This window comes from Schistocerca americana, chromosome 5 (assembly GCF_021461395.2).
Source record: "Schistocerca americana isolate TAMUIC-IGC-003095 chromosome 5, iqSchAmer2.1, whole genome shotgun sequence".
NCBI classification, from domain to species: Eukaryota; Metazoa; Arthropoda; class Insecta; order Orthoptera; family Acrididae; genus Schistocerca; species Schistocerca americana.
In genome coordinates this window covers 558,930,714-559,180,699 of record NC_060123.1, presented here as the reverse complement: position 1 = coordinate 559,180,699, position 249,986 = coordinate 558,930,714, and the positions used below count along the sequence as shown (strand labels likewise).

The window sequence follows — 249,986 nt, the reverse complement described above, 5'->3', positions numbered from 1 at the left end:
TGAATGTAACGTAATATGACGGACTAGTAGCAAGCTTAATTACAGATCTGCCCATATTTACAAGGACGGGTGCTAGCCTCCTGCGTGACTGTGTCAAACCTTTACGACAAGAATCTATTTGAATTGTTGTCGAATTTGTTACGCACTCTGTATATGTTTCCACACAGATCACCCAGGAGCTTGTATAGATTTTACGCCTTTGAGTGTATGTATGAGCTTTTAGCTGGCAAGAGAAACCCCCCTCCATCCTGTTTTTTTTTTTTTCCCGCCTGCCCTCTCTCTGCCTCCCCCGAGTCCTTTTGCGTTTCCTTCCTCTGCCTTTCCCCATTCCCTCTCGCGTCTGCCCTGCTCCCTCGTTCTGAGTCCTCTCCCTTCGTCGTCGTCCCCCCTCCCCCTCCCCCGCCGCCTTTCGTTTTCCTCTCCTCCCCCCCTTTTTCTTCGCCCTCATCTGTCCAGGTCCCCCCTCCCATCTGCCCTTGCCTGTGGTGTGTCATCTTCGTGCTGACTTTTTAGTGCAGTGTTCCCAGTGATTGTTAATTGCTGTGCGTCTTTTCCGAAGTGTTGCAAACCGACATCATGCTGTCGCAGGGTGTGATTTTTTTTTAATCTCTTACGAAAAGAATCCAGACTGTCGCCGTGTTTTTTTAATTGTCTGTCTTCTTTCTCCCTGTCTGCTTCCTGTGTATTTTATTATCATTGCCCACCATTTGTTTTATGTTTTAACTTTCCACAATTTTCCGCCCTTTTACATTTTACGTCACCATTTTATCGCTTGTTTTTATTGTTTCTTATCTTCTTATATGTTTTAAAAATTATGTAGGCTGAAGAGCGGCGTACTAAGCTGCTGCCAGTCCGCCCCCTTCGGGAGGTGGGGGAAATCGAAATCCAATAAACGAAAAAAAAAACCAAGGGAAATTTATGGTCTGGCCTTTTCGATTTTCCTTATGTATATTAACAGAACGGAATTTGAAAATCTCTGCCTAGATATCAGTTTTCTAAAAGAGGGCGTCACAATTTCAAAAAAGAAAAAGTAAAAAAAAAATTGCCTCTAAAAATGATAGTTGTGTTAAGTACAAAACAGTTTGTTGATGTTAGACAGATTAATATAGTTGAATGAGTAGCGTCGAAGTCTGGTAATCGAGGAGTCTGTGGTACTAGTCTCCTGTACAGCAATTTTGTCTTACTTTTATTTAAATTCTATATTTTATGTCAAGCTGAAATTATACTAAACGTGCTGGTGAAAGCTGTCGCCAGCACTCCGAGAAGAAAAGATTTTGCAAGAATATCGATAGTAGGCACCGGAGCAAGCAAGACTATCAGGAGAGAGGCCAAAGACAAACTTGCAAGAAATACGCCTCCAACACCCCCTCGACCGCGAGTATTTAGATTGCAGCCACAGACCAGAGGAGCCAGTCAGTCATCCAGCGAGTCAATGAGTCGAGTCATCAGTTGTAGCCAAGTGGGAGTCACAGTTGCAGCTAGCTCAGCCTCTAGCTCAGAGTCACTCAGTACCTGGAGACCAGAGTAGTGTACATAGTGGGACTTTTACTTCACCAGCAGTGAGGCTAACGTGGACTATTACGAAGGAGCTTGTACCACAACACCTGGACTATCTTCAGTAACGTCTTGTTCTTATGAACAGATAACCCTGTTAATATGTAGGTACTGTTTGTGTTATAGAAGAGGATATCAGCCACCAAACAACATCCTCTCCTTGCTTCCCATGGTATACTCCTACAGTGATAACGAGACGACATAATAAAATAAATATAGAGTCATAATTTTCTAATGATAATCATTTTATTTTCAGTTATGGGTTACATGTAACAAATACTACTTACATACAGACATCTGAAATGACTTATATACAGCATTAATAATCCACAATGAATTTTCACTCTGCAGTGGAGTATACGCTGAAATGAAACTCCCTCGCAGCTTAAAACCAGATCAATCTGCCAGGAACTTTAATCGATAATACTGGTACCTTTTGTAAGGTCGTTTCTATATAGAATGAAGAAAGACGAAATTATTGGGCATTAGAAGTAAACAGAGATAGAGAATATCCAGGAAAAAATGGATTTGCAGTTGACCAGCAGATCTTTCTGTAGATGCAGTCTAAATTTTTGAATTTTTATGCACTAGAATCTACTAGAATGTCTTATTTTCGCATTCGTAACTGGCTCCTTTAGCACTGTTTACTGCAAATAAGCGTCCGCTTGAAGATATTTTGCTGAACAAATCGGACTGACATTACTTGACACCGTAAGCAGGAGATCCCAGGTTCGAGTCCCGGTCGGGGCACACATTTTCAACATGTCCCCAATGAAATATATCAACGCCTCTTTGCAGCTAGGGTGTCCATTTAATTATCATTTCATTCTAGCAATAGCTGCATGGTCATCAATGGTAACTTTTCTTTCGGGAACAGATACTACCGTCATATATAGTTACAATCTTAAAACGCCTAAATTTTTAGTCCAAATTCTGGTTATGTCAAGGGATTCGCCTTCTGAACAAGCTTCAAAGCAGTATTGGGTACCTACATAAATATCTTACATACACTGTATTGAACTCCATGCATTGTCAGCATAGTTAGCGCTAGGGAGCAAGGGTGCCCATGCCTGGGGGAAGAGGGGAGGGTCCTCCTCTCTCCTCCCCCCCCCCCCTCGCTCTCAAGGTAAGGAAGAAATTTAGTGTTGTCAGGACCTTTTCTTTCAAGAAAATTACACTCCTGGAAATGGAAAAAAGAACACATTGACACCGGTGTGTCAGACCCACCATACTTGCTCCGGACACTGCGAGAGGGCTGTACAAGCAATGATCACACGCACGGCACAGCGGACACACCAGGAACCGCGGTGTTGGCCGTCGAATGGCGCTAGCTGCGCAGCATTTGTGCACCGCCGCCGTCAGTGTCAGCCAGTTTGCCGTGGCATACGGAGCTCCATCGCAGTCTTTAACACTGGTAGCATGCCGCGACAGCGTGGACGTGAACCGTATGTGCAGTTGACGGACTTTGAGCGAGGGCGTATAGTGGGCATGCGGGAGGCCGGGTGGACGTACCGCCGAATTGCTCAACACGTGGGGCGTGAGGTCTCCACAGTACATCGATGTTGTCGCCAGTGGTCGGCGGAAGGTGCACGTGCCCGTTGACCAGGGACCGGACCGCAGCGACGCACGGATGCACGCCAAGACCGTAGGATCCTACGCAGTGCCGTAGGGGACCGCACCGCCACTTCCCAGCAAATTAGGGACACTGTTGCTCCTGGGGTATCGGCGAGGACCATTCGCAACCGTCTCCATGAAGCCGGGCTACGGTCCCGCACACCGTTAGGCCGTCTTCCGCTCACGCCCCAACATCGTGCAGCCCGCCTCCAGTGGTGTCGCGACAGGCGTGAATGGAGGGACGAATGGAGACGTGTCGTCTTCAGCGATGAGAGTCGCTTCTGCCTTGGTGCCAATGATGGTCGTATGCGTGTTTGGCGCCGTGCAGGTGAGCGCCACAATCAGGACTGCATACGACCGAGGCACACAGGGCCAACACCCGGCATCATGGTGTGGGGAGCGATCTCCTACACTGGCCGTACACCACCGGTGATCGTCGAGGGGACACTGAATAGTGCACGGTACATCCAAACCGTCATCGAACCCATCGTTCTACCATTCCTAGACCGGCAAGGGAACTTGCTGTTCCAACAGGACAATGCGCGTCCGCATGTATCCCGTGCCACCCAACGTGCTCTAGAAGGTGTAAATCAACTACCCTGGCCAGCAAGATCTCCGGATCTGTCCCCCATTGAGCATGTTTGGGACTGGATGAAGCGTCGTCTCACGCGGTCTGCACGTCCAGCACGAACGCTGGTCCAACTGAGGCGCCAGGTGGAAATGGTATGGCAAGCCGTTCCACAGGACTACATCCAGCATCTCTACGATCGTCTCCATGGGAGAATAGCAGCCTGCATTGCTGCGAAAGGTGGATATACACTGTACTAGTGCCGACATTGTGCATGCTCTGTTGCCTGTGTCTATGTGCCTGTGGTTCTGTCAGTGTGATCATGTGATGTATCTGACCCCAGGGATGTGTCAATAAAGTTTCCCCTTCCTGGGACAATGAATTCACGGTGTTCTTATTTCAATTTCCAGGAGTGTATTTAAAAACGGATTACGTAGATTTTTCACAGTTTCGGAATTGCAACTTTTTATGGCTACTTAAAAGTCGCCATTCGTCTTCTAAAGTATTGAAAATACTCCATACGCCAGGTCTAAGGCCCTCACCCACCGATAACTATCGTATTGGTGCTCTTGTTAGGGAGCTGTATTATTGGCCCAGTAAGCACCAACAGTTCAAAACACGTTTAGTAGCGTATTTTCCGTAATTTCTTCTTACGTTTCTGCCCCATTGCCAGTGGTTCAGCAGCAGAGTTTGCGCAAAGCTATAGTCCGTTCGTACCTGCCACCAGAGTTAGGCAGAAAACTGGCTGCCTTACACTGGGGGCGCTGGCCCTTCTCTCTCAAAACAACTTGCTGAGTGTGAAACACAGTAGCAGCTTTAGGTAAAGGGCGCGCAAAATGCCATGGCCGCCAAAAGTACCAGTCGACTGCGGAAGCATGAGGGAAATGGCAGTGGTGGGGGTCGCTCAGAGTGCTGTAGGGCAAATGCCAAGCGCTGGAGGGGAAGTTCGTTTGGTGAATATTAAGCAGGTCCCCTCCACGCCCACATTTGCAAGGTCACCTCTTCTTTGGTTGGTATCTAAAAAGAATTCCACTGAAAATATAGCGATTTATTTTCGCCTGTTTTGTTAACCATTTGCAACTTTCAGACAAGAATGACGAGTGGAGAATTTTGAGTACAACCTACACATTTCTCTGGCTGTCATGTTAAAATCTGCTCCGTTTGCCAAAATTCAGCGGAGTTCACAGAGTCTCAACTCACTGACATGTTGTGCAGACGCAATTGCGGGAGAATTCTGAAACAGTGGTTCATTAAATTTATTAAGCGATGTACAGAGGAAAAGCAGGGCCAGGATCTTCTGAAAAAGCATACCCTCGGTCCAAAATAAACATCTAATCACTTCACTTATGTTGTTCCACACCCCTCAGCATTTCTCATTTCATCAGCTATGGATGGCCCTTAAAATTATATTCGTTCGTCTGAAAAGTATGTACTTAGAAGAATAACACGGTAGATAATGTGCAATCATTTGCCAAAATCTCATTTCGATATCTCTAACCATTTAAGGAATGTTAGGAACACTGCATATTTCACACTGGCTTTATCGCTGGCGTGATACGATCGCAAATGAGTGCTCTACGACAGATAGTTTTCTCGAGATTGGTGACAGATAGAGACCACCAACTAAGTCTAAATAAAAATTCAATGTGTTAGCTAAATTTCATACGCAGTAAAATATATTGTAATGTGCATCAAATGCAAAACCATAGCGACTCCTATTTTTCATTGCAAACTTTTTCTAATTTCTAGCAGTGTCTAACTTCCACATAAATATCAAAATAAATATGTACATTAACGAAATGATGGGTTCATCATAATGAACCTGACATATAAAGCCACAAATAAAGAAAAAATGAAATTCTTTTACCAAGTAGTTTCTGCAAAATTGTTCAAGAAATATTCAGGGCTTGCACGTCGATTCTGTCATCACAGACCGGCCGAAAGATGGCAAACTGCGAATTATGCTCACAAGGGAACCTCCCCATCGCACCCCCCTCAGATTTAGTTATAAGTCGGCACAGTGGATAGGCCTTGAAAAACTGAACACAGATCAACCGAGAAAACGGGAAGAAGTTGTGTGCAACTATGAAGAAAAATAAGCAAGATATATAAACTGAGTAGTCCATGCGCAAGATAGGCAACATCAAGCAGGATATGATCTCAGGAGTCCCGTGGTCCCGTGGTTAGCGAGTGCAGCTGCGGAGCGAGAGGTCGTTGGTTCAAGTCTTCTCTCGAGTGTAAAGTTAACATTCTTTATTTTCGCAAAGTTATGATCTGCCCGTTCGTTCATTGACGTCTCTGTTCACTGTAATAAGTTTAGTGTCTGTGTTTTGCGACCGCACCGCAAAACCGTGCGATTAGTAGACGAAAGGACGTGCCTCTCCAATGGGAACCGAAAACATTTGATCGCAAGATCATAGGTCAACCGGTTCCTCCACAGGAAAACACGTCTGATATATTCTATACGACACTGGTGACGGCATGTGCGTCACATGACAGGAATATGTTGTCGACCCACCTAACTAGTACACTTGGCCAATGGGTAAAAAGATTCTTCTACCTTGCCCGATTTAGGTTTTCTTGTGGATGTGATAATCACTGCAAAAAGTGATGAAAGCATAAGAGTTTGTCATATAAACTGCAACAAATGAATGCAACAGTTTCACAGCCGCACAGTTTTCCCTGTGCTCTGTCAAAACATATGTTTTTAACATTTTCAAATTTTTCCGTGTGTAGACCGTCAAATCCCACATATGTCCAAGCAAATCTGAACATGTCCTGGAATTTTGGAGAGCGAAGTTGATTATGTGTGAGTGCCTGAACTTTGATAATTGTCTGAAAATAAAAAATTAAACATTTCACTCGAGGGAAGACTTGAACCAAGGACCTCTCGTTCCGCAGCTGCTCACGCTAACCACGGGACCACGGCGCTCGTGAACTCACACTATCCTTGATGTGGCCTATATTGCGCATGGACTACTCAGTTTGTATATTTTGCTTGTTTTTTTCATAGTTCCACACAGCTTCTTCCTGTTTTCTCGATTGATCTGTGCAGTTTCTAAAGGCCTATCCACTGTGCCAACTTATAACTAAATCTGAAGGGGGTGCGATGGGGAGGTTCCCTTGTCAATATACTGAGCCATAGTTCGCAGTTTGGCCACGGTAGCGACACAGTCGGGTGAGAAATGCAGTTGTGAAGAGCTCCGTGACGAGATGTTAATACCATTCCGCCTCCCTCCATCAAAAACTGTGGCGGGTAGGATACATTGCGTATAAAAAAAAGGCTTAATTTGGCGTCATGAGGTGCACATTTAGACTGCGGCAGCACTGAGATTTGGATAGAGGAGGGAGGCATGTCAGGATAATCCGTGCAGTTCTGTAAACCGTTGTGCCGAGAAAGCTTAGTGGCTAACACACCTGCCTACTAGGCAAGAGACATGGGTTCGATTCCTGGCCTTGGTACAAATATTTTGGACAAGTTTAATACTTCGTAACTGCATGGTTAATTACACTCACGCTCTCGATAACATATGATAAAGGTATGGGCTTTATTGTATGTATCATTTCGTCGACAAACTGCTATCCCACCTGGCTTCAGACAGAGCCCTGCATTTGCAAATTATGTCGGGCAAAGCAACTAGTGTGACGTCGCAAGTTCGTTGTGGGGCCAGTACTTCCTGCGGTGTCCCACCACGTCTCCAGGAAGCTCAGGATTTAACGTCGCTTGTAACATGGTTCTGCAGCAAGTATAACTTGTTTAAAGGACGTCGTATTCCACTTACGGCTGTAGAACTTTTTATTTTGCTGTCGTAGTTTCGGCGTTACACCGTCGTTACGCATTTCCAAAATAATTTTTAATAGCAAAATAAAAATTTCTGCAGTCATAGGAGGAATATGACGTCCTTTACACAAGTAATACAGTATGTTCCAGACGCTATCTCACTATCCGTGTCGAGAGGCCTCCTACGCAAATGAACCCAGTTCCTGATTGAAGATAAGCGTCTTGTCTACACCATACCACACGGCCAAGCAAACGATACGCCTGTCCTCTCGTGTGGGAGATGTCATCGAAATCCTCCCTGACCTTCAGTATATCCCTATTAAACATAGCGATTTAATTTTCTCGTGCCATTCACAAAATATAGACCAAAGTGAGCAGCAATATCGAGGAAAAATAAACCGCATTCTCGATAGTCCACGGTCCCACCGCTGTGGAATTCCAACACGTGCGGGAAAACCTTTCTCCTCCTTACGAGAGACCTAACACGTTCTTCTCGCAAACAACACGCAAACGCAGTTTCTGAATGAGAAATCAGTTGCGTAATTTGTCCTTAGGTACCCCTAACTGCATTGTGCAGCTTCATTGACGTCTTCCTCATTTGCATGTCCGAGTATGTGGTGCACTTGATGATAGCTGCATTCTGCCTTTATGGTGTTTCAGTTTTAATAGTCGGCTTTTATTTTATTATCGCCTATAATCGTCTGCTTTGCCTGTATCCCTCTTGACACAGAAAGAATATTAAAATGTTTTATTATTTCTTGTAATGTTTCGGGGAAAGTTCCCTAGTAAAATCTTTCCCAGCAATTTTTCATCATGACACAGAATGCCTGTAGAATAGCACTTCTCCAAAGGAAAAAAAAAAAAAAAAACTTGCAGGTGTACAATCCATGTAATCTATTTTTATTTTCCTAAGTGCTCTTACATCTGTCTTAGAAGCAAAATGATATTAAGGCGGGTAGGATCTCAAACGGGCGACTTGCGGCAGGACAGGCACCACAGGACATTTTAATTTCCACTGTCTATACTTTTACAAATATATTCATAAAACCGTCAGCGTGACCAGGAAGGATTCAGGATTCACTCTCATAGCAGTGAAAGCTTAAAAACATAACAAAATACTTTTTTTACGTTTGAAGTTTCATCATTTTTTACTTACTATTGGCTGCATTTGTTGCTATAGGTACACTTTTCTTTATAAGTAAGAGATTCTTCGATGAATTTTGCACTGCTTATTAAACACCAACTCCTTTATGCAAAACTCTAGAATTTTCCAAATCTATTAAAAACTATGGTAAAAATTGAGATAATTAACTACAAAATTTGAATTTTTTCTAAACATGAAGTCTAAAACGTAACAGCACATTCATTTTTTTATAAATTAAATAAATTCTAGAATTCTATACACCTGTAAGTATGGTTTGTATGCTGTGCAAAATTCATCGAAGAGTATCTCTTACTTATGAAAAAAAGTGTACCTGTAGCAACAAATGCAGCCAATAGTAAGTGAAAATTATGAAATTTTACGTGTAAAAAAAATTATTTTGTTATGTTTTTGAACTTCCACTGCTATGAGCGTAAATCCTGAATCCTTCCTGACCATGCTAACAAAGTTTTATGAATTTATTTGTAAAGATATAGGCAGCGGAAATTGAATTTTTCCTGTGGTGCCTAGCCTGCCCGAAGTCGGCCCGTTTTACGTCCTACCCCCACACCCCCACCCCCTTTTAAGGAAATCCATTGTGAATGAAGAGAATCAGAAATCCAAAAGTTCAATCGATATTTAACAGTGTATTACATTTTACTGCATTCACTTGTTGCTCTTAATCCCATTTACACTGACAAGGAAGTGAAGCATCTAGAGGGGTAGGAGGAAACGAAACGACATTTCACGTTTTCAGAGGGTCTATGATTTTATGTCAGTGATTACAAAATCGAGTCAAATTTACAACTAAGCACTCCCTCGGGCATGGATGCATGCACTAAGGGTGTCATAAGGCTGTTCTATCCGCTCCTGGAGCAAGCTCGTCCATAAATGTTGTAACTTGTTCTTTATAACCCAGATACTGGCACTGGGGCAGGGTTGTCGTCCGAGTTCGTCCCACACTCGTTACATTATGGAGAGCTCTGAGGACGCTTCTGGCCACAAGAGTTCCTCAATATTACGCAGACACTTCAGAGACACGTGCCGTGTGTGGACCAGCGTTCTCCACCACACACCACATGAAAAGCAACACACGAAGCTACAGGATGTCCATGATACATATTTGTGCCATCAGGGTTACCTCAGTCACTAGCAGCCATGACCTGTGGTCACACCTGATGAATCCCCAGATCATATGCCAGGAGAAACATCACTGTGCCTCTCTTAAACACTGGAAGAACGGCACCTCTCAGCAGGTCACCACAGTCCTTGCAGACTAAGTAAGGTCACTGGGGGTAGTGCAGAACCGCCACCCATTGCTCAACACAATACAGCGCCATTTATCAGCAGTCCATGCTTCCTCACCGCAGCACCATTCCAAATGAAGCTGCGTGTGGTGTTGTGTTAATGGCAGCCTACAAATGGGATGGTAATTCTGTAGCCCAACTGCTGCTAGTTTCTGACCAATGGTTCAGGATGACACGATGTTGAAGGGAATCCGTAACTTGTTCTTGGACGACAGGCTCAGATGCAGTGCGGTTACTATGTTCAAGCTGCATCATACAACGATTCTTCCTTGTGGTGGTCAGACATAATTAACCAGAACCTAGACCACGATTGTGACAGCCTTCATCTTCCCATGCGGTCAAACGACCAACCACTGCCACTGTTGAATGGCCCAAAAATATGGAAGTTGCACAATTCAACCAGCCAGCCAAATGGAGACCCACAAGAGACCCCTTTCAAACTGCCAGATGCTGATAACGCTGTTTCGCACAGTTACACAAAATCTCCATATCCTTCAGCGAGATCACTAAACATTTGATGTTGTTCATGCTCCTTACACATGGGGTAAAAAAAAAAATTGATATCGACGACGCTTAGTATGTTGTATGGGAATGTACACTGATCGCTTTCCAAGAAGGGACCCATATCCAGAAAAGCTGAGCACTGGAGAGCATCAAAGTCTGAGATGGGTGTGCATTCCACACTACGTCAATAAACCCAACATGAGTGACATCACATTGTCTACATTACAGATGCGCTTCGAACTACGTATGTCTCACATTAATGCAGAACCTACATCAGTAGTGCTGAGCTTCACGCACATCAACCAATAGAGGCAGTCGCCTTTGAAGTATTTCAAACACTGCCTGAACTCGAGTAGTAAGGTCATTTACTGATGCTGCAGGTATACCGTATACCATACTCTTCATAATACCCCACAGAAAATAGTCAAGAAGTATGAGATACAGTGACTGTGCTGGCCATGAAACTGGTCCACCTCTACCACTCCATCGACTGAGATATATGACACTGAGGTGATTCCACACGTCGCCATCAAAGAATGCTGGAGCTGCATAATGATGCAGCCATGTCCATCCAAACATTTAGCTGCACTACATCCAATAGGATTCGCACCCGTGGTCTTAGGGTGGCGACTTTGATTCATAATCAAAACATCTTCGGTCCCGGGTGCGAATCCCGCCACTGCTTAAATTTTGATTAATAAGTAGCGTTGGTGGCCGAAGACTTCCGGCATTAGAAGTCACCCTCATTCTGCCAACGGCCTTGTCATAATGGGCGGAGAAGCGGACATAGGTTCAGGGCACTCTCTTCTCATAGGGGTGCGAAACTGCCCCTGAAGGCGGAAGAATCAACAAAGAACAATGGTATGAGGATGCAGAAGGCACTGGAAACCACGGCATTAAAGACACGTAACGTGTATCCACAGTACTTGTGGCCTGTAACTGAAGAAGTGTCATGATGATCTCTTCTTTAACAAAAGATTATGGAATAGTCCCCCATTCGGATCTCCGGGAGGGACCTGCCAAGGGGGAGATTACCATGAGAAAAAGATTGAATAATCAACGAAATAATAACAGTTGGGGCGTGGAATATCAGAAGCTTGAACGTGGTAGGGAAACTAGAAAATCTGAAAAGGGAAATGCAAAGGCTCAATCTAGATATAGTCAGGGTCAGTGAAGTGAAGTGGAAAGAAGACAAGGATTTCTGGTCAGATGAGTATAGGATAATATCAACAGTGGCAGCAAATGATATAACGGGAGTAGGATTCGTTACGAATAGGAAGATAGGTCGGAGTGTGTGTTATTGCGAACATTTCAGTGATTGGGTTGTTCTTATCAGAATCGACAGCAAACCAACAACGACAACGATAGCACAAGTGTACATGCTGACGTCACAAGCTGAAGATGAGAGAGAGAAAATGTATGAGGATATCGAAAGGGTAATACAGTATGTAAAGGGAGATGAAAGTCATGGGGGACTGGAATACAGTTGTAGGGGAAGAAGTAGAAGAAAAGATCACAGGAGAATATGGGCCTGGGACAAGAAATGAGAGAGGAGAAAGACTAATTGAGCTCTGTTCAAGAATCACAAGAGGAGGAGGTATACTTGGAAAAGGCCAGGTGATACGGGAAGATTTCAGTTAGATTACATCATGGTCAGACAGAGATTCCGAAATCAGATACTGGATTTTAAGGCATACCCAGGAGCAAATATAGACTCACATCACAATGTAGTAGTGATGAAGAGTAGGCTGAAGTTAAAGAGATTAGTCAGGGAGAATCAGTACGCAAAGAAATGGGATACGGAAGTACTGAGGAATGACGAGATAGACTTGAAGTTGTCTAAGGCTACAGATAAGAGCAATAAAGAATAGCTCAGTAGGCAGTACAGTTGAAGAGGAACGAACATCCCTAAAAAGGGCCATCACAGAAGTTGAAAAGAAAAACATAGGTACAAAGAAGGTCACTGTGAAGAAACCATGGGTAACAGAAGAAATATTTCAGTTGATCGATGAAAGGAGGGAGTACAAATATGTTTCGAGACACTCAGAAATACAGAAATAAAAGTCGCTGATGAATGAAATCAATAGGAAGTGCAGGAAAGCTAAGACGAAATGGCTGCATAAAAAATGTGAAGAAATCGAAAAATAAATTATTGTCGGATGGACAGACTCAGCATACAGGAAAGTCAAAACAACCTTCTGTGACATTAGAAGCAAGGATGGTAATATTAAGAGTGCAATGGGAATTCCACTGTTAAATGTAGAGGAGAGAGCGGATGGGTGGAGAGAATACATTGAAAGCCTTTATGAAGGGGAAGATTTGATGTGATAGAAAAAGAAACAGCAGTCGATTCACTAGAGATGGGGTATCCAGTATTAGAATCAGAATTTAAAAGAGCTCTGGAGAACTTAAGATCAAATAAGGCAGAACGGATAGATAACATTACATCAGAATTTATAAAATCATTGGGGGAAGTGACAAGGAAACGACTATTCACGTTGGTGTGTAGAATGTATGTGTCTGGCGACATGCAGTCTGAATTTATTGTCGACCAGGAAAAAGCATTCGACAGTGTAAAATGGTGCAAGATGTTCGGAATTCTGAGGAAAATAGGGATAAGCTATAGGAAGAGACGGGTAATATACAATATGTCCAAGAGTCATGAGGGAATGATAAGAGTGGACGAACAAGAATGAAGCGCTCTGATTAAAAAGGGTGTAAGACAGGGATGTCGTCTTTCACCCCTACTGTTCAATCTGTATATCGAAGAAGCAAAGATGGAAATAAAAGAAAGGTTCAGGAGTGGAATTAAAGCTCAAGGTGAAACAATATCAATGACACGATTTGCTGATGACGTTGCTATCCTAAGTGAAATTGAAGAAGAATTTCATGATGTGCTGAATGGAATGAACAGCCTAATGAGTACAGATTATGGATTGACAGTAAAGCGAAGGAAGACTAAAGTAATGAGAAGTAGCAGAAATGAGAACAGCGAGAAACTTAACATCAGGATTGATGGTCGCGAAGTAGATGAAGTTAAGGAATTCCGGTGCATAGGCAGTAAAATAATCAATGACAGACAGAGCAAGGAGGACATCAAAAGCAAACTAGCAATGGCAAAAAGGGCATCATTCCTGACCAAGAGAGGTCTACTAATATCATAGTCCTTAATTTGAGGAAGAAATTTCTGAGAATGTACGTCTGGAGCACAGCATTGTATGATAGGAAAACATGGGCTGTGGGAAGACCAGAACAGAAGAGAATTGGAGCATTTGAGATATGGTGCTGCAGACGAATGTTGAAAATTAGGTGGATCGATAAAGTAAGGAACGAGGAGGTTCTGCACAGAATCGAAGAGGAAAGGAATATGTGGAAAACAATGCTAAGGAGAAGAGACAGGATGATGGGACATCTGTTAAGGGGACCTGGACGTGAAATGACAAATTTTCGAAATCATTTTTTGTCGCCATCTGAAAGAATTTTATCACGTTTCAAAAATGTAGTTTTTATCTAGTTTTCAGTTGTTGATTTGCTCTTAAACGCTCTTTGGACAAATGTCTGCAAACCAGCCACACTCATGCGACAGGCAAGGAATATCACCATGAACATTTCTTGCCTGCCACATTCATGGAAAAAAGCCAATATACAGGGACCTTGCAGATACAAAATTACTTGGCAAATGTCTACATAGCCGTACACAAAACCCTAATGAGAGTTTCAACAGCTGCGTACGGCAACGAGTACCAAAAACAATGTGTTGGATGGACAGTACTCGAAATGGGTGTGATGGATGTTGTCATCTGTTTCAATGATGGTGTAATCAGCAGGACAAAAGTAATGGACAAATTACGCATGCATCCAGGCAGGAAATAATATGAGAGCTGCTCTGAGTGCCATAGATCGTCAGCGACTATCTGAAGCTGAAAGGGCTGTGGAAGCCACCACTAAAGAGTCCAGAGCAAGGAAAAGGATCCTGAAGAAGTCTACAGAGGATAAAGAAGCAGCTGACCAGCAAGATTCTGTTGCTGGAATGTTCTGAAAGAGACATACGGTGAGTCAAAAACACTGAACATTCTTTTGTCATTCTCTCGAAACTACATTTTCAGAACATTACGTACATGTAACTTCACAATGGTTTTATCCATGTTCACCAAATTTCTCTCAAGTGAAGAATGGAATAGTATCTTTGTATTATGCCTAATGCATCGCAGAGATGATCTATGTTTGTCATTTTGTATATAATTTTAGCGGTAATAAGGGTTTTTCTGTTTCCTCAGATATACTCCAAACTACAAAACGAGGGGCATAATGTGTTCCTATGAATGTTGACAGCAGCCTGCCACAGTTTGAATGCTGTTACACTGATGATGGAGCAGAAAATGATACCAGAATGCGAACGTGTGTCATAAAAACATGTATTAGGCAAAATACTGTAATTATTAAACTATAACAGATATTTCAATATATTTCATTTTGCAGCTTGAGTTAATGTCATTCATTTTTGGTAAAAAACACAGCTTCCTCCGCATTGAAGATCAAGAGTAATGTGCACTGAGAGCGATGTATAAAAATGCAGCCCCTTCACGTCTAGGTCTCCTTAAGACGTGAGGGAATGACTTCCATGATACTAGAGGGAGCTGTAGAGGGTAAAAACTATAGTGGAAGCCAGAGAATGGAATACAACCAGCAAATAATTGAGGACGCAGGTTGCAAGTGCTACTCTGAGATGAAGAGGTTGGCATAGGTGAGGAATTCCAGGCAGGCCGCATCAAACTACTCAGAAGACTGATGGGAGGGGGGAGGGGAAGAGCTGGACCGTCTGGCGAGCGAGAAGAGTGGCGGTCATAATAACTGACACACACAGATGGCGGAACACAGGGGCTTCCCTCATGGAATGCGTGTCCCCAGTCACCACACAGAGGGTCCACCACACAGCGAGAAGACATATGCCAAAAATGCAAGCACTGAAACGACATCATGGGTAGGGAGACATACGGCTTCATGTCACATCTGTAGCACAGAACCCTAACTTCCTCTGGGAGGGTATCTCCCTCGAAAGCCAAAATGAAGTTACGGTTGCCTTTACTACCCTTCTGCACATGTCAGACAAAATGAATATCACGTCGCTCCAGATTAGCCCAGAGTTCCTCAACAGTTTTTAGGATGAGGTCCCATTGAAAATTCACTCGATGGGCGATATTTGGAGAATGGTGGGGGGTAACAGACACTGGGATGGTCACAAGCACGAAGAGCTGCAGATTAGGCAGCAGAAGCAGCTTTGATTAACAGATAGCCCAACCATGTCTTATTGAGAGACTCCACCAAACTTGTCTCAATATTCTAGACAAAAACAATGGCTTTGTGGTGATGAGTGTGTCAGTGTCTGTCCCAGAACAGATGAGGTAGCGAGGAAAGTATTTCGTCCCAAGACGGCAAGCCTGGCTCTCCTCCCAGGGCCCAGGGAATAGCCAGAGAAGGGAGGCTGCTGGGTCATATGAAGAAGTTTTCAATGAACCTTTGCTATTCCAAGAGACAGCCATTTGAGGACGGCTATATTTTTGCAGCTTGATACGCTTCATGTGCCAAGCATCCACCCTCATGCCATTCACTCCAACCAGGGCTGTCTCCACGGGTGCCACCCAGCCATACCAAGGACTACCTGGCATGGTGGCTGTTGCCGGGAATTCTGATGCTCCAGGAAGACAAGCAATCACTCCTTGGCATGCATGGAGAGGGAACAGCTCAGGTATCAGTAATGTGATCCCTGTATTGTCAGGGGGCTCAGCCAGAGGGATGAAGGGGGGCTATGGTGGGGAAGAAAGAGGGGAAGGTGGGAGAGGAATTCACATTGTAGACGCTAGGGAGGGAGTTCTTCCCCAAATGGCCCACACTAAAACAAGAAAATTTACAAGTAGAGATCAAACCCCAAGTGGGGACCTAAACGCCAAAAAGGATGAAAGAGAACAGGCAGGAAAAACAAAATTGCAAGCCATACAGGGAACCATGTGGATAGCCAGGTCGACATAAATCAGAACACCAAGAGAGGGGAAGGAGGGGGCAGCAAGGAAGGAATGAGGAAAGGGAGAGAGGGAGGGACACAATGAAGGAAATGCAGCTACGGAAGGAAAAATAGGCTGCAATAGCTAGGGGCCCTGTGTGCGCCATGCACAAACTCGCAAAAGAACCGTGAGCCTTTGGGGGGTGGGGGGGGGGGGGAGGGGGGAGGGGTCTATAATTTGAGTTAAATTATTAACTCCACTTTTAAATGATAGAGAACAACAATCAGTCATCCTTTTCTTGCAGGTTTTATTAGGCAAATCGAGATTTCGGCTAGTGCCTAGCCATTATCAATGCTCCATTTCATAGTATCAGTACATGTTCTAGTATGATGTCAGTGCCCTGTTGATCGTGCATCTGTCTCAGCTCTTTCACGACTACTATATAAGTACACAGTGGTCTTGAAAGAACTGTGACGGACGCCTAAACAACAGGGGACTGACGTATTACAACATGTATTGACACTATGAAATGGTGCACTGATAATGGCTAAGCACTAGCCAGAATCTAGATTTGCCGAATAAAACCTGCAAGAAAAGGATGACTGATTGTTGTGCTCTATCGTTTGAAAGTCACATTACGGTTGTTGAATGCACTGACATTCCTAATGGAAGGTAATCAGATGAACTCCACTCTTGTAAATGTACGTTAGTACAGAAATTACACCTTCACTCATCAACTCATTGCAAAAGTAACCCAAGAAGGAGGCTACACAAGATTTTAATACTTTAACTGAAATACCAACACAGCCAGAAGAGACCAACACAGCCAGAAGAGTTACTGATTTTAGTCCCCTAATAGTGTTTGTGATCTGTCTAACAGATGAAATGGCAAAACTATGTCAGGTGGCAGTATGCAATACATTCTAAATAAATGTAATGGCTCTGCCTTTAAGAACCTTTTCTTGTCTGTCTTCCTCTATTGTTGGGAAGAATTCACTGTATTTCATGGTCAATAATTGTAATTTAACAGCATCTTCCCAATACTGCTGTCATCAAGGGAATGAATATAGTCTGCTTTGCTGAGTTTATTCATTTAATGCCAAATAACACTCCACATTGTCCTTGTCTCATTCTTGGTATTGTGTATTTTTTGTTCATAGTACATCTCATTCTGGTTTCAGAGTGTTGTAAACATACTTTTTGAAAATAATTTAATCTCTGAGAGAGTTGGTTTTTTAAATAAATTAGCAGTTCTGTTGCACTATATTCCTCTGTCTTTCTTTGGAATGTTACTGTGTGAATCCAACAAAAACTGGAAATGACCATCACTAACTCAAGGCATTTTTCCAGAGAAACTGAAATATTATGATGTTAAATCCCTCTGTAATAAAGGTGATAGGAGGGACGTCAGTAACTACCAATACGTTTCACTACTGATGTTATTTTCCAATTTTTTTGAGAAGGTGATGCATTCAAGACTAAATATTTCTTCTGTGCAACAATAACATCCTCAGTAAATCACAGTTTGGATTTCAGAAGAGTTGCTCTGTTTAGAATGCCATTTACACAGTCACTCACCAAATTTTACAAGCATTAACTAACAAAATAGCACCAGTTGGTGTTCTCTGTGACCTGCGTAAGGCATTTTATTGTGTAGCAAACAATGTTCTCCTAGTTAAACTGAGATTTTATGGGATTGATGGTACAGCCAAGCAATGGATAATGTCATCTGACCAAAGGAATGCAGAAACTTGTACTTAATAATTCAACCTATGTCGTCTGGGAACATTATTCTGGCTGGGGAGAAATCTCACATGGGGTCCCCTGAGGCTCAATTTTAGGTCCGCCATTGTTCCTCATATACTTAAATGATTTTCCATCCATTATACAACAAGCAGAATTAGTTCTTTCTGTGTGTGATTAGTATTGTAATCAATCCAAGCATACAAACAGCAACAGACAAAGTGATAAAACTAAATTCTTAAAAGTATCATTTGACTGGTTTTCTGTGAATGGTCTCACACTCAGTTTTTAGGAAATCCAACATATTCAGTTCTACACATCTAGAGGCACTGCACCAATGATAAGTGTAACACATGGTGGGTGAATAGTAAATAAGGCAGAAACTTCAAAATTCTTACATCCACACTGATGAGCATTCAAATTGGAAAAAGCACATTTTGGAACTCTTACAACAACTTAGTTCAGCCAAATTTGCAGTTACAATCACTGCAGACCTTTGAGACACACAAATCAGTAACCTGACATATTGTGCACATTTTCATTCAATAGACATTGAAGAAATGTATGATGAAGTAAAAGAAATTATTCAGATTGTGAAGGGAACCGAAAATTTAATAGTCATGGGTGACTGGAATTCGGCAGTAGGAAAAGGGAGAGAAGGAAACGTAGTAGGTGAATATGGATTGAGGGTAAGAAATGAAAGAGGAAGCCACCTGATAGAATTTTGCGCAGAACATAACTTAATCATAGCTAACACTTGGTTCAAGAATCATGAAAGAAGGTTGTATACATGGAAGAAGCCTGGAGATACTGACAGGTTTCAGATAGATTATATAATGGTAAGACAGAGATTTAGGAACCAGGTTTTAAATTGTAAGACATTTTGTAATGTCCCCACAGAAAATAACCTCTACCACGCACCAATTAATCATTGTCAATCAAACCATCCACATTCATTCACTTTGGAAAAGTATCCGATCTGATTTTTCTCGTAACATATGAGGCGACAGCTCGACAACGCCAAAGTATTTTCTAGTGCGTTTATTCTTTGAAATAACAGAGATGCATATATGCATTCTCCATGGTTGTTGGAGTGGTAACTAGGACAGCTTCTGGAGTATCGATGGAGGGATTGACGTGTTTCTGAGAGATACATATTCTGCTTTTCTTCTCGTAAAAGCGAGCCAATTAACATTTGTGCCGCAAGCGGTTTGTTTGAAGAGAAAGAGACTGTAAAAGGAAAATAATTAAGACGTGGAATCACCAGAGATCTGGACATGTAATGGAGATGGATTTAATACACAATTTCCTTCATAAATAAGGTTTGTGATTTTTTGTTCTGGAGTGAATGAACGAATGAGTTTTCTGAATCATTTGATGATCACGTTGGCCCTGTAATTAGTGGGGAAGTTTCAGCTGTGTCGAAGAGAGCCTGCAATCACTGAGTCTGTGTTAAATCGTCCAAAAAGGCTTCGTACACATCTGGAATTCGCAATCTTTTGTAAAAGGAACAAATTGTCCACACAATTGATTCTCCTGACTGAATGCAGTGTTTAACAGTGTTAAAATTTCCAGGGGCAGATGTGGATTCTGACCACAATCTATTGGTTATGACCTGTAGATCAAAACTGAAGAAACTGCAAAAAGGTGGGAATTTAAGGAGATGGGACCTGGATAAACTAAAAGAACCAGAGGTTGTACAGAGTTTCAGGGAGAGCATAAGGGAACAATTGACAGGAATGGGGGAAAGAAATACAGTAGAAGAAGAATGGGTACCTTTGAGGGATGAAGTAGTCAAGCCAGCAGAGGATCAAGTAGGTAAAAAGACGAGGGCTACTAGAAATCCTTGGGTGACAGAAGAAATACTGAATTTAATTGATGAAAGGAGAAAATATAAAAATGCAGTACATGAAGCAGGCAAAAAGGAATACAAACGTCTCAAAGATGAGATCGACAGGAAGTGCAAAATGGCTAAGCAGGGATGGCTAGAGGACAAATGTAAGGATGTAGAGGCGCATATCACTAGGGGTAAGATAGATACAGCCTACAGGAAAATTAAAGAGACCTTTGGAGAAAAGAGAGCCACTTGTATGAATATCAAGAGCTCAGATGGAAACCCAGTACTAAGCAAAGAGCGAAAAGCAGAAAGGTGGAAGGAGTATATAGAGGGTCTATACAAGGGTGATGTACTTGAGGACAATATTATGGAAATGGAAGAGGATGTAGATGAAGATGAAATGGGAGATATAATACTGCGTGAAGAGTTCGACAGAGCACTGAAAGACCTGAGTCGAAACAAGGCCCTGGGAGTAGACAACATTCCATTAGAACTACTGAAAGCCTTGGGAGAGCCAGTCCTGACAAAGCTGTACCATCCAGTGAGCAAGATGTATGAAACAGGCGAAATACCCTCAGACTCAAGAAGAATATAATAATTCCAATCCCAAAGAAATCAGGTGTTGACAAATGTGAAAATTACCGAACTATCAGTTTAATAAGTCACGGCTGCAAAATACTAACACAGATTCTTTACAGACAAATGGAAAAACTAGTAGAAGCTGACCTTGGGGAAGATCAGTTTGGATTCCGTAGAAATGTTGGGACACCTGAGGCAATACTGACCCTACGACTTATCTTAGAAGAAAGAGTAAGGGAAGGCAAACCTACATTTCTAGCATTTGTAGACTTAGAGAAAGCTTTTGACAATGTTGACTGGAATATGCTCTTTCAAATTCTGAAGGTGGCAGGGGTAAAATACAGGGAGCAAAAGGCTATTTACAATTTGTACAGAAAACAGATGGCAGTTATAAGAGTCGAAGGACATGAAAGGGAAGCAGTGGTTGGGAAGGGAGTGAGACAGGGTTGTAGTCTCTCTCCGATGTTATTCAATCTGTATATTGAGCAAGCAGTGAAGGAAACAAAAGAAAAATTCGGAGTAGGTATTAAAATCCATGGAGAAGAAATAATAACTTTGAGGTTCACCGATGACATTGTAATTCTGTCAGAGACAGCAAAGGACTTGGAAGAGCAGTTGAATGGAATGGATACTGTCTTGAAAGGATGGTATAAGATGAACATCAACAAAAGCAAAACGAGGATAATGTAATGTAGCCGAATTACGTCGGGTGATACTGAGGGTATTAGATTAGGAAATGAGACACTTAAAGTAGTAAAGGAATTTTGCTATTTGGGGAGCAAAATAACTGATGATGTTCGAAGTAGAGAGGCTATAAAATGTAGACTGGCAATGGCAAGGAAAGCGTTTCTGAAGAAGAGAAATTTGTTAACATCGAGTATAGATTTAAGTGACAGGAAGTCATTTCTGAAAGTATTTGTAGGGAGTGTAGCCATGTATGGAAGTGAAACATGGACGATAAATAGTTTGGACGAGAAGAGAATAGAAGCTTTCGAAATGTGGTGCTACAGAAGAATGCTGAAGATTAGATGGGTAGATCACATAACTAATGAGGAGGTACTGAATAGGATTGGGGAGAAGAGGAGTTTGTGGCACAACTTGACCAGAAGAAGGGATCGGTTGGTAGGACATGTTCTGAGGCATCAAGGGATCACCAATTTAGTATTGGAGGGCAGCGTGGAGGGTAAAAATCGTAGGGGGGAGACCAAGAGATGAATACACTAAGCAGATTCAGAAGGATGTAGGTTGCAGTAGGTACTGGGAGATGAAGAAGCTTGCACAGGATAGAATAGCATGGAGAGCTGCATCAAACCAGTCTCAGGACTGAAGACCACAACAACAACAACAACAACATCCCACTCCATTGAACAACTCCTGAAGTTATGCATTTACGTGTTGAGCAGAATGCTTTATCCACAGCTTGTCTTATAGCTCGAAAACTGACGACCATAATATACACATCGTGGTAACAATGAACTATCACTATATTGCATAATACTATTTTTGCTTGCATCAAGTAAATGTAACCCAATGAATTAACAGGACAGCTGCTACCTTGAGTGAAAAGCTAAAGCTTCCTTAAATATTCTCTACTATTTAATGAAATGAAAAATTACTGTATTATGGGTAGTGCCTTACAGTTATCTAAGACATATTTGACAGAGAGGGAAAAATGTTGTCATAACATCAAGAAAAGGAAAGTACTACTCAAACTGGAGAACTATCTCACAGATGGTATCACACATTCAATATGAGACCCAATCCTTTTTCTTTTTCACATAAAAGTCTTAAATATAAATGAGCATTCAGTTTTATTAGCTGATGCTACATCAGTATTGATAGAAAATAAAGATCCAGGAGAAATTCCTGAAAATGTCATAAAATTTGTAGAAAAGCTATATCTCATGTTCTGTGTAAATAGCCTAAAATTAAATATTTCAAACACATAGCTGATACAGTTTACGACAAACCAATCTAAAATAAATGATATTCAAGTAACACAAAGAAGTCTGGAACTAAACAAGATAGATGTATTAAATTCTTATGAATGCAGTTGGACAGAAATCTATCATGGTTGTCACACATGGCCCATCTAAACTAAACAGCCTGTCCTTTGTCTATGTCACTGTAAGCCAATGTCACTGTTATATACATAAAAAGAGAAAGTACCATCACTAATTTGAGGCAATGGTGAGATCCAGTATTGTTTTCTGAGGAATTGTTAGCAACTTGACAAGAATATTAACTTTGTAGAGAAATTGAAGAGGCAATAGGAAAAGTAATGGTGTCACATTTTTGTCAAAAATGAGCTAGGAGCAACAATGCACAGCTGAAGATGAGTAAAATGCACATACAGCATTATACGGCAAGAACACTGATAGTTGTTTAGTAATGACCTGAAAATTACCTATGAATGGAAATGTTGCTAGATGTCAATTGCAATGTATGGGAAAATGACAACTGTCATTCCTGCATGTTTCCGACTCTTTCCTATAGTCTGTATTCTGTATTCCTTGAAAAAACTTTTGGCAACCCTACTTTTATTGTTCTCAGTCTTTTGTTTTCAGAATTATTATTCTGTGGGTGCTGTTTATTTGCAAGAATATAATATGTGAAGTGTGGAAGATGACGTAGATGATATTCAAAATGTATCTAACACAGAGGAGTCTTCTGAGAAGAGAAACAGCTATGGCAAAATGTACAAGGTAATGAAGACACTGTTTATCATCTCATGAGGGCAGACATGACTGTATGTGCAAGACATTAAAAGGTTTTGAAAATGTGTCTCCTGTACAGATATCACAATCAAATGAAACATTAGAATGAGCAGAATACCTACTTCTTTAGACTGATGTCCATAACCCCTGTAAAGCAACATAGGCCTAGACAAGATTTGGACCATGCAGAGTTCCATGGCAATGCATATTCTTATAAAGTGCATGTCTCAGATGGTCAAAACGTGACCAAGATATCTGTCTGTGTTAAAGCCTTCATTGCTATCCCAGGTATCACATCATGAAGAGTACAGACTTTGCAAACCTTAGGTAAGACTCTAGGTGCAGCATTAAAAGATATGCATGGAAGATACAATCATTTGCATATTAAAAAAGTTCCTGAGGTGTTTGAAGCAGTTAAATAGCACATTGCCTTTTTCAGATGTAGGCCAAGTCATTACTGCTGCAGTTTAAGTAAGAAACTTTATTTCTCTACAGGCTTGAATGTTAGGAAAATGCATCAAATGTGTGTGCATAAAAAAGGTTCTGTAACATACCTTATAATATTATAGAAGTAAATTCAATTCACAGTTCAATATAAAATTTGGTTTTCGCAGAAGCGATACCTGCAGCACTTATGACAAATTTCAAGCAGAAATGCAAGTCATTACCTAGAGACTGAAGAAAATTACAAATGAAGAAGCACAACTGGAACTTCAAATATAACTAATGCAGAGAATGATGTACACAGAACAAAAGCTGAAACTTTCTGCAGAATAAAAAAAAGCTACGAAACTTAGGAGTATGAAACAGACGAGTACGAATGAATATTCACAAAGTTGGCACCATAAGTTAAGCTGCTAGACATTTTCCATGATGTATGCAGCAGGCAGAATAAAATTTATACTATTATCAGCTTCTCCCATTGTGTTGTCATAATGGCCAAAAGGGGCTGGGGGGACGAAAAGGGTCAGCTTTCTTGGTAGGATATCCCACATTCCAGGGCATGACCATAGGTAATCAGAGCCCTGATAAAGGGTTGGTTCAGTTTTCCACTCTGGAGTAGTACTGAGAGACAAAGGGGGGCAGGGGGGGGGGGGGGCACTCCTCTGTAGCTGGTTCTTGGGGTTGGTGGGAGGATTGGCAGTGTGTGGGGAAAATGGCACAGGTGGTCTGGTTGTGGACCAGATCTGGGGGTTAGTGCCTGTCTGTGGAAGCATTGGTGAGACCCTTGGCAGACTGGGCTAGGATTCGAACCTGCAACCGTAGCGGTCGCGCAGTTCCGGACTGTAGCGCCTAGAACCACTTGGCCACCCCGGCCAGTGGCAGACTGGGCAAGGGAGTTCTTGACACTGTAGACATACTGTCCCCAGGTGACCAAGCTGTATGGGAGGGATTGGTGTTGAAGGAATGACAGCTGTCGAAATGCAGGTATTGTTGGTGGTTGGCAGGTTTAATGGGGACAGAGGTGTGGATGGAGCCATCAGATAGAATGTCAACATCCAGGAAAGGTGGCATGATATGTTTAGGAGGATCAGGTGAAGCAGATGGAAGAGACAGTGTTACAGTTGAGAAGGAATAATGATAGGATGTCTTGACCCCGAGTCCAGATAATGATGACATCATAGGACCTGAACCAGACTATAGATAGGTTTGGTGATTTGAGAGACTAGGGAAGTCTTGTCTGGACAGACATCTTTCCCCTTGGGGATTCTAAGATTAACTATTTGGAGGGTTTAGTTATCGTGATTGTGCCAGAATGCGTGTGGGACAGTGAAGGACACAGCTCATTTAAGGAGAGGAGAGTTATGTTATGAACTATAGAGCTGAGTGGTAGAACCAGGGATGTAGAGGAACTGATTGAGCAATTGTGGCACAATATGCAATGCCCCATAGTATGGTAGGTACTGGACAAATGAAGTATGTTTGACCACTTCTCCTGTTTATGCCACTCTGGAAGAGATATTGGAAATTGCTCAGGGAAGCTATAATACAGGGCAACCAAATTAGAATATTACAGGCTAGATATGCTGATTACATAGAATGGTTAGAGGAGTTGGAAGGTGTTGATCCTTCAGAGGAAGAGCACATAAAGGAATATGTAAAAAGCGTGGGTGACAGGCTCTGTGGCACAGGGCAGGTAACAGTGGTTGACTGGCACAGTAGTACAGGCACCCAACAGCAGAAATTGTAAATAATCAGTGAGCCTACAGATTTGCTGAGGCTGAGGTAACAGGAGAGAGGTTAGTTGGTGGAGCACACAATCCCAGATCAATTGTTCATGTACTTTCATAATTGTTTTAATTTATCATTAGATTACACTCAAAAATTATTCAGTTTTTGTATTTTATCATAGGTTTTCAACAGAAAGCCCATGTGGCAGATGAAGATCTAGAGATATTAAAGTTAGTAGCTGTTAAAGCTAAATGTGATTTGTTGAAGCATTTTTAGTGATAACATGAGAAGGGAGTACAATAAGTCAGTTTAGCTTGGAAATAAGCCAAATTATCAAACCTGTCATTGCAGGAAGACATTTACAGGGAATATGGGAGGGAAGACGTTTATCATGAATCTATCATTAGGCATGTGGAGAGAGTTAGAAAAAGTGTGTTGGCATTGTGTTTACCATATCCTGAAAAGCAAATCTTCAAACACATCCTCCATGGTTCAAAGCAATATTTTGTAACATCCCTCAGACCTGGGAACAGTTCGACAAGTTGGTGCAAAATGTTTAAGCAATGTGTTATACATATTTTAGAAGGGAGAAGTGGAAGCCTGTTTCAGGACAGGGGAACAGTCAACAAAATGAAGAATATGGGGCAATCAGAATGGACAGTTTCCAGTTTTGTTATGCTGACCGTCAGTTTACAAGATATTCCCATAGAAGACCAGGCATAGAACCAGAATCTCACAAAAAGGGGAGAAAGTGGTAATTTGTTGGATAGAACTTGGTTACGTAAGTACAAACTGTCTCATGAAGGGAGAGGCTCAGGAGATTGGGCAAATACGGTCACAATGGAAAGGTTAAGAAAAACAGTTGTTTATGGATTCTTTGTGGTAAAACAATTCCATACTTAAAGATGAATAACAAGTGCACTATTTTATTTCTACTGATTGTTTTATTTCTTTCTAACTATCAGGTCATTTTCATAAAACAGCTTACCTGAATCAAAGGGGCACTAGTTCTTAGGTAACCAAACATTGTAGGCAAAGATGCAATCGCTAGCACGGAGTGTTCTGCATCAAACTTGCTTCTTAACGTTGAAATTACACTGTATATAATGGGTAATGTTAAGCACAATAACTAATTAAACTATGCAAAATTACAGGTTAAATGGTTATAATGCTAAATTTTGTGAGGTCTTGACAATGGCTGAGAAACTGTTACACTAAGTATTTGTATAGAGTGTAGCCATGAATGGAAGTGAAACATGGACAATAAATAGTTTGGACAAGAAGAGAATAGAAGCTTTCGAAATGTGGTGCTACAGAAGAATGCTGAAGATTAAATGGGTAGATCGCATAACTAATGAGGAGAAGAGAAGTTTGTGGCACAACTTGACAAGAAGGGACCTGTTGGCAGGACATGTTCTGAGGCATCAAGGGATCACAAATTTAGCATTGGAGGGCAGCGTGGAGGGTAAAAATCATAGAGGGAGACTGCACTAAGCAGATTCAGAAGGATGTAGGTTGCAGTAAGTAATGGGAGATGATGAAGCGTGCACAGGATAGAGTAACATGGGAGCTGCATCAAACCAGTCTCAGGACTGAAGTCCTGAACAACAACAACAACAACAACAACAACAACAACAACAACTCTTCATTTATAATGTGCAACAAACATGTTTTTTTAACATTAAACTATACTTTAGGTAATAGTCTTCAGTCCAGAGACTGGTTTGATGCAGCTCTCCATGCTACTGTATCCTGTGCAAGCTGCTTCATCTCCCAGTACCTACTGCGACCTACATCCTTCTGAATCTGCTTAGTGTATTCATCTCTTGGTCTCCCTCTACGATTTTTACCCTCCACACTGCCCTCCAATACTAAATTGGTGATCCCTTGATGCCGCAGAATATGCCCTACCATCCGATCCCTTCTTCTAGTCAAGTTGTGCCACGAACTTCTCTTCTCCCCAATCCTATTCAATACCTCATTAGTTATGTGATCTACCCATCTAATCTTCAGCATACTTCTGTAGCACCGCATTTCAAAAGCTTCTATTCTCTTCTTGTCCAAAATATTTATCATCCACGTTTCACTTCCATACATGGCTACACTTCATACAAATACTTTCAGAAACGACTTCCTGACACGTAAATCTATACTCTATGTTAACAAATTTCTCTTCTTCAGAAACGCTTGCCTTGCCATTGCCAGTCTACATTTAATATCCTCCCTACTTCGACCATCATCAGTTACTTTGCTCCCCAAATAGCAAAACTCCTTTACCACTTTAAGCGTCTCATTTCCTAATCTAATTCCTTCAGCATCACCCAACTTAATTCGACTACATTCTATTAACCTTGTTTTGCTTTTGTTGATGTTCATCTTATATCCTCCTTTCAAGACACTGTTCATTCCATTCAGCTGCTCTTCCAGGTCCTTTGCTGTCTCTGACAGAATTACAATGTCATCGGCAAACCTCGAAGTTTGTATTTCTTCTCCATGGATTTTAATTCCTACTCCAAATTTTTCTTTTGTTTCCTTTACTGCTTGCTCAATATACAGTTTGAACAACATCGGGGAGAGGCTACAACCCTGTCTTACTCCCTTCCCAACCACTGCTTCCCTTTCATGTCCCTCAACTCATAACTGCCATCTGGTTTCTGTACAAATTGTAAATAGCCTTTCGCTCCCTGTATTTTACCCCTGCCACCTTTAGAATTTGAAAGAGTATTCCAGTCAACATTTTCAAAAGCTTTTGCCAAGTCTACAAATGCTAGAAACGTAGATTGGCCTTTCCTTAATCTATTCTCTGAGATAAGTCATAGGGTCAGTATTGCCTCACGTGTTCCAACATTTCTGTGGAATCCAAACTGATCTTCCCCGAGGTCAGCTCCTACCAGTTTTTCCATTCAGCTGTAAAGAATTCGTGTTAGTATTTTGCAGCCGTGGCTTATTAAACTGATAGTTCAGTAACTTTCACATCTGTCAACATCTGCTTTCTTTAGGATTGAAATTATTATGTTCTTCTTCAAGTCTGAGGGTATTTCACCTGTATCATACATCTTGCTCACCAGATAGAGTTTTGTTAGGCCTGGCTCTCCCAAGGCTGTCAGTAGTTCTAATGGAATGTTGTCTACTCTCAGGGCCTTGTTTTGTCTTAGGTCTTTCAAGGCTCTGACAAACTCTTCATGTAGTGTCATCTCTCCTATTTCATCTTCATCTACATTCTTTTCCATTTCTATAATATTGTCCTCAAGTACATCACACTTGTATAGACCCTCTATATACTCCTACCTTTCTGCTTTCCCTTCTTTGCTTAGAACTGGGTTTCCATCTGAGCTCTTGATATTCATACAAGTCGTTCTCTTATCTCCAAAGGTCTCTAATTTTCTGTAGGCTGTATATCTTACCGCTAGTGACATAAGCCTCTACATCCTTACATTTGTCCTCTATCCATCCCTGCTTAGCCATTTTGCACTTCATGTCAATCTCATTTCTGAGACGTTTGTATTCCTTTTTGCCTGCTTCACTTACTGCATTTTTGTATTTTCTCCTTTCATCAATTAAATTCAGTATTTCTACTGTTACCCAGGGATTTCTACTAGCCCTCGTCTTTTTACCTACTTGATCCTCTGCTACCTTCACTATTTCATCTCTCAAAGCTACTCATTCTTCTTCTACTGTATATCTTACCCCAATTCTTGTTAATTGATCCCTAATGCACCCCCTGAAGCTCTCTACAACCTCTGGTTCTTTCAATTTATCCAGGTCCCATCTCCTTAAATTCCCACCTTTTTGCAGTTTCTTCCGTTTTAATCTACAGTTCATAACCAATAGATTGTGGTCAGAGTCCACATCTGCCCCTGGAAATGTCAAAATTTAAAACCTGGTTCCTAAATCTGTCTTACCATTATATAATCTATCTGAAACCTGTCAGTATCTCCAGGCTTCTTCCACGTATACAACCTTCTTTTATGATCATATATCATCTTAGAAAATGTAATTCTTCAGTTAGAAATTAATAAATCAATTTTAAGCTCTTCAGTGCACTTGTGCACATGTCTTTAAACTGTACAGTATGCCTATATGGGTAGCACAGGTATCAAAAAACATTGCATGTAGAATAAATGTGCCAAGCTGACAACTGGTTATCATCCTACAGTTGTTAAGTTCCTTGCAACATTTCACAAAAATTATAAAAATTTTGAACACACTCATTCACAATTTCCATAGTCTGACAATAGGCAAATTTACTGAACATATTTCAGTGTTCGTGATTTGATTAAGAATGGTTTGGTTCGAAGGACCAGAGGCTCGGGGACTCTCCACCCCCCTCCCTCCTACCCACCCACCCACCAGCCCACCCCCACTTAGTCTACCATTGCTGCAGTGTAAAATCATCTCCGTAATAGGATACAGATTGCTAAATGGAGTGGCTGTTCTAAAACTTGAGAGCAACTCAACAGTTGTGAACAAATGTCTTGTGTTTGCCTGTATTGAAAGCTATCATCAGACAAAAGAACAAATAATCCCATAACCTTTGACTTCACTGTGAAAGGTGATCAAAACAGCTCTCAAATTTCTATTAAGATACTCCACATGAGAGGGATTTTCAACATTAAGGAGTACCTGCAGCCCTTTGTAAAACATGAAAGGCCTACAAAGGAACATCCTAAGCTCATGATTCTTGACAATCATGAAAGCCACACAAGCATAGCAGCAATATCATATGCAAAAGAAAATGGAATTATTTTCCTTACTTTGCCTCCTCACACAAGCCATAAGCGCCAACCTCTGGATGTGCAAGTTTTTGCATCTTTCAGGAAGTTCTATAATACAGCATGTTGTGATCTTATGGCAGATACAGGAAGATCTATCAATGTATGATGTTGCTGGACTGGTTGGCAGAGCTTTTCCCCTTGCATTCACTAGCCGAAATATATGCAGTGGTTTTAGGACATGTGGTACTGAACCACTAAACAGAGACTTTTCGGACCTGAAGACTATCTCCCAACTTATTTAACTTATCAGCCTTTGCCCACTGAATCTAACCAGAGAAATGATATGCCATCTACTTCCAATGTTGCTGTTTTTGACAAGACCATAACTACAGATTTAAATATTCCTCAGCCTTGTAAAGAAGTTAAGATGAATGGCAACAGAAAACTGAACCAATCTCTCCAGAAGACACTTGGCCTCATCCCAAAGCCCCTCTTCCAAGAAAAACCAAGAAATCAAAATCAATGATTCTGACAGACACACCCATAAAAAACATTCTTGAAGGAGAAGTTAGATTAAATGAAAAGAAAATGAGGAAATCTAATAGGATGATACGAAAGAAGTCTGATCAGAATAGGAGACCAAAGAGAAAGCTCTGAGTTGGAAGAACTGAAGAGTCTGAGGGATCTCTTCTCTATGAAGACAGTATGGTGTATTCTTCAGGAAACTCTGTGATTGTGAACGTTTATGGTAAAGACTCTACTACTTTCAGACATAACGTTGCTAAGGTTCTTAAAGTCCTAAAAGATGGAGCTGAAGTGTCATTTTACAAATGCTTGACGGGAAGAATGAAATTTATGACAACAGATGAAAGATGTTTTGTACCAGAGACTGATGATGTATTGAAATTACCTAATCCATTTCAATTAAAATCTGCTCGATATGCAAATGCGTGTTCTTTCAATTGTGATTTCCGTAACTTCACACTGTATTAGCTGATTATAGTCTTGTTGACTGTTTTGAGTATCTAATTAATTGTATTCATTTCTTCATCCTGTATTACTTAATATGAAGCACTGACTATTTAATGTGTGTATTCAGTGAATACCAATAAATGTCAGTAGTCCAGTTAACCACACTGAATAGATCAGTTACCCTCCTCCAGGGGGTTAAGTGGACCACTTGCAACTATATTACATTTTGACCTCTGCTTTTTAAAATATTTTGGTTGGGCTCTTCATATTTTTTTGGAAACATTCGGTAAATATCAACAAAAATAATGGTGTGCTAAATGTTTACTTATTCTGCAAAATATAGATACAAAAATGAAAATGTAAGAAGTGGTCCAGTTAACCTAACTTTACCCTGTACTATGTAGGCTAGACACTAAGCAATGTGTAGTAGCAACATCTCCTCCCCTCCCCCCAAAATTTTCCAAATTATTGAAACAAAATTTATGCATGAAGCATCTGGTGATGCTCTGACTTAGCACTACAGAATCCACTAGAAATTTATGATGAGTCTGATTAGAAGCAGGTGTTTCAAGAAATAGAGAGACATCATGAGCATCTATGTGCAGCCTACATGAGTGAGGACATTGCTGCTAGATGGGCAGCCCAAGAAATCCTTCAATAGGACTTCCGTGAGTGATTCCTCCGTATGTCACTTATAATCCAATGCTTTGTGAACATTTTCATCTCCGTTGCATCAGATGAGAGAAGTTTTTCTAAACTGAAACTAATGACAAATTATCTTCACTCTTCGATGAATCAAGAATTACTAGCCAATCTCTCCATCTTATCAACTGAAAGAAAAGTTTCCAATTAAATAGGTTTCAACAACATAATTGAGAATTTCAGTAAAATAAAGTTATGAAAATATGTATCAGTACATTGAGCAAGTTTTGGAGAAAACTAAGGATAAATATAGTGAAAAAGAAACAAAAAATCTGAGGTTTTCTGATGACATTTTATGCTGTCAAAAATGGCAAAGGACTTTTAAGAGCAGTTTAATTGAAAGAATGGTATCTTGAAAAGAGGTTTCAAGATACATGGTGATTGATGGTTATAAGACAAACAACGGAAGTGATGAAATGTAGTCAGCTTAGATCAGATGAGGTTGATGTAATTAGATCAGGAAATGAGATACTAAAAGTGGTAGGGGTGCGTTGCTATTTGGGCAGCAAAATAACTAACAATGGCAAAAGTAGAGATGATATAAAATGCAGACACACATATGCAAGAAGTCCTCAATTTAACTGCCATAAAGGAATTTATGGTGGACTGTTATATGACATCCTAATACATCAAGAAATTTGGAACCATATTTGGTAATGGAGGAAAGTGGAGAGAGGAAGGAGGATGGGGAGGTAAGGCAAAAATTATATTGGAATACAAAACAAGAATACAATAGGCAGATCCAAAAGTATGCAGGCTGCAGTAGTTACGCACAGAGGAAGAGGCTTGCACAAAATGGAATAACATTCAGGGCATCCAATGAATCTTAGGACTGAAGACTGCAACAGACAAAAATAGGAATGTAGGATTGTTAGATGGGAAGCAATGAACTTTTTTCAACAAAAAGGTTTTTTTTATAAAAATTAATCTAGAACCAATTCTTTAATTATCATTTTATTTAGATTAGCACTAGCCATAATTTCTTGTTAGTACTCTTTAGAAAAACAGACTGCAGTGAATGCTTTGACAGTTAATGTGGAAGTTTACTTGTTCCAGTAATAATGGGACTTACATGTGAATGAATGAATGAATGAATGAATGAATGAATGAATGAATGGTCCTGGTGTAGCATGGAACAGCTTTAAGTGAGGGACTGCCAGTATGGTCTCTGCTAAGCACCCTTAACAAGCCAATGTAACAATATTACTGTTGTATGGGTTATCAGCTACAAACTTCAATGCCTTAAGAAAAATTATATATGAAAATTAAATACACCTCTTCTCACCTACTGATGACTGGTGGATGGTGCACCAGCACAAATGTGATCTGTAAGTCTATGTCCGCAAGGGACTGACTATCTGACCATAATTGAATATGAAATGTAAGTTACGACAGATTATGTTGATAACTTTCAGTATGGCTGTATTTTCACCATGCTGACATTTGTTTCCCTACACCACTTTAGACAAATTGTAAGTGTGTTCATTTGGCAAATTAAATTTTTATTTTCTTCCCCATTCTTTTTCAGTTATTTTTCCACTCTGTGAAGTCATGACCACAGAATTTTAAACTGTATACCAGAAAGATAAGAAAATGGTAAAGTTTACCAATAGTTTGAGATATTAAATATTAGTATCTTTGGTTTTAGTTTTTGAATTTGCTCAGTAGGATGCAATTACTATATTTACAGACAACTTACTGGGAAATTGGTCAATGGCATTTTAAAATTGAATAAGACTTCTTCAAAAACCAAGAAATATTTAATACATTACAAGCATAATACAATAGTTTGTAGCTGTAATTAGGTACCAGTAAATGATACAAGGACAGACACACACATTACCCCTGAAAAGTATATTTGCTGACCAAAGCTTAAGTAATGGAATGTAATCTTGCGATTATTTTCAGTACTCTTCAGGAAATCTTAGATTAAAACTCAGATCTCAAATAATATAGAGAGAATTGACTCTTACTAGAGATTGGAGTAATGACAAATGATACATTTGAAGCTCAGCTATCACAACTCTTAATCTGAACCATTTTGTTTTTGTTGCCTCACAAAATATGCTGCTTCTCTTCATTACATGGAATGGAAACTTCTATTTAGCACACTGCTATGTCAAAAACATAATTCACAGCAGATGATGCAGCATGTCAATACTATACTGAAAGAGTGACAAATGTCACTTTTCACTTTTAAAACTTCAGATGTATTATTTTATTCAATTTTTTTCAGTTTCAGTACTAGATTATTTTTTGCAGATATGAATACAGAGAGGGAGAGAAGTTTAACAAAAAGAGAAAGCCTGTCTCATGGTGAACAGGCAACTGTTTTGCACTACACCCATTCCAAATGCATTCCATTTCATTTTAATGTTCATTCCCTTGCAATGCAATTTCCCCTGCAGAACTGTTTCCTCTTAGTTCCACTACTTGGGAATGGATGTGCGATTCAGAAGGCTTTAGATAAATATTAAATACCCAGCTTTAACTTACTCTCTTAATTATTGCTATAGTCAAAAATGGAACACTTCACAGAAAGCAGTTTGCACTGCCCTTACAAAAGTTTCAAAAATAAGCAGTTTTGTCATACAACTGATTTGTTTTGAACTATTTCCTTATACACCAAAATTTTAATTACATTTACATGTTTAGTCAAATGTCATCAATGTAAATGTTTTGAAGGAAATGTGCTGTTTAAGATAAATGTTTGTTGCTGGAAGTTTTTTGCCACAGCCTTACATGAGAAACAGATAAACACAAAGAAGCATTTCTTTGTATGCACTGCAGTCTCTTGTTTCACCTCTTTACAAACAGTGTTTTTGTAAGGAAATTTATGCTACCTTTTTTCTATTAAATGAAAGTACCATATATCTCACAAAAGCCCAAAAAATACCTACTCTAAGGCATAATGAACGTTGACCAAAATGCAACACAAGCATTGCTGATGTTAATAAAGAGTTAACCAGTCTTTTTTCACTGCAATAAAACTTACACGTAAGACTGGCTGCTTTGTCTTTTATGTCAGATTAGTGCTTTGTCATTTCATTAATACCAATTTTCATATAATTTCTTATATCTTAAGACAACCTCTTCGACATCAATTTTGTTTACAAAATGCTAAAAGCAGTTTATTAATAATATGACAGCACAGCACAACAATATGAATCACACACACTAAGATACTGATGCGTAAGTGCTAATGAATTATTGCTCGTGAACACCTCCACTCCACAGACATCCATGCTACCAAAAGAATTACAAATAAAATGTGTGACATGTTACAGTTTCTTTCCTAAAGTCACTTACAGTACTAGGCATGCTACACCAGAAATTGTAATACTTAATTCCAGATAGAAAATAATATTACAGAAAAGGTAGGCTGCAGAGAGGCAGAGAGAGAGAGAGAGAGAGAGAGAGAGAGAGAGAGAGAGAGAGAGAGAGAGAGAGAGATAACAGGAAGAAGAAGAAGAAGAAGAAGGGAGAAGAGACCTGATCAGCTGAAAACCAGTTCTATAAATGTCTGCAAAACCCTAAAAAATAAAAATAATTTGAGAAAAACAATACATTTGAACATGTCACTAAATAGTTATTCCATACAATTTTCTGTAAAAGTTTTAAGAAAAAACAAAAAACTGAGATTCCACTTAATTCACAGATTCTTGATGTCACTTTCACATAATGATGAGAAAATATGAATTATGTACTTTAAACTGGAATGATTGTTCATAAATCATCATACAGCCAACATCACAATCCTAACATGGAAACAATTTGTTTGCACATCCTACATTTTCACTTATCAATGCAGCACCACACTGTGCAGAACATACAGGCGAGTATTGGTGACTAATAGTTTCACTATAACAATTTCTGTTAATAATAAATGTAATACTCTAAGTTGTCAAATACTGTTAAACTTCATCTAAATGACACATGACATCCATTAGGATCTATGACATATTCAGTTTATCTACACCTATTTGTTCTTGTAAAGACATCTTTAAACTTAGACTTTCTGCTCTTCCTTTTGCATATTTTAATACATCTTCAGCAAGCTCCTCCACAGTTGTAAATCGAGATTTCTGGAAACTAAAGATGTCCACAAGGAATCCAACAACATGGTCCTGGGAACAGAAGAAGTAATGCTGAGTATACAGTATATGTAAAAATTGAGCAATCAGTAATTCCAGCTAGTAAAATGTTTAATAACAAGCACAAACAGAAGGGTAACAGCTGCATCCAGCTTTCAAAGTGGAACAACGGACACTGTGCAGACAGATCACCATAAAGTTCAATTTACAATATTTTGTAACATTTATATTTTCTTAGAATAAGCTATTCCAAAAGTGTTCCATCAATGAGAGTGCTCACTAGCGCAGCCCTGAGCAGCAATTAACTCACTGCCCTCTTGTTAAATGATGATGAAACTGATGTTCACTGTTGCCCTTGTGTTGACACAGGCAGCACCATAAGATTAGACATGGACCCAAGCTCTCACAACCAGTACCCATGCTCTCAAAGTGAGTTAATAACAAGGAAAAGATTAACCAAGACAGTTAGCAGCCTATCTTTGGGAGGACATACAGTGACACCAAGATTTATGAAACTTGTTGCTCTACAATGTTTTAAAACATGTTGATACAGACTGTTCACTGTGGGATCTGTACTAAGAGAATCAGATGTCTGAGTAACCTATAAAATTACTCTCACTATAGCAAACAGGGATAAACCTGAATTAGTGGCATGTCTTTGATAATATTTCCAGATGGAGGAGAGGTGGGGTGGGAGTCAGAGGAAGAGAGAGAATTTCATGCAAATTAATGCATTTGTCTACCGAAGCAAACACTATATCTGATGTATATGTATATAAAGCAAATGTATGCATTTTCTTTTAATTATGCTTGACAAAAGTACACATACCTGGCTTCACAGTTTTCACTGTATGTATAGTTCTCAATTATAAAACACAAAGCTGTTTACAATCTATAGAAAAATTTACTGTCATAGCAGCTCAGTATGCATTTATCCACATATGTAAGATCTTACATAAGGCATTTCTGTATAACTTTTTTAGCTTCAGAGGGATTTCGAGAAGGACACTGACTTTTCACAAATGCATTCTTTATCGTGCAAGACAACAAAATCTCAAACTTACAAGTGCTCCAGATGAATCAGGCAGCAGATTTAACAAGCTGCCAAAATCACTTAAACAAAAGGAATCGATTTCTTTTAAATTGTTTAAATGTGTATTTCACACAGATATGTATATACAATATGGGTGGTATTAAATATCACGATAAATATTATACGTTACATTGTAATGGAAAATACGTAACAACCTCTTGCGTGTATAAAATTGAATCCTATTTCCTTTACTGCACATTTATTTTACACACACTGTACAAGAGCTGTTCAAAAAATTCTGGAACTTTGTCCACAGATTTTTTCTACACTTACAGGGTGTTTCAAAAATGACTGGTATATTTGAAACGGCAATAAAAACTAAATGAGCAGCGATAGAAATACACCGTTTGTTGCAATATGCTTGGGACAACAGTACACTTTCAGGCAGACAAACTTTCGAAATTACAGTAGTTACAATTTTCAACAACACATGGCGCTGCGGTCTGGGAAACACTATAGTACGATATTTTCCACATATCCACCATGCGTAGCAATAATATGGCGTAGTCTCTGAATGAAATTACCCGAAACCTTTGACAACGTGTCTGGCGGAATGGCTTCACATGCAGATGAGATGTACTGCTTCAGCTGTTCAATTGTTTCTGGATTCTGGCGGTACACCTGGTCTTTCAAGTGTCCCCACAGAAAGAAGTCACAGGGGTTCATGTCTGGCGAATAGGGAGGCCAATCCACGCCGCCTCCTGTATGTTTCGGATAGCCCAAAACAATCACACGATCATCGAAACATTCATTCAGGAAATTAAAGACGTCGGCCGTGCGATGTGGCCGGGCACCATCTTGCATAAACCACGAGGTGTTCGCAGTGTCGTCTAAGGCAGTTTGTACCGCCACAAATTCACGAAGAATGTCCAGATAGCGTGATGCAGTAATGGTTTCGGATCTGAAAAATGGGCCAATGATTCCTTTGGAAGAAATGGCGGCCCAGACCAGTACTTTTTGAGGATGCAGGGACGATGGGACTGCAACACGGGGCTTTTCGGTTCCCCATATGCGCCAGTTCTGTTTATTGACGAAGCCGTCCAGGTAAAAATAAGCTTCGTCAGTAAACCAAATGCTGCCCACATGCATATCGCCATCATCAATCCTGTGCACTATATCGTTAGCGAATGTCTCTCGTGCAGCAATGATAGCGGCACTGAGGGGTTGCCGCGTTTGAATTTTGTATGGATAGATGTGTAAACTCTGGCGCATGAGATGATACGTGGACGTTGGCGTCATTTGGACCGCAGCTGCAACACGGCGAACGGAAACCCGAGGCCGTTGTTGGATCACCTGCTGCACTAGCTGCGCGTTGCCCTCTGTGGTTGCCGTACGCGGTCGCCCTACCTTTCCAGCACGTTCATCCGTCACGTTCCCAGTCCGTTGAAATTTTTCAAACAGATCCTTTATTGTATCGCTTTTCGTTCCTTTGGTTACATTAAACCTCCGTTGAAAACTTCGTCTTGTTGCAACAACACTGTGTTCTAGGCGGTGGAATTCCAACACCAGAAAAATCCTCTGTTCTAAGGAATAAACCACGTTGTCTACAGCACACTTGCACGTTGTGAACAGCACACGCTTACAGCAGAAAGACGACGTACAGAATGGCGCACCCACAGACTGCGTTGTCTTCTATATCTTTCACATCACTTGCAGCGCCATCTGTTGTTGAAAATTGTAACTACTGTAATTTCGAAAGTTTGTCCGCCTGGAAATGTACTGTTGTCCCAAGCATATTGCAACAAATGGTGTATTTCTATCGGTGCTCATTTAGTTTTTATTGCCGTTTCAAATATACCGGTCATTTTTTAAACACCCTGAATCTTTTACTTATTGTGCAAGGTCTCCTTTGAAATACTCTCCTCCATAATACACTACTCTCAACGCTGTTTCCACTTCCAGGAGCAATCTTGGTACACCTCTTGCTGAAGCATGCAAAGTGCCATTTGTGAATTATTGTTTACCTCATCTATAATTACAAATCCTTGTCCTTTCAATGGGGGTTTCCAACTTTGGAAACAAAGGAGAGTCCACTGAGGCCCGGTCCAGAGACTGGAGTATCAGGCAGCATAGTGATTTAGTTTTCTGTAAAATAGTGACGCACCAAGAGGAATGAACGTGCAGGTGCATTATCATGATGCAAAACCATGAATTGTTTCATCAAATCTCAAGCCGTTTCCTTCTCACATTTTTTTGTAAGCGTCGCAGCACATTCTGATAGTACCATCAATTAACAGTTTGTTCCTATGGCATGAATTCTTGAAGAAATAATCCTTTGAGGTTATAAAGAACTATCAGCATGGCTAACATTTGACCCGACCTGACGACCTTTTTTGGTCTTTAAGGACCTGTCCCAAACCACTGAAGACTGAACCTTGGTCTCAACATCATAACCATAGATCAACATCCCATCACCAGTTACAATTGTCTTAAGGTACATCTTGTTTTCATTTGCATGGTCCATAAGCTCTTCACAGATTGAAACTTTGTGGCAGATTAAAACTGTGTGCTGGACCTTTGCCTTTCACAGGCAAGTACTCTACCAACAGAGCTACCCTAGCACAACACACAACCTATCCTCACAGCTTCAGTTCTACTAGTACCTCGTCTCCTACCTTCCAAACTTCAAAGAAGCTCTTCTGTGAACCTAGCAGAAATAGCACTCCTGGAAGAAAGGATACTGCAGAGACATGGCTTAGCCACAACCTGGGTGATGTTTCCAGAATGTGATTTTCACTCTGCAGTGGAGTGTGTGCCAGTTCTGCTAGGTTTGCAGAAGATCTTCTGTGAAGTCTGAAAGGTAGGAGATGAAGTACTGGCAGAACTGAAGCTGTGAGGACAGGTCATGAGTCGTGCTTGGGTAGCTCATTGGTAGAGCACTTGTCCGCGAAAGGACAAGGTCCAGAGTTGAAGACACACACACACACACACACACACACACACACACACACACACACACACACACACACACACACACTGCTGCAGCAGCAGCAGCAGAGTGAAAATCTCATTCTTCACAGATTGAGAGGCACAAGTCTTTCTGGTCTTGACTCATGAGCTGTAGGATGAACTTGGCCACAGCATGATGCATTCCAAGATGCTGTGTCAGGATTTCATAACATGATCCAACTGAAATGTTACATTTTCCTGCAATCTCTCTGACAGTCTTTGATTAGCATGCACAATTTCGTTGATATTCCTGACATGAGCATAATCAGTAGACGTCGTAGAGTGTCCCAAACAAGGGTCATCTTTAAGTTCCATCCTGCCATTTTTAAACAATTTGAGCTGCCCGTAGCACCAAGTATGGCTTAATCACTTGTCACCATTGGGATCCAGCATCATTTTTTGTGTGTCTAAAGGTTTTCTTGCGTTTCATGCAAAATTTAATGAAGACGTGTTGCTCTGCCTTCTCGAATTCACAAAATATGTGACTTAACACTCTACTCAATGCAGCACTGACAACAGACATACAACAATGAAAAATCCGGCAGTTACACATGACACACAGGCAAGTGCAGGGATGCCAACTGCATTTCACTCCAACACACTATTGGCACAAAATTACAGATGTTCCAAAAGTTTTTGAAAAGGCCTTGTATCAACACATTTATGTAATGTAACATGGTAAATGCAGTTAGAACATATGTTCATCTGTCTTTGTCTTATATAAAATTGTATAATGCTCCCTATACTCTCAGCCGAAAATGATCAACTGGAGTCCTTGGACAAACAAACACAAATGAACGAACACACAGGCAGGCATGAAATGAGTTGCAGGGAAAAGGTACAAATTTTCTCGTGAAAGTGTACTGTAAATCATCAGATCAAAGTATTTTTGAACGATAGAGAAGTGGGATACATGAGCATACTTTACTATAGCACTGTGTCATAGCTTAGTTGACAAAAATCTCTCTTTCCTTTGACATTCACAAGTAAATTGATCATTCTCTCCAAATGGAAGCACAAGCAATGTAATATGTGTATGAGCAAAATTGTGCATCAGACTTAGCATTCTGAGAAGACAACTTCATTTTTGTCACTATAAATTTTTGAGCAGCTAATAATTTACATGCACAATGAATCTACAACTAAAAGGCAAATCAGCAATCAAAAATTAACATTATTTTATCATGTAACTTGCCTAAAATTACAGGAGGGTGTTGCTCTTTGTTACTACCAAAGCAACATATACCATTTAAAACATTTAAATAATGAACAGGAAAGAAAATATTCAGCATACTTTCACAACTTCAGAAAATGATTTAATGTCATCAAACTAGTTTTAAGTTTTAGAATTTTCTGAATCCACATTTGCTGAAAGGTACTATAAGACACAAAATTCATCATCTATTACTTTTTTTCGATGTCTTTTTCTGAGATATATGCTGCTCATGCAAATATTCAGGACAAAATTTTACTATGAGCAGCTTCTCATTTATTAAAAAATAAAAAGCAAAAACGATAATTTCTTCAGAACAAAGAAGAGTACCATATTTGTGTACAGACTATGGGAAGAATGATTACGTAAACTGTCTGTGCACACTAATTAGTCTTGTCTTGCAGTCACTGTGGGAGTGATACACCAATCAGTCAGAATATTATGACCACTAACCCATTATCAACATAACCCCATACAGGCGCTAGCAGCATCACCTGTGATGAATGACTGCTAGTCGGATGCATGCACTGTGCCTGAAGTTTCAGTGATCATGTTGTCCTGAGTAGAATGGGGAATGGGTGCGATCTGAGTTTGACCAAGGACAGATTGTGGTGGCCTGGAGGCTTTGCACAAGCATTTAAAAAACTGCATGACTTGTCTGGTGTTTGAGGAGCGCTGTGGCATCTTCATCACATGGCAAAACCAAGGTGAGACCACATCCAGATGTCTTGAGGTTGGGTGGCCACCCATCATTACACATGTAAGATGTTGTAGGCTTGGTAGACTGGTAAAACAGGATAGGCAGTGAACTGTGGTGGAATTAACATCATCAGACTAATGCTGGGCAGAGTACAAGTGTGTCTGAACACACAGTCCACCAAACACTCTTAACAATGGGCCTATGCAGCTGACAACACATTCATGTGCCAATGTTAACACCATGACAGTGACAACTACAACTGAAAAGGCATGTGACCATTGGCACTGGCTGTTGGCACAGTGGTGGAGGGTTGCATGGTCTGATTAATCCCAATACCTTCTTCATCATGCCAATGGAAGTGTGCGAATCCATCATTTTCCAGGGAACAGTTCCTTGACACCTATACTGCAGGACAGAAACAAGTTGGCAGCGGCTTCATTGATCCAGTGGAGCTTGTGCAATGCACCATGATGGCCACAGATGTGGTGCCAACTCCCTCCAGTGACCTACCAAGGCCTCATTGCTTCCACGCCATGACATATCGCCAGTGTTATCCATGCCAAAGGTGGGTACACCAGCTAAGAGGTAGGTGGTCATAATGTTCTGGCTGATCAGTGTACATGGGACAGTGGTATATTCCCAAATTTCTCACTACTGGTTCTTGGAACTTTTTAAGCAGGCTTTTGCAGCTGATAATTTGTATTTTCTATTACATCTCAAGTTTCAGAAAATATATTTAGTACCCTTAGTTTCCACACATCTGTATTTATTGAATTGCATACTGATTACACTATTTGGTGCATAATGAGGGCATAGTTGTTCAATCCTAGGACATTAGTGAGCCATGTTTTTAATATCTTCATCATACTTCTGGCCCACTTGCTGAGCAGCTTTAATGGTTGAGGTACAGAGACTGTCAGCAATCAGGTAAGCCTGGAATGTCACAGTACTTTCAGAATTTTGCCACAATTAGAGATTGGATTTATGCAGAGAGGTACTGAGGTTGCCCATATTGGTCACAGCATATTTCTCACCAATTAGATGCAAACACCTCACAATCATAGCTAAAAGTCAGTAGACCTTTTACAGATTATAGAAGTGCAGAGATTTCTGCAGTAATGAATCTCAATCCTTGTCTTCCAAACAAAATATAGAAGGGGATTTTGGGGCGAGTGCAAGTAAAATCATTAGAATTTTGTATGATGCTTCACATGAATATTCCTTTATATCTATCATGAATTGAGCAAATAATTTACAAACTACAATGGACTTCTGCAATTCATATCCGAATCAAAATCTGAACTTTTCAATTCTTCATTCTATGAGTACATGAGGACTAGTTTGAATCTTATACATTGTAAATATTCACAGTACTCAATACAGATCACAAAAGAACTTTCACTTGTTACATCAAAAAGACAACCAGAAAATCTTTAGCACAAATACTGTTGACATCATTCTTTATCAAATTATCAAATGATTTTTGTATAAACAATTAAATGGTGATCTGTACTCTAAACTCCTCCCAAATACACATACTTTCCAGAATAATTTACAAGCAACATGGTGTCTGATGTGGTTGCAGGTATGGCATATTTTTCCTTGTTTTTCCTTAACAAAATTATTTTTGGTTTATGAATTGATAGCAGAAGCCCAATTATGTGGCCACTGTGATCTTTTTCTTTTGTGAGCATGTAAAAGACCCTGTGTTCTCAAGAGCATTACACCGCCAAGAAGTGATACTAGAGACAATTTGCAAAGCATTCCAGTCATTCCCAGATGCAGACTTTTCAGAGTACTCAAAGGAGACTAAAGTGAACTTAACTGTGCTTTGAATAATGCAGGAAACCTTTAAAATAGTGGATGGTGATGTCTTGCAAGTTTCATAACAACTCTGTACTGTGTACACTAATTTTATCTTAAATCAGTAACCAGCATTTCCACCTTTCTATTTAACCTTAAAATAATTTCCTCTGCTTAAAGTTAAACAGGTCCTTTAATTTATCACAGATCACTGCATGGAAACTTATATAAAATATTGAAATTAAGTATGTGCTGTGCTGTGCTAAATGTAACAATATAGAACAGAAACCACATCATTAAGAAACTAGTATCATTACAAACCTTGAAAGCATGGCACATTTCTCTTAGATTTTCATCAGGACCAAGGTATCCCCAGGCCATGAGTGGTGAAACCTGTTCTGAAATTGCATAGAAATGAGCCATGAACCCATAGGGGAACTTCAGTATCCGGCGTTTTGCTTTCAATATTGACCACACTGCAGTAGCAAGAGCCTGTAATTTTGCAAATTCCATTTATTAGTGAAGAAATATTTACAAGAATAAATGAAAAAATGCATAACACATGTAGCCTATTCTTTGCAGCAATTCTTCAGGAAAGCAGGAAATATTTCTGTTTACATTAAAATTAGCAAATCTTTAAAATAATATTTAAATTAGGAATAATGATCACATAAGACATTATCAGGAATTACACTCCTGGAAATTGAAATAAGAACACCGTGAATTCATTGTCCCAGGAAGGGGAAACTTTATTGACACATTCCTGGGGTCAGATACATCACATGATCACACTGACAGAACCACAGGCACATAGACACAGGCAACAGAGCATGCACAATGTCGGTACTAGAACAGTGTATATCCACCTTTCGCAGCAATGCAGGCTGCTATTCTCCCATGGAGACGATCGTACAGATGCTGGATGTAGTCCTGTGGAACGGCTTGCCATGCCATTTCCACCTGGCGCCTCAGTTGGACCAGCGTTCGTGCTGGACGTGCAGACCGCGTGAGACGACGCTTCATCCAGTCCCAAACATGCTCAATGGGGGACAGATCCGGAGATCTTGCTGGCCAGGGTAGTTGACTTACACCTTCACCTTCTAGAGCACGTTGGGTGGCACGGGATACATGCGGACGTGCATTGTCCTGTTGGAACAGCAAGTTCCCTTGCCGGTCTAGGAATGGTAGAACGATGGGTTCGATGACGGTTTGGATGTACCGTGCACTATTCAGTGTCCCCTCGATGATCACCAGTGGTGTACGGCCAGTGTAGGAGATCGCTCCCCACACCATGATGCCGGGTGTTGGCCCTGTGTGCCTCGGTCGTATGCAGTCCTGATTGTGGCGCTCACCTGCACGGCACCAAACACGCATACGACCATCATTGGCACCAAGGCAGAAGCGACTCTCATCACTGAAGACGACATCTCCATTCGTCCCTCCATTCACGCCTGTCGCGACACCACTGGAGGCGGGCTGCACGATGTTGGGTCGTGAGCGGAAGACGGCCTAACGGATTGAGGGACCGTAGCCCAGCTTCATGGAGACGGTTGCGAATGGTCCTCGCCGATACCCCAGGAGCAACAGTGTCCCTAATTTGCTGGGAAGTGGCGGTGTGGTCCCCTACAGCACTGCGTAGGATCCTACGGTCTTGGCGTGCATCCGTGCGTCGCTGCGGTCCGGTCCCAGGTCGACGGGCACGTGCACCTTCCGCCGACCACTGGCGACAATATCTATGTACTGTGGAGACCTCACGCCCCACGTGTTGAGCAATACGGCGGTACGTCCACCCGGCCTCCCGCATGCCCACTATACGCCCTCGCTCAAAGTCCGTCAACTGCACATACGGTTCACATCCACGCTGTCGCGGCATGCTACCAATGTTAAAGACTGCGATGGAGCTCCGTATGCCACGGCAAACTGGCTGACACTGACGGCGGCGGTGCACAAATGCTGCACAGCTAGCGCCATTCGACAGCCAACACCGCGGTTCCTGGTGTGTCCGCTGTGCCGTGCGTGTGATCATTGCTTGTACAGCCCTCTCGCAGTGTCCGGAGCAAGTATGGTGGGTCTGACACACCGGTGTCAATGTGTTCTTTTTTCCATTTCCAGGAGTGTATTTTAGATTTAAGTTGGGAATGAAGTGTAGAATTCACATTTTCTCCTATTATCTGTTTCTGGGTAGGTAGCCATAGAATGCTATATAAAGTATCTATGTGATAATACTATTAAAAATGAAGAAAATTTATAGTTTTCAATGTTGTATCTTTTCCATTCATTTGACATTATTAGTTGTGACATGAATAATTTCCACAGTTTGTAAAAGTGTATTAACTGATGGGGAACGAATGGATATCTGCATTTTTGTCTTGTTTCCAGTCTTGTTTCTTTAACACTCATGTTTTGCATTCCATTACTCCTCTCACTTTTAGATTCAAAGTCCCCTTTACTAGGTGAATTTTCATTATTTTCAGCATTTACTCCCATTTTTCCATACTCCTGAACCACTTTTCTACACCCCACTACGTATCACCATACCACCTTTCCTCCCCCTTTCTTCCTGGCACTCTACTCTCCCCAGCATAGATGACTACCACCACTCCTGCCAGTCATATCTTAGCATCAGGTATGTATCAACCTGCATAAGTCACCATCTGGCATTAAGAAGAGTTAGAAATATACTAAAGTATGTTTCTATCAGTATACTTACCAGGAGGAATTTAATGTTAGAATGCACATCTTGAGAAATAACTTCACTGAATTTCCTGTAAAGCATGCCTCAAAAGTATTGGATTTAAACACTTCTGGTGTCACAATTCTGTGGCCCTCAAGTGTCTTAAGACACTGACAGCCTAGGACATTTTGGAGAACAGGCCAGTAGGCTGAGTATGTATGGTGGTTGGGCCTTCTGTTCACAGTGTATAGCATCTAGGCAATGTGGTAAGCCTGCAGCACCAAGCAACACATGAAGAGATGTTTCACATGATATCTTCCACTAAAATGGAAATAATGATACCTCTTAAGAAAATGGAATGGCTATTCCAGCAGCTAGTGATGGAACAAGGTGCAACCAACAACACACTGTGGAGCACATTGGAACAATAAGTGCATATAGTTTGGGGTCTGAGGACATATCTATGATTCCAACAATTGACATGGAAAATTAAGAGGAGCCACCTTATTCGTGGAATTGTTCCCAGAACTGGTTGGAGCCCTCTGGCTCTAAACTGTGTAGAAGACTTGGTTCTGTGACAAGGTAGACTGCAACTTTCTGGACTTTGGTCTCAGTGTTTAAATTGGGCAACTCGCCATCCAATCCAGATAATGATAGATCGCAAAGTATTAGTCTAAGACTCAAAGAAATGAGCCCTACAAATGGAAAGTTTAAAATCCTAGTGATCAACTCACTAAGCAATTACAATGAAGGTTTAAAGTTTTATGCTGTCCTAAAAAGCAGTAGAGCTTACATTATGCTGGGCACAAAGCTAGTTATAAATGTTAACTGGTACACACTTAAATTTTCCTCAAAAATCCCTGTATCAGAAGGACAGGCTAACCAGAAATGGAGGTGATGCATTTTTCATATTGGACTAGAATCTCAAATCCAGTAAGTTACGAACTGAAGCTGCATGCAAGATTGTTTGGCTAAGACTCAGTATAAAGGATCCTACTAAGCACCAGACTCAGCCCAGATGTGCTCCGAAACTTTACACAAATCCTCATTTTGCTAGTACAAGTGTTTCCAATGCTACTGTCTTAAGTGGAGGAGAATTTAATGATCTAACAATAAATTGGATTAATTACAGTTTCAGTACTGATGGATGCAAAAAGACATTCTGCAAAACATCACTAAATACCTTCTCTGGAAATTACTTACAACAGATAGTTGAGAAGTCCAATCATGACAAATATTTTAATTAGACCTAATGCCAACAAATAGACCTGACCTCTTTGAGGAATTCCGTATTGAAACTGGTATCAGTGATCATGAGGCAGGTGCAGCTACAACAATTACTGAAGTACAGAGGGCAGCTAAATCAAGTAGAAAGGTTAATAAGTTTGGTAAAAGGGGGGGCAAACATTCCATATCACAAAGAGGAACTCAAAATATTTACTTCTGAGCAGGAGCACGCAGAAGAACTACAGCCCAAGTGTAAAAACAATTATGACCATACACTGGCTAGATATGTACCTAAGTGGAACAGTTAGAAAATATTAATAGTTATTAATCTTTATATATATATATATGCCTCAGCATTGTATGCAAAAAACAATATAGCAGATTTTGAAATTAGGGAAAAAATACACCACCATAATGCCAGAGGCAAAACAAAATTAGACGTACCTAGGCACAGGCTGACGAGAACAGGGAATTCCCATCTAATCAATAGTCTAAAAATATTTAATAAACTTCCATTTTCTTCTCGGTCAGCTCACATAAGTAGCTTCAGGAGCAAGCTACTAAACTGGTTACTAATCAATCCTTTTTATAATATAACCATTTATGAACATAAAATCAAATGACATTAATTTTTAAGGATTTCATTATGTGATGTCACTGAATGTATTTATCTTATGTTATGGTGTTTGTTATCTATGGGCACTATTTGCAATGCTCATTTAGCTTTAAGGTGCTATTCAAGGAAAATGTTATATGATGTCCATGTAAATTGCCTATTCCACCTCAGGTGGTCAATGGTGAATAAAGAATCTGAATCAGTGATATAGAATCAGTGTGAACACACTTCTAAAGAAACAGAGACTATTGCACAAAAGTGTAAAACCAAGCATAGCGCCACGGCTAAACAAATGCTGGATGACATATGTATGTCAGTCAAGAGGGCAATTCATGAAGTCTTCAATGAGTACTGTAGCAGTCTCTTATTCAAAGAACTTTCATATAGCCAAAAGAAATTTTTCGAATTTGTTAAGTTTGTAAGTGGTACCAAAGTCCGTAACCAGATGACACAGGAATCAAAATAAGAGTTTAGCAAAGCAAATGTATGAATGCTGAAGTAAATTCTCTAATGTTCCTTAACTAAGGAAGCTACAGAAGTACTACTATATTTCTTCCATAATTGGAAAGATAGATAGATGATGATGATATTAATGTTAGCAACATTGGGTAACAGCTAAAATTATGCAAGCCTCCTGGTCCTAATGGAGTGTCAGATTCTACAAGAATTTGCAGCTGAGCTGGTTCCCATTTTAATTAAAGTATACTGTAGAGCACTTTAGCAAAACATTGTGCCTAGTGATTGAAAGAAAGCACACATCACACCTCTCTACAAGTAAGTTAAAAGAAATTATATACAAAAGTAACATCCACTCTCACTGGCATCCATCTGCTTTAGATATCCTATAACATATTCTGAGCATGAACGAGGTTATGTATGCCCAACAGCATAGGTTCCAAAAACATCACTCCTGTAGATCCCATCTCTCACTTTTCTCACATGACACCCTTTAGGTCATGTATAAAGGCCATCAAGTTTATACAGTATTTCCTTACCTCACTTTACTTAGTATCACATCAATGTTCATCAACAAAATTGAGATTTTATGGAGGGGGGGGGGGGGGTATTAAAAATTGTAATTCTTATTGGGCAGAACACAGCATGTTACCTTGGATGAAGAGACACTACTTAATATCCAGTTTACATTATGTAGCACACGTTTTATATGCAACTGCCTTATTTTTGTGCTATAAACTATTTTCATCTAGATCCACAGAGTGTACAGAAGGCATGTTTCTTGTTGTTTTGGTCCTCAATCTAGAGACTAGTTTGATGCAGTCCTCCATGCTGCTCTTTCCTGTGAAAGTATCTTTATCTCCAAGTAACTACTGCAATGTACATCCTTTTCAATCTGCTCAGTGTATTCATCTCTTGGTCTCCTCCTCCAATTTTTACCCTCCATGCTGCCCTACAATACTAAATTGGTGATCCCTTGATGCCTCAGAACATGTTCTACCAACCGATCCCTTCTTCCAGTCAAGTTGTGCCACAAATTCATCTTCTCTCCAATTCTATTCAATACCTCCTCATTAGTTTTGTGATCTACCCATCCAATCTGCAGCATTCTTCTGTAGCACCACATTTCTAAAGCTTCTATTCTCTTCTTGTCTAAACTATTCATTGTCCATGTTTCACTCCCATACATGGCTACACTCCATACACATACTTTCAGAAAAGACTTCCTGACACTTAAATTTATACTTGATGTTAACAAATTTCTCTTCTTCAGAAACACTTTCCTTGCCATTGCCAGTCTACATTTTATATCCTCTCTACTTCGACCATCAGTTATATTTCCTCATCAATTCCCTCATCATCATCTGATTTAATTCAAATACATTCCATTATCCTCATTTTGCTTTTGTTGATGTTCATCTTACATCCTCCTTTCATGACACTTGCCATTCTGTTCAGCTGCTCTTCCAGGTTCTTTGTTGTCTCTGGCAGAATTACGTCATCAGCAAACTGTAAAGTTTTTATTTCTTCTCCATGGATTCTAATTCCTACTCCAAATTTGTCTTTTGTTTCCTTTACTTCTTGCTCATTATACAGATTGAATAACATTGGGGTAGGCTACAATCCTGTTTCACTCCCTCCTCAACAACTGCTTCCCTTTCATGCCCTCAACTAAAGGCAAAGAGTTTGGGCAGAGATGTCAGTCGAGGTGGAAGTACAGAGGCAAAGATGATGTTGAATGACAGGTGAGGTATGAGCAGCACCAACTTGAAATTAGTGGAGGTTGAGGCCTGGTGGGTAACAGGAAGAGAGGATATATTGAAGGGCAAGTTCCCATCTCCGGAGTTCTGATAGGTTGGTGTTAGTGGGAAGTACCCAGATAACCCGGATGGTGTAACACTGTGCCAAGATGTGCTGGCCGTGCAGCAAGGCACGTTTAGCCACAGGGTGATCCTCATTACCAACAAACACTGTCTGCCTGTGTCCATTCATGCGAATGGACAGTTTGTTGCTGGTCATTCCCACATAGAAAGCTTCACAGTGTAGGCAGGTCAGTTGGTAAATCACATGGGGGTGCTGCCAGATCTCCAGTTGCTTTCTAGTTCACCCTTATCTCTGCCCATATATTTTTATTTTTATTTTGATTTTCATTTTCATTTCAGCCTCATATTACAATTTCCACCTTCTAATACCATGTCACCCTCAACATCCCCACAATGACCCCATTAAGTTTTGTTAACATTCCCTCCGCAAACATGCCTTCGCCCTAGCCAGATTACGTTCCCATATTTTATTTACTCAGGCTTGTCTGACATTTGGCGTTACCCCCAAAGGCCTCATACTTAAAGTTCCCATCTCTGGCTGTAGCCCTTCTTTCCATCAGCCCCTATACCAGTTCCAAACTGAACAACCCATAGCCCTCACACACCTAATCCTTCACCTACACATCAACTCAGCCAATGAACACACCCGTCAACTCCTATCCTCAATAAAAGTCCTCAATCTTTCCTCTCCCACATCCACACCGGCTGATCAGAGCATCCTCGTACAGGCCAACCGCAAATTAGAACAGCATGCCACCCTCCACCTCAAAAAGCTATCCAATCTCCAGGTTTCCCACCTCCGGAAAGGCAGCTCACTCACCCTCCAGAACCTTTCCAGCAAACCTCAACCTACTCTCACTGCACTCAGACCCAGTCTCTCCTATCTACTCAATCTCCCACTTCCAGCTCCACTCCCCCCAAAACCTCAAAATTCTAAACAACACAATCTGGAACCACAACACCCTAATTCAGTAGTTAACCTTTCCTCCAAACCTCTCTCCCACTCCGAAACTTCTGTCCTATCCAAAGGCCTCACCTTCAGCCCTACTCCCCAATTCAACCAAACAGCCCTCGTCAAAGATCTACCGTCCTACACTCTTACTCTCTGCTGGAAATATCACTTTGCCACGAAGAAAAATAATCCTAACCCTACTCCTAATGATCCAACTCCCCTAGACACTATCCAAATCGAACCCTGCCTGGAACAGCTCCGTCCTCCGTCACAGCGGGACCCACCTCCTCTTCCTCAAAATCACCCTCTCCAAACCTTCCAGGAATTTCTCACTTCCAGCCTTGCCTCTCAGTCCTCCTTGAAAAACCTTAATCCTACTCCCAGCATCACCACTGCTGAAGCCCAGGCTATCCGCGATCTGAAGGCTGACCGATCCATAGTCATTCTTCCGGCGGACAAGGGTTCCACGACCGTGGTACTTGATCGTCGGGAGTATGTGGCTGAGGCACTGCGTCAGTTTTCAGACAACACTACATACAAAGTTTGCCAAGGTAATCCCATTCCTGATGTCCAGGCAGAGCTTCAAGGAATCCTCAGAACCTTAGGCCCCCTACAAACCTTTCACCTGACTCCATCAACCTCCTGACCCCACCGACACCCCGCACCCCCACCTTCTACCTACTTCCTAAAATTCACAAACCCAATTATCCCGGCCACCCCATTGTAGCTGGTTACCAAGCCCCCCACAGAACGTATCTCTGCCTACATAGATCAACACCTTCAACCCATTACATGCAGTCTCCCATCCTTCATCAAAGACACCAACCACTTTCTCAAATGCCTGGAATCCTTACCCAATCTGTTACCCCCAGAAACCATCCTTGTAACCATTGATGCCACTTCCTTATACACAAATATTCCGCATGTCCAGGGCCTCGCTGCGATGGAGCACTTCCTTTCACGCCGATCACCTGCCACCCTACCTAAAACCTCTTTCCTCCTGACCCACAACTACTTCACTTTTCAAGGCCAGACATACCAACAATTAAAGGGAACAGCCATGGGTACCAGGATGGCCCCCTCATATGCCAACCTATTCATGGGTCGCTTAGAGGAAGCCTTCTTGGTTACCCAGGCCTGCCAACCCAAAGTTTGCTACAGATTTATTGATGACATCTTCATGATCTGGACTCACAGTGAAGAAGAACTCCAGAATTTCCTCTCCAACCTCAACTCCTTTGGTTCCATCAGATTCACCTGGTCCTACTCCAAATCCCATGCCACTTTCCTTGACATTGACCTCCATCTGTCCAATGGCCAGCTTCACACGTCCATCCACATCAAACCCACCAACAAGCAACAGTACCTCCATTATGACAGCTGCCACCCATTCCACATCAAACGGTCCCTTCCTTACAGCCTAGGTCTTCGTGGCAAACGAATCTGCTCCAGTCCAGAATCCCTGAACCATTACACCAACAACCTGAAAACAGCTTTCGCATCCCGCAACTACCCTCCCGACCTGGTACAGAAGCAAATAACCAGAGCCACTTCCTCATCCCCTCAAACCCAGAACCTCCCACAGAAGAACCACAAAGTGCCCCACTTGTGACAGGATACTTTCCGGGACTAGATCAGACTCTGAATGTGGTTCTCCAGCAGGGATACGACTGCCTCAAATCCTGCCCTGAAATGAGATCCATTCTTCATGAAATCCTCCCCACTCCACCAAGAGTGTCTTTCCGCCATCCACCTAGCCTTCGTAACCTCTTATTTCATCCCTATGAAATCCCCAAACCACCTTCCCTACTCTCTGGCTCCTACCCTCGTAACCGCCCCCAGTGTAAAACCTGTCCCATGCACCCTCCCACCACCACCTACTCCAGTCCTGTAACCCGGAAGGTGTACACAATCAAAGGCAGAGCCACATCTGAAAGCACCCACGTGATTTACCAACTGACCTGCCTACACTGTGATGCTTTCTATGTGGGAATGACCAGCAACAAACTGTCCATTCGCATGAATGGACACAGGCAGACAGTGTTCGTTGGTGATGAGGATCACCCTGTGGCTAAACATGCCTTGGTGAACGGCCAGCACATCTTGGCACAGTGTCACACCGTCTGGGTTATCTGGATACTTCCCACTAACACCAACCTGTCAGAACTCCGGAGATGGGAATTTGCCCTTCAGTATATCCTCTCTTCTCATTATCCATCAGGCCTCAACCTTCGCTAATTTCAAGTTGCTGCCACCCATATCTCATCTGTCTTTCAACAACATCTTTGCCTCTGCCCAAACTCTTTGTGTTTACAAATGTCTGCTTGTGACTGTATGTGCAGATGGATGTGTGTGTATGTGCGAGTGTATACCTGTCCTTTTTTCCCCCCTAAGGTAAGTCTTTCCGCTCCCGGGATTGGAATGACTCCTTACCCTCCCCCTTAAAACCCAGATCCTTTCGTCTTTCCCTCTCCTTCCTGATGAAGCAACCGTTGGTTGCGAAAGCTTGAATTTTGTGTGTATGTATCAACCTGCCAGCGCTTTCGTTTGGTAAGTCACATCATCTTTGTTTTTTTTTATATATATATATATATATATATATATATATATATATATATATATATATATATATATATATATATATATATATATATATATATATATATATATATATATATATATATATATATATATATATAAACTGTGGTATGATGAAATATTCACTGAAAGGAACATAAAAATTAACAGTACTCTCATATAAATACTCTATTCTTGTTCAACACTGTTACTACACTGTTTAATCAAAGAAATATATTGATCACTACAAAAACCATTCATGTTAAGGTCATACCATATTGCTTCCCTCCTCTAGCCATTTTGATCAGGGTTTTACATACTTTTACCAAATAATTGCATATTAACATTAGAAGAGTTTTGTCTCCCTTCCTTCTCACACCAGATGAAGCACCCCCATCCCAGTTACCAAATATGCCATTACAAGAGATATATGTGCAACAATTTGCAAATTTAATGAGAAAATGTTTGCTGTTACAATATTTGCACCAAGTACATAGCTGGTAGCCATATCATATGAAGTAAAAATCATAATGGGTTCCAGAGAAAACAATTTTATTTGTGCATCCCCGGAAACAGAGGAAAACAATGCCGTAAACAGATTTTAATTTCTAAACTACTAAAAGATGCATAACTCAATAAATGTGACAGTTAAGTCAGTGGCAGCTAGAAAGTAAACAAATGAGACTACTGTGTGTGAGAAAGAGAAAAAATTAAATCTTACTGTTTCTTTAAATCCATTTGAGAGCCATCTGTTCTGGACAACTGCTGTAACTGAGGAGGGTGGAGAATCCAGGTCTTCAAAAGCATCCATCAAAATATAATCAAGCACTATATCGTAAAATGTCATGGCTTTAACTCCTTTCAAACTCAGTTCCTGCTCAACTTCAACCCAGTTGCTTTCATTATGTAAAAATTCTAACATACTCTCATAGGCAACCAAGAATTCTTTTGGATCCTGTGAAAATACAGAAGTTTTTTCCAGTTATTTACAACAAGGTAATATTAGTTAAAGCCTTATTACAATTAGCTGATAACAATTCTTACCCTGTCTGCAAATAAAATAAGATCAGTAAGAACTTGCCGACCCGTATCAGCAAACCATCGAGAAACTCCTGGGTCTCTAAACAAATACTGGAAAGCTAATCGTATACAGTGAAGTTTGCACAGATACTCTACATCAGATGAACAATGTACCATTTCAGTTCGTAAAGACCTGCAAAGTAAGCAAAAGTGTAGCATTACACAAATGTTTTTAAGTGTCATTCCTGGGGTGAATTACCAGAAATCACAGTTAGTTATTCATATACCATACAGGGTGATTCAAAAAGAATACCACAACTTTAAAAATGTGTATTTAATGAAAGAAACATAATATAACCTTCTGTTATACATCATTACAAAGAGTATTTAAAAAGGTTTTTTTTCACTCAAAAACAGGTTCAGAGATGTTCAATATGGCCCCCCTCCAGACACTCGAGCAATATCAACCCGATACTCCAACTCGTTCCACACTCTCTGTAGCATATCAGGCGTAACAGTTTGGATAGCTGCTGTTATTTCTCGTTTCAAATCATCAATGGTGGCTGGGAGAGGTGGCCGAAACACCATATCCTTAACATACCCCCATAAGAAAAAAATCAAGGGGGTAAGATCAGGGCTTCTTGGAGGCCAGTGATGAAGTCCTCTGTCACAGGCTGCCTGGCGGCCGATCCATTCTCTGTCAACTGTTTATACCAACGTTTAATACACCACCTATCAGGAGGTTTAACACCATACTTCGCTCGAAATGGACGCTGAACAACTGTCGTCGATTCACTTCTGCCGTACTCAATAACACAAAAAGCTTTCTGTTGAGCGATCGCCATCTTAGCATCAACTGACGCTGATGCCTAGTCAACAGCGCCTCAAGCGAACAAATGTACAACTAAATTGCCGACAGATAGTGCTTAGCTCTGCCTTTTGTCGTTGCAGAGTTTTAAATTCCTAAAGTTGTGGTATTCTTTTTGAATCACCCTGTATAAGCTTTGAACTTTACGATTTGTAATAAACAAGATTTAATTTCTTGACAAAAATAAGAACTACAGATGTACCAACATACCTGTAAGGAATACCAGATTCTTCAAATTGTTTTGTTGCTGACTGATACAATGCAAGACTTCCTATGTCAGGAAATATGTCAACAAATTCTTCAAATTCTCTCAAGTCAGCTACCTGAAAAAAAAAAGTAGTATTAGTAGTAGTAGTAGTAGTAGTAGTAGTAGTAGTAGTAACAATAATAACATAATGTCGGAATGGGAAGGAATCCTAATGTGTGGTAAAATGCTAAGTACATTCTGCCGTGCATGACATATAGCTTGCAGACTATAAATACAGATGTAGAAACGAAAGTTCTGCTGTTTACCTTTCAAAAATTAAAAATTAAAGAAAAATCAGTTGTTTAACTGTAAACAACTTCTTGCAAGATATGAACTAGAATACACATCCACTTTCAGTAAACAGGAAATAATATAGGTCATTGATTCAGCATCAAATCCTATACTGAAAACAGAAAATGGGCAGTAAGGCATACATAATAGCAGTTTCTTTATTACTAACTCATATACTCAACAGCACCTTAGAGACAGATCTCTATATCTTTGGCACCTTTTTCTACCCAATTATTGTGATAATGCTTCATAGTATGACTTCAGGAAGCCTTTTGATGGTTTATAAAATTTATATCTATTGCTAGCTGTGGGTAGCAAAATAGGTCCCAAAAATGGGACACATTCCTTAAGAGCTAAAGGAAACAGAAAAATGAATTCCTAAACCAGAAAGCGATCTCCATAACCTCTCACTAGTTCTAGTTATAAACTGTGAAACACAATGATTCTAAATAAAATTAGTAAAAAAGATGTGGAGAGCATCCCATATCAACAAGTGGGTTGTTAAACAAGTCCGACACGTATAGATCAAGTGCAGTGTCTCCAAACTGTTACAGAATCAAGCTTTAAAGAATACTTTAACACAAGTATTGATAGTATTAGATATTACTCATGTTAACACCTAATCCACTGGTATCTACTGAAAGGACATTGACAGATGGTCTAAGTCTTATGACACTGGTATCTTAAGTGGTAATGGGTTGGTTGGTTGGTTTAAAATTGGCGAGGAGGGACCAAACTATGAGGTTATCGGTCCCTCGTTTCTAATAAAACAGTGCCACAAGTGTGTGAATAAAACAGACAAGACATATAACACAAAACGGAAAGAAAGTAAAAACCACAAGAACGAAGGAAAGGCAATGAACACTAAAAGGAACAAAAGAGGACAAGAAAACAACATAGGTGCTAGAAACAGAAGAGAGTTAAACAAGAAAGAAGATTACAGTGGCTGGCCGGCCACAGCACTAAAGGAAAAGCCAGCCACTCCGCAACACATTAAAACCTCCACTCTAAAAGCACTAGGGTGGAGGACACAGGGGGACAAAGGACATGTGCTGAAACTTAGATCAAACGTAAAACCCACCCTAACAAATAAAACGTAAAACTAAATGCAAAGCCAACATTACCATCAGCCATCGAGCTGTTGGTGTAAGCCACTTCAGAGTCCCGGAACACTTCAAGAATTGACAGGAAGTGGCAATGGAGAGCCGCAGGGTTAACAGAGTCCTTAGGACCACATGAAAGATCCAAACGAAGATTCGGCCTACAGCTACACCATGGAGGTGTACGTGAATGGACCTCGAGGAGAGGTGGTGAAGGGAAGGACTCCAGTTCAGAGAAAAGCAATCGCATACAAACCTCAATCGTTAGCCCTGACCTGGGCCGCCTATGTGGCGGGTGAACCGGTGTTGTTGGGAAACGAAGACAGTAATTAGGATGTTCAGGAGAGCTATGAATGTGTGCATCATAACTGACGAGCAGTTGTGCACGTCTGATCTTCAACAGAGGGACTCCAGCCTCCACCAGTACGCTTGTCACCAGACTTGTCCTGAAAGTTCCTGTCGCTAGTCTAACTCCACAATGGTGCAATGGGTCGAGCAAACGCAATGCTGATGGCATCGCCGACACATAAATCACACTCCCATAATCAAGGCGGGATTTAACAAGGGCTCTGTAGAGCTGCAGCAGTGTGGAGCTACCTGCACCCCAAATGGTGTTGCTCGGGCAGTGGGAGGCACTGAGGTGCTGCCAACACTTCCATTTAAGCTGACGAAAATGAGGAAGCCAAGTCAAACGAGCGTCGAAAACCACACCTAAGAATCGGTATGTTTCCACTTCAGCGAGTGGATCGTCATTAAGGTAAAGTGCTGGTTCCAGATGAACGGAACGACGCCGACAGAATTGTATTACACACGTCTTCACGCCGGAAAACTGGAAGCCATGGGCTAGAGCCCATGACTGCGCCTTGTGGATGGCTCCCTGTAGGCGACACTCAGCATCACCAGTACTGGAGCAGCAGTATGAAATGCATCGTCTGCATACAGAGAAGTTGAGATGGAGGGCCCGACAGCTAATGCTAGACCGTTAATGGCCACTAATAAAAATAGAGAGAGACTCAATACAGAGCCCTGCGGGACTCCCTTCTCCTGGATATGGATGGAACTGAGAGGCACCAACTTGGACACGAAAGTACAGAGCGACAGGAAGTTTTGGATAAAAATAGGGAGCAGGCCCTGGAGACCCCACTCATACAATGTGGAAAGGATATGTCGTGGCCAGGTCGTGTCGTATGCTTTACATAAATCAAAAAATCGGCAGTCAGGTGTCGGCGCCTGGAAAAGGCTGTTCGGATGGAAGACTCTAGAGACAAGATTATCAGCGACCCTGGCGGAAGCCACCCTGACATGGAGCCAGTAGGCCACGTGACTCCAGGACCCAACCCAAATGCTGACACACTATACGTTCCAGCAGTTCACAAAGAATGTTGGTAAGGCTGATGGGCCGATAGCTATCCACATCAAGCGGGTTTTTACACGGTTTGACCACCGGATTAACGGTGCGCTCCTGCCATTGCGATGGAAAGACTCCATGCACCAGATCCGGTTGAAGATAACGAGAAGATTGAAAGGTGGCTACACTGTGCCACTGCGCCAGAGAGTTCGCCAAAGAGTACTATTAAGCCGCCTCCACAGAGTGTGTTAAGAGCTCGTAGCAGAGTGTGTGTTTAGAGTTCATGGCAGTCAGTGGTTGTCGAGAGATCGTAGAAGTCAGTGCTTGTCGTGTCGTGAAGTCGGAGTAAGATGTTGTAGTAAAGAGTGTTGTTCCATGTCTTATGCAGTTATTTGATGGGAGAGATAGCAGATGTTATTGTAATGAGTGCATTTCGTCAATATATATGAAGGTAAACACTACAATGTTCTTTTATTAATTGTGTATCTGAAATAATGCGTCACTACAGGTTCAGTCAACAAAGCATCTGGCTTGTGTTCTTGTATTAGAGTGAATTCTGGTTTTCTTACGCAATTACAGTTTTTCTAAATTTCTTTTGTCACGTCAGCATAGTTGGTATTTAAAAAATTCTTGTCTTGTTGGAAAAGAACCGTGCCAGATGTGGACGTTGAGTCACACTCCCACATACAGAACAGTTACTCTTGTGCTTGTTGGCTTCGTAGATTTTTATAGTTGCTGGGGACTTAATTAATTAACTGTGTTTACGAAAATTTTCTTACATTGTTCTTTGCAGTCAGATAGCGTAACAATTCTAGTCAGGGCCAACCGTTTACGAGACTTACGTAATCGGACATACAGCAACTAAAAAATATTTTCAATCATATATTTAATTAAGCCCCCATGCACGTGGCGACCGCTGCTTCGGATCGTCCCTTGGAATTGTTCTGATTGTGAAAATAGTAGACCGTAGTATTGTTGTAGTAATTTGTAGTATAGTAATTGAAGTCTATTTTGCATGTGTAGATTTGGTAATTGGCATTCTTCTAATGGTATTTTTCAAAATTTAATTTTTATTGCCGTGTATACGCATTTGACAATTTTGTGCAATTATTTCAATTGTTCGATTGATCGTGTTTGAGGGAGACATTGCATGTGAATGGTATTGTTGGAGATAAGGAGGCATTGTGTGATTTTCGAACAGTGACGAATTTTTTTTTATGTTTTGTAAATGATTACGCGGTCGATGAAACAGGCAAAATTGATGAATAGTCAGAATAACGAAATTGTTGACATGGCGAACTCGCCAACAGAGGAAAACAGCATGATGGATAATGAAGTGGAAAACAATGTAATAAGTCGGGAAGACAGTCCGGAACCATTTCAAAATTTTTCTCAATCAGAAAATTCACAGAATCTGAGATTAACGACAGAAGATTCTGAAATAGTATCGGACACAGATAGCCTTACAGCTGTGACGAAGGAAGTTAGTTTTGCGGGAGATGTTAGGGGCGAAAAGAATTCTGAACAATTTAATATGGAGCAGTTGATGGGTGTAATATTAAATTTGGGATCAGAATTAAAAACACGGTTCGACTCACAAATGGGAACAATTAAAACAGAGATGGGAACTTTGAGATCTGAATTAAAAACAGATAGGGGAACAATGGAGCAGTTTCGATCTGAATTTAAAACAGAGATAGGAACTTTGGAAACACAGATGGGAACAATGGAAACTCGGATAGATTCACGAATAGGAACATGTTTCAAAAATATGAAAGATGAATTAAAGAAAGAAATCAGGGAAGAAGTACAACCGATTCTGAATTCTCACAATAATAGATTAATTGCAGTAGAAATCAGACAAAGGGAACAGGATAGAGAACAGGAAGAAAGAGATCGCGTGATAGTACAGAAATTTTCAGAGTTAAATTTACAACGTGCACAGGACAAGGAAGAAATATTTGAAAGAATCGAGGAATCCGTGCCAAATGACAGATTAAATAACCTAACACAACAATATGAACAGTTAACTACCAAATGTGTCAGTACTGAAACCCGAGTCGCGACACTTACGGAAGACGTAAATAAACAGAAAGAACAATTAGGTGACTTATCGGAAAGAGTTGAGGAAATTTCAGATAAACTGACAAATCTTAGTTTACAGGGGGACAGAGATTCGGATGATACAGCCCCATTACCATTTGCAGAAACCGAAGAGTATCAGAACATAAATAAGCATGTTGAGAATCAGGGAAAATTTAATGAACGCGTGAAAAGGGAATTTGAGGCATTACGGAAGCAAGTCAAGCAGATCGAAGGTGAAATTGTAGGAAAGGATAGCAGAAGAAATTTAGAATCACAGGTAGCAGAGGGGTTTGAAGAAAATAATTTGTTTCATTTACGGGATGCAACAAGAGAGCACCAGGCGCGCGAATTTTACAATAATCGACATTCGGACTGGGACAGACGCGGTAGGTCTTTGTCGCCACGAGGCGAAAACTTTGACTATAAACACTTTTTGACTGTCCGGAAGTTTAAGATCTTCCGCAATTCTAAGAATGACATACATCCATGTGCATGGCTAGATCAATTTATGTACGCACTTCCACCAAATTGGCCACCAAGTCACAAACTGGAATTTATGTGTGGATATTTAGAAAACGAACCGGCGACGCGGATGCGCGCACTCATTAGAGATTGTAATAATCTAAATGATTTTTATCATGCATTTCTATCAGCATATTGGTCCGAAAACACGCAAGACAGAGTCAAACACAGTCTTATTATGCAGCGTAATTTTAAACAGTCTGAGTTCCGCACGCCGGCAGAGTACTTTGAAGACATGATTCGAAAGAATCAGTTCTTGTCCAACCCCTATAGCCCGACTGAATTAATTCGCATTTGTTTAACTAAGCTGCCACAGTCCATAAGACAAATTGCTTTAGCCGGAAGATGTAAAGACGACATTGAGACTTTTAAGACTTTGCTACAAGAACTCGAGTACGACAATGACGACGGGACTACCTGTAATTTTTTCAGTAACAGTAATTATGATAGATTTTCAGATAAAAGGGACAGTGATCGGAACGGGCGTTATATGGGTAATTTTGAGAATGACAGACGTAACAGACACGACAATAGATACCAGCCCTATGACAATAACAGACGTTCTAACAGAAATTACACAGACAATAGCGGTAATTCGTACCGGAATGATCAATCATACGGAAACAGTAATCGGTATCATCAGGACAGAAATCATTCATACAGTAATAGAAATTCTTACTACAGAAATAATCAGGGTAGTAGATACAACAATAATTTCAGAAGTGACAGTCGAAATTACACAAGGAGTAGTTATGCAGACAGACAGGAAAACAGAAATTTTAATAACAGACACAGACAAGAATTTGCATCCAACAGACAGGAGGGACCTAATTGGCATCCTCCACGTGACAGAACTTCAGAGAGACAAGTGCAAATCGTAGAAATTGATCCGCGAAATGACGCGAATACTCAAAGACGTGACGCAAACAATCGACAATGACTTGTAGCTTCGGCTTCTGGCAGCAATATAGACGGCTCAGAAAGTAATGACACTACGACTTTACACTACGTACGCCTGGAAGACATGAGAGACATTTTGTTAGACGAAAAGGAAAATAATGTAGACGCATTTTTACATCCTGTTATTGAGGTATGTATGGGTAAGAATACGTTCACTGCAGTATTAGATTCTGGGAGCCCATTGAATGTCATTAGTGAATCAGTTTTTCGTATATGTGAAAGAACTATTGCCTGTCCTGTGTTACCTATTTTTAAAACTACAATTCGAGGAGCGATTTCTGGAAAAAGTGTGGAGGTCAAACAACAGACCAATTTAAATTTCATTTGTCAAGGATACGAATTTTCTGCTAATTTTATTATTGTTCCATTACTCAGTACCCAAATTATATTAGGTATGGAGTTTCTTAACGCACATAAGGCAATTTTGAACTTTAAAGAAGGAAGTGTGTATTTGACGGTTGCCGGAATGCCGAAATGTTTGAAATTTTTCGAGTGTTTAACAAGATCTGAACCAGATGCAAAATGTTTAAGGTTTCTTACTTCTGATGTTTTCGTTGAGCATTATGACGACAATGTGTTTATTCATGATAATGACAACAGATACAGAGACGCGATGGATGATATAATTAATAGCGAAGAATTAATTAACGAAAAGGTTAAGAAAGCTGAAGTGCCAGATGACGTTGCAAGAGAAGAGCTGCACCACATTTTAACTTCACATGCTACAGTGTTTAGTCATCACACAGGAACTATACAAGGCTTACAATATTTATTTAAAGTGAAAGAACACACCATTTCGCGGGAAAACGTACGCTATTCCTTTGGCTTACAGAGACAAGGTTAAGAATGAACTTCAGTACATGTTAGATCAGGGCATTATTGAGCCTGCAGTCAGTCCTTATACTAGCCCATTACACGTTGTTCTTAAAAAGGATGGGTCAATTCGTTTGGTTCTGGATTCCAGACAGATAAATAACATCATAATTCCTGAAACTGACCGCCCACAAAATTTAGATGAACTTCTTCAACATTTCCATGGAATTAAAGTTTTATCCACGATTGATATGCGCGCAAGTTTTTGGCAAATAGAACTCCACCCTGATTGTAGAAAATACACTGCTTTTTTAGCCTTTGGTAACTGTTACCAATTTCGGAAATTACCGTTTGGACTTACTGTATCTTCAGCAGCATTTATTCGTAGCTTAAATGAAATTTTACCTGTTTATCTTCGTGACAACATTACTTCTTATGTTGACGACATTCTTATTGCTAAACGTTCTTGGAGTGAGCACAACAAAATTTTGGACTCATTGTTACGTATTTTTGCACGAGTTGGCATGACAGTAAACTTGGAAAAATCTGAATTCGGTCGTTCTCAGGTGAAATTCCTCGGTCACATTATTGCTACAGAAGGTATTCTTCCTGATCCAGAGAAACTAGATGCTATTCAGTTCGCAATGACATTCTTTTTACACGAAAATCGGTCGACAACTCCGTTTGGTTAGTTTGTATTCCTGATGAGTGGGTCAATAAGCTGATTTGGTATACGCATTTCAGTTATGCACACTTTGGTCCCAGAAAATGCTTTCATAAATTACGAGAAAATTGTTACTTCAGTAATATGGAAAAACGTATTCGATCTGTTCTTGCCAAATGCAAATTATGTCAAATGGCTAAGCCTCCAACGATTTCTCACAGAGCACCGTTGTTTCCCATCATTCCAGCGAAATTAAAGGAGATGGCTGCAGTCGATTTGTTTGGCCCAGTGGTTCGATCTACTAATGGTTTTGCGTACATTTTCGTAGCAGTGGAATTGACGTCAAAATATGTGTGTTTTACACCTTTACGCAAAGCAACAGCTCGTTCAGTATCTAACGCTTTCATCAAACATTTTCTTAAAGAAGTTGGTCATGTTGACAAGGTTATATCAGATAATGGATCACAGTTTCGCTCTAAAATCTGGCTTCGTACTCTACGGCGTCGTAAAATCAAACCAATCTTCATTTCACTTTTTCACCCTCAATCTAATGCTTCAGAGAGATGGATGAAGGAAATCAATAAATTGTGCCGTCTTTATTGTCATCAGAATCACAGAACTTGGGATCAGTATCTTCATATTTTTCAAAACATTCTGAATGAACTTCCTAATGACTCAACTTCTTTACCGCCTCTATTGATATTAAAAAATAAAGTACCAACAAATCGCATTTCTGAAATCGTTCCTTTTCCGCCTTCGCGGAAACTACGGCATTCTGAAGTTGTGAACATGGCTCTACGAAATATTGCGTCTGCGGCTGCTAGAAGAGAGAAATCAGCTAAGCGTCCTGGTCGTTCAAAAATCTTGTCAGTTGGTCAAAAAGTGTTAATTAAGTCTCATCGTTTGTCCCACAAAGGAAAAGGCTTGTGTCGCAAATTTTTTCTGCTTTATAACGGTCCATATAGAATTCGCAAAATTATTCATGATAACACTGTTGAAGTAGAAACTCTTAAATCTCGACGCTCTAAGGGAATACATCACATATCTAACGTAAAAATTTTTGTGGAATAACATACTTTAGAGAAACTAACAGCTACATGTAAACATTCGGAGAGTACAAGGATACCGCGCTGTGTTTTGGCGGCGGCACATACTCAAAGCAACAGTCAAGTCTGCGCGCCGCACAAGGCAGTCGTTGACCGCGAACAATAGCTTCCGACGTCACGCGGCTACAGCTGATCGAGCGCTCAGTGCGAATGCACTGACAGCCGTAAACAAATACACAGTCTAATTTCTCCGACTAAATTCTGTATAAAGTTATAAGGACTTGTTGAATTGTGTTATTAACATTCAGTATTTTGCAGGATACGGTTGTATAAAGTATTTAAGAACTTCAGGTAAATTCTGTGCGTGTCCGACGTTAAGACGACCTGCTATCGAGAAATTTTCAGGAAGAATGTAATTTCGAAGAAGAAAGTGATTAACTAAAAAAAAAAAGGGTAACTATTAATTGAGTTCATTTTTCAGGTAACATATTTCCACTTAGGTACGTACTTTAGACGTAATTTGCTGCTCGCGATTACGTGATTCATACTTTGTGCTAAATTTCATGTTCTATGAATTTACGTGTGAAGCGACAATTTCATGTTCTATGAATTTACGTGTGAAGCGACGCGCTTGCGTACGTTAACTGAATTTGACAATGATTATTAATGAACTGGGTTGTAACTTGTGTATATTATGCATCGCTTGGCTGCACTGCTTTTTCACTGATGTCATATTTTTTAATTACGTGCCTGCTGTGCTTATTTATTTAAATTATAATTGTTATCTGATTAATTGTGCTGACTGTGATTATGTATGTATGTTGTACTTTGTCATTTATCTGCTTGCGCCTTCATGTTTACTTATTAAGATGACATATGAACATTTATTTGCTTATGCTGATGTATGTTGTACCTTGTGATTTATCTGCTTGCGCCTCCATGTTTACTTGCTAAGATGACATATGAACATTTATTTGCTTATGCTGATATGATGCTAATAACCTGTTTGCTGCTATGCGTATGTATTGTATATTTATACATTTCTGTTTTGTTGTCATAACTACTCTTCAATTTAGAATGTAGCAATGCTGATGTACAGTGTACGAACATAGAGTTTAGGTCACACTACTGTATTAATTATAGATTGTTCGCTTGGCAGAGCCTCGTTGTAGGAATTGTGCTGCATCCACTTGTTGACATTCTGTTTTCTACTGGTATATTTACTCGCTATTGCTTGTTTTGCTTACGCTCAGTGCCTTATATTTTTAAGATAGGAAAATGAACTGCTATAATTCGACGAACGACATTGGTACAAAAAACTTCGTTGAAGTCACATGAGCTGAGGTTTTATGGAAGCTGTATAAATTTATGCTAATAGGAAGGAAGCTAACGACATGACAGACCAAAACTAGGTTTAGACCATTGACAGTATCACACTGCATTTTCGTGAGGAATTGAAATAGGAAGTGACACTTGACACAAGAAATACTCCACATGTTTGCTTCTGTCTGCCATAATTTTTGAAGTGGTGTACACACTGTGAAACATTATGATTATTCACACTCCGTAATCGTACTTAATTACTGAGAGTTATTCGAACTAAGTCTGTTAGAGGTCAGGTATGCATTCCTTTTATTTAATGATGGACAAGGAACCAAAATGTATCTTATAATTTATAATGAGTAGAAAATTTGGGTCAGATGGATTACACAGAGGTTGTGTGTGGACACTGTGTCTTCGGATTGTATGGGATGCTGAATTGAAGTTGCATTAGGATTTTGTCTGTACTTTTTCGAGGAGACTGACTAGAGGAAAGAGTTGTTATGGAAGTGAAATGATATTGGTGCTGAGGTTTATATTTATCGACGTATTATTATAGGTATTGAGAGTATATGAAGTTGATGATTATTGGAGTTTTTGTGGACAAGAGGTAAGGTAAATGATATTGATGATAAGAGTTATATGTATCGACGTATTGAAGAAGTATTAGTGACGTATTGAGATTAAGTTGATGATTATTGGAGTTTTGGTGTATAAGAGGTAAAGTAAGTGAGGAGCATATTTTTTGTTGTTGGTCTTATGGAACAAGGAGGATGAAGATAGCAGACTAGAACATTAAAATAGAAGGAAGATAGTCTATACACACACTTTGTTAAATCACTAAGCAGTATATACTTTTTTTTGGAGAGAGGAAGTAATTGCATATCTTGGCTCACTGACAGTTGTTCGGCAACAGTACATTTTAATCTGGCTTGGCAAACATTGGTCTTGACATGATGACTATGACGTTGACTAACTATTATTGACTGTTATACATTGCTGCCAGTACTACTTGATACACATGATGAACATCAGATTTAGACAGAATTTCATTTACACAATTAACACTATTCAGTTACACAGTAGTACTTAATGTGGATGAAGGATGAGTGAGTGTGTTCTGTGTGTTTTCCTTTACTAATCCTAACCACCTATCTCCTAAATATTATTTTATTTGTTTGTAGTGGCTTGCACTGACACCCATAAATATTATAGGTTTACTGGTATTTGTGTATTGTAATAGTTAATAGGATAATTATCTGATATCATTTGTGTGTTTGTTATGATTTGTATCTTACTGTAAAAGCATTTGTATGTGCATTCAAACTATTGTTCATGCCTGAACTGTCTGATTAGTGAAGATAAATATTCTGAACTGTTACCTGCACTTTTCAACATGATGTGTGACATTAGGACATGTTTAATTTCTGCTCATAAACTCTGATGAACAGTGTGATCAGTGTTAGTGAATTTTGTGGAACTGCTTCTGCTGAGAAATGTGACTTTTTGGTGTCTGCACCTGCACTCAACATTCCTGGGTGCAACTGATGAACTGTTTTTGCTGAAATGGTGTCACTTGTTGGTGTTTGCACCTACTCAACATTGCTGGGTGCAACTGATGAACTGTTTTTACTGAAATGAAGTCACTGGTTGCTGTCGGCACCAACTCAACATTGCTGGGTGTCATTGATGGACTGCTTCTACTGAAATAATGTCACTTGTTGCTGTCTGCACCTGCTCAACGTTGCTGGGCGCAACTGATGGACTGTTTTTACTGAAATTGTGTCACTTGTTGGTGTCTGCACCTGCTCTCAACATTGCTGGGTGCCACTGATGGATTGCTTCTACTGAACTAATGTGACTTGTTGCTGTGTGTACCTCTGCAACTTTACTGGGTGCCACAGATGGAACTGTTTCTACTGAAATGATGTCACTTGTTGCTGTCTGCACCTACTCAACTTTACTGGGTGCCACTAATGGAACTACTTCTACTGAAATGATGTCACTTGTCGGTGTCTGCACCTGCTCTCATCATTGCTAGGTGCAACTGATGGACTGTTTCTACTGAAATGATGTCACTTGTTGGTGTCTGCACCTGCTCAACATTGCTGGGTGCAACTGATGAACTGTTTCTACTGAAATGAAGTCACTTGTTGCTGTCTGCACCTGCTCAACATTGCTGGGTGCAACTGATGAACTGTTTCTACTGAAATGATGTCACTTGTTGGTGTCTGCACCTGCTCAACATTGCTGGGTGCAACTGATGGACTGCTTCTACTGAAATGATGTCACTTGTTGGTGTCTGCACCTGCTCAACATTGCTGGGTGCAACTGATGGACTGCTTCTACTGAAATGATCACCTGCTCAACATTGCTGGGTGCAACTGATGGACTGCTTCTACTGAAATGATGTCACTTGTTGCTGGGTGTACCTGCTAAACTTTACTGGGTGCAACTGATGGACTGCTTTTACTGAAAAGATGTTACCTGTTGGTGTTCTTTTTTGTATAAACTAATCATTGAAAGCATTTTATGTGAACATTTGTATAAACTGATTTTTTGTATATTGTGTAAACTATTATGTAAAGTCACATGTATGAAAAGAAGTTGTATTGCTTACTGTATTTCATATATTAGGTTAGTAAAAGGTCAGTGCAAAGCCAAAATTTTTAACTAATTATGTGATATTTAGGTATTAATATTATCTTTTATTTTTGTCTGTATTTTTCTGGACGAATTTGGTGGTATTTTCACCACCAATGCTGGCAAAAATACCATCAAATTCTGGCCTGTGGAGGAGGGGCATATGAAAGGTGGCTACACTGTGCCACTGCGCCAGAGAGTTCGCCAAAGAGTACTATTAAGCCGCCTCCACAGAGTGTGTTAAGAGCTCGTAGCAGAGTGTGTGTTTAGAGTTCATGGCAGTCAGTGGTTGTCGAGAGATCGTAGAAGTCAGTGCTTGTCGTGTCGTGAAGTCGGAGTAAGATGTTGTAGTAAAGAGTGTTGTTCCATGTCTTATGCAGTTATTTGATGGGAGAGATAGCAGATGTTATTGTAATGAGTGCATTTCGTCAATATATATGAAGGTAAACACTACAATGTTCTTTTATTAATTGTGTATCTGAAATAATGCGTCACTACAGGTTCAGTCAACAAAGCATCTGGCTTGTGTTCTTGTATTAGAGTGAATTCTGGTTTTCTTACGCAATTACAGTTTTTCTAAATTTCTTTTGTCACGTCAGCATAGTTGGTATTTAAAAAATTCTTGTCTTGTTGGAAAAGAACCGTGCCAGATGTGGACGTTGAGTCACACTCCCACATACAGAACAGTTACTCTTGTGCTTGTTGGCTTCGTAGATTTTTATAGTTGCTGGGGACTTAATTAATTAACTGTGTTTACGAAAATTTTCTTACATTGTTTGTTGCAGTCAGATTGCGTAATAGTACTAGTCAGGGCCAACCGATTACGAAACACAGCGTAATCGGACATACAGCTACTAAAAATCAAAATCATTTTCAATCATATAAATTTAATTAAGCCCCCATGCAAGATGTCACTTGTAGTCAGATAAGAGAGATTTAATCGTCTGACTGGATCCGATCTGGCCCAGAAGCAGTGTCGGGGCCATGTGCAAGGGCACTGAGCAGCTTCCACACTGTAAATGGGGCGTTATAGGATTCACTGTGTCGTGTAGTGAAAGAGGACTTTCCCTTCCAGCCGCCGTTAGAGTGCGAAAGGCTGGGGGGTAATTCTCCGACGCAGAAGCTCGAGCAAAGTGCTCAGCAAAGTGCACGGCAATCGCGTTTGCATCGGTAGATAACACGCCATTTATGGTAACACAGGGAACACCTGTTGGGGTCTGGTACCCGAAAAGACGTTTGACTTCCCAGACTTGGGAAGGTGACGTATGGCACTCAACGGGCGGGACGTATCTTCCGTCGTTTGATAAGTTGGCAACCCTGGCATGGAGTCGTTTGAAAGCTATGAGGTGCTCCAGGGAAGGGTGCCACTTATGCCGCTGTAGAGCTCGCCGACGCTCCTTAATTGCTTCAGCGACTTTCCGCGACGACCTAAGGGACTGCCTTGCGCCAGGAGCCCCCTAAAGAGCGAGGGATCCGGTTTTCTGCCACAGAGACAATTGTTGTGGTCACCTGCTCAACCATCACATCGATGTTATCATGTAGGGGAGATTGAACAGTGGCAGCAGAGATCAAAGTTTCCCAGTCCGCCTTGTTTAAAGCCCATCTGGGCAGGCGTCCGTGGGCATGACGGTGGGGCAGCAACAGGAAGGTGGGGAAATGGTCACTACCACACAGGTTGTCATGTGCTCTCCTGTGCATAGATGGGAGAAGTCCTGGGCTGCAAACTGATAAATCAATGGCCGAGTAACTACCATGAGCCACAATGAAATGCGTGGTGGCAGCAGTATTTAAGAGGCAGAGGTCGAGCTCAGACAGTGAAGTTTCGACATATCTGCCTTGGCCAGTAAGCACAGTGTTACCCCACAAGAGGTTATGACGTTAAAATCTCACAAAAGTAGGAAAGGTTTAGGGAGTTGATCACTCAGTGCAGCTAATACGTTCAGGGGTACTGGACCATTTGGAGGAAGATATACGTTGCAGATAGTTATTTCCTGCGTCATCCGTATTCTGACAGCCACAGCTTCAAGAGGGGTTTGAAGTGTCGCTATAGACTCCGTTTAGTACATAAACGGACACTCCACCTGACACTATTATAGTCTCTATGGTTCCTGTAATATCCCTTATAGCTGCGGAGGGCAGGAGTCTGCATTGCCAGAAACCAGGTCTCCTGGAGAGCAATGCAGATAGCAGGTGTAAAGCTTAACAGTTGCTGTAGCTCAGGCAGGCAGTGGAAAAAAACCGCCGCAATTCCACTGGAGGATGACGTCACCGTGCGACTGGGAACATTCATTAAGGCAGTTTACGCCTCAGGGTCACGTGATGCATCCGACTTATTGCCTGAGCAGTCTATATTCATTGTGTCTGAGGGTCTGGCGAGATCTAGGTCCTCAGCAGACGCCAGAATCTCCACTCCATTCTCATATGCAGAGCTCGTAGGTAGCGGTGGTGTGGGTGACAGCAATTTCCTTGGTCTTAGGGGTCTTTTTAAATTTCTCTTGCTGCTCCTTGGGTTTTCCTGTTTGGGATGACTTCACTGGCTCTGTCTCTTGGACTGAGGATGAGCATGAAGCCCTATGACCAGCTGATTTTGAGCTCTTCAGTCACTGGTGGGTGTCATCTTTCCCACCTGGGAAGTGAGTGACCCAAGGGATCCCTTACTAGCGAGAGAAGCCGAAGAAGACTTACGCTTCTCCAGCTTAGAAGTGGGGACAGACGTCCCTGACGGTTGGGGGCGGGGGGGGGTAAGTGTTGCTCCTAAAGTAGATGGTGCGGGAGCAACAGGGAAATGCCGCCCCCCCCCCCATCAAAGGGGCAGGTGCAGTCTTCCGCCTAAGAGGTGGCTGGGGTTGGCAGAGCTGCTGGTGCCAGAACTGTTGTAATAGCGGTGTAAGACGATGTCATATGTAGAGGATGCAGATGTTCAAATTTTCTCTTAGCCTCAATGTAGGTCAGTCGGTCCTGGGTCTTTTACTCCATGATTTTCCTTTCTTTCTGGAGAATCCTGCAGTCTGGCGAGCAAGGTGAATGGTGCTCTCCTCAGCTGGGAGGCGTGGCACATGGAGTATTGGGATGTGATAGGCATCCGGAATCTCGACATGTGACGCTGGAAGTACAGCAGGAAGACATAGGGCTGAACTTCCAGCTTTTAAAGCACCGCGTTGGGGGAGGAGTATAGGGCTTTATATCACAGTGGAAGACAATCACCTTGACCTTCTCAGGCTCTGTATCACCCTCGAAGGCCAAGATGAAGGCACCGGTGGCAACTCTATTATCCCTCTAATCCCGGTGGACACTTCAGATGAAATGTACACCTCGCCACTCTAAATTGGCGTGCAGCTCATCGTCAGACTACAAAATAAGGTCTCTGTGAAATGTGATGCCCTGGACCATATTGAAGTTCTTATGGGGCGTGATGGTTACAGAAGCATCCCCCAGCTTGTCACAAGAGAGTAACGTCCGTGACTGGGCAGAGGATGCTGTTTTGATCAAGACTGATAGAGATCTCATTTTGGACAATCACTCCACCTCGTAAAACTTGTCCTCTAAATGCACAACAAAAACTGAGGCTTCATCGTTATGAAAGATTCCCCATCAGCTCTCGAACATACAAAGTACTGGGGTAGATAAGATCCGCTGCCATCCTTAGCCTGACGTTCCTCCCATGGTGTGGCCATGGAGGGGAATGATTTTGGGTCATACTTCTGTGCGTTGAATTGAGCTTGTGAATGCTTAGAGACTGCTGGTGTTTCACCACCAGCAAGAGGTGATGGACTACGCTTCATCACGTGTCATCCGCCCTGATGCCACCCACTCTGACCAGGGGCCATCCCCATTTGTGCCACCCAGCTGCAGCAAAGGCCACCTGGCAGGGTGGCCATTGCCGGGGGTCGAGGCATACATGAGGAGTTAACGGCACAGGCATCAGCAGAGCTATCCCGGTGTGGTCAGGGGGCTACAACCAACAGGGTACATGGCAGCTCTACCACGACGGACTAGCTACCGTGCTGGATATCAGGTGCAAAGAAGTCCAAGGTCATCGTCGACGCAGAAAGCGACACTGCACAGTGCATGGTGGAAAATGCATCCAGGAAAGAGTCCTCGCCTAAGAGATGGAGAATGAGCAGGACTGAAATGCGACGACGAGAAAGTGGACTAAAGATCTCAATGCACTTCCCCACTTGACTCGCTCTACATGAAAATTTGGAAGAATGATGTCAAACCCTACAGGGGACCATCACATAAAGGTCGAAACGTGTGAAACTCCTTTTAGTCGCCTCTTACGACAAAGAGGAATACCTCAGTCCTATTCTTACCCTGAGACCTGCATGGGGATCTTAAGTGGGGACTTAAATCCATCCCAAGTGAAACAGAAATAACGGATGGATGGAGTTAAAGGAACCAAACTGAGGTCACCAGTCATTTAATCCCTCTTGTGTCAAGCTGGGAATAGCCCCAGAGAGGAAGGAAACAGAACACAAACCCCAATGGATTTTATTGTATCTAAGTATCAAGCAAACCAAGAGACAGAAGTGTTAAACAGGGGTAAACGGGTGAAGATGGGAGAATTGCCACACCCAGAAAGCAGTTGTAGATCACTGGGACAAACTACCCAAGCAGAGACATACGATCTGCATCTGACCGCTCGTTTCACACTATTACCACAAAGCAACAAGCTACATGGACAAGATAAAATCTCAGAAAAGAGAAAACGAGTATGTCAACCATCAACAGATGTAGGGGAATAAGAAGAATTAAAAAGGTTGGGAATGGCAGGAGCAAGGCCAGAGCACCAATCTTGGGCAGACATGGGCCCGTAGAGTCAGTGACAGGCCATTACTTCAAACCCTCAAGCAGCTGATTACAGTGCCTTACATAATGAACAGGAGTAAAAACCACTTCCATGGGTAAAACGTAAAACCAAATGAGCCACATTGGCATCGTCCGTTAGCATCACAGACAATGTGCCAATAAGTTTAAGGCTTCACTGTAAGGTGAGCAAATTAGGGCAGTCCAGTAGGATGTGAGCCACCATAAGAGGGCACCACATCCACAGTGGAGTGTATCCTTGTGGATGAGGATGTGGCTGTGTGTCAGCCATGTGGGGGCCTTGTGAAGCCAATAGAAGACAGTTGATTGCCTGTGAAGCACAAAAGGAAAACTGTCACATGGTCGTGGTCTATTTTACAGTTTGCATTTTACTTGGAGTAACCAGGACACACCAATCTGTGTTCCAAGCCTCCAACAACTGCCAACAGAGCCTATCAAAAATTCAGTTCTGGTACCCCCTCCCCCCCATCGCTAAAGTCAGCATCCTGGTAGCCAACTTCGCCAATCGGTCAGCATCTTTGTTCCCTGGATTCCTAATGTCACTAGGGGTTCATACAAAGATTACAAATCTTCCAGTATGGTCGGGTTCATACAGGAGAGACTGGATAGTCACAACCAACTTGCATCTAGAGTAGCAGTGCTAGACAGCCTGAACACTACCAAGGAGTCACTGCATATTAAGAATGACTCACCACTGCAGGAACGAAGGTGGCTGAGGGATCAAGCAATGGCCACCAATTCTGCAGTGAATAGACTGCATCCATTCAGCAGGGAGTGTAGTTCACAGCACCTTGTATGTGTGCAGGCAAAACCGGTTAACCCATTCATTGTGAAGTCATTATGGTATACCATGCCTGAACCCAGAAATGTGTCAAGGGTATCCAGGAACAGATGATGAAAAACCATTGTCTCTCTTGAGTCGCTAGATAGAAAGGAGAGGTTGAGGTAGATCTGAGAATGGAGTACACACAACATGGGCACACCCTGGCAAGAGGTGACAGTGGGGATGCTGGAGTTCAGAGCAGAGATTGTACACAAGCTGCGATCATGACTCGTCACCTTATTCCTTGCTGTGGGAGCAAGATCTCCCTGTCAGCAGAAAGGACAAAGTAGTTTGGATCCTCGTGGGAGAAATGAATGTTTATTGCACAGTTGGGCAGCAGTTGACAGGGACACCAGTCTGTTAGCAGGCTTTTCCCCAGATCTGGTCCAAAAGGTGCCTATCCCAAGTCTGATTCCACAATGGTGGAACATGCCCAGCATCCACAATGCTGAAGGGGATGCCAAGCCATACAGCATGCTCCCATAATCAATACATGGTAGGATCAGAGCTTTGTAGAACTGCCAAAGTGCAGAGTGTCTGCACTGTAGCCAGTGTTACTGAGACAGGGTATTAAGGTGTGACCAGCACATCTGCTTAAGTTGCTGAAGCTGGGGAAGCCAGATCAACTGAGCATCGAAGATCAACCCCAAGAAACGATACGGCTCCACCATACTGAGAATTTGGACATTGAGGAATAGTTTTTGTTGTAGATGGGCAGTACAACAGCAACTATCCATGACACATTGTGATGGTTGAAAACTGGAAGCCTTGGGGGAGAGCCCATCCTTGCTTTTTTTAAGGCACCCTGTAGGCAGCTTTCAGTAAGACCTACAGTTGAGGAGCAATAGTAGATGAACTCATCAGCATACAGCTAGTGTAACACAGCAGACTGCACAGCTGCAGCTAAACCACTGATAGCCACTAGAAAAAGGGGCAGAACCATTATAGAGCCTTGTGGAACACCACTATCTTGTGTATTGGGAGTACTGTGGGAAGCACCAACTTGAACCTGGAAAGTAGGGCAAGATAAGAACTTCGACAAAAATTGAAAGTTGGCCCCAAAGATTCCACTCATGGAGGATAACAAAGCTGTTGTGATTCCATGTGGTTTCACAAACCCTTTGCAAGTCAAACAAACAGCAGCAAGATGTTTATGCCGGACAAAAGCTGACTGAATAGCAGACTCCAGGCAGTGCAAATTTTCAGCAGCAGAACAGCCTTAACTGAAACTGCCCTGTTACAGAGCCAAAAGACCCCATGACTCAAGGTACCAACACAGCTGTTGGCTCTTGGTACGTCCAACTGAACTTGCAGAGAACGTTAGTGAGGCCAATTGGGCGATAGTAGGTCATATCAAGGGGAGTTTATCTCCTTTCAGAACTGAGACAGTCATGCTTTCTTGCCATTGAGAGGCAGACTTGCCATCACTCCAGATGTGGTTGAAAATGGCAAGGCTGTGACGCTGGAAATCCACTGATAATTGTTTCAGCATTTGACTGGATGCGGTCTGGTCCTGGGGCTGTGTCAGGGCAAGGGGACTTAGGAATTCCCACTCACTGAATGGAGCATTATAAGGTTCCAGATGATGTCTCGGGATGCAGCAACAAATTGACAATGATTCTGTCTGTAATTCTGAGTCACTGTTCTCTTGCCCTCTACGTAAACGTGATTTACTTGCGCTCTTTCTGATCATGTAAGACTACTTGCTGCACGAGCAGTTCGAAAAATACGAGCTAGATTTTTACATTGACCCATCAAAATAATATAGCGATTAATTACTGGTTTAACGTAACAAAAAGTTGCAAGCCCAACTGTAACGTACGGAAATAACTACGGTGATTCTTTAAGAGCTTTTAATTAGGAACAAATAGACAAATAGGACGTAGATATGGGTTTGAGATTTCTCTAATTGGTAAATTCCATTGTTGTAAAAATATATAAATGCAATATGTCACAGTACAATGAAAGCATTACTAGGTCTGGTTTAAGGCTTTAGTGACCAGCAGCAGCTTCAAGCGCCAAGCTGAAAAAGACTCCAGAGGCAAGTGCAAAATTTGTACACAGGTTATCGTAATTAGCACCGAAAACTGATACGGGTGAAATTATATGATAATACTGTAAAGCAAAAATGTTCCAGTAAATGTGGATGAAGGCATACAGCAATAGAAGCAAAAAAATTTAATAAACGGGGGTCTGCAAACGAGCTGTTAGCAAGGTAATTACTGCTGTGTGGTTACGAACCGACAATGACTTCAGTACGAAAATTATCCAATTGTTGAGCCGGCCTAAGAAGTTCCCTGACAGCTCGCAGCTGTGTTGCCAGCTTCCAACTGCTAAGGGCTAACGGCTGGAGGCGAAATCTGAAGCTGTCCACACAGCTTCACAACACGGAGGCCTTGCGATAGAGGCGTTTACAAAGCTGCATTACCTTATTGGTTGAGGTAAGCCCACGAAGCTGTCGCGCCCTCCCCATTGCAGATGTCAGGGACTAACTTCCGCCGACTGAACTATAGTTGTCATAAATGAGTTTTTTTTTTGTTTTTTTTGTTTGTGGTTTTAGGGCGCAAAACTTCTATGGTCATTAGCGCCCAGCCCGTGACGTAGAAAACAGGAAAAAAACGAAATTTAAAATCAGCAGCAATGGAAACATAGTCAGAAAATTGGAGAAACTAAAGGCAGAAGGAATGCTTAAAAGTCCACTATAGAAAGGGGTTGGTTGTCCACAAAAAAAAAAGCTTCAAATGACTGACGTCATTTCACTGTCACTAATAAACTGTAGAACGCGGTCAGCTGAGCGCGTGTCATCTGCTAAAATCGACGATAGATCAGGCGATAGCTGTAGACGGGAGCGTAACGGATTAAAATAGGGGCATTCAATTAAAAGGTGTCTGACCGTCCACAGCTGAGAGCAGTGGGGACAGAGTGGGGGAGGATCACCGCTTAAAAGATGTCGATGACTAAAAAGACAGTGCCCTATCCGGAGTCGAGCTAAAATTACCTCCTCCCGACGACGCGTTCGGGAGGAAGAGGTCCAAGCGCAAGGAACGGCTTTCACTTCCCGCAATTTATTGTGGGGAAGTGTTGACCAATGCGCATGCCATAAATGAGTAACTTGGCGACATAAACCGCTCCGTAGATCGGTAAACGGAAGAGACTGAAGAGCTGGCTGAGGAAGAGAGACTGCAGCCTTGGCCGCTATATCGGCCGCCTCATTTCCACAGATACCAGCGTGTCCCGGGAGCCAGAGGAACGCCACTGAGACGCCCCCCAGGTGGAGCAAGCGCAGACAGTCCTGAATCCGGTGGACCAGAGGGTGCACAGGGTAAAGAGCTTGGAGACTTAGGAGAGAGCTGAGAGAATCTGAGCAGATTACGTACTGTATCCGCTGATGGCGGCGGATGTAGTGGACAGCCTGGAGAACAGCGTAAAGCTCTGCAGTATAAACCGAACACTGGTCGGGAAGCCGAAAGAGATTTGGGGTGTCGCCAACAATATAGGCACTCCCTACACCTAACGATGTTTTCGAGCCATCGGTGTAAATAAATGTGGCTTCCGTCATTTGTGCACATAGAGCAGCAAATGCCCGACGGTAAACAAGTGTAGGGGTACCATCTTTGGGAAATTGACATAGGTCTCTGAGCAAGTCGATCCGGGGACGGTGCCAAGGCGGTGCTGTACCCCAAGTTGTCAAGAAGGTTTTAGGAAAGCGGAAGGAAAGAGAATGGAGCAGTTGACGGAAGCGGACTCCCGGGGGTAGTAGGGAGGAGGAGCGGCCTGCATACCCGACATCAAAGGAGGCGTCGAAAAAAAGGTTATGGGCTGGATTAGCAGGCATGGAAGACAGATGGCTAGCATAACGACTCAGAAAGACTGCCCGCCGATTGGACAGCGGAGGTTCAGCAGTCTCAGCATAAAGGCTTTCCACAGGGCTGGTGTAAAAAGCTCCAGACACTAAACGTAATCCACGGTGGTGGATAGAGTCGAGACGCCGAAGAATAGACGGCCGAGCAGAGGAGTAGACTATGCTTCCATAATCCAATTTCGAGCGCACTAAGGCGCGATAGAGGCGGAGAAGGACCACCCGGTCCGCTCCCCAAGAGGTACCATTCAGGACAAGGAGGGTGTTAAGGGAACGCAGACAGCGAGCCGAAAGATAGGAAACGTGGGAGGACCAGCACAGTTTTCTGTCAAACATAAGACCCAAGAATTTAGCGACGTCGGAAAACGGAAGGTTGACAGGACCTAGATGTAAGGAGGGCGGAAGAAACTCCTTACGTCGCCAAAAATTAACACAAACGGTCTTACTGGGTGAGAAACGGAAGCCGGTTTCGATGCTCCACGAGTAGAGGCGATCGAGACATCCTTGAAGACGTCTTTCAAGAAGGCTGGTCCTTTGAGAACTGTAGTAGATCGCAAAATCGTCCACAAAGAGGGAGCCCGAGACATCAGGAAGGAGACAATCCATAATTGGATTAATGGCGATGGCAAACAGTACAACACTCAGCACGGAGCCCTGGGGTACCCCGTTTTCTTGGGAGAAAGTACGGGAGAGAGTAGTGTTCACCCGCACCCTAAATGTGCGCTCTGCCATAAATTCGCGAAGAAAAAGGGGCAGCCGGCCTCGAAAGCCCCAAGAGAACAGTGTGCGGAGGATGCCTGTCCTCCAACAGGTATCGTACGCTCTCTCCAGATCAAAAAATATTGCTACCGTTTGGCGTTTCCGGAGAAAATTGTTCATGATATAAGTGGAGAGAGGAACAAGATGGTCAACAGCAGAACGATGCTTTCGGAATCCGCATTGGGCTGGTGTTAAAAGACTGCGGGACTCCAGCCACCAAGCTAAACGGTAATTCACCATACGCTCCAAAACCTTACAGACACTACTCGTGAGAGAAATGGGGCGATAGCTAGAGGGGAGATGTTTGTCCTTTCCAGGTTTCGGAACGGGAACGACAATAGCTTCCCGCCATCGCCTGGGAAAGGTACTGTCGGTCCAAATTCGATTATAAAGGCGAAGGAGGTGACGCAGGCTATGGGTTGATAAATGCAGCAACATTTGGACATGGATACCATCCGGTCCTGGGGCGGAGGAGCGAGAAGTAGAGAGTGCATGTTGGAGTTCGCGCATGGAGAAAACAGTATTGTAGCTTTCGCGATTTTGAGAGGAGAAAGCAAGATGCCGCACTTCTGCTGCACGTTTCTTCGGGAGAAACGCTGGCGGGTAATTTGAAGAGCTCGAAATCTCAGCAAAGTGCTGACCCAATGAGTTAGAAATTGCGACGGGGTCCACTAAGGTATCATGCGCGACAGTGAGCCCAGAGACCGGGGAGAAACTAGGCGCGCCTGAGAACCGTCGAAGCCGACTCCAAACTTCCGAGGAGGGAGTGAAGTTGTTAAATGAGCTAGTAAAGAATTTCCAGCTTGCCTTCTTGCTATCGCGGATGACGCGACGGCATCGCGCACGGAGCTGCTTATATCGGATACAGTTGGCCAAAGTTGGATGGTGACGGAAAATGCGAAGAGCACGTCGCCGCTCACGTATTGCGTCACGGCAGGCCTCGTTCCACCAAGGAACTGGAGGGCGCCGGGGCAATTCGGAGGTGCGTGGTATTGAACGTTCCGCAGCTGTGAGAATAACGTCGGTAAAATGTGTGACCTCATCGTCGACGCTGGGAAAGCGACGGTCATCGAATGTCGCTAGAGACGAAAAAAGTGTCCAATCGGCTTGGGCAAACTTCCAGCGTCGCGAGCGCATATATGGCAGTTGAGGCTGCAGTCTAAGAACACATGGAAAGTGGTCACTCGAGTGTGTATCATCAAGGGCGAACCATTCGAAGCGCCGAGCTAGCGGAACAGTACCGACCGCAAGGTCCAAATGGGATAAATTTGCCGTGGAGGCAGACAAAAATGTAGGGACCCCAGTGTTGAGGCAGACTAGATCCGCTTGGTGGAAGACGTCTAGCAATAGTGAGCCACGTGGACAAGGATGTGGAGATCCCCAAAGCGGGTGGTGGGCATTGAAGTCCCCAACCAGCAAATAGGGGGGTGGAAGCTGATCAAGAAGATGAAGGAGATCAGCTCGTGCCATTGGTGTAGACGATGGAATGTATACCGTACAAAGAGAGAACGTGTATCCAGAAAGGGAAAGACGGACGGCGACAGCTTGGAAGGAAGTGTTTAAGGGGATTGGGTGATAATGGAGAGTATCATGGAGCAGAATCATGAGTCCTCCATGGGCTGGAGTGCCTTCAACTGAGGGGAGGTCATATCGGACGGACTGAAAATGAGGGAGAACAAAGCGGTCATGGGGACGCAGCTTTGTTTCCTGAAGACAGAAGATGACCGGCGAGTAGGATCGTAAGAGGATCGACAATTCCTCCCGATTGGCGCGAATGCCGCGGATATTCCAGTGGATAATGGACATAGGGTGAACAGAAAATGGAGGAACGGCACCAAGGGTGCTGTCAACTCAACGACTGCTCAGAGCTTGCGACCGACAGCATGGAATGGCATTCAGTCGAAGGCAGAAGATCCTGATCCATAGGTTGGTCAGGAGCAGCTCCTGCCACCAACGATCAGCCAGTTGACCGGCCACCAACAGTGCGCCTCGGCGACACAGAAGATGGCCGAGGGCGATTTCCGCCAGGTGGTGCTGTAGATGGGACACGCCTTGGCGGAGAAGGAGAGGAACTGTGTTTCTTCGTAGCCTTCTTGGAGGTATGTTTAGATGAAGGAGGAACCGATGGTTGTGAAGTTGCAGTACGTAAAAACTCTTCACGAGAATGCTCTTTTTTTGTAGACTTGGCGTCTGACTTTTGGGCTCGAGATTTAGCAGAACCCGACGAAGGGTGAGCCAAAGAGTGGGCAGGCGAAAGAGGTGAGGTTGAACGGGCGATCTTTGCGCTGGCCGATCTGACGACCGTGGTACTAAATGTGAGGTCGCAAGTCTGCGTGGCCGCCTCCTTTGTTGGCCGAGAAGAAGCAAGGACAGCGCTGTATTTTCCTTTCTGAGGCACGGTGGGCTGTCGACTGGCGAGTAACTTTCGAGCAGCAAAGGTCGACACCTTTTCCTTCACTCTTATTTCCTGGACCAGCTTTTCGTCCTTAAAAACAGGGCAATCTCGAGAGGAAGCAGCGTGGTCACCCATACAGTTGATGCAGCGAGGGGATGGAGGTGGACAAGCACCCTCATGGGCATCCCTGCCACACGTAACACATTTGGCCGGATTGGAACAGGACTGGCTGGTGTGATTAAACCGCTGACATCGATAGCAACGCGTAGGGTTTGGGACATAAGGGCGAACGGAAATTATCTCATAGCCTGCTTTGATTTTTGATGGGAGTTGAACTTTGTCAAAAGTCAAGAAGACAGTGCGGGTTGGAATGATGTTCGAGTCAACCCTTTTCATAACCCGATAAACAGCGGTGACGCCCTGGTCAGACAGGTAGTGCTGAATTTCTTCGTCAGACAATCCATCGAGGGAGCGTGTATAAACGACTCCACGCGAGGAATTTAAGGTATGGTGCGGTTCCACCCGGACAGGGAAGGTGTGGAGCAGAGAAGTACGCAGCAATTTTTGAGCCTGGAGGGCACTGTGTGTTTCTAACAACAGGGTACCATTCCGTAATCTGGAACAAGACTTTACAGGACCCGCAATTGCGTCGACACCTTTCTGAATAATGAAAGGGTTGACCGTGGAAAAGTCGTGACCTTCGTCAGACCGAGAAACAACAAGGAACTGTGGCAACGATGGAAGAACCGTCTGTGGCTGAGACTCAGTGAACTTACGTTTGTGAGCAGACATAGTGGAAGGTGAGGAAACCATTGCGGAAGAATCCCCCATGATTACCGGCGTCTCCGATGGCGCGCTCCTCCCTTGTGGGGGGCCCTCACCGAGGGCACACCCGCCTTAGGTGATTGTTCACACCTCAGGTCACACCTCCCGACATACGGACGGAGGGACCAATCGGCACTTTCGGAAGGTATCAGCTCGGGTAATCACCCCTCCCTGGGCCTGGCCTTTACCAGGGGGTACGTACGTGTCCTACCTGTCTACCCGGGGCGGGGAATTACGCGTTACCCCGTCACCGGCTACGCATGGAAGTGCGTGGGTCGGCCTTCAGACACGCACAGGGAGGAAGAAAGAGAAAGGGAAAGGAAAGAAGAGGGGGTCTCAAACGCCGCAGCGGAGAAAAGGGTAAAGAGAAGAGGTAAGGAAAGGAGATGGACAAAGGAAGGAAGAAGACATACAAGCAAGGAAGAAGAAGAATGCGGTACATTTACAAGCGTCCGTCTCCGGACGTAGGCGCAAACCATACTCCCAGAGGGGGAGAAAGTGAAGGAAAGAGCAAGAGGTGAGGGGGGGGGGTGAAGACAGGGGATGGGGAAGGATGCGGAAAGGGAAGGTATGCAGCCCGGAAAGGAAGGAAGGCCACATTAGCTCGGGGCCCCGTGCTCGCTACGCACGTATCCACAAAAGAGTTGTGGATCCCCTGGGGGGGATATATATATATATATAAATGAGTTTGAAATGTCACTTATTCTTGTCTGCAGTGAGTTAGGAGAACTGTGGAAAACTTTCCTCGAACAGACCTTGAGCATTACACAACCTGTAATCCTTGTCTGGGACAATGGGCAAAAATAAAATCTCTCCCACCCTCAGTCAGGAAAGTGTTTTCGAAATTTTTACTTTGGTCATCAGACAAATGGCAAAACGAAACCACCTCTCAAATATTTCCGGCTGGGATATTCTCCTCTGCCCCGGGCCCAGTCTGCTTGCAAACCTATTTGGATGAAAGAAACCAAACTGTATAGTGGAGATTGGCAAATTCGTTCGTCCTTAGGAACTAGTTCACTGGTGATCTCCCTTTTTTTGGGAACCGTTCATTTTTACTCGCTCGCCGTTCATTTGTGCTTGTTATATGGTTCTTATGAAAAATTAGTAGCATAGGTGACAGAAGATGGAAGGCGCCAAGGGATGGAACTTGCCTTCCCCTGGAGTACAGAGTTTTTATAACGGAATTCTCACACAATTTTCGTGATTCTGCAAAACTTCTCGTTTAGCCAACTGTAGCGTTATGTGGCTGATCGCAGTGAAACAATGTTATGTGACGCACGAAAAACCGGTCCCGAGTACAGACTGCTCCCCAGTTACGCACGATTTGTTGACCGCTAAGAGCTGAATAGATGAACACGTAATAATTAGGCAGTGAATAAATAGCAAAAAAGCTAATGCAAACAACAACAACAACAACAACAACAACATGATTGGTAGGAGACTGATCAGTCTAGTACTCGGGGCAGATTTTTCGTGCGCCATCTTGTACCATGGAAATAATATTGTAGAAGTTATCATATTGTGTTTAGAAAATGTGACACCCGACACTATTATGGAGCGCGGGCTTCATTCGGTTGTAAGTCGGTCTGCCTTCCATAACAATGGACATGCCCTTTTACCTTGGATAAAAAAAAAAAGACGGACAATGGCCACTCGTGTGTGCCGTGCCAACTTCCTTTGCATTTGTAATAAAAAAATCTTGCCTTTTTACAAGTATTTCTTCTGCTATTTATCGAAATAGGGAAGTAAGTTGATATCCCGCTTCGTTACGTGAAAAACTGTATGTATTAAATACCACGTTATTTTTATGTAATTTACGTAATTATAAAATACATTATACTTACCGGTCATTGACGCTGGATAGAATACGAAAAAAACCGGAAGTTCAGAGTTCAAAAAAGGTTTGAAACAACCAGAATGGGCGTGCGCAGCAGACGAAACGAACAACAACAACTACAACTACTACTACAACTCTATACTGAACTAACTATGAGCAGTTGGCAGTGGAACTGCGACAAGTGGCCACGCGAAGAAGGAAGAGTCTGGTCGTGCGAGACCGAGGCTGGAACGAGACCGGCCGACGTGCCGTTGCGGGAACGAGACAGACTGTTTCCCGCTCCCAGGAACTGTAAGTAGAAAGCTCCGACCGAAGTGAACTATGAAAGACCTTTCCTTAGAATTCGTTCCTCGCTCGTTCCGTTTATCTTGGCGAAACGTTCCTTTGGACCCATTAGTTCGCAAGCGACCCATCTCTACTGTACAGCAGCCTAGCCAGCTCTCCTGAATGGGGGGGAGGGGAGGGGGAGTGGGGGAAGGGGGCGTGCGGTCGAAAGCCTCATATTATTTGTATGTGAATGTCGTCGTTTTATTCGACCTAAAAACACTGAGCAGTACTCTTATTCCTTTCCAAAAAGGAGTTTCCCTACAGTTCTCTCCTATGGACTATTAAAATAAATGTCGTTTAATCCCACTCCCTGCTAGTATGTATATAAAGCCACGGCACTTCACCAACCTGTTCCTAGTAGGGAGTGGGATTAAACAAAAGTCAACAGATTAGTCAGTTCAGGAAAATTAATTACTGGCAGGCAGTTCTCTAAACGTCACTTGGTTCCGAATTTGGTCTTGGCCGAGTAGTCCTGGAAGAGGAAAACTGTATTTTCTATTAACCTCTGTTTACACAAAACTAAATGATGCCGAAATGTACATTCTTAACATGAAACCTGGCCCTCAGCCGACCGCCCTCGTGATTAAGTTCGTGTTATTAACATAGGTGGCCGCCCATCAGATTTCTAAGTCCAGTAATACGCACAGTTTGGCAACACGGTAGAATACGCAAGTGTCTGGAGGTAGTCTTGTCCTCCTCGAGTTGTTACCGTGTCAATCGCATTTCGACCCTTTGCTATGGTTATTAGTATCATGGACCCTCAAAGATAACTCACTTCACTGTCTAGCCCCTAGTAATAGCAAGAATTTTCGTGAACAGTTCCGCAAAACAGCTTGCGGCTGAGAAGATCAGAACAGTATACACTAGTGAGTTTTCACGCCTATCGCGGCCACCGGCTACAAGCAACCGGCCACACGCCATCCGGCGCCTTAAGTGCTGTCCGACAATGCGACCGAAAGGTGTCTCAGTAGTTGGTAGAGCACATCATCTTTTTTGAAACACCAGATGAAAAACTGTTGACACCGCCCTTTGCTCGAGTACATATGTTGTTGGGGCTCAACCGCTAATTTCTGCTTAAGAGGTTAACATAAATGCATCTTAACTTGTCATCAGTCACAATATTCCGCAGGGATGCTCCATGAGCAAATTGCGTCCACACAAATATGCCGTAATATTAACCATTTTAGTTTTTGTGTTTTGGATTAGAGCATGTAGTAGTCTTAAACCCCACTTGTGAAGCTCGCCTGTTGAATGCAAATGTCTGACGACGGTTAAATGGTCGCTGATAATCACCCGGAACAACTTTTCTTCAAACAATATCATTTTCTGACGTTTTGCCGAAAGCACTCACACCTCTCTCAGAATACAAAGGATTCGAACTGCCACCACTGCCTTTACCTCTATATTAACCCAAAGCGAACGATGTCACAAATGTGAGACTTCCCACTCGCAGCTCTGTTTCACAGCACTTAAACGACGTTCATGAGTTTCAAGTACGCAAAATCCAATACATAACTTCAGGATAAATACTAGAACTTCAAAGAAATGACCTGGTCGGGCGGGACTTTTTACGTGAGGCGGTGGGCGATGTGCGCCCTGTTGACGGTATCCGGTGACCGCAGCAGGGCGAGGAAAGTCTAGCGTATACTGCTCTGAACTTTCACTAATGAGCTGTTTTGCTGAACAGTTTCTGAAAGGTTTTGCTGGTACTGGTAGGTTACAAAGTGAAGTGAATTTTCTTTGAGGTTCCATTAGACATAACTTTAGCAGACAGCTCAAATACTGTTTAAAAAAGCAATGTATATGGACTAACTCGCGACTTCGTGACTTCCGCTTTCTACTGTGCTGTCAAATCGTGCGAATGGCCGAATTTACAATTCTGAGGGCGGCCATTTTATCAGCTGTCTTAAGTGAACGACTGACAGTCCTTTTGGCGGCCAAGTTTTATGTTTAAGACCGTACATTGGAACCAACAGACATGAATTACTGAACCTCATGTCAGTGAAAGTGTTCTGTGCGAACATGATTCTACTGGAATGAGATGTTCACTCTGCAGCGGAGTGTGCGTTGATATGGAACTTCCTGGCAGATTAAAACTGTGTGCCCGACCGAGAACTCGAACTCGGGACCTTTGCCTTTCGCGGGCAAGTGCTCTACCATCTGAGCTACCGAAGCACGACTCGCGCCCGGTACTCACAGCTTTACTTCTGCCAGTATCTCGTCTCCTACCTTCCAAACTTTACAGAAGCTCTAGTTTGGAAGGTAGGAGACGAGATACTGGCAGAAAAAAAGCTGTGAGTACCGGGCGTGAGTCGTGCTTCGGTAGCTCAGATGGTAGAGCACTTGCCCGCGAAAGGCAAAGGTCCCGAGTTCGAGTCTCGGTCGGGCACACAGTTTTAATCTGCCAGGAAGTTTCATGATTCTACTGCTTGCGAAATGACTTTGAAAAGTTTGTGAGGGTAATTTGCAAGACCTGAGAAATCACAGAAAATTTGAGACACACGAATCGCATGATACTGTGTTATATAGTTGTGCAGAGGAAAAAGGCTTTCTTGCGGAATTTTACCGGTTCCAAATGATTTGCGACCCTTTTACGCAAACTGGTGATTGTATTACGCATTTAGTACAGGCTTAGGTGAGGCAAGCAGTCATTTCTGGACTGGAGACTGGAAAGACTGAATCTAAATCGCACTCTTACTACCTTCACATCCAAAGTACAAGCAAAATGCCTGTTCAGGCTCCATCTGGAGAGCTCTCAACCGCGTCTTCCAACATTTCTTCATCCTTTAGGTCTATTCTCTCATAAAGGCCTAGGTAGCCTTCAGTCCTTTCTGCTGGTATCATCGCATTTCTTCCAACTTTGTGTTATGATTTTAAACACATCTAATTCTTTTCGTCTCTTAACTTATCCTAGCCAACCTAGAGCATCCCTCCCCAGTTCCTTAGAATCTCATTTTCCGCTGTTTGGATATCGTTCGAATCCCTCATTTCACATCCACATATCAGACTTGGCACAACCATTACCAATTTTTTCCCTAGTGTCTTCCCTAGACTCCTTATTCAGCGATATGCTGCTGCTCCCACACACTACGTAAGCGTTTTAGTTTCATATCTACATCTCTCTTTTAATTTACTTCGGTCTTAAATAACCAAGGTTTAGTATATGTCCAATGGAAGTGTCATGATTAACTATGTGTGTCTTTGGTGTGACGAGCCAGTTACTTTGCAAACAGTCAATTCTGGAAGTAATATGTCTTGGGCTTATTGTTCTGAAATGTGTTCTAATTTGTGAACGGACTTTCGCATGTTTGTTTTTTGTATAATCTTAATATCAGTGGATATTCTTATTCCGGCGTTTATCACTTTCTTCCTTATGCCCATTTTTCAAGTACATTAAGAACGAATAGGGCTTAATGTCTCCTTAAAGTTGTTTGAAACATCGTAAAGATATGACTAGGCTGGTGCTGCTTAATCGAATGCGATTTATTTACTTGGCCCTACGCCGACAGGAAGCAAGATAGACAACATTCCAAGCCAACACTACGCTTCCCCTATCTGTAGTCTCCTTCAACTAAGGGACCTAATTTTAGAAGAGTATACAACAACCCCCCTCCCCTTTTTCTCGATCTCTCCCATTACATGGATAATCCGCCTCTTTGAACTAGGCTTTTGTTTCCCAAGCTGACAAACTAAAAACCATTACCTTGTCACTTCGACAAATATAGCAGGTGGATGTTAATACGATGTTAGTAATTGGGCAATGCATGTATTACAAGACAATCTGGATTGACCTTCACTGAGTCACTTTCGAAAGGACGGCAGAATATTCCAAACTTCTAACGCGCTAAATTTTAAGCAATACGTAATGTATTTTGTAATAAATATTTGGTTAATTTGAAACAATTCTCTACGATAATTACGATGTTACCTAATAAAAGAAGAAAGTAATGTAAAACCGGTGCATCTGGTGAAATTAGTGTAGTTTATCTTTAGGTTCGTGATAAGCACCTTAAGATGCCACAAATCACATCTTATATTAGCATAATTTAAGAAAAATATGTTCATAGTTTTTTTCTAGATTATATGAAATTTCCGGTTTTCAAGAAAGCATGTGATTTTAAATGGAGTTCACCTTACGAGCTGACAGGCTAACTCCCGTTGTAGTTACGACGTCCATAAATTTTATAGACGGTTAAGGAGAATTTGAACGCCCTATGTAGTCAATATTAAATTTGCTGACTATCTCTGCAACTGTAGCAGCTAGAACTTTGAAATTTTGAATTCGACATGCATTGTTAGCTCACTGAACTAGTACGAATGCTTGTTGGAACAATATTTATATTTTTACCCTTATATTTGAGGATATTTTTATAAAACTTCCTGTGATAGAAAAGTCACGATTCTAGTTGAGTAGTCCATTTTACTATTGAGTACCATATCTGAAAAACTGAATATTAGTGATTTAGTGGTTCGTGAGATACATTTCTCACCTGAAAATTTCGAATTTGCGATTAGAGTAATTTATTATGAGAACTCTCAAATGTTTTTGTTTTGTAGTCAGAAGTTGTCTTGCCGAGTAATAATTCTTTTCCTTGCACTCTTGGTATTAAAATTCAACTGTGTTTTGACTATTGCGTATTGGCACTTTGTCCAGAAGCTGAAGACTTCATAGTATTAACATCAAGAACAATGGCACGCGTTTTCATGACCAATAATCTACCAAGATAACCATCATTAAATGAAACAAAATCACTGATCACCAGTTCAAAGTTTTTATCCCAATAAATACCTATTTAGACATATTAATGCTTGTTTTTGAGCCTGGGTACAATTACAAAGTAATTTTCTGAGAACGTTTGGTTGCCCCGAATCTGTGTATATTACTTTAATTACTTCTATAACAGCCACTGGGACAATTTTTATGTTAATAAGGAACTCTAGTAGCTTGCGGTTTTCTATATATGCACCACGAGAGGGGGTCGCCTGGAAAAGCGAAATCGAATGGCTTATCATTAGTGAATGATCGGCGTAACTATGTTGCCATACAGCTCACCTCATTTCCAGCAAATTATTTACATTATTTCTTATTGCCATATCATAGTATTGCTGAAGTTCGGTTATAATTTTATCTGGTAAGCGACCTACAGGGCTACTACAAATGATTGAAGCGATTTCATAAATTCACTGTAGCTCCATTCATTGACATATGGTCACGACACACTATAGATACGTAGAAAAACTCAAAGTTTTGTTCGGCTGAAGCCGCACTTCAGGTTTCTGCCGCCAGAGCGCTCGAGAGCGCAGTGAGACAAAATGGCGACAGGAGCCGAGAAAGCGTATGTCGTGCTTGAAATGCACTCACATCAGTCAGTCATAACAGTGCAACCACACTTCAGGACGAAGTTCAACAAAGATGCACCAACTGCTAACTCCATTCGGCGATGGTATGCGCAGTTTAAAGCTTCTGGATGCCTCTGTAAGGGGAAATCAACGGGTCGGCCTGCAGTGAGCGAAGAAACGGTTGAACGCGTGCGGGCAAGTTTTCACGCGTAGCCCGCGGAAGTCGACGAATAAAGCAAGCAGGGAGCTAAACGTACCACAGCCGACGGTTTGGAAAATCTTACGGGAAAGGCTAAAGCAGAAGCCTTACCGTTTACAATTGCTACAAGCCCTGACACCCGATGACAAAGTGAAACGCTTTGAATTTTCGGCGCGGTTGCAACAGCTCATGGAAGAGGATGCGTTCAGTGCGAAACTTGTTTTCAGTGATGAAGCAACATTTTTTCTTAATGGTGAAGTGAACAGACACAATGTGCGAATCTGGGCAGTAGAGAATCCTCACGCATTCGTGCAGCAAATTCGCAATTCACCAAAAGCTAACTTGTTTTGTGCAATCTCACGGTTTAAAGTTTACGGCCCCTTTTTCTTCTGCGAAAAAAAAAAAAAAAAAAAAAGTTACAGGACACGTGTATCTGGACATGCTGGAAAATTGGCTCATGCCACAACTGGAGACCGACAGCGCCGACTTCATCTTTCAACAGGATGGTGCTCCACCGCACTTCCATCATGATGTTCGGCATTTCTTAAACAGGAGACTGGAAACACTAGCGCTGCGGCTTCCCTTGACGGTCGGAAAACACGCGGCTCAAATATCTGTGGTCGGAAACACCACGTCGACACCGCGGGTCGCGAAAGCCACGGTCGGAAACACCACGACACCGCTCGGGAGTCAATGGTGCGATCCTTGCGTGATCAGGGGCTAAACACTAAGTATAATTGACGACCCTCCAGAAGGTTGGTTGGTTGGTTGGTTGGTTTGTGGGATTAAAGGGACCAGACTGCGATGGTCATCGGTCCCTTTGTCCAATAAAATTAAAACCACCCAAAGAGAATAAAAAACGAACAGCAGGAAAGACGTCAGACGACACAGGACGAGAAACACTGACAGAGATCAGACAAAACAAATTAAAACACACAGAGTGTGACGGTGGTTGGCCGACCATAGAGAAAAAGAGGAAAAGCCAACCACCAAGAACACATTAAAAACTCAGTTTAAAATCAGAAGCTAAAAGCCAGAATCAACACTAAAAAAACAAAGACTCAGATTGGACTATAAAAACCCCCTGCCCGAATTAAACGCAAAACTAAGTCCACCATGGCAGAGTCATCTAGTAAAAGGGCAGGGAGCGTATCAGGCAGCGCAAATGTCTGCCTGAGCACAGTTAAAAGCGGACAAGTTAATAAAATGTGCACCACCGTCAAAACCGCCCCACAGCGACAGAGAGGCGGGTCCTCACGACGCAATAAATAACTGAGACAGTCGCGTGTGGCCAATGCGGAGCCGACAAAGAACAACTGAATCCCTGCGAGTGGCTCGCATGGATGACTGCCACACACGCGTCGTCGCCTTGAGAGAAAGGAGTTTGTTTGGCGTGGGCAGATTGCGCCATTCAGTGCCCCAAAGCGAGAGAACTTCGCGGCGGAAGACTGCCCGCAAATCAGTCTCCGGGAGGCCAATGTCCAGGGTGGGGTCACTGGTGGCCTGTTTGGCCAGGCGGTCAACACGTTCATTGCCCGGGATACCGATGTGACCGGGGGTCCATACAAAGACCACAGAGCGGCCGCAACGCGCAAGAGTATGCAGGGACTCATGGATAGCCACCACCAAACGAGAACGAGGAAAACACTGGTCGAGAGCTCGTAAACCGCACAGGAAATCGCTACAGATAATGAAGGACCCACCTGAGCAGGAGCGGATATACTCTAGGGCACGAAAGATGGCGACCAGCTCAGCGGTGTAAACGCTGCAGCCATCCGGCAAGGAACGTTGTTCGGAATGGTCCCCTAGAGTTAGCGCATACCCGACACGACCAGCAACCATCGAACCGTCAGTGTAAACAATTCCAGAGCCCTGATACGTGGCCAGGATGGAATAAAAGCGGCGGAGGAAGGCCTCTGGAGGGACGGCCCTGTGCCAAGTCGAACCGAAGGCAAGGGCGAGGAACACACCACGGGGGTGTACGCAGAGGTGCCCGGAAAGCAGGTGGAACAGGGAAAAACCCAAGCCCGGAGAGAAGCTCCTTGACGCGTATGGCGATCGGACAACCCGACCGGGGCCGACGGTCTGGCAGATGGACGACTGACTGCGGGAACAGGACACGGTAATTTGGATGCCTGGGCAAGCTAAAAACATGGGCAGCATAAGCAGCCAGTAATTGTTGGCGTCGTAACCGCAGTGGAGGGACACCTGCCTCCACTAGTATGCTGTCCACAGGGCTGGTGCGGAAAGCACCAGTGGCAAAGCGTATCCCGCTATGGAGGATTGGGTCCAGCACCCGCAATGCAGATGGGGAAGCTGAGCCATAAGCCAGGCTCCCATAATCCAGACGAGACTGGATTAGCGCCTGGTAGAGCCGGAACAGGTTAGATCGGTCGGCGCCCCAGCGGGTGTGGCTCAAACATCGCAGAGCATTGATATGCCGCCAACACGCCTACAGTACGTCGCCGGCAGAAATGCATAACGCAGGTCTTGGCTGCCGAAAACTGGAACCCATGAGCTACAGCCCAAGACTGCGCCTTGCGGATAGCGCCCTGTAGCTGACGTTCAACAGCTGCAATGCCAGTAGAGCTGTAGGAAAGGCAAAAGTCGTCAGCATACAGGGAAGCGGAGACAGAATTTCCCACGGCCGCAGCGAGCCCGTTAATGGCTATTAAAAACAGGCAGACACTTAAAACAGAACCCTGCGCCACGCCGTTCTCCTGGACGTGGGAGGAACTATATGAGGCTGCGACTTGCACGCGGAAGGTACGATACGACAGGAAATTGCGGATAAAAATCGGCAGAGGGCCCCAAAGACCCCATCCATGAAGCGTAGAAAGGAAGTGATCACGCCATGTCGCATCGTACGCCTTCCGCATGTCGAAAAAGACAGCGACCAGGTGCTGACGGCGGGCAAAGGCAGTAGGGATGGCCGACTCCAGGCTCACCAGATAGACGGCGGCGGAGCGGCCTTTACGGAACCCACCCTGAGACGGAGCCAGAAGGCCCCGAGACCCCAGTACCCAATTCAAGCGCTGGCTCACCATCCGTTCGAGAAGCTTGCAAAGAACGTTGGTGAGGCTAATGGGGCGGTAGCTGTTCACCTCCGAAGGGCTCTTGCCCGGTTTCAAAACGGGGATGACAATGCTCTCCCTCCATTGCGACGGAAACGCACCCTCGACCCAGAGACGGTTGTAAAGGTCGAGGAGGCGTCGCTTGCAGTCCACTGAAAGGTGTTTCAACATCTGACAGTGGATGCGATCGGGCCCAGGAGCGGTATCAGGGCAAGCGGCAAGGGCACTGTGAAATTCCCACTCACTGAATGGAGCATTGTAGGATTCAGAAGTGTTTGTGTGAAAAGAAAGACTCCGACGTTCCATCCGCTCTTTAATGGAGCGGAAGGCCTGGGGGTAATTCGCAGAAGCGGAACTCATAGCAAAATGCTCTGCTAAGCGGTTTGCAATGACGTCGGAGTCAGTACAAACGGCTCCATTCAGTGAGAGCGCAGGGACGCTGGCAGGGGTCAGATAGCCGTAGACGTGTCGAATCTTGGCCCAGACCTGCGATGGAGTGACATGGAGGCCAATGGTGGGCACATACTGCTCCCAGCACTCCTTCTTGCCTTGGCGGATAAGGAGGCGGGCCCGCGCACACAGCCGTTTGAAGGCGATAAGGTGGTCTATGGAGGGATGTCGCTTGTGACGCTGGAGCGCCCGCCGGCGATCTTTAATCGCTTCAGCGATCTCAGGCGACCACCAAGGCACAGCCCTCCGCCGAGGGGACCCAGAAGAACGGGGAATGGCAGATTCGGCGGCAGTAACGATGCCGGTGGTGACCGATTGAACCACCGCATCAATGTCATCATTAGAGAGAGGCTCAATAGCGGCAGTGGAGGAGAACAAGTCCCAGTCAGCCTTATTCATAGCCCATCTGCTAGGGCGCCCAGAAGAGTGACGCTGTGGTAGTGACAGAAAGATCGGAAAGTGGTCACTACCACACAGGTCGTCATGCACACTCCATTGGACAGACGGTAAGAGGCTAGGGCTACAGATCGAAAGGTCAATGGCGGAGTATGTGCCACGCACCACACTGAAGTGTGTGAAGGCACCATCATTTAAAATCGAGAGATCGAGCTGCGACAATAAATGCTCAACGGTGGCGCCTCAACCTGTCGCCACTGACCCACCCCACAGAGGGTTATGGGCGTTGAAGTCGCCCAGTAATAAGAAAGGTGGCGGCAATTGGGCTATCAGCGCAGCCAGGACATGCTGCGAGACATCACCATCCGGTGGAAGGTAAAGACTGCAGACGGTAACAGCCTGTGGCGTCCACACCCGAACAGCGACAGCCTCTAAAGGTGTTTGGAGAGGGACAGTCTTGCTGTGCAGAGTGCGAAGGACATAGAGGCAGACGCCACCAGGCACCCTTTCATAAGCTGCCTGGTTCATATAATAACCCCGATAGCCACGGAGGGCGGGGGTTCACATTGCTGGAAACCAAGTTTCCTGAAGAGCAATGCAGAAGAAAGGGTGAAGGCTGATAAGTTGTTGGAGCTCAGCTAGATGCTGGAAAAAAACCGCTGCGGTTCCACTGGAGGATGGCATTGTCCATGTCTGAGAAAGGCGTGACGGGACTGGGAAGGCAGATTACGCTGCTGGGTCACCTGCTGCCTCCAATGGAGCACCCGTGCAAGTGCTATCCATTGCGTCTGAGGGATCGGCGAGATCGAGGTCCTCAGCGGACGCAAGGATCTCCACCTCATCCTCAGACGCAGAGCTCTTAGGTAGCGGTGGAGTAGGTGCCACCGCAGGTGTCTTGGTCTTACAGGTCTTCAAAGTCGTTTTCTCTCGCTGTTCCTTTGGTTGCTGTTGTTGAGAGGGCTTATTGGAGTCAGTCTCTGGGACCGAAGAGGATCGCGAAGCCCATCGACCAGCGACCTGTGGCTTCTTCAGCCACTGGTTGGTGTCTGCTGTGCCGCTGGTAGGAACCTGGGAAGGGAGTGATCCAAGGGATCCCTTCTGAGCGAGAGAAGCCGAAGAAGACTTACGCTTCTCCGGCTTAGAAGTGGGGACGGGTGTCCCCAGTGGTTTAGTGGGTGCTGCTCCCGAGGTAGATGGTGTGGGAGCAACAGCGAGAAAAGGGGCCCCCATCGTCAAGGGGGCAGGTGAGGTCCTCTGACTCAGAGCTGACTGTATATCTTGCAGCTGATGGAGCTGGAGCAGGAGTGGCAGTGGAGGCATAAGATGACATCATGCGCACGGGATGTAGCCGTTCAAATTTCTGCTTAGCCTCAGTGTAGGTCAGTCGGTCCAGGGTCTTATATTCCATGATATTGCGTTCTTTCTGTAAGATACTGCATTCCGGCGAGCAAGGTGAATGAGGCTCTCCACAGTTGACACAGACGGGAGGCGGAGCACATGGAGTTCGGGATGAGATGGGCGTCCACAATCTCGACATGTGAGGCTAGAAGTACAGCGAGAGGACATGTGACCGAACTTCCAGCACTTAAAGCACCGAACCGGGGAGGGATATAGGGTTTGACGTCACATTGGTAGATCATCACCTTGACCTTCTCTGGTAATGTATCACCTTCAAAGGCCAAGATGAAGGCACCGGTAGCTACCCGATTGTCCCTCGGACCCCGATGAACGCGCCGGACGGAATGTACACCTCGACGCTCTAAATTGGTGCGCAGCTCGTCATCAGACTGCAAAAGTAGGTCCCGATGGAAAATAATACCCTGGACCATATTTCAACACTTATGTGGGGTGATGGTAACGCTAACATCCCTTTACTTGTCACAAGCAAGTAACCTGTGTGACTGGGCAGAGGATGCCGTTTTTATCAAAACTGACCCAGAGCGCATTTTGGACAAGCCCTCCACCTCCCCAAACTTGTCCTCTAAATGCTCTACGAAGAACTGAGGCTTCACGGATAGAAACGAGTCACCATCAGCTCTGGTACAGACGAGATACCTGGGCGAATACACGTCACATTCATTGCCTTTCGTTCCTCCCATGGTGTGGCCAGGGATGGGAACGATTTGGGGTCATAAACGTTAGCTTTAAAATGAGCCCTCGAACGCTTAGAGACTGCTGGTGGCTGGCCACCAGCGAGAGATGATGTACCACGCTTCATTGCGGGTCATCCGCCCTGATGCCACCTACTCCGACCAAGGGCCCTCCCCGCGGGCGCCACCCAGCCGCAGCAATAGCCACCTGGCAGGATGGCCATTGCCACGAGTCCTGATGCCCCAGGGAGATGGGCATCTACTCCTTGGCATACGTGGGGAGTTAACGGCGCAGGCATCAGTAGAGCGATCCCTGTGTTGTCAGGGGGCTACAACCAACAGGGTACATGGGGGCCCCACCACAACGGACTGGCTACCGTGCTGGATCTTAGGTGCAAAAATGTCCAAGGTCGTCGTTGCAGTTAAAAGCAACACTGCAGAGTGCAGCGTGGTAATCGCACCCAGGGACGTATCCTCGCCCAAGAGATGGAAAACGAGCGGGACACCATTGCAACGACGAAAAAGCCGGCTACAGGTCTCAATGCACGGCGGATACAGTGCACCATGTAAGGCGCCCTTCCCCAATTGGCTCGCTCTTCGGAATAATTTAGAAAGATGGAGGTCAAACCCGAAAGGGGACCATCACATAAGGCCGAAACATTTGAGACTCCTTTTAGTCGCCTCTTACGACAGGCAGGAATACCACGGGCCTATTCTAACCCCCGAACCCGCAGGGGGCCTCCAGAAGGACCGGGTACCATTGCCGACCCCCTGATTCCCTCCCCAGGGCCTGAACATTCTGTAAAAGTTTTGGAAAGGTGAAGGTCAAACAGATTGGCACGAAACGTAAGTTAACCAAAATGTTTCTTGTAAAATAATGGTAAAAAAGTAGGTTGTCAATAGGAAATCTGTTCAAGAAAGTAAGTTTGCGAAAAGACACAGGTAGTCAAATTTCAGCATAGGAAAGGAGGAAGTACCGTACTGCACTTGCTTGGAGCCCCACGCTCGCCCAGCGCATACGGGTTGTGAGGCCCTGAGGGTACGTCGGCTTTGCTTTTACATATTTCTGAATGGCATAACATCAAAGAGATACATTTAGCGTTCCATTAAAATCTATACTGTCGCACCTTTAACGAACTCCTTTCACAGTGTGCGAGGGAAATTCACGAACAACGCTGAAGTTGTATGAATTTAGCTTTATTACACTAGTACGTTTTTGTTTTTGTTATTGAAATGAGCTGCATTTGTTGACAGTAACCGGCTGCCAGTAAAATTTTCATCCTGTGTTTGGCAACCTTCACACTCAGTTTAGCAGAGCTTATATGTTAGCACTATTCCAAGGCCATATCTAATAAACGTCACTAGGCCCCCATTCTGGACGTAACAGATGTACTTCTCAGTATAACGGATCGGCTTGCTCTAGGATTCTGAAAACTGCTGGCAATGTGAGCGAATCTCTAAGGTGGTTGGCTGTGCACATTTTTTAAAGACCCATTTATTTAAGAAAGTATTTAGGCTGAATTTTACTAAGGATGTCAACGCACTACGCTTTTGTGAATCATATAGCAGATGTACGTGATGCGGGATTTACATCTACATAATACTTTCTAAGATAAATCTTAGGGTCAGTACTGCATCACGTGTTCCAACATTTCTGGATTCCGGAGAAATGTTGGAACACGTGAGGCAATACTGACCCTACGACTTATCTTAGCAAATAGATTAAGGAAAGGCAAACCTACGTTTCTAGCATTTGTAGACTTAGAGGAAGCTTTTGGCAGTACTGACGAATACTCTTTCAAATTCTAAAGGTGGCAGGGGTAGAATACAGGTAGCGAAGGGCTATTTACAATTTGTACAGAAAGCAGGTGGCAGTTATAGGAGTCGAGGGCACGAAAAGGAAGCAGTGGTTGGGAAGGGAGTGAGACAGGGTTGTAGCCTATTCCCTGTGTTATTCAATCTGTATACTGAGTAACCAGTATAGGAAACAAAAGAAAAAATTAGGAGTAGGTATTAAAATCCATGGAGAATAGATAAAAACTTTCAAGTTTGCCCATGACACTGCAATTCTGTCAGACAGCAAAGGACCTGGATGAGCAGCTGAACACAATGGACAGTGTCTTGAAAGGAGGATATAAGATGATCATCAACAAAAGCAAAACGAGGATAATGGAATGTAGTCGTATTAAATCGGGTGATGCTGAGGGAATTAGATAAGGAAATGAGACGCTTAAAGTAGTAAATGAGTTTCGCTATTTGGGGAGAAAAATAACTGATGACGGTCGAAGTAGAGAGGATATAAAATGTATAAAATGTAGACTGGCAATGGCAAGGAAAGCGTTTCTGAAGAAGAGAAATTTGTTAACATCAAGTATAGATTGTCAAGAAGTCGTTTCGGGAAGTATTTGTATGGGCTATAGCCATGTATGGAAGTGAAACGTGGACGATAAATAGCTTAGACAAGAAGAGAATAGCTTTCGAAATTTGGTGCTACAGAAGAACGCTGAATATTAGATGGGTAGAACACATAACTAATGAGGAGGTATTTAACAGAATTGGGGAGAAGAGGAATTTGTGGCACAACTTGACTAGAAGAAGGGATCGATTCGTAGGACATGTTCTGAGGCATCAAGGGATCACCAGTCTAGCATTGGAGGGCAGCATAGAGGGTAAAAATCGTAGAGGGAGACCAAGAGATGAATACACTAAGCAGATTCAGAAGGATGTAGGTTGCAGTAGGTACTGGGAGATGAACCTTGCGCAGGATAGAGTAGCATGGATAGCTGCATCAAAGCAGTCTCTGGACTGAAGACCACAACAACACTCCGGAGGGTACTTCTGGTATCAGATTCCAATAGCGAATGGCGTTATGATCGTCGGGAACCCTGTCTATTACCTCTAATTTTATCGCCGTAGTCATTTCGCGAGATGTATGTGGGAGGAAGTGATATGTTGTTCTACTCTTCCAGGAAAGTGCTCCAGAAATTTCAATTGTAAAGCTCTCCGCAATGTAACATCTGCCACCGGCATTTATTGAGCGTCTCTGTAATGCTCTCGCTCCGACTAAAGGATCCCGTGACGAAAAGTGCCCCTTTCCCAGATTGACGCATTCTCCCCAGAATCGGTTGAACAAGCTCCTTTTAAGTCACTTCCTTCGCGGGTGAGTTACATGTTTGTGTGCGTGGAGGTGAGAGGAGGGGGAGGAGGGGGGCTGGGCGCAATATGCTACATTTATGTTCAGACCCAACTGCCAGAGCCAGCACTGTTCATCAATCTTCTGCTGATCAGTCTGGAAATCGATACTGTCTTCTGCCGTTGCTACTTTCTTATTGACACTCCATCATCGGCAAACAAGGACCTTCCGTCGCTTTCTACTATAACATTTAAATATATTTTAAACAGTAGCTGTCCTATAACACTTGCATTTGTTACTCCGGAAACCACCGTTATACTGTAGATTTTGTTGTATTTTATTACGCAACAATGGCAGGATTTATTGGTGACAATATTGTTTACATCTACCAGTAGGCCTATTGTTTCGTTAGCTTATAATTCAGTTTCAGTTGGATACTGGTAAAGCCTCATTTATGACAATATCAACGACCATTTAGAGCCAAAAGCATCTTCAAGCCAAGGAATTCGACATAGTTACAATGCGAGCTTCAAACAAAGTTGTCTGTGATGCCAAAGCCCAAACCAACCGAAGCTGGAAGAAAGTATGGACTGAACCGATCTAAGGTGCGACGTTGGGTTGCTTCAGAAAAAATGGAAGAAGGCAATTTTAGCGAGAAAATCGTTGAGGGGGCCGAAATGTGGCAAGAGTCCGGAACTTTAAGCTAAGGTTTTTCCTGTCTGCAAGATAAGAGGAAAGATGTGATGCCTGTCTCACGAGGAATTATCCAACTGAAGGCACTGGAAATCACGAAAGTCTTAAACGTGCCACAACGAGAATTTTGTTGCGAGTATTGAATGATGTCATCGGTTTACGCGGGTTAACGGCCTTGCTCCCCAAGGAAGTACTACGGTAGCACAGAGAATGGCGGCAGATTTCGAGAAGAAGTTGTCAACTTCCAGCGTCACGTCATCCAGTTGCGAAAATGTCATTCGCGCCCTTTTCAATCAGATTGGCAATTAAACTTCTTGGCAGATTAAAACCGTGTGCCGGGCCGAGACTAATTCGAGACCTTTGCCTTTCGCGGCGAAGTGCTCTACCATCTGAGCTACCTAACCACGACTCACGCCCGGTCTCGAGTTCGGGTCTCGGTCTGGTTTTAATCTGCCAGGAAGTTTCACATCAGCACACACTCCGCTGCAGAGTCAAAATTTCATTCTGTAGATTAACAATGCTGACGAAACGCCACTATTTCTTGACATGCCGAGCAATTCGACATAAGACGTGAAAGGGAGGCAAGAAGTACCTCAAAAAGAGGAACTAGGAATGAAAAAAATATAGTAACTGTGATATTAGCTATTACAGCCGATGGGGTAAGTTACCCCCTTTGTCATTCCGAAGAGAAAAACCATGCCCAAGAAAACTTTCCTATGGGTTTGGTGATTCGTTGCCAAGAAAAGGACAATGACAACGCAACTGACAGTTGACTAGTTGTCAATAATTTAGAATCGCAGACCTGGGGCACTGCTTGCTAAGACATCCATGCAAGTTTTGTATACGTTTGAGGGACATCTAACCGCTAAAGTGAAAAACTTACTTCACAACAGACAGATCGTGTCGTAAGGCCCGGAGGAACAGCTTCAAAACTGAAGGTCCTAAATGTGAGCGCAAAGAAACCGTTGAACGATAATCTGCGGAAAAATATGTATTCAGATTGACTCCTGGAAAAATATGTCCTTATACCATCTGCTAACATTAAGAAGCCACCAGTCATCCTTTTTTTTGCGAGTGTTCTTGTTTCATGGTCCTCAGTATCATCAGAGTCGATCCGTCATCAACGGGTTAAAGAAACACTGCATATAGAATGCGCTGGATGGCAGTGAGGATGACGTAATATGGGAACAAAAAAAATGGCTCTGAGCACTATGGGACTCAACATCTGAGGTCATCAGTCCCCTAGAACTTAGAACTACTTAAACCTAACTAAACTAAGGACATCAGACACGTCCATGCCCGAAGCAGGATTCGAACCTGCGACCGTAGCGATCGCGCGGTTCCAGACTGAAGCGTCTAGAAGCGCACGGCCACCAGCGCCCGGCAATATGGGAACAGAATGGAGAAAATTATAGGAGTGAGTGATGCAGTGAACACCGATACTGATAGTGATGACATGACAAAATGTTGCCAATGTGTTGTTTCAAATGTCTTACTTTTAACTACGTACATATAAATTTTTGGTCATTTTTCTTCTCTCAGTATTCAGCTTATTTACAGGAAAAAATATTTGTTTTGCTTCTTCCTCGAAATTTAGGAGTGCGGCTTAAATTCCATGTCAGCTTTTTTAGGGCCAATATGGTAGTACTTCAGTGCTCTAAGAAATATTAGGGATATGTTACGTTACACCGATAGCTTAAAGGATGAAGCAAGAAGTTACCAATTACTTTGTAACAATTTTTTTTAAATTCAGATATTTGTAAAGAATAGTGGTCTTTTTATCTTGACAATCACCATATTTAATTTCATTATCATGTATCAAAGATTACATTCACCATTTAAAAGAAAAATTTAAATCCCCTATCGTAAGCCATCGATAACAAGACCACTTGTGCAAAGGCACAATTGTAAATAAATTAATGCATGGTTTCACAGCGATGTGCACTGATAAAATTTTCTCGTGCTTCCAGCCATGTCAAGTGGTTTAAAATCCACGAGATTTCGGGAGAGTGCATCTCAGCCATTGTCAGGTGGTGACTGTCACCACTTAACAATGGCAGATCAGTACTCAGGCGAAAGCTTGTGCATTTTTAGCCACTTAACGTGGCTGGAAGCTAGAGAGAATTTTATAAATAGTAAATACAATGGTATTGCGTACATCAGAAGAACCGGGGTGATAAACTTTGCCGCTATGGGAAAGTAATTTCACGAATTTTATCGGCAGCTACTGTGTCGATAAACGAGTAGAATTTTAACAGACTGTAGAAACAATATACTGACTGTAACTACGCAAACAGAATACTCAAAAATTAACAGCCTTAAAGTAGCGAATGTAGGAAACCATGCTCACTACTCATATTTACATAACATCCATAGAAATGGGCTAGAATGATTAATAAACAGCACCAAAAAGTTTGAGGACACTGAATTTGTTTTATTATGATCTTAGACAATTGTGCAAAGGAACAGTTTTAAGAGATTTGACACGACCTTATCAAACTTAAGACTAGAGAAGTACAAAGAACTAGAGCGACAACCATAGATATATGCCAAAACAAATTTGGAAATATCTCCATAAATAATAAAGGACACGAATTCTGTAATTCAAGTAGCACATTAATCAATAATAGCAGACACATATATCAGAGGAACTGCAGTGGCCAACCAATGCCATACACATAATTACAATCAATACAAGACAAATATTTAGGGAAGACCTCTTTTTAGGTATTTTACGCTATGGATGCGAACAACGCCAAGGCAACCGCAAGGGTTGGGGGGGGGGGGGGAGAGGAGGGGGACTGGGGGGGGGCGGGGGGGGCAAGATAGATGTGCATATGGGTAAGAAACAGCCTGAATAATAAGAATCTGATGCGTAATTAACAAGAGAAATGAACGGGACAAATATGTTACTTGATAACAGACAAACAGTTATTGGACCCATCATTCACTATAACAGCTTTCTCAAAAAGACCTCTAAAGAAGAGACTGCAAATCAAATCCCTAAGAGTACACCCACAATAGCAGAAATACAAAGTACGATTACATTCACATGGCAAAATCTTCGTATGATTTGTCTTTACTCTTCGGTCAGGACTCGTATGAGAAGGGACGTATTCGATTCCTTGTTATCACTATACATGTGTCACCCTAGGAGATATCCCGAGTACACATGTCACCCTGCAACAGCCACGACAGTGTTGGGAGGTACAGCCCCTGTACAGCTGACACACCAAACTCAAGAGGCCCTAATTAAGACAGTGCTGTATGCCGACGATAGCGTGTTCTGAGTCAGCCCCTCGATCGAAGCGCTGTCTGCAAGGGCTGACCGCTACATAACCACGTTATAAGAATAGAAAAATGGCGCATACGCCGAAACCCACCCAAGTCGCAAGTAGTTGTACTTTGAAACATTTCATTGTAAACGACACCCAGCTAAAAGGCAGCAGTCAATTTAAGGGGAAAATAACACAGCTCACAGCCTAATATCTTCAAATCACCTTAGATCGACTGCTAAATTGTAGGGACGCCACCACGCAGAAGATCGCTGCAGCAAACAATGAAACAGTCAAGATCAATGTCATACAACACATAACAGGTGGGGCAACAGTACCAGTAACGTTGCAGATGTACGGAAATGTTCCTGAGGCCAACTCTGGAATATGATACACAGGTATGAATGGATCACTGTGTGTGGTCAGCATAGATGGCTGCCATGTGGAGGACCCTGGTTCCATACCTGGTACTGCCAAGGATATTTCCAAGAGGGGGACTGGTACGAGGTGCAGTCACATAGTGCCAACTGAGGGGTTTAGTAGTAGGGGCTCCGCGATCGGGGAGTCTGCAAAGCGGCCTGGTGAGGGATGTGTTGACCACACGCCCCTCCATACGACATGCGCAAGACGCCGCAAGGCGGCCGGTAGAAATCGTTTGGATCGTAACGACAGGGAAGAGGAGCTTGTTTATGTAACGGACTTTAGCCCCTTACACAAAATTATTTAAAATAATTCGTCCCTTTCAAATTTGGTTTCTCTTCTATAAATTATCCTCTGCTTACTAAAGTGAATTCGCAGTAACAATGTTTTGTGGGAGATGACTTCCATAAAACAATCCACCTAAATTTGGTACAAAAACACTGTTCATCTTGCTTCCCAAGAAAGTGTAAAAACTCTTGAAGCATTTTTTTGTTTTTCAGTGGTGCAGGACGTCAAAATACGTAACATCTGATAACTAGTATCACTTAGATTTTTTATTATTAAAGCGATGCTTTTTTGTGTTTTAGAATTTTCCACCACTCAAAACTTTAATAATTTGCATGTGATCAAGAACGGCAGTTTGTAATGGATTCCAAATGTAATTTTGATGCACTGAACTATCTGTATTATTAGCCACTGCGATAATTTAAATGACAATTGAGTCATAAGACCCACCATCACTGACACAAGGCTTGTGTGGCGCCGTGGGAATGACGTCATTAGCCCTACAATAATAGCAGCAGTCTCATGTGAAGGGTTGCCTTTACTGTCAGTGGCACCTGGGTTGACGGTGGTTGTGAGTTTTCACAGGCCCTTTAGATGATGTGTTTCCAGGATAGCACTGCGCTGTTTTGGATAGGATTAAGGTGGCAATACTGACTCCCTAAGGCAGCAAGATACTTCAGGCGTTTGGTGCAGCGATCTCATGCTGACGAACAGAGTAATAATGAAGATTAGATGAAGTGTATGTTATTTATAAAGCTGCAAGATCAACTCGGACATAGATATGGAGCTTAGACCTGCAACCCTGCAAAACCAACGACTACAAGATAAGTATATCCACAGTAGCGGATTTGGGAATCCACGTTATTAGTGGGGGCTCTGAAAAATGTCATTTACTGTGAAAAAAATCTCAACCGCACACCAAGTAAACAAATCATGTCAGCAGGCTGAAGGATGCTGCGAACTACAGGAAAACTGTCCTTGATAGACTGATTTAGGAGTCTCAGAAATATGGACTAAACACTGAAGCCCCAACTACTAACGGAATCATCATCATTGCAGCTATCAAAGACTAGGATCAAGCACCCATATCCAACGCATAGCATATCTGTAATTCATTCTAATTTACAGTTTTAGCCCGATATTGACGTCATTTTGCACACTTTACCTTCAAGACAAGAGGAAGATCACTGTTCGCATAAGATTTCAAAATATGACTTTCAACGTACATTTGTGATAAATGGGAAAAGTTACCAAAAAATCTCGAAAATTGCCAATTTACTTCGAATTTCTGCATTCAGATGAAATAATGGACAAAATTAATGAAAAATTAAGTGTCTAACAAAGTACATTATCGCTTTAAGCTTTTCTACCGTGAGAAATTGTAGTTCCAATATCCGTCTTGGGTATAATACTATCAGAAGTGACTAGATCGCGGGCCGATCAAAATATCGAACAGAACCCGAGATTTCCGGTACTGTGACAAACTGTTCGAACAGTTCAAGCCGTGTTCAGAAAGAGCCCTACTTGAAACAGTGAAAACCGAGCTGAAACAACAGAACGAATTCTCCAAAATATACAATGAGATACTTATCGCAAAATGTAATTAATTTTTTCATACAGGTGAAGACATTCATTCGTCACGTTCTGTTGACACCTAGTGATTCAAATACGCCCTTCGATTTAAAGCGATTGTAGTTTCCCCAAGTGGCTTGCTTTGACTATGAGTATCAACAAGTCCCAGGTCCAGTTACTTTGTGTGGCAGATATTAAACATTCTGGGCAACACCGGACACGGCAGCTAGTACTACATAAAAAGGAGCAAGTAAAACGTGAGCATATCATGCCAATAGTTAATATCACAGTCAAGGAAGCACACTTACAACAGCACTATAAAAGTAAAGACAGGATAAAAACGGAAATGCAACAAGAAACAACAAACGAGATACTACTCCCATCCCAGCTGGGGGTTTGCGAGAGGTTTCCCACTGACGACATCCAAACGCTGGAGTTGGGTATTTCTTCTCGCGACGGAACTTAGGCAAAACAAGCGAACCTAAGGCTAGACGGGATATTAGGTCCTCCAAAAGCTCGCCCGCTTTCCTCCGCGAGGGAGGGAGAAAGAGGACGTTGCTGAACATAGTGTGTAATTGTGGAGGTATTCGCAACCGGCACGCCGAGAGGAAACTTAACGGTAGATTAGAGTAGAGGGTAGACTTACCGGGGCGAGCAGCGCGGCCATGACGGCTGCGGCTCCGGAGCGTCCCTCCAGCAGCTGTTAGCCGGCCGTTCCTCTACTGGCGGCCAAATCGCTCTCTGCCCACCAACCCTGCGGTACGCCGCTTATCGCAGCGACCTCTACACTCCAGCAAACCGTGCCGGCGTCTCGCGCCCGTAAACAGTGACTTCTCCATTTCGCGGCACGCGTCCAGTCCTTCCCGACATCATACGATGCAGAGGGTGGTCAAAACTAAACTAGACGAGTGCAGGCGTTTTGACTGACAGATCGACGAACCTTCCTTGTCTGGTTGTTGGGCGAGCTCCTACGACCCGACAGCTGACACCCCCACCACCACCCCACCCCATCCCATCCCATCCCATCCCCAACAAATCGTGCCAACCGCCAGACAAAAGTTCGTATTTTGTCACTGTGCGCGCGATTGAATACGTTCTAACAAGGGAACCTCCCCATCGCACCCCCCCCCCCCCCCCTCAAATTTAGTTATAAGTTGGCACAGTGGATAGGCCTTGAAAAACTGAACACAGATCAATCGAGAAAACAGGAAGAAGATGTGTGGAACTATGAAAAAAATAAGGAAAATATACAAACTGAGTAGTCCATGTAGAAGATAGCTCAGGAGCGCCGTGGTCCCGTGGTTAGCGTGAGTAGCTGCGGAACGAGAGGTCCTTGGTTCAAGTCTTCTCTCGAGTGAGAACTTTACTTTTTTTGTTTTCGGAAAGTTATGATCTATCCGTTCGTTCATTGACGTCTCTGTTCACTGTAATAAATTTAGTGTCTGTGTTTTGCGACCGCACCGCAAAACCGTGCATTTCGTAGAAGAAAGGACGTGCCTCTCCAATGGGAACCGAAAACATTTGATCGCGAGGTCATAGGTCAACCGATTCCTCCATAGGAAAACACGTGTGATATATTCTATACGACACGTGCGTCATATGACAGGAATATGTTGTCGACCCACCTAACTTGTACACTTGGCGAATGGGTAAAAAGATTCTTCTACCTTGCCCGATTTAGGTTTTCTTGTGGATGTGATAATCACTCCCAAAAAAGTGATGAAAACATAAGAGTTTGTCACATAAACTGCAACAAATGAATGCAACAGTTTCACAGTCGCACAGTTTTCCCTGTGCTCTGTCAAAACCTATGTTTTTAACGTTTTCAAATTTTTCCGTGTGTAGACCGTCAAATACTGCATTGTCCAAGCAAATCTGAACATGTCCTGGAATTTTGGAGAGCGAAGTTGATTATGTGTGAGTGCCTGAACTTTGATAATTGCCTGAAAATAAAAAATTAAACTTTTCACTCGATCGAAGACTTGAACCAAGGACTTCTCGATCTGCAGTTGCGTATGCTAACCACGGGACCACGGCGCTCCTGAGCTCACTTTGTCCTTGGTGTTGCTTATCTTGCGCATAGACTACTCAGTTTGTATATTTTGCTTATTTTTTTCATAGTTCCACACAACTTCTTCCTGTTTTCTCGATTGATCTGTGTTCAGTTTTTCAAGGCCTATCCACTGTGCCAACTTATAACTAAATCTGAGGGGGGGTGTGATGGGGAGGTTCCCTTTTAAGGTACGTGACAGGGTAGGAGTCGGACGAAACTCTAGGGGCAGAGTTTCGGGAGAAATGCAAGGGGGGGTAGGACGCCAAACGGGCCGACTTGGAGCAGGAGAGGCACCACAGGACATTTTAAGTTCCACTGTCTATACTTTTACAAGTAAATTCATAAAACTTTGTCAGCATGACCAGAAAGGATTCAGAATTCACACTCGTAGCAGAAGAAGTTCAAAAACATAACAAAATAATTTACATTTGAAATTTCATAATTTTTTCACTTACTATTGGCTGCATTTGTTGCTATAGGTACACTTTTCCTCGTAAGTAAGAGAGACTGTTCGAGGAATTTTGCACAGCATACAAACCATACTTACAGGTGTCTGAAACTCTAGAATCTATTTAATTTATGAAAAAATGAATGAGCTGTTACGTTTTAAACTTTATGTTTAGAAAAAAATCAAATTTTGTAGTTAATAATCTCAATTTTTACCACAGTTTTTAATAGATTTGGAAAATTCTAGAGTTTCATAAACCTGTAAGTATGGTTTGTATGCTGTACAAAATTCATCAAAGAATCTCTCTTACTTGTGAAGAAAAATGTACCTATAGCAACAAATGCAGCCAACAGTAAGTGAAAAAACTGATGAAATTTATTATGCTATGTTTTTTCACTTCCACTGCTATGAGTGTGAATCCTGATTCCTTCCATGTAATGCTGACAATGTTTTATAAATTTATTTGTAAAAGTATAGACAGTAGAAAATAAAATGTCCTGTGGCGCCCCTCCTGCTCCAAGTCGGCCCGTTTGACGTCCTACCCCCCCTTAAAGACTTTACGACTGCAGGTGTTTGTGGAACACGCCGTGCAAGGCGTACAACACTATAGACGCAAGAAACAAGTACTTTTTTAACTTTTTTTTTAACGAATCCATAAGGTTTTCGTGTGGCACATAGAATAAAAGTCCAACAACCTTCAACGTTCCTGTTTTTAGATTTTATTTCCGATACTTATCGGAAATGAAACGTAAAAACAGAAATGTCGACATTCAACGAGCCTTAATACATAAAATATACTTGCTTCATTGTTATAACTGTTAATAAAGTCCAGCCTATATCCAAGCCCTCTGTTATGAAGAGCAAAGTGCTGGATTTTTTAATATTCTTATTTTGTATAGTTCTAACAGTTACTATAGTCCGATGGAAATGGAAATGAGCGTTTGGCGTCATTGGCCGGGAGGCCCCTTGAAGGGCAGGTCCGGCGCCTTGGTGCAGGTCTTATTACAACCGACGCCACATTGGGCGACCTGCGCGCCGGATAGGGATGAAATGATGATGAAGACAGCACAATACCCAGTCCCTGAGCGGATAAAATCCCCGACCCAGCCGGGAATCGAACCCGGGCCGTAGGACGGCAATCCGTAACGCTGACGACTCAGCTATCGGGGCGGACACTATAGTCCGATTAAAATACTTTATAGTTGGTGTCTGTCACTTGCCGCTACAGGGTTGCCACATCCGCTGCCGGCTACCGCTTGGTTATAGGCACGGAGAGTCGCTTCACAAATGCAGTTAATGGGTAAAGCGGGACGACGTTGGAAGCGGCCGCCGCAAGGTATGACGGAAATGGGAGATGCTGTGTCGACAGTTGATTTGAAGTGAACAATGACTGATCTGAGGCAGACGACGTGTTGCGTAGCCCTGAATTCACACTCACATCCTAATCTAACCACAACCTCGCGATCTGCAAAGTATCCGAGAAAACGGTGACCAGCAGTCTGCGGCAGAACTAAAATCAAGATCACTTTGTTCACGGAGTTTAAGGCTAATCTCTACGAGCAAACTCAAGACAGAAAATTTTCATAATATATTTGTTTGTATAGCCATGTTCCGTAGCAAAATTTCGGTTTGGTAAAAGCAAACTGTAATTTCTGGCTACCACCGTTTACCTGAAACTATCCTCACGGTGGCTAAACGCGATGCCAATGAGCAGTCCCGGTTGGCACTTGCTTGCAGATTATAGGCGACACTAGCACGTTCCAAAGGAAAAAAAGAACGACAGGAAGAAAAGTAAGAGTATACAAAAAAGTCAATGCGATGATGAATATGACGCGGCAGCGTATTAGAAATAAAAACTATTACATTTAAACCAGTTAATTAAATAAAAATGATAAAGTCTTCTGATAAGATTTAAAAAATAAAAACTTTCGAAACATTTGATGGGATTCGAACCTGGGACGTTTTATAGTCTAATTACAACGCTTACCACTACACCACGGCATTGCTCTGCAGAAAGTTGGTGTATTTATGACTCTGGTGACCAGTAGCAATGATTAGTTGCTGCTTTCAAAAATTCGGCTTCACGCAATGTCGTGCGAAGCTTATCTAATGTAAGCCGATCTCTGTGATAATAATAACTGTATATGTGACGCAGAATCACCCCTTGGGCCGAAGGTCCCAGTTGTGTTTGGTTAGTGTTATGTATGAAATGTGTGTATTTCGTTAGCCAAATCAAGGAGGAGGCCGGACAAGGAATTCGAAGTGAACTATTTGTTCTGGCAGTTTGGCAACGGCGAACAGTTCGGGAGTAATGTTGAGCGCTCTGATTGGAGGAAACCAGCTACAATGCTTGAAGTGTCAACTATTAAGTAATTTTTATCGAAATTTAAAGCTTCATTTCTTATGTATCTGTTGTATTTAGTAGTATTTCAAATGAGTTTCTTAAACCTTTTATGCTTTACACATAAATGCATTAAAAATGTTTACGTGAACATGTTTTGTTTTATTTATTTTGCTTTACCGTGATGTATATCCTTACTCAACTACAAATCTTTTTGCAGGTTTCAGAAATCGTTTTAGTGAATGAATTTGAGGTCCTCTTAACTTCTGTCAGTGGCTAGAAATCGTAACGAAGCTGACAGCCTCTCCTCGTACCTTACAGCCTCTGTCATGACTATACTGTTTTTCGTTAAGAATGGTTTGATGGCTTAACTTTGTGTACAGCGGAGCTCGTTCACGCCGCGCGGACGGTTTCGTACCACGTGAGACCACACAGCGCGGGTGTCGCCGGCGCCAAAGCTTAAAAGCTTGTGATGCGAATGTGAAGCCACACTGTTTAGTGTCGGACTGGTAGTGGTGAGCTACTCTCGCAAAACATTCGCGACAGTACTGATAAAAATCACACACCACTTCGATGAGTGAATTTACAATGGATATCATGCTACTTGTACAACTCACGTTTTGGGAATAACTGAGATATTTTTCTTGTACGTACATTTATCCTGTTGTTGTAACTTCAGTTTATCGTTCTTTTTTCTTTTTAAATTTCTGTTTCGAATATTTCTCTTTTAAAAATCGTTTTCAGTGTAGAGCATCTTGAAATTGTAAGCACTGAGCAAGTGAGTAATAACTCTCCGTGTGCGTTCATTGCTGCCGGCTGGAAATGAACGAAATGCTAGAAATCAGTAGCCGCAAGAAACTGAAAGTGTTTCACAAATAAGCCGTTCATTTGCTTGTTGGTAGCAATACGTAAAAACGCATTTCATCATACTGGATTGGTGCATGAGTTAGTAAAGTTTTTCTGTAAGTTTAATAAACACAACAGATACAGTAACGGAGAATTTAGTCGTCAATAATATATTCCCCTTCACTATCTACAACAGTCTGCCAACGCTGGGGTAACTTTTCGATTCCGTGACAGTAGAAATCAGATGATTTTGTGGCGAAGAAGTCGTCGAGCCATTTTGGGAGCGCGTTTTCGTCTGGAAAGGAAGTTGCGTAATGGTTGTTCGACAGAGAGTGGAAAAGATGAAAATCTGAGAGCGCAAGATCAGGTGAATAAGGCTGCTGCGGAATGACTGCCCTACCCAGCTCCTGTATAGTGTTTTCTCTTCAGTCTACCAGAACGCGGGCGGGCGTTATCGTGTACGAGCATCATTTCGCGCAGTCTTCCTGGCCGTTGTTCCTGGGTTGCGTGCGCAAGACGTCTCAATTGTTGACAGTAACTGTAAGCAGTGATGGTTACAGATTGGGAAAGCAATTCGTAGAACACCACATCGTCGCTGTTCCACCAGATGCATAACATTATCTTTTGCTGATGTGCACAGGTCACTGTACGGGAAGTTGCTGCTTTGTTTGGACCCAACCATTCCTTTCTTTTCCTTACATTACAAAAAGGACACCATTTCTCGTCACCCATAACGATACAGGGTAGGAATGAATGGTCATGTTGTTCACAAGCCAGCTGATGAAGAGCAAGCAGAGATACATTTACGGTCACAGGCAGATTTTTGTGATTTTGGCTTAGAGCATGCAGTACCCAACCACCAGATTTTCGAACCTTTTCCGCTGCATGCAAATGTCGCACGGTAGAGAAATGATCAGAGCTCATCAACTTTGACAGTTCTCGACTGCTCTGACGTGGATCGTTGTGGATTAATGCGTTTTAACGATCTTCATGAACTCCGAAGATATTTTGGAACGTGAAAAGTAACTAATGTCAAAAAGATCCTCCTTGAGCGGAGAAAACAATTTTATGCCGTGTTCTGTCCAATGGTTTATCCCCATACATGGCAGAAATGTTTCTGGCTGTCTCCGCGGCCGTCACCCCACTTCTGAACTCAAACACAAGAATATGAAGGAAATGTTCCAATTTCTACACTTGGCACTCCATTTTCTATCGTCCACAGCTTCACTCACCATCTCCAAATGACAAAATGTAAATTCAAATAGCAACAGTGCACTACAGATAAATAAATGACAATCGGTAAACAAAAGCACAGCAACCGGAATACCAATAAGCAACACAAAACGCTACCAACTTACGCATCAACCTAATAGAATTGCGAACCCAGCAAACCACCATCTACTGACTTTCGAATGTGATGCATGTCATTTTCCTGCCTTCGTATTGTACTGTCGCCGAGGTCGGCGCCCTCGTCGTTAGTGGGTTGTGTTACAGTAGAGTCTCGATTATCCAATCTTCGGTTGTCCGGCCTTCTGTGTTATCCGACCCTTTCACCGCGCCGGCCGTGCGCCAGCCGGCGACAGGTCAGTGACTAACGTGTTGTTTGTTGATACTCTGTTAACTGTCGCCGTTTGCTACTCCTCACTCCTCAGTGCTAACTTAGATCTGTTGTGGAGTAGACGTGTTGCACTTTGTTTATTATAAAAATTTGTGGTGATGGCTTCAAAACGGAAAAAGGCGGTCATTTCAATGGAAGAAAAACTTAAAGCTTTAAAAAGAATAGACAATGGTCTAACTTTATTAAAAGTGACGCAAGAATATAACGTCGGGAAAACAACAGTTCGAGACTGGAAAAGGAACCGCAATGAAATTGAGAAGTTGAATTCTCACCGAGCAACCTCGGCACCCGATCTTCCAAGATCGGAAAACCATGAAAAAATGTGATTATGACAATGCAAGTGAAGCTTTGTTCCTATGGTTTACTCAACATGGAGATAAAGGTGTACCCATGTCGGGACCTATTATGCAGGAAAAAGCCTTAAAGTTTCGTAACGATCTAAACGAAGGTGAATCATCGAGTAAAACTGAAGTGATATCAGGTGTTCCCCAGGGAAGAGTCCTGGACCTCTGCTGTACCTGATCTATATAAATGACCTGGGTGACAATCTGAGCAGTTCTCTTAGGTTGCTCGCAGATGATGCTGTAATTTACCGTCTAGTAAGGTCATCCGAAGACAGGTATCAGTTGCAAAGCGATTTAGAAAAGATTGCTGTATGGTGTGGCAGGTGGCAGTTGACGCTAAATAACGAAAAGTGTGAGGTGATCCACATGAGTTCCAAAAGAAATCCGTTGGAATTCGATTACTCGATAAATAGTACAATACTCAAGGCTGTCAATTCAACTAAGTACCTGGGTGTAAAAATTACGAACGACTTTAGTTGGAAAGACCACATAGATAATATTGTGGGGAAGGCGAGCCAAAGGTTGCGTTTCATTGGCAGGACACTTAGAAGATGCAACAAGTCCACTAAAGAGACAGCTTGCACTACAATCGTTCGTCCTCTGTTAGAATAATGCTGCGGGGTGTGGGATCCTTACCAGGTGGGATTGACGGAGGACATTGAAAGAATGCAAAAAAAGGGCAGCTCGTTTTGTATTATCACGTAATAGGGGAGAGAGTGTGGCAGATATGATACGCGAGTTGGGATGGAAGTCATTAAAGCAAAGACGTTTTTCGTCGCGGCGAGATCTATTTAGGAAATTTCAGTCACCAACTTTCTCTTCCGAATGCGAAAATATTTTGTTGAGCCCAACCTACATAGGTAGGAATGATCATCAAAATAAAATAAGAGAAATCAGAGCTCGAACAGAAAGGTTTAGGTGTTCGTTTTTCCCGCGCGCTGTTTGGGAGTGGAATGGTAGGGAGATAGTATGATTGTGGTTCTATGAACCCTCTGCCAAGCATTTAAATGTGAATTGCAAAGTAATCATGTAGATGTAGAACCTGGTTTCACAGCTATTGTAGGCTGGCTCGATAGATGGAAGACACGGAATTCGGCAACTTAATGTCTGTGGTGAAAAGCTTTCAGCAAATTTTGAAGCTGTTCAATTGTTTAGGAATAAACTCCACAAGGTATTGGACAAGGAAAACTTAACAGGCGATCAAATTTTTAACTGAGACGAGACTGGTCTCAATCACAAAATGTTACCGGAAAAACAAGCGTGAAAGGCCGAAAAGACAGCGCCACGCTACAAACGTAGCAAAGAAATGGTGAAAATTCTTGCATGCAGTAACGCCACAGCAAATTTTAAAATGAAACTGTCTAAAAAAACCGAGAGAATTTAAAAATGTATCTAAAAATACTTTACCGGTGAAATATTACAACCCAAAAATGCTTGGAGGAGCTCAGACATTTTTAAAGAATGGTTTTTTAACGAGTTCGTGCCACAAACTGAAAAGTTTTTGAAAGCCAACAACTTGCCCCGCAAAGCACTCTTGCTTCTAGACAATGCCACTTGTCATCCTAATGAAGATGAACTTCAAGATCAAGATATAAAGGCCATGTTTTTGCCTCCAAATGTCACATCCTTATGTCAGCCTATGGACCAAGGGACCTTAGAGACACTGAAGAGAAACTACCGCAGAAACTTGGTTTCCTCTTTAATTAATGCTATGGACAAGGGAGAAGACATGCTCGAGCAATTGCGCCGTATTAATTTGAAAGACGTAGCTTATGACGTGGCCCAATCTTGGGAGAGTGTTGGAGCAAATACAACTGCAAAATCCGGGAAAATTTTGCTACAAGAAAATCAAGAAAATTCTCCAGATGATGAAAATCTACAGCAGCAGACCGAACCAGAAAATACTATCCTGCTTTCATTGTTACGAAAAGTTCTGGGATGTGCTGGCGCCACAGAAGATGACATAAATGAGTGGATTGTCCAAGATGAAGAATCTGAAATGACAGATGAAGAAATAATCAACATGGTAAACGAAAAAGAGGAAGACGAAGAAGCGGATGTAGTGGAGGAAAGTGCGCCCAAGATTTGTCACAACGAAGGACACAAGGCCTTAGAAACTGTTTTAAAATATGTAGAGCAACTGGAGGAAACATCGTCTACCGAGGTTTTACTTCTTGAGAGACTACGTGATTTAGCAGCAAAAAAACGGCAAACAGCAGGCAAACAAAAGACAATTACTAACTTCTTCACACAGTAAATATCTATTCAGTCTAATTTGATTTGTATTGTATTAAATGTTTAACTCATTTAGCCTTCTTTAGTTTGATTTTTGTGTTTTTTGGATTATTTTCCGTGTTATCCGACCTTCCCGCTTATCCGACCTTGCCGCGGCCGGTTTAGGTCGGATAATCGAGACTCTACTGTTATACTGGAACAAATAAGCCCTCGGTCACAAATATTAAGTCAAAACTGACCAGGTTTCGACGCTACTATGAGCGTCATTTTCAGAATTAGACAACTGTTGTAAAGCATATTAAGTATATAATATATTAATAAAATTAAAGTTTGTACTGACTGGAAAAAGATGCAATACTTATAAAACACATATTAAAAAGGATCTAAGCCGGAAAGGCGACGTCATGAATAGTTGTAAATAAGATGGCGAGCCGCTAAGGGCTGTTCGTACTTTAGTGAACAAGGGTTGCAACAAGACTGAGGTGCCCCCGTTAGAAAGTGTGGGCAAGTAAACATGGTGTTGCTACGAGCGCCATCTAATAGCCGCAGAAACAACTAGGCTACTGTACATTCAAAATTAGACGCATGAAATTGTGATGCAGCTGATTCAGGCATAACGTAAGCACTAATGATAATAGGATGAAGTTACATATTTATCTGCTTTAAACAGAGATACATTTTGTGACGTAAAAAAAACGTTAGTTATGACATACAGGAAAACAGCAAAGATGTAACAGGAAAACAACATTTTGGTAAACTGCATGAGGAAATCTGAATCAAAGATCAAGCAATGGCTTTATACAGTCGAAAAAGTTTTTATTTCGCAAGCTGCAGCTGTTCGTTGAGAATGAGGCCATCATGACGAGAGAGATGTTTGAAAATCTCCAATTCCTCTAAAACATCTAACCTACGCCCGTTATTTTCGGTATGCAGAATATTGTTATTGCCTGTGGCTTTAGGCACGTGTCCAGTAACTAAGAGATGATCGCGCAAAGGATGAATTTAGGGTACTGGTGCCGTTCTTTCTCAAAAGATGTTCTTTATATCTGAACCAGCTGCATCACAATTTCATGTGTCTAATTTTGAATGTACAGTAGCCTAGTTGTTTCTGCGGCTACTAGATGGTGCTCGTAGCAACACCATGTTTACTTGCCCACACTTTCTAACGTGGGCACCTCAGTCTTGTTGCAACCCTTGCTCACCAAAGTACGAGCAGTCCTTAGCGGCTCGCCATCTTACTTACAACTATTCATGATGTCGCCTTTCCGGCTTAGATCTTTTTTAATATGTGACTTGTAAGTACTGCATCTTTTTCCAGTCAGTACAAACTTTAATTTTATTAATGTATTGTATACTCAATATGTTTTAGAACAGTTAGTCAAATTCTGAAAATGACGCTCATACTAGCGTCGAAAACTGGTCAATTTTGACTTAATATTTGTGACCGAGGGCTTGTTTGTTCTAATATAAATCTGCCACGCTCACTGAACTTTAGCAGCTATGTTCAAAGTTTTATGAGACTCTACTGTAGTAGGTCCGGCAAGCTGGCGAGGCGGCTGGCAGCGCTGCGATGTGGGAACCTGGTGGTACGTACCTCATCCTGGGCGGAGACGAAGGATTCCGGGTTGGAGGTGTACGTCGTCATGGACTCCCCGTACAGCCGCGCCGAGCTGTCCGTCCGGAACAGCACAGACCTCTGCAACAGCACAGGAAGGCGGGCCGGTCAGTGTCAGAGTAAACGTGGCGCAGATTGTTTACTAATGCAGTCGTCTCGTCTAACGAGTACGACTGGTGCGCGCGTCCCGCCGCCAAGGACGCCTCGGAGCTCCTACGCAGGTGCTGCTGCTCTCTGCAGCCTCCGATACTACTTAAAAAGATATGTTAACAACTCCTTTCATGGAACTTGCATCGGGAGGTGGTCAGAGAATAAAACAAACAAGAAAAGAATTCTCACAAACTTCTCCATCTCTTACATGTACACAGCTTTATAGTATCCCAAAGGAAGGCCTCTTTCCAGCCATCATTGCGAAACGCTCCTTTCAGTCTCTCTCCGGTATCGGGGATTACAACTGTTATACCAGGTGCACCAGTATGAAATGAGCGTTAAGATACAAATGTGTCGATAGGGAACATTTGTTGTGAACGAGACTTAATTTTTTTTTGTTTTGTTGGTATGACATCTGTCAAAGATATTTAGTATACATCAAGTCATGGAACAAACAACATCATATGTTCTCATCGTGTTAACAATGTCGAATTTTGTACCAGAAAGTGATGATTTGCGGAATGCATTAATTTTTTATTTTGATTTGAAAATAAGTGCAGCAGAGTCGCATCGAATACTTGTCGAGGCATACGGTGATCATGCTCTATCAGAAGCAAGATGCAAAAGATGGTTTCAACGGTTCAGAAATAATGATTTTGATGTAAGAGATAAAGAACGTGGAAGACCACCAAAAAAGTTCGAAGACGACGAATTGCAAACAAAATTGGATGAAGATGATACTTTGCCGGCCGAAGTGGTCGTGCGGTTCTAGGCGCTGCAGTCTGGAACCGCGAGACCGCTACAGTCGCAAGTTCGAATCCGGCCTCGGGCATGGATGTGTGTGATGTCCTTAGGTTAGTTAGGTTTAACTAGTTCTAAGTTCTAGGGGACTAATGACCTCAGAAGTTAAGTCCCATAGTGCTCAGAGCCATTTGAAGATGATACTTTGAGTCAGAAGCAAATGGTAGCAATGCTAAATGTTGCACAACAAACAATTTCTGACCGTTTGAAAGCTATGGGAAAGATCCAAAAGTGTGGAAAATGGGTGCCACATGAAAGACAGATGGAAAACCGAAAAACCATTTGTCAAATTTTGAATGAAAGACATGAAAGAAAATCAATTTTGCATCGAATTGTTACTGGCGATGTAAAACGGATTTATTTTAAGAATCCTAAACGGGAAAAATTATGGGTTAATCCGGGACAATCATCAACATCGACTGCAAAACCAGATCCATTCGGCAAGAAGACAATGCTCTGTGTTTGGTGGGATCAGAAAGGTGTGGTGTATCATGAGCTTCTAAAACCCGATGAAACAGTGAATACTAATCGCTACAGACAACAAATGATCAATTTGAACAATGTATTGATCGGAAAAAGACCAGAATGGGCCAGAAGACATATCAAAGTAGTTTTCTTACACGACAATGCACCTGCACACAAAGCAAAACTGTTTCAGGTTACAATCAAAACACTTCGCTGGGAGCTGCTATCCACAGTATTCACCAGACTGGGCCCCTTCCGACTACCATTTGTTTTCATCAATGGGACACGCATTGGCTGAGGAACACTTCGATTCCCACGAAGAAGCCGAAAATTGGGTGTCTGATTGGTCTGCTTCAAAAGACGAACATTTCTAGTGGCGTGGTGTCCACAAATTGCCAGAAAGGTGGTCAAAATGTATAGAAAGCAATGGTCAGTACTTTGAATAAAAGGTTTTTACTTTTCAATTCAAAATTAGTGTTTCATTTTCACAAAAAAACGCTCATTTCATACCGGTACACCTGGTAATACACATGAGGCGCTGAGGAACACAGGGTCCTAAGGCACACGGTCGTCGATTCTCAGATTGTAGCATGTACGCATGCTCCTGACATCCGTTAAGAAGACAATAAACTCCCTCAAGAATAAAATCTCACATGGAATTGATGGCACTTCCAGTAGGATAATAAAAGCTTGTTCCAAGAGATAAGTGGGAATCTTAGCCACATGCTCTCTGAAGCAGGGTATTTCCCCAGATAGACTGAAGTATGCCATTCTTAAACCACTGCATAAAAAAGGGGATACGTCTGATGTCAACAACTACCGCCCAATCTCTCTTCTGACTGCCTTATCCAAAATTCTTGAAAAAGTAATGTATTGTACAGTAGCTTCACACCTTTGTAAAAATAAAGTTTTAACAAAATGTCAGTTTGGTTTCCAGAAAGATTATTCAACGGAAAATGCTTTGTATACTTTCACTAATGAAATATTAAATGCTCTGAGTAACTGGAAGTCACCCGTTGGGATTTTTTGTGGTCTCTCAAGGGCTTTTGATTGCGTAAATCATGGAATACTTCTACACTACTGGCCATTAAAATTGCTACACCACGAAGATGACTTCCTACAGACGCGAATTTAACCTACAGGAAGAAGATGCTGTGATATGCAAATGATTAGCTTTTCAGAGCATTCACACAAGATTGGCGCCAGTGGTGATACATACAATGAGCTGACATGAGGAACGTTTCCAACCGATTTCTCATACACAAACAGCAGTTGACCGGCGTTGCCTGGTCAAACGTTGTTGTGATGCCTCGTGTAAGGAGGAGAAATGCGTACCATCACGTTTCCGACTTTGAGAAAGGTCGGATTGTAGCCTATCGCGATTGCGGTTTATCGTATCGCGAAATTACAGCTCTCGTTGGTCGAGATCCAATGACTGTTGCAGACTATGGAATCGGTGGGTTCAAGAGGGTAATACAAAACGCCGCGCTGGATCCCAACGGCCTCGTATCACTAGCAGTCGAGATGACAGGCATCTATTCGCATGGCTGTAACGGATCGTGCTGCCACGTCTCGATCCGTGAATCAACAGATGGGGACGTTTGCAAGACAACAACCACCTGCACGAACAGTTCGACGAAGTTTGCAGCAGCAAGGACTACCAGCTCGGAGACCATGGCTGCGGTTACACTTGACGCTGCATCACAGACAGGAGGACCTGCGATGGTGTACTCAACGGCGAACCTGGGTGCACGAATGGCAAAACGCCATTTTTTCGGATGAATCCAGGTTCTGTTTACAGCATCATGATGGTCGCATCCGTGTTTGGCGACATCGCGGTGAACGCACATTGGAAGCGTGTATTCGTCAACGCCATACTGGCGTATGAATCGGCGAGATGGTATGGTGTGCCACTGGTTACACGTCTGGGTCACCTCTTGTTCGCATTGACGGCAGTTTGAACAGTGGACGTTACATTACAGATGTGTTACGACCCGTGGCTCTACCCTTCATTCGATCCCTGCGAAACCCTACATTTCAGCAGAATAATGCACGATCGCATGTTGCAGGTCCTGTAAGGGCCTCTCTGGATACAGAAAATGTTCGACTGCTGCCCTGGCCAGCACATTCTCCAGATCTCTCACGAATTGAAAACGTCTGGTCAATGGTGGCCGAGCAACTGGCTCGTCACAGTACGCCAGACACTACTCTTGATGAACTGTGGTATCGTGTCGAAGCTGCATGGGCAGCTGTACCTGTACACGCCATCCAAGCTCTGTTTGACTCAATGCCCAGGCGTATCAACGTCGTTATTATGGCTAGAGATGGTTGTTCTGGGTACTGATTTCTCAGTATCTATGCACCCAAATTGCGTGAAAATATAACCACATGTCAGTTCTAGTATAATATATTTGTCCAATGAATACCCGTTTGTCATCTGCTTTTCTTCTTGGTGTAGCAATTGTAATGGCCAGTAGTGTGGATAAGCTCAAGTACTGTGGTATGAATGGGACAGCGCTCAAATGGTTTAAATCATACCTAACTGAAAGAGTGCAGAAAGTTGAAATAAGCAGTTCACATAATATGCAAACAACTGGTGATTTCTCAAACTGGGAAACAATCAAGAATGGGGTGCCGCAAGGTTCGGTCTTGGGTGCTCTGCTGTTCTTAATACATATTAATGACTTGCCATTCTATATTCACGAGGATCCAAAGCTGGTACTTTTTGCCGATGATACAAGTATAGCTATCACACCCAACAGACAAGAATTAACCAATGAAATTGTAAACGATTTTTTTCAGAAAATCATTAAGTGGTTCTCTGCAAATAGGCTCTCATTAAACTTTGACAAAACGCATTATATACAGTTCCACACAGTAAATGGAATGACATCATTAATAAATATAGACCTCGATCAGAAATCGGTAGCTAAGGTAAAATATTCAAAATTTCTAGGTGTTTGCATTGATGAGGGGTTGAACTGGAAAAAGCACACTGAATTAGGATCATTGCAAATTTTGGCGATATACATCTCAGTAAATTAGCTTACCACGTCTATTTCCATTCCCTGCTTTCGTATGGCATCATATTCTGGGGTAACTCATCATTGAGTAAAACAGTGTTCATTGCACAAAAGCCTGTAATGAGAATAACTGCTGCAGATCATCCAAGATCATCGTGCAGACACTTACTTAAAGAGCTAGGGATCTTCACTGTAGCCTCACAATACACATATTCACTTATGAAATTTGTTATTAACAATCCGAAAGAATTCAAAAGTAATAGCAGTGTACATGGCTACAACACTAGGAGAAAGGATGATCTTCACTACTCAAGGTTAAATCTAACATTGGCTCAGAAGGGGGTAAATTATGATGCCACAAAAGTCTTTGCTCACTTACCTAATAGCATCAAAAGTCTGACATCTAGCCATATAGCATTTAAAAGAAAATTAAAAGAATTTCTGAGTGGCAACTCCTTCTACTCATTAGATGAATTTTTGGATATAGTAACTGGGTAATTTCCCCACCCCCCACAAAAAAATATTAAGTGTCTTGTTATATTCTGTGTAATGTAATATCTTGTATAGACACCTTTTATTAACCTGACACGTTCCACATCATTACGAAGTGCCGTATTCATGATCTATGCAACAAGTACTAATCTAATCTAATCTAATCTCGCGGTGAACCAGCTTTATCAGTGCTCTACCCCTACACTGTGTATATGAACATTTGCGATAAGCTGTCTTTAGCATTTCTCTGATATTCATTTCCATATGGGTCCAACACACACATCTTCATAGCTGTAGGAACGCTCATTGACTACAAGGGCTCCCCTTTCTTCATAAAAACTGGAGGTACTTGAAGGAACGCCCCACAGTAACGTCACATTTCGTGATTTCAGCATTCCAGTCTGCAAAATGTGCGCTGAGGATTTCAGAACCGTTTAAGAGTGTCACCGTCCTCACTACCAAACTAAAAATGTATATTTGTGCCAGCAGTGCACATTTCAGAAATTTTACATCGATGAAGTTTTCAACAGGTTGCCATGATCTGTTGTTTAAAATAGCATAGTCTTCACTGAAGTGGGACCCCACAATTTCCTTCAAGTCACATACAGGCGGACCACAATTTGTTATTTCACTACAGTTTGTAGATGCCTTGCAAAATCTAGTGCCCAATTATGAGGGTGAAAGGCAAATATCAATCTTGGAAACCAAGGACTTAATAAAACTGCTAAATTACACTTGAAACACATAGAATTAAAAAAAACTACTACGTATCGTGACTGAGAACTGAGAGTTTTACCTGAATCTCAAGCCAGAGAACATGCTTAATGAAAAGATTTTAACAGGGACCATGAAATGTTTGTACAGGTCATAAATGGGTGTGTGGTATATTTAGTACCTGAGCTTTACGTTCTGATTATAGTTTCACATTAATTACCAACGACACAGTAGTGAAAAAGATACTATTGCCACTAGTCTATATACGAAAATTTTCTGGATTAACATTAATAATAATAATAATAACCCTAAGTATTAAAATTTAATAACATAAAGCGAATACATTATTTTCTACAGGAAACATACGATTCTGGCACGTGGGTAAAAACCAAGTCAGTACTACGAGACTGGTGATACGTCTATAAATTTGATTTTCACAGACGTGTATTTTTCTCAAAACTTCGTGTCTATGCTTTGGACCTTTATTGTTCTCAGTGCCTTATACGTATTACTTTTGTAATAGATGCGTTAGTGCAAATCCTGGGCTGAATACTGGGTGTTTTTACTACTGTAGGTACAGACGAGAATGGGGGGCAGAGGACAATGAAATGAGCAAATAATCCTAATAAACATAGACCTCGAAACAAATGGTTTCCCTCACGGTTTGCACAAGTGCAGTCATGCCAATTATTACAACACTGGTCATGTCTAAAAGGCTACGTTTATTTCGAAGCACCACAAGTGAAGCGTAAATTACACAGGGATAAACTGTCCTCGTTTGATTTTATCAGCATTCCAGATACCTAAGTACTGGTAAATAGCGTTTCGAAAACAAGTGTGTCAGTGTCTCGCCGATATTACCTCCCAGGTCCAGCGACTTGAACGTATTTGATTTTTTTGTGTGGGGATGTTTAAAAGCTTTGGAGTTCTCCAGCACTGTTGATAGCGTCGATGCGTTCCGGGAAAGCAATGTAGATCGTTGTCAGTGCATTCGGAGCACGTCTGGGATTCTTTAACGCGTACGATCAGCGACGAGGACTCGGCTCACGTCAGCCTTCACATAAAAGGAGGCCATATGGAACACTTGCTGGAATGTACACTCCTGGAAATGGAAAAAAGAACACATTGACACCGGTGTGTCAGACCCACCATACTTGCTCCGGACACTGAGAGGGCTGTACAAGCAATGATCACACGCACGGCACAGCGGACACACCAGGAACCGCGGTGTTGGCCGTCGAATGGCGCTAGCTGCGCACCATTTGTGCACCGCCGCCGTCAGTGTCAGCCAGTTTGCCGCGGCATACGGAGCTCCATCGCAGTCTTTAACACTGGTAGCATGCCGCGACAGCGTGGACGTGAACCGTATGTGCAGTTGACGGACTTTGAGCGAGGGCGTATAGTGGGCATGCGGGAGGCCGGGTGGACGTACCGCTGAATTGCTCAACACGTGGGGCGTGAGGTCTCCACAGTACATCGATGTTGTCGCCAGTGGTCGGCGGAAGGTGCACGTGCCCGTCGACCTGGGACCGGACCGCAGCGACGCACGGATGCACGCCAAGACCGTAGGATTCTACGCAGTGCCGTAGGGGACCGCACCGACACTTCCCAGCAAATTAGGGACACTGTTGCTCCTGGGGTATCGGCGAGGACCATTCGCAACCGTCTCCATGAAGCTGGGCTACGGTCCCGCACACCGTTAGGCCGTCTTCCGCTCACGCCCCAACATCGTGCAGCCCGCCTCCAGTGGTGTCGCGACAGGCGTGAATGGAGGGACGAATGGAGACGTGTCGTCTTCAGCGATGAGAGTCGCTTCTGCCTTGGTGCCAATGATGATCGTATGCGTGTTTGGCGCCGTGCAGGTGAGCGCCACAATCAGGACTGCATACGACTGAGGCACACAGGGTCAACACCCGGCATCATGGTGTGGGGAGCGATCTCCTACACTGGCCGTACACCACTGGTGATCGTCGAGGGGACACTGAATAGTGCACGGTACATCCAAACCGTCATCGAACCCATCGTTCTACCATTCCTAGACCGGCAAGGGAACTTGCTGTTCCAACAGGACAATGCACGTCCGCATGTATCCCGTGCCACCCAACGTGCTCTAGAAGGTGTAAGTCAACTACCCTGGCCAGCAAGATCTCCGGATCTGTCCCCCATTGAGCATGTTTGGGACTGGATGAAGCGTCGTCTCACGCGGTCTGCACGTCCAGCACGAACGCTGGTCCAACTGAGGCGCCAGGTGGAAATGGCATGGCAAGCCGTTCCACAGGACTACATCCAGCATCTCTACGATCGTCTCCATGGGAGAATAGCAGCCTGCATTGCTGCGAAAGGTGGATATACACTGTAGTAGTGCCGACATTGTGCATGCTCTGTTGCCTGTGTCTATGTGCCTGTGGTTCTGTCAGTGTGATCATGTGATGTATCTGACCCCAGGAATGTGTCAATAAAGTTTCCCCTTCCTGGGACAATGAATTCACGGTGTTCTTATTTCAATTTCCAGGAGTGTATTTGTCCTCAAGTGCGTATCTTTAGTTTGAATTCTTGGGGACTCTGTTTTAAGATGATCAAGAGCTCAGTAATAACACGTGGTATCGGTGAAATCACTGGTTACCGAACCTACGTTTATTAGGATTATCTACCTATATTAGTCAAACATCCTAGATAAACAAAGCTACGATCAAAGAGAACCATTCGCCGTATGCGGAAATCATTGGGCAACGGATCGGAACATATATATAAGAAGCTCAATATCGTTATAGATTTTCGCATACGCTGAAGAGTAGTACGAAAACTGAATCTCTGTGCGCTGAAGAAGAATGCAAGTCCAGCTTCTTATTTATGTGCGAGTACACAGATCAATGTTTGTTCTGTATAATGGATAAAAATAATTATGTCTTTTCTACTATAGTCATTTCTGAGCGTCTGATCCAATCGTTACGTCAATAATTCAAAAAATCTAATTTCCTTAATACGAATGTTTCTAGTACGCAGTTATTCAGTCACTGTTCTATAACGCACTGAAACGTAAATATTTCATAACATCCCATTCTCTTCTGTTTCTGTGTTCCGATTTTTAAGTACGTATTTGTCATGTCACACACATAGCCTATTTTGACAGATTTTTCTATCTAAATTAGCTTCAAAGTCATAAATAACGTCACAACCTAAGTAACAGAAAAATAATTGAATAAAACAAGTCAATTATTTCCACAAACCATTAATCATTCTCCTCCCATATCTAATTAATCTTTCCACATTCTACTCAGCGGAAAATGTAACGTCTTTTAAATACTTTTTTTTATCTGCAATTACTTTTCCTCCATACTCTTTTTTCAGTGAATGGTTAACTTCGTTCCGACTTCAGCATATATCCCAGCATGCTTTCCTTTCTTCTGACTCAGACTGTCTGGACATTATTTCATCGATTATTCTTTTTCGCGCCTTCGCTTTTTGCACTTCATCACTGTGTTTAATTTTTAAATATTTCTTGTAGATGCATAATTCGGCTGTGTAACTGCATCATCACTCGCACAACCTTTTGAGTGAGAAATTCCGATAGAAACAAGAATGATCTCGTCGAGTAGTGGCATACCTTCCCTAGCAAGCTATTACTGTAGCTGCCACAGTGCTTAAGTAGAGGATGTGCTGCACTACTTCGTTTGATAAGATAGACGTTGTCATCAGAAAAAACAAAATTGTTATTCTTCGGGTAGGAGCATGGAATGTTAGATTACTTACTTAGGTAGGTTGGTTAGAGAATTTAAAAAGGGAAATGAATGAGTTAAAGCTGCATATAGTGGGAATTAGTGAAGTGGTGTGCAGGAAGAACGGGACTTCTGGTCAGGCGAACACAGGGCCATAAATATAAAAAAAAAGCAGGGATAACGCACGAGGAGGTCAATACTAAATAGGAAAATAGAAATACGGGTAAGATATTATGAAAAGTATAGCGAACGCATTATCAGAGCCAGGTTAGACATGATGCTAGCACTCACCACAATAATAAAAGTTGCCTGCTAGTTCCGCAGCAGAGGAAGAGAATAAAACAATATATGATGAAATAAAAGTAATTATTGAGATAATTAAGAGAGATGAACATTTAATTGCGATGCACGACTGGAATTAGATAGTAGGAAGAGATGGAAAAATAATACGAATACATGGCATGGAAGAAAAAATTAAAAAGGAAGATGCCTGGTAAAATTTTGGGCAGAGTGTACATTTTGTTTAAGAATCACGAAAGAAGGTCGTGTACATAGAAGAAAGATGGAGACACCAGAAGGTTTCAGACAGGTTATCTAACGGTAAGGCAGTGATTACGAAACCAGGAGCAAATGTGAACTCAGAACATAACTTATTAGTTATGAATGGCAAATTAAAGTAGAAGGAACTGCTAAACTATAGGAAGTTAAGGAGATACAACCTACGTAAATAGAAAGCATCGGAGGAAGTTTAGAGTTTCAGAGGGAGTATTGGGCAACAATCGACTGAAATAGAGGAAAAGAACACAGCAGAAGACGAAGGAATAGCATTGAGAGATGAAGTAGAGGAGATGGCAGATGATAAATAGAAATGAAGACAAGTCCCAGAAGAATTCCTTGGATAACACTGACGAAGAAAGAAAACATATAATTGCAGAAAAAACAGTCAAAAGGGAATTTAGACTTCTAAAAAATCAGATTGACAAAAAAAGCAAAATGACTGAATAATAACAGCTGAAAGACAAATGAAGTACTCAAGAAGTATGCAGACTAGAGGCAAGACAGATGCTGCATATAGCAAAATTAAGGAAACCTTTAGAGAAAACACTTGTACGAATAATGAAAGCTCGAATGGCACGCCAGTAATAAGCAAAGAAGGGAAAGCCAAAAGGTGTAAGGAATATCATATAGAAGGGCTATACAAGGGAAATGAACTCCAAATGGTTAAAATGGCTCTGAGCACTATGGGACTTAACTTCTGAGGTCATCAGTCCTCTAGAATTTAGAACTACTTAAAACTAACTAACCTACGGACATCACACACATCCATGCCCGAGGCAGGATTCGAACCTGCGACCGTAGCGGTCGCACGGTTCCAGACTGAAGCGCCTAGAACCGCTCGCCCACTCCGGCCGGCGAAATGAACTCCAGACAGAAGAGGAAGTAAATGAAGGTAGGATATGATACTGCGAAATGAATCTGGCATGATAAAACTATTCCACCTGGTGTGAAAGATTTGTGAGGTAGCCGAAATACCCACAGGCTTCAAGAAGAATGCTATAATTCCAAAAGAATGCAGGTGATGGCAGGTGTATTACCGAATTATCAGTTAATAAGTCATGGTTGCAAAATACTGACACGAATTATTTACAGAAGAATGGGAAATCTGATAGAAGACAGTCTTGGGGAAGATCAGTTTGGGTTCCGCAGAAATGTAGAAAGACGCGAGGCAATGACAACCCTACGACATATCTTAAAATATAAATTGAGAAAAAAAACTTGTGAGAGTCGAAGGACATGAAAGGGAAGCAGTAGTTGGGAAGGCAGTGAGACAGGGTTGTAGCCTGTCACCCACGTTATTCAATCTGCACACGGTGCAAGCAGTAAAGGAAATCAAGCAGAAATTGGTAAAAGGGAATTAAAGTTCAATGAAAAGAAATGAAAACCCCGATAGTTGCTGATGACTGTGTAAGTCTGTAAGAGACGGCAAAGGACGTAAAAGAGCAGTTGTAACGAAATGGATAGTGACTTGTAAGGAGATTATAAGACGAACATCAACAAAAGTAAAATGGAACTTAGAAGAATTAAATTAGGTGGTGCTCAGGAAATTCAGTTAGGAAATGAGACACTTAAAGAAGTAGATGAAGGACTGCAAATTTGTGGGTAGAGAGGGATAACAGACTCGGATTAGAGTAGGATGGGGAAAGAAATTGACTGTGCCCTTTCAAAGGAACCGTCCCGCTGTTTGCTTTAAGCGATTTAAGGAAAACAGACAAAACCTGAATATGGATTTCCGGACGAGGGTTTGAGCCTTTGTCCTCCAGAATGCGAGACCCGTGTGCTAATTACTGCGCTACCTCGCTCGGCAGAAGTACATGAAGTTTGCTATATGGACAGTTAAATAACTGATGATGACAGAAGTACGGAGGAACTAAAGACTGGCATTAGCAAGAGTAGCATTTCTGAAAAAAAAAAGAGAAATTTTTAACGTTAAATATAAATTTAAATGTTAGGAAATCTTCTCTCAAGGCTTTTGTATGGAGTGTAACCTTGCACGTAAGTGAAACGTGGACGATCAGTAGTTCAGACACGGAGGAAAAAGGAAGGTTTTGAAATGTGATGATACAAAAGAATGCTGATGATTAAATGGGTAGATCGAGTAACTGATGAGGAGGTACGGCACCGAATGGGGGGGGGGGGGGGGGGGGAGAACCTTACGGTACAATCTTCTCTCAAGGCTTTTGTATGGAGTGTAACCTTGCACGTAAGTGAAACGTGGACGATCAGTAGTTCAGACACGGAGGAAAAAGGAAGGTTTTGAAATGTGATGATACAAAAGAATGCTGATGATTAAAAGGGTAGATCGAGTAACTGATGAGGAGGTACGGCACCGAATGGGGGGGGGGGGGGAAGAACCTTACGGTACAACTTGACAAAAAAGGGAGCGGTTGATAGGACACATCCTGAGGCATCAAGGGATCGTTAATTCAGTTGGTTGGTTGGTTTGGGAAAGGGGACCAAACAGTGAGGTCATCGGTCCCATAGGATTAGGGAAGGAGGGGCAAGGAAGTAAGCCGTGCCCTTTCAAAGGAACCATCCCGGCATTTGACTATTAATTTAGTAATGGGTGAAGCGTCGGCATTAAAAATTGTAGAGGGAAGCCAAAGCTTGAATACAGCAAGCAGGTTCAAAGGGATGTAGGTTGCTGTAATTATGCAGAGATGAAGAGGCTTGCACAGGATGGAATAGCATAAAGGCTGCATCAGACCAGTCTTCGGACTAAAGAGCATATCGTCATTCATTAATTTATTTATTCATTTTCTTTTTTCCTTCTGGTTTAAATGAGCGTCAATTAGTGTGTGTATGTTCATTGAGAACTGGTCGCTTCCTTGTGGCGTTATCTCCTACCTAGTAAGGCCACTAGGTGCTTACAACGATCCCTATCATCTGGATACCTTCCAAGTCGGCGTATCAGCAGACATGTTGACCTTCTCAACTGTCCGTAGACACTTGATACGTTCTCCTTGAATCTTTTCAGAACTTACAACTCCTTTGGGTAGTCACTGAAGCAGCAGGGTGCAAAATTTACTGAGACAAGAAATATTCTCCTATATTATTCGTTTTGACAGACTGTCTAGTCTCTGGAAATGTTTATTGACTGAACTGCATCTCCGTAATCCACAATAGATCTAATTTAGGTGCAGAATATGCTAAGTCCGCAACGGATAGATAATTAATTCAGATCTTTCACTCAGCAAAAGATGCAATGGTCCGAAGCGTTGCGCTGTGTTCTTAAAAATTTCAATAATGTACTGTTGACAAGTCAGTCGTATGCACAGGGTGACTCCTAAGATTTCCAGTTATCGCCCGCTGGATGGGTTCCCAAAATAGATGTACTGGTTGGCAGGCGATCGTCGGCGTTTTGCGAAGATCATAGCTTGACTCTAGGCTGCGTTGAAGTCGATGCGCCACTAGGGTGGCCAGATTTCAATATCTTGATGAGCTTATTAAGGCCTATAGTGTTCTGTCTGTGGCCACCAGCTTCTAGTGAAGAAGACTGTGTCATCTCCGTAGATGGTTCTGGTAACTTGTAGTATCTGCGAGTGTTTCGCTGTATAGGCAGAGTACAACAATAGCTCTAGCATTATTGTTTCTTTGAAACCTGTGCCACACCAGCCTATTCGTATACTTCTCCTGCTCGTACTACAAAAACGCGATCCATTGTGTAGGTGGCTAATAGCTGCACCATGCGTCCCACCGCGAAGAGCTTGTACAGTCATGCTCTAAAATTAAGGATAACTGCAGAATGTGGTGCCACACAACGTGGCACTACACAAAACTGGCGCTAATAGCATAGGCACATACGGAACACACACCACACAGATCTATAAGTCCACGGTATTGGTGATAAGTTGAGAAAACCGTCCCGAAACACATGTGCTACAAAACGCCACTGTTCCCTGTGCATGTACTCTAACATCAATATGGGATATGATGACCATGCACATGTGCATGTACACAGGCTGCACAATGGGTTGGCATACTCTGGATCAGGTGGTCGAGCAGCTGCTGGGGTACAGCCTCCCATTCTTGCACCAGTGCCTGTCGGAGCTCCTAAAGTGTCGCAGGGGTTTGAAGACGTGTAGCGATAGGTCGACCGAGAGCACCCCAGATGTGCTCGATGGGGTTTAGGTCTGGAGAACAGGCAGGCCACTCCATTCGCCTGATATCTTCTGTTTCAAGGTACTCCTCCACGATGGCAGCTTGGTGGGGCCGTGCCAGGAGGAAGGTGGGACCCACTGCACCCCTGAAAAGGCGGAAATACTGGTGCAAAATGACGTCCCGATACACCTGACCTGTAACAGTTCCTCTGTCAAAGACATTCAGGGGTGTACGTACACCAATCATAATCCCACCCCACAGCATCAAATCACGACCTCCATACAGGTCTCTTTCAAGGACATTAAGGGGTTGGTAACTGGTTCCTGGTTCACGCTAGATGAACACCCGGTGAGAATCACTGTTCAGAATATACCTGGACTCGTCCGTGAACATAACCTGGGACCACTGTTCCAATGATCATGTACTGTGTTCTTGACACCAGGCTTTACGGGCTCTCCTGTGACCAGAGGCAAGTGGAATGCACCTTGCAGGTCCCCGGGCGAATATACCACGTCTATTCAGTCGCCTGTAGATTGTGTGTCTGGCGACAACTGTTCCAGTGGCTGCGGTAAGGTCCATAGCAAGTCTACCTGCAGTACTCCGTGGCCGTCTACTGGCACTGATGGTGAGGTATAGATCTCCTTGTAGTGTTGTACACTGTGGACGTCCCGTGCTGTAGCGCCTGGACACGTTTCCTGTCTGCTGGAATCGTTGCCATAATCTTGAGATTACACTTTGTGGCACACGGAGGGCCCGTGCTACAACCTGCTGTGTTTGAATAGCCTCCAGTTGCCCCAGTATTCTACCCCTCATAACGTCATCAATATGTGTTCTTTGAGACATTTTCAACACTTAGTCACCATAGCAAGTCTGAAAACGTCTGCACACTTACTCGCTGCTTCCACCACACACCAACACACCTCTGCATATGTGGACTTCTGCCAGCGCCACCATGCGACGACCGCAGGTCAGATGCACCGCATGGTCATACCCCGAGGCGATTTACACCCGCAAACCGCCCACCAGAGCGTTGATTCACCACGTATCAGCATTATCCTTAATTTATGAGCATCTGTGTATAATAGCCCAATGTGCAGGACTATGTCTAAGGTAACGGGGATATCTCCAGGAAAATCGTGCAGCAAGATTCTTTGCTGCTGAAAGTCACTTTAACTTCTTTAACAAACAACGACACAATTTTGTGGTGAAGTGGCCTGCCCGAAAACCGAACTGCTCCTCAAATAAGATGATTTCCGAAACAGGCTCTGCAGACGACTGCCACACCAGTCGAGCAGTCACATTACGCGTAGTCCATGGCCAGCAAGGCCGCCCAGCGAATTCAACGTAGGACGACGCACTGAATATCGCCAGCAGTTCAACAGTGATTCGTCCGATAGTTGCTGATGACTCTTCTGGGCTGTGTGGCCGTGGCCGAAGAAAGTTTTCGTTTCTATCAGAGCTGTGCTGGACCTCTTCGGAGGTGCTCCTGGCGACGCTGAGTATTGACTGACAAGTCGGACGTTGGAGAGCGACATAAATGCTTTGTAAAATTGGAAATTTGTGGACCAAACTGCTGAGGTCATCGGTCCCTAAGCTTACACACTACTTAATCTAACTCAAACTAACTTATGCTAAGGACGACAGACACACTCATGCCCGGGGGAGGGCTCGAACCTCCGACGGGGGAAGCCGCACGGACCATGACAAGACGCCCTTTGACCTGTCCGGCGCGACAAAATGCTACGTAAAGCGGGCGTCGTCGAGTTTACACGTGATGTTTGTCAGAGAAAAACTCAACTATCGCTTATCGTTTGTCAAGGATAAAGACTTATCTATCGATTCTGCTGAGCCACTGTGCGTGTGTCACTGAGTTTCATGGATTCTTCTTTTGTGTTAAAATTATCACTGCTCTTATATATTGCGATTGCTTCTCTATGTAGTCGTGGACAAAAGTTTCTCACAGCATAAAAAAATTTTGGTTTCGGAAAACTTCACTTCATGATTTCTTGACTGGAAAGCATGCTCTGCTACAGCTGTTTTTCCTAGTCGGCAAAGACTTTTACGTTGTTTCAGTCATGCATTGACACTTCTCTTTGTAGTTCCGATTAGACCTTTCCATAAGTACACGGAATCTCATACACTCCACTTTCTGACAGAGGAGAGCGTTTGTTCTTTACGGATAAGAATGCTTGACATATTTCTTTACTTGGTCTAAAAACCGAAGGCGGAAAACAAAAAATTCAGCTGTAGCAGACTACAGACTACGCTCTTCAGTCAGGGAATCATGAAGTGACGGCTCTGAGCACAATGGGACTTAACATCTGAGGTCATCAGTCCCCTAGAACTTAGAACTACTTAAAGCTAACTAACCTAAGGACATCACACACATCCATGCCCGAGGCAGGATTCGAACCTGCGACCGTAACGGTCGCGCGGTTCCAGACGTAAGCGCCTAGAACGGCTCGGCCACATCGGCTGGCCACAAAACTCAGTAGTATATGGATAATGGCTCTGCAAAATCGAGAGATAAGTTATTATCCTTGGCAGGCGACAACCGATAGGTGAGTTGACAAAGATTATCTCTGCTGATCACGCACGAAATACACCACGTCTATTCTACACAGTATTTCTGTCGCTCTCCGACCTCCGACTGGTCAGTCAGTAAGACTCAGCGTCGCCAGAAGCACCTCCGAAGACGTCCAGCGCAGCTCTGGTCGAAACATCAGGAACCGGAAAGTTTCTTCGACCACGGGCGTATAATCCCGAAGACTCATCAGCAACTATGAAATCCGGTCGTGAACCCCGTGACTCTACGATTCTTGATGGATAGTGAAATGATTCAGCCCAGTCGTTATTCGACGCATTCATTGACTGGGACACACACTACACTTTATTCCAATGAAAGACCACTTCCTTCCAGCTGTAGCTTTTGATTTTTTTATGTTTATCTCTTCTTCTTCTTCTTCTTCTTCTTCTTCTTCTTCTTTGTGGCCTCCGTAGGTAGCCTCTTCATGGAGTTATTCTCCTCCCATAACCTCTTCGTCATTTCTCTTCTCCTCTTCCTCTCATCTTCCAAGACCTTCAGTATCCTCTTCCCTTGTATGCTCCAGTAGTGACTATCTATCCTTATCCTCTGTCCTCGTACTGCACTGGGTCTCTACTTGCTCCTCCAATTTTCCTTTTCTGCCACCTTGATGTTTATCTCATGTATGTACAATCGATTTCAAGACAGTACTGTCCCGACTTCAATTATCTGTTAGACGTGCTTCATGAATCTAATATTGTTAGTACTCAAACTGTCGTTCCACCAAGAGAGTCGTCGATAAAATTTCGTTTCGACGCAGAAAATAGCAGGTGTTCGACACGTGCTACCAAGCTGTATGGCAGACTATTATAGGCGCTTCCCTTTATGGAACAACAGTCACAGTGCCTACGGCATTCGATTTATAAGGCACAGCTAAGGCGTACATGAGACAAACATAAAAATAAAATAAAAAATACATCTGTAACAAAACTAACTGTCACTGGAATAAATAAATGACAGCTGAAAGACGTATAGAAAATTGGTACGTAGCCGACTCCACGAGAAAAAGATGGATAGCTGTTTTTAGATGGCAGTGTCCGGTATTGCGGTGCCGACCTAACAGTACATTTGCTCTGAGTGCCCATTTCATGGTAGTGCTGTCCAAATAAACAGGACTGTTTCGCACTATCAAAATTCTACAGACGTCTACTTGTACTGTGAACGAGGCTTCACTCGTGACAAAACAGATTCTGACGACGAAACGTCAGTTGTCTTTTCATTCTGGATTGCTACACAAACGGCTGGTTGTACATAAACAAATACCAATAGAAGATTAACAATTCTGAGTTTTAACAGCCAGACTAATTTCCATAAGTGCCTAGTAAAAACACTTATTTTATTTATTTATTTAGCGTATGGCTAATACAGACATATCATGAAATTAAATTACTTATACATATGTACATATTGACACACAAGAAACTTAAGTTTGTCTTTATAACTGAATATCCAGTCCTTCAATCCAGCGCACTGCATCTGGAGTTGCTAGCAGGAAGTCCTCTTTGGCGCCGTGATAGGCTCGAATCCTGCATTCGCTGACAATGTGGTGAACAGTCTGGTATGGAGCCCCGCAGTCACAAGCTGGATCAGGCAGCTTCTTCCACTTAAAGAGAGCATCCCTGCATCGCCCATGGCTGGTACGGATTCTGTTGAGAGTAGTCCAGGTCTTGCGTGGTAAGTCGAATCGACTTGGAAGTTTAGCACCTGAGAAGAAGATATGCAGGTGCACATCTGTCACTGCTTCCCACCGACCTTTCCATTCTTCAAGAGATTTGAAATTCTTAGCAACCACGTCAGCAGCATCGCACAGAGTTGGATGGCGTGATTTCAGTCTCTTGCAATTTAAAAGTGGCAGGTCGCTATGCACGGGTAGGTTGGAATTCCTGGAGATCTTGTGGAATTCTCTCATAAGGGCAGTACATCTGCGTAGATCAGGAGGCATTATACCGGTTAACAGTGGAAGCCAATAAACTGGAGTAGATCTGATTGCGCCAGATATTATGCGCATTATCATATTCAGGTGGTTACCAACAAGCCTTGTATGATGACTGTTCGTCCAAACAGGTGCACAATACTCAGCACTTGAGTACACCAAGCCCAGAGCTGAAGATCGCAGGGTGGTTGCTGAAGATCCCCAGGTAGTTCCGCATAGCTTATGGAGGATGTTGTTTCGAGTCCTCAGCTTTTGAGCTAAGTTAAGGTGTTGTTTGAAGCATAGTGTACGATCCAGGATGACACCAAGATATTTTGGGTTCCAATTATGACGAAGAATTCTGCCTCTGAAACTTACTCCCAGTTTTACGTTCGCCAACCGGTTATTTAGATGGAAGCAACACACTTCTGTTTTACTCACACTGGGTTGGAGTCTCCAGATTTTGAAGTAATTATTTAATGCAGACAAGTCATTGGCTAGAATCTCTTCTGTTGTCTTCATTTTCTGGTGTTTTACGGCTAGAGCCAGGTCATCGGCTTAGCAGTGTTTTCTGGACGAAGTGTCAGGTAGATCAGATAGATATAGGTTGAACAGCAAGGGTGAGAGAACTGATCGTTGAGGCTATCCGTTGTTCAGCTTCCTCTCCTTACTTATGTTGCTTCCACTGATTACCTGAAACTTCCGATCACTTAGCATGCTGTTAATCAGTCGAGCCATTGTTCTGCAGGGTATGATGCGGAGAAATTTGTAGATGAGGCCTTCCCTCCACACAGTGTCGAAGGCGGCAGTTAGATCAACAAATACCACAGATGTTTTCTGCTTCATTTGGTATCCTGACTCTATGAAGGATGTGAGAAACAATACTTGGTCACAGCAGCTACGCCCTGGTCTGAAGCCTGCCTGATCAACTGGAACGTTCTCTAAGATAGCGCTACTTATTCTGTTATATACTAGCCTTTCAAAAAGCTTGCAGCAGCAGCTGAGTAGGGAAATGGGGCGATAGTTTTCTACCTTGTTGCTGGGTTTGCCAGGTTTCAGAACAGATATTATCTTCGCCTTTTTAAACTCTGATGGAACTTGACCAGTCAGCAGGATGTCAGTGAAGAATTCTGCCAGCCATTTCTTAGCTTTTCCTCCCATAGGGATCAGGAATTCTGGATGGATACCACTATTCCCAGCAAACTAATCGTCACTTTTTATCTTCTTCACATGACCATCCACCGGCAAAGAAACTAGTAATGGAGCAACAATATACGAGTATGTAACAGCAGGATAAATGCTTCATGGATATGCCCCGGCGTCGCATTTGTATATCATAACAAGCTTTTGACAGCTTCCTCTTCTTCATCGTAATGAGTTACCAGCAGGCCGTGTAGTACTTTGCTTCCGAGGGGCGTTCTATAAGTAATGCAACACATTAGTGTTCTCGGAGATTTTCGGATGAAAAAATGTGGATGGAATTTATTGTGGGACGTCATGGAATATTCTCGCTTCAGCCCATACACTTCCGCTACATTGCATTTCATTTCCTGAAGTTCCAATGGATGGCGCCGCCTCCAAAATGGCGCCTGTAATGAAGGTGCGTTCCAAGCAGAGAGCTGTCATTGAGGTTTTTTTTCCACAGAAAACGACAGCATCGCAGATCTTCATAGATGCTTGAAAAATGTTTACGGACACCAGGCAGTGAACAAAAGCACGGTGAGCCATTGGGCGAGGCGTGTGCCATCACAGCAACAAGGTCACTGAAACACGTCCAATCCCCCGTGTGCCGGCCCGTTGCGCACAGCTGTAACGCCTGCAGTGTTGAAATACGCGCACACTACCATTCGAGGTGATCACGGTATCACAATCAAACATCTCGATGCACAACTGGACGCCTCTGTTGGTAGCGCTGTCACACTCGTCCACCAGTTGGGATCTCAGAGGTTTGTGCCTACTGGGTTCCTCGCGGCCTAACGAAAGACTATAAGGACCAACAAAGGATCATCTGTGCGGAATTGCTTGCGAGTTAACGTGGCTGATCGTAACAGTTTTTTGTCGAACATCGTCACAGGCGTTGAAAAATGCTCACAAAACTTCACTCGACCGCTCTTCCTCATCCACCCTACAGCCCAGATCTCGTATCTTTCCACGTCCATCTGTTTGGCCCAATGAAGGATGCTCTCCCGGGATACAGTATGTGGATGATGGAGAGGTTATTGATGCAGCAAAAAGATGGTTCCGACGTCGACCAATAGAGTGCTGCCACGTGGGCATACGGTCCATACCAGTAAGGTAGCGTTGAAAATAGGGCTTGTAGGCAAAACAGTGGGGAATAATATGGTGTACTGGAATCCTGAATAAAACCAACCTGCTTTCAGAAGCAAATGTGTTGCAATCCTTACCGAACGCCCCTCGTAGTTAATAACGGAAATAAATTGCCTCAACGAGTCTGCTATTGTTGTCTATGTTTTGTGACTAAAACCGTATTCCTTGCTTAATATACACTCCTGGAAATGGAAAAAAGAACACATTGACACCGGTGTGTCAGACCCACCATACTTGCTCCGGACACTGCGAGAGGGCTGTACAAGCAATGATCACACGCACGGCACAGCGGACACACCAGGAACCGCGGTGTTGGCCGTCGAATGGCGCTAGCTGCGCAGCATTTGTGCACCGCTGCCGTCAGTGTCAGCCAGTTTGCCGTGGCATACGGAGCTCCATCGCAGTCTTTAACACTGGTAGCATGCCGCGACAGCGTGGACGTGAACCGTATGTGCAGTTGGCGGACTTTGAGCGAGGGCGTATAGTGGGCATGCGGGAGGCCGGGTGGACGTACCGCCGAATTGCTCAACACGTGGGGCGTGAGGTCTCCACAGTACATCGATGTTGTCGCCAGTGGTCGGCGGAAGGTGCACGTGCCCGTCGACCTGGGACCGGACCGCAGCGACGCACGGATGCACGCCAAGACCGTAGGATCCTACGCAGTGCCGTAGGGGACCGCACCGCCACTTCCCAGCAAATTAGGGACACTGTTGCTCCTGGGGTATCGGCGAGGACCATTCGCAACCGTCTCCATGAAGCTGGGCTACGGTCCCGCACACCGTTAGGCCGTCTTCCGCTCACGCCCCAACATCGTGCAGCCCGCCTCCAGTGGTGTCGCGACAGGCGTGAATGGAGGGACGAATGGAGACGTGTCGTCTTCAGCGATGAGAGTCGCTTCTGCCTTGGTGCCAATGATGGTCGTATGCGTGTTTGGCGCCGTGCAGGTGAGCGCCACAATCAGGACTGCATACGACCGAGGCACACAGGGCCAACACCCGGCATCATGGTGTGGGGAGCGATCTCCTACGCTGGCCGTACACCACTGGTGATCGTCGAGGGGACATGAATAGTGCACGGTACATCCAAACCGTCATCGAACCCATCGTTCTACCATTCCTAGACCGGCAAGGGAACTTGCTGTTCCAACAGGACAATGCACGTCCGCATGTATCCCGTGCCACCCAACGTGCTCTAGAAGGTGTAAGTCAACTACCCTGGCCAGCAAGATCTCCGGATCTGTCCCCCATTGAGCATGTTTGGGACTGGATGAAGCGTCGTCTCACGCGGTCTGCACGTCCAGCACGAACGCTGGTCCAACTGAGGCGCCAGGTGGAAATGGCATGGCAAGCCGTTACACAGGACTACATCCAGCATCTCTACGATCGTCTCCATGGGAGAATAGCAGCCTGCATTGCTGAGAAAGGTGGATATACACTGTACTAGTGCCGACATTGTGCATGCTCTGTTGCCTGTGTCTATGTGCCTGTGGTTCTGTCAGTGTGATCATGTGATGTATCTGACCCCAGGAATGTGTCAATAAAGTTTCCCCTTCCTGGGACAATGAATTCACGGTGTTCTTATTTCAATTTCCAGGAGTGTATCTTTTTATTTATAACGCCGTTTCGGCTACTGCCATCATTACATCAGAACTGAGAACTTGTAAAACAAGCTTTGTGTCATCTTGGGGTTGAAGCACTTATGTCCGTGTTTGCCTTAGCAATACATGTGTTTTTGAATGGAGTCCGCCTTATAGCAAAACAGTTTTGTTTTTTATCCCAAACATGTTTCACTGAACTTGCAGCACCATCAGTGGGCTTTTGTTTTATGAATGTTAGACATACGAAATATTCTTTACTGTTTGTAAATATTAGTTTTCAAAATCGTAATTACAGATTTTCGAGCCGGCTAGAGTGGCCTAGCGGTTCTAGGCGTTACAGTTTGGAACCGCGCGACCGCTACGGTCGCAGGTTCGAATCCTGTCTCGGGCATGGATGTGTGTGATGTCCTTAGGTTAGTTAGCTTTAAGTAGTTCTAAGCTCTAGGGGACTGACGACCTCAGAAGTTAATTCCCATAGTGCTCAGGGCCATTTGAACAGATTTTCGAAGAAACACACAAAATTATGAATTCACACCTTTTTAACACATGGTGTGGTATTCCTGATGAGTTACGTTTTTACAGTGACTGATTTCTTTCACAGTTTGTCATCTGACACCAAATACAACTTTTATATACCTCACTGGTATGGCCTGTATGCCAATGACGTCGTTTTACATCGTCTAAATTATGATCTGATGATGGTAGTAGCCGAAATTTCGTTTATATAGTCATATATAAAGTGAAACAAACGGTATTATTCACAAAACTTAATTTGGTTGGCCGGATTATGTCACGGAGACATTTCGAAGTCGCGGAACTTACTTATGCTACCAGAGATTATGTTTGTGTCTATGATGGAAGAACGCAGCCAGCAATGCCCATTTCGAAAGATGATGGAAGACTCAGCTTATTTCTCTGTCTCCTTGCAATATCAGCGACCTGTTACGATGTGCTGCTAAGAGTATAGCCGATCTCGTGGTTAAAGTAGTTGTTCCACACTTTGATCTCATCGCTTGCTTTGAGGCTGAAGCCCTGTAAATATATACAAATCTGAGGTGAATATTAATCCATTAAGCATTTATCCGAGAACGTCACTTCGAAAAAGATGTTCTCACATACTGTGTTATTCATAAGTACCTCCATGATTTCTAAAAACGACAAGACACCTACAGGATAACTACAAGATATACAGAAAAATGACACACGTCACTGGCTAGAGCTTCTCACCAATTTTCGATTCGTAATATGTGCTGTGGCATAATTGCAGGATGCACCACTAGCAGGCAGGCGTGTCAGGCAAATCATTCACTCCATATTGTTGCAGCGAATTAGTTCTCGCTTGCAGATAGGCAACCTAAAGAACAGGCGGGCTGCCTTCGTTGCGCCTTCCTGGGCAGCAGCAGCAACTACTGCAGTGAAATGCACGCACGTGCCCTTCCGTTTGTATTGACGTTTGCAGCATGACGAACGGTGTCCATACAGAGTATCAGCAATGTGAGTTAAAAATTATCACTCCACTGAATCTATCTACAATGCCGGAGAGAAAAATTAGTACTCCTGGGAAGAAGACGTCAATTTTGATCCGATGACAGCATATGCCACCTGGGGGATAGTAAATGTACTGACAATGGTTTCAGCGTTATCCGCCAATAGACAGCGTAATGACGTAGCTTCCAGGGCGCCATTTATGTCCGTCCTTTCATAGGGAATGCTCACAGCCAGAAAACTCAGTGTGGTGCGAACATGTGAAGCAAGCAGGCAACCTGCCAAGGAGACGCACTCGTGCTTCCTTCAGCCAGCAGAGCGAGTTTGAAAGGGGTCAAATTGTGGCCTTCCGAGTGGCGGGACGGTGCTTTCGGAGAACTGCCACACAAGTTAGCCGTGCTACATCAGTTGTGGAACGATGCTGGAATCAGTGGTCACGTGAACATTCGCAAACTCGTAGACGCGGTTTTGGACGTAAGAGCAGCACAGACACTCGCCAGGATCGCCGTGTTGTAATGGCAGCAAAGTCAGATTATACAGCTACGACAACACAGATATGAGTGCTTGTGAGCCCAGACGTGTCAACACGAACTGTTGCGAATCGGTTATTACCAGTGGGACTACGGATACACACACCTCTAGCCCGTCTTCCACTCATGCCAGAGCATCGACATGTATCGCTTGACTGGTGTCGTCAGAGTCACTTGGAAGATGGACTGGCACTCAGTGGTTTTCACTGATTAAAGCAGGCTATGCCTGCACGCAAGTGACGGTCTCTGTGGCTACGACGTAGACCTATTGAGCGCTGTCTCGCAGAGTGCATGTTTCCATGAAAAACTGGTCCCACCCCAAGCCTGGTCTGGGTTGTGATAATCCACAAATATCGTTCATATTTCGTGTTTCTGGAGCTAACGCTAACCGGCACTCGGTTTGTGCATACCCATTCTTTCAACAGAATGGTGATGTGTTGTTCCAACAGGATAATATTTCCCACACACTGTCCATGAAACTCAATGTGCTCTGTAAGACATGCAGCAAGTTCCCTGGCCAATATGATCTCTGGACTTGTCTCCAATCGAGCACGTGTGGGATATGATTGGACGAGAAGTGACTCGCATGACTCATCAAACAGTAACTCTTACAGAACTAAGTGAACAGGTCGGGCGGCGTGGGATAACATATCCCAGGGGAATATTCGCCATTTGTTCGATCGACTGGATGCCAGAGTCAGCGGTGCATTGTCGCCTGTGGAGGCTACACCACGTACTAATATGGGTGTTTCAGCATGGATCGATACCTTGTACTTCAGAACCACTTGTGCTATTGATCTGTAAAGGTCATCATTTGATGTATTCCACATGCACTGCTGAAGCAATAAATCTTGAATGGAAGGAAACCTCTAAAAAGTATACTAATTTTTTTTCCAGACTGTATTTCCTATACATCTACTAGTTTTCAAACAGTCGTCTCCTGAAACATTGGGGACTTACAAATAACCCTGTATAATACAGGGTGGCGCACGAAATGTGTTACCATTTTGCTTTTGAATATAAACTTTATTGTCAATACAATCTGAAAGGAACATATACTACAATGAAGAGCCGTCCATGGAGATTTGTTCTAACTCAGCACATGCTCAATATGTCAACCATTTCGTTTCCTAACTTCCTCCAAACGAGCACTGAAGTTAGTGTTTACCCTACGGCACATGTCTTCCGTAATTTCACCGCAAGCTTGAAGAATAAGTTAGTGATTACCCTACGGCACATGTCTTCCGTAATTTCACCGCAAGCTTGAATAATAAGTCTTCTGAGCTCCATTAAATTACGTGGACGTTTCGGGAAAATTTTTTCCTTTAGGTACCCCCAAAGAAAAAAGTCACATGGATTGAGGTCTGGACTACTGGGGGGCCAAGTTTGTCCCTCATTGAAGCGAGCTGGAAACCTGAGTGAAGTGATCCGCATGTCGAAATGCTCGTGTAAAATCTGCAACACAGTGTTTGCAGTATGTGGCCTTGCTCCATCTTGCATGAACCACTGCGTGTTGAAGGGCAAGGCAGTAGCAAGAAGCTGTGGAATTTAATTGAGCTCAGAAGACATATTCTTCAAGCTTGCAGTGAAATTACGGAAGACATGTGCCATGGGGTAATCACTAACTTCAGTGTTGGTTTGAAGGAAGTTAGGAAACGAAATGGTGGACATATTGAGCATGTGCTGAGTTAGAACAAATCTCCATGGACGGCTCTTCATTGTAGTATATGTTCCTTTCAGAATGTATTGACAATAAAGTTTATATTTAAAAACAAAGTGGTAACACATTTCGTGCGCCACCCTATAGTTGTCTGAAGATACTGAACAAGCGGCAGACTTTAGGGCATTAGACGGAGGACACCAGAGCGGCTTTAGACCGAGTGGGCGCTGTGCAGACGGGACGGAGAGACAGAGATGAGCAGGCGGCGCACCTGGTCGAGGAACATGGTCTCGCTGTCGGCCTGGAGGCGGTAGGCGGCGTCCAGCAGCTGCTGCAGCTCCCGCGCGAACTCCGCCTCCTCCTGCGAGGGCAGCGCCAGCGGCCCACCCCCGCCGCCGCGCTCCACCGTGTACGCGGCCAGCGCGTCCTCCCAGTACGACACCGCCGTGTCCAGAGCCTCCATGCCTGTAAACAACAACAACAACATAATATAGTCGCTCAGTCTCTTTGGTCATCATTATTAGTACTTTGATCGACGTTATATCCAGTGAAGTAGTTACACCGCTCAATCTCCTCTTTCCCTTTCTACTCTTAACACGTGTTCCCACAACAAGAAACTTTCTTTGTAGTTTGCTCCCCAATACACAACTCCCTCCCGCTCAAACTTACTTGGATTCCCAATAACACCCTCAAACACATCTGAGTTTACTCCCACACTATCTAGAAAACCTACCGAGATTCGATGCACACTTGAGTATGAAGGCACCCACTAATCTTTGAACATTCCAGCGATATACAAGGGTTGGAACTTGAGTAGTGACAACTATTTATTTACAACTTATACAAAGCAGATATACGTCTCAAAGTTTTGCTGTTCTTCAAAGTAAACGCCATTGGTGTAAAACCCGTTGCCAACTATGTGGAAATCGTAGACACCCGTAGAAGCGCCATTTGTGTGAATAGTGAGAGTGGAGCGTTCAGTTGCCCAACTAGTCTCTGCAATAGTTCTGAAGCGAATGCCATAAGAGTTACTTTCAATTTAGGAATCAACTTGAAGTCACAATGGTTTAAGTCCAGGGAGCGTTGTGGGTGGTACAGCACTTCCCAGCCCCAACGATCGAATAAATCAGTCACAACGTGCGCTATACGCATCCGAACGTTTCCCTGAAAAATGATGGACGGTTTCTGCAGAAACTTTTGCCGCTACTTTCTCTCAGTTCGTCGCAGTCTGTGTTCCAGAAATGAACAGCTTAGACGAAGAAGCGCCGACAGTTTCTCCCTTCATTGTGCAAGTCAATGCTCGGACTATATGGTGCAAATTGTGACTGATTCGTTCGATCGATGGGCCTGGGAAGTGCTGTACCACCTACCACACTCCTCGGACTTAAGTTCTTGTCAGTTCCACTTGATTCATAAATTGAAGGAAATACTTCGTGACATTCATTTTCGGAACTGTTAGAGTGTCGGCTGATCACAGACAGCTCCACTCGAACTATCACACACCTGCCAGTGCTAAGGGTATCCTACGACTTCCACATCGCTGGAAACGGGTTACACATAATGCTGGTGACTACTTTTAAGGACGTGGTACGACAATAGTTGCCACTATTGAAGCTTCAACCCTCGTAATTAGCGAATATCCACTCCATTTGCTAAAAAAGTTCTTTATTTTTCTCGGCGGTCGGTTTCAGCATTTACACTATCTGATCAACACTATCCGGACACCCGTATGTAATAGGAAACTGATCACTACATGTCACGAGAGGCGGACCCTCTAGTACGAAAAAATTCGGGGAGTATTGCGTTCTCAGTACGGAAGAAGTAAAAGCAGAATGGTTCGGTCGGGAGAGTTCAGTGACAACATGGTCTAGTAGTCTGAGTAACTAACGACACTCGCTTCAGAACTGTTACAGATGCTTGGGCAATAGACCGCCCCAATATATCAACACTACAGGCGCTGCTAAGGGTATCCTACGACTTCCACATCGTTGGCAAAGAGTCATACATTTTAATCTTAATCTCAGAATTAGGTTTATAAAGAGCTATGTGCAGTCAGTACTTCTGTATGGCGTGGAAAGTTGGACGCTGAAGCTAAACGCTATGAACATGCTGGAAGCATTCGAGATGTGGTTATACCGAAGAATCCTTAAAATTCTGTGCTATGATGTATCATGCAATACGACAGAAAGCAGCGTGACTTGACGTGACGGTGCTAGAGAGAGAGAGAGAGAGAGAGAGAGAGAGAGAGAGAGAGAGAGAGAGAGAATATTCTTTATTACTCTGTGGCGGTTAGCGCTCAGATAATTATTCTTAGTGTAGGAAGCCTTTGTTTTTGTTAAGAAGTAATTCATTAGGAGTTTTTCATTCTTGTAAAGTAGAAATCGACGCCACTGCAAGATTTTGAAGGAAATTGTATTATATATCTGTATATAAGCCAGTGAACAGATAATTCATGTTACGAGAAGAATTTCATTGACACTAAAGTCAATAAAAGATTGTTCATTTCGAGAAGGTGCGTGTTTATTCCACAATAGACGTATACTTCAATTATGATCTATTAATGAATACCAGCTCGAGACCATTTCCGACGGGAGCGTTCAGATGTAATTAAATAGTTTAAGGCTTTCTTCGGAAAAGGGGTAATTTCACGGACCATTTAAATCCACCAATGTTGGACATTTCTAAGAACTGAAAACAAATCTGACTGCTATGAAACAGATCCCAGACGAATATTTCTCCGCAACTTTTATTAACACTCTCAGCTTCAATACAGCGTCTGCAGCAGCTGGAGCAGATCGCTACAACAACGGAAGCGTGTAGTGTGAAAGCAGTTTCACACATCGCCCTGTATTAAACCAACGGTGTAGGTATTCAACATAACAGAGCACACACAGTCACTCACACATATAAAGACTAACACAAGGTGGTGTGGGAATCATATAGTGAGAGACACTCAGTCAATATAAGTGCTCATCAGAGAGACTTTATAATGGACAGCAAGGAAAACAAATGAAGAGATCTTGAGATTAGTAAAAAGAGAACTGCTAACCAAAATCAAATGTAAGAAAATAGATAGCTTATATCACGTGATACGAAATGAAGGTATCACTCTCCTCAACTGATAATCGAGGGGAAGACTGAAGGCAACAATGTCTGGCAGTGGACTGGAATAAGAAATGCGGAGGACTTGATCCATACTGGAAGAGAAGATAGGGGCTAATGTGCTCGTAAACATCCATTACTGGATTTTCAGCAGAAGAGGAAGAGTACCAAATCCATCAAGGAAATTTCAACCCTTCTAAAGCTGTCCAAGTCGACTGTTGGTGATATGATTGTGAAGTGGAAACACGAAAGAACAACCACAGTTAAACCAAGACAAGGTACATCTCATGTACTGATAGATTGTGTACGTCGAGAGTTGTAGAGGGTGGCTGCAAAGAAACTGCTCGAAATTAGCGGAAGGAATCACCCATGAGTTCCGTAGTACTACTAGCAGTCCAGCTAGTATAATGACTGCACGTAGGGAGCTAGAAAGAATAGGTTACAAATGTCTAGCAACTTCTCATCAGCCACACACATTTCCGTAGTCAATGCTGAGCGACGCTTCAGGTGGTGTAAACAGTCGCTGACAAGAAACGAGTGAGCCGGAACGACGAGTCACACTATGCCCTGTGTCAATCCCATGGAAGGCTTTGGGTTTGGCGAATGTGGATATCGTTACCTACCGTCATGTGTAGTGCCAACAGTAAAGTACGGAAGAGGTGATGTTAACAGTGTGAGGGTATTCTTCGTCGTTAGGATGTTGTCCCCTTATTGCGCTTAAAAAAATGCTCAGAGCCGAAGGATACTAATAATTTTACAGCAAAGTGTACTGCGTACAGCAGCGCAGCAGCACGGAGATAATGACTGCTGTATCACCATGACAGTGGGCCCTGTCATAAAACAGCATCTGTTAGGCAATGATTTGTGGACAACAACAGCCCTGAAATGCACTGTACTGCCCGAATCGCGACATGAACCCACTGGAACACCTTCGGGTTGAGCCAGAACGTCGACTTCGTTCGAGACTCCGGCATCCTACATCACTACCTTCTCTGGTTTCATTTAAATAATGATAATAAAATCCCCGATGTTTATTCTTTTAACATATGCCACCAGGTTCGACAAGAAATGGTGTCATCTTCAGACCTCAAGCGTAACCTGCCATCCACAACCGTTTTCATGTGCGATGAACAGAATCGTATGCAACGAGACAAAATTAATTGCATTCCACACTTTCCGTGGTAACAACAAGCCCAGCGTGGACTTCCATCAGATCGCTTCACCTCCACAATACATGGTCGTTTGGCGAAAACGCAGGCATTAATACCACGGCATAGTCTTAGGTACGTAAGGCCTAACTGCAAGTCGAAGGAACCCTGCCATAATATATACAGGCAGCGTTGGAGAATTAAATATGACAATGAAAGTGGTAGTCTTTTCAGTTTCTCCATTGCCCCTTCGTATTCGTGGCTGTATGTCGCCTATCCCCTGGGATGCCCATCCTTGTTTCAACTCCACTACGTCCACGTCCATGATTTCATGGCACATTACCACACCCTTGCTTGAGAGAGTTGTGCAACCCAGCAATGATATCATATTCACCCAACATGTATGATTCCTTGAGAAGTTCTACTTGCTTTCATCTGCTAGTTTCGACCAACAAGGAATCATTACCCATTCGTTTAGCAAATTTTAAAGTGCCAGCAAGTTCTTCCAAAACCTTATGAATATAGAAGGGGGGACACTCTTTGAAACGTCCCCTACTTCCGTTTTATAACCAGAAACACATTATGATTAATGACTCCGTGAGACCTGGTCCAGGTTTCTTTGACACACACAGATCCACAGCCGTGCCACACGGTGGTCACTGAAACATGCCCAGAGATTATGGTGACAGAGGACTGGGGGGCGCTTACCAGCCCCCAGCTCAGGAACCCCAGGGTTGGCAAGCCTGTACCCAGTAAACGAGAGCTGACCGACTAAGTAGACGTGGCAGAGACATGGTAGTAGAGTGGCAGGCGTGTGAATCGACGTCAGTAGAAGTGGTTTGGCATTGGTAAAGTGTTACCGTGTCTTCTTCCGATGCTGAAGGTGTTCTGGCTCTAATCAACTTAATGTTAATGAACGAACGTTTAAAATGCACTCTTTTAAAAAGACGCTCAACCAAGGAATTATTCGAATGGGACGGAAATCGAGGGATGTGATGTACATGTATAAACAAATGATTACAATAGATCAGAAAAATTGGATGATTTATTCAAGAGAAGGAACTTCACATATCGAGCAATTCAATAACGCGTTGGTCCACCTCTGGCCTTTGTGCAAGCAGTTACTCAGCTAGGCATTGACTAGTAGACTTCTTGGATGTCTTCCTGGGGGATATCGTGCCAAATTGTGTTCAACTGGCGCGTTAGATATTCAAAATCTGAAGATATTCAAAACCCGAGACGGTTAGAGAATCCTACCCATAACGCTCCAAACGTTCTGAACTGGGGATGACCGCGACCTTCCTGGCCCATGTAGGGTTTGGCAAGCACGAAGACAAGCACAAGAAACTCTCGACGTGTGGTGGTGGGCATTGTCCCAATGAAATACACACCCAAGATGGCTTGCCATGAAGGGTAACAAAACGGAGCGTTGAGTATCGTCAACATACCGCTGTGTTGTAAGGATGTCGCGGATGACAACCAAAGAGATCATACTACGACATGAAATGGCACCCAAGACCATGACTCCTGGATGCTGGGCTGTATGGCGGTCAACAGTCATGTTAGTATCGCACCGCTGTGCGGGGCGTCTACAGACATGTCTTCGCTGGTTCAAAATGGTTCAAATGGCTCTGAGCACTATGGGACTTAACTGCTGTGGTCATCAGTCCCCTAGAACTTAGAACTACTTAAACCTAACTAAACTAAGGACATCACACACATCCATACCCGAGGCAGGATTCGAACCTGCGACCGCAGCGTCTTCGCTGGTCATTGAGGCTCATTTCGAAGCGGGATTCATCACTGAAGACAATTATACTCCAGTTAATGAGATTCCTAGTTAAAGACGTATATGGAGATGCCTCAGACAGCGATGGGATACCAGTCCCACTGTCACCCGTCATATGGCCCGACTTCAAGGAGTGATGGTTTGGGATGTCATTTCTTTTCATAGTAAGACCCCTCTGGTTGTCAACCGCGGCGCCTTTACAGCACAGCGGTACGTAGATGATATTCTACGTCTAGTTTTGACGCCCTTCATGGCAAGCCATCCTGGCCTTAAATTTCAGTAAGATAATGCCGCCCCGCACACCGCGAAGGTTTCTACTGCTTGTCTTAGTGTTTGCAAAACCCTCAACAGCTCCATCAATCAATGCCAAACCGAATAACTGCTTACATAAGGACTAGAGGTGGAGCAGCGCGTTATTGACTTGCGCAGTCTGTAAAGCTCTTTCTCTTGAATAAATTTTCCAATTTTTCTGAATTTATAATCAGTTATTTATAGACGCATGTACATCACATCTACTGATTGAGACCCAGTCGGATAATTCCCTCGTGGTGCGTGTTTTGCGAACATCTTTACTCGTGCGCTATTGTGAACGAAAGCGATTCTTTTAAGATATTTACAGAGTCTATATGTATCGCTAAAAGTTTTAGTCATTTTACAGAATGAGTAGGGAGACGTCATATGTTAAGAACAAACACTGGATCATCAGTTTCGAAACAGGATACCCCCCAATGAATGCAGAGTCATCACTGCAGCATAATGTAGACCACCTTATAGAGAACTCTCGCTAAAACCCAGGAAGCCAACAGAGGCCTACAAACAACGCAACGGGTTTGAGATATCGGATTCTTTCTTAGCCCACATGAAGCATTGTCTTGGCAGAGCGAAGGATATATGTGCCTACCTAGCGGAAAGATCATATATTAAATTACATCCAGTGATAAAATAAAAACAATTGCAGAGAAAATTTCTAGAAAAACCACATTACATACTCGTCGTGTTTAGTTCTATGTCTTCCTTCTCCTCCACAAATAAATCAAATGAGTTTCTATAACTTTACTCTTGCCGTCATCAGGACTGCTATGATCATAAATACATGGACCTTTCTCAACAAGATATAGTGTCCATCATCATTTTGTATATGAAAATTTTATTTTCTTTAAAGACAGAGAGGTTACCACTTAAATATAATGTTAAATCGCTGACGCCAGTCCCTCGCTTAGCGCTTGTTTCACGATCTGACGTTCTTTTTGCTTATCTGTAATAATTTACTCCTCTGGCCTGAGGCTTCATACGAGCAGGACGTATATTTTGACTGCTCCTGTTATTCACATTTATCGGCCTACTTATATATGAAACTGCATGTTGACTGAATGACTCATGAACACATCTTTCTTGCAATGTTGACGTTTTACCAGATAGCTAATTAAATGAGATAAAAGTTTTCGTTCTCGTGTACCTAATTGTAGTTGACCTTTGTTCACTCATTATTACTAATGTTCTACGTCTTCGACTTGATTTAGGGACGCAAAGAAAAGTTTTGAAGTTGCTATGGCATTTCCAAGGAAATGAACTGCATGAGAGCGAGTAATTTGCACGTAAGCATTATCATTCTCGCAGAATAACTTGCATTGTGGTGTGCTAAACAGAACCGGCTGCATACAGAGAGACACAAGCTTTTGCCATTACATCATGCCAACAATATTACACACATCAAAAAAGTTTTGTATCACCTCGGTTCCGACAGTTCCGTAACCTCTACAGAAAATTGGAACAGAGATCAACACACACATCATTTGCGCCCTTTTTATTGCTCATGAAAACCACACACTGCATGTTGTACCACCATACAGCGAGACCTTCAGACGTGGTGGTCCAGATTGCTGTACACACCGGTACCTCTAATACCCAGTAGCACATCCTCTTGCATTGATGCATGCCTGTATTCGTCGTGGCATACTATACACAAGTTCATCAAGACGCTGTTGGTCCAGATAGTACCACTCCTCAACGGTGATTCGACGTCGACCCCTCAGAGTGATTGGTGGGTTACGTCGTCCATAAACAGCCCTTTTCCATCTATTCGAGGCATGTTCGATGGGGTTAATGTCTGGAGAAAATGCTGGCCGCTCTAGTCGAGCGATGTCGTTATCCTGAAGGAAGTCATTCATAAGATGTCACGATGGGGACGCGAATTGTTGTGCATGAAGACGAATTCCTCGCCAATATGCTGCCGATATGGTTGCACTATCGGTAGGAGGATGGCATTTACGTATCGTACAGCCGTTACGGCGCCTTCCATGACCACCAGCGGCGTACGTCGGCCCCAAGCAATGCCACACCAAAACAGCAGCGAATCACCACCTTGCTGCACTCGATTGTCTGGTTGAAGGCATATGCAACACTCATCGGTGAAGAGAACGTGACGCCAATTCTGTGCGGTCCATTGGGCGTGTTGTTGGACCCATCTCTACCGCGCTGCATGGCGTCGTGGTTGCAAAGATGGACCTCGCCATGGATTTCGAGAGTGAAGTTGCGCATCATGCAGCCTATTGCGCACAGTTTGAGTCGTAACACGACGTCCTGTGGCTGCGCGAAAAGCATTATTCAACATGGTGGCGTTGCTGTCAGGTTTCCTCCGAGCCATACTCCGTAGTTAGCGGTCATCCACTGAAGTAGTAGCCCTTGGGCGGCCTGAGCGAGGTATGTCATAGACAGTTCCTGTCTCTCTGTATCTCCTCCATATCCGAACAACATCGCTTTGGTTCACTCACTTCCCTTGTTGAGAGCCCTTCCTGGCACAAAGTAACAATGGGGACTCGATCGAACCGTGGTATTGACCGTCTAGGCAATGTTGAACTACAGAGCCGTGTACCTCTTTCCTGGTAGAATGACTGGAACTGATCGGCTGTCGGACCCCCTTCGTCTAATAGGCGCTGCTCATGCATGGTTGTTTACATCTTTGGGCGAGTTTAGTGACCTCTCTGAACAGTCAAAGGGACTGTGTCTGTGATACAATATCCACAGTCAATGTCTATCTTCGGGAGTTCTGGGAACCGGGGTGATGCAAAACTTTTTTTTATATGTGTATTATTATTATTAATTATTATTATTCATAATCATTATACTCTATATTTATTTCTTTTATTTTTAGAGGACGCCACAAAGATTAAGAAAATGAATATTGAACCTACGATTGTCTCTCATTTTTCTGCTTACAGAGACAACTGCACAACCAAAGCTCAAGTTTTTCCAAACTGTCACTAGCACATTTCAGGCATCACCCCTCACCACGGACAACGTAGTGGCCGACGGTCATCACTTAACGATCGAGAGCAGCGGCGTTTGCGTAGAATGGTTAGTGCTAACAGACAAGAAAACCTGCGTGAAATAACCGCAGAAATCAATGTGGGACGTACGATGAATGTATCCTTTAGCACAGTCCGGCGAAATTTAGCGTTAGTGGGCTATGGCAGCAGACGACAGGCGCGAGTGTCTTTGCTAACAGCACGACATGCCCTGCAGCGCTTCTGCTGGGCTCGTGACCACATTGGTTAGATCCTACACAACTGGAAAACCATGGCCTTGTCAGATGGGTCCAGATTTCGGTTGGTAAGAGCTAATGGTAGGATTTGAGTGTGGTGCAGACCCCACGAAGCTATCGACCCGAGTTATCCACAAGGCACTGTGCAAACCGATGGTGGTTCCATAATGGTGTGGGCTTTGATTACATGGAATGGACTGCGTCCTCTGGTCCAAATGAACAGATCACTGTTTCGAAATTATTATGTTCGGCGACTCGGGGAGCATTTGCAGCCATTCAGCGATGGAATTGTTATGGATTACAATGCGATGTGTCACCAGGCCACGATTATTGTTCGCAATTGGATTGAAGAACATTCTGGACAGTTCGAGCGACGGATATGGCCACCCAGATCGCCCGACATGAATCCCATCGAGCATTTATGGAACATAATGAAGAGGTCAGTTCGTGCACAACATCCTGCACCAGCAGCACTTTCTCAATTATTTACGGTTATACACACTCGACAGCATGAAAAACTACGCTGTTTAACTATATAATTATTATCAGTTTTACTGGTACCATGTACTGTATCTCCTTCAAAGATCATACGAGGCTTAATGTAAATTTCATCCCGGACCACATTAACAAATGTTCATGATCTTTCAAAAATTTCTTTTTAATCTTCAGATACTCTATCTTACCATCTACATTTAAAATATTTAAATGAAACTTGGAGGCACAGTAGTATACGCTGATGTTCAATGTATATAAAATGAAGCTGCCAATAATAATGTATTCCCACTGCCATTGTTGTCGTTTTCAGTTAGAAACTGGATTTGTTTCATTATCAGTTGCTGCTGCGAACATCTGTCAACTTCAAAGATATTCACTATGTACTAAATCATAACATTCTTGTTCAAGGTATTTTCTTTAGATACTATTGACTCAGTATATTTAATTAGTCCATCCAAAGCATGCTTGGACTTTACTGACACACATTCATGGGGCACTTTATGCTGAAGAATTTTATGCTTTCTGAAGGAAAGGAGGATACTCAGATCGGTCTTAACAGATACTGATCGAATATTGTTGCATATTTTATCACCAATGTCAGTAAAACGCAGTAGTATTTTTTATTCATTCTTAATGCAGCACCACTGTTTCTTCTTTGTGAAGGTAGCACTCAGAAAATATTTGTTTAGTCTCCCAAATTGTCATCAGCATTCTGCTCTCAGCACTGTCTGTGACCTTCAAAGCCTATCACTGCTTTTTCAAAATTTTCGCTTACTGCATCATGTAAATCTCTGTATGAGAATACAGCTACCGCCAAGGATCGTGGTAACTTATGGAAAATTGATGGCACTGCATCTTGTTTCACCTTTGGGTAACTCCTTACAAGTGTCTTCACGTGTGCATCAATTATAAATTGTTACGTTTTTACTAGAGACTCTTCACTAAAATGCTTTATGCGTGATATAGCCTTCTTTAAATTGGGGAAATAAATGAGCAGCCTCTTTTTTCTTTAGTTCTTCATCGCTGGGTAAAGAAAATATACTGAATGTTTCATTTCATGATTTGTAAATTACTTTTAAAGCCAGCCACATTACAGCACCTCTGCATTTTAATATCTGAGAAAGGACTTTCAGTACACAAAGTTATTATAAATGATTGAAGCGATTTCACAGGCTCGCTGTAGATAAATTATTTGGCATATTGTCACACGGCTTTGCACACGTATAGAAAACCGCAAAAAGTTTTTTGGCCTATTACAAGTACTCCACATGAGACTCCCTACTGATTCTGCAGATATAAGTCGATAATCAAGTTTTTACTATGTTTGGCGCAGCACGTCGCTGTTAATCTGTTCAAAAGCACTCTTGATGGAAGCTCCCAGTTCTGGCAGGTTTGTTGGTAGAGGAGGAGTAAACACCGAAACTTTCACATGACCCCACACAAAAAAACTGCACAGGGCGAGGTAGGGAGAGGGTGGAGGCCATGACATAAATTGCTGATCATTAGCCCCCGCAATGATCAATCCGTCTGCTTCTTCATTTCCTGTTTAAGAAGTCACGAAGATTATGATGGGGTGGAGCACCATCCTGTTGGCAGATGAACTCCACACTGTTGGTTTACAGTTATGGAATGAGCTAATTTTCCAGCATGTCCAAATACACGAGTTCTGTAACGGTCTTTTCGCAGAAGAAAAAGGGACAGCAGGCCTTAATCCGTGAAACTGCACAGAACACATTAAGTCTTCGTGAATCTCGAATGTGCTGCATGATAGGGTGGGTATTCTATGACCACCCAGATTCGCACATTGTGCCCGTTCACTGTGCCATTCTAAAGAATCTTGCTTCTTCACTGAAGATGAGTTTCTCACAAAACTCACCTTCTTCCATAGGCTACTGCAACTATGCTGAAAATTCAGAACGTCTGACTTTCTTATTCAGAGTCACGCCGCGCGGTCTAGGGCGTCTTGTCACGGTCCGCGCGGCTCCCCCCGTCGGAGGTTCGAGTCCTGATTTGGGCAAGGGTGTGTGTAAGTTAGTTTAAGTTATATTAAGTAGTTTGTAAGCTTAGGGACCGCTGACCTCAGCAGTTTGGTCCCATAAGATCTTACCACAAATTTACACCTTTTTTTTTCGGAGTCACGGCGTGTAGCAACTGCAATCAGTCGTTTCCTTAAAATACTCCAAACTGTCGGTTGTGTTACGTTCGGTTCTCTGCTTGCTCTGTTAGTTGAATCCTGTGGGTTACGTGCGAAACTCGCTCTCACGGGAGGCTGACACTTTGATTTCCCCTTCCATATGCTTTCACAAGCTTTAAACTGCACATACTATCGCCGAATAGAGTTGGCGGTTGGTGGATCTTTGTTAATCTTTGAAGTGCCGTACGGCAGAGTGATGCAAAGGCATTTAAAGCACAACATACGCTTTCTCAGCGACTGTCTACATCTTGCCTAACTGCTCATTGCTGCGCTCCAATGGCAGAAATCTTAAGTGCGGCTGCAACAACTTTAGGTTTTCTATATGAGTGTCAAGTTTTGTGACTATATGTGAATTAATGTAGCTACAGTGAATTTATGAAATCGCTCCAATCATTTATTATAATGCAAATATACACAATTTCCAAAATCATTTATACAGGATGTCCCAAAAAAACTCCGACAACGCTTGGTATGTTGTGCGGGAAGGTACACCCATCGGTTTCCAGGAAGGAACCCGTATCCGGAAACGCACGGCTTGGGCACTGCGGAGCATCGAAATCTGAGATGGGCGTGCGTTCCCCACTGTGTCAATAAATTCAACATGAGTAACCACATCACGATGTCTACATTACAAACGGAGTTCGAACTGCGTAGTCTGTACGTCGGCGGTGCTGAGCCTCGTGCACATGAGCCAAAACGTGCTGGTGACTTTGAAGTACGTCACTCGCTCCGTGGACTCGTGTAACAGGTGTGCCATACACAATACTCTACGGTGTCAGATCTCGTGGCCGTGCTGGCCATGGAACTGATCCACCTCTATCAATCCATCGATTGGGATATGCGACGTCGAGTTGATTCCACAGATGGGCACAAAGTGTGCTGGAGCTCCGTTGTGTTGCAGCCACATGTCCATCCGAACATCTAGTGGCACTGCATCCAATAGGATAGGCAAAACATCTCTAATAAATGAAAGATAGACCGGTCCTGTTAGTTTGTTTGACAGCAGATATGGCCCAATGATATGGTCACCAATTACCCCGGCCCAGATGTTAATACCGACCCTATGTTGGTGATTTTGAATCACCTGTGCAGCGGATTTTCGTCCGCCCAAGCAAGCATGTTGTGCAAGTTTAATGTGCCGTTTCTAGTTGACGCGAATAGCACCGAGCTATTGTGGCTGGAGTGTGCATTGTCGTAAATACCACTGCGCAGACTGTACCTACTCTCCTCCCGTAATGCTTGGACTTTCTGCACATGATATGGATGGAGCCGGTGTTCATTGACAACACGCCACATAGCACTTTTATCCGTGTGCAGCGCGTGTGCCACATGCCGAATGCTGGTGGCTGTGTCATCTTCGAAAAATTTCAGCACGTCTTCCTCCATCTGTAGTGTTAGAGCCGAGCGTGGGCAACCCGCATCACGTTTCGGCACCTACCAAAGGACCATCAGTAGACTAGGGATAGTATTCGCAAGCACCAAGCACGAAGTAGTACTACTTTACTGTACAATGGAGACACCCCGAGCAGAAAATGCCTACGTGCAACTTTCCGGGTGCCCTGAGACGTCTCTTGATGGCCGCGAACGTGAAATTACGTGTAGTACGTCTGTTTCAAAACTTTCCGCATACGGCCTTGCAGCAGCTCTCCCACTGCAGTCGGCTTTGTCGTATCCAAGCGTCATGTCGGTCATTTCCACAGCTGTGTACTGGTGCATGTCGCACTGCTGTCAACAACGTTACTGCACTGGCGGCCAACACAAGGTCCACAGTAGGATGCACACAAAGGTTGTTTGGAAGACTGTAGCGCATGCGCAGGAATGTTTTTAGGTTCAGGTCGTCCATCCGCAGTAAAATGGTTCAAATGGCTCTGAGCACTATGGGACTTAACATCTGTGGTCATCAGTCCCCTAGAACTTAGAACTACTTAAACCTAACTAACCTAAGGACATCACACACATCCATGCCCGAGGCAGGATTCGAACCTGCGATCCTAGCGGTCACGCGGTTCCAGACTGAAGCGCCTAGAACCGCACGGCCACAACGGCCGGCCGTCCGCAGTACACATATGACTAAAAGGTTGCATACCTTCCCTAGTCAGACACCAAAATGAATCAGAACGAACTGTCACACCGTTCGTTCTCAGACTTCGACGGTCTCCAGCGCCCAAGCTTTGCGTTTCCGGATGTGGGCTCCTTCTTGAAAACCGATCAGTTTGCCTTCCCGCGCAACGTACTAAGCGCTGTCGGTGTTTCTTGGGACACCCTGGATAAATTTCATTAATTTATAGAAAAACCGACGACACAATCTTGACGTATAGTCGACATCTACATCTACGTGATTACTTTGCTATTCACAATAAACTGCCTGGCACAGGGTTCAATGGACCACCTTCAAGCCGTCTCTCTACCGTTCCACTCTCGAACGGCACGCGGCCGCGCGGGATTAGCCGAGCGGTCTGGGGGCTGCAGCCATGGACTGTGCGGCTGGTCCCGGCGGAGGTTCGAGCCCTCCCTCGGGCATGGGTGTGTGTGTTTGTCCTTAGGATAATTTAGGTTAAGTAGTGTGTAAGCTTAGGGACTGATGACCTTAGCAGTTAAGTCCCATACGATTTTTTAAAAAAAAAAAAAAACGGCACGCGGGAAAAACGAGAAATTTTTCTGTGCGAGCCCTGATTTCTCTTATTTTATCGCGATGATCTGGCGAGTGCCAACAGAATGTTTTCGCAATCGGAGGAGAAAACTGGTGATCGATATTTCATGAGAAGATCCCGTCGCAACGAAAAACGCCTTTATTTTAATGATTGCCACTCCAATTCCCGTATGATGTCTGTGACACTATCTCCCCCATTTCGCGATAATACAAAACGAGATGCCCTTCTTTGTACTTTTTCTATGTCATCCGTCAGTCCCACCTGACGCGGATCCCACATCGCACAGCAATACTCCAGAACAGGGCGGACAAGCGTGGTGTAAGCAGTCTTTATAGTAGACCTGTTGCACCTTCTAAGTGTTCTGCCAATGAATCGCAGTCTTTGGTTTGCTCTACCCACAATATTATCTATGTGATCGTTCCAATTTAGATTATTTTCAATTGTAATCCCTAAGCATTTAGTTGAATTTACAGCCTTCAGATTTGTGTGACTTATCGCCTAATCGAAATTTAGCTGATTTCTTTCAGTACTCATGTGAATAACTTCACACTTTTCCTTATTCAGAGTCAATTGCCTCTTTTCGCACCATACAGATTCTTATCTAAATCATTTTGCAAGTCGTTTTGATCATCTGATGACCTTACAAGACGGTAAATGACAACATCATCTGCAAACAATCTAAGACGGCTACTCAGATTGTCTCCTATGTCGTTAATATAGATCAGGAACAATGGAGGGCCTATAACACTTCCTTGGGGAACGCCGGATATTACTTCTGTTTTACTCGATGACTTTCCGTCTATTACTACGAACTTTGACCTTTCTGACACGAAATCACGAATCCAGTCGCACAACTGAGGCGATACTCCGTAGGCCCGCAGTTTGGTTAGAAGACGCTTGTGAGCAACGGTGTCGAAAGCCTTCTGGAAATATGGAAAAAAATATGGAATCAATTTGACATCCCCTGTCGATAGCACTTTTTACTTCATGAGTATAAAGAGCTAGTTGTGTTTCACAACAACGATATTTTCTGAAACCGTGCTGACTATGTGTCAATAAATCCTTTTCTTCGAGGTCCTTAATAATGTTCGAATACAGTATATGTTCCAAAAACCTACTGCAAATCGACGTTAGTGATATATAGGCCTGTAATTCAGTGGATTACTTCTAATTCCCTTTTTGGGTATTGTTGCTACTTGAGCATTTTCCAGTCTTTATGTACGGATCTTTCTGTGAGCGAGTGGTTGTATATAATTGCTAAATATGGAGCTATTTTATCAGCATACTCTGAGAGGAACCTGCGCGGTATACAATCTGGACCGGAGGCCTTGCCTTTATTAAGTGATTTAAGCTGCTTCGTCACTCCGAGGATATCTACTTCTATGTTTCTCATCAGTCTGGGTATTCGTTGAAAATACTCATTGACATTGGTCGCTAAGAAATTACAATAACTACTTATGCTAGCAGTTAAGAAACACCGTTGTCAGAACTGTAGTTTTATAATGTTCACTTTTGTGTCTGAAGATAACAAAGAATAAATAACATATAACTGAATGTGAAAGTTCTGAACTACGCATAAGAACACACTGATCACCTTACATGCAACAGATCTACTCATGGCCAACTACTTTGCTTACGTCACAAAGAAGTATAAGGGGCCAGTGTATTTAGTCAGACCGTACGACTCATTTACTTCACGTCAGTCCGGTAGACGCTGTCTATTATATTGCCTGTGTTACATTTGAAACTGCCAACTAGATGCATGCCTTCTTGTACCACGCCACGCTACACATTACTTGCTACGTCACTCTGGAGGGCGCCATATCACGCGTAACATTGAGCGAACTGTGAGACATGACTGAAGAGCTCAGGACATGTACAGCGAGCGTTTCGCTGCACGAAAATGTCCGCATTATCGCTCATTTACTGCAATCCACGTTCTATTGGGCAACACTGGTACACTGATTCAGTATGCTTGACGGTACGTACACCTATCTCTGAGGAAGACATTCTGTTAAAGCTTTGAGAACAAGCCGAGGTGTATAGGAGCAATAGCCTCTGAGTTGGGCGATCAGCAAAGTTTAATATGGAAACTGTTGCGAGAACAGCTGCTTCATCCTCTTCGTCCCACCAAAGTACAAGCCTTGCGACCAAATGATTAGCCATTTCGAGTTCGTCCGCTCCTTTCTGCAACAGACTAACGAAGACCCTATTTCTAAAGCTGTTCCTTTTAGGGATGAGACTCAATTTACTCCGGGAGTCGCATACAGTTGCCGTAACTCGCTTGTATGGGCGGATGCCGACCCACGTACAACGGTTGGGCGAGGTCATCAGAGATAATTTGCAGTAAACATGTCGACCAGCATCGTGGGCGACTACTTGACTGCGGTAGGCCCTACACTCTGCCTCCTCGACGCAGACTGTTCTTAGAAGAGCACCCGCCGACGTTATTGGAGGATATAGCCGTACGTATCAGACGAAGGCGCACTTTGCAGAGCCAATACAAGCAGCATTAACTTTAGCAATCAGCGTATCAGCCGGGGATAACCTATACATTGTCCGCCCCTGGTAGCTGAATGGTCAGCGCGACGGAATGTCATGCCTAACGGCCCCGGTTCGATTCCCGGCTGTGTCGGTGATTTTCTCCGCTCGGGGACTTGGTGTTGTGTTGTCCTTATCATCATCCTTTCCTCCCCATCGACACGCAAATCGCAGATGTGGCGTCAAATCGAAAGACATGCACCAGGCGAACGGTCTACCCGACGGGAGGTCCTAGCCACACGGCATTTCCATTACCTATACATTTGCTATAAAATCCCCGTACCTTACTACATTACATTTCACTTTCTGGGATACATGATAAGCGACGTGTATTTTACCCTGTGGACTCAGAAGAGCAATTAGTTTCAAGAACTGGTTGGTTGGTTGATTTTGAGGAAAGGGACCAAACAGCGAGATCATCGGTTCCATCGGATTAGGGAAGGATGGGGAAGAAAGTCGGCCTTACCCTTTCAAAGAAACAAATGGTTCAAATGGCTCTGAGCACTATGGGACTTAACTAGTGAGGTCATCAGTCCCCTAGAACTTAGAACTACTTAAACCCAACTAACCTAAGGACATCACACACATCCATGCCCGAGGCAGGATTCGAACCTGCGGCCGTAGCGGTCACGCGGTTCCAAACTGACGCGCTTAGAACCGCACGGCCACAACGGCCGGCTTTCAAAGAAACCATCCCGGCATTCGTCTGAAGCGATTTAGAGAAATCGCGGAAAACCTAAATCAGGATAGCTGGACGCGGGTTTTAGCCGTCGTCCTTCCGAATGCGAGTGCAGTGTGCTAACCACTACGCCATCGCGCTAGGTTTCAAGAATTATTGCAGCGTCCACACACGAAAAGAACACGCCACTTTTTTCCACCGGACACCGGACTCCCTGCTACGTCCATACTGGTTCTCAGCCAAAGTTAATGGCTCATTTTGAACGTTTATTGTAACATTGATCAGAAAATAAAGGACTGAAACACATTTAACATTGTTTTATTCTCAGCCACACCCAGTGACCTCCTGGACACTCAGTACTCACGTAATATGCATTTCCGACGCCAGGCTGCCGTAATATATATTTTTTCCTATCTCTGTCATCATATCTGTAAGTTTGGGTAATGAATTTTTAACTCTCTGTACACCTTCTCTCTGCAGAGTACTGACAGAAATGCGTTTTAACACGTGAACAATATATGAAAAGACACGTTACAAATTTTCTCAACGCAGTGGAATGCCCTAATTGGTGCCAAATATACAATAATCGTGTTACCATGTTACCTATAAACTCCATGTTCCGCTATGCTTTCAAAAATGGCTCTGAGCACTATGGGACTCAACTGCTGAGGTCATTAGTCCCCTAGAACTTAGAACTAGTTAAACCTAACTAACCTAAGGACATCACAAACATCCATGCCCGAGGCAGGATTCGAACCTGCGACCGTAGCGGCCTTGCGGTTGCAGGCAGCAGCGCCTTTAACCGCACGGCCACTTCGGCCGGCCCGATATGCTTTACATCGAAATGGCGGCAACGACAGTGCTTCCTATTACCACCCATGCACGATGCTTGCACATTGGTTGCAAACCTAAGCAAAGCAAAGCACTGAAACATTTCATTTGTACGCGCTTCGGGGCTTCCGTAGTGTCGCGCCAAATCATATCCGTGGTCGCGGCAGAATCAACGCATTGTTAGCGTTGTACGGCGCGCGAGACCAACTACACACGTATCCGTCTAGCTGATGTGCTTCTCTTTGATAACCACAGCCGTAATGGCAATACTGCTGCAAACGTTTTGTTTACAAAACAGACGGCAGTGTTTTTGCGTCAAGGGGCTGGCTGTTTAAGACTCTGAGTTCTACTGCAATAAAATAGTTCAATCCGCGGCGAACAATCGTCAAAAAACTCTGATTCGTGAAAAACGTCTAGCGAAATGACATTGTCATTTTTTTTCTATTGTGGTGGTTCCGTGTGGACTAACCAGGGGGAACGTTTGGAATATATAGGCACTTGAGGCACAAAGTAATGACAGTGTCTAGATAGCTTTGTGGAAGTAAAGGATGGACACTTATGAAACAGCAGACCACAAAAGTAGAGAGACCTGGAATGAGCGGGGTAAGTTGTAGGACTGCTGTTACTGTTAGGAACATTAGTGAACACGTTAGTAAGAAGCTACAGATTTGTAACAGTAACGAGGAACTAATTCAATATCGAAAAAAGTGAAAGAACATTCGTCAAGAATGGAAAAATGACTCTGACCGCTATGGAACTTAGCATCTGAGGTCATCAGTCCCCTAGAACTTAGAACTACTTAAACCTAACTAACCTAAGGATATCACACACATCCATGCCCGAGGCAGGATTCGAACCTGCGACCGTAGGGGTCGCGCTTTTGCAGACTGAAGCGCCTAGAACCGCTCGGTCACAACGGCCGGCGTCAAGAATGGATGACGCAGTATTTCTAAAAATGTTGCTCAAGTACATGCCGAAATGCAAAAGAAAGAACAGAGGACGAACGACAAGGAGATACTTCGATCACGAGTTTTGAAAGCGGAACAAACTAGGAATGGTTTAATCCTTCAGCTTCAGCTAAGCGCGCATCAAAAACTTACCTCTCTGAAATTCTGCGACGCCTACTGGCACCGAGGTTAGTACATTAAACTCCTATTCGACTCAAGGATTCAGATTCCTACCCTACCGCATCGTAATTTAAGTTTCCCGGGATTTGCGTGACACACGTGAATGGAATGCTGCGATGGTTCTTGCCACAAAGCAGCCACTCCGTGTTCACGTAGGTGCTGTTCTGTCTGCTCGGAGTCTTTCGCGACGGCATATATGAATGAACCGTTCTCAGTTTTCCAGCCGCGTCAATTCGAATAAAATCCTCGAGCTTTCGATGACCATATACGCCATCGTCGTCAGGAGTTCACTGACTGCCGGGGCTGCTGCTGTTTCTCGCTTATATGGGCATGATGACATCATCAGCAGTCAATCAGGTAGACTCAATGTGGCCCACACGCGTAAGTCGACCCAGGCAGCTAGCGGAGCTATTGCCCGTGGCAGCACCGGTGACGTCAGGTGGCGCCAGGGGCAGGCGCCACGTTTGGAACTGCCGCTCCCGCGTCGCGCATCTGTCTTTGCTTTCTTTCGATGTCCAAAGCCCGTCCCTATGCCCTGCTGAGTGTGTATCCCTGGTCTTTGTTGAAATTCTGGTTGTCTAAACGAATCTCGGCCGCTTTCTTTATAACGGAGTCCCAATATGTAGATGCATGAGCCAACACTTTTTTATTTTCGAACTGTACAATGTCGTCTTTAACAGGGCGCAACATATCTCATATCTTGGGGGCGGACCGGAACACTGATCTCAGCCCATGTTTCTGCAGCAGACGTCCTAACTTACAGCTAGTTTTCCACAGTATGGCAGGAATGCAGTCCGTTTGGCCTCTTCTACTGATTCACCAGGTGTCTTTCGTCGGCGGCCCTTGAAAGCGTTTGCGATGTCTCTTTTGCTGTATCCATTTTCCCTGTAAATTCATACTGTAGGTGGTCGTTGTCAGAGATAATCCTGGCTCTATGAACCAATGTGTTCAGGACCGCTTTCTTGTGTACAGGGTGGTGGAAACTATTGGCGTTCAAGTACCGATCAGTGTGTGTTGGTTTCCGTTACACTGAATGACCAAGCTGGCCTCCTGCCTTCCGCTCAACCAAAACATCCAAGAATGGTAGCCTGCCGTGCTTCTCCATCTCAACAGTAAATTTAATGTTGGGATGGGCACCATTCATGTGATCGACGAACTGCTGTAGTGTATCTTCACCATGAGGCCATATCAGGAAGGTGTCGTCAACGAATCGCAGAAAGCAAGACGGCCGTAATGTCGCAGTTTGCAGAGCCTGCTTCTCAAAGTGCCCCACGAAGAAATTTACGACTGCTGGAGACAGTGGTGATCCCATGGCTGTGCCCGTCCGTCATCTCATAGTACTCATCACACAAGATGCGAAGCACAGTCGTATGCGCTAATATGGTTTCATGGGCGAGCTCACGAATCGTATGGCGTCGATCTCTGTCCACTAACGTGGCAACAGCATGCACTTCTTCTTCAAAGACGCTAGGACAACCTGCCCGATGCATGCCTGTCACAGTTTTCCGACCTTCGTTGAAGACTTTTACTCAACGTGCCACTGTTCTGTACGGCAATGCCGATTCCCCGCACGCCTCTTGAAGACCTTGATGACACTTTTGTGCTGTACGACCTCTGGCACATTCAATCTTGATCCAACTCCGTTGTTCCTGTTTCGAAAACATAGTGACACTGTTAGGTTAGACTGCTCGCTCACAAGTGACTGTGTTTCTCTCGATTGTGCGCCCGTCGATGACGTGATAGTTGCTTTATACTACCCTTACAGAACTCTGTCACATGAGAGCTGTACAAAATGCATAAGAAAGTCGAGATATTACAATGAGATGCTATGTATGCTGTCGTAAAGTATGGCACGTCGTTGTATTTTATAGTCCTCATGTGATAGAATGATGTAAGCATTGTATGTTGTAACTACCACTGCCGATCTTATGGATCTGAGGACGGCAATATATATTGCCGAAACCGGTAAAACTAGTAATCCAGTAATTGTGTTAACATAGAGATCTTGAGCGAATGAACTGGTTTTCAAAGGAAGACTACGGTACAAAACAATTAGTAACGTGACTCTTCCGTTAGTTTGTCAGTGTGGTGATACCTAACTCAGGGCTACAACAGGAAGAAATGGACTGCCAAAAGGCGATACTCATTAAAGGCCAGGCTACGGCAGGTGTAGTCACGAGTTGCTAAGGGGAAGCAGAAAGAGGCACAGGTGTCGTTCTGACAATTCGATACTACGCGCAGCGCTTTAGGTTTCGTATTGCCAGACAGCGCGATCCACAGCAAAATCGGCGTAACGCGGACGTTAAAAGCTGACGGCAGCGGCGGGTGATCGGGTTCCACTGTGCGACTGTGCCCTGTTTTATGTCGATCACTGCGTCTGGCCCCGGCCGTGGCAAACAGCCGCCACGCTCTGTGCGCCATTACGTCCGCGACTATAAACACGGCTCTGCTGTGTTACTGGGGCACCGTACCTACCAGTCGTGGACCGGAGGCGTCGGATTATGGATAGAGTTGTAAAGCTGCCGTAAGCTACCGCAGATATCGTAAGTAAGCGCAGACCTAGTAGCTTATGTATGTTAGGTGTGTTGCATAAGTATCAGGCGCTAGCTCAGACAGATCGCTTTCTTTATATGTGTGATCACTGTCGCATAAGATGTTAAGAATGAAAACCTTCTTCAGATAGGCTGTATTCTTTTTATTATCAAAGCAATTGGCAAATTTCAACCATGGGCCATTTCCAAGCATATATCTTAAGCTTGCAGCTTTATTTCACATTGTAATACTTGTCTGGTACATGTGGACAGGCCTATGTCGTATTTCTGTGCGTAGGTGGCACTCAGTTCCCCTATGAACCAGCAGCAGTAAGCCATCTACAAAATGGCTGGGGATATAAAAAATACCGAATAATGTTGATTTGTAATGTGAAACAGAGGGTTATTATTGTAAAAATAAAGAAAACACCACAGATGAAACGCAACTTCTCAACGAAAAGGGGAAAAAACCGCAAAACAAAAATATATCAGATATCGCTTCAAAACTTCGTCGAAATTATATAAAACATGTTTCTGTTATTCATAAACACCTTTCGCATTAGGAAACTATCGCCTTTGATCGTGATGAAGAACATTCTATTGACTACAAAATGCCGCGCGGGATTAGTCGAGCGGTCTAAGGCGCTGCAGTCATGGGCTGTGCGGCTGGTCCCGGCGGAGGTTCGAGTCCTCCCTCGGGCATGGGTGTGTGTGTTTGTCCTTAGGATAATTTAGGTTAAGTAGTGCGTAAGCTTAGGGACTGATGACCAACATTTTTTTGACTACAAAATAACAACTATATATATATATATATATATATATATATATATATATATGTGTGTGTGTGTGTGTGTGTGTGTGTGTGTGTGTGTGCTTATAATTAAACTTTCAAAACGCTGTAGAAATAACACCACTGGTCAGAATGACGTCGGATTGCAACGGAATATTATCGGAGAAGGGGAAAAACGTATGGCAGAAGAAGAAAGATAGTGTGAAAATTGATCAACAGATGGCACAGAATGTGTCACAATACGTAAATGAAAACACCTCTCATGCGCACGACCCATTGAACTTGGTATAAACACGTGGGGAACACGGCTTTTCCTTCTTTCGCGTCTGGGACGTTCGCCATGACTGCCTCAATGCAGGATCGCGTTGTGGTTGTAAAGCAGAATGATAACTGTGCACACGTCGCTCTGCAGAAGTTCCGGAAACTGAAGAATTTGAAAAAGAGGCGTTGGTCTGATGACTGCCGTGAATCTAGAGAATATGATTCGGAAAATCGAAAAGACGTGTTCTTTCGGCGTGCAGTGTGATAGAGGGAGAAAAGAATTGATTCGACGTCAGTGGAAGCAGTGGCCAGAGCAATGCAGGAGGAGACGAGTGGTGGTGTGTAATGATGTAGTGCACGGAGAATTGCCCGAACATTGGACATACCAGTGAGCATGGTGCATAAAATGCTGCAAATCATCCTTTGCTATCCATTCAAAATTACCCATGTACACGACTTGCTTCCTGTTGACCTGCCAGAGAGACCTTTGCTTTCGAATGTCTTGCTCGCATGTAAGTGGACAAGATTGGCCGTGGAAGATTTTGTGGACAGACGAAGCCCACATTCATCTGACAGAATGTGTCAATACACAGAATTGTCGAATATGGGCAACAGAAAATCCACACGCAAATCAACCAGTACCATGTCATCCTGAAAAGATCACCGTGTGTTGCGGGTTTGCGGCATCATTTAGCTAATGGCCATATTTTTTCTAAGAGACGCTTCCGGTCCTTTTACCTGTACCGTCACTGGTAAGCGCTATGAGTGTCTTTTGCGAAACCACGTCATCATAGCTCTCCAATAGCGTGGATGTGTGGAGGGGATCATTTTTATGCAAGATGGCGCACTCCCGCACATTGCAAATCCAGTTAAGCAGCTGATGAAGCGCCATTTCGGAAATGCTAGAATTATCAGCCGCCATTTCTCTACAACCTGGCCGTCCCCATCACATGGTCTTAATCCGTGTGACGTCTGGTTTTGAGGCTATCTGAAAGATGATGTGTTCAGTGTTGCGATTGCATACTTGGCTGCATTGAAGGCACGCACTGTGCAACACATTCTGAAAGTGACCCCGGAAACACTTCGATCAGTTGTGGAACATGCTGTTTCTCGATTTCAACTTGTTGCAAAAAACGGTGGACAAGTTATTGAACATGCTTTGCGCCAGTCACACAGAAATTAATAATTAGATTTGATTTTGATTGATGCTTTTTATGCGGTTTTTATCCTCAGGACAACTAAAAACCGATGTGAGTGGTGCTTTTTAAGTGGTTTTTGGTTTCAGGACAATTAAAAATCGTTTTTCCTCATCCGATGTGATATGACCTTGCCATGGTGGATGGGCTTACGTAACTAACAGTATTACAAATGTATCAACAAAAGCAAATCGAGGATAATGGAGTGTAGTCGAATTAAGTCGGGTGATGCTGGGGCAATTAGATTAGGAAATGAGACGCTTAAAGTAGTAAAGGAGTTTTGCTATTTGGGTAGCAAAATAACTGATGATGGTCGAAGTAGAGAGGATATAAAATGTAGACTGGCAATGGCAAGGAAAGCGTTTCTGAAGAAGAGAAATCTGTTAACCTCGAGTATTGATTCAAGTGTCAGGACGTCGTTTCTGAAAGTATTTGTATGGAGTGTAGCCATGTGTGGAAGTGAAACATGGACAATAAATAGTTTAGACAAGATGAGAATAGAAGCTTTCGAAATGTGGTGCTACAGAAGAATGCTGAAAATTAGATGGGTAGATCATATAACTAATGAGGAGGTATTGAATAGAATTGGGGAGGAGTTTGTGGCACAATTTGACTAGAAGAAGGGATCGGTTGGTAGGTCATGTTCTGAGGCATCAAGGGATCACCAATTTAGTACTGGAGGGCAGCGTGGAGGGTAAAAATCGTAGAGGAAGACCAAGAGATGAATACACTAAGTAGATTCAGAAGGATGTAGGCTGCAGTAGGTACTGGGAGATGAAGAAGCTTGCACAGGATAGAGTAGCATGGAGAGCTGCATGAAACCAGTCTCTGGACTGAAGAGCACAACAACAACGACAACAACAACACAATATATATATATATATATATATATATATATATATATATATATTGGTATGTTTACATAAGAGCGCAGAAGTAACGTGATCAACTAAGTTTTATTACTTCTGAAATGCGATTTATATCCTTGAAGGATATAAAATATCCAATGGACTAACACTGAATGATGTGCGGTTCTAAATATGTCGAAAACAAACAAACAAACAAAAAAGAGAGAAATCGTCGGTTCCCGGTTTCTCTCTTTTACATATTAATTTCTGGGTCTTTCCGCACCAATATTAGCAATACTACCGAAAATCCTACCATTTACTATGTCATTTATGCAGTATGACTATGTCATTTATGCAGTATGCCAAAGCTACCGAACCGTACTTTTTGCAGACCGCAATTCTAATCACGAGCGAAATAAATAACAAAACCTCTGGCTCCGGTAGCTCTGCTCACTTGTACGAACACGTCGTAAACAAAACAAATGATAGCGGATTCACGGCCCAAGTGTAGATGAGAGACACTTTACTCTCTTTCTGTGATGCTATTAAACCATCTCCCGGTGAGAATTTTACTTAATGCTGACCACGTAGCCACACACACTTTCGGTTATATGTAATACGGTCTACAGACATTCTTAAGCACTCGTGGCAAAGGTCAGAATAAAGATATAGAAAAATTCTCTAAAGTAGAGATGTAAGCCTACTACATGGTAGCTACAAGATTCTGTAGCACGTCAAATATCGAGAGCGTCCTCTTGCATAATAATAATACCACTTATAACTAAAGGGAAACTTGTATGACGTAGCTGCTTTGGACGTTGAAATAATTCAACAGCGGCATTTGAAAATTTGTGACCGGACCAGGACTGGACCCTGGATTCTCTACTTACCGCGACCAGCCGCCCTGACCGCGTCGGCCATCCGGACACGCTTCCCGTCCGACTAAAATTCCCAAGGGCTGCTGCCAGTGGCACTGTAACCCCGTTCATCTTCCCGTTGCTCGCAGCCCAACTGTATTCACGCCAGGGGTCGGTCGATGGTACGTATCCGGACTGAAGGAGTCGTTTTGCCTGTGGAGGCGTATCTATACAATTATATGTTCGGAAGAACAGACATCACACATATAACTTTATAGGTATGCCTTGACGGGCAACATGACTATTTCAATGCGGATGCATACCATCGTCCGACCCCTGGCGTGAATACAGTTGGGCTGCGAGCAACGGGAAGATGAACGGGGTTACAGTGCCACTGGCAGCAGCACTTGGGAATTTTAGTCGGACGGGAAGCGTGTCCGGATGGCCGACGCGATCAGGGCGGCTGGTCGCGGTAAGTAGAGAATCCAGGGTCCAGTCCTGGTCCCGTCACAAATTTTCAAGTGCCGCTGTTGAATTATTTCAACGTCCAAAGCAGCTACGTCATACAAATTTCCCTTTAGTTATGAATATAAAGGCTGCTTAAGTCGATCATTGATGTCTGTTCTTCCGGACATGTATGACAGAACAGACACCACACATATAATAATTAATATCCTTTATTAATAATAACTAAAGGGAGATACTCAAGTAATTAAAATTTTGATCTGCTAATTACTTTGGTTCGGGGAAATTTTATGACCGAATTTGTCATGTTTAGCTTTGTTGGACTGAGCAAGGAGAAGTATCAAGACCATCCTCAGGTACAGAAGTACCTGTATCCAAAGTTCAAGGTTGATGGCATAAATTAATTAACATCCACAAGACGATGGCTAATGAGAAGTAGCCGTTGCTCGTTTGAATGCTGCTACCTCTTTGAGCCTTCCCTCCTCCACGCACAGTGAGTGCCAACTGGACGCAGTTCCAACGGTCCCTCCCTGCTTTCGTCGGCAGCTGCAGTCACGGACGCCACCTGTGCTAGCAGGTTGGTAGCATGCAGATTCGGCAAGTCACCGGTGTGTGTATATATATATATATATATATATATATATATATATATATATATATATATATATATATATATATATATATATTAATGAGATACGCTCCTCATCCTCATTCTGAGGGTTCCGCGCAAACTTAATTATGTATCTAGATAATAATAATTATTAATATTATTTCGTGTGGCTCAATGGTCTGTTGAAAGTCTTTGTATTGGACGCCACTTCGGCGACTTACGTGTACCTAACCAACCCCAGTAATCCAAAAAAATGGTTCAAATGGCTCTGAGCACTATGGGACTTGACATCTATGGTCATCAGTCCCCTAGAACTTAGAACTACTTACAGCTAACTAACCTAAGGACAGCACACAACACCCAGCCATCACGAGGCAGAGAAAATCTCTGACCCCGCCGGGAATCGAACCCGGGCGTGGGAAGCGAGAACGCTACCGCACGACCACGAGATGCGGGCAGTAATCCAACCAGGGAAAGGAAATCTAGAGTTTCACGAGGAGTCGTAAGCACATGTTGTTTCTGGCGACTCACATCGTTGAGAGGGTGAAGTATAAGTTAAAACTAAGACTGAGTTTCGATCGCGTAACCTTTGGACTTCCAGACCCGCACTTTACTGCTAGACCACCAGGGCCGACATATACACACATCAAAAAAGTTTTGCGTCAGCCCGGTTCCCAGAACTTCTGAAGATAGACGTTGACTGTGGATATTGTGTCACAGTCTCGTGGCTGTTCAGAGATTGTCACTAAACCCGCCCAATGATATAAACAACCATTCATGAGCAGCGCCTACTGGACGGAGGGGGTCTGACAGCCGATCAGTTCCAGTCATTCCAACAGGGAGGAGGTACACGCCTCGTCTTGTCTGTATTTCAACCACGCCGAAACGGGCAATACCGCGGTTCGATTGCGTCCGCATTGTTACTTTGTGCCAGGAAGGGCTCTCAATGGAAGAGCCCAGGTGTCCAGGAGTGAAAGCGATGTTGTTCGGACACGGAGGAGATACAGACAGACAGAAACTGACCATGACATGCCTCGCTCAGGCCGCCGAAGGGCTATTACTGCAGTGGATGACCGCTAACTCCGGATTATGGCTCGGAGGAACCCTGACAGTAACGCCACCATATTGAATAATGCTTCACGTGCAGCCACAGGACGTCGAGTTACGACCCAAACTGTGCGCAATAGGCTGCATGATGCGCAACTTAACCCCCGAATTCCACGGCGAGGTCCATCTTTGCAACCACGACAACATGCAGCGCGGTACAGATGGGCCCAACAACATGCCGAATGGACCGCTCAGTATTGGCATCACGCTCTCTTCACTAATCAGTGTCGCATATGCCGTCAGCCAATCGTAGGAGACGTGTTTGGAGGCAATCCGGTCAGTCTGAACGCCTTAGACACACTGTCCAGCGAGTGCAGCAAGGTGGAGGTTCCCTGCTGTTTTGGGGTAGTATTATGTGGGGCCGACGTAAGCCGCTCGTGGCCATGGAAGGCGCCGTAACGGCTGTACGACACGTGAATGCCATCATCCGGCCGATAGTGCAACCATATCGGCAGCATACTGGCGACGCATTCGTCTTCATGGACGACAATTGGCGCCCCCATCGTGCACATCTTATGAATGACTTCCTTCAGGATAACGACAACGCTCGACTAGAGTAGCCAGCATATTCTCCAGACATGTACGCTATCGAACATGCCTGGGATAGATTGAAAAGAGCTGTTTATGGACGACGTGACCCACCAACCACTCTGCGCGATCTACGCCGAATCGCCGTTGAGGAGTGGGACAATCTGGACCAACAGTGCCTTGATGAACTTGTGGATAGCATTCCACGACGAATACAGGCATGCATCAATGCAAGAGGATATGCTACTGGGTATGAGAGGTACCGCTGTGTACAGCAGTCTGGACCACCACCTCTGAAGGTCTCGCTGTTTGGTGGTACAACATGAAATGTGTGGTTTTCATGAGCAGTAAGAAGGGCGGAAATGATGTTTATGTTGGCCTCTATTCCAATTTTCTGTACAGGTTCCGGGACCCTCGGAACCGAGGTGATGCAAAACATTTTTTTATGTGTATAGACTGTCAATCCGCAGGTTTTGATGAATGAGTTTGCTGGTATCAAAATATGTGACATATATTGCCGTATCTTTTGGCTGCATTGTCTTAGAGCTTAAATATTTCACAACGAGAAGGGACTGTGGGCTTTAGTATTTGACATAAATTTCAACTTAATACCTCCAGTCCCTCCTAAGAGAAAGGAGACTTAACCATTGGCCGGACGGACGGATAGACAGATAGAAAGACAGATGGACCGACGGACAGACTACAAAATAGTCCTATATGCGTTCCGTTATCGACTGAGATACAAAACTAAAAATGAAGAGGCATGGGGTGAGTACAGGTTATCAACCAACTGTTAGCACTACCGGACATTTAGCATAGTTGATAAAAGCCAAGCATTAGTCAGTAAATACCACAGCAAGTCCGCGACTAACGTAACCAGCGATGGATAGGTATTTAAAATTCGTCTAACTCTAATTGTTCAGCTGAAACCATTATCTTCAGCCAATTTAAATAGTAACTGCACTCTTTTAACATTAATGGGCAACTTGGTCTAAATGCACCACACTCATCCGCGCGCTCGTCGCTGATCTGCTGTCGTTTCATGGCCATTGCTCCACGGCAGTTGTCTTCACCGAAGACTTCTGCCGCCAGGGCGTACGCCAGTCGAAATCCTGGGAGAACCTATCCCATGGAGTGGGACGGCGAAATACCTAGGGGTTACCCTTGACCGCAGGCTCGCCTGGAAGCATGATATCCGTGATGTGGAAGGGAGGACGCCTTCGCGCCCTGTATCCGCTACTAAACCCGCAGTCGTCATTGCCACCGCAACACGGCATCACGCTATACGTAACATTTGTCCACCCACTGTTGGAGCATGCGGCTGTGGTCTGGGGGAAAGCCGCAAATGCTCACACTGTGAATCTGCAGCGGATACAGAACCGCGCCCTGAAGACTGCCATGCATCTTCCGAGACGCTTCTCGACGAGCCAACTCCACGAGGACTCCGGAATCCTGCCTCTCCGAGACTGGATCCGCGCCATAGCCAAGAAGGGGAAGAAAACCAATGTGCACTCCGTGTGCATACCGGGGGGAGTCATTCCAGATGTGGAAAGGGTCCTTCCGGATGCCATGAAGAGTACAGGGTGCACCCACCTGCAGGTGGTCGCTCATGTCGGCACCAATGATGTGTGTCGCTATGGATCGGAGGAAATCCTCTCTGGCTTCCGGCGGCTATCTGATTTGGTGAAGACTGCCAGTCTCGCTAGCGGGATGAAAGCAGAGCTCACCATCTGCAGCATCGTCGACAGGACTGACTGCGGACCTTTGGTACAGAGCCGAGTGGAGGGTCTGAATTAGAGGCTGAGACGGTTCTACGACCGTGTGGGCTGCAGATTCCTCGACTTGCGCCATAGGGTGGTGGGGTTTCGGTTTCCGCTGGATAGGTCAGGAGTCCACTACACGCAGCAAGCGGCTACACGGGTAGCAGGGGTTGTGTGGCGTGGACTGGGCGGTTTTTTAGGTTAGATGGCCTCGGGCAAGTACAGAAAGGGCAGCAGCCTCAAAGGGTGCGGGGCAAAGTCAGGACATGCGGGGGCCAAGCAGCAATCGGTATTGTAATTGTAAACTGTCGAAGCTGCATTGGTAAAGTACCGGAACTTCAAGCGCTGATAGAAAGCACTGAAGCTGAAATAGTTATCGGTACAGAAAGCTGGCTGAAGCCAGAGATAAATTCTGCCGAAATTTTTACAAAGGCACAGACGGTGTTTAGAAAGGATAGATTGCATGCAACTGGTGGTGGCGTGTTCGTCGCTGTTAGTAGTAGTTTATCCTGTAGTGAAGTAGAAGTGGATAGTTCCTGTGAATTATTATGGGTGGAGGTTACACTCAACAACCGAGCTAGGTTAATAATTGGCTCCTTTTATCGACCTCCCGACTCAGCAGCATTAGAGGCAGAACAACTGAGAGAAAATTTGGAATACATTTCACATAAATTTTCTCAGCATGTTATAGTCTTAGGTGGAGATTTCAATTTTGCAGATATAGACTGGGACACTCAGATGTTTAGGACGGGTGGTAGGGACAGAGCATCGAGTGACATTATACTGAGTACACTATCCGAAAATTACCTCGAGCAATTAAACAGAGAACCGACTCGTGGAGATAACATCTTGGACCTACTGATAACAAACAGACCCGAACTTTCCGACTCTGTATGTGCAGAACAGGGAATCAGTGATCATAAGGCCGTTGCAGCATCCCTGAATATGGAAGTTAATAGGAATATAAAAAAAGGGAGGAAGGTTTATCTGTTTAGCAAGAGTAATAGAAGGCAGATTTCAGACTACCTAACAGATCAAAACGAACATTTCTGTTCCGACACTGACAATGTTGAGTGTTTATGGAAAAAGTTCAAGGCAATCGTAAAATGCGTTTTAGACACGTACGTGCCGAGTAAAACTGTGAAGGACGGGAAAAATCCACCGTGGTACAACAACAAAGTTAGGAAACTACTGCGAAAGCAAAGAGAGCTTCATTCCAAGTTTAAACGCAGCCAAAACCTCTCAGACAAACAGAAGATAAACGATGTCAAAGTTAGCGTAAGGAGGGCTATGCGTGAAGCGTTCAGTGAATTCGAAAGTAAAATTCTATGTACCGACTTGACAGAAAATCCTCGGAAGTTCTGGTCTTACGTTAAATCAGTAAGTGGCTCGAAACAGCATATCCAGACACTCCGAGATGATGATGGCATTGAAACAGAGGATGACACGCGTAAAGCTGAAATACTAAACACCTTTTTCCAAAGCTGTTTCACAGAGGAAGACCACACTGCAGTTCCTTCTCTAAATCTTCGCACAAACGAAAAAATGGCTGACATCGAAATAAGTGTCCAAGGAATAGAAAAGCAACTGGAATTACTCAACAGAGGAAAGTCCACTGGACCTGACGGGATACCAATTCGATTCTACACAGAGTACGCGAAAGAACTTGGCCCCCTTCTAACAGCCGTGTACCGCAAGTCTCTAGAGGAACGGAAGGTTCCAAATGATTGGAAAAGAGCACAGGTAGTCCCAGTCTTCAAGAAGGGTCGTCGAGCAGATGCGTAAAACTATAGACCTATATCTCTGACGTCGATCTCTTGTAGAATTTTAGAACATGTTTTTTGCTCGAGTATCATGTCGTTTTTGGAAACCCAGAATCTACTATGTAGGAATCAACATGGATTCCGGAAACAGCGATCGTGTGAGACCCAACTCGCTTTATTTGTTCATGAAACCCAGAAAATATTAGATACAGGCTCCCAGGTAGATGCTATTTTTCTTGGCTTCCGGAAGGCGTTCAATACAGTTCCGCACTGTCGCCTGATAAACAAAGTAAGAGCCTACGGAATATCAGACCAGCTGTGTGGCTGGATTGAAGAGTTTTTAGCAAACAGAACACAGCATGTTGTTATCAATGGAGAGACGTCTACAGACGTTAAAGTAACCTCTGGCGTGCCACAGGGGAGTGTTATGGGACCACTGCTTTTCACAATATATATAAATGACCTAGTAGATAGTGTCGGAAGTTCCATGCGGCTTTTCGCGGATGATGCTGTAGTATACAGAGAAGTTGCAGCATTAGAAAATTGTAGCGAAATGCAGGAAGATCTGCAGCCGATAGGCACTTGCTGCAGGGAGTGGCAACTGACCCTTAACATAGACAAATGTAATGCATTGCGAATACATAGAAAGAAGGATCCTTTATTGTATGATTATATGATAGCGGAACAAACACTGGTAGCAGTTACTTCTGTAAAATATTGAGTATGAGGATGAGGTACCGAATATATTGCTTCCCCCTACTTATACCTCCCGATGAGATCACGAATGTAAAATTAGAGAGATTAGAGCGCGCACGGAAGCTTTCAGACAGTCGTTCTTCCCGCGAACCATACGCGACTGGAACAGAAAAGGGAGGTAATGACAGTGGTACGTAAAGTGCCCTCCGCCACACACCGTTGTGTGGCTTGCGGAGTATAAATGTAGATGTAGAAGTTCTACGAGAAAGCGCGACGCTTCCGCAACCGGCTCATCCGAGGACTGGGCCAACAACCTCATCACAGGCCAACCACGCGTTGGCCTGACCTGCTGAGGGATTAAGTTTCATTAATGCCCCATCAGTGTGTGTCTTTCTCTTTTGCAGGTTACACCAGCTAGGACAAATCAACAAGAATGGTAAGACGATCTATTGATACGTAATCAGCATGGTTTCAGAAAACATCGTTCTTGTGCAACGCAGCTAACTCTTTATTCGCACGAAGTAATGGCCGCTATCGACAGGGGATCTCAAGTTGATTCCGTATTTCTAGATTTCCGGAAAGCTTTTGACACCGTTCGTCACAAGTGACTTCTAATCAAGTTGCGGGCCTATGGGATATCGTCTCAGTTGTGATACTGGATTCGTAATTTACTGTCAAGAAGGTCGCAGTTCGTAGTAATAGACGGCAAATCATCGAGTAAAATTGAAGTGATATCAGGTGTTCCCCAGGGAAGCGTCCTGGGACCTCTGCTGTTCCTGATCTATATACATGACCTGGGTGACAATCTGAGCAGTTCTCTTAGGTTGTTCGCAGATGATGCTGTAATTTACCGTCTAGTAAGGTCATCCGAAGACCAGTATCAGTTGCAAAGCGATTTAGAAAAGATTGCTGTATGGTGTGGCAGGTGGCAGTTGACGCTAAATAACGAAAAGTGTGAGGTGATCCACATGAGTTCCAAAAGAAATCCGTTGGAACCCGATTACTCGATAAATAGTACAATTCTCAAGGCTGTCAATTCAACTAAGTACCTGGGTGTTAAAATTACGAACAGCTTCAGATGGAAAGACCACATAGGTAATATTGTGGGGAAGGCGAGCCAAAGGTTGCGTTTCATTGGCAGGACACTTAGAAGATGCAACAAGTCAACTAAAGAGACAGCTTACACTACAATCGTTCGTCCTCTGTTAGAATATTGCTGCGAGGTGTGGGATCCTTACCAGGTGGGATTGACGGAGGACATCGAAAGGGTGCAAAAAAGGGCAGCTCGTTTTGTAGTATCACGTAATAGGGGAGAGAGTGTGGCAGGTATGATACGCGAGTTGGGATTGAAGTCATTAGAGTAAAGACGTTTTTCGTCGCGGCGAGATCTATTTACGAAATTTCAGTCACCAACTTTCTCTTCCGAATGCGAAAATATTTTGTTGAGCCCAACCTACATAGGTAGGAATGCTCATCAAAATAAAATAAGAGAAATCAGAGCTCGAACAGAAAGGTTTAGGTGTTCGTTTTTCCCGCGCGCTGTTCGGGAGTGGAATGGTAGAGAGACAGTATGATTGTGGTTCGATGAACCCTCTGCCAAGCACTTAAATGTGAATTGCAGAGTAATCATGGAGATGTAGATGTAGACATATTCTCCCTCCCCTAGGAACTGCAGGAATGACCAATTTTGTTCAAACTGAACCGAGCCAAGGATAGGCTCGTCTTTTCGGCGTCAGCGTCAGCCATTGCTCCACAGCGGTGCATTTCCGACATGTGGTTGTCTGAAAAATTTCGCTCCATTCGACGTCCCCAGCTCTGATGTGACCCCAGTCACGTCGGTTCTCTCTACGCTGTATTAGGCGGTATGGATTAGTTTGGACGTACCTCGGAACCCTGTACACGTTCTACACAGGAACTGTACGCTGCCACCTCTTCTCCCCTCTCTAGCTAAATACTGGGAATGAAAATGTGTTCCATTACACGCTACCGCAGGGTTGACCGACACCGCAGTAGCGCCTGTGATGTTGTACACTAGGTATTGAAACGATGGCACAAAGTCGAGAAGTGCACCCTATTACTGTAATCGGATACTGAGCGATTTTGTACACATCTGGTTTAAAATGAATATCCTCCACTGCCAGTGGGCGTGAAATGGGAAGCGGTCACGAAAGAGGATCCAGCAGAGAGGAGGCAGACTCCCCGGCCGCGCCCGCCCACTGCCACCCCCGTAGAGCCAACAGATGACGTCAGCGGACGCGGCCGTGACCCGCTTCCGCTTCCTAGGGCTACCGGGCCTCCCGCAGCGGGTGCAGCGTCCCTGGCTTTCCCCGGCTAGAGAGCCTGTATACAGAGAGAGTGGCCATAGGTGAAGTTGCCCGTGATTGGTTGATTAGTTTTGGCGCCATTTTTCTCCCAAACGTCTCACGCGCTTCCTATGTTCGCCGAGCGCCGTGCTTTTGAGTTGAATTGAAGTTCAGAGGACGTTTTGAAACGATTAAAAGGTATTTGAATTATTGAGAAACTAGTTACGCGTTGTGCATGCATGTTCGATTTAGTTGTATATCGTTTTTAGTACGTAATTAGCGTCTGCGATCTTAAATACGAGTTGAAATAATGAAGCGTTTTGTGATGAAATCGGTAGGCCTACATGTTTAAAGTAAACACGTTAGTAATTGTACAGTATTTTTTTGACATCTGTAATTCGTTCTGCAGACGTTCGTAAACGATGCCAGGTTGTGGTGCATTTTGTTGTTCCAATAGAGGCGAAGGTGGACTTTGCATCTTAACATTTCCACGCAATGAAGAAAGACGAAAGCAGTGGGCAGTCGCAGTCCACAGGGCTGACTTTATTTCGTTTCGAATAAGGCATTATTTTGGTTTCAGTATTATTGCCTGACTGTTGACGCAGGCAAGTTGTAAGCACGTTTTCCGCAGTTGTCGTGGTTGCTGAAACATAATAGGCCTACTTACTGTGGGGTAGAAGGGATACGGTAGTTTTCCTGCTATATTTGGTCGTTATTACAGTAGCCTACATTTAACATTACCTGATTTTTGTAATCTTTTTCGTTTGTTATATATATATATATATATATATATATATATATATATATATATATATATATATATATATACATATATATATGCATGTCACAAGTAAACGACTGCTTACGACTTTCATTCATCTGACGTAATACGGGTACGTTAAATCTTTAGCGTTATGCACTTCCGATACAAAACAAATGCTATACACTATTTTTTTTTATTTACGTTACTTTCATTCCAATATGTCTAGTAAACGAACTTTAAAGGAAATAAATGCAAGTAACGAATAATTTTACAGCCACTGTATCAAATTTTCCTGTGCTGTACGTAGTAGGCTACTATGAGTATAACTGTAAAGAAAGGCATTTAACGAATGATTTCGCCATATTGTCTTGTGCTTTTGACTCGGTGAGTGTGTACTCCACTACTGGCCATTCAAAAGTCCCGCCCGCAGTTTGGCAGAAAAATGGTCGTCGTATCGTCCGGTTGGCCACTCTCTCCCTATACAGGCTCTCTATCCCCGGCCGCTCGCGTGGGGCGCAAATACCGACAATGACTCGTCTCCCCCCCCCCCCCCCCCCCCATGTACAGGGTACTTCAAAAAGAAAGAACAAGTTTCAGTTGTTTATTGCAGACGAACTATAAAAGGAAGAAACGCATTGCGTATGTCACCGAATAGAGTAAGGTTCAAAGTTTTGACACAGCTGCGCCGCTGTTTGTTTGTAGCAACATGCTTCTGTACCAGAAGAGAAATCATTTTGTGTCTTGGAATTTCCACCAAGTCAATTCACTCTTCAAGTGCAACGTGCATTGCGCCGCCAATTCAGCAAGAAACCGCCTTGCACAGGCAGAGTTATTACTGGAATACAAAATTCTTGGAAGTTGGTTGCCTATGCAAAGGGAAGAGTACTGGTCGGCCACACACGTCTGACGAAAACGTCGAGCGTATCCGAGATGCGTTCATCAGGAGCCCTCGTACGTCCACAACACGGGCAAGCCAGGAACTTGAGCTACCTCAAACAACGGTGTGGCGTGTCTGAAACGACTCCTGCATATGAAGCCCTACAAGTTGGATTTGAGATACTTTGCATATAAGATCTTTGTCATAAAAGAAAAGGACAGCCAACAAGCTGTAGTTCGTAAAAATGCTAAGCATCACAGCGCGAGACTAAAGAGACGAAATATTCCTTTTAATGTGCGCCTATGCCAAGACGAGGGGTATGAAAGGGAAGCAGCGGTTGGGAAGGGAGTGCGACAGGGTTCTAGCCTATCCCCGAAGTTATTCAATCTGTATATTGAGCAAGCAATAAATGAAACAAAAGAAAAGTTCGGAGTAGGTATTAAAATCCATGGAGAAGAAATAAAAATTTTGAGGTTCGCCGATGACATTGTAATTCTGTCAGAGACAGCAAAGGATTTGGAAGAGCAGCTGAACGGAATGGACAGTGTCTTGAAAGGAGGGTATAACATGACCATCAACAAAAGCAAAACGAGGATAATGGAATGTAGTCGAATTAAGTCGGGTGATGCTGAGGGAATTAGATTAGGAAATGAGACACTTAAAGTAGTAAAGGAGTTTTGCTATTTGGGGAGCAGAATAACTGATGATGGTCGAAGTAGAGAGGATATAAAATGTAGACTGGCAATGGCAAGGAAAGCGTTTCTGAAGAAGAAAAATCTGTTAACGTCGAGTATAGATGTAAGTGTCAGAAAGCCGTTTCTGAAAGTATTTGTATGTAGTGTAGCCATGTATGGAAGTGAAACGTGGACGATAAATAGTTTAGAGAAGATGAGAATAGAAGCTTTCGAAATGTGGTGCTACAGAAGAATGCTGAAGGTTAGATGGGTAGATGACATAACTAAAGAGGAGGTATTGAACAGAATTGGGGAGAAGAGGAGCTTGTGGCACAACTTGACTAGAAGAAGGGATCGGTTGGTAGGACATGTTCTGAGACATCGAGGGATCACCAATTTAGTATTGGAAGGCAGCGTAGAGGGTAAAAATCGTAGAGGGAGACTAAGAGATGAATACACTAAGCAGATTCAGAAGGATGTAGGCTGCAGTAGGTACTGGGAGATGAAGAAGCTTGCACAGGATAGAGTTGCATGGAGAGCTGAATCAAACTGGTCTCATGATTGACGACCACAACAATAACAACATGCCAAGACGCGCGTCCAGCGTTTAAATACCGCGTGATCAAAGAGTCAGTATAAATTTGAAAACTTAATAAACCAGATGGCGCTGGACAGCAAAACTGCTAACGTGACGGTGAGAGGTACGCCGGTATATTACCGAATCGCAGCATCCCCAGCCTGGCTGATAAACACCTGGTGGTGTTTATGCAGGATGGCGCTCCACCCCATATTGCTAGACGCGTGAAAAATCTATTGCGCGCGTCCTTTGGTGATGATCGTGTGCTCAGCCGCCGCTTTCGTCATGCTTGGCCTCCCAGGTCCCCAGACGTCAGTCCGTGCGATTATTGGCTTTGGGGTTACCTGAAGTCGGAAGTGTATCGTGATCGACCGACATCTCTACGGATGCTGAAAGACAACATCTGACGCCACTGCCTCACCATAATTTCGGACATGCTTTACAGTGCTGTTCACAACATTATTCCTCGACTACAGCTATTGTTAAGGAATGATGGTGCACATATTGAGCATTTCCTGTAAAGATCATCATCTTTGCTTTGTCTTACTTTGTTATGCCATTTATTGCTATTCTGATCACATTAAGCGCCATCTGTCGGACATTTTTTGAACTTTTGTATTTTTTTCGTTCTAATAAAACCTCATGTCATTCCAAACATGTGTGTCAGTTTGTACCTCTCTATCTACATTATTCCGTGATTTATTCAGTTTTCAAATTTATACTGACTTTTTGATCACCCGGTACTTTAAATAAACACTATGACCCGCTGGGCGCAGATATTTAAAACCACTACCGCAGCGCTTGATAGCAAGAAGCTGTGAAACAAAAGAAAGAACAATCTATCTTTTGCTAATAAATATTCTAGAGACTTCATTATCCTTTGTACTTTTGGTCGCCGACGTGTTAAGACGTACTACATAGCATTGGTACAAGTTGTAGTTTTATTTTGTGTAAAAATCATGTGAAACGACGAACAAACGTTTCGGTAACTCGGGTGAAAATATAATGTACTTACGCGCACGCAAGGACATTAATTTTTAAGAAGGAACAGACTGACAAAGGAGCGATTATTGGACTGCGCCATGTACAAAAGAAATACCAGATGTAAGTCATGTACTTATTGTGTATTTGTCAATGTCTAGAAGTTTAAAGCCAATTTGTTCAAAACATATTAATATTTTACGATGCAGTAATTTTCTTCTTATTCTTTTCTTTTACTAACCAAAAATGATGTTCAAATGTATATGAGCTTTGTTACAAGTTTTCTCTTTATCACGGTGTCTCAATTGTATTTGGGAGACCACTAATGTGTTCAACTTCTGATCTTTTTCTTACGAAATTCCACTAATTTGCTTTCATTTCCATTTTCATATTCAAATAGGTCACGTAGGTATTTTCATCGATGATTCTGGTTGCGTGAAGGCAATCCGGGTCAAAAGAGCAATTAAGAAAACCCCTTCGCGTAATCAATCCGTACGTCTCCTGAACACAATCGAGAACCGACGCATCGGTGATCAATTAATAATCTCTCTCTCTTTTCAAGTCGTATTAAAAAAACGGCGACACAGGATAGCCGTGTACGCAATCTAGTGTTAGGTTGCATTTTCCAGTAAATATTACCAACCAACAGTGGTATCATCATTATTATTATTTACTACTATTTCTTGTACAGAATAAGCACGCTCCTAAGGCCAGAAATTGCGTCTCAGCGACCATAACAGATGGTAAGAATTTTGCATTTCATTTCTCCACGATACGGCAGAGCACACTTTTTCCAAACGAGACATCTTTGCGGACGAATAGACGTTTCATCTAGTGGGTAAAGTTAAACGCCTTAATGTAAGAATTTGGGGGTCACGGAATCCTAGCTTTATAGCCGAATGTGAAAGAGACTCACCAAAACTGAGTGTGTTTTGTGCCACTTCTGCTGGCAGAGTTTACGGGTCTTCTTTTTTTTTTTTTTGCAGAGGGAACAGTTAGGTTTAAGTAGTTCTAAGTCTAGGGGACTGATGACCTCAGATGTTACGTCCCATAGAGCTTAGAGCCATTTGAACCATTTGTACAAATCACTGCACGGCACATTTTAATCGAATGCATTCAGTGGTTTTACCGAGGAGGCAGAAGCAGATTTAAGTGGGCAGCTCCTGGCGATTGGACAAGTGTGGTAGATTTTTTAGCACTTTATATAGAGGCCGTACTCCAAACTACACTTTGAGGTTGTACCTTCAGTGTTTTTTGTTAGTTCAGGGACAGCAAGCCACATGTATCTGTTGTATTATTTTAGTTCTGGTAATGAAATTACTCTTTTTGATTGGAAGTTTCAGAAGTGACTGCAGACTCGATTTTAATTGTGTGTGTGTGTGTGTGTGTGTGTGTGTGTGTGTGTGTGCGCTCGTCAATTTTAATTCTTGCTGACTTTTTATAATGTATCACTTGTAAGCACGCTGTAGTAGAGTCGGTGAAAGAAGACCCCTGACAGTTGCAGTGGTCTCGGCGTAGTTGCTTTGCACGTCTGCCTCAACCAGTGACATAATGTGATTTTGTAAACGTCTGGATGACAACGCCTCAGTGTTGTCGCAGCTCTATAGGCGACAACATTTTCGGTTGCAGCCACATAACGCTTCGCAGTTGAAATCTAGCAGCGCCTTCGCCGACTCTTCAATAGTCTCATAACTATTTTAGTGTGGACGCTAAAGACCTGACCTCCGTGCTCCCAAACAGAATTCCGCCGTCATCGTCATCACTTCTGTAATTTCATACATCAAACTTACAATAGGTAATCTCTCTGTCTTGTCTCTTGTAATCTGTTGCTTTCCAAGCATTACAACCTTCAGCTGTAACCATCGACTCTGTTCCAGTACTTTTTTTCGATGTCGCCTGCATACCATCCACCAGGTCGTCGTCTCAGTCTTACAGCACGGAATCCATCTACCCACCATTCAGCTGGATACGTGCCCTCTCCACGTTCACTTCATTTTCATTACACCCATAACTATGTCTTCCACTCCAGTCTCCCTTAAGATACAAGCCTAAATTTCTCGCTGAGAGACGGTCAGCTTCTGAATGGCTTTCGCACAGAAGGCCACATCTCTCTGACATAAATTACTAATACAATTCGTGAACGTACATTTTTAGACACATCGGAAGTTTAGTTTTGTAAGTCCTGTTAAGCACACGGAAAGTACACTACTGCCAATCCCTTTTGTTTTCCATCCAGTGGTTGTCTTAACTGCCTCAACAAAAAATGCGTCAGTTAGCTGCATGACTTCACTGTTAATTTCTACTATTTTGTTTTCAATATGTTGGCGAGTCATTATTTTACTCGTAGTGTAATTGCTTTTCAGAACTACTTTCACATTTATTAACTTCTTGCAATAGTATCGAAGTTGATTTGCAACAGAGGTCATAAATACAACGAAATGAAATGAAATGAGCGTGTGGCACTATTGGCTGGGAGGCCCCATCCGGGGAAGTTCGGCCGCCGAGTGCGAGTCTTATTTCAGTCGACGTCATATTGGGCGACTCGAGTGCCGGTGACGAGGATGAAATGATGATGAGGACAACACAACACCCAGTCCACGAGCGGAGGAAATCTCCAACCCGGCCGGGAATCGAACCTAGGCCCGCTGCATGGGAGGCAAGCCCGTTACCACTCAGCTAAGCAGGCGGACCATAAATACAATCTCATCAACAAACGGAAGGTGATTCAGGTCTGTTCCATTAACACGCATTCCTTTTTTTGTTTCAGCATTTCGAAATTTTGTCTAAGACTGCTGTGAATAGTTCTGATGGTACATTATTTCCGATTGCTCTTTCAATTCTGAATTTCCCATCACCCTGATGAAGTCGAAATGAAGTCGTGCTATTGACGTGCATTTATTCTTTAGCATACTAACACAGGTTGAATAAAAAAAATGGTTCAAATGGCTCTGAGCACTATGGGACTTAACTTCTGAGGTCATCAGTCCCCTAGAACTTAGAACTACTTAAACTTAACTAACCTAAGGACATCACACACACCCATGCCCGAGGCTGGATTCGAACCTGCGACCGTAGCGGTCGCGCGGTTCCAGACTGTAGCGCCTAGAACCACTCGACCACCCCGGCCGACTAAGGTTGAATCAGTGCCTTCTTCTGAAGAGCTGTCATTACAGACTTTGTTGAGTGAAAAACTTTATGAACGTCAGAGAAAGTCGTAATTCATACTCACAGTTCCGTTGTGTAAAAGTGTTCGTGACTTGTAGTTGTTCCGTTTAGCTGTATCCACTGTTACAGCCAGCTCGTTGCTTCGTCTGAATAATATTCTTTTTCTATGCGAGTTTCCCCAGAACTCGCTATATCAGAAAACATCTATTTCGTACATCTATGGATTCTTTTTATATCTGCCACTTCATTATTTTTATTATCACTGTTAGTGGCAACAGCAGTACAAGCACTGCCAGTATTAACTTTAGTATTTCATAGTCAGTATTAGTTACTCACATTACCACAATATACACTCGTATCATTTTAATACTATTTGTCATATTAAAATTGTTCTTTCTTAGATAACTCTGACGTAAAGAAGGTACTATATGTGTGTGGTAAGAAAGGACTTGATGGTACTAATCAGATTAAGTTAAATAAACCAATGAAATCTTGTGCATTACGAAGAGGAGGATGATCAGCCTACAGTTTCTTTTATGCCTTATTAGAACATAATAACACTGAAATGGGACGCATGTAGAATGTATTCCACTCGCCGGCAGATGAATGACGTACAGAAATGATGGATTACATTTCAGCATGTTCCCGTGGATATAACAGGAAACCATCATAAAGTTCGTTCAGTTATTTAATTAATTAGATGTTCCATACGTAATTTGAACGTTCTTTTACTGAAACTATGAGACACTTTACATGATATGTGTAACATGATTAATGTTAACATTAGTGAACACTTTTTTGCCCTACTCTTACAACCATAATTGAAAACTTATCAGTACGGGAAGTTTTTGTTCGTTTTACTTTTCTGTTTATGGATTTAACTTCTGATCAGTAGTGGTGCCACTAGGTGACAGACAACCATCATCCCGGAGGGCATTGCCTTGCGCCGCAAAGCGCGAATCAGCAAGCACCCGCACAGTGATATGCTTCGCTCGTGGTCTGACGACAGGCGTTCTGTCGGTACAATTACAAGAGGCACAGGTTCTGGCACATTACTACGACCACTGCAATTATTCCAAGTGTTCAGGCACTTTTAACCATCACTACTTTCTATTATCTGTTGATCACGTCCCTTCAAGGCTGTCAATAAGTTTTATTGGTTGAATCTGAAACTGACATTAACCCAGTATACGTAAAGAATGCTACGAGGATGAGTCAAATGAAAACCTTAAATTTGTAATAACAATTCGAAATTTCGCGCCGGTATCCTGTAAGTTGGTAAGCGTGCTACAAACAGCGTGAAGAATGGCCTGTAGGAGGCAGCATAGCGCAGATGAACACATACCGTCGCAGTATCAGTGTAAAGATGGCCGCCCCACTTGCGACTTGCACCAGGGAAGAACAGCGTTCTGTTATTCGGTTTTTGCGTAGTGAAGGTGTGAAAGCTATTGAAATTCATCGACGAATGAAGGTTTAGTACGGTGATGCGTGTTTGTCACAGCAGGAAGTCTACGAACGAAGTAGGAAGTTCGCAAATGGTGTGACTTCAGAGGAAGAGGCTCCTCGTCCAGGCCAGGCACAACGAGTTGTGACTCCACAGAACACTGCAGCAGTTGAAGTCATGGTGAGGGAAAACTGCCGAGTGACACTGAATGATGCAATGGGAGGAAAGAAGTTTCGTTCTGATGAAGAGGTACGCCACTCAGCTGCGCGGACTACTAAAAGGATTTTTTTCTAAAGAATTTATGCACTTTGTAAGCGCTGGAGGACTTGCATTGAGCGTGGGGGAGATTAAGTTGAAAAGTGATACAGCTTTGTACCATTTCGGCACAATAAATAAATTTTAAAAAATATTTAAGGTTTTCATTTGACTCACCCTCATAGAAACAAAGTGGTAATACCGTAAAAGAACTGCAGGAGCCAAATTCTAACTAATGGTGGCAAACGCATGAATGACTGACGAAAATAACGTAACTGTCACATACGTCATTCCTGCCACTGGTTCGAATTCTGCCTCGGGCATGGGTGTGTGTGATGTCCTTAGGTTAGTTAGGTTTAAGTAGTTCTAAGTTCTAGGGGACTGATGACCACAGATGTTAAGTCCCATAGTGCTCAGAGCCAATTGAACCATTTTTGAACCTGCCACTGGCTGACATTCTCCCCATATTACCTTACACCACTGTCAATGTCTGCTGTAACCTAGTGTACTTGATAGTGGCAATTCGCTGTCAGATTGGTAGCCCACCACTGTCTGTGGCGTCTCCAGACACGTCCTTGACCTGGAATCTCATTGAATGGAATAACATTGTGTTCAGTGATGAGTCATCCTTCGATCTGAGCGAAGATGAGTGTGGAGATGCCCTGAGCAGTGGTGGGATAACAACCTGACTGTTGACCGTCTTACGGCCATTTCTTTTCATAGCAGAATCCCTTTGGTTGTCATCTGCGGCACGCTTACAGCACAGCGATATGTCGACGATATTCCACGTCCCGTTTTGTTGCCCTTCACGGCAAGCCATTCTGGGCTTACATTCTAGGAAGATATTGGCTGCCCACACATGGCTACAGTTTGTTCTGCTTCTCTTCGTGCTTGCAAACCTTACCTTGGACAACAAGGTCGCTGGATCCCTCCTCAATCGAGAATGTTTGGAGCATTATGGGCAAGGCCCTCCAACCAGCTCTGAATTTTGACAATCCAACACAATAATTGACACAGTTTGGCATGATATCTATTCATCCAACAACTTTATGAATCAGTGCCAAGCCCAATAACTGCTTGTATAAAGATTAATCAATGCCAAGCCCAATAACTGCTTGTATAAGGATCACAGGTGGTCCAGCGCGCTACTGACTTGCTCAATTTGTGAATTCTTTCTATTCAAAAAAATCATCAAATTTTCTGAAACTGCAATCATTTGTCTCTCTGTGTATGTATGTCACCTCTAGTGATTTTCGTCCCATTCGGGAAATTCCATCGTGATGGGTAAGTTAATTTTTGTCTTAGAGTGTATTTCAACAAGATAACGCAAGACTGCATTTTGCTAGTGCTCTGATGAACTACCGCGATACATACGATATTCAAGTACTGCCTTGGCCAGCTCGTTATCCAGATCGCTCATCCGTTGAAAACACGTGGTCAGGGGTTGGTGAAGGGCTGGCACGCCACCGTTCACAGGCCACTACGATCGGTGAACTCTGACGTATACGTGAAGCAGAATGGAATGCAAGCTCAGTTCGCCTCGAAGCCCAGCCGAGTCAAAACCGTTGTTGCTGCCAAAGCCGGCAGCTATTTCCGCTAATTTTTACGAGCTATTAACCCACGAGTACGCACAATAAATAAAATTTGCTGTCCTTCCTAATGCTTCGTTTAATGTCCAGCACTGTACTTGAACAGCTCGAAAATGTAGATGCAGCTGCACGATTTTCACAGTACCTCTGGTGTTCAGGGAAGTCGCATTCCTTTCTACTAGTACTCAGCCAGCAGGCTGGATATCCATTGTCAACAAACTTCCCGGAACTTGACTTTACGAGGGAGTAGGGGGCGGCAATAAGTTAATCAGTATCAACGGAAACGCCAAAGGCAAGCGCCTTGCCACAGAGACTTGGTCGGCGGCTAGTCTCTATCGCAACCGCAAACAGACCATTTGTGGACTTGTCTGTGGAGCCAAACACTCGCTGCTCCCTCAGGGGCATCAAGGAATTGCCGACACACAGCGTTGCGCGTACAAAAGCGCCCATTCTCCGCTGTGCGGTCAGCGGTTTGCATTCCTCAGCTGTTACGACTTCCATCACTGCTCGCTATTTTTCTTAGATGGGCGCCTCATTATAACAGCTATCTCCACAATAATGGCGTCCGTATACAAGTAAGCCTAATGGAAAAACTTCTACCACAGCGAATTCGTCACCAACTGAGCTCGCACGTTTACAAGATAACTGAGAACGCATCATGTGGAATACTTCGGAGGAATTACTCTCAATTAGCTGAATGTAGCTGAAGCGCCCCATTAGCAGGACGTGGGAGATCTGAATAACACCACGAAATTGGGAGTAAGTTATCAGTTTAATGCTCAAAACAGGGAAAACCTACTTCCTACGTATTATGATTACCAAGGAAAAATTTATCGTACTTTGGAGAATGAAACGCCACTGGAGATTGCTGTTACAATAATACGTTACCAGCAGTAGAACTTGCTATTGTTACACTTGAAAAAAAAAAGAAGTTGCTATCAGTGTCTATGTAATTAACATCGCTATGAGAAGGTATTCGGCACTTTTAGTAAGAACTTCCTTACAAATGGGCAATGCGTTGTCATTTGTACTCAGGTGATTCATGCGGAAAGGTTTTCCACGTGGTTACGACCGCAGGATGGGAATTAACAGACTTTCAACGCGGAATGGCAGTTAGAGCTAGACGCAAGGGACATTCCATTTCAGAAATCGTTAAGGAAGTCAATACTCCGCGATCCACAGTATCAAGACTGTGCCGAGAATAAGAAATTTCAGGCATTACCTCTCACTACGGATAAAGCTATGAACGACGGCCTTCACTTAACCACCGAGAGCAGCGGCGTTTGCGTAGAGTTATCAGTGCTAACAGCCAAGCAACATAGAGTGAAATAACCGTACGTAGCAGTGTTACACCTACGACGAGCCCGCATCTCGTGGTCGTGCGGTAGTGTTCTCGCTTCCCACGCCCGGGTTCCCGGGTTCGATTCCCGGCGGGGTCAGGGATTTTCTCTGCCTCGTGATGGCTGGGTGTTGTGTGCTGTCCTTAGGTTAGTTAGGTTTAATTAGTTCTAAGTTCTAGGCGACTGATGACCTCAGCAGTTGAGTCGCATAGTGCTCAGAGCCATTTGAACCATTTGAACCTACGACGAACGTATCCGTTACGACAGTGTGGCGAAATCTGGAGTTTAATGGGCTGTGGCAGCAAAAGACCGACGCGAGTACCTTTGCTAACCGCACGACATTGGCTGCAGCGACTCTCCTGGGCTCGTGGCGACTGGAAAACCGTGGCCTGGTCAGTTGGTAAGAGCTGATAGTCAGGTTAGAGGCTGGCACAGATGATGTCACGGACCCAAGTTGTCACCAAGGTACTGTGCAAGCTGACGGTGGCTCCATAATGGCGTGGAGTGTGTTTACATGGAATACACTGGATCCTTTGGTCCAACAGAACTGACCATTGACTGGAAATGATCACGCTCCGCCACTTGGACACCATTTGGAGCCAAAAAACGGTGAATTTTTTGGATGATAATGCGCCATGTCACCACGACACAAATGTTCGCGATTGGGTGGAAGAACATTCTGGACAATTTGAGGGAATGATTTGGCCAACCAGGTTGTCCGACATGAATCCCATGGAAGGTCTGTTCGTGCAGAAACTCCTGTACCGGCAACATTTTCGGAATTATAGACAGATAGAGACAGCATGGCTCAGTATTTCTGCAAAGGATGCCCAACGACTTGATAAATCCATTCCATGTCGAGTTACTCCACTACGCCGGGTAAAAGACGTCTTCGACACGATATTAGGTGGTATCCCACGACTTCCGTCACCTCAGTGTAAGTCAAAAGGGAATCGAGTTATCTAAAACAATTCTGCAAATATTTAAGGTTGACAGCTTAAGCAAGTCAGTCTGCATATCAAGCACATTTTTCTATCCAGCAGAACGGATACGAAAATCTTAAATGATGAATGACGAGAAAAATATATTCGGAAGAAACTTAGTAAGTGTAACGTTAATACATTCAACTGTGTTTGCTAAACGCCGACTGAATAAAGAGCTATCAGTACACACAGGAAAGAGCACGATGTAACGTCTCATCGACGAGGTCGTTAGTTATGCAGCTCCACGTCGGATAGTACAAAGGTTGAAAAGGAAATTAGCCGCCTCCTTTTCAATGGAAACATGCGAGCGTCCGTCTTTATGGAAACCAAACAAACCCATATCTGTATGACCAAGAGGGAACTCTGACCCTCTACTCCTGAATGCCGGTTCAGTTTTGTTAGCCCACTGCACAACTTCGCTCGACAGTAGAGGGACTAGAGGCAGAATAGGATAGCGGGCCACAACGAGATTGTGTAGTTTTCTAGACTAGAGATTGCTGCAACCTATTGCACTGACATGTAGCTGTGTCTCTGAATGAAAGGAAAGACGTGAAAGTCATTTTTACTTGATTTTGAATGCGACTTCTAAGTGAACGGTTGTCCTTCACGTTTCCAGTCGTTTTTTTATAGCTTTTGATGAATTTAAACGCAAGATGAGTCGTTAATTCATAATTTCATTATCTTAAATGACCTGCAGTCTTGAAGTGCATGCCATTCTCTACACGTTAGTTACATAACATGTCTAAATCCATCAGTTATTATGCGACGATATCAGATTATAGTGATCTGCATCAAGTGTTTACTTGGACTTTGACTATAGCGAAGATTATTACTGTTTGCATGTCACTTTCTACACCGATGTAACTCCAAAGTTAAGTACTGTGAATTGCTTTATAGAAATATAACTACTAATGTTATTTGTTTGAATTGTTGTATAGCATTCCGAGAACGCAACATCCTTTAGGCACTCTATAAGCAACGAGTGGGCAAAATAATAATGACTTGAAATATTCGGAACTGGAAATTTGTGTTAAGGACTACGGGACCAAACTGTTGAGGTCGTCAGTCCCAATACATACACACATCCACGCTCGAGGGAGGACTCGAACCTCCGATACGGGGGGGGGGGGGGGGGGGGGGGGGGGGGGCGGGGGGGGGGGAAGACGCCTAAGACCACGCGGCTACCCCGCGCGGCACCTGAAATATATCTACAATAAGACTGACGTGTGATTGACCCTTGTTAATAAAAACCGTAGAAGATGCTAGAAACGGCCACTGTTGACTTTGATGCAGCGCTGTACTCGATACATCGGAGTGTGAGACGCGCGTTGCAGCTCTGCTTGAGGGATAGCTGAAATAGCATTTACTGTGGCCTGCTAAAGCTCTTCCAGGGTGTGAGCATTATTTGAGTACACCTCAGTTTGTCGCCAGACCAGTAAAGGAGGTCTGGCGATCGAGGAGGACAGGAGACAGCAATGCCTCTGCTGATTGTCCTCTCCTCATACAGTGGCGACAGGTTGTCAAGACTGGGTACACCGTTGTTTCGTCTTGCTGAAAATATCCACACAGTCGTTCATCTTCTGTGAGCTGATCCACACATGCATTAAACAGTTTCTGGACATACCGGTTAGCGTTGACAGAGACTGTGCGCTGCATGTTCTTCAGTTATAGAGATTTTCTGATATTTATAACCAAAGGAATAACGACTTTAGCTGCTAGTGGGCACTGAAATAAGTGAACGGCAAAGTTGAAAATCTGTGCCGAAATGGGACTCGTACCCGGATTTTTTCCGTTTCACGCGAGCGGTAGCCCTGACTGATTCAAATTTCCAACTTATCTACACACTACTGCCATAGTGCCGCTCCCCAGCATCCTCACTGCTCTTAGCGATTGTTGACAAGAAGGCGACCCGTTCGCAAGAAATCCGTCTTCGAGTCTCGGTCCGGCACGATTTTTCAACTTTCCCTATTGATTATTTCGGTGTCCACCAGCAGCTATGCCGTTATTCCTTTGATTAATTGTCATATAAAGCTGCAAGGCCAACGATGGCCCGTGTTCTTTCCGACATGTCTGAAAGAACGGATACCATATGTGTATTTTCTGATGTATCCAAATGGCTCCAAGCACTATCGGACTTAACATCTGACGTCATCAGTCCCCTAGAAGTTAGAACTACTTAAACCTAGCTATCCTAAGGACATCACACACATCCATGCCCGAGGCAGGATTCGAACCTGCGACCGTAGGGGCAGCGCGGTTAAGGACTAAAGCGCCTAGAATCGCTCGATCACAGCGGCCGGCTCTGATGTGTTGAGGCACATGTTCCGTGAGTTCACGTACCCTGAGAAGCTGAGCCACGCCTCACCCGAACAAATGAGAAACTGAGGATCGGAAAGCCCTGATTCCTCTTCACTCAAAAACCACCGGCACATCTCTGCACGCGAAAGTTCATCCGGTCGGTCCATCTAAAGCACGGCAGTAAACCTGTAAGGTTACAGATAAATGGAAATGTCGTGTGGCTAGGGCTACAGATGAGGGTTATTTTTGATAATGTTTCGACACGACGATCTCTCTACTTCTATTTTCACAAACGAGGAGCATTGAGGCTTCGTCGGACTTTGCTCCAAGCTTCCCTTCACTCGAGCAATGTTTTCTGCTGTTTGAATTTTTTTTTTATCCGGAACCGCGCGACTGCTACGGTCGTAGGTTCGAATCCTGCCTCGGGCATGGATGTGATCTCCTTAGGTTAGTTAGGTTTAAGTAGTTCTAAGTCCTAGGGGACTGATGACCACAGATGTTAAGTCCCATAGTGCTCAGAGCCATTTGAACCATTTGAACCATCTTTTTTAGATAGTTATGTTTTTATTGAATACAGAACCTGATTCGCGGAATTTTGACACTAAGCTTTGCGTTGCAGACTTTTCTGGGAGTTTAACAAAAACATTTCCAGTCTTAAACTCTTGTGCAAACTATCTCGCACGCATTTCTCCACGAACTGTGCCTCCTCTCACCCACTGAATCGTAATGGCACAGTGGTGTACTCGGGACAGAACATGTATGATATGCGCATGCGCGGAAATGTAGCTGCAACCGATTCGTGTATGGAAATCACGGTTCCAACATTTTCTGTTATGGGCAATTCTCCTGTTCATTAACATGGGTAATTACGCGTCAACCTTATAAACATTACATGGGCCAGTCTCATTTTGTCCATCCTGCATTAGACTATTTCGCGTCTTCCATATTCACTGTAGAGCTCCCACTTGAGCACCAATTAATTGCATGGTCCAGTAACATTAATGTAACCACCGCCTATGTTCGTCAACGAGTAATAACAACTCACAGACGGCAGGTGGCAACAACAGCAGTGGAGGGTACACAAAGTGGGTTGGGAATGAGGAAAATAGTGCAGTCATTCTTGTAATGCAGGAACGGGGCGATTTATCCAACGTCCAAAAGGGCATCATCATTGGCTTTCGCGCAAAGGGTGGAAGCATTTCCGAAACGGCAAAGTTTGTAAACCGTTCACTTGCAGTCACGGTTGAAGCATAGCGCGCATGGCAAGATGGCGCTATCCAAAACCGGAGTCTAGAAAGCCTGCATACAGAGAGAGTGGCCATAGGTGAAGTTGCCCGTGATTGGTTGATTAGCTTTGGTAGAAAAATGGCGCCAAGTGTCTCTCGCGCTTCCTATGTTCGCCGTGCTTTTGAGTTGAAGTTCAGAGGACTTTTGGAAACGATTAAAAGGTATTTGAATTATTGAGAGACTTGTTATGCGTTGTGCATGTATGTTCGATTTAGTTGTATATCGTTTTTAGTACGTAACTAGCGTTTGCGATCTTAAATACGAGTTGAAATAATGAAGCGTTTTGTGATGAAGTCGGTAGGCCTACATGTTTGAAGTAAACACGTTAGTAATTGTACAGTATTGTTTTTGACATCTGTAATTCGTTCTGCAGACGTTCGTAAACGATGCCAGGTTGTGCTGCATTTGGTTGTTCCAATAGAGGCGAAGGTGGAATTCGCATGTTAGCATTTCCACGCACTGCAGAAAGACGAAAGCAGTGGGCAGTCGCAGTCAATAGGGCTGACATAAATCAAACAGGAGCCTTGTGGAAACCAACCAAGTACTCTTATCTATGCGAAGTAAGTCGTTTTTCCTTTTTACTACATATAAAACAACTTGCAATATACATAGTTAAATTTGAAAACAGACCTGTAAATTGGCTGTGTGAAAATTATTATAACACATTATTCTTATAAACAAAGGCATTTAACAAATGATTCCGCCATATTGTCTTGTGCTTTTGATTCGGTGAGTGTGTACTCCACTACTGGCCATTCGAAAGTCCCACCCGCAGTTTGGCAGAAAAATAGCCGCCGTATCGTCCGGTTGGCCACTCTCTCCCTATACAGGCTCTCTACCGGAGTCGAGACAACTGTGGTGAACCACGGGCTATAGATGGCAATGGTGAACAACGGCTGCCGAGATGTTTACGTGCGAATGGACGGGCAACACTTTTAACACCTGACCGCCCAGATGAATCAAGGGGCTACCAACATTGTCTCCTCAATGACCAATCAGCTGCGTATGGGCCTCCGCAGCAAGCGTGTTCACAGCGGTTCTCCTGCGACGAAGGCTGGAATTTGCACGCCCATACCGCAATTGTACATCCGCTGAGCGGCGGCAGGTGAATCAAGTTTTTTGCTCCATCAGACAGATGGCCATTAGCGTATACGGCTTGAAACGTAAGAAAAAAAAAACACCCTGCAACAATCGTCGGAAGGATTCATGCCTGATGACATGGCCCGGGCAATCTCGTCCTTCTGGAAGCCACAATGGATCAACACAGATACGCATCTATCCTTAGGGACTTTGTACACCCCTATATTAAGTTTATTTTTCTTCGGAACTATTGCACCTACCAGCACAATTGCAGTGTGTCACACAGCTCTTACAAGGGAACCTCCCCATCGCACCTCCCTCAGATTTTGTTTTAAGTTGGCACAGTGGATAGGCCTTGAAAAACTGAACACAGATCAATCGAGAAAACAGGAAGAAGTTGTGTGCAACTATGAAAAAAATAGCAAAATATACAAACTGAGTAGTCCATGCGCAAGATAGGCAACATCAAGGATAACGTGACCACAGGAGCGCCGTGGTCCCGCGGTTAGCGTGAGCACCTGCGGAACGAGAGGTCCTTAGTTCAAGTCTTGCCTCGAGTGGAAAGTTTATTTTCATAAAGTTATGATCTGTCCGTTCGTTCATTGACGTATCTGTTCACTGTTTAAGTCTTCCATCGAGTGAAAAGTTTACTTTCTTTATTTTCGCAAAGTTATGATCTGTCCGTTCGTTCATTGACGTATCCGTTCACTGTAATAAGTTGAGTGTCTGTGTTTTGTGACCGCACCGCAAAACCGTGCGATTAGTAGACGAAAGGACGTGCCTCTCCAATGGGAACCGAAAACATTTGATCGCAAGATCGTAGGTCAACCGGTTCCTCCACAGGAAAACACGTCTGATATATTCTATACGACACTGGTGACGGCATGTGCGTCACATGACAGGAATATGTTGTCGACCCACCTAACCTGTACACTTGGCCAATGGGTAAAAAGATTCTTCTACCTTGCCCGATTTAGGTTTTCTTGTGGATGTGATAATCACTGCAAAAAGTGATGAAAGCATAAGAGTTTGTCATATAAACTGCAACAAATGAATGCAACAGTTTCACAGCCGCACAGTTTTCCCTGTGCTCTGTCAAAACATGTTTTTAACATTTTCAAATTTTTCCGTGTGTAGACCGTCAAATCCCACATATGTCCAAGCAAATCTGAACATGTCCTGGAATTTTGGAGAGCGAAGTTGATTATGTGCGAGTGCCTGAACTTTGATAATTGTCTGAAAATAAAAAATTAAACATTTCACTCGAGGGAAGACTTGAACCAAGGACCTCTCTGGTCCGCAGCTGCTCACGCTAACCACGGGACCACGGCGCTCCTGAGCTCACATTATCCTTAATGTTGGCTATCTTGCACCTGAACTACTCAGTTTGTATATTTTGCTTATTTTTTTCATAGTTCCACACAACTTCTTCCTGTTTTCAGTTTTTCAAGGCCTATCCACTGTGCCAACTTATAACTAAATCTGAGGGGGGTGTGATGGGGAGGTTTCCTTGTTAGTGTACATGCTTGGTTCGAACAGCACCAGGATGAGTTTACCATAATCCCCAGCCCACCAAATTCCACGGATTTAAACCGACTCGAGAATCTGTCGGACCACCTAGATCGGGCTGTCCGCGCCATAGATCCTCAAGCGAGAAACCTACCGCAGCTGACCACGGGACTGGAGTCGGCATGATTCCAAATCCAATCGGCACCTTCCAGGACCTCATTGGCTCTCTTCATGCAAGTTCCTCAGCGGTCCACGCTGCAATAGATGGTTATACACGCTTTTGAGGAGTGGCAGCAATAACGTGACTGGAGGGTGTACAACTTTTTGGAAATTTGTGGTAAGGTCTTACGAGACCAAACTGCTCAGGTCATCGGTCCCTAAGCCTATACACTACTTACGTTAACTTAAACTAACCTACGCTACGAATAACACACACACCCATGCCCGAGGGAAGGCTCGAACCTCCGACGGTGGGAGCCGCACGGACTGTGACAAGGTGCCCCAGACCGCGCAGCAACCACGCGTGGCGGAGTGTATATAAGAGTGCGACAATATTCATTAGTGAAGCAACAGCCTTTATGGAACTCTTTCAACATCTATGAGGGGAGCATTATTGCACCAGTATTCAATATTGCTCCCTCCTACGTATATCTCGCGAAGAGATCATGAGGATAAAATCAGAGAGATTAGAGCCCACACGGATGCATACCGACAATCTTTCTTTCCACGAACAATACGAGACTGGACTAGAAAGGAGAACCGATAGAGGTACTCAAAGCACCCTCCGCCACACACCGCCAGGTGGCTTGCAGAGTATGGATGTAGATGTAGATGTAGAGAACGCAAGGAAGGAAGGAAGAAAAGTTAGAGTTTAACGTACAGTCCACGTCAACGTTATCAGAGACGGCGCAGAAGCTCAGGCTGCGGAGGAAATCGGCCATGATACTTCAGGGGAACCATCTCTACATTTTCCATAAGCATGTTAAGGAAATTAAAGAAAACACGAATTTGCATTACTGGACGGGGTCTGAATCTTTCTCCCTAATACGAAACCAGTTTATTACCAATACGCCCTCTCGCAAGTAATTTCACTGGAATCAAAAATGGTTCAAATGGCTCTGAGCACTATGGAACTTAACTTCTGAGGTCATCAGTCCCCTAGAACTTAGAACTACTTAAACCTAACTAACCTAACGACATCACACACACCCATGCCCGAGGCAGGATTCGAACATGCGACCGTAGCAGTCGTGCGGTTCCAGACTGAAGCGCCTACAACCGCTCGGCCACTGCGGCCGTCTCACTAGACTCAAATATTTAGAACATATACGAATTAAGAGAACGAAAATAAAGGATAAATCAAACCAGCGAATAATCCGATACAGAAAATTGGGCACGCTACAGCAGTACAACCTTCAGAAGACACACCAGTCAAACCGCGCAAAGACTACAGCTGAAGAAGTTAACAAGACGGACGACATTGAAAAAGGGGGAGCCCAACTTCCGCCTCCACTTGAGTTCGTCCATCGACCTCATAGAGCGAGTCACCACGGGTCGAGACAATTGGCCTCCCGCTCTTCGCAGTTTCAGCGGGTGGTGGTTCACGCCTTGCAGATGACCACGCTGGCGTAGAAGCAGAGTACACCATCCAATGAGTCACCACAAGTACAGTAAGTAGAAGTGTTTTAACTTACTACACAAGGTTGCGGAAGAGGCCTGAGAACATCATACGATTCGGATACTCTATTTGTAAGTACTCTAATATTTTCTATCACTTCACCACTCGCAGTTCTTTCATTTGTGTCTGGTCAGTCAACATCACATAATTTGCGTTACATTTAAGCAGAGAATTAAAACACTGAAGGTGGAAACATGGAAATGATTTTATAATCACCTGAAGATGGGAACAGGCACGAAACCGACCTTGTCTAATATAAATCACCTTCAGCTAACACTGGTAACCGATTTTATTCCACATCCTGTAAAGGAATACTCACGGAGTTCAGCAGCATCCATCATGGATAAAAATTCACTTAATTATACGATTAACTTAACACGCCCTTACCACAGCTTAAGATTGCTAAATATCAATAATCCAGTGGTATCTATGAAGATTTTTGCGGCATGTCTGCGCAATGGAATCTTTACTGCCCGACAAACGGTTTGAATCCTCGTCAGATAAATAGCTGTTACTTGTCACAAGAGGTCATCGCAGTGTATACTTGCCAGAGAGCAGCGGTAGGAAATTTACGTAACTTACTTCAAATAACCATTAAAACTTTACTTCTTATAGCTCATGAAATATCTTGGACGGAAATTTCCATACGCAGAAAATACCTAAGCTGCAGGGGCAACCGCAAATTCAAGAAGATGGAAGATACCGATACCCAGATTGACTTCGTGTTCCTTGCATCTACATCTACATCTACATGGTTACTCTGCAATTCACACTTAAGTGCCTGGCAGAGGGTTCATCGAACCATTTTCATACTACTTCTCTACCATTCCACTCTCGAATGGTGCGTGGGAAAAAGGGACACCTAAATCTTTCCGGTAGAGCTCTGATTTCTCTTATTTTATTATGATGTTCATTTCTCCCTACGTAGGTGGGTGTCAACAAAATATTTTCGCATTCGGAAGAGAAAGTTGGTGATTGAAATTTCGTAAATAGGTCTCGCCGCGAAGAAAACCGCCTTTGTTTCCGTGACTGGCACCCCAACTCGTGTACCATATCAGTGACACCGTCACCCCTATTGCGCCATAACACGAAACGGGCTGCCCTTCTTTGCACTTTTTCGATGTCCTCCGTCAATCCTAACTGCTAAGGATCCCACACCGCTTCCTTGTGCTACGTCCACATTCAGTATACACAAGCTGACGCCGTGTCCGTTGTGTTATTTCTGCATTCAATAGCTACAAGCTTGGCGGATTCACCAGGGGACGTCGCCAAGCGGACACTATTCACGCCAGGCGCCTCAAAGTTCCGGATAATAGTCGCTTAGATTGAGTTCCCGTACTGGAACTACTTCATGCTTTTGCTGCGGGTCCTTCAAAATCCGCCGGTAGTGATGTCAGCTGCCACAGGGGACGCTGAAACCGGAACTGCTTTCGTCAGCGAGCTGTCAGATCCAGGGTTATTCAGCCGGCCGCGGATAAATGAGATGTGTCAGTACCTGCAGTTTCACAGTTACAGAACCAGTTGCGGTTCCTGTAGTTCGTCCGTGCCACAGTTCCAGAAGACGACGGTCAGCAGTTGCCGACGTAACAGCAAACCGCTATTTGCAAGTTATCGTGCTACAGTTAAGCACCGAGTGTCTACTGAATCACAGATTCAAAGACTGCCGACGAAACAGAACTCTATAAATTAGACAGTTAGCTTTCGATATGTCAGCTTAGTTAAAGATACACTCCTGGAAATTGAAATAAGAACACCGTGAATTCATTGTCGCAGGAAGGGGAAACATTATTGACACATTCCTGGGGTCAGATACATCACATGATCACACTGACAGAACCACAGGCACATAGACACAGGCAACAGAGCATGCACAATGTCGGCACTAGTACAGCGTATATCCACGTTTCGCAGCAATGCAGGCTGCTATTCTCCCATGGAGACGATCGTAGAGATGCTGGATGTAGTCCTGTGGAACGGCTTGCCACGCCATTTCCACCTGGCGCCTCAGTTGGACCAGCGTTCGTGCTGGACGTGCAGACCGCGTGAGACGACGCTTCATCCAGTCCCAAACATGCTCAATGGGGGACAGATCCGGAGATCTTGCTGGCCAGGGTAGTTGACTTACACCTTCTAGAGCACGTTGGGTGGCACGGGCTACATGCGGACGTGCATTGTCCTGTTGGAACAGCAAGTTCCCTTGCCGGTCTAGGAATGGTAGAACGATGGGTTCGATGACGGTTTGGATGTACCGTGCACTATTCAGTGTCCCCTCGACGATCACCAGTGGTGTACGGCCAGTGTAGCAGATCGCTCCCCACACCATGATGCCGGGTGTTGGCCCTGTGTGCCTCAGTCGTATGCAGTCCTGATTGTGGCGCTCACCTGCACGGCGCCAAACACGCATACGACCGTCATTGGCACCAAGGCAGAAGCGACTCTCATCGCTGAAGACGACACGTCTCCATTCGTCCCTCCATTCACGCCTGTCGCGACACCACTGGAGGCGGGCTGCACGATGTTGGGGCGTGAGCGGAAGACGGCCTAACGGTGTGCGGGACCGTAGCCCAGCTTCATGGAGACGGTTGCGAATGGTCCCCGCCGATACCCCAGGAGCAACAGTGCCCCTAATTTGCTGGGAAGTGGCGGTGCGGTCCCCTACGGCACTGCGTAGGATCCTACGGTCTTGGCGTGCATCCGTGCGTCGCTGCGGTCCGGTCCCAGGTCGACGGGCACGTGCACCTTCCGCCGACCACTGGCGACAACATCGATGTACTGTGGAGACCTCACGCCCCACGTGTTGAGCAATTCGGCGGTACGTCCACCTGGCCTCCCGCATGCCCACTATACGCCCTCGCTCAAAGTCCGTCAACTGCACATACGGTTCACGTCCACGCTGTCGCGGCATGCTACCAGTGTTAAAGACTGCGATGGAGCTCCGTATGCCACGGCAAACTGGCTGACACTGACGGCGGCGGTGCACAAATGCTGCGCAGCTAGCGCCATTCGACGGCCAACACCGCGGTTGCTGGTGTGTCCGCTGTGCCGTGCGTGTGATCATTGCTTGTACAGCCCTCTCGCAGTGTCAGGAGCAAGTATGGTGGGTCTGACACACCGGTGTCAATGTGTTCTTTTTTCCATTTCCAGGAGTGTATATACGGGCTTAATAAGTTTATTACATGTTTCATACAGTGTTGCCAATTTTTATCGTTATTTTTATTTATTTATTACTAGCTTAGCGCCGGCTGCTTCGCTCGCGTAATTGTTTGATCTGCACAGTTTTTTTCTTTTTTTTGTTTTTCTTTGATCGAATTTTTATGTTCTTCACAAACTGCAACACCTCCCAAACTTTTCACGCTAATTAAGGCCATAGAAGCATGGTTCCCCTCCGAACAAAAATAGATTCTAGTAACTGGACTGCAAGGTTTTTGTTAATCATGCCTCTTGCATTCTTATGGTGATATTTCCATACAGACTTTCAAACCCGAACACACATTTCTTTATATCTAAACGAGAAGTGAAGCAGCAATTTTCATAGATTTAGCTTTAAATTTTTTTTTTGATATAACGAAATACAAGGTGCATCAAAAAGAATCATCCGATTTTAAAAAAAAGTAAACTATTATGTTATTTGAGATATGTACGTGAACAATGTACTGTTGGAAAGAGAAAAAACTCGAGTTTCACATGGTTCCCGCTAGGTAGAAGCAGAGTGCGCCCACTTCAGTTCTAGTAAAAATGGTGTCGGGACGACAGAGAGAGTTTTGTGTTCTACATTTTGCGCACTGCAGGTCATTAATAATAACTGTTCAGCATGACTTTCGTACTAAGTATGGTGAGGTTCCTCCTACAGCACAGAGCATTTGACGATGACATGAACAATTCCGAGAAACAGATTGTTTGTGTAAAGGCAAATCGCCGGGCCGTCCCCGAGTGTCTGACACATACGTCGAACGCATCCGTCACAGTGTCACAAGAAGTCCGCAGAAATCCGTTCGCCGTGCAGCTCGACATCTCAAAATGCCCCCGATGTCGTGTGACTAGGGTCTCCCGTCACGTAGACCGTTCGCCGGGTGCAAGTCTTTCGATTTGAAGCAACTTTGGCGACTTGCGCGTCTATGGGGATGAAATGATGATCATTAATGCCCCCGATGTCCGTCTGGCACGTGTTGCGTCGACGTTTGCACGTGAAACCATACAAAATTCAGCTACTGCAAGCTCTTCGTGAAGGTGACAAAAAACAATGTGTGGAGTTCTGTAATTTCGTTCTTGCCAGGATGGAGGATGATAGTTTTCTTCCACGCTTAGTGTTTAGTGACGAGGCAACATTCCATTTAAATGGAAAGTTGAACCATCATAATGTGAGAATATGGGTTGCGGAACAACCACATGAAGTTGTACAACGTGAGGAGGACTCTCTTCCATTTTTCTTTGCTGAGAACACTGCTACAGGAAGCACATATCTCGATATGCTTGAGAACTTCAAAAAAATGGTTCAAATGGCTCTGAGCACTATGGGACTTAACAGCTGAGGTCATCAGTCCGCTAGAACTTAGAACTACTTAAACCTAACTAACCTAAGGACATCACACATATCCATGCCCGAGGCAGGATTCGAACCTGCGATAGTAGCAGTCGCGCGGTTCCGGACGGAAGCGTCTAGAACCGCTCGGCCACACCAGCCGGCTTTGAGAACTTCCTTTTCCCACACTTGGAGACTGATTCGAACGACTTCATTTACCAACAGGATGGGTCACCGCCACACTGGCATCTGGAAGTGCGCGAATTTTTAAATCAAAGGATTACTGAACGATAGATCGGTCGCATTGGACGAAATGATTCAAGGGACCTGACTGTATGTGGCTATTTCTTGTGGGGTTTGTAAGAGACCCTGTTTACCAACAACAATGAATAAACTGAGACATCGCGTAACAGCAGCTGTGGAAGCTGTAACTCAAGACATGCTGGTTGCAGTGTGGGAAAAATTTGAATACCACATTGTCGAACGCAGCGCATCATCTCAAGGGGTGCATGCTGAACACCTATGAAAACGTACTAAAAAAAATCCTGAGTTTCTCGTTCATCAAAGAACAAAAGTCATTATATATGTTTACTAGTTTCAGAAATATATACGTGCCAAATCGTATGATTCTTTTTTAAACACCGTGTATTTTCTAAGTAATTTTCATCCCCTTAGAAATTGAATTTCCAAAAAAATGAAACAAATATTTTTGTTTCGAAGAGAGAAACCAAATATAGATTTTTACAGATTTATCTTTGAAAATGCTTTCATGATTAAATAATTTAGTATCACTTCTTATCGCCTGTTTCACTCCCTAAAAGGGTTGAATTACCAACACAGAAAGTCGTACTTTTTTTATTTTTAATCGAGAAGTCGAATACCAATTAATGATGAATTTGAAAAAAATGCTGAAACACCTGTTTTTTTATTTATGACTGAAACATCAAATACCAATTTTAGTAGTTCTAGCTTCAAAACTGCCTTAATAGCGATATATTTTCAAAAAGATTTCATCCCCTATTTCACCCCCTCTGAAGTGGAAATTCGAACAATCCCTTCTTAAGCGATGCCTACAGAATAAGATTCACACCGTCTCCAAATTTACAATTCTGTTCTTGGATGTTTGGGCTGGGCGATAACGGGTCAGTCAACTAGTCTGGCCCTGTTTCACCCCCTTGGGGGTTGAATTTCAAAACACAGTGAAACATATATTTTTTCATTTCTATCTGAGAAGCCAAATACTAATTTTCTAAGTTTTAGCCTTAAAATGCTATAACAAAGAAATATTTTCGTAAATCATTTCACTCCTATTTCAGCCCCTTAGAGTTGAACTTCCAAAACCAGTCAAATGAATATTAATTATTTATAACAAAGAATTCAAATACAAATTTTCATGATTTAGCTTAAAAATGATTGCATAATGAAAAGTTTTCGTAAAAACTCCCATTCCCTATTTCACCCCATACGAATTAAATTTCCAAAAATGCCGAAACAGGTTTTTTTTTTTTTTACCGAGAAACCAAATACCAGTTTTCTCATGCCTGGTTTCAAAACTGTCTTAATAACGACATATTTTCAAAAAAAAACCTTTCATCTCCTATTTCAACCCCATATGGGTGGAAATTCGAAAAATCCCTTCGTAAACGACGCCTACAGTATATGATCAGCGCCCTATCCAAATTTCAAGTGTCTATCCATAGCTCTTTGGACTGGGACATAGTCAGTCAGTCAGTCAAGATATTGTTTTTACATTTTCTTATACGTGGCTAGAACTTATTTAATACAGTACAATAAAAAATAAAGTTCTGCCAAACACTGCTGATTTTCTGTTAAATGGACCATAAGCTCCAGAATTCCGCTATCTCAACAAGACTTGCTGACTACAGGTGTGTGGTACAAGAAACGGGTAGGTTTCTCCAGACCAGAAGATCTCGTGGATCCTGCAGGTAGCCACACTCACTTCCTGAGGTTCACCTTGCGCCGTGACACTCATGTCCTCAACTGGTTTACTGCCTTATGTGTCACATCCTGCAGATGAAAGCCCACAGCAGGTTCCTCTTTGAAGTCCTCCCCAATCCTTTCTGTCAATAAATTTCGCGATAGCTCTGTTCGGCGAGTTTCCGATGCTGCTGGAATAGCTGATGTGTGCATGAAGCTTCTCCTTGATTTCGACCTTAATCGTTCATAATAAAACACAGGGTGTCTAGGATCGATTTCCTGCTTCTTTTTCTCCGTTCTTCTACGGATGTCAGGTGGCGGTATACCCATAACCTGACAAATTTTGTTGACAGGAGTTGGTCTTAAGTAGCCAGTCACATTGGGTCCTGTCTCACTCAACGCCATTTCCAGGTGTTTGAAATACGTGGTATTTCGCCATATTGGTGCTGTGTATTCTGCTGCAGACGCACACAGAGCTGTGGCATGAAAGAAGTGAGGCCTTGGTAGGTCGCAAACACAAGTCACCTAGTTCTCGTAAATTCCGAGGAGGAGAGCGATGAGATCTGACGCCACGTTCAGTCACATCCTAGGTGTGTTCGATCGGGTTCACGTCTGGGAAGTTGGGGGGCAAGCACATCAGTCTGAACTCGGAGCTATGTTCCTCAAAGCACTCCATCACACTCCTGGCCTCGGGACATGACGCATTATCTTGTTGAAAAAAGCCACTGCCGCTGGAAACGTGTTCGTCATGAAGGAGTGTACGATACTCCTTGGCCGTAGTGGCGCCTTGCACTAGTTCCACTGGACCCATGGATGCCCACATGAATGTTCCCAAGAGCATAATGGAGCCGCCGCCTGTTTGTCCCCGTCCCATAGTACAGATGTCAAGCAGCTGTTCCCCTGGAAGACGACAGATTCGCGCCTCCAGTCGGCTTGATGAAGAAGACATCGGGCATCATCAGACCATGTAACGCTCTGCCATTGCGCCAACGTCCAGTGCCGACGGTCAAGTTCCCTTTTCAGTCGTAGTTGCCGATGTCGTGGTGTTAACATTGGCACATGCATGGGTCGTCGGCTGCGAAGGCTCACCGTTAGGAGTGCTCGGTGTATTACGTGTTCAGACACTGTTGTACTCTGCCCAGCGTTAAACTCTGATGTTGGTTGTGTCACAGTTCGCCGTGTGTCATGTTTTATCAGTTTGCCCAACCTATGACGTCCGACATCTGTAATGAAGGGTGGCCACTCAACTCCACGACGTCTGGACAAGGTTTCACCTTTTGTTGAAGACACTCACACATCACTCCCCGAACACCCGACAACTAGTAACCTGAACTAGTAGTTGATGGTTGGGGACACAACATCGTTGTTACAGGTACTCTACGAAAACCAGTTCACAGATGTTGGCCACTGATAAATAGTGTATACGAGTGGAGTCAACCTCCTCAGCGTCAGTTAAGACCTCAAGATGGTTTACTGAAGCACCGAAACTGATAGTCATATAATAAGTAACATCGTAAGGACGGCTGTAGTTGTTGCATTTTATTACATAAGTGAACGGCTGAAGTCACTCAAACCTCCAGTCAGAAGGATGGCTTACAAAAACTGATAGTTCGTTAATATTCACATGTCAGCACCTACTTTCTGTAGAATTGGAATTATTATGTTCTTCTTGAAGTCTGAGGTTATTTCGTCTGTAACACACATGTTGCACACCAGATCGAAGAGTTTTGTCATGGTTGGCTCTCTCACGGTTATCAGTAGTTCTGGCGGAATGTCGTCTGTTCTTGGGGTCTTGTTTCGACCTAGCTTGCTCAGTGCTCTGTCTGTTTCTTCTCGCAGGATCATATCTCCCATCTCATCTTCATCAACATCCTCTTCCATTTCTATAATATTGCCTTCTAGTTCATCTCCGTTGTATAGACCCCCTGTCTATACTTCTGTCGTCTTATCATAAATAAAATGAACTATTTTATATTAAATGCCGGTATAAATCTCGCTCTTTGTGGACTTAAACTCTTGTTTCCCCACCTCTCATCGCTACTCAACAAGTCCTGGGTGGCGCACGGAATGTGTTACCAATTGTTTCTTTCACAATTTACGACGCACATTAGATATCCCGCTGAGATCTCTACAGCAGTACCAGCAGAGCTTGGAAAAACAAATGAGTTACGAAATGACGTGTAATTCACGATACTGCCGCTAGGAGACTAGTAAGCAGCAATGGCTGACAATGGAAAACTGACGACACAGCAACGATCGGCAATTGTGTTACTTTTTCATGAAACGAAAAACCTTGTTGTGACTCAGAGGCGTTTTCGACAACAGTTTAACACACGATGGGTCCCTTGCAAGAAGACCATCCACAGGTTGAACGATAAATTTGTACAGGAAGGAACAGTATTGGAAGCGAAGCGACCTCGGCCTAAGCCTGTTTGTTCGCCGGAGAATATTGAAGCGGTACGAATTGCTGTACAGAGAAGTCCCGGGAAATCGGGTATAAAGGCAGCAGTGCAACTGGGAATATCCAGACGCTCCATTCAACGCATTCTTTAAAGTGACCTCCATATGTACCCATAGAAGATGACCTGTGCACAGAAGCTCACTAAAGAACACAAGCAGCAGGGACTACTGTTTGCTCAGTGGGCGAAGGATAGGGAAGAAACTCTCAACAACGTTTGCTTTTCAGACGAGGCGCATTTTCATTTAGACGGTGTGGTTAACAAACAAAATGTACGCTTTCGGGCCACTGAAAACCCATAAGTGCTTCATGAACGACATTATGCTCCGAGGATTACAGCGTGGACAGCAATTTCCAGTCACGGACTTATTGGACCCTTTTTCTTTGAAGAAACAGTGAACAGCGAGCGTTATTTGAGCTTGCTTCGCAACAGCTTCATTTCACAGGTTCTTGCTACTGCCTTGCCCTTCAACACGCAGTGGTTCATGCAAGATGGAGCAAGGCCACATACTGCAAACACTGTGTTGGACTTTTTACACGAGCACTTCGACTTGCGGACCATTTCACTCAAGTTTCCAGGTCGCTTCAATGACGGACAAAATTGGCCCCCTAATAGTCCAGACCTCAATCCATGTGACTTTTTACTTTGGGGGTAACTAAAGGAAAAAAATTTCCCGAAACGTCCACGTGATTTAATGGAGCTCAGAAGACTTATTCTTCAAGCTTGCAATGAAATTACGGAAGACATGTGCCGTAGGGTTATCACTAACTTCAGTGTTCGTTTGAAGGAAGTTAGGAAACGAAATGGTGGACATATTGAGCATGTGCTGAGTTAGAACATTTTTGTAGTGTATGTTCCTTTCAGATTGTATTGACAATAAAGTTTATATTCAAAAACAAAATGGTAACACATTTCCTGCGCCACCCTGTAGGAACCGCAAGTCGCTGCTAATGGCGGCTAACACAGAGCCGCTGCGTGCCGGTCACACTTATGAATGAAGCGTGACGCGAGACGGGGCCGCCTGGCGTAACGCAGCGTCCACGCACGGCGCGGTGCGTGTGTTCTCGGAATGTGGAGCATGATGTCAGCGGCGGTCTCCACCGGACAATTGGTCTAAGTGCCCGCTGCTCCGCGGTGATATGTGGGTCACCACGGCGGATCGTGACCGGCATGTCCAGGGCCGGCAATCACGCCTGCTTCCGTGCCCTGCAGCCTGCAGTAGCTAAACGGCCGCGTCCAGCGCTCTCTGGAACCGCCCGTCACGTACCACACGCTCACAGACTCATTCTACTCGTGGCACCAAATATTCAGCGAAACAGCGGAAGGGTGGCCAGCCGCTGTCAAATATCGTCAATGTTTATCCGCGATTCGGCATCATGTTTATTGACGATTCAGCTGTGGGAAAGGAGTACACACCATGCTTTCAGATGAGGATAAGCATATTTATCAGTCGACTGCGAGCTCTTCGTCTAAACAGTTCGGACCATATAGGGGAAGGCGGGGCAAGATGGGGAAGCTAACTTTAAACCCTTACAAAAGGGACAAAAATAAACAAATTCAAGTAGGTTTGATTATCACTTGTTTACTTATCCATTGAATTACAATAGCATGCAAAGAAACCTGAAAACTTGTTACATTTAGTTAGAAATATCTCGATTTGAAACATAAACTACCAATTTCCCGTCTTGCCCCATATGCGGGGTAAGATGGGGAACTAGCATGAATTCATCTCTAAAGCTTAAATAAGGACTGGAATAACGAAATCATGTGACGATAAGGTTTCGAAACATGGTTCTGCGAATTGTAGAATCAGGTATTACGTTTTATTTAGGCCTCTTTCTTTCACATAGTACACAAGTGTGGACAGCCTCGTCATAATCACTTTCTATCCCTACACAAGTGTCGTGGGCCCAGCGTCCGCAGCTAATACACCGTATCCAGCCTCCTTCAGAGAAGTCATAGCAGTATAAACATTCTTCACCCTCTTCCTCGTTGTCATTCGACCTCAGTGTATTATCCCTTGAGCATGAAGGGGTGGTTAAGACGTCAGTAACGTTCGTCATTTTTTCGTTGTCATTATTTCATTTTGGTGGTATCCCAGGTTTATTATACGTCTTTGAGAAGAGTTTTCGTTTACATGCAGCAAGTTTGGGGACTCCTTTTCGTTTAATTTCTTCAGATAGTTCACTCCTATAAGGAGATTCGGTTAAAACGACGGGTTTTCCACGCCTATTAGATGGTTTCCTTTTGGTTTTCTTTATCCACCTTTGGAATAGCTAACACCACTTCAGGGCTGGTAACCTGAAAGTTAGACGAAACAGAGGCTTGATCGTCAGTTGTTAGTTGTTCAGGTGTTTTACGTCTGGACAACATCTCTGGTATTTGGTCTTCCGTTTCTGTAACTTCAGATGTGCGAGCCTGATGAATGTCTGTAGTTGAAACAGGGAAGGTAATCACTATCTTGAAACACATTTCTGTTTACAGGCCAAATGCCTGTTTTCCGAAACCCGTTCACTGCTGTGTACACTGTAGCTGAATGAATGAAGGCTTTGCCGAATAAACTTGCGGTCTGACGCAGCGTAACAACTTTTCCAGGATGGGTGCGAAGCCACGTTCTTACTTCATCTACGTAAAATTTACTGAGAGGTTTCATAAATGCCACGTCCAATGGTTGAAGACGGTGTGAACAGTGTGGTGGCAAACACAGCAAGACAACCCCATTTTCACGGTCCAAATTCTTGGTGTGCGTTTTGTGGCCGTCCAGTATGAAAAGTATTGGTCTTTCCTTTGACGCTCCAGTAAATGCAGTAAACTTCTTAAACCAAGTAAAAAATAGTTCTTTCGTCATCCAACCAGTTTCTTGGACTTCTTCCCAGGCACCAGAGGGCAGGCCAGTCTCAAACGCTTGTTGCATTCGTTTTCGAGGATAAATTAACATAGGTGGTACGTAGCACTCCGACCCTGAAACACAGATTTCTGCAGTCACAGTCTGGCCTCTTTCTGCTGAAGTAACTGCTCCCACCTGTCTGCGCCTTTTCAAAGCAACCACCTTTGTGTGACCGTTTGGAATGACTGTTAAACCAGTCTCATCGCAATTGAAAATTCTGTCTCCCGTAAACTTGAATGTGTCTAATTGACTCTCTAACAGATCGAAAAACCGATCTACAGCAAGTCGGTTAAACCCCATTGCTCGTGCGATTGATGTGGCCTTTGGTTTTCGTATTGTTAAGGTAGGATTTTGTGCAAGAAACCCATTTAACCAATCTCTCCCAGCAGATTTGGCTGCAGTATTAAATGGATGTTTGATGTTGTTTCGTTCAGCTAGCTGAAAAGCAAGTTCACAGAGTTCTTTAAGTGTTAGGCCAAAATACTGTCCTTCCATTTGTGTTAAGTAGTCTTTAAGTTCTGCCTCTTGTTCTGGGGTAAACACACTAGTGATTGGTCCTAACCTTTTCACAACTGTATAGCCAGGATTAGCACGTTTCTTTGCCACATGTCGTTCAATCGTTGTCTGTGGCACGTTGAACTGTCGAGCAGCCCTGAAATAACCCATATGATCTTCTATAACAGCATTTACAGCGCCTTCCATTGACTCCAATGACCGATCTTGCCTAGACGTTTGTCGCCGAGACTTGCGAACCATCTGAAATAACACACGTGGAACGTACTATTGAGTCAGATCATTCCTTGTAATCTATATTATGTAGTAAATACCATATTCCCAATAGTCAGTCGTTAAAGCATAGCAAGAATACTGACTTTGCACGTTTTGTGTATTTTTATTCACCATATAGCCTAAGGCATACTTTGTAATTAATTAGGAAACGTTGGAATAACGAATACCATTCCATTTACAATTGTATTCAACGTATAATGTACGTGTTTACGTGTTCAAAACCCGCAGTGAGGTAAACACATGAGACGATAAGACCGTAATGCTTGGACAATTTGTAGTGGCAAGACGGGGAAGCTCCCCATCTTGCCCCACCCTGTCTTGCCCCCTACCATGCTGTCAGGTTATGTTACGCCTGTATGAACACTATTTAGTGAACATTGACTACTGACACAGCAGTTTACTGTTAATAAGACGTACTATTCAGTGATAGTCTGGACAAATGTTCATGAAACACATGTTTTAGGACATCGAAAGATATAAAACATTGCAAATTAGTATAACAATTGTACGTACCATGCAAAGCTCACAGAAACCGCCGCGAAACTACGGTTCAGCAATGTCAACACACTGGGACCTGTGTATTGATGATGTGGACGTAGCTATCCACAGATGGCACCACTCTAACTGTATCTTATAGCTCTTCCCCGTCTTACCCCACCTCCCCGTCTTGCCCCGCCTTCCCCTAATTAGCTTTGACGCAGTGTCACATTTTACAAGGCCCCCTCCCGCAGAGTGTTTGGCACCAGTTGGTAATAAATTTCAGGTGGAGGTCACTGCTTTGTTTCAGCAAGCTCTTTCTTCGAACTATTTTATGCTCAATCAAGGATTTGTTGAGCAGACTGATGGGTCGCCATGGGAAGCTTCCTTTCTTCTCTGATGGCAAACTGCTTTGTGTATCAGAGGCACTGAAATGAGAACAGGACAGCAGCCACAATGGGACCGTGGAATGATTCTATCCAAAAGCAATCACCATACGCGTTGAAACATTTGACCCACTGGGAGATGAGACGATCAATTCCTCTTCCGTCAAATGCAATCGGCCGCTGATGGATCCACAATGTGAAAATCACACTGTGAAGGATCTGGGCTGTACGGAAGATGCTACAGTGTTTCCCAAACAAATCGGTTAAGTGTAGCCTTTGTCTGATTGCCGTGTGGGGACGTGCGTTATCGTGCAACAGGATGACTCCGTCTGACAGCTGTACCGGTTAGGTCAGGATGACTTCATCTTCGACTGTAAGGACTCTCTGCTCGTCTAGTTCATCAAATATGGAACAGCAGTCAACGTTCACAGCTCTGCTGAAGGCACTTTGTAGAAACTGCAATGTACCATAAAGTTAAACTTGCCACGATTGCTGTCGAATGGAATCATCCTGTTGGACGATCACGTCCGCCCCAAAACTGCCAGTCGGATGAAGGCTACAGTTCAGATATTTGGTTGGGGACCGCTGCAACGCCATACATACATCCCGGACCTTCCACCGTGTGATTTTCACGCCTTTGACGACCTCAAGAAAGACAGGTGCGGACGTCGGTTTCAGTCGGACGAGGAAATGAAAGAGTGGCTGCGGTTGTGGACCTATCAGTGGCCGACTCCTTTCTACGATTCGGGAACTGATTGTCTTGTCTCCCAGTGGAATAAATGTCTTATCAGGTGTGGTGATTTCTTTTGAATGGAATCACTCCATGGTCCGTTGTGGTGAGTGATCGGTTTTCATTTGACGCACCTTATAGGACTTTGAAGGAAGACCGTTTTAATCAGTGGTTCTTATAGCAACTGTAGTTTGTAGATATGTGGGCGATACTTCGATAGTGTGACATCATTAAAAAATCCCATCCATAACAGAGTTCAATTCACTATGTAAATAGAGAAAGATGGTTGTCTCCCTTAACTGGATGCTGTTGTTAGACCGAAGAATAATGACTTCGTTCAGTTTAACGTAAGCCCATTCATATCGATTTGTATTGACAATCGGCAGGTCGTCATCATTTGCTGCAAAATATGAGCGTGTTTAAAACACTTGAACACAGAGTTTACACAGCCTCGGATCCAGATACTTTGCCTGAAGAGTGCGCTCACTTACAAAGTGTTCAGAAAAAAAAAAGATATTCTACTCAGCAGATTAAAGACGCACTATCCGTTACTATCAGCAACCAGGAAATCGATAAGGAGGTGATTACGCTGGTAAAATGACTAGCGTTTCTTTCCTTTGTTGACAATTTTTCATTCAAGACAGGCAGAATGCTCAAGAAATTTTAGGTTAAAGCGGTTTTCTGTTCACTATGTAACACTGTTGGCTCCTCTCCCCTTTAGCAACTGTAATTAATTAATTTCTTCTTACACTGCAAAGATAAAATTGTACATCGCCACTGTAATTATTTCAAAGCCATCGTTGCTGTGATTTTCATCTTTATAAATAACTGAAGCACGAATCGTCTCTTAGCTTAGTCTGCATTCTGATGTGTTGCATACTATAAACACGCCATTTTATTTGCTCGCTGCAAATTATGAAAATAGTAACTATCTTCATTAACTTTATAAACGCTTTATTTATTGGAAATGATACCACGGTCCTTTACTAATGATATATAAAGTTTTTTATGTTTCAGCTCTAATTACCATGGGAAGCGATTGGTTTGGTGACGTGTCGGTTCGCGCGTCATCCGAGCGCCACAATATGCAAATTTGCACGTTGCGAAAGTAGAAACTTTTACTGTAAATTTCTTTCACAAAGTCAGATTAATGTTTTCCTAATTTAACGCAAAACATTTTATCGCATTGTACTCCATCACGGTCCACCGTTATAGAAATTGCCTGCTCGGCAACAAAGGCTCTGAACCAACGACTACACACGCACGTGACAAAAGAAGTCTTCTTCGACTATCAGCAGAATAAGTTATTCGAGACAGAGAATATCTGAATGTGGCTCTCCATGTTCTGCTCCTGCTGTGTTCACTGTGATGCATCCCGACTGTGAACAATTAGCTTTCGGAGTAATTGAGTACACTCACTGCTTTTCAGCAATTTTTCATCTTTTATTTTGATACATTACACAACCAATCAAGGCTGCTATTTCTGTTCGTTTAGATCTCCATCGGACATTCAAGGGAGTATGATAAAACAATAAATCTGGAAAAAGTAATTTTTTTTTTTTTTTTTTTTTTTTTTAGGACAACGGAGTAGCCAATGGCCATGGCGAACGACAACCCTGAGGACATCTGATTGTGAGTTCCGAAATTCGACGAGCGAGGGCACAGGTAGTGTGGTTTATCTGCCAGCTCTATGTTAACGCATACGCACAACACACACACAGGGCACAAACAAATTGCGGAACGTGGAAGTCTTCTACAGCTGACATCGGAGATTTGTGGACACGTAATGTTACGTAACAATATGCAGCGCAGTAGCGGCCGCAAATAAGGTGGTACTGTTTAAGGTGCATATAACAGCGACTTGCGAGCTCGCTCCTGTATTATTAATACAGATAAGGACATGTGCGCTGGTCAAATGTATCAACGATGCTAAAAAATAAATGAAAGAGGAAGTTACACTTGTTCCTCAAGGGCAATTTTCTGAAACTGCAATCGTACCTACCACAGAAAACCATTATGACCACAAAATTGCTACCAAAAATGGTGTTTAACATGAAAAGGACAATTTGGTCAGATAATAGTCCACGTTTTCCGGTTTATAAACAAGAAGCGTTGTTTGGCCTCAGTATATGCCTGAAATACTAGTGTAAGCAGCCATACATATCTTCGTACTTCACATTTAAAACAAAACAAATACCTTGTAACTCAGACAGAATTTTTTGAATTCCGTAGTATTGTACTACAAGATTCTTAGACATCATAAGTCTAAGCAATAATAATTTTATTTGACACCTCAGAATGTGGTTAATAAATCACTGCCTGCGACACTAATTTCATTTCAAATATTACAACACAGTTTAAACTTAAGGAGTAACAGCATTAATCCACATTCCAGCTGTGGAAAACTGTTTCCATTTCGAACAGGGAATCGTATGTCTACTATAACTGGTAGTCTGGAAAATGTGCATCATAGTAGCAGCACTGATCAAAATACAAATCGGTGTATATTTAAGAATAATATTCCTCTTTGTTTATACAGTGTGCGAGAAAAACATTTACCTTTTTGAACACGGCCACTACCTGACAAATGTGGTGTCCGGAAATTGTCTGGCAAACCCAGCTGTCCGCATTTATCGGCATTCCTGTCTACAGCTACTGAACTACGTACCATAATGTTCTACAGTCAGTTTTTAAGTATGGCATGAGCTATTTGTTAGATATGTAATTAATTTAATAAAACCTCTGCTTGTCTAAAAATTGCTGAGATCATACAATGCAGGCTTTCACATCGGTATTTGTGAAGATGGTGAGTTTTGTTATATGGTCATTCCGTGGTGGTCCCAGGAATATTTCTTTCTTTGCCTAACATTTCGAGTCCTAATGCTGGTAACAGTATCCGAGGCTACAAAGACGCAGACACGAAACTTAAACAAGCTCATATGCCCATAAAACAAAATTTACCAAAGGCTAATCTATTGTGATTTTCATCATCACCACAGAAAATAGCAACTGGTCCGGTGTTGTTATTTAATCCTCGTAATACTTGGACAGTGAACACGAAAATATAATTAATAGTCGAGCAACTTTCCGGAAATTAAACTGTGATTCATGAGAAATCCCGCGAGGGAAATTCCGTCTTATACACGACACTGTTTTATATTTTTTGTTTCTATATAGACATGACAGGTTTCAGCACTTTATGTGCTATGTTCACCGGGATTATTTGTTTATTTTCTTTCTCACACGACGCTATTAGTTGCGTATCCACATAACGCTATTCGTTGCGCACGCTGACAGCTTTAAATCTACCGTATATTCTAAAGCGGATCACTGTTTTGCCGTTGCTGTTTCCCTTGCTTGTGTCATGTTAAGGCACTTATTTCGTTAGATGTTGTCATTGGACAGCCATCTATTCGGATAAAAAGTTGCACAAAATACGTATGTAAATTTGCTAGCAAGTAATCTTACTGAAAGTGCTGAAACATGTTGCTCGGAAATAAGTTAACTACAAAATCCATAAGATGATTATCAGAAATTCTGTTTCGCAAGTTAAAATTCACCGCCGGCCGAAGCGGCCGAGCGGTTCTAGGCGCTTCAGTCTGGAACCGCGCGACCGCTACGGTCGCAGGTTCGAATCCTGCCTCGGGCATGGATGTGTGTGATGTCCTTAGGTTAGTTAGGTTTAAGTAGTTCTAAGTTCTAGGGGACTGATGACCTAAGATGTTAAGTCCCATAGCGCTCAGAGCCATTTGAACCATTTTTAAAATCCACCGAAGCCTTGAACGATCTTAAACACACGTCGTAGAATCGGTAACGCTGAATGTATCACAGTGCACCATTCTAAGGTTATGATGATGCTTTCGAAAATAGAAAATGTCCGGCGTAAGGCAGTGCGAGATCACATGCAAGGTAGTCACAAAACGTCTGACAAATTTGTAAGGGTGTTACGAGGTAGCTTACGCTGACAAATAATATAAGGGTTGAGAATGATATAATCCAAAGGTACATAAAGTAATTTGTCAGGACAGTGTTTTAAAATTTGGAATAAATCCATAAATCTGTTATCAATTTTTCTGGATATCCAACACAAGTAGTTTATTTCTCCAAAATCTTAAATACACGTGTGCATAGTTATTTTCTGAAAAAGTATCATATTATTAACAAAAAGTTTATCGCTGGATGACATAACACTGGGCTTTGACCTGTCTCATACTAAATGAACAGGTTTACAAAATTGCGAACATCAACGTATGACATAACTTAGAATAGTAGTGACTTCAATATTTCAAACAATGTAATCAATATCTATTACCTCTGTGTCATTTCCCTGATTATCTTCCCTTGTTTCACTCAGACTCTTGAAGTATCGCTTCGAAACATGTGATATATATGTGTGTGTATGTATGTATGTATGTATGTATTTGTGTGTGTGTGTGTGTGTGTGTGTGTGTGTGTGTGTGTGTGTGTGTGTGGTATTTATGAAATAACATATTTCAGTTTTTTCTGACAAATTGGAATGGGTTTTAAGTATACTCTTGATAGCTGGAATGGATTATGCTCCTAATGTGATCTCCCTTTTCTAGCGATATTTGCAGTTCTGAATTCTTCGAAATAAGTGTATTGACAGCTGAATTTTAAATGTGATGGCATTCATTCATAAAAACGAAAAGCTATCACTTCCGAAAATCGGAACTGTAATCGATCATCATGTTTGTCTTTCTTTGCAATATTTATCTGTAAAGCCGTCATATCTGTAATGTCTGCTTGGTTCATTTCAATAACAGGAACTGGCTTCTTTTCGCAAGAATCTTCAATGATTGCAGCCCAATCATCAGAAACTGTGGGGTTTCTGTTCTTAATATGCCTCTCAATTCGACCGAATTCTCGGTCACAAGGCAATCGTGTGTGCCCAGCTTGTGGATACCAATGTTCAACGGCCCTAAATATTCCTGATTGCACTAATGATCTCTCTAGTGGCACAACTGCCCAGTTTTTATCTTGGCCTCTACAATTATCACTAATGATGTGAACAATGGTTGCTTGAGACTTCTGTTTCTAGGAATTATATCTGACAGCTTCCTAGCTGATCAGATCCATGCTTTGCATCATCTTCGCTCCTCACGAACATATGTCCCTTTTCAGATTCATAATCACGAATACCTATAGTGCGTTTAAAATTAGTTGCGACTTTTTACGTTTATCTGACAGAAGGGGGACGTGACGTCGTAGCTCAGATAACACCAATGGCTAGCCGGTTTTCCCTACAACGCCACCAGCGGATCGGCTGGTAATGAGCCCCTGTTGCCACACCATGAATAAACAGTACCACGTAGTTCCACGCATTAGATGCATCAACGTTTGTCACTTCTCACTGTAACGTCGTATTTTCGGGCGTTGAAGAGTTTTGTAGACGTCAGGTATTGTGAACAAGTGTTTTGTGTTGGCGTTGCATTAATAACAGTGCAGTACATCTGAATACTAGAGCCTCAATAAAAGTCTTCTCCGAGAAGATGTTCATGGGCTGGGTAGACAAACTTCTGCTGCAAAACATTCCTCGGAATTCTAAAACTGTAATGGACAAATGGATTACCACTCTGTTGTGATGCATAAAGCTCCAACAGTGCCGTGAAGGAAAGCGGATATTTTGCGGGTACAAAGAAATGTTCCTTGAGATAAAGTGAATCTAGCATGTATAAGGCGAAAATAATCGAACTTGTAGTGCTGTACAAGCCAAAACTTCACGTTACCGGGTAGACGAACTGGCTAACGATGAAGGGAATAGTTTAATCGGGCTTCATCCGCACCATGCTCATTTAAATACAGCAGAGTATGTGAGCCTAGGTGAAAAGTAATGTGCCAAAAAACAACAAGAAGTTTACGCTCAGTGAGGTTGGATTGCTGACAAAAGAAGCCACTGAAAATGCTGCACAATAGGACTGGTCTTGATCCGTCAGCCATACCAAGAAGGCAGTTCATGGGACATTGATTCATGAAGGATTAACGAGTTTTGACGAATACGTAACTTCTCTTGTTGCCATGTTAAAATCTGCTTCTTTTGTCAAAACACGGCAGAGTTTAGAAATATTCTTCTCACTACCATTCTAATGCAGTTGCATTTGCGACAGAGACCTGAAATAGTGTATTATTAAACTAACAACTGAGTGCTAGTCAGGTCAAAAGTTTAGTATAAAAATAAACTTGTAGCCTATTCACTTATATTGTCACAAGACCCACAGCAATTCTCGTTTCACCAGTTATCGATGGCTCTCAGTAATTACATTATTCCATAGAAAAAAATCTGTTGTCGCTCGAATATCGCGGAAGATATAGAAGTTTCGCATATTAATCGTATGGCAAAACACTCTCGTCTTTGCGCGCTATCATTTGCCAAAATCTTGTTTGGGTATCTCAAACCATTTATGAGATACGAGGATTTTATGAATATTTTATTGTAGGTTTTTCACCGAGCACTTTATATGCATTATATTTTCTCAAAATTGAAAACAGACGGCGGTATCCTTACAAGTATAAAGAATAATTCAATATATCATCTACATCTAATACGCAGCAACATGTAACCTATCACGCACCAAACACAAATTCATAGCGATACATATTTTTCACTGCAGACTAAGAGATCCTTGCAGTAATTTACCTACTATCGAAGTATCACAATAACTATCACCATTAACGAAATGATAGCCGGTTCATCAACAAGCTGACGATCAAACTATACGATGTGCGAGAATTAGAGTTGATTACCAAATAGTTTCTTTAAAAACGTTCGACAAAGATTGCAGATCAATCGGCTTGGGCGGCGTTCTGTTCACGGAGTTACGCGAGCGTGCCAGGTTCCACGCCGAGTAGGCCTGGCGTTATGAAACTGTCACCTGCCGACGCACCAGCACACGCTGGCAACTACGTCTCCCTCCACTCGCTCCATACTGGACTGTCAAAATATGCAATTTATTTTAAACGCACTATAAATATTATAAGGCCATAATTCCCTCCTACAGAATGCAGGCCTGGACGTCAGTCGCGGTGTTGGGAAGATTTGTTGTCGATCAAAGGCTGCTGTAAGATGTTCCTTGGAATTTTCTCTGGCTAACCTGGAAACCTGTGTAATGATGTTTTGTCCGGCAGATGCTTTGGCGTGATGTACGTCCCTTTCAATCTTTAATCATCTAATCATAACTTCAGAGTTGGTCAATAGTGCATTTTGAATTTCAACTTGAAATTCATCATGTGCATGACTTGTGTACGAACGAGCCAATTTAAAACCAATATTAAAATAGTGGTTTAAAATATCTCGAAACTTTGAAACTTTTCTTCTTATACATTATTTTAATCACAATATTTGAAACAATGTTCTCGATATAATGAAGAGATCGAAACGTCATGATCGAAGTACACTTTATTAGGGTTCTGTGAGCGCCTGTAATGTCTGGCATACTTAGGTATATTATTTATGAAGTTTTGAACTGTCTGGGCTGCATCTGGTGAAATTTTCCTTAATGGGTTCCCCTTTGCTCATGAAAAAAAAAACACTTCATTTTAAAGTTAAATACCTAGATACGAGAAATTTAGTGAATTTTTGCTTGAATATGATACTTGAAGGAAAAAACAACATAAACAAACAGAATACAACATAATTAAGGATTTTCCTGGAAGCAATATTTATTTAATCTTTAGGTGCCTCTTCCGTCGCTTGGAGAAGTGCATTGGCCATCACCATTTCTGTAAGTTGTTAAGACACTGAAATATGCCTTCTGAATACCAAAATATTACAGCCATTAATCCTAAACAGGTACAGAAAAGTAACCATTCGCCATGAAATAGCGATTTTCCTTTTCTTTGGGCACCTGAAAACATAAAATACGTTAATCAATCAAAATAATAATCTTATTTATAAAAGGTATGTAATATAAAATACGAATTTCTGATTTTCATTAATCAATCAGAACATCTTAATGTAACTCAGACGGTAATTATTTTGATAACTGAAGTCGCCCATATCCCACAAAGAATGGAATACCTGCTCTATACATTCATGAAATTTGCCTCAGCACTTGTTTTCACAAGTACATTCAGGACATAGAATTTTAGCATCAATAGTCTGTCCTGTTTTATCAGATGTGTACTGTCTGCTAGAATTTCTACGACATGTACAATGTATGATAGCACCAAGAGTGAACTGTTCTGCATCTAGTGAGTGGAACTAAAATATTTTTGCAGTAGATTTCCCTGTTGAATATAAGTTGAACTAACATTAAAAGCACTTTTTGAGAAAGGTGGGGCTTTTGACTATATCATTTCATCCCTTCAATTACGCAAGGAAAAATTCGATGCGTTGCGGCTTTTCCGAGTCAATTAACACTGAAGGTAGCCAATAAGACCGCTGGGCGCGCAAATTCAAGCGACCAGCTAGAGACCGTGTCGCCAAACGTCTCTTTCATTTGATTTCCTGAAACCGAACAAGGGAGCGATACCAAAATTGGACATGGTACGGTAGTGAGTATAGAACCCGAGACACAGGCAGACAAAGTCGCGTGCGCTATCATCTACGCTATTTGAACAACTGACACTAATTTTATCTGACGGGCGGCTTGAATTTACGCGCGCAGCGGCCTGATTGTCTAACTACGATCCTAATTAACTCGGAAACGGCGCAACGTGTCTATTTTTTCCGGACAAATAGTTCTCAGCACAACCTACTCTGTAACATCCTTACAAGCTTTTCCGACTGTTTCCGGCCGCCCTGCGCCTGGCGTTAAGTGCACGACAAGTCCAATGATATCTCCAAGACAATAGTCTGTCGAGCTTACAGATGCCATAGGAACAGCAGTTTCCTTGCAAACGGTTTATCAGAACAGTCGTATCAGACTTCTTGTATCCGATTCAAGGCTGTGCTGAGGTGGCCTACATGCATACCAATTCCATTGCACAATGATTTTCGTCTGATGTTCGTTGAAGGGAAGAGGTAGGAGGTACAATTACAAGACTCACTGGTAACGGAAAGCTTCATTCTTGAGGAACCTTGGGAATTTCATATCTTCGTTAGTGTTTGGAAGAATACTGTTGGCGCCAAGAGGCTATGCAGGTGGTCCAGACGTCTTTTTTAACAGAAGATAACGCCCGTTCGCATCGAGCTGTTCTATTGGATATATGTTTTGCACGTGAATACATCTGCCGTTTGAACTGGCCAGGAAATCTCGAAAGCTTAATGCTATAGACCGTGATCCGGCTTGTGAAATTTTGCATACGTGGAACATTCAAAAGACTCTGAAAAGGTGCATATTAAAATGTCCACACACCTTCACTCGATGTTATATCACAAAAAGATGAAAGAAATACTGTATATTTAAAGAGGTGCTGTTCCTCCCGAACTTCCCGGGTATAAAGGGCACAGGCGGCACTGGGGGTACAAAGAGCGCCATAAGCTTTCGAATTTCTGTGAACGCCCACGTGCTAGCGCTCCTTTCGCGCGAGTAGCACGCATGACTGCCTTTTCTAAGCGTCCTTTTTTTTATATACATGTATATGTAGACAGGTTGCTGGACGCCTACATTAATTTTGACGTCAGTGGTGATATTTTGAGGTCACCGCATCCTTATAGCCTGCGAGATGCTGTTGTGGTAACGGCAAGATCAAAGGTAAGCACGTAAGGGCAAACATGAACTAAAAATTCATGGATTCAGTCTTCTCGATGTTCAAAACATATTTTTCGATTTCTTGAGCTGGAAGGTTCGATACTTCATTTGCAAAAGTAATCGTTTTCACCTGAATCCCGAGCTTGCAAACGCGAAAATATCCTTTCGGCTGTATGTTTTCGATGACTACCTGGGCAGAAATTCAAAGCTTTTTCCCAGTCGTTCTTGCCATAAAAAATACTTGATCACCAAATTTTATTTAAATGCTTAACGTCTTGCCACCCTTAACTAGAACGGTGTGTCACGTCGCAAGCAGTTCAGCTGCAAGTTTCAGTATGATGGACCAGACTAACCAAGTGAGGAGTACTACTACTCCGAAGCTGGTAGCAAAGTCTCAGCTGATCGCGGGGGTTTCCTGGAATAGATGTACTGAACACGAAACTGTTTTACGACGCACATGTAAACGACAGCAAACTGTCCTGGTGGATGAGTACTGAACAAAGCGACAATTTTGGTCGTTTCTGCGTCAACTCACTGCCCCTACGCTGCAATACGGCTGCACAGTGAATTTTCAACATTCACTCATGATGACACTTACATCACTTTTACCGCAGAAAAAACGCTTCTTTCGGTGTGCTTTCAGTTTTGGCAATCCTCTGCTTTTACTGCAGTTTTTGTCTCCGACGTGTACTGGTAACCCATATTTCATCTACTATCACCCAACGTCCCCAGATCTGCATCGGATTATGCTTCAAGTTTACCAAATACGATTCTGAAATGTCCTTTTTGGAGTATTGTTGGCATAGTGATGCCAAACGCGGGTACCTAGGCATCCATAGCCAAAAAAAAAAAAAAAAAAAAAAAAAAATGGTTCAAATGGCTCTGAGCACTATGGGACTTAACATCTGTGGTCATCAGTCCCCTAGAACATAGAACTACTTAAACCTAACTAACCTAAGGACATCACACACATCCATGCCCGAGGCAGGATTCGAACCTGCGACCGTAGCGGTCACGCGGTTCCAGCATCCATAGGGCTCTCATCTTTGTTTACATAAAGAATTTAATTCAAGATTTACGTATCCATCTGTATGATCTCAAGAATATCACTAATTTTAATATCTCTGTGTTCTGTCACAATAACATCAATCTTTTCAACCATACCCGCAAAATAAGCTATCTAATCTCCAGTGGCTACGAGACCACACTTTTTTCATTTATCCGATGATAGAGCGGCTTTGGTGTTGGTGCAGTGCCCGCGAATTTGTCTCAAATTCGTTTGTATCTGGGATGTAACCGGAGTATTGTAAATAAAAATGTTTCATCACTGCACCATTGTCGTTTTTATGTATTTCTACAAAACCCGTGTTCCCAATCACTCAAAAGAAATGGGAACTATCAACTGCGCGCTGCATCTGCACAACTAGCACTCGTTGAGACATAGCTTAGCCACAGCCTGGGGGATGTTTCCAGAAAAAGATTTTCACTCTACAGCAGAGTGTGCGCTGATATGAAGTGCTAGTTCTGCGAGATTCGCAGGAGAGCTTCTGTGAAGTTTGGAAAGTAGGAGACGAGGTACTGGCGGAAGTAAAGCTGTGAGGACGGGGCGTGAGTCGCGCTTGGGTAGCTCAGTTGGTAGAGCACTTGCCCGCGAAAGGCAAAGGTCCCGAGTTCGAGTCTCGGTCCGGCACAAAGTTTCAATCTGCCAGAAAGTTCCATATCAGCGCACACTCCGCTGCACAGTGAAAATCTCATTCTGGGTATCCGTTTGGTGTCCTACTGTGTGAATAAGTCCGTAACTGCCTGCTGCACATCCTTGTGAGACAGGAATCGTCGACTCTTCAAAGCCTTTTATAAGGAACCGAAGCCGTGATAATCGCAGGAGGAAAGATCAGGACAATAGGCCTCGGGTGTCTCCCCCTTGAGCCGACGTAACGTCTAGGTTATGACTTTTGCGATATGGGGACGACGTGCGTTATGATGAAGAAATACCTCCCCTTGGCGCACCATTCCAAATGGTTCAAATGGCTCTTAGGTCGTCAGTCCCCTAGACTGAAAACTATTTAAACCTAACTAACCTAAGGACATCACACACATCCATTCCCGGGGCAGGAGTCGAACCTGCGACCGTAGCAGCAGCGCGGTTCCTCACTGAAGCGCCTAGAACTGCTCGGCCACAGCGGCCGGCGCACTATTCTACAACGGTGGTTTTCGGCTGACATGTTGCCCTCATAGACGTCCTTCATTCTCCGACGGATGTCTACCGCTATTTCGCCTTCAGCGGCCAAGAAAAGAATAACAGCACGTTAGTCATGTTTGAACGCGTTTGGTAATAATGTTGCCATAGTTCACGTTTCCCCATTTACCGTATGCATGTCGGAGAGACACGAATGCCACACTAATCCCTTGGCTACATGTCGGTGCTTATACACAGGGTGTTACAAAAAGGTACGGCCAAACTTTCAGGAAACATTCCCCACACACAAATAACGAAAAGATGTTATGTGGACATGTGTCCGGAAACGCCTAATTTCCATGTTAGAGCTCATTTTAGTTTCGTCAGTATGTTCTTCCACTTACGCTCAATGGAGCACGTTATCATGATTTCATACGGGATACTCTACCTTTGCTGCTAGAACATGTGCCTTTACAAGTACGACACAACATGTGGTTCATGCACGATGGAGCTCCTGCACATTTCAGTCGAAGTGTTCGTACGCTTCTCAACAACAGATTCGGTGACCGATGGATTGGTAGAGGCGGACCAATTCCATGGCCTCCACGCTCTCCTGACCTCACCCTCTTGACTTTCATTTACGGGGGCATTTGAAAGCTCTTGTCTACGCAACCCCGGTACCAAATGTAGAGACTCTTCGTGCTCGTATTGGACGGCTGTGATACAATACGCCATTCTCCAGGGATGCATCAGCGCATCAGGGATTCCATGCGACGGAGGGTGGATGCATGTATCCTCGCTGACGGAGGACATTTTGAACATTTCCTGTAACAAAATGTTTGACGTCACGCTGGTACGTTCTGTTGCTGTGTGTTTCCATTCCACGATTAATGTGATTTGAAGAGAAGTAATAAAATGAGCTCTAACATGGAAACTAAGCGTTTCCGGACACATGTCCACATAATATATTTTCTTTCTTTGCGTGTGAGGAATGTTTCCTGAAAGTTTGGCCGTACCTTTTTGTAACACCCTGTATATCCGCATCGGACTTGCGCTACATTGCATATGCGCTGCAGCAACGCCTTCAAATGGAAGCTTTTTGCTCGCTCTTTATATTTTAAGTAGCTTCTCGTGTAAACAATCAGTTCACTTTTAAGGAAGCAAAAGCACCCACATATCGTGGTCTCTCAATCTTTAAAAGGAAATGCGCTGAAATTATTCGTGCAGACATTAAAAGTACGGTGGACAGGACCCCAAGTTTGGTCTTCGTGGATAGTGTCGTATGAAAATAAATTCTACGTAGACTGGATAAGAAGATGGAGAACTGTCGCAAAAATTTTATCAAGAGAAACACAATAATGTGGAGGTTACATAGTATCAGTTTACTTAGTTAACCGGTTTCCGGCTTGCAGGCCATTATCAAGCTATACTGCTTAGCATCAAAGATGATGCAGTACCGGTGACCAATCTATAAAGATATTCCGCATGGTGAAGGTTGCAAGAACCCTGTAAATGTCATCTTTGACAGTGCAGCCACAATAAATTGAAAATATTTAGATCAAATAGTAAATAAATGTGAAAGGCATACGCCAAAAAACATAAAAAAAACTCTGTGTGTGTGGGTGTGTAAGAGATGGAAGAGGACGACACCATGAGCAAGGAATTGCAGTCAACAAAAGACACGATGTGCAGGCGTTAAAACAACACAATAGCGTACTGCCAGTTCAATTTAAACTGTTACATTGGCGAGTTTATCGTTTTATACTCTTTTCAGGACGTTTAGCCTTCATGTTTTCTGGTACGTCATCTTTACATTTATTCACTGTTTAGCTAAAATGTTTTCAATTATGTTAGAATTATACTGCCGAAGACGACATTTACTGTGCTTTTACACCGCACGCTCGACGTGCGGTCTTTTTGTGCGTAGTTTTTTTAGCAAGCAGCGACGGGAGAATGGATTAACGTGTCACAGAAATGTCTGAACGCAAATGGGTCAGGTGTGACTCAATAGCAGAGCTCTGCCGGCAGGAGACAAAACATCCATACTGCTTCTAATTCCAATCAAGCACAAACTTTTTTCGGCGACGGAAGCTCAAACACTAGCGTACGAGTATTTCATGCGGTCAGGCCGAGCACTGTTTGATAGGATGTGCAGCGCACCCATCACTACACAGCACAGCTGCAAAACTATGACAGCCAGGTAACGAGCACGAGGCGCAGAAGATGGAGTGGTCCTTACTGTCGACCAGGCGTTTGTTTGGTCAGCAAGAGCCGTCCGGATATGACGTCACGAGCCCCGGGCGCGTCCACTCTCTCGACCTCGCTCTGCACTGACATTAGCTCCCAACTGGCGGTTAGCAATCACAGCTTCATTTAGCCAGCTGTACTTTTTCTGGAGTCCCTGTGAGCAGAGTTCTGAGAAACTTAAAGGCATTCGTGAATACCACTCTAATCTAGCGATCTTCAAGTCTCTTTACTAAGGGCTACTGTTCAGTATCTTCCGCATCGGTTCTCTCAGATAAGGACTGGAAGATAACATACTCAAGAAAGCTTTGATTTGAATTATCTTGGCCGTCTCGTCCATGTAACAACGCCCATTTCTTGTCTCCATCTAAGATATTTCAGTAAAATGGCTTTAATCCTCGAAATCTCTAAGTGTAGAAATACACCTTCTTCCTATCTAGTTTCGTTTCATTGACACACATCACTCGCAGATGGTAATGTTCAAGTTCCAAACTCGATACGCTAATTCATTCATGGCATCTTGATATTCAAATGTTCACAGTGGAGGAGATGGTGCAAAAAGAGACCAATTTTCGAGTACTCTTCCACATGGATAACTTTCGCAGGTTCGTATTTAGTAATGTCATCACTATGGTGCCGACAGTTATCCAAGAACCCCTTTTGTCTGTACAGTTCAACTTCAGTCACTCGGAGGTGACGAAGTAACACCTCTAAAGTCAAACCTTCCCAGGAATGGGAACCAAAAACTGCGTTTCTTCCTCCCGACTCCACAGACGCTACAGGTGAACGGTTTTATAGTACCAGAATACCTCTTTGTCAACCCCGCAGCTAGTCGACCGGTGCTCTCTTCTTTTGTCCGATGCGTGGGCTACAGAGCTACAGTACTCGTGCTTTAGCAGGAACTCATAGGCATCACAGAATTTTGAAACCCCGGCAGCCGTGTTGAAGCAAGTGATAGAACTTGGCCGGCTAGTGTGGCCGAGCGGATCTAGGCGCTTCAGTCTGGAATCGCTCGACCGCTACGGTCGCAGGTTCGAATCCTGCCTCGGGCATGGATGTGTGTGATGTCCCTACGTTAGTTAGGTTTAAGTAGTTCTAAGTTCTAGGGGACTGATGACCTTAGAAGTTAAGTCCCATAGTGCTCAGAGCCATTTGAACCATTTTTTTTTATAGAGTGTGTTAAGATCCAACCCTAATCCTATAATAATTACTCAACCGAGTCATTATTAGCATAAGCAGGATGCACTTCCTATTATCCTAGAAACCGATTATCACGTTGTTAAGAAGATAGAAGGACTTCATCATAAAAATATTATATGTGCCAGTAAGAAAGCTGCAATTTTTCTCTTCCATTGAGAAACACATACTCGCTGGTTACAATAATCGATATTATTAAGTATTTTTGTATCACAACAATATTTATTACCGTTTTGAAAATGAGGTTCATTAAGTGATAAATTGTATACTCTCACTCAGATACGCTATTTAATTTTTTTTTGTTTAGTAACTGTGTGAATCGATCGATCTTGGCTATCATATTTCGGCGTTGCCTTAGTATATTGCTGCTAATTGGGACGTCATTTATACTTAAATTATCATTTTTTTGGATAACGAATTTTCAATATTTGGAAGAAGAGGTCAGTTACGACTTGGTGGCGGTGAACGTTACCGTGAGCTCTCGCAACTACATCATTATTAAATCGCGTGAGATAATAAGTCAGTCGGTTTCGATTTTTAATGATTCGAAAATGTTGACTATAAGCGTAATTGAATCGTTTATTTCAGAAGGGGCCTATTCCATCTGGTTTAGTTTTGGGTAAAGTGGAAAACTCTGTTTTAATATTTTACAGGGCACTTTCTTAATTGTTTGCTGTGACCATGTGAGAGATACCACTATGAAGAATTATTCTGATTATTGTATACTCAAATACTGTGTCTATTTATTGACCAGAGCAGAATATTACTCTTGGACGTAGGGATTTTCTGAAATAAGCAAGAAATAAAAATCTTAAAACCTTTACATCACACAAACGAACTATTTAATGAGCATGTACATAAATGTTACATCCACAGAATTCAATATCTGTTCATGAAAACAGTTTATCAATATTGGATATCACACATTACACATCTTCTGTGTCCGGTGCTCCGGCAGCAGTTGGCCACTGACGAAGAGCATTCCAGATTTCTAAGATGTGTTCCTCCTGCATTATGTAAGCAGCCGACTTCCTTACATCTATCATCTTCATTGCGTTGATAGGAATACAGTTATCTGAAAAGGCTGGACTTGCTGGAGTTGACGATGGATCGAGTAACTCCAGGAATTCCTAATCTAAATGTGTGGGTATTTAAACCATAGATCATACGGCAGGCTGTTAAAGTCCCAAATACCGCATCAGTGTTGACAAAATGATGAAATGTTGAAACACTGAATGCTATTTTCACGTCCCTTCGTCATGGTTCAAATGGCTCTGAGCACTATGGGACTCAACTGCTGAGGTCATTAGTCCCCTATAACTTAGAGCTAGTTAAACCTAACTAACCTAAGGACATCACAAACATCCATGCCCGAGGCAGGATTCGAACCTGCGATCGTAGCGGTCTTGCGGTTCCAGACTGCAGCGCCTTTAACCGCACGGCCACTTCGGCCGGCCCTTCGTCATGTAACTGTCTCTAATGAATGGGTTGCCCTCCTGTAAAGTCTCGTCCACCACCATTTGACAACAAAGATTTCATCTATTGAGATAAACTTTACAGAGAATTTTCATCTTGCACTTGATAATATGATCAGCGTAATCCATAAAAGTATATGCTCTGTCAGGTCTTCGCAGTGATATCTTGATTGTGCTCATCAGACGGCAAGAAAGAGTGTCGCCTGACGGAAAAGCATACCTCCATTTTCAGAAATTTTCCAGCATCCACGAAAGCTTGGCACATTCTTATTAAACAGTGTTTTTTTATTTTGCGCTGGGCAATTATCACAAAACAGACGAACAATTTTTGTGTCCTTGTGGACGCACGTAGTGAGGTAGTGATACAAGTAAGTGCACACTTCGTTAGGACCTTTGTGGGCGACATGTTTGTGACAAAGGTAATGAAATGCCGTATTATCTGTTTTTCAGATTCTGAATGCGTAAAACATTAACCGTCAGCTGCCGGAGACAAAATAGGTCTTGAACAGGTACTCTTCGTAGATGAAGACTCTGCATGAAATCTAAGCTGAGACTCAAAATATGTTTATTTTCGTTGCACAGCGTTTCACTTACATTCAAAGCAGTATAAAATTTCTTAGCTCTTCTCTTGTGCGCCATTAAATCACAAACCTAAATTCAGCAGAAGTATTAAAAAAAAATTTACAGAGAACTCTAGAACTATCGCAGCACTCTCAGTAAAGTCTAAGGAAATGTATACTTCTCGAAAGTCGGGTGCCAACTTCACATGACTCAGCCGAGATGGCTACGTGAAACTTTTTTCTATTAGAGGAAGCACACTGCCGTGCAGCATGCGAGGAAATGAAGCTATTGAGAGATGATGACTCAGTCCCAGTTCGTTGCTGCTCCTACTGGGCTTCACTACGTGACTGGCGGTAGCGCGATAGTTGCGCCATTTTCGCGATACATGTGTTGGCTTCAACCATCCTGGAAGCAACCATGCATAGTCAGTCAGTTGCAGACAAGGCACCTGCAGTAGTGTGCTCTTGGCAATTTCGTGCCTGGTTAACGTGCAAATGCGGGATTAGCAACACGAGCAACCAGCTTTACGGTGCCACCTATGTTAAGAGCGAGAAGCGTTTCACACAGCCGCTGTCTGTGCCCTTATATTGCGTAGTTACTCATGGTTAATTACTATTTGTCGTGCTTCTGAATTCCGAACGCTTATTTCTCGTTTTCTGATTAATAATGTCTCTAAGGACTGGACAAATTGTCGTCGTTCCTCATTTCCTCGAGCGACTTTGTTTCTTTTTATGTACAACTCGCTTGACTCATTACTAGGGCCCGGATTTCAATTACCTAAAAAACAGTGAAATATGCAAGCATCATGACCTGAAACTTACATAAATATGACCTTAAAAAATAAAATATGACTTAATAGAAGTTTATTTAAAGCATTCTTGTTTGTTTATTTAATTTTTTTATTCACCATAAAGTAAAACAAAATTCATTTTCAAAATATTGTAAGTATAGTTCTTTCTTTCTGAATTTTTTGAATGTCTGAATGTTTTATTTTCTAAACACAAATAACAGTGAAAAGATCATCCATCGAAACAGTAAAGCAATATTTTATTTCTACATATTATTTAAAGCGTTTCACATTATTTAATACCGTATGTCAATCTTCTGTATCTGCAAAGTTGCACTGGGTCACAAGGTGTATTTTCAGGTTTTCCATTGTCAAAGATCTACGGTTGTCACTGAGGATAGTTTTGTACCTGGAAAAGCTACTCTTCACTTCACAAGACGTCACTGGAGCGTATTTGAATGCAGCCAGGTCACTGGAGTTCAGCTTTGTTTCAGTATCTTCAAATGTTGCGGCACTCCCTGAAAGACTCTCACTAATTTTGCACAATGTAGAATATCCAGGATTCCGTTGGAGAACACTTTGAAATTTGGTTTTCACTTTGTCAGCCACATGACCACGAGCTCCACCCAACTCACTCTGCACATGTTGCACAATACTCAGGGCCTCACATGGCTGAGTGCCAACAGCTTCCAGTCGTTTGATGGCTTCTGATATCACTGAAAAATTGGCGTTGATGTATGCCAAGTTTCGAGACAATGTATCTGTAAATCTTCTTTCACAATTTTGATAGCACTCTATTCAGCGCTATCAAGCTAACAGAAGATTGTCTTTATTTGGGTGTAGTTGGTGCAGTAATACTCAGTAGCATTAAGCCAAGAAACCCATCGTGTAAGAACAGGTTTAGGTGGGAGGTGCATTGAAGGTGCTTGTTCCTTGAATTTCTGAACCCATAGCGGAGCCTTCACATAGATTTTCTTGTCACAGGAAATTAATTTGTCCACGTCAGCGTAATTTGATCGCACCTCTTCGGCAACTCTGTGCAACGCATGTGCAAGGCAAGTGGCGTACACCATAATGGGGTAGAGAATCTGAAGCCCTTTGGCTGCTTTAGCCAAATATGAAGCACTATCTGTTACAAGCAGCAAAAAGTTGTCTCTTTTCACACCATCCGGCCACAGTAGCTTCGGAGAGTTGTCAAACAAAATAGGAATCGTCGAATTGTTTACTCTATCGAGAGCTTCACGCGTTAGAAGGAACATATCTCCGGGGCCATCAACTTTTAGAACACCACCAACAACATTTGCAATATATCGCCCATTAATATCCGTAGTTTCATCTATCGACAGCCAGATTTTTTGCTCAGCAAATAGTAATTCGAATTTTGTTGAGCACATCATTGTAGCAAACGGATAAATAGTTCTTTCTCAGGCCGCATCTCGTGGTCGTGCGGTAGCGTTCTCGCTTCCCACGCCCGGGTTCCTGGGTTCGATTCCCGGCGGGGTCAGGGATTTTCTCTGCCTCGTGATGGCTGGGTGTTGTGTGATGTCCTTAGGTTAGTTAGGTTTAAGTAGTTCTAAGTTCTAGGGGACTGATGACCATAGATGTTAAGTCCCATAGTGCTTAGAGCCATTTTTGAGTTCTTTCTCAGAGTAGATTCATCTAGAATTGGATGTGTTGTGTACTTCTCCAAGAACCGCCTGAAGCGTGGATTCTTCAGCTTTTCCAATGGGATGTTGCAGGACACCATCATCTCACACAAATCCTTGCAGAGTGATGCACGGTTGACGATTGACTTGGCAGTTCAAATAACAGCGTTTGCCTGCTGTTATTTTCAGCACTTCGTTTCACACAGCCGCTGTGTTTAGCGGTATTACAGTGTTGTTGCACATTAAAGCGCTTTTCTGCACTAACTTTAACTTCACACAGTTTACAAAATAATATTTTCCGATCAGTACTAAAGAACTTCTCTCCAAATTCTCGAACATATCCTCGCAACTTCACGCTGTCGGAGCACTTTGCTTTAGGCATGTTGAACAAGGCAAAGTCTGTATTCAAACGGGTTACTGGGAACACCTGTGCGACTGCGATGATCATTACGGCAGAAGCCGCCTTTGTTGGCTCTGAGAGCGTATTGTCGACTCTGCACAACAATGTTTTATGTTCGCGAAACGACTGTTGTGGTACACCGATTTTCTGCTACAGTCCTGAGAAATAAAGCTGTGTACTAATTTGTCTGTTTATCTTTCATAATAGCACGTTAAATACTGTCTCGTGAGCAACATATTCATTTTCTTATTCGTGTGTCCCGTACGATACGAGAAAAACGGTATATGCATTTTTGGCAAAAGTTGACGTAAATATGACCTATTACATTACAGGTTAGCCGCAATATGACCTATTACTAAAATTTGTTGAAATATGACTTTATATGCACAATCAAAATATATTTTTCGACACTAAAATGCCTTAATTTGTGTATAAATTGTTCTAAAATTCACCCTATAGTTCAGAAAAAAATATGACTTGTCATTAAAATCCGGGCCCTACTCATGAAAAACAGCAGATCGCCGTAAGGTCCAAAAACGTGGACTGGCAAATTTCCACCTTTTGTGACAATACTGCCTCGCAGTTCTGTTTTTATCGAGATTATAACTGATCTGATTACAGTTGTCTGTTACTGAGCAGTAGTTTCACCCTTTTCCCTTCATTAAACTTAATTATCTGGAGGAGAGAATTCCCTGCTGTAAGAAAAGTTTTCTGATATCTCCACGGTCCAAGGAACAGAAGATTACTAGGTGAGATCATTTTAATCTGAGGGTAGGAGAAGCCGTGACAGGCAGGACTCCACGATTCTGTTACTTCAATTTTCAGTTCACAACATCTATAGAGGACGACATCGTCATTTCCTAGTAGGCTCCTAGTGGACGACCGCTAGCCCGTAGAGCGGCGTGGTGGCTGCCCAGCAGGGGTCGGGCCAATCAGCGGCCGTTAATTGGCAGAGCCTTCCCCGGGCCACAGGCGCGCTCAAGGGCGCAGCCTCCGGGCGACGTACTTTTCCGCCTTCGTAAACACGCACGTCCTGCGTAGCGAGGGGCTATGGGTGGCCATCGTGGCACTAATGGACGTCCAGGGTGCTCGTTAAAGGGAAGCCAGACTTGTGGCAAGCGGCGCAGCTAAGGTCACCAACAACAGATTCCTTGGTTCACTTGCTGTCGTCTAGAGTTCTTACCGAAGGTGACTTACAGCAAACAGTAGCGACGAGTAGCGTGTAGACCGTCCGTCCAAAACGCCCCTGGCGTATGAGCGATGTCAGTACAGTAAATACGGTGTCAGCCCGCACTAGCAACTGTCAGCAGCAGACGTTGCAACTACATTCGCTTGCGTGGCCTCGGACGAGGCCAACCATATGCGACGGTTTGTTGTTGTTGTTGTGGTCGTCAGTCCTGACATTGGTTTGATGCAGCTCTCCATGCTACTCTATCCTGTGCAAGCTTCTTCATCTCCCAGTACTTACTGCAGCCTACATCCTTCTGAATATGCTTAGTGTATTTATCTCTTGGTCTACCTCTACGATTTTTACCCTCCACACTGCCCTCCAATGCTAAATCTGTGATCCCCTGATGCCTCAGTTGTGCCACAAACTCCTCTTCTCCCCAATTCCATTCAATATCTCCTCATTAGTTATGTGATCTAACCATCTAATCTTCAGCATTCTTCTGTAGCACCACATTTCAAATGCTTCTATTCTCTTCTTGTCCAAACTATTTATCGTCTATGTTTCACTTCACTGGCCACACTCCATACAAATACTTTCAGAAACGACTTCCTGACACTTAAATCAATACTCGATGTTAACAAATTTCTCTTCTTGAGAAACGCTTTCCTTGCCATTGCCAGTCTACATTTTATATCCTCTCTACTTCGAAGATCATCAGTTATTTTGCTCCCCAAATAGCACTCCTTTACTACTTCAAGTGTCTCATTTCCTAGACTAATTCCCTCAGCATCACCCGACTTAATTCGACTACATTCCATTATCATCGTTTTGCTTTTGTTGATGTTCATCTTATACCCTCCTTTCAAGACACTGTCCATTCCGTTACTGCTCTTCCAAGTCATTTGCTGTCTCTGACAGAATTACAATGTCATCGGCGAACCTCAACGTTTTTATTTCTTCTCCATGGATTTTAATACCTACTCCAATTTTTTCTTTTGTTTCCTTTACTGCTTGCTCAATATACAGATTGAATAACATAGGGGAGAGGCTACAACCCTGTCTCACTCCCTTCCCAACCACTGCTTCCCTTTCATGTCCCTTGACTCTTATAACTGCCATCTGTTTTCTGTACAAATTGTAAATAGCCTTTCGCTCCTTGTATTTTACCCCTGCCACGTTTAGAATTTGAAAGAGAGTATTCCAGTCAACATTGTCAAAAGCTTTCTCTAATTCTACAAATGCTAGAAACGTAGGTTTGCCTTTCCTTAATCTTTCTTCTAAGATAACTCGCACGGTCAGTATTGCCGCACGTGTTCCAACATTTCTACGGAATCCAAACTGATCTTCCCCGAGGTCGGCTTCTACTAGTTTTTCCATTCGACGGTACTCGGGTTTAAATTTTGTCTGCTATGGTTTGGTTGATATTTGGTGCAGTTCATGGGAAATAACTAAAAAAAAAATTAAATAACAGAAATGAAGTCTGGATGTCCACTGTTTACAGTATAGTTCTGAATCTCCAGGTGCTAATGCATGAAATAATATTCAAAAAGAACAATCAGCAAAGAAAGACGGGACAATGGGCAATCCTAGTGTGTGGTTGGGTTTCGATATGCTGGTTACGCAACATCTGAGGGGGCCAACACACACACACACACACACACACACACACACACACACACACACACCTGTCGCATGTTCCCGGTACTTCAATTACAGTCCAAATAAATGGGGGCAGCAATTGCTACTCTCAAATCATGTACCCACTTACAGCAGTTTAGATTTTACAGAAAACTTGGTTTATTACTTTTCGTCACCACATACGAAATTAAAGTTCACAAATTAAATCAGTGTTCTACCAAGGGTTTATATGCAATGGAGACTATCATCAAATTGCGATAAACTCCGAGAAACTTTCTCCAGAATGTTAACGTTCAGCCAGCACCACTTCAGAATACAAGTCCCACACTGTCTAATCGTGAAAAATATACTAAGTTCAACCTGATAGCTTGGTGCAACTGCAGAAAAACTTGAAGTCCAGATGAGTTTGCCCCACCCAAAAATTATTATAATTTCGCTTGCGCACAAAAATATTTCATGTCCAACTCACAATCTGAATGCAACTACGACAGGGTCTTTGTTCACCCGAGTTGCCGGACGCGAAAACTTCCAATTTACTCAGAAAAATATTCTAATCTCGCCAACTACACTCCACAAAAATGCATACTCCGTCATCAGCGAAATGCGACTCTCTTGCCGCTCTTGTAGATTAAACCACCGCAGGCCGCGCTTCACCAAGCTTCTAACAAAATGGACAAAATGGTTCAAATGGCTCTGAGCACTATGGGACTTGACATCTGAGGTCATCAGTCCCCTGGAACTAAGAACTACTTAAACTTAAGACATCACACACATCCATGCCCGAGGCAGGATTCGAACCTGCGACCGTAGCGGTCGCGCGGTTCCAGACTGAAGCGCCTAGAACCGCTTGGCCACACTCGCCGGGAAGCTTCTAACCATGACCTTCTCTTCCAAAATGGCTACACCATTTGGAAACCCTCGTCCTGACGTGAGTCAAAAGAAACACTTTGTATTGCGTTAAAATACTAAAAACATAATGTTAACATTTTATACACACATTATATATAAAATAAAATAGAATTTTACTATCTATTTGTATGTGACTTTTGATTTTTCTGTCTGTAATGGTTTATTCATAAATAATGATTTTGTGCTGACGATCGTATTTTTCCAGGTTTTAAAAAGTAAATAAATATGAATAATTAGAGTTTACCATATTGATGTTTCGTACTTACATCTCGTCGACGGTATTGACGCTTTTTTTACGATTTTAATTATTATTTAGCAAAACAAAAAATTGTGGAGCAAAAGACACATTCCAGGCAGTAACTGAAAAACTGTGTAATATTTTCACATGTCAGCCTGACTGCCTGATAGAGCTCAACGAGATCTATCCATTGACACCTCATTTGTTCTACATGCATAATGCATTTCTGAAATATAAATTTTTGGTAGATACGACAATATACCAAATATTCAATTTGCAATAATTTATAAAGTATTTCAGTTATCGACAGCGCGTTCTTACTGGCGCAATCTTCTTCACACCGAGCGAGGTGGGGCAGTGGTTAGCACACTGGGCACGCATTCCGAAGGACGACGGATCTAACCAGCGTTCAGACATCCTGATTTGGGTTTCCCGTGATTTCCCTTAATCGCTTCAGGCAAATGCCTTTGAGAAGGCACGGCCGACTTCCTTCCCCATCCTTCAATAATCCGATGGGACTGCTGATCTCACTGTTTGTTCCCCCCCCCCCCCCCCCCCCCCAAATTAACCAACCAACCATAAATTCACAGGAAAGGGCAACACTTTGACGACATAATGGACGTTCAGGCCAACGTGAGATTTGAACAACATCCCTAAGAAGAACAGACAATTTCACATGCGTTGTACTATGATGGGGAGACACTACGTTCAACACCTATAACCGATAGTTTAACTTTTCTCTGTTTATTGCTAATCCAGTCTTGAAACTTCTTCCAGTGACAGGGTACAAATAGCGTGCAGTGGAAGAACTCTATGTTACTTTTGTAGCTACTCCGTCGACAGGCCCTGGCGGGCGCATCGGTACCGACCTACCGCCGTGTCATCCTCTGCCAATGGCGTTGTTAGATACGATATGGAGGGTTATGGTGTCAGCACACCGCTCTCCCGACCGTTGTCAACTTTCGTGATGGAGTCACTGCTCGTCGGTCAAGTAGCTCCTCAGATGGCATCACGGGCCAGTCGTCCCACTAAGGAAATATCCTCACAGTGCCGGTATCGAACCCGGGTCCTCTGCATGGCAGTCGGTTGCACTGACCACTCAGCTACGGAGGCGGACCGATGTTACTTTACTGCAGCAGTGTCCAGGTTACTTGATACATTGGTGTTTTCTCTGGAAAAAAAATAAAAGGATCGACATGGTATACTGCGATCGTAGAAAAATACGACGTTATAAGTTGGTAACATTGCGCACAGGGCTCAACGTGTCTGCTCTTTCCAGAATGAATTTTTCAATCTGTAACGGAGTGTGTACTGTTAAGCAATTTCCTGGCAGATTAAAACCGTGTGTCGGACCGCTACACACAGCTGGAGCTTTACATATCGCAAGAAGTCCCCTTACTGGTGGAGCCATCGAGACATGTGTCCTTCTCAAGAGAGTCCAAGTCTCGCGAAGTTTGTAGGGTAACTTCTTTGCAGTTTGTTGCACTGGAACCTGTCTTAACCATCCCTAAGAAGACAGATGATTCTAAAATCTGTAGCTGGATCAGAAGGCGGCACGTAGAATACTGGAGACAGGATCCTGCAGACCACAGCATGTGCGACGATTGTACAGAACAACTGTAATAGCTACGTGTACGTTTGTTAAATGTTTTTAATTGCCATGGGAACCTGAGGATGAGGTTCATGCCTCAAATATGTTGTCTCACTAAATAATTTAAGTAAGTCAACAAATTGTGTGGCTGCTGAAGAACAGTTTCATATTAAGACTATAATGCGCGGAAATGTCCGCTTTCAGCTGTGCCAGTTCAAGCAAAGTTGGAAAGAGGGGAGAAACTGTCTGATGAAGTGATAGGAGGAGAAATGGGAGTCGACATGTAAGACACAGGAGTTTAGCATTACAGTGTGTGGCAGAGCTTTATCAGTATTCAAATTGGTGTGTAGAATCTACGAAACTGGAGACATACCACCAGGCTAACGGAAAATATGCACACAATACCGAAGGTGGTGAGGGCAGACAAAGGCGATAAGTATCACACAATCAGCCTAACAGTTCACGCATCCAAATTGCTAACAAGAATAATGTTCAAAAGAATGTAAAAGAAAATTGAGAATCTGTTAGCGAAGACGAGTTTAGCTTTGGGAAAGGTAAAGGCAACTGACAGACTGTTCTGACTTGTTCGATAATGGAACAAGAATTAATCAAAATCAAGACACGTTCATAGAATCAGACTACTGAGAAGAAAGTTCGACAATATAAAATGGTGCAAGATGTTCAAAATTCTTTGATAATTTTTGTAAGCTATAGCGAAAAACGGGTAATATAAAAAATGTACAAGAACCAAGTAGGAAGAATAAGAATGGACGGCAAACAACGAAGTGCTCAGATTACAAAGAGTTTCATCCTTACTGTTCAATTTATACATCGGAGAAACAATGACAGAAGTAAAAGAAAAGTTCAGTAGTGGGAATTAAATTCAGGGTTAATGATATCAATGATCAGATTAGTGGTGATAACGGTATCCTCAGCGAAAGTGAAGACGAATTCTAGGACCTGTTGATTGGAACGAACAGTCTCATGAGCACATACTATCGATATGGAGTAAACTGAAGAAACATGCAAGTAATGAGGACTAACAGAAATGAGACTGATGATAAACTTAACATCGGAGTTGGAGACCGCGAATTAGCGATGTGGAGGAATTCTGGTTTCCTGAAAGTAAGCACGTAATACATTACGGGTGACGCAAAGAAAATATTAAAAATAGTCTAGAACAGGCAAAGATCACATTACTGTCCACTAATATCAAACACTGGTCTTAATTTGAGGATGAAATTTCTGAGAATGTTCGTTTGGAGTACAACACTTCCTGGAAGTGAATCATGGACTGTGGGAAGCACGGAAAAGAGAAGAATCGATGCGGTTGAGATGTGGTGCAAAAGGAGGATGTTAAAAATTAGGTGAACTGATAGGAAATGAGAAGGTTCTCCTCAGAATTGTCGAGGAAGAAAACATCTGGAAAGTACCGACAAGAAGAAGAGGAGGGATGATAGGGCATGTTTTGAGACATCTAGGAATAACTTCGATGGTAAGAAGGGCGTTCAGCAAATGACGCAAAACTTTTTTTTCTGAAAGTAAGTTGCTTTTATTCGGGATTCCAATACACCATATTACTCCCCAATCTTTTGGAATCAAAACCCTATTTCTCAACATAACCTCCGTTAAATGCGACGGTCTTACGCCATCTTACAGGTAGGGCCTGTATGAGCGCATGATACCACTCTACTGGTCGATGTCGGAGCCAACATCCTGCTGCATCAATAACCTCCACGTAATCCACTTACTGCTTCCCGCGGAGAGCATCCATCATTGTGCCAAACAAATGGAAGTCGGAAGGTGCGAGATCAGGGTGGTAGGGTGGATGAGGAAGAACAGTCCAATGAAGTATTGTGATCTCCTCTCGGGTGCGCACACTTGTGTGAGGTCATGTGTTGTGATGGAGAAGTTTGTTTGCATTTTTGTTGCGACGGATACCCTGAACTTGTTTCTTTAGTTTCCTGAGGGTAGCACAATAAACTTTAGAGTCAATCGTTGCACCACAGGCGAGAAAATCAAACAGAATAACCCGCTAAGGGTCCCAGAAGACCGTAACCATGACTTTACCGCCTGATGGTGCGACTTTGAACTTTTTCTTCGGAGGTGAGACGATGTGGCGCCATTCCATGGATTATTGTTTTGTTTCCGGTTCGAGGTGATGAATCCATGTTGCACCGCCCGTGACTACGTTCGACAAAAACTTGTCACGATCGGCCCGATAACGCGCAAGCAATTCCGCACACGTGGTCCACCGTTGCTGTTTGTAACCGGTGGTCTGTTAGCCGGCGAGGAACCCAGCTGGCACACACTTTTGAGTCCCCCAGCTGAAAGACGAGTGTGACGGAGCTACCAACAGACACGTCTAGTGGTGCAGCGAGGTTTTCGACTGTGATCCGTCGATCACCTCGAAAGAGAGTGTCCACACGTTCCATTATTGCAGGAGTCACAGCCGTGTGGAGCTCGCCGCCAGGCGGGAGATCGGACAGGTTTGCTTCACTCTGTTGCGATGATGACAGAGCGCTCGCCCAACGACTCAGCGTGCTTGTGTTAACTGCCATGTCTCTGTGGACATTCTGCAAATGCCGACGAATATTTGCGAAGCTATGTTTTTCCTCCTGAAGAAATTCAATGGCAGCTTTCTGCTTGGAACACACCTCCGTTACGGACGGCATTTTGAAGGCTACGTATAGCACAGCCACCTATCGAAACCTAATGAAACTATAGGGACTGCTTTTTTTTTTCAACGGAACTGGCCGAGAAAAAAAATGGATTGAACGCCCCTAATACCTGAGGGAGCTGTAGAGGATAGAAAGTGTAAAGGAAGACAGAGATTGGAACATATCTAACAAATAATTGAGGGCGTTGTGAGCAGGGACTGCTCAGATATAAAGAGGTTGGCACGGGAGAGGAATTCGACTCCTCCCGGATGATGCCCTCTCTCCCTCCATTTACCCTTCTATCAAAAATGGTTCAAATGGCTCTGAGCACTATGGGACTTAACATCTGAGATCATCAGTCCGCTAAAACTTAGAACTACTTAAACCTAACCAACCTAACGACATCACAAACATTCATGCCCGAGGCAGGATTCGAACCTGCGACCGTGGCAACAGCGCGGTTCCGGACTGAAGCGCCTAGAACCGCTCGGTCAGAACGGCCGGCTATACCTTCTATCAACTCTGATCCTCACCTATCCCTCCCTTCCACTGTCCTTTCCCCTCTGCCCCCCTTCCATCCTGTTTGTTTTCCGCCTACCCTCTCTCTGCCTTCCTTCACTCCACCGAGTCCTTTTGCTCTCCCCTATACTGCCTTTCCCACTCCTTCTCATGTCCGCCTAGCCCCCCTTTCTTTCTCTGTCTCCTCCCTCCATCGGCCCCCCCTTTTTCCCCTTCATTGGGCCAGGTACCCCCCCCCCCCCCCCCCCCATTCCATCTGCCGCCGTGTAGCCTCTACAGCGCTGTTTAAGTGAGCGATCAGTGTTGTGCGTCCCCTGACAGTGTTGCGAACAGCCACCATACTGTCGCTAGTTCTGTTTTTATCTCCTGCAAACAGAAACCAGACTGTCGCTGTGTTTTTTAATTGTACATGTCTCCTTCCTGTGTGTCTTTATCCGCATCGTCAACGCCGTGCTTTTGTACTTTAAGTTCCGCAATTTTCCGTCATTTTACTGTTATTAGAAATGTCATCGTTTTATTGCCTTTTTATATTCTTTGTTCTCTCACCATTGTTTGTTTAATTTTTCTCTCGGCTGTAGAGCAGCGTATTAACCTGCTGTCAGTCCGCCCCTCCCAGGTAGGTGGGGAATCGAAAATCAATAAAGGAAAAAAAAGGAGAGGAATTCGTGGAAGGCAACATCAAAGCAGTCAGAAGATTGCAGAAAAAAGAAAAACGAGAAAAAGTCGAAAAGAGCCAGCGCCTCTGCTACTGCCGTCGAAGATATGATATGAGCAAAAAAGTGCATACCACCTCTTAGGATGAATCTTGGCCAATTGTAGTCACACAAGGGGAGACCACCACGTTTGGACCACGGATTTACTTCAAACTCTGTACACTTTCAGTTGTCCATTAAGACAACATGATGTGGAAGTTGTAAGGCGTCCTATTTAGGAGATTTCGAGAAAATCGCAAGAGAAGCATGTACGGTACATTGAGCCCCGAGCACGAGATGGAGGCGGTCATGTTGTCAGCATTCAATCTTCGTAATCGATGGATTGCTGGATCGAGTCTCACTCATGTTTTTTAATTTATATTTTTTCCAGCACTAGTCACACTATTTGATACATATTACATCTGGATTGTAATATGATGAAAAGAAACGTGCATTTGCATGAATTTTTATTAGTTTTCGAACCTTATTTGGTTGTTTGCTAGTTTTTAATATCGCAATAGATATAACTATCGACAAGTAAACGACCAAATGGATAAAGTTTTCCTGAAAATATATGCCTGTTGTGATCTCCGAAATGCATTGTACCTGCTATCAGGTAAGGTACCGAGAATACTCAGAACTTCTCTGCACCTGGACGCTTCGACCTGCTGACACAGATTTCAAGTACGAGGAATAGGCTTGGAAAGCCCAAGTCAAACATCGTAAATAAAGGTGTAAATAACTTTCTTCAGTAATACAATGAGTTACAATATACCAGAATGTGATAGTAATTTACGATTAACCGTCGGATGTGGTTTCGACGTTACAGATTGTTGGATGATATTTTTTCATACAGACACCGAAGAAATAAATTAAAACAGCATCTACTACATCGAATCAATACAATTTTCCCGCAGGGGCAAGGAATCTTTAGAATTTTTAAGGAAAAAGAATATGCCGTTGACATTTTCAAAAAAAAAAAATCCCTTTCAATATGGAAGCAAACCATGCGTAACGCAACATTTTCGTAGACATAGGTGATGAAAAATGGCGATGTACGATAGAATATATTTCAATAGCATCTTCACGAGGAGCATGAACAAGTATCAAGTGTTTTATAAAGATGTTTAACTTGCTTATAGAAATAAAAGTCGTATACTACACTCATGCTCATAAATTAAGGATAATTGCAGAATGTGGTACCACACAACATGGCACTACACAAAACTGGCGCTAATAGCATAGGCACATAGGGAACACACACGACAGAGATCTGTAAGTCCACGGTATTGGTAATAAGTTGTAAAAACCGTCCCAAAACACATGTACTACAAAACGCAACTGTTTCCTATGCATGTACCCCAACATCAGTATGGGATATGATCACCATGCACACGTACACAGGCCGCACAATTGGTTAGCATACTCTGGATCAGTTGGTCGAGCAGCTGCTGGGGTATAGCCTCCCATTCCTGCACCAGTGACTGTCGGAGCTCGTAAAGTGTCGTAGGGGTTTGAAGACGTGCAGCCATACGTTGACCGAGAGCATCCCAGACATGCTCAATGGGGTTTAGGTCTGGAGAACAGGAAAGCCACTCCATTCGCCTGATATCTTCGGTTTCAAGGTACTCCTCCACGATGGCAGCTCGGTGGGGCCGTGCGTTATCATCCATCAGGAGGAAGGTAGGACCCACTGCACCCCTGAAAAGGCGGACACACTGGTGCAAAATGACGTCCCGATACACCTGACCTGTTACAGTTCCTCTGTCAAAGACATGCAAGGGTGTACGTGCAACAATAATAATCCAACGCCACACCATCAATCCACGACCTCGACGCAGGTCCCTTTCAAGTACATTAAGGGGTAGGTATCTGGTTCCTGGTTCACGCCACATGAAAAACCGGCGAGAATCACTGTTCAGACTATACTTGGACACATCCGTGAACATAACCTGGAACCACCGTTTCAATGACCATGTACTGTGTTCTTGACACCAGGGTTTACGGGCTCTCCTGTGACCAGGGGTCAATGGAATGCACCTTGCAAGTCACTGGGCGAATAAACCATGTCTGTTCAGTCGTCAGTAGACTGTGTGTCTGGAGAACTGTTCCAGTGGCTGCGGTAAGGTCCCGAGCAAGGCTGCCTGCAGTACTCCGTGGCCGTCTGCGGGCACTGATAGTGAGATATCGGTCTCCTTGTGGTGTTGTACACTGTGGACGACCCGTACTGTAGCGCCTGGGCACGTTGCCGTAATCTTTAGATTACACTTTGTGGCTCACGGAGGGCCCGTGCTACGACCTGCTGCGTTTGACCTGCCTCCAGTCGCCCTAGTATTCTACCCCTCCTAACGTCATCAATGTGTGTTCTCTGAGCCATTTTCAACACACAGTCACCATTAGCACGTCTGAAAACGTCTGCACACTTACTCGCTCCACCGTACCCTGACAAGCACCAACACACCTCTGCGTATGTGGACTGCTGCCAGCGTCACCGTGCGACGACCTCACGTCAAATGCGCCGCATGGTCATAGCTCGAGGTGATTGAAACCCGCAAACCGCCCACCAGGGCATTGTTTCACCATGTGCGAGCATTATCCTTAATTTATGAGTGTGAGTGTATTTGTTGTAAAAACAAAAATTAGTAACCAGCGAAATACCATCCGAAACTCATTAAAAGTGTATGCAAATAAGCGTGTGTTTTCATCATATTTTCTTTGAAATATAACATGTGTGAAATAATATAACTAGTGTTAAAAAAATATATAAATTCCAAAGAGCCTGAGCGGGACGCGATCCAGTGATCCACGACTACACAGCTTGAACGCTAACCACATGACCGCATCCATTTCGAGATCGCAACGCACCGGTAAATCATCGATGTGTAGAACTTGTCTTGCGAATTTCTCGAAATGGCCTAAGTAGAACGGCTTATTGCTTGCACGTTTTTGTGTCAGCAGAAGAGCCAACACCGTATTAGCTCACGCAGGCTGGCGTGAGGAGGGAAGAACTATTCTGGCGTGAGGTCTGGAACATGACAAGGAATGAGAATTCAGAAAGCGGACGTAATTAGTTTGATACTTAACTTTAATCCATTAATGATGAACATCGCTCTTGACGGTACATGATTCACAATATTATCTGTTCAGAATACATTCTTGAAGTAATTATAATAACTGAATATGGCGCCTTGCTAGGTCGTAGCAAATGACGTAGCTGAAGGCTATGCTAAACTGTCGTCTCTGCAAATGAGAGCGTATGAAGACAGTGAACCATCGCTAGCAAAGTCGGCTGTACAACTGGGGTGAGTGCTAGGGAGTCTCTCTAGACTAGACCCGCCGTGTGGCGGCGCTCGGTCTGTAATCACTTATAGCGGCGACACGCGGGTCGACGTATACTAACGGACCGAAGCCGATTTAAAGGCTACCACCTAGCAAGTGTGGTGTCTGGAGGTGACACCGCACACGTCATGTTGTCGTAATGTGAAGTAAATCCGTGAACCGAATATCGTGGCCACCTGTACTTTAAGCTGGAAGAAGTTTACTAAGACTAAGACGTTTGTACGTATTGAAGGTACGTGTCGAGATGGAAATGCAGATGAAGATCTTGGGGGTGGGGGGTGGGGGGAGGCGGCGGCAGAGGCGTCATAATCGATGTGTGGTGTGGTGCGCGCGTGGCGGGCGGCCGCTGCGGCGTTCCAGCCCAGCCAAGCCGAGGCCAGTCGCAATCAATGGGCGCCGTCGCGTCGCGGCGGTGCTTGCCGTGCCGCGGCGTGGCGTACTGTAGTGTGGGGCTGGGGGCGGCAGGCTGGAGGCAGGGCGCGGCCCGCCCCCGGCACGGCGCCACCCCCGCCGCCGCTGGCCGGGTCACCGACAGCCGCAGCCGCAGTCCCCACTGGGCCACTGGAACACCGCCACCAGCGCGAGGACGGGCCATCGCTCTCTGCCCCCGTCAGCATTCCTGGCATATTCGCCCTTGCTCAGCCAACATAACACCAGCTACGTGAAATGTATTCGCTATTGCGGATACGAACAACCATCAACTTTATAAGGAATTGACGACAATGAAAATTTGTGGCCGACCGCTGTGGACGAGCGGTTCTAGGCACTTCAGTCCGGAACCGCGCTGCTGCTACGGTCGCAGGTTCGAATCCTGCCTCGGGCATGGATGTGTGTGATGCCATTAGGTTAGTTAGGTTTATGTAGTTCTAAGTTCTAGGGGACTGATGACCTCAGATGTTAAGTCCCATAGTGCTTAGAGCCATTTGAACCATTTGAAAATTTGTGCCAGACCGGGACCAAACACGGATTTCGTGGTTTACACGAGTGGTCGCCTTAATGGATTACACTATTCGTGCACATATTTTGATTAAATAATTTCCTTTGATTATACAGATATTGATCCTCCTCCCATCAACCATGGATCTTGTCGTTGGCGGGGAGGCTTCCGTGTCTCAGTGGTACAGACAACCACAATGGAGAGGTATTATCTGTTGAAGGGCCACACGAACGTGTGGTTCCTGAAAAGCGGCTGCAGCTTTTTCAGTAGTTGCAGGGGCAACAGTCTGTATGATACACTGATCTGGCCTCGGAACATAAATCAAAACGACCGTGGTGCGCTGATAGACGAGCAGGTGAAAGTAAGAGGACACTACAGCCGTAATTTTAACCGAGGGCATGCAGCTCTACTGCATGGCTAAATGATGACGGCACCCTCTTGTGTAAAGTATTCTGGAGGTAAAATAGTCCCCTATTCGGATGATCGGGCGGGGACTACTCAGGAGAAACTCAGGAGAAACAAAACTGGCATTGTAGGGATCGGAGTGTGGAATCAGTTATTTTACAGAACATTTCTCGTGGGGGAACAGCTGACTGGCAAAAATCACTTTAAAAATGATCACAAACGGTTTCGACCACAAAAACATTTATGATGGTAACCGGTTTTCGCTCAGTTTCTGACCATCTCCAGACTCTCATACATAATTATAGGCGGTGGCAGTGAAATGAGCTGATGTTGTAACCACACGAACGTCAACTAGAATGTTAGATCCTTTAATGGGGTAGGTAGGTGAGAAAATTTAAAAGGGGAAACGGATAGGTGACAGTTAGATAATGTGGGAATCAGTGGTGTTCGGCGGCAGATGGAATAGAACTCCTGTTCAGGTGAGAACACAGTTATAAATACAAAGGCAAATAGGGTCGGCCACACCCAAACTTCCATATCTCTCAACCATGTGGCCACAAGCAGTACTCGCGCGCACATTATGTAATTTCCGTACGTGTGTATGAGCTACATGTACGTCCAGAACTTGGTCTACGGGTGTGATGTGTCCCACAGACCACTGCTGAAATCAGCGACACACCGCAGATACATTGTGCCCAACATATTCAGCAGTCAGTCTATAGTTCCATCCAGCTATGCGACCCTGTTCGAATGGTTGAATCAACAGGAGTACGTACTCGTCCGTGGAGCATGGTTTTATCCTCGAATCAATCATCTCTACACTCAGCACTGTCACTGCCTGCAGGGTCAAAACAGAGTGTGCACATGGAGGTCTCCTGAGTGGTAGCTGATCGCCCATGACCGTGCCAATCAACAGTACTACAGACACTCAGTACATTAAATATTACACTGAAGAGCCAAAGAAACTGGTACACCTGCCTAATATCGTGCAGGGCCCCTACGAACACGCAGAAGTGCCGGAACACGACGTGACATGGACTCGCCTCATGTCTGAATTAGTGCTGGAGGGAACTCACACCTTAAATCCTGCAGCGCTGTCCATAAATCCGTAAGAGTGTGACGGGGTCGAGATCTCTTCTGGACAGCACGGTGCAAGGCATCCTAGATATGCTCAATAATGTTCATGTCTGCGGAGTTTAGTTGTCTGCGGATGTGTTTAAACTCAGAGAGTTTTCCTACAGGCACTCTGTAGCAGTGTGGGGTTCGCATTGTCCTGCTGGAATTGCTCAAGTCCGTCGGAATGCACAATAGACATGAATGGATGCAGGCGATCAGACAGGATGCTTACGTACGTGTCGCCTCTCAGAGACGTATCTAGACGTATCACGGGGTCCCATATCACTCCACCTGCACACGGCCCGCACCACTACAGAGCCTCCACCAGCTTGAACACTCCCTGCTGACATGCAGGGTCCATGGATTCATGAGGTTGTCTCCATACCGTACACGTCCATCCGCTCGATACAATTTGAAACGAGACTCGTCCGACCAGGCAACGTGTTTCCAGACATCAACAGTCCAATGTCGGTGTCGAAGGACCCAGGGGAGGCGCAAAACTTTGTCCTGCAGTCATCAAGGGTATACGAGTGGGCCTTCGTCTCTGAAAGCCCATATCAATGATGTTTCGTTGAATGGTTAGCACGATGACATTTCCTGATAGCTCAGTACTGAAATCCGCAGAAATTTGCGGAATGGTTGCACTTCTGTTACGTTGAACGATTCTCTTCAGTCGTCGTTGGTCCCCTTCTTTCAGGATCTTTTTGCGGCTGCCACAATGTCGGAAATTTGATGTTTTACCGGATTCCTGATATTCACGATACATTCGTGAAATGGTCGTACGGGAAAATCCCCACTTCATCGCTACTTCGGAGATGGTGTGCCCCATCGCTCGTCCGCCGACTATAACACCACATCCAAACTCATTCAAATCTTGATAACTTCAAATCTTGATAACTTGTCACTGTAGCAGCAATAACCGATCTAAGAACT

The 249,986-nt window shown here is 43.5% G+C and overlaps 1 protein-coding gene across 1 annotated transcript; it reads right to left on the bottom strand.

Annotated features, from left to right (window-relative positions):
• Window positions 1-33,646: 33,646 nt before the first annotated feature.
• Window positions 33,647-143,691, bottom strand: LOC124616526 (mitoguardin). The gene is made up of 7 exons (XM_047144841.1): window positions 143,476-143,691; window positions 117,068-117,169; window positions 56,181-56,293; window positions 55,127-55,295; window positions 54,804-55,037; window positions 44,079-44,249; window positions 33,647-36,032 (listed from the first exon to the last, which is right to left on the bottom strand). Exons 1-7 carry the CDS (start codon window positions 143,689-143,691, stop codon window positions 35,859-35,861), a joined length of 1,179 nt encoding a protein of 392 aa, XP_047000797.1. The 3' UTR covers window positions 33,647-35,858.
• Between the last annotated feature and the right edge of the window lie 106,295 nt (window positions 143,692-249,986).

What these genes read in the sequence shown, in the direction of transcription:
- LOC124616526 (XM_047144841.1), bottom strand. Translation starts at nt 143,691, where the DNA reads ATGTTGTTGTTGTTGTTTACAGGCATGGAGGCTCTGGACACGGCGGTG. An exon ending in AGACCATGTTCCTCGACCAG is followed by an intron (nt 117,170 to 143,475) that starts GTGCGCCGCCTG and finishes GTGCTGTTGCAG; the next exon opens with AGGTCTGTGCTGTTCCGGAC. An exon ending in GAATCTGGTATTCCTTACAG is followed by an intron (nt 55,296 to 56,180) that starts GTATGTTGGTAC and finishes CTTACTTTGCAG; the next exon opens with GTCTTTACGAACTGAAATGG.